We start from the raw sequence: 288,358 nt of genomic DNA, 5'->3' as shown, positions 1-288,358 counted from the left end.
TTAGCGTTTAAGCACTTTCCAAGAAATAATAATAATGATGATGAACACATCTGACAGAACTTGTTCAACACATAGCAGATTTACTCTCCATTTTGGCAAGGAAATCACAAGCCTGAGTTTGATGAAAGATATCTCTCTCTCTCTCTCTCTCTCTCTCTCTCTCTCTCCGTGCGTCTGATGTACTGCACCCTGGTCCATGAAAGCTTATGCCACCATAATTTTTTCAGTTTTTCAGGTAGCACAAGTTTCTTGGCTGGTTTTACGACATGAAAGGTGACCCTTCTAGAAACTATACTTAATGAAACTCCTACAACTTTGCTTGAAATTCCCAAGCAGGGACTTCTGAAACTGTCCAATTTCCAAAGGGGCAACTCCCGAAAGAGGAGCCTTCAAATTCCATCCTCCATTGTTTGCTTTAGGCAACTCTCATTTTATCCTCCTATCTGGTGGTGGTTCTGCTCCTGAGGTAACCATGGTGGAAGTTGGAGCAGGCCCTTCTTTAGTCTGGATTAGCTAATCCAGGACACTTTTATCCCTTGGCCCTTGATAGATTACTTATGAAGGAATGAGACCCTTAACTGAGAAAAAGGTTGTCCACCCTGGTTTGTGTTTCAGCTGGGAAGCAACATTTGGGTAAATTGGTCGAACAATAGGAAAAGATTTTTCACATGTCTGAAGGGAAGTTGGATTTTCCCCCACCTTTAAGGTGGAGGAGAGAGAGAGAGAGAGAGAGAGAGAGAGAGTGAGAGAGCGCAAACTAGAAGTTCCCCTGGTCTTGGCAAATCATGAGGCGTTTTTCATTTTGTAACATCAAAGCCAGCTCCATTTCTTTGATGTCTTTGCATGCTGTTTAAGGTAAAGCATGAATGAAGAAATGTCAATCTGCAAGGTGTCCATGTAGTTTATGCTGAACACTGAAGAGGACTTGTAGATAAAAGACGAACACGAGGGTTGATAATGAATGTCCAACGAGGAGGTGTGCATATCTAAAAGGAAAGGACTCAGCTGGAGAACGGCTCTGCAAACCTTAAAACTCTACTTAGTCCAAGTTTAAGAGATTAAAAAAAAAGTTTTTTTTTTATTGAAGGAAGTACAAAACTAAGCAAGGAGTGCTATGCAATTCATCATTGTTTCCTATTCCATATTGTTTTTAAAAAACAATTCTAAACACATTTTCCAATTGATTTCTTTTAGGAACATAGGAAACTGCCTTATATTGAGTCAGGTCACTGGCACCAAACATTGTAAGAACATAATAATATACTGCTGGATCAGGCCAATGGCCCATTAGTACAGCATCCTGATCTCGCAGTGGCCAACTAGATAGATACCTGTTGGAAACCCTCAAACAGGATCCTAGCAACTTTCTCCACTTGAGATTCCCAGCAACCAGTGTTCAGAAGTATACTGCCTCTGTGACAGTGGAGTTTGAAGATAAGAAGAGCCGTACTGGATCAGGCCAAAGTCCCATTGGATCTAACTTTGCCCCACCATGGCAGCAGGATGGTCTGCCTCTGACACCAAATACATTTTTTTACGATATGGCATACATTATATCCTTTCCTCCAATTAGTTCAAGGCAGCATAGCTTGATTTTCTGCTCTCGCTATCTTCACAACAGTCATGTGAGGTAGGTTAGACTGAGAGGCTGTGAATGGCCCAAGTTCACCCCTGTGTTGTACTGCTGTCTTAGAGAACAATATTTAATGCCACTTTTATTTTTATCTTGTACGGCATTGCATTTTTAATTTTGCTGTTCGTTTGTTTTTTTAAAAAAATAAAACTTTTTTGTGAGCAGCCCAGAGAATAAATGTTATTGGTTTGCCAGCAAATACAGTAAACTAGTAGCCTCATATCACAATTCTTGGGAATCTAAAAAATCAGTCCAATTTTGAGATCAGTGATTAAAATAATATTTTATTTTCTTAGGGTTTTTTTCAATATAAAAACAATTGTATATTAGATAGCTAGATAAATTGAAAAGGAAGGTTCAGTCCGCCATCTTGATTTAAAGTGGCACTCCAAAGTATCCAAATATGTCTGTAATGTTACCTCTTATTGTTTCATTAATTACTGAAAAGGCGCATCCAAGGTCCCACTGTGATTGCTGAGTGCAAAATTCAGTTCAACCTGAAGGACCTTTTGTTTCCTATAGTTCTGCTCATTCTTCTTCCCATGGTGACAAGACCATCCACTACAGTTGCCAGACCTCTAGGTCTGACCTGAAGTCTCCAGGTTTCCTTGGCCCCCTCCAAGTGGCAGGTGAAGGGGACATTACAAAGACTGTGCATATAGCTTGCAGGCCTCAGCCCAGCAGGAGCTGGCTGCAAATTAAAGCACAGACACTCTGTGGAGTCTGCCCTCCTCCGCTCCCCTCTCCTAATTAATCTCTGTCCCCAGATTCCACTCCCATGAGATCACCAAGGCCCGCCCTACGTCTCAGGTTTGGGGCCTGAAATCTCAGGGACTGGGATGCTCCCAGCCTGGGGACCCTAGCATGCATGCTGACCACCCACTTCTGCCACTTAAAGACATGGCAAAGTATCACATTGCAGTCCAAGGGGAGCAAGCCCTGAGAGATCAACCCTTTGTGGAACTGTAAATTGCTGTCCACAACGAGACTAATAAAGATTCAAACCTGAGGCTTTTGGGGGCTATTATTTTTGCAGCTTTGTCCATTCTCTTCACAAATCATCACCAACGGAGGTTTCACCTCTGTTTAATAACTTCAGAATAATGGGGGACTGTGCATCTTCCTGTGGCAAATTTGTTCAATTGCCCAATTATTCTGATGGTTAGGAAATTCTTCCTGATGTTTAACCTAAATCAAGTCCTTCTGAGTTCAAAGGACTGTGAGGTGGATAAGAGCTAAGATGAAGGTGTGTAACAGCTTTATGGATTGCTCGCCTGGCAAGAAGATGATACTAGAGAAGAAAAGGCTGTACTTTCAAGAATCTCTTCTTGGAAACTTCAGATGCTGAGTCACGGAAGAAAGACGTTCAGTCCAATGCAAAGGAACATCGGTTTCATTTCTTCTTTGCTTTTCATACTTAGATGTGAGACCTGTTCTGTGAATTGATAAAAATAAAACTGTAGAGGATGCCTCCATTCTGTCCAGAAAGCCATTTATGTCTTTAAAGAGCCCATCTTTTATATTATCTCTCTTCTGACCCCAGAATTGGGGGTGCAGGGAAACACGCCAAAGTAATACAAATCCTGGAAAAATAAGATGACAGCTACTTGCTTTCATTTAGGTTCTGGGGAAGGTAGCCAGAGAGAAATAAGCCACCTTCAGGTTCTCATGCAGAAAAGAGTCGTTCTCCATCACCTGCCAACTTGCTACAGTTGCATATAAGCCACCTTTCATGCCTCCAGTCAGCAGAGCACAGGGTTGAGTTACAGATAAGTCAAGGAAAGTACACTTTGTGGTTTTCCACAAAAACCCTAAGTTCTGCCCCTAACTCTTGCGTTCTCTCCCTCTCTCCCTCTCTCTCTCTCTCTCTCTCTCTCTCCCCCTTCCCTCCTTCCTCCATGAGGCAGCCATGAAACTTGCTCCAGCCATGTAGGCTTAGAATCTGAAGCCATCCTTGTAAATATGAAGAAACCATAAGCTAAGGACACCCCCCCCCTGCTACTTTACCAATGGGACCTCAGTGTGTTTTATGTACAGGTACTCCTTTTACGCAATGCTCATAATGTGTGAATGAGAATGGATAATAGTGGGACTGGAAAACTCCAGCTTCCTAGTTGTTGTTGTTTTTTTAACTCTGCTATAAACTATAAAACCAAATTTATTTTATTTTTTAACCCAAGAGGGACGTGGTCCTTTTGATTGGGGATTCCAACAATTTGCACTTGGGATCTCTACTTATGGACCCTTCTCTGAGAGCCCAAATAGCAAATACCTTGTTTGAAATTAACATCCCTTCCCAAACTCTTTGATCTGGGATTTATGCAGAGCCAAAACCTTCTCCTTCTTGGTATTTCAAACCAATACTTTTTCCTTAGTTTTCTTAGCTGATTCCCCCCACCCCCTTTTTTCTATCTACAGTAGGAGAATGTCTTCCGTGCATGTCAAGCTCGTTTCAGTTCATTCCTCTGAAATCCATTTGCCAGCCTAATTAGTTACTTTAATTTTTTGATCATCCTTCACATTGTTGCTTTAAAAAAATAATAAGAGGGTGGGGAGGAAAGGGGGCAGCCGTAGATTCTTTACTTGTCTAATAGGTTTCCAAATATTTGCTGGAAAATATAACCATTGAATAAGATCAGCTTTCAAAAAGGGAGTCTTTGGAATGTCAGCTCAGTGAATGCTCCTGACAGGGAGAGTAGGTGGAGAGTTAGTATCGTCTGACAAGGATATTCGCAGGAAGCAACATCAAAATGTAACAGAGAAGCCCCCCCTCCCCCCCAAAAAAGGAGGCGGAGGGGGAGAAAAACCAGCCTTCTTTGGAGATTTTGAAAGCAGGAAACTTTTACACTTCCAGAGCTTGCTCTGGAAGAGTTTAACTGTCCAAGTAAAGGCATTTACTGTGGTTTCTCCTCTGATGTCTAAGCTCTGTCAGATGAAGATACCATTTTCGGCTAAAAGGTTATTAGCACATGGACCTCATTTGAATGGTTAAGATAATTAATGGATTAATTTGCCACTGCTCCTGATGTAGGAGTGGTTTAGGGCCAACCGTAACGAGCACCGGGTCTAGGGTTCCCAAGGGGAACACCAGACATTCTCAACAGAGAATGGTGTGGGGCAGCAGGGGGAGTGGCCCGTGTAGGAATCTGTCACTTTTTGGCCAATGCTTCAGGAATGTGCTTTGCAAAAGGGTGTTTTGCGGGCTTCTGCACAATGTAACAACATCTTGACTATTACAGTTACCATTTATTTATTTTTGAATGTATACCCTGTTGTTGTTGTTGTTTTTAAAAAAACAAATTCAAGACACCCAAAATCAGCTGTTTGAGGCAGCTACCTAGGTCTACCTTATAGTAGGGTGGGACCTATCTCAGGGGCAGAGGTGCCAACTTCTGAGGGAAAAGGGATGACATCGCACACACGATGTCAGGATGTTGGGAGGAGCCAGGGGTGGAGCTAAATGTAGCAGCAGCATGGCTTCAATGGCTGGCAGCTCATCCTCCTCTAGCTTCTGGCAGGGGGCTGCTTCCCTGCTCTTTCCTCTACATGGCAGGAAAAGGAAGAGAAGGAACTGGCTACTGAAGCTGCCCTCGGCCTCCTCAACCTCCTTTGAACATTGGGGGGCCCTAGAAAGGTAAAGGTACCCCTGCCCGTACGGGCCAGTCTTGACAGACTCTAGGGTTGTGCGCCCATCTCACTCAAGAGGCCGGGGGCCAGCGCTGTCCGCAGACACTTCCGGGTCACGTGGCCAGCGTGACGAAGCCGCATCTGGCGAGCCAGCGCAGCACACGGAAACGCCGTTTACCTTCCCACCAGTAAGCGGTCCCTATTTATCTACTTGCACCCGGGGGTGCTTTCAAACTGCTAGGTTGGCAGGCGCTGGGACCGAGCAACGGGAGCGCACCCTGCCGCAGGGATTCGAACCGCCGACCTTTCGATCGGCAAGCCCTAGGTGCTGAGGCTTTTACCCACAGCGCCACCCGCGTTTGGGGGGCCCTAGCCCCTCCCAAAGAATATTGGGGGGCAAAAGGGCTCAGTCCCTGGGAGTTGGCACCCCTGCTCAGGGGCCACAACCACACCCATACTTTTAAAGCACTGCTATACCACATTAAACAGCCACATCTTCCTCCAAAGAATTATGGGAACTATAATTTGTAAAGGGTGATGGGAGTTTTTAGGAGAACCTTACTCCCCTCACAGAGCTACAGTCAACCAAGTGGTTTAGCAAGCAATCCCTCTTCACAGGAACTCTGGGGATTGGGACTCTGTGACAACAAATCTCTCCTATTCTGAGAGTGAACTGTATGCCTTGGAACAGAGATGGGGAGCCTGTGGCCCTCCAGATATAGCTGGACTCCAACACCTATCAGCCCCAACCAACATGGCCAATGGTCAGGAATGACAGGAGTTGTAGTCCAACAGCAGCCAAAGAGCCATAGCGTCCCCACTCCTTCTTTAGAGTATAAAAGTACTTTGGTATGTGGAGAGCACGATCCAAGAATCCCAGCAACCAGCCAGTGGTAGATGTTAACACTGGTGGATAACCATTTTCCTTCTATTCCCTGCACTAAACCACATAATCTTAAAACTCAGCTATTGCAATGCATCCTGCTCTAGCTGATGCAGAACACTGCAGCTAAACTATTGCTGGAACTATTGGCAGAACATAACTCTGATGCTCAAAAGCTTGCACTGGCTGCTATACACTACTGGGTCGGGTTCAAGGTTCCTGTGCTAATCTACAAAGGGGTCAGCAACCTAAGGTCCATGGGCCGGAAGCAGCCCACGGAGGTCGTTTGACTGGCCCACGAGCCGCCCCGAACCGAGTCACCCACTTGCGTGCTGCGCTAAACCGGCACAGCACGGTGCAGGGACTCGCTTCGGCACCACCGGAAATCGCGCCTGTGCAGATGCAGATGCAAAAAAACGCATCTGCGCCTGCGCAAATGCTGAAAATCGCAGGCACGCATGCTCGTGCGCACCCACAATCTGGCCCGCGGAGGGATCTCTGCAGGACCGAGCTGGCCCAGGCAAGATAAACCTTGCTGACCCCTGATCTACAAGGCCCTTAGCAACTTGGATCCAGGATACCTCAGGATACCCCATGACCTGCTCCCTGATCACTCAGGTCTTAGACAGAATCACTGTCCCCCATGGCTTGGATACATGGCTCATATCCACATTCATTCAGCATTGTGGGCCCAATTTTATGAAAACTCCCTTTCAGTTGAGGTCAGACAGGACCTCTGGTACTTACTGAAGTCTATTTTGCTCCAGCATGCATTTTAATTGAATTCTGAGTTTAGAGTTTTAACTTATTTTTAGTTGAGTCTCCAGTACACTGCTTGGAGGCAACTGTAATTAAGTGGCATATAAATTATCAAAATAAAATTATAATAATCATATGCATGAGAAAATTAACAACACATTTCTGGACCTTCTCCGAGGATGCCCCTAACTCACTAAGCAACGGTTATTTTGCAAGTGAGAGTTTATTAATCTCACCCCTGCATTTATAATGATTTAGAATCCCATAGAATGTGAGCTTATGAATTACTTTCAACTTGCCTTGCCTATTCATGCTGGCTGGCATTTCTCCTCACCCCAGACAAACCTCATGATAACACTGAAGTTTCATCAGTGACAATCAAGTCCTGACTCTTTGTAGATCCAATTTCACCATTGAGCTGGGGGCAGAGGGAGCATTCCTTTGAGCACTGCTTGGTTAAAAACAACCGAGATTGCATTAGGCTGCCTTTTGAAACTGGGGAGCGGGTGGGAGGCTGTGGTTCACATCTAATGTTCTGCAAGAGAATGAGAAATGGCTGCTTTAAAAAAAAATAAACCCCTTTGCTACAAACAGCATGCATGGCATCAGAAGAAGCCTGGCATGTAGAAGTGGGGGGGGGGAGTCTTTAGATGTAGGGGATTATGAAAGAGTGAATACAATTTGCAGATAAAATAGAAGTGATTAAGTTAATGAAGGATAATTTTGCCAGTTTGAAAACTATAATTAATAGGAATTAATTGTTTATTTAGAAATTTAGCATAGCTCTGCTAAAAGAAAAACACACACACACCCAACATCAAACATAATGCCATTGGAAACCCATATAATGAAGAAAATGGTCCAGATGTTCATAAAAGCTTATAAAGCTTAAAAAAAAAAAGAGTGAGCGCCTGCATGAAGAACTCTAATGATAAAAAGATGCCACTTGCTGTTCTGCTCTCCTTTTAAATACATCCTTTCTGAAATAATGATTATCATTTGCACTTTCATCTTAAGTTAAATAGCATATGGCTTTGGCTGATTAAAGCCCCCTCCTGGTATTAATCAGCATCTTAGTATCATGTTTCTAATGGAGGCTGCCGTGGCCCTGCTGATACTGTAAGCTTTTTAACAACATCTGAGTCTGTGGTTCAGGGCTGCTGGCGAGGAAGAGCTTTTGAGAGAGGGAAGAGCCTGCAAAGATGTCCCTCGCAGGTGTGCAGTTCATGGGCAACTTTGACAGTGTTGGAAAATACATTTACTTAATACTTCCGGCTTGAACAAATAACTGGATTTTCTCACCTCGCTTACTTTGACAGGGAAGGACTTTGGCTGGTGCGGGGGGGGGGCACACATTCAAAACCTAACAGCCTTTTTAGAAACAAGAATTGCGCTTCAAGACATTTCCAGCACCTTCTCCAAGGTCTCCTCTAGGAATTGAATTGTGGTGTGTGTGTGTTTTCAGGGGTGTGAGGACTGACAAGGGCATGGGCTCTCTTTTGGGGAATGTTCCAGTAGCGGGTGGAGCAATGGAAGGCAATTTCAGCTTCGTACAGTAGGTCCGTTTCTACACACACACACACACACCAGCGGCGTAGCGTGGGTTATCAGCACCCGGGGCAAGGCAAGTAATTTGCGCCCCCTAACCCGGGGCAAGGCAAGTAATTTGCGCCCCCTAACCCCTAACCATGGTCATTAATACTGACGGCTCTACTCTGGGGCAAACGTCGTGGTGACTACTGCCCTCCGTGGTGTTGTTTTTGCAATTAAAGGACCCCTGCCTCAAATAAAGCATCTTGGGGATTGGGGACTGGGATTTGCCAAGGGAGCTGGAAATTGCAGTTCAGTGGCGGGTCAGGGGGAGAGGGTCCCTTCCGCGTCTGGGTGCCGCGGGCCCCTTTGCGCCAAGACGCGCGTCTTTGGGCGTCGCGACGCAGCCTTCTCGGTCTCCCTCCCCGGCCCAGCTAGTCCCGACGCGGCTTCTTTCTGGCGCGGGGAGGGGGCTTTTTTCTGGCGCGGGGAGGGGGCAGCTCTGGGGCCAGTGCGTCGGCCGGCCTCCGGCGCGGGTGGGGGGGCCCGTCGGGGCGGGTGGGCGGTCTTGGCGCGCAGGCACTAGAGCGCCGCCGATGGCGCGTTTGGCGGGCTGCGCGCGTCTAGACAGCGACCCGAGCCTGGGCGGCATGGCGCTTGGTGCCGGAGCCTCCGCCCGCAGCGCCCCGTCGGGAGACCCGGCCGGAAGGAGCCTCGAGCCGGCTGTCGGACGCGGTTGAAGCAGCCAGGGCGGCATGGCAGGTGGCGTGCACCCCCTGCACCCCCCACGCTACGCCACTGCTCTCCGCCCCACCGCCAGGCTTCGGAGCAGCCTTCCGAAGGCTGGCGCGGGGAGAAGGTCTCTCTGCCCCACCGCCAGGCTTCGGAGGAGGTCCGAGGACAGTGGGGTTCCTGCTTCCTCGAGGAGGGCCGGCCAAACGCGCCCCCCAAAATGTTGCGCCCGGTGCGGCCGGCACCCCTGGCACCCCCCACGCTACGCCACTGACACACACACACCTCTCTTCTCCATCCAGGCAACTGAAGAGGCATTATCAGTGTTCCAAGGTCACAGTCCATCCATGCCAAAACACTCATGGAAGTTGGGCTGGTGAGAGGTGTGGCCTGAAGGAAAGGGGTGTGGCCAGCACCTTTCTTTGGCCGGAACTCACCTTAACCCAGTTCCAGAACCTCTCAGGTGGGCGCCATTATCATTATAAGAGAATACAAGGGGGCATTCATGGTGAATTCCAGCACCTCTTTTTCTAGAAAAATAGCCCTGGTGTCATAAGGGTAAATAGAGACGTCTGGGGAGGGGGGGGGGCGCTGCTGCTCCTTGGGCCTGAGATTCCCCATTCCTGGAATAACTGCAGATTATCTTAGTAGTATAATTAGTAATCATGTTGTTGGTTTTTTAAATTAAATAGCAGGACCTCGGTGGGCTGTGGGGGTGATGGTGATGGTGAGCAATACCACAAGGTATGGGGAAGGAGGTATAAGCCAGGAACAGGATAGCCCTGGGCACTGGAAGAGCCCTGTTGGATCAAACCTAAGAGCTATCTTGTCCAGCGTTATGTTATCACACTGGCCACGCAGATGTGGGAATTAGACACTGGTTCCCATTTGCTAGGAAATGTGGAAGACAGCCCTGGGTTGTTTGCTCCTTAATTACCGTAGTTCTCTTTTCCACTCCTATAAAAACTATGCAAGGCAACATAGTTGTCATGGCTAGTAACCACTGAGAGTCTTATTCTCTGTACCTTTGTCCAGTTCCCCTTTTAAAGTTGGCCACATAGGCAGCCATTACTACATCATATGATAATAAATTCCGTAGTTGGCTGTGCACTGCATGAGGAAATACTTCTTTTTGACCTTTCTGAATTGCCAACATTCAGCTTGATTGATTGATTATTGATTATTGTATTTATATACCACATTTCCTCCAAGGAGATCCAAGTGGCATACACACTTTCCCCCATCTCCATTTTATCCTCACAGCAACTCTGTGAGGTAGGTTAAGCTGAGAGACATTTTGGGGTTTATTCAACCCAACACATACACCTGGGAACTACTATTCATGGAGCGGTCATCTGCGCATGCTCAGCCATCTCAAATGTATACAATATTCTTAAGTATGAAGTGAATGCAGCTTATGTTTTCAAGTCGAATTGAAGTTGGTTTGAGGGGTGGGGGTGGGGAAATGCATCAAACAGCAGTGTTTGTCAAGAAACAACGTGATAGGTATGGACTGTGCATATTTGTCAACTGCCCCAGGAAAAAAAGGGACATCCCATTTTTTCTCACAAGAGGACAGCAGCCGAAATGGCCACTGCGATCTTCAGGTGTACCCAAAAAGCACTTTTTATGGGGCTGGAATTTCACACAAATAATGTGACTTGCACAGGAGTGTGTCATGTTGGAAAGTATAGACTGTGTCTAACATTGTGGGAATGCAGCTTGAAAAACTAGCAGTGGAAAGTGCACTGGATGTTGAGTACGTGGTAATATGAAGGTATATACTGTACAGTGGTAACTCGGGTTAAGTACTTAATTTGTTCCGGAGGTGCGTTCTTAACCTGAAACTCTTCTTAACCTGAAGCACCACCTTAGTTAATGGGGGCTCCTGTCGCGCCGCTGGAGCATGATTTCTGTTCTCATCCTGAAGCAAAGTTCTTAACCTGAAGCACTATTTCTGGGTTAGTGGAGTCTGTAACCTGAAGCATGTGTAACCTGAGGTACTGTACCACTGTACTCTTGTTTGACAAACATGTTGTAGCTAACCATGCTAGCTCAGGAAGCAAAATATCATTAAAGAAATTTCATCTGTTTGAGAATGCTTTTTGGAGTGGCTGAATCTTTGGAGGCCATTAGCTCTTTCAGAGTTTGAGGTCATTTGGATTCTTTTCACATAAGGAGAATTAAGCCTCTTGAAAACGGAATTCCTTCCCTTTTAAATAAATAAATGTATGGTTCTTTTTGTGAAATTGGGTGGTTCTTAATAAGATACATGATTTCCCCAGAGATGTTACTTGGGCACCCGTATAGGACTTTCTCCATTAAAGGCCATGGGGCATTTTCTCCTTCTCCTTTTTTCTTTCCTAATTTAGTGTGACAGTTGCTAATGCCTAGCATGCATCAGAGCAGTGGTTCCAGCAGGAGAAGATGAAATACACAGAGGGACTATAAACAAAAATAAAACAAAGAATGGAGCAGCTTTCCCATAGGGGGGCAAGGGCTGCTCTTCCAAATCTGCATCCATTTCAATTCTGACAGAGGATACCAACAACACATCTTTGAATCAAAACTACCGTAACCTTTCTAGAAAACTCAATTGTGTTTTTAAATCCTGGAAGATTGGACAAAAATGAACCAATGGGGGAGAATTCTCAGGTCCTGCTTGCATGTTCCACACCAGCGTCTAGTTGGCCACAGTGATAACAGGTTGCTGGAGAAATGGACCACATTTAGGCCACATTCACATCATACCTTTAAAGTGCTCTGATATTACTTTAAACAGACATGGCTTCCCCCAAGGAATTCTGGGAACCCTAGTTCGTTAAGGGTGCTGAGAGTTGTTAGGAGACCCCTATTTCCCTCACAGAGCTATGATGCCCAGAATTCCCTGTGAACAGGAATTGACTGTTAAACTGCCGCTGCAACAGATGTACCAAAATCCAAAATAAATCAGGATGTGGCAGGTGCTTGGAATACATTGTGACAATTTTAGGGCATTGCCGAATGAAATGAAGCCTCCTGCACCTTTCTGTATGCTTCTGCTGCTTGCAAGTTTGTGCCTGCAGCCATCTGGCTCATTGTTCTCCTTCCCTTTCCTCCTTTTCTTTCTTTGTTTCTTAAAAAAAAAAAAAAGAGCCAGTGAAACATGTAAGAATCACATGCACAGTTTGGGGTGCTGCACAAAAGGATGAGACAGTTAAGGTGCAGCTAACTACCATCTCCTGAAGGAGGTATCTCTTGGCAGCTGGCCAAGCAAAATGCAATTGTAGCATTTTTTATTTTTTTCCTTTCTCCTCCTCCTCCTCCTCCCCAAACTCGCTCTTTATTTCAAACATCTGAGGAGAAGCTGCAAATAGACTGATTAACATTTGGGACGTTTTCCGTCCTTCCCTTTGGAATCTTTGGGCTTTGATTCTGCAGAAAGCAAAATGCCTCCAAATGTTAATCAATCTGTTTTCTGTGGGCCCCTTCTCTCTGATGTACAAATAAAAGCATTTGGAGTTTTGCAAGGGGTGGGGGAAGAAAGAGAGTCTCCTTTCGAAGAACTGGGCAGCAAATGCCTTTTTTATTAAGTGGAGAACAGGGATGGGTAGGGCTGCAGCCAGTCTATGTTTCAAGGTGGGGAATACTCCATTTCCAAGTGGCATGTCAGAGAGGATTCCATGCCGGCCCTTCAGAGATGGTAGCTTACCCCTGTGTGCATGGCACATAGGCAAAACCTGGAACTAGGCACTGTTGGCACAACTGTGGGGCTATGGGGGCTTGCTGGCACCTCTACCTCTGGTCTGCCACGACTGCAGAAATCAGAACAAAATGAACAACACATATAATTTATTTATTTTTACTTTTGTGTAGTCTAGTTTCTATACACACTTGCACAGCCCTCTCTATTCTTTGTCCAGGCAAACAAGATAGAGGCAAGCAATATTTATATCAGCAGCTGGAAACCACAGGAAGGGTGAGTGCTCTTGTCCTCAGGTCCTGCTTCAAGCCCCCCCCCAAGTGCCCCTATTTTTCAGGGACATCCATGATTTAGAGAAGCCGTCCTGGTTTCTGATTTGATCCTGGAAAGTCCCACTTTTCCTTAGGACGTCCCTACTTTCATTGGACAAATGTTGGAGGGTATGCTGCTTGCAGGCTTCCCATTGAGGCATCAGGTTGGCCACTGGGAGAACAGGATAATGGACTACATGGGACATTGGCCTGATCTAGCAGGGCTCTCCTTACATTCACAGGCATTAGCAGAGTTCAGTTATGCATTGGAGAGTTCTGAGGGCCAGGTAAAGATGCCCAGAGGGCCACATCTGATCCCTGGGGCTTTATCTTGGCCACCCTTGTTTTGGGTCATGGAAGAAATGCTGGAATTCTTCCACAAACTCTGCTTCTAACAGTGTCCCCTCCCCCCAAACACTGGATGTCCAGTTGCACATCTGAAGTGCTTCATGTTGATTCTTCTGTGACTGAAGACACGTTTCCTGCCCCCCTCCCTGTTTTGTTCTGTTGTAATCCTAGTTTTCTAACCAGTGTAGGGATTGTAGCACAATGTGCGGGGGGGGGGGGAGAGACGGGGTATATCCAAGGGCTGCTTGTAATTTGAGAATAATGGCCTTTGCAGAGAGAAGCTTGGATTCCAGGGAGCTCACTGGGACATAAACTGTTGAAAAAGATCCCCCTTAAATTATTGTTCTTTTTTTTTTAAGAGAGAGAGGGTGGGGAGGGGAGCTATAAACCATGTTGTATGTTTATTGTGACCTGGAAGCAAGCCCTGGGATGTAAGGACAGCGTCATTATTAAAACAGAGGAGGATTGTTTTGGAGGAAGTGTGGTTTCAGATACACATCTAGATCTTGCAGGCTTGTTGATGTGAAAACTGACCTCTCTGAAACTCCAATCCCCCCCCTTATTCTCCCCCCCCCCTTTTAAAAGTGAGCAAGCTAGAAGACAAGACTGGATTTATGTCCATTGCAAAACATATAGCAAGGGCCAAAAGACATTTCAGTATGAAGATCATTGACTTTTTTTTGTTCTGAGCAGAGCATTTGTTATTAGTTCTTTAGAAGACAGACAGACAGAAGCACTAGAGAAATAGGTCAGCTTCTGATCAGGTGGAAGTAAAGTGCTCAGGGCGTTTTTGAGCGAGTTGTTGTCAACTCATTTCAAGGGACTTCTGTTTTGTTTTTTTAAAATTGATTGTACAATAGATTTTGTCAAAGAGAGGCAGTGTAATGTGGTTGGAGCAGGGATGGGGAGCACATGGTTTTCCAGCTTTTGTTGGACTCTCACCAGCCACAATGGCCACTGCTCAGAGATTATGCGAGTTGGAATCCAACAGCATCCATTGTTGGCCATGCTGGTGATGCCAACCCTGGGGGCTGCCCAGCTGGCGTTGGCCCATGTCGGTGGAATGCCCTCCCTGGTGAGGTGTGTCTGTCTCCCTCATTATTAACTTTTGGGAGGAATGTAATAGCATTCCTTTTCATCCAGGCATTTGATGGCTGAAAGACACTGTTCCAGGCCACTGAAACCACTGCTTGTATAATGTTTTCAACTGTTTTCATATATATTGATGTGTTTGTCACCCTGAAGAGGGGGATCTAAATTGAATAAATAAATAAATAATCTGGAAGGCTACAGTTTCTCCATTCCCACCCTCAAGAGTACTTTAGCCTGTTTATTTTACTTGTATGTGGTAAGCAAAGCTTGCTTTTTTCCCTAAGTTGCTACTCTTGCCTAATGTTTATCTGGAATCAGCACCTGTCCCCTGTTAGGAATAAACTTACAACATGGAAAAACTTCCATGGAAAAGGAAGCCAGTGGAAAATTTTCTGGAGTTTTCCCCACCTTACATCACTGACACCCAAGATTGTGACTCTCACTGAAACGGACCCACCTAAATCTTTGTGGCAGGCCCATAAAATCAAACATGGAGATGTTGGAGGTTTTGGCAATGGATCCAAGTGATCAGCTTCCTCCAAGCATGCCTGAAGTTGGACCGCCACCATCTTTTCGAGGACCTTGCAGGTTTGCAGTGGAATTCCAGGGCTTCCTCTGTGATAGTAGCACCCAAGAGTGTCTGTAGCGAAGGAGGCTGGTCTTTCAGGTATTGGAGTAATTTAGGAAATTTTGTGAAACCCAACTAGTTCATTCTAAGCACCGGAATTTCTAATTGCGGGTCTAGTTTAAATACCTTCTCTGTTCAGAGGGATTGTCAGAGAAGCAGACTTCAGCAGAGACTCTGATTATGCTGAGGCCCTGCACATTGGTGCACTTTATTCAACCCTGTTTTTCAATTAAGCCTCCCTCTTGCAAATTCAGGCAGCCACCTATTCCCCAAGCCTTTCTGAGTTCTTGACAGCTTTGACATGGTGTGACATTCTACTTGTGGATACAGCTGTCACTCAGGTGGGCATTTTTCCTCCCTAACATTTTTTTTGACAGTTATTTTTTCCCCTTCTTAAAACCAACATAGTTTTCTTATGTGACAGCTGAAATAAGGCTTTCAAACAGCACTTAATTGGAGTTAGGGCTCAACCTCCCAATGTGTGAAGTGGAACATCAATGCATTTGCAATCATGTCTCCTGCAAAAGAAAGGAGGGAGGAAGAAAGCTGTACTCCCGCAAACAAAACTCTAGCCTTGTCATAGAAAGGAGGGATGGAACAGAGAAGATATAGGAGATTTTGTGATCAGATCTCTTGATGTTTTCCTTTCTCACCCAAAAGCATCAGTTTGTGGGAGATCGGATCAGACCAGGAGTAAGGAAGGAGGCGGCGATTGACACCTTTTCCCCTATGTGCTGATTCCATAATTCCAAGCAGTCCCACAAAAATTGCTATTAGGTGCCTGGATATAACTCTCCAAGGAATTTTGTGGGAGGTGAATGGGGCTAATGGTAGCTTGCCTTCTGTTCAGATCAAGCAAGGAATTGAAGCTGTGAGCACCTTAATGATGCTGTGTAGGGACTGTTTTTAAAATATTTGAATGCTGCCATTTCCTTGATTCATGCACCTGTTTGTAAAACCTAGTGATAGCTCTTCTTAGCCAATAACTTTGGGGAGCTGCCTCATATTGAGTCAGACCACTAGTGCATCTAGATTGGTATTGTCAGTGCTAACTAGCAATGGCTCTCCAGGGTTTTAGACAGAAGACATTGCAAGCCCTACCTGGTGATGCCAGGGATTGTACCTGGGATCTTTGATTGGGACGACTAGTATTTGCTCACATAGCTGTTGTTCTTAAGTCCTCAAACAATAAGTAATTAATGACAGTTTTCTACATCATTTTGACATTTCCTTCACAATAAAATGCATGTAAGTTACATAACTTATGAAAGATAGTGGACAGTGAAACTAATACTGCAGTATTTGGCAGAAGCTGAAATGCAGTGGAACGTAAACAGCATCGATTGTGGTGAATACAGAGCAGAACGGAAAGTGCTTTCTTCTTACATTCCTGTTGTCAGATAGCATCAGTTGCACTTTACAGATGGACAAGTAACGTTTGAGAACATTTTGGGGCTCAGTTTTGTGTTTTGTCCATTGCATTTATAATTGTACATTCAGTTAGCTACAATTTCCTTGGTACAGGTACTCAAATAAATCCACTGAATAAGGTCATTTTGTAACATTGGAGGATATGCCATTTATTGCTTCTTTACCTCCCTCTGGATGCCTTGTGGGTCTAAGAAATGGCTCCCACCAGCAACCAAGGGCTTGATCACTAGTTCTAGTAATTTAATGTCACATTTTGCACCTAAATTTGCCATAATGTCCCCCAACTTTGCAATCTACAGAGTGAACATATGGGTTCAGCTGATTGTATTAGCTAAGGTACACTGTAGTCAGTCTACAGCAGCAAAATTTCCTACTGGACCTTCAAGCCTTTTGAATTGCTATTTGAAATTGTTTTTAAATGTTCCCCACCTGCCCTAGAACGAAAGGGGGGAAAACACTCCAGCATTGCCTGGAACTGATTAGCTTTCCCCGTTAGCTTCTGGTCTGTTAGTTTTGCCAGGTTCAAAAGCCCAATATCACTGCCAGCAAACTCACAGCATTATCCCATTATCACTGGGGATCAATGTATAATTTTACCTCTAGAAATATTTCTCGAAAACCCTTGCTTTCCCATGGACACTCTCGAGCATGCTCTTAATTATGTCCGTGACTAATTTTAACAAGTTAGCTGATATTAATCCCACATCCCTCCGTAATATTTTCTCCCCCGGCTGATTTAGAACTTCAGAGGCCCTTTTGGCTGTAATGCTTGACGATTGTTTAAAGAACTGGCATACAGCTGCAGTTGTATGAAATTTCACATTCTCTGGCTGAAACGGTTTCTAAGAGTTTGCAGACGAGTGCTGGAGACAGCATGATCGCCTGGGCAAAAGAATCCATCCTGTCTCTAAACTGATCAACCTAAGTTGCCTATAAAATCACATCCTTTTACACTGATTTCCTCCCTCACCAAAATGTGCTGAATAATTGTAATGCAGTCCAGCCAGAAAAGAGCAAATTTTTCTTCACAGCCTCTGCAAAATGTGTGTGTGTGTGTGTGTGTGTGTGTGTGTGTGTGTGTGTTTGATCTTCTACATCCGCCCTAGGGCCATGAACTGCAGGACTTGCTTTAGATTAGTAGCTTGATCCTGTCTGAAGTGACAGTGAGTCATAGTAGGAACCAAAACGTTCTATAGGTGGTTGTGGAAGGAAGCATTACTAGGGAGCACCGAGCAAGGGATAGAAACCTAGCAGAGTAGCCATTTTGGATAACTCTTGCTTATAACAACAGCAGCACATAGGAGCTTCTTTTACCAGCTTTGGCTGGTGTTGAATAGTGGGTAGACATGGCAGACTACACAGCGATTTCTCCAAAAGGTCCGGCCGTGAAAGGGGCCAGCCAGATCGATGTGCACCCTCAACCAAGGTGTCTTTGGCGTCTCCCAGGTGTGTCCCTTAGCTGCCGGTGGTGCAGACCTCGATTCTTGGCACGCTTGACAGGCGGACACCCAGGCAGTGATGGCATCGTCCATGTTAGGCCACCAGACGTAACACCGAGCCAACGCCTTCATTTTGACAATTCCCGGGTGGCCAACGTGCAGAGCCTCCAGGACGTGTTGACGGAGTCTTTGGGGAATCATGGTGCGGTCTCCCCACAGCAGACAGCCGCGATGAGCCAAGAGTTCATGTTGTCTGGTTGCAAATGGCTGGAACTCCGATGCAAAAGGCCCTTGTGGCCACCCCCTCCACACCCAGTTGAGCACATGGCTGATGGTGCGATCCTGGGCAGATGCGGAGGCCACAGTGGCAGCCGATACAGGCGCTGCCGGAAGATCCTCAATCAGGAGGAGCGATGAAGCTGGAGCCGGGTCTTCCACAAACGCTGGAAGGGGGCAACGGCTGAGGGCGTCGGCATGGCCCATCGATTTCCCCGGGTGATGGACAAGCCGGTAGTGGTAGGCAGCCAGGAAAACAGTCCATCGCAGCATGCGCGGTGAGAGGACCGGTGGAGTTGGACGATCACCGGCGAGGAGGCCCAGGAACGGCTTGTGGTCAGTGATGAGGTCAAAAGTCCTGCCATAGAGGTATTCATGGAACCTCTTCACTCCAGCCACAAGTGCCAGTGCCTCCTTGTCAAGCTGGCTGTAATTCCGTTCCGTTGGAGATAGTGTCCTGGAAAAGTAGGCGAGCGGTGCTTCTCTTCCGTCTGGAAAACGGTGACTAAGGACAGCGCCGATGCCAAAAGGTGAGGCGTCACAGGCAAGGACCAACGGCCTGGCTTCACTGTACTGTACCAGCACACTGTCTGATGAAAGGAGAGCCTTGACCGTGTTGAAGGCCGCTGTCTCCCGATGACCCCAGGACCAAGGCGTCTTTGTGCTGAGGAGTCGGTGAAGAGACTCAGCCACCGTGGCTTTGTGGGGCAGGAACATGTTATAAAAGTTCAGCAGCCCCAGGAACGCCTGCAACTCCGTCTTGTTCTTTGGGATGGGGGCCTGCTGGATAGCGCGGATCTTGGATGTGGTCGGGTGTAGGCTGGAGGCGTCGATAAGATAGCCCAGGAACTCTACCTGTGGAACGGTGATCTGGCACTTCTCCCACTTTACCTTGAGCCCGGCCTCTTGGAACCTGGTCAGCACGGCACGGAGGCGCTCGAACAGCTGCTGGTTTGAGTCTGTGGACACCAAGACGTCATCAAAATATGGTACCACACCCGGAAGCCCTTGCAGGAGACGCTCCATAAGGCTTTGGAAGATGCCAGGAGCCACACTCACCCCGAACTGCAACCGGCGGCAACGGAATGCCCCTCTGTGGGTGACGATCATCTGGGCTTCAGCAGTGGCACCATCGACGGGCAGTTGTTGATAGGCTTGGGCAAGGTCCAGCTTAGCGAATACCTTATCCTCACCCAGGGAATGCAGCAGGTGTTGGACAACAGGAACCGGATAAGCGTGCTGCTGAAGTGCCTTGTTGATCGTGCACTTGTAGTCAGCGCAGATTCTCACCGACCCGTCTGGCTTGACAGGCGTGACGATGGGGGTTTCCCACTTGGCGTGGTCAACCGGCTCCAAAACTCCTTGGGCAATCACCTTGTCCAGTTGTTCATCCACCTTAGCCTTGAGAACAAAGGGAACCCGGCGTGGCTTTAGCTTGATGGGGGCGACTTGTGGATCAAGGCTAAAGGAGATGGGCGTACCTTTATATTGCCCCAAAGTGCCATCAAAAATCTCGGCAAAGTCTTTGACCAGACCCTCAGTCTCTGCGTTAGAGATGCAGTTGATGCCGGTGACTTCCAGGCCGAGGGCATCAAACCAGTCTAGCCCTAGGAGGCTTGGCCGCTGACCTTCGACCACCACCAACCGGAGCAGGCCCGAAAAATCCTTGAAGGCGATCCGGAACTGGCCAATGCATACCACGGGGGTGTCATTTCCCTGGTAGTCTCTCAGGTGTACACGGTGAGAGTCGAGTTGCCTTTTGGACACTCTGGGTACCAGTCTTTTGATGGTGCTCCAAGACACGATGGACAGGGCAGACCCGGTGTCAATCTCCATGTCACATGGAGCTCCTTCAATGAGCACCGTGACGTTCAGCTTGCGTCGCGTAGGCAAGTCGGTTTGGCCAATCGTGGTTCCAGACAGGCAGCAGCAGTTGATGAGAGCAAAACAGTTTTCCTTGGCAGACTGGAGTGAAGACTTGGACTTGCAAGTCGGTGAAGGGGGGGGGTGTCAGGCGGAGCCAATCGGCAGACCTTAGCAATGTGGCCCCTTCTGGAACACTTCCTACAGATGGCGTCTCTGAATCGACACTTGGCACGGGAATGGTTGCCTCCGCAGCCGGCACATTCCGGTTGGCCCTTGGACTTCTGTTGGCACTTCCTGCACTCCCGCTTTGTCTGGTGCATGTCATCGTCTTCACTGGAGGATGCCTCATCACTGCTGGCCTCTTCATGATGCACTGGAACTGGCTTCCTAGCAAGACGCGGGCTGCTGGACTTGCGGATCTCCTGGGCGGAGCGTTCAGCAGCTTCTGAGGCCACAGCCTCCTCAATGGCTTTCTGTAGCGTGAGGTCTGGCTTGGCGAGGAGACGCCATTGCAGATGGATGTCCCGGACCCCGCAGATGATTCGATCCATCAGGGCATCGTCTAAGTCTTGGAACTAGCAGTGCATTGCAGCCTGTCGCACGGCGGTGGTGTAGTTGTTGATTGACTCCCCCTCTGCCTGGTTCCGGTGGTAGAACGCATGGCAGGCAGCAATCTTGGACGGCTTTGGTGCATAGTGGTTGCGGAGCTTCTCTTGGATCGTGTCCCACGGTGTTGCCTGGACTGCTTCAGGCGCAACCAATGCTCGGGCCGTCTCAAACACCTCAGGCCCACAGAGGCTAAGGAATAGGCCCCGCTTACGCTCCTGTGATACTTGCGTCAGCTCGTTGGCTTGGAGGTAGCAGTCGAACCGAGCGAGGTAGGAGTCCCATGATTCAGAGGCTGGCGCAAACGGCGGTAGAGGCACAAGTGAAGCCATGATTCCGATGCCGGCGTGAAGGGCGATGGATGGAACACCGTGCTCTAGCCAGAACAGTCAGCTCTGAATTGGTTCTGTTCAGTGATTTCGCTCAGTGATTCAGCTCTGCTCAGAGGTGGCTGCATCTGGCTGTGCTCTGAGGTCCATCGATCCCATCCTCGTCGCCAGTGTTGAATAGTGGGTAGACATGGCAGACTACACAGCGATTTCTCCAAAGCAGCTCTTTATTTTGTAAGCTGGAACAGAAACTGAACAGCAAACAGCTCAGCCGGCCTGCTTTTATAGGCAGCCGGCTGTCAACATTGTAGCAACAACAACCCAGGGTTTCCCGTCTAAAATAACTGACGTGGACCTGAGTGAAAACTATCTACAGTATCCCCCTGTTGGCCCAGGGTGAGAACTTCAGTACATAACTTCAGTTCTGGACCACGATAGCTTGGCCTTTGCTGTGCATGCACTGGTAACCTCCAGGCTGGACTACTGCCATATGTTGCATGTGGGACTGCCTTTAACGTTGGTCTGGAAGCTGCAACTGGTGTAAAATGTGATGGCTCTGCTGCTCACTGAGGCATGATATCACCAACATGTTACTGTTGAAAGAATTGTACTGTCTAACAATTACCGTAGCTGCCTGGCTAAGTTCAGGGTGCTGGTTTTGGTGTACAAAGTCCTATACATCTCAGGACCAGGAGACCTAAAATATAATCTCACTCCTTATATTCCCAGCTGAACACTGTGCTCTGCAGGTGAGAGCCTCCTGCAGACTGAATCTTATCAGTCTACACTTTTCCAGCTCTGCCATATCCTTTTTGAAGCGAGGCAACCAGAACTATACACTGTCCAAATGGTTAATAGCATTGCCTCTTCAGCCTTCTGCCTCGCCAACCCCACAGCCTCACTTCTTCCTAGAGTTGCTGCAATCCTCAAACCTTCACATCTGAAATGCCCAATCCCAGGTGTTTGTGGGTTGACTGAAAGGAAGTATCTTGTGGCTCAGTATTACTGTGTTGAACACCATACATACACCTTCTATAAGCAAACAGTGACAATCTTCTTTCCACTGCACATAGGCAGGGTGTGTGGAATATTCTAGGACCTGAGGGCCATACATTCCCTTCTGGGGGCCACATGACACTGGTGGGTGGAGCCAGTGGCCAAAGTAGGTGGAGCAAAAAAGCAACTCTTACCTTTGTATGGAAAGCTACATTCAGCCAGATGTTTCCATGCTTGCCATAATACACAAATCTGCTCTCCAGGCAAGCAAGAGGCATTATCATAATTCGAGAACGGACAAAAGAATTTGAAGTGTGGTTTAAGGAGAGGGCAGCATCCCAAGGGCCAATCAGAGGGGTCTGGAAGGTTCCATTTTGCATCTTTGGGGGAAGCCGTGGCCGTTTAAAGCAGTGTGATACTGTTTTAGATGTTTCATGCGGACATGGCCTAGCATGAGTGAAGCTTCAGCAAACCTGTTGCCTCGGCAATCTCTCAGGATTTTTTTTAAGTGAACAAGAAAAACAAAACAAGTAAAAGAGCAAACTGCTGGTGTTAGTATTTTTTTATTTTCCTTTTTTAATAATAAAAAAGTGAATTCTTAAAGGAAGGCAAATACCACGCTCTTGTCTTTTAACCTGAAACACAGCCTCTAGGCCCCACCATTCCTTTTTGTACTTGTACTTTTTTTTAAAAAAAAGAAGGAAAGCTCCTTTGATACAAGATAGGAACTAATTCTAGGGGCGGACCCAGAACAGCACACAGATACCTGCTGATTTGCCAACTCATGGGTTTTTTAAGCCTCCTCAGCCGCTGCTGGCACCTCTCGTCTGTCATTGACAGGAAGATCTTTCTCTGTGAAGGGCGATTTACTCAGCAGGAGGCCTGCAAAGTGACTGCCTCGGGTACTATAAAATATATAAGAGTCAAATCATATAGAAATGAGAAGGGGAATGGGGGAAGAGAAGAGGCAGGAAGAGGCCAGCTCTTCCCTTTTAAAGAGAAGAGGAAGAAAAATCAGGGAAGAAAAAAAGGGGGTAGATGTAGAGAAAGAAACAGAAATGTCATCATTCTCACTTGAGAAATGAGAGGTTGGGGGGGGAGTGAGAATAGAAAAGGTTTTAGCCGGATTTGAGCATTTAGAACCACCAGGATCTTGTTTCAGGACTGGGACTCAGCTCTGGAATGTGCCAGATAGAGGAATGCAAATAGCAGGGCTTCTGAGCACGGGCAGAGTATTTTCAGTATGACTGATGAGTTGCAACTTTCTGAACATAGGGATAGGAACATAAGAACATAAGATGAGCCTTCTGGATCAGGCCAAGGCTCATCTAGTCCAGCATCCTGTTCTCACAGTGGCCACAATGGGAAGCCTGCAAGCTGGCCAGGAGCACAGGGACACTCTGCCCTCCTGTGGTTTCCAGCAACTGGTATTCAGAAGCATTTCTGCCTTCAGCTTTGGAGGCAACATAGCCATCCTGGCTAGTAGCCATTGATAGCCCTCTTCTTCATGAATTTGTCCAATCCACTTTTAGAGTCATCCCATTTGGTGGCCGTGGCTGTTTCCTGTGGGAACAAGTTCCATAGTTTGAGTGTGTGTTGTGTGAAGAAGTTCTTTCTTTTATCTCTCCTGAATCTTCCAACATTCATCTTCACTGGATGTCCATGAATTCTAGTGTTACGAAAGAGGGAGAAAAACTTTTCTCCATCAACTTTCTCTGCACCATGCATTTTTAAAATATCCTTCTATCATGTCACCTCTTCCTTTCTTTTTCTCGCTAAACTAAAAAGTCCTTTGTAAGGGAATCGCTCTATCTCCATGATAATTTTGGTTGCCCCTTTCTTCATTTGTTGTTGAACTTTTTTGGCATGCTCTGTTCTTCCAATCCAACTGCAAAAATGGAAGCATTAAACGTGCCCACAGTTGGGAGCCTCTCCTCCCCCACATCTGTTCCCAATCCTTAATAATTTGCTCTCCTCTGCGAGTATAATAGGTTTCCTTATAAAAATCCCCCCAAAGATGCTTTGCTTTGTATAATGAGCTTAAAGCCTCTAATGGCCCTCCTTGCTCCAAATTGCTTCAAGTTTCTCACCGCACCGTATGTGGCGTATTAATTTTTCCAAAGAATTTGAGTTTAATACATCCTTTTAAAGGACATTGTTGGAATTGCCAGCTTTCCCACCCTATTCATACTGCAGATCTCTACCCCTGCCCTCCCGCCATGCCCCTCTACCTGGGTAATTTGGTCCAGCCACTGAAAAATTCCCAAAATGAAGGAAGGACCTCAGGTGGGGTCAGGGACAAGGAGCAGACAAGAAGCATGCAGGCAACCCAGAGCTGCCAACTGACCAGGGTGTGGCCTGCTCTTGCACCCTGTGCCACAGTATTGATCAGCAGAAATGAGCTTGCAAAGCTGTTTGTAGCTTGGAGGTAAGTATACGTAGATTAGGGGTGGGGAACCTTTTCCAGCCTGAGGGCCACACTCCCTTCTGGGAAGCCTTCTGGGGGCCACATGTGAGTGGCAGGTTGGGCCAGTGGCAAAAGTGGGGTGGGCAAAGGATGACAATTTTACCTTTATACAGCAGGCTAGTTTCCATACATACTCTCACACCCCTCTCTATCCTCCATCCAGGTGAGGAAAAGAAATCATCAGAGGTCAGGGACGTGTTCCAGCCAGGCAAAACATTCAAAGAAGTAAGGTCGGCGAGGGGTTTGTCCTGGAGAGAGAAGGTGCGACTGAGGAAGGGGTGACCTGGAGAGAGTCCCATGGACCAGATAAGGAGGATTCTCAGAGGGCTACATTCTGATTCCCCACCTCTGGAGACCCTGAGATTCCCCAGGCCTGGTAATAGCCTCTAGTTAACTGCCAATCCGTACTTACCAATAGAAGATACCTTGGGCAGAACAGTGCATAGCTCCGGTCTGCTTTCTCCCCCAGGACATTAAAGGAGCTCTGTGAGCCCCATGGGGGCCTCAAGCTGCAAAACATACTGGGCTGGCCTTGGTTTAAGCCAACCGCATTGGTGCCCATCACATCAATTTGTTGGAGCAGACTCCGTAGTTTAACTATGTGTTGTGGTGAACTACGTTTCCTCTGCTGTATATTTGCATTGCAGACCTCTGCTGAAGGAATAGGCTGCTGCTTCCACTTTCACCAGCCCTGTCTGGTGTTTAGCTTAGCAGTTAAATGTCTGGTTCAGCCATTACATTGATTCTTTGTGTTGCTCAGATGTCATCTGAGGTCAAGGAAATATTCTACAAAAAAAGAACTAGAGACCTGGGGCCATTTCTGCTTTTGTTTTCCTAACTAAAATGGTGGCCGTGGTGGTGATATTGGTTGCCTAGGTGGGCCTGTGCCAAGTAAAGCCAACAAGGAGCTTGAAAGGGTCTAGAACAGGGGTATCAAGTGTGGTGAATTCTAGCTATTGTTGATCTCCCTTCATTCCTGACAATTGGCCATGATGGCTGAGGCTGCTGGGAGTTTCCCACAGTTCCCCAAGTTTATCTGCTTAAATTATAGGGTTGTACTTGACTTAAGTTCAACTCAGTGTACCTTTAAGGGCGTGGGCCAGGTTTAGGTTGGATATGGCATTTCATGGATACAGCCAAGCAGAATCTAAAGCAATGGTTGGGAACCTGTGACCATCCAGACATTGTTGGACTCCAGCTCACAGCAGCGCTGGCTAACCCATCCAATTTTCAGGCATGAAGGGTGTGATAGTTCAATGATATCTGTGTTGGCTATAAGCAACCTTGCATGCCTCCGGTCAGTAGAGGGTAGTGGTGAGACATAAACAGGAGAAAAAACACTTTGGGGTTTCCTACTAATCCCTCAAGCTCCGCCCCTTCATCTTGTCCCTTTGCCTTCTCCCTCCTTCCTGCACGAGGCAGCCATGAAACCACCTCTCGCCATGTAGGCTTTAGAAACTAAAGCCATCCTTGTAAATATGAAGAAACTGTAAGCAAAGAATCTTTTTTCTTTACTAATGGGACCTCTGTGCATTTTATTTACTCTTTTAAAGCAATGCTAGTGGTGTGTGGATGAGACAGAATGGGTGGTGGAGGGAGTGGATAGATTCATCTTCCAAGCTATAAACTGAACAACTATATATATTTTAAAACCCAAGAATTTGGAGGACCACAGCTTCCCCATTCATGACCTAGCATTTACTCTCTTTTCAGATGCCACTTTTGGTTACCTGAGGGCTTTTTCTTTTGTACAGTGGTACCTCAGGTTAAGAACTTAATTCGTTCTGGAGGTCCATTCTTAACCTGAAACTGTTCTTAACCTGAATCACCACTTTAGCTAATGGGGCCTCCTGCCACCGCTGTGCAATTTCTGTTCTCATCCTGAAGCAAAGTTATTAACCCGAGGTACTATTTCTGGGCTAGCGGAGTCTGTAACTTGAAGGGTCTGTAACCTGAAGCATCTGTAATCCGAGGTACCACTGTACTGGCATAAGCCAGTGACATCATCACCCTGATTCATTAGCAAGCTTTGAACGGTATTGAACTAAGTCCTACTCAGAGTAGTCCCATTGAAATTAATGCACCTAAGTTACGTACTAATTAACTTCATGGGCTCTACCCTGGGTAGGGCTAGTGCTGAAAACCACCTTATCTTTGTTGTTGTTTAGTCATTTAGTTGTGTCTGACTCTTCGTGACCCCATGGTCCAGAGTACGCCAGGCACTCCTGTCTTCCACTGCCTCCCACAGTTTGGTCAAACTCATGTTAGTAGCTTCGAGAACACTGTCCAACTTTCTCGTCCTCTGTCGTCCCCTTCTCCTTGTGCCCTCAATCTTTCCCAACATCAGGATCTTTTCCAGGAAGTCTTTTCTTCTCATGAGGTGGCCAAAGTATTGGAGCCTCAGCTTCAGGATCTCTCCTTCCAGTGAGCAGTGAGGGCTGATTTCCTTCAGAATGGAGAGGTTTGATCTTCTTGCAGTACATGGGACTGCACCATAATTCAAAAGCATCAATTCTTTGGCGATCAGCCTTCTTTATGGTCCAGCTCTTACTTCCATACATCACTACTGGGAAAACCATAGCTTTTACTATACGGACCTTTGTTGGCAAGGTAATGTCTCTGCTTTTTAAGATGCTGTCTAGGTTTGTCATCACTTTTCTCCCAAGAAGCAGGCATTTTTTAATTTTGTGACTGCTGTCACCATCTGCAGTGATCATGGAGCCCAAGAAAGTATAATCTCTCACTGTCTCCATTTCTTCCCCTTCTATTTGCCAGGAGGTGATGGGACCAGTGGCCATGATCTTAGTTTTTTTGATGTTGAGCTTCAGACCATATTTTGTGCTCTCCTCTTTCACCCTCATTAAGAGGTTCTTTAATTCCTCCTCACTTTCTGCCATCAAAGTTGTGTCATCTGCATATCTGAGGTTGTTGATATTTCTTCCGGCGATCTTAATTCCGGCTTGGGATTCATTCAGTCCAGCCTTTCGCATGATGATTTCTGCATATAAGTTAAATAAGCAGGGAGACAATATACAGCCTTGCCGTACTCCTTTCCCAATTTTGAACCAATCAATTGTTCCATATCCAGTTCTGACTGCAGCTTCTTGTCCCACATAGAGATTTCTCAGGAGACAGATGAGGCACTCCCATTTCTTTAAGAACATGTCATAGTTTGCTGTGGTCGAGACAGTCAAAGCCTTTGACCTTATCTTACTGCTTTTATAAAATAAAAAAGCAATATAGGGGCATTTTGTTTTAAGACAACAACTAACTGGCCTATGAACAGTCTAGCCAAGGATCCTATTGGTTCCCCCTCCCCACTTTTTTTTTAAAATCTAAATTGAGCTTCTTGGTCAGAATTTAGTTTCTTTTCACTGTTATCTTCCCCCCCCCTTTTGCAAAAGCCCCCACCCAAAATACTCTGCTTCCCATTGCCTTTGTACCTAGCATTTCCCTCTCCCCCCTCCCTTCCCTAAAAGGTTTGATGATGCATTGTGATTTTCCTTTTCTACAGGGGCTTTATGAAGGGAGCTGGAGGGAGTTCTCATTAGTCTCACTGACATCTTTTATCACTTATCAGAGGAACAAGCAAACGGAGAGCGATTCCTTTGATCATGGCAAAAGGAGAAAGAGTATTAAAAACTCTATGAAGATTTGCTAAGTAGAAAGTGGGAAAGACAGTCTGTAGCGTGTTTCAAAGAAAGAAACATGATTTAAAGTTGCCAGATTTGCTTGTATGTATTAAAGAATTGTTAATGATGCTGCATCCTATGTGTGCATCCTTTATCCCCCCCCCCACTTTCTTTTCTTTTCTTTCTTTAAACAGGCAAACAAGCGCTCTTCAGCGGTAAGGGCAGGTGATATCAATGGGAGTGAGGGAGGGAAAAAAGATACCTTGAAAGATGGGTCGTCTCAAAGGGATTTGCGGGTTTTTGGTGGGGAAATGGTTGAAAAACAAAAATAAAGCTAGGAAAGTAGTGCACGATTGAGTTCTCATGGGAGAGCTGGGCCTGAATGCCTTCAAGGTTCTTTTTCCTTTGAGAGAAAGGTAGGATTCTTGTTTTATTTTATTGGGTGTTAGCGGGGGAGAAATGTCTGCAAAAATGGGAACATCTTGTCGTTATCCTTCCTGAGCTCAAGGGCCCTCAACGCTCAAAGGGACCTGGAGAGAAAGGCTCGTCTCTTCTCGGTATTGCAGGTGAGAATAAAGTGTTGCTATCTAGGGAAAGGACGGTTTCGCTGAGCTGATTCCCTCCCAACATTATCACCGATAGTGGAGCTGATTTCTGGTCACACCCACCCACCATTAGCTCTGATATTGGAAGCATCAGTGCAGGGCCAGCATCAGCACCCGGCATCCTTGGGCACTTGCTGGGCCCCCAGTACCATGGCAAGGTCCACTACTGACATCTCCCTCCTTTGCCTCCCCTTTAATTTTGTTTTCCAGCCCCGTTCTGTGAACAGCACTAGGTGGCCAATCTGCCATTTAAATCCCCCACAATGCCCGAGAGCAATACTACGTCAGGGGTATGGTGGGAAATTTCAATGGCAGCTAGTCCCAGATGCCTGGCACGCCTCAGATAAGCTGTTTACGACCTACTGATTGGACAAAATGGGCCCGGAAGAAGCTCAGTGGCCATGTCACCATGACACAAAGTGAGGTCTCTCCTGCAAGAATGGATTGTTGTGTACCAGAGTACACATGCTTCGCTGTGTTCATATATGTGTGTGTGTGTGTGTGTGTATTGTTAGAAGCTGCCCAGAGTGACTAGGGCAACTAGTCAGATGGGCAGGGTACAAATAATAAAATTATCATTATCAGGCAGGCAGATTTAACACCGATGGGATTCAGTCCACCCAGGGAGTAGGTTCGTGTGGCTGTTCTCCTATGCTAGGGATGGAAAGATTTGTCCATTTCAGTTTCTCTCAGGTTCTGGTTTTTCAGTCTTAAGTTCATTTCTCTACATTTCTGCATCTGTTTGAGGAGTTAAAAGAAAACTACCCGCTGCCCCAAATAAAGGCCTCGTGAAAATTCCCAAGCACTTTGGTGCAATTTTCTCTTAATATGCACTCAGTTTTCCCCACTATAATGTTATTTCCACTAATATGTGCATGTTTTGCTTACCTTTGCCTAATAAGCATACCTTTGTACATGTTATTTGGTTAGAGAACTGTGCCACAAAATTCAGAGAAGTGCAAACTTTGAAGGATATTGAAGTTTTGCAAATTTTGCAAATTCATTAGGCTAGTATTAAACTCCAAATCAAATTGTATTTCTGAGTTTCAACTTTTTCTGCAGGTTTTTCTTGTACTTCTGCAAACTTCAGGTTCCACCCATGCCTACTGATAGCTTCCTCTTGAGCTGGGATGGTGCCTGTTGGCTCCATAACAATTCGCTCCTGAAGAATGTGACACACTCCTGACCTGTCAATGGCTATTACATGGACAACCCTTAAGCTGCTGTTGTGCAAATCCTCAGTTTTGTGCTCCTTAGTGCAACTGGGGGCCTCTCCAGACCCTGTGGTTTCCCCATGAAGAACGTGCCGCTATCATTAATTCTTCAGGTAGCAACACCGTTTCAGTAAGTCACTGATTCTTTGAGATTGCATGACTCATACCTGCCACTGCAGCATCAATCCCCCTGGCAATGGCTAAGAACGTAAGAGCCTTCATGCCTTTGCACCACCCAAAAGGACTAGAAACATCATCTTTTTTCTTTTTAAGAAAGCTGCTATTCTCTGGAATTTGAAATGTGTACTTGGTGGTGGTGAAGCATAACAGCTTCTCCCACCCCCCACTGATTCTTGAAAAGGGCATCTTCCCCCAACAGTGTCACTGCTGATGTCTGCATGTGCAGTCCAGCTTAGAAGCCACTTATTAAAAAGTAAGAGTTAATTCACTTTCATTATGTTTCTAGTGTTGTGTTTCTAGAGCTGCAAAGTGTTTGATGAAGACCTGAGAGACCAAGGTTCAAGTCCCCACTCAGCCATGAAACTTACTGGGTGACTAGTCACTTCCTTCCAGCCTAACCTACATCACAGGGTTCTTGAGAGGATTAATTGAGCGGGGAAGTACCATGCACTCTAACCTTGAGCTCCTTGGAGAAAAAGGTGGAATGTAGATGAAACAAATAAAAAAATATTATTAGGATAGCTGCGCCTCTCTTCATTTATAGAGCTCTGTGAGGTATCAAGCTGTTGGAAGAAAAAACTGGGCCTAGATGGGGCTTTAAGGAAATAAGAAGATGCTGCTAGACCAGGCGAATGGCTCATCTAGTCCAGCATCCTGTTCTCACAGTGGCCACAAATGGGACCTAAGCAAAATAGCAGCTCTCCCCACTTGTGATTTCAGTGGTGTAGTGTGGGTTGCCAGCACCCGGGGCAAGGCAAGTAATTTGCGCCCCCTAACCCGTGGATTCGCGCCCCCTAACCCTAACCCCCAGATGTTGCGCCCGGTGCGGCCGGCCCCCCCTGCACCCCCCACGCCACGCCACTGTGTGATTTCCAGTAGCTGACATTCAGAGGCACACTACGTCCAACCATGGAAGCAAGAAATAGCTGTAATCTTTTTAAGCCGTCCACGTTTGTGGCTACCGCTACCTCCTGTGGGAGCGTATTCTGTAGTTTAACAATGTGCAGTGTGAATAAGTTCTTTCTTCCATCCATGAATTCTAGTGTTATGCAAGAAGAAGATATATGGCGCCCTTCCAGATTTTCACCATGTTCAGGTGAAATTCGGTCACATGCCCGCAAAAACAGGTCGCACAATTATAGCTGATTGGGAGATCTTGTCCAGTAAACCTTATTCCAGGTTCATGGCTGAGGGGGGATTGGAACCCTGGTCTCCTAGGTCCTAGTCCAACACTCCAACCACTAACAACACCAGCTGTTACGACTCGAAAGTCCTGACTGATTTTTATTTCAGAGGGGTGGGTGGGTGTCTGACAGATAACCCACTTCAGTCCTGCAGTGGTGAGGAGGGGAAAGCACTTTGCATATGCTTTGTGGCACTGTTTTCATTAGAATCCTCAGCAGTAAAAACAAGTTGAGAGGTTGAATCTTGGCCCAAATTAGACCCTTTGCGGGTGTCCTGGTAAGAGTTTGCCATTTTGAATGGAAGTCTGTCGGCAAGGGTGACAGGTGACTTATTAACCCCGGCTAACATGTTAGCTTGAGAAAACGCTGGATCTCCACTTTCCCTTTAACCGTGCAGAAAAGAGTTCGTTTACTTTTGCTCCTCTCCTCCCCTCATTATTTGATAGTTCTTTAAAGAGTTGCAAGTTTTACTTTGGCTGCTTTTGATCAGAAGGAAACGGCAGTGCTGGAGCCGAAGCGCTGCAGTGTCTCTGGCTTTGAACTCACCAGGTCTAAAAGCCTGCAAGAATATTTTCCCTTTCAGCTTTCTAGCCTGGCTCATACAACTTCCTGATAAAGGGATATGTTAAATTGTCCTTAAGGACGACTAGAAAGGTAAGCTTTCCCATCCAAAACTCACAATGGAATTGATTAAAAAAAATAAAAAAGTTACGTACATTAAAAATTTAAATGTTAGCCTTTTGGAGTAGAAATTCTTTCTTTCCAATATTCTGCCTTCTAAAAAAGTTTTTTTTTTTTAAAGTGCTAAGTTTGTGGTGCATGCCTACAGCCATGGGTTCAGTCAGTGCGACAGTGCCCTCTAGTGGTATAAGCTTTAATCATAGGTGTGAACTGTTTATTACTGTGACATTTTCCAAACTCCCGATCATGGGCACAATTGTTTTTAGGAATTAAAGTGGGAGGCACGCTCCGTGCTGATGCTAGAAAAGGTTTTACTTTAACACATTTAAAAGTAAGAACTGTCACTGAAGAGTTCACCCGCTGTGTTTCAGTGTGAGTAACTGTTCTGGGTGTGATTTCTCTGAGGATGTCTCTCCGAGAAAGCCAGTGTGGTGTAGTGGTTAAGAGCAGAAGACTTGTAATCTGGTGAACCGGGTTTGATTCCCCGCTCCTCCACATGCAGCTGCTGGGTGACCTTGGGCCAGTCACACTTCTCTGAAGTCTCTCAGCCCCACTCACCTCACAGAGTGTTTGTTGTGGGGGAGGAAAGGAAAGGAGATTGTTAGCCACTTTGAGACTCCTTAGGGTAGTGATAAAGCGGGATATCAAATCCAAACTCCTCCTCCTCCTCCTCCTCTTCTTCTTCTTCTTCTTCTTCTTCTTCTTCTTCTCCGTATTTGGTGCGAAGGAGACCAACCTATAGCAATGAATCATCCAGAGGCACAGTGGGCACCCTCTTCCATTTACTTTGGAAGTAGGTGGGTGTCCTGAAACAACTCAATTGGTTAGAGCGTGGTTCTGATAATGCCAAGGGGCATAGTCTTGCATTGCAAGGGGTTGGACTAGAAGACTCCCAGGGTCCCTTCTATGATCTATGAACCAGGAACTACTGGATCTATGTACAGCTCCCCCTTGTGGTGAGCCATTGAACTGCAGGTGGCTGGTTTGCAGTGAAACATCTTCAGGTCCTGACTCCACCCACCCAAGCTGGCCATTGGAGCCTCTTAGACAAGGAGGAACATAAAAGGGCTTCCTGTGACAACTGAGTTTGGCTTGAGCAGCAGGGCCTTCCTGAACTCTGGTGTGTTCTTGCATTCATGGTTATTCACCAATCTTGATCCTTAACTTGCTTTTCTTTCCCAGTGCCTGGTTTGTCCTTCGGATCTGGTCTACGTTTCAGTTCTATCGGCCAGTTTTTCATGACTCCTAGTTCTGGCTCACTCCAGATTTCTGCCCATGGCTCAGTCCCGCCCAGCTGGTAATGTTGGAATTACTGATTTATTGGAAACAAGAGCAAGAATGAATTGAGGTAGGTGGATTAAATTGGAACTAATTCTTAATTTGCCTTCTTATAAAAAAATGTTTCACACAGCTCCCTCTATTGGAGATATAAAGTGTCACATTGCATCTAGGAATGGAGACATGGGCAGGCATACTAAGGCCTGGGGGCCAGATCCGGCCCAATCGCCTTCAAATTCCGGCCCGTGGACGGTCCGGGAATCAGCGTGTTTTTACATGAGTAGAATGTGTTATATTTAAAATGCATCTCTGCGTTATTTGTGGGGCCTGCATGGTGTTTTTACATGAGTAGAATATGTGCTTTTATTTTAAATGCATCTCTGGGTTATTTGTGGGGCATAGGAATTCATTCATATATTTTTTTCAAAATATAGTCCAGCCCCCCACAAGGTCTGAGGTACAGTGGACTGGCTGCCTGCTGAAAAAGTTTGCTGACCCCTGACCTAGGAGCTTGGTTTGCAGAGTTTGTCTTAGGGAACCTTGGGAAAATTTCCCAACCCAGTCTTTCAATTGCTGGGGGGCTTGGGGAAATTACATGGTCCCCTGCAGTCTAGTTTTCAACCTAGCAAGTAATTCCCTTAGCAAACAGGTCCAGAGATCAATGTGCTATGGACAACGTATGGATTGCCAGGCACAGCAATAGTTCCAGATGACTCTAGTGAGTGAAACTCATTAGCATTCTTCAACAAACAGTGAGGAGGGCTGGCCGGGCAGGGGGAGCACAAAATGAATGTTATGTACTGAGTGGTGTTATGTACTGAGTTGAATAGGATCCAAACTGCAGCAGTCTGATTGGTCCTAGAACAATAGGATCCAAAATGCAGCAGTCTGATTGGTCCTAGAACAATAGGATTCAGAATGCAGCAGTCTGATTGGTCCTAGAACAATGCAGCAGTATGATTGGTTGGCAGGAACCACCCAATCCTGCTCCAGATAGAAGTGAATCCACAACCTGATTGGCTTACAGTAGAATTCCGGAATTAGCCAATCATGTGCAGCCCATTGTGTAAATAATGTATATAAAGCAGATACTTTGAGGGGACTTTCATTCATTCCTCCTCACCACTATGAGCTGAATAAAGAGCATGAAATCACTTTGCGACTCTGAGTATATTTCACTGGCAATGAATAACCAGCTAATGAGCACTGATTGTGAGGCAAAAGTGGGGAAGAGCGCAGGAGCCTGTGTATGTAAAACGATACCTTGTGCAGGGAATAACTTGCCTGCTAGTGTTTCAGAAGCTGCCTCAGGGATGTCATCTGCTGTTTGAGAGAGAGAGATGCCTGCACTATTATCTACTTAATGGCCCAAATGATGTAACAATTGATATGGAAATAGGCCCAAACTAAGTTGCTTGTAGTTCAAATCCCAGAGGCTGCTCAAAACTGTCTGCCCAGATTTTATTTAAATTTCCTTTTTGGGGAGCGGGGGTGTGTGCAGCCGTGGCGGTTTGTTTGTAATGTGCTTTTCTGAGGCTTGCAAAGAGCACGAGACAGATGTTAGCCATCTCCTATTTCTTTTGAGATGAAACGGCTCCAGACTGGTGTTCTGACTGACACCGATTATTAATATGTCAAGAGAGAGTCAACATAGCTGAGGCTCCAGGTGGTGCAAACATCGCTCCCCCCCCCCCACAAAAGCCAAACAGAAGGCGTATCTTCATCTCAGATGTAAATTGGTATGAGAGTGATTCCTAGGGAATTCTGGGTACTGTAGTTCTATGCCCAGGAGCCCTAATGCAGAAATCTCACCAAACTACAAATCCCAAGTGTTCTTCGGGGAAATGCTGGCTGTTAAACTGCTTTTCTCCTCAGTCTGGGGAACTGGACTCAAACTCCAACCAGTGTGGTCAATATGGATGTTATTTATTCATTTAGAAAAATGTCTGAACTGCTTAATAAAAACCAACCAACCAGCTTCTAATGGGAGGTTTTAATACAAAACAATGCAATACAAAACAATGATCGATAATTCATAGAAAAGGAAAGCAGCAAATACTATTCACATATAATAGGGATGGGAAACCTTTATCAGCCCAAGGTCCACATTCCCTCCCGGGCAACCATTTAGGGGCCACATGATGGTGGTGGATGGAGCCAGATGCAAACATGGGTATGTGGATATTATATTTAATGTGGGTACATTTTATGTAGAAACCTCTGCCTTATACTGCACAAAGGCAAGAGTCACACCTGTATCATCACACACCTTTGCCTCTAGCCCCACCTGCCAGTGGCATGTTGCAGGTGCCACATAATACCTGTTCCACATCTGTAAGAGATCAGTGGTTTTTTGTGGCAGCACACACACTTTGGAACTCCCTGCCTATTGACATTAGGCAGGTCCCTTCACTGTACTCTTCTCAGTGTCTACTAAAAAACATTTATGTTTACGTAAGCCTATCTAGAAATGCAGAATGCTGACATGTGATTTAATTTGGTTTTTAGCTTTCTACTGATTTTTATTATTTTTTTAATGTCTTAAAAAGTTGTTTTTAACTGTTGCTGCTGATAATCTAATAGTGTGTTTTTTCTTTTTACAAACTGCTTTGAGGTTGTGTTTATTTTTACAATCAAGCGGGATATAAATTGTATTAAATAAATGGAATAAGTTTGGCTCCCAGAAAGTTGCCCGTCAGGAAATGTGGCCCTTGGGCTGAAGAAGGCTCCCTGCCTCTGGTCTGAGCAAAAAAGTCCCAAACAGGCTTTCGCCTTTCATCCTTCTAGAAGGTGTGCCAATTGCTTAATTATTGACTTTACGCCTTTTCTGCACCTTTCCCAGCTTCTCTCAGTCTATGTACTCTTGAACTGCAAGTTCTTTTAGGGACACCATTTTAGTTAGCCGTTTTTTGGCCTTCCTTTCCTCCATCTTCTCTTGGAAGTATAGAAAGTCCTTGCCAAGTTCGTATGCTAAGGAAATCATTGTTTCCAGCAGGGGCATGTAGTACCTGTGACCAGGATGCTTCTCAAGGCGTAGCAAAGCTTTCTCTCCAAATTCGTAGGCACCTCTGGAGTTTTCCAGATCTTTGTGACAGACAACTATGGCACAGAGAGTTGGGACCAATAGGGTGGGCCGATGCTTGACAAGTTTCTCTTGCAGAGCTATAACCGCCAGAAGTACCTCCAAAGCTTTGGTAAACTGTCCTCCCCGGAGGCAACTATAGGCCTCCTCCAGTTCCGGTCTCACTAAGAAGTCAATAAATATTCTAGATGTCCGGGTGTATTCCATGGAATACAGAAGCCGCAAGTAATCTTGGAAGGCTAACTTCCTCTCGATGATGATTTCGTCTGTGAAGTTCCCCGTCATACACTTCTTGGGAAATGCAATATCCTCCATTTCATCATAAAACTCCTTCAGAAGATTCATGTGCAGCTTTTCGAAATCTGAATACCGACGCTCAATCACTGATCTGTTGCTGTCGAAGCTGCCCGTCTGGATGATGAGGATTTGGTACGTCTAGCGGGCAACACACAAACAAAACAATTGAGAAAAGCTTTGGTGGCTCAGGAAGAAGGCTGGCACTACTGAAGCCAGCAGCACCATCAGGACATGGTGCTAATACCATCAGGAGCAGATGCCCAGGCCCCCACTCAGCAGAATGAGCAGGAGGGCCCCCCAAACTCAGTAGGGCTGCCTTAACTTGTTTTGAAATAGTCTTAAAGAGGGGTAGTTGTGGTGCCCCATTCAGTGCAGATTCTGAACTCTGCAGAAATGATCGTAAATATCCCTGCTTGGAAAAGGCCCATCTAGTCTAGCATCCTGTTCTCAGTGGCCAACCAGATGCCTGTGGGAAGCCAGCAAGCAGTCCAGAATGCAACAGCGCTCTGCCCACTAGGATTCCCAGCAACTGGTGCTCAGGGACCTACTGCCTCTGACAACTTAGGTATAACGTACAACATGGCCATGGTGGTTCTTAGCTGGTGATAACCTTATTCTCCCTGAATTTGTCGAAGCCTGAGGTAAGAAACTGGATTTGGGTGATGGGCTAGAGCCGCTAGACCGTTATCTCCTCCCCCCTGCATTGCAAGCCTTGTTTGACAGGTGGTCAGGGAGCATTATATTGCAGAATGCTTTCCAATGGCATTCTGAAGCCCCCTGAAGAGCACTATTTTTCAGAGTGATGGTTTTTCAGAGCACTTTGCAAGCTGATCGTTGGTTCACACAAAGCTGTGTGCGCCTTACTTTGCAAAGGGTGGACTGGTGGTGCCTGCCAAACCCCTTTTAGCTGAGCCATGCCTCGCACCTGACATCGTATGACATCACTTGTAGAACGGTGGTGTGGTTTGGCCAAAATGTCTCCAAATGTTTTCACCCATACAGGCTTACATTTGCTTACCACATATTTAGAGAAGGGCTTCTCTACAATTCTGGCTGACGGGATTTCGAAAAGGACCTTGACTTCTCTGCAATTGCGCTTCTCATTCCGCCAGTATTCTTGGAGTTCCTTAGTTGTCATGGAAGAGTTGGGACTTTGGACTCTTTTGTCACCTAAAAGAATGTATATATTTACTGAGTCCTTTTGGGGGTTGGGGAATATGTTCTAAAGTGCTCTAAAGTGTGTGTGTGCAGCTGTACCAAGACAGATAGATCCTTGGGAAATTGCTTAGGTATGGGTCTGTTTTCAGACATAATAGAAACCTTTCCCCTCATTTGATGACTCCTCCAATATGAAACCATTTCCATAGACAACTGTTTTATTGCACTAAAAGTAGAACATTATAGGGCTACTCCAGAGTTCCTTGGAAAGAGGGATTGATTGTTAAACCACTCTGGGAATAGTGAGAGCTCTGTGAGAGGAATAAGGGTCTCCTAACAACTCTCAGCACCAGTAACAGACTACAGTTCCCGGGATTTTTCAGGGAAGAATATGGCCTGGGGAGGGTCACAATGTCCAGAGTGGTCTGTAGGGACACCAGCGGTGCTAACTTGAATAAATCGGGTGGGGGGGCAGGTAAGCCCTGCCACACATAATCAATCATTTGACACAGTGCACGCACACCATTTGAATGGCATTGCCCATCAACTTTTTTGAGGGGCTGGCCCCCTCATTTATTTTATTGGCTGCTAGGCATTGGCTTCTATGAGGGTCACAATTGGTCTCTGGACCTGAGGTTTCCTCACCCCTGACTTGCAGAGTTACCTGTCCAGGCCTTACCTGAGATGTCAGTGGGTTCTGTCTGCTCCTGGGTTGGCTGAAATGAAGTTAGGGTTTCATAGCCATCTCCTTCATCTGAATGGGCGTCTTCAGCAGACTCAGCTATAACCCCTTGGACTTCCTTCTGGTGGTCTTGTAAGCAAAGTTGGCCTTCCTCCATTGCAGAGCTGTCAGAAATAGACAGCTATTTCATTTTTTAAAAAATCAAAGTTGTTTACAACAAAAATACGTAAATACATAAAAAACCATACAGAAGAAACATATTAAAAATTTAAAACAGACATCAATTAACCATTGTGGGAAGATGCCCTCTTAATTGCCTGTATAGGCCTGATGGAGTAGAAAAGTTTTCATCAGGCATTTTAAAGTTAAAACGGAAGGTGTGTGCTGAATTTGTGTGTTTGCAGAGTATTCCACATTACTGAACTGATGACCTTAAAGACACAGTTTCTGGTTGTTGTCAACCGAATCTCACCAACTTGAGAAATGATCAGTGACGCTCTTGCAGATTATCTCAGTGATGCAGCTGGGATATAAGGGTTCAGGCGAATTATGTGTACTTTCCCACTTGTCTCTGCCCTATGCCATGTCTCTGGGCCCCATAAAAATCTTCCCTAAAAATGGGTCTCTACATACACCTCCATACATCTCTCTATCTTCAGTGCAGGCAAGCAAAGGGACCTCTTCTGACACTTGTTTTCAGGGCCCACCCTACTCCTGTTACTGTACTCTTAACTTTTAAATTCATCATTTCATTTTTTAAAAGATTTTATATTTCAAGTAGCAAAAGATACCCAAACAAGGAAAACAGAGCTTAGTAATTGTACAGAGAAGAAAAGAAAAATAGCAGCTGGACGAATGTAGCTACCAAACGTAAGTCTGTCATAAGTCTGCCTCTGGCCCCATCCACCACGTATGTGACCCACAAGGTAACGCAGCCCCTGAATTGAAAAAGGGTTCCCTATCCCGGAGTATAGAGAGTGGAGGCAGATTCCTGCCTCTGTGAGCAAACCCAGGCAAAGACTTATATAGAAAAGAGCAAGAGAGGGTGGCACCACTCCCCTAGGTGTGCGAATCATGACAGCTTGTTGTTATAAATGTGCCTCCGTATGGTGGAACGCAGAGACAGCCACCTACGTCTCTTCCCCTGACATGTAACACAACATCAAACTGTCATTGTGAGTTAACTAAGCAAACTGGGACCAGGTCCCCTCCTCCCCCAAAGCCACTTCAGATGAAAAACGAGCCATTTTTAAAAGTAGGTTTCACGTTCGAGCCTTCAACCTTTCATAGCCGCAGTCGGCCGCCGAACCGGTGACATGCTAGTAATTGCAATAGTTCAAATAGCTAAGCCCACGTTTCCAAAGGTGTTCAAAAGCAGCATGAATAAAGAGCCTGTCATTTTGGCATAGGTGGCACATTAATGGAGGGAGGGGAAATCAATGCAAACAATCAGCTTTAAACTTGCAAAAGCAGCAGCTTCCACAAATGGTCATTAACAAGAATTTCACCTTTAAGATGTGAAAAAAAGCAGTTAGCCTACTAACTTGCGGACCATTTTTTTCTCTCCCTTTCCTCCCACCTCCTGCTCATTAATGTTCACACTTGCAATCATCTCTAAAGTAATCTATGTATCCTAGTGTAGCCTCACATTCTAGAGTTCTGGATCAGACTCCATGGTTCCTTGGGTGTGGGCAGGGAGGCAGCTGCCCCCCTAAAGTAAGTAAATAAAAAATAATTAACTGATCAGTTGCATCACAGATCTCAGTTCTGCCCTCCCTAACATAAAGCCTGCACCCATTAAAATAAATCTTGGTTACAACCATGCAAGGTTCTACGTTGCCCACTATCCAGAGGACAGCCAGACATTTCTGGAAAGCCCCTGCTTGAGCTTTTTACTGCCAGCAGTTCCTGGTTGGCAGGAACCCTGAATACAGAGCTGGTTCAAAGTTCTTTTGGGGTAGCACCTTCAGGGGCCCCTTTTTGAGTCAGTTTGCCCCTTCCTTGCCAATGTGTTCAGCTGCTCTCCTCCTCTGCCACACTGTTTCTGCCATCTTGCTCTTCCCAGACATGGCCAGAGAGCAAGCAAGGACTGCTCAATTATTCAGTGATCTAGCTAACAAAGGAATTAATAAAAGGCAGAAACCCACCCAGCCACCCACACCCCTCTCCCCATATATATCACACATTTCTGTAACAAATACCTAACTAATTTTACTAACTGCTACTTGGCCACCCACAGATCACAGACATAAAATACTGACCTGGTTAATAATCTAGAAATTGTTTCCTTGACAATGGTTTTTCGAGTCTCCAGAACTTCATGGCAGCTGCGTTTCTGCTTTCTCAAAATGTCCAAAAGTACCAAGTTTCACTTTACATCTCATCAGCCAACTTCTCTTTTTTACTGTACCAAAGAAGGAAGCTGTGTTTGGACTTCCTGCTTCAGTTTATTTGCTGTTTGTCGAGAAGGTGCTTGCTGCAATAATGAAACCAGGAGAGCAGCTTCAGTGTGTGCTGTTCCACATATTCTGTGTTTAAGAGAGATGGTGCCTGTTTTCTTGCTCTGCGTTGGAATAGGGGACTAGTGTGCCCCTTCCCCCCGTTATGTCTCTATTAGCACAATTAGTTTCCCTGCTAATTACATTAATATGATGAGCCAAACATGGCCTGTCCCACGTGAAAACTAGGCAAGCAAATAGTACTACAATCCACGGAGCCCAATTAAATACATAAAAGCAGGAAATGGTTAGCTTTTTTTAGTCTGGTAGCCGCTTTCCCTTCTGGGCAACTTTCTGAGGGTCATGTGCCAGGGATTGGTGGGGCCAGAGAGAAAAGTGGGTAGGGCAACAAATCATCATTATTTTTTAACCTTTCATACAGGTGAGTTTCTCCATACTTTCACATTCCTCTTTCTGCCCTCCATCCAGACAAGCAAAAGGCATTCTCAAAGTACAGGCACGGATGGATTCCAGCCAGGCAAAAGCACTCAAGGTGTGAAGCAAGGATAGGTGAGGGGTGTGGCCTGGAGGGAAGGGGTGTAGCCTAAGGAGAGCTCCAAGGAGCAGTTACAGGACACTGCAGGGATGCGTCTGACTTCCGGGCCTGAGATTCCCTGCTTCTCTTTTAAGCCTTTTATAGTGCAATTGTAAGAATATTCTATAGGACCAGAGGCATTATGCATCCATGGAGGAGAGGACCTTTTCAGTGGTGGCCCTCAACACTGAATTATTTTTGGCACCAGTTGATTTTATTTGCACGGGTTTTAAAAAAACATTTTCCATATTATTTGAGCTGGCTGAACAGTTTTGGACCACTTCTGGACTGTTGCCATTTTGTGAGCAGGGTTCAATTGCATAATGTCAAATTGAGGTTGCATAATTAAAATGGGTTTGGGACTCTTATGCAACAAACCTACTTTTTTGGGGGGGGGCGGAATGGTCCTTTTTCTGGGGTGGAAAGTGTCAGAATATGCACTGGAAAGTGTGGGATAATGATTGATTGATTCATGCTCACTAAATTACCAGTGTCTTACAAGCTTCTGCAAATTTTGTGCAAACAAATTATTATTATTAAATTATTATTTATTAAATTTGTATACCTCCCTTTACCTGAAGACCACAGGGCAGTTCACAGCATAAAAATACAAAATAAGAATAGAAAATACATAATAAAACAAAACAAACCAGTAATCCCCCTTCCCTCAAACACATTTAAAAGCCCATAGAATGTTTAATCAGCCAAAGTCCTGGTTATAGAGAAACATTTTCACCTGGTGCTAAAGATATGTAATGAAGGTGCCAGGTGAGCCTCCCTGGGGAGAGCATTCCACAATGAATGCTTAATATGAATGTTGCCTGGATGCACCCTGCACCCTGGATGTATCACTGCTCGGAATTTATTGTGGTTTGATTCTTATTATTGTATTCTTTAATAGTGGGTTGATATTTGGTATTTTTATATATTATCTCAGTTGGCATCTGTCTTGGTTTTAAATTTTTGTATGTATGTGCTGTTGTTCTAAACTGGTTTTTATATTTCAATAGTTTTTTAAAAATATGATTTTATATATGCAGTTGTTTTAACTGAAGTTGTTTTAACTGCATATATGCAACAGTTTTAAAAATACATTGTTATATCGTAAATCACTTTGGGGTGCTTCATGGGAAGTGGTTCATAAATATTGTTGTTGTTGTTGTTGTTGTTGTTGTTGTTGTTGTTATTATTATTATTATTATTATTATTATTATTATTATTACTACCACTCTGAAATCCATGCTTATTTCAACATAAATAAACATATACACAGATGTAACTCTTAGTTCAGTGGAGTTTTCTCTAGGATGTGTGCAGCCCTAGAGTACTAGACCCAGACTAAAGGCCAAACTTAACACAGAATTTATTTATTTTCCTTTCCTCCTCCTTGGAGTTCTTCGTCGGGAGTTTTGTGTTTGATCCTGCTTGCTGTTTGCCACTCAACGAGCGTGCCGGTGGCATGCCATCTGAAACTTATCCTAAATCTGCCAATGGATATGTAACCAAGAAGGAATATTTCCAGGCTGCACAAAGCCCCCTTGATCTCTCTAAAGCAAAAGGAAACAGAGGAGCAAAGAATCTCATTTTTCTTCTTTTCACTGTACTCAGCAATTTGAAGGCTCAATGGCTTGGTTATTGCCTGATAAGCAGGTCACTGTTAAAATAAGCTCTACAGATGTGTGAGCAGACAGTTCCTCAACTATAAATATAATTTTCAAACGGCTTCCTGTCAAAAACCACAAAAAGGGGTGGTAGAAATCTTCTCGATGATCACATCCGCAATGAGGTCGATCGGTGAAAGAAAATGCGGATTAGAAATGGGTTAGTGTAATAACAGAAGACTGATGAGTACCAATTTACTGTTCGGATTTATGAAAAATTAATTTCCTCCAAGAACTTTGTTTATATAGGACATACAATTTAAACCTTATTTTTAAATTTCAAAAAGTGGATGCTTTTTTTTTAGTGGCTACGGCTTGAATCATGTTTAAGCAGTTCCCAAGATACCTGCTTAGAAAGATTATGGGACGATCGCTCTCCCCACATATGTAAAAACATTTCTTCCAAAGAGATCAAAGTGGCACACAGAATGGCACACAAAGTGGCATTCTTCTTCCCCGTTTTATCTTCACAACAACCCTGTGATGTAGGTTAGGCTGAGAGACTGACTGGCTCAAGGCCACCCAGTGAGTTTCATGGCTGAAACCTGCTCTCCCAGGTCCTGGTCTGACATTTATAAATATTTATACTCTGAATAGAATTTAATTGAGCCATCCCACTGTGTTTTAGGTATTGTATCAATGCTTCAATTTCTAGCACAATATATCGTAAAAGGACACGTTAAATAAAGAAAATCTCAGGCATTGTTGGTAAAGTCCTAGTCTGTCACTGCCACTATTCTATTTCACACTTATTTTTTGCTGCATTTCCCCCCTGTTCTTCTGCTAATGTTGCTCATACCATCTTAACACAATGCAAAATTAAACAGAGAAGCCTTATTACAGAAGCTGCCCTGCAATAGTGAACAATTTAAGTGCTAGAAACCAGTTATAGTGTCTCAAAGCAACATGAAAACCACAAGCTAGAGTGCTGGCCACCAACTCAGGTGACTTTAAAAGATTCTGGGTTGTTTCATCCCATGCTAGTCTAGACTTACTCAGCAGGTGCACCGAAGTTAGTGCACATCAGCATATGACAAACTGAGGTGTATTCTTTTCAATGAGTCTACTGTTAATATTTTGTCTCCGACTATCAGTTGCTGAGATTCACAGGAGCCATCTTCTGAAGAACATTGAGGGACCCCGATGTGACATCTCGAAGTTGCACTATGTCCTGACACTGCTCCACACCCAGCTCTGCATTTGACTGCAACAGGGTGTGTGTGCGGATCCCTCAAAAAAAGATTGAGGGGGCCCAAAGGGCCTTAGCCCCCTGGAGCTGGTGCCTATGCTGGGAATTGTAAGTGGGAAGAATGCTGCTCAGGTCCTGCTTGTGAGCTTCCCATAGGCATCTAGTTGGCCACTGTGAGAACAGGTTGCTGAACTAGATCAGATCCAGCATGGCTCTCCTTCTGTTCATATGTTAACCAGAAAAGGAAACAAGGCTAAATGAGAAGATGCACCATCACAATCAGCCATGCTGTCAAAGATCAGCCAGGCAGAGTCCCCTTTGCCATATTTAACAAAAGCAAGATTGTGACTTGCCTCTATACAAAGAGCAGCAAGCAAGTCCATCTTTCAACAAGGTATACAAACATGTCTTCAAACCCAGTCTCATATATGGAAGCAGCAAGAACATGCTCCCTCCCCATCTAATATACAAGTAGATACTTAAAGGAGTCAACTATGAAGAACGTGCTCTTGCAAACAAACAATACTGAAATACGTTTAATGATTTAATGTTCCCTCTCATCTAGAGTTGAGGGGGTGGGGAGAAGTATCTCAGTCATTGCCAATATGCCAGTGGGGTGGTTCTTTGATGTCTCTCCATGAAGAGTTTTTAGCTGAAGAGGCAAATGAAACTGGAAAGAATGAAGCACACTGGACAAAAAGGTTGGGTTGGAAATATTTTAGGAAACCAGCGTCTTTGGGACTCTTTGGGATTCAGCCTTGGATCTCTGTCTTCAACACACTGTACATAAGTTCTTCTTTGGTACATCAAGGATGCTGAAGTACCCTAGAGATGTGAAAATAAGAAATGTGCGCATGAAGCAACAGAATAGCACAACCTCACAGAATCCCAGAAGTCTTAACCATTGCTCCATTTCAACATCTTCTCAAATGAGCCTGTCTGTATCTCATTGGTAAAGCATTGGTCTTGCTTAGTGAGAGAGCATCTACTTTGCATGGAGAAGGTCCCAGGGTCAATCCCCAGCAACTCTGGGTAGGGGTGGGAAAGCACCCTGACTGGAATCCTGGAGAGCCACTGCCAGTCATTGTAGACAACGTTGAGCTAGATGGACCAATTGATGGACCTCTTTGGGAGCTGCCCAGAGAATTGTGCTCGTGGGGTGCCAATATGCATACCATTGAATAAATGAATAAAATAACCTAAGAATATTAATGACCTAACTTTTAGTAAGCTTTTGTGTTTTCATTTTGTCGTCTGCTGCTTTGAGTGTCCTTTTTGGAAAAATACTTTTAATAAATATGAAATCTTTCCAAAGGCTCTGTGAAATGGAAGAAATTCAGGACCAGTGTAAGACAACTGATACACACTTCCAGACTTGGCAATTAAAGGAGAGGATATGGGAAATGTATGAGCCCATGTAATGCAGAAGAAACAGAGGTTGTGTGCACACCACACATTTCAAAGCACACTATTTCCCCCAAAGAATCCCCGGATCCCTTAACAAATTGCAGTACCCAGGATTCTTTGGGCAAAGTCACGTGCTTTAAATGTATGGTGTGTATCCAGCCATGGATACTTAGTGGGCCAAAGATTCACCCCAGGTTCCACCCTGCAAGAGAATATGTGGCTGACTAACCAACTTGGCTCTTCCAGGCTTTGAAGGAAGTTAGTTGTCCATTCCTAGTCAGCAGCTCCTCCACAAGAGCCAGAGCAACATCACATCTGTGCAAATTCTCCTTTGTCAGATCCTGGATCGATGCTTCCTTCAGTGAATGCTTTGTCTTTATGGAAAGCAGCACTCTCTCAGTCTTCTCCTGCTGGTCCAGAATGACTCTTTTCTTCTTCATCACCCACACAGGTATCATCCGGTTCTTTCTTCTTAATTTCCTGCTCTGTTGGTTTCTCTCTTGTGCCACACGCTTCTGCTTCATTGCTGGCTAGTGTGTCATATCCTTTCCACTCTTCCACATGTAGCTTTACCAGAACATCTGTCTGTTCCATGTTCTGTTCTAGACACAGCTCAGAAGCACTGTTCAGCAGATCCTCATCGTCCTTGGTCCCGTGCATCATAGCAGCAATCTCCAAACTGTTGCTGTCCCTGAGATCCGGAATGTCATTGGATAAGATGTCGTGGACTATCACTGGCTCCACACCTCGTGTGTTCCACTTGGTTCCAGAAAAGTCAAGCATCCTTTTCACTGAACTGCAAAGGAACCAAATTGATCATCAGACTCTGCTTGTATGTGCCAATACATCCTTGTCCATGACCTTCACTCAGTGGTGGCTGGTCCATTAAGGCAAGTGCCTTCAACTTGTTCTCACCTACCTATTTCCTTATTTACAACTAGCCCAAGGGCAGTAGCCCTCTGGCTGTCAGCTTCCTGCTTCTCAGTCTCAGAGTTTCCCTTGTGAAACTCAGCGGAGGGGAGGTTTGGGGCAAAGCTAGAGTTAGTAGACCCTGTCTGTCTTTGACTTTCAGGCTCCACCTACCATTGGCCTCCATACCTTCTGCCACACCAGTTCCAATGAGCATCAGCTGCTACAGCCTTCACTGCTCCAGCTCCACCACAGTCAGCTCTGTCAAGCTCCTTCCCACTTTTCCCTCCTACCCTTTATCCCAACAACAAACTCCTAGAACACCTACAGGATACCACCTCTCTCCTTCCCCCCTTAGATTCCTCCTCAGTGTCTGTTGTATTTGCAAGATGACAAATGAGCCAGAGAGACTGAATTAGAAGTAACAAATTTTCTTTAGCTGTGGGCTGCTGCCAAACTATATGCAAAAGTGAAGCTAGTCAGATCTAATTGGCTTCCTTTCCCTGCTGGTGTCTTCTAGAACTGATTCCCACCATGTAACCATTTCTAAATTACTTTAGTTCCTGCTGCTCACATTACACCAATGTTTTCCATGAAGCCGTTGGGCACAATGTTGCCACCTCGCTCCTGTGCCTTACTGCCACACTCACACCATACACTGAAAGCACTTTAAGCAGCCATGTCGTCCCCCAAAATAATTATAGGAGCTGTAGTTTGTTAAGGACACTGTAAGTTGTTAGGAGATATCTATTCCCCTCATAGCGCTACAAATCCCAGGGTGATTTAACAAGAATTGCAGTTATGTGAGGGAATGGGGGCCTCCAACCAACTCACAATATCCTCAACAAAATACAGCTCTCATAATTCTTTTGACTGCTTAAAGTGTTTTCCTAGCACTTTGGGTGTATGGTGCAGATATGGCCTATGCTTCTAACCCTGCCTAAGCACCTGGAAATAGAGCAGGGTTCCCAACCCCACAAAGGGAGTTCTGTGGTCTATCAGCATCTACAGTGGACACATTCTGCTGTCTAGGGGGGGCATGTCTAGCCTGCATGTTCTAGGGAACCCTATTACACATTTAGTAAGTACAAAGTACAAAGCACTTGAATATTGGTTGCAAGGATAAAGTAGCCATAAAAGGAGAATTCCTGGGTGTCAAGATCCAAGTATGGAGCAAATACTCTTTGGTGAGAGAACTCAAGTACAGATTTAAAATCACAAAAGATGCAGCAAAGTAAAATGTGTAAACATAGGCTGTTAGACCTTTTAAATACACCCTTCTAAGTTCCTTCCACAGTCCTCTTCCTCTAGCATAGAAAAAAGACCACACATTTGGTAAGTTTAAAATGGTAAAACTCTCAGATTCATGTGCTTTTCCATATAGCATTCAGAAAAAGTTGCACAGGCAATAAAACTTGCCTTAGTTACAGTGATGAAAGTTCCTAAATGATTGATATATGAACTCAAAAATGGTTGATGAGAGCCATGCAGTCTGAGCTGGAGCAACCAGCACAAACCTCTTCATTGGCTGAGCTACTCAGGTAGATTGGAGGGAACCAAAGTCTTGATTACTTAGTCCATTCCAAGGTGAGCTAAGCCTGGCAGGACAGCTTACTCTATGGTCTTAACCCCTTCGTGTATTAATTAGATTTAAGCATGTTGGTTATATGACACTGGTTACCTCACACTGAATAGGGTAAGACACTGATGCCACAATGCTAAAAGCTAATTATTAAGTTGAATCATGACCGTAGAGGCACCATTGACATAGCTAAGTAAATCTTCATAGGAGCACCTCAAGTTGATGCTGTCTTAAAACACCCTATAAGCAAGCCCTGGAACAGAAAGCAGATCTGGTACCTTCTTCTTGCCCTAAAACAGCAAAGGCAGCAGATGATAGTCTCCTGGAAGCAGTTCAAGCACTTAGATGTCCTCATTTGTTTTGAGTTATTGATGCTATGTCCAGTATCCCTTGGGAATAACAAATGAGCTCTAGAGACTCAAGAAACTTGTAACCAGATTGACCCACTAAGGTCTAAATTAGATCTCAGCTCTTTTGATATCAGACATCTGCCCACCCCTACCCTGCTCCTATTGGCTTGGGTGCAGATTCTTGAATAGTCAACACACCAAAGTTTTATGACTCCATGGTAGGGTCATGTCATCTCACTAGCTGTATACTGCCATTGTGACAGCTCTCAGCCAATGCTTTGTTGCTATCTTCCCAAATAATTTGCATGCTAGGACCACATTGGTGGAAGTGTGCCAGCAAGGAGTAGAAGGAAAGGGACTGAGCAAGGATCCAGCGTAGTGTACTTAGAGTTTTGGACTAGGACCTGGGAGACCATACTTCAAATCCCTGCTCAACCAGAATTCATTTCTGACACCTGACCTACCCTTGGGGGGGGGCTTCTGACCCCTGAATAATGTTTTGGCTTATTTTTAGATTCCGACACACAGGCTATGTTTTATTATTCTTGCTTTCTCATGGGAGGTATTTTTGTTCACATTTTGGTGCTTGAACTGTGAGTCACATTTTCACTATTTTTGGGCTCCTCATATGCAAGTCACTTTGTGCTTTTTAAAAATAAATAAAAAAGAAGTCCTGACCCACATATTATGTTTTGGCTCATTTTTTCACTCCTACCTCACAGGTCACGTTCTTGCCCACTTTTTAGAGACCTGACCCACTGGTCAGGAGCCAATTGTGATGCATGGGCCAGGAAGCCAGAAAATGGCCAAAATTGTGACCCCAAAATGGCCAAAAATGTGACCTGTAAGTCAGTGAAGCACAGACCTGTGTGATGGTTTGAGTGCTGAACTATGTATGACCTGGGAGATGAGGATTTGAATCCCTACTTAGCCATGAAGGTTACTTGGGTGAACATGGGCCAATCACTGCCTCTCAGCCTAACCTACATCACAGGGATGTTGTGAGGAGAACATGGAGGACTATATGCATCACTTTGAGCTCCTTGAAGAAGGTAGTATATAGAAGAAATAAGTAAATATATCACACAATTACACTCTCCAGAAAGGACTGCCTGTGGCAACCTGTTGTGTGTACACTGTGTGGCACACCCAGCTTTGCTCCCTGTAATGTGTGAAATTGCAAACATTGCTGTTTTGAGAGGTGACATCCAAAAGTCTTTGTGCTACGCATGAAGTGATAAATGTGGAGCTGAATGCATAAACAAAATAAAATCTATAATTTTATCTCTGCCCTAAGATTTCTGCAGCTTCTATCTGTATTATAGTGTTTAGTTATGTTTTATACCCAAACACATTTAACCCTCATGTTTGAAAATCTCCCCCATCTCTTAAGCGTCACAATTGTACTTTCTGCAATTCCAGATTTTCCTTGCTAGGTATCCATTCGTCCATATGGGGGCGACAAGTGAGTAGAAAATGTACTTTCAAATGGTATTTGAAAATAAAATTGCAAGCGTATTGTAGTGAAACAATAAAATCCTTCCTTTCTTCCTTGGATGACATTTATTGAAATTCTTCCTTATGGATGTGGTGCCATTGACGTAACCAGCTGGGTCTGCTGTCTGACTTCCAATATGCTATCAACAATATTATTCGTTCTGGACTGTCAATTCCTTCTGATTTTATCCTTAACCTTCTTATTTCATCTTGAAGAGAACAATCTATGCAAATTCCAGTATACTTAGCAGATGAACTGTGAAGACCTGCTGTGCTTGATGCCTTTCCCCCCCAAACACAAATATGTTACTTTTATTTTACTTTTATTAGGTGGGATACTTAATTCTACTTTTGTGGCAACCTGATACAAGCTCCAGTATTATACAGCAGGCACATGGGCCAACTATTTGTTTAGGGCTAGTAACGAACTATTAGACATTGTATATCAGGAATACATAGCTCTTCCTTCCCATTTTACCCTCACAACAGTCCTGTGAGGTAGGCTAGGCTGAGAAACTGTGACAGCAAGTTTCTTGACTGAGTAGGAATCTGAATCTTGGTTTCCCATGGTCTAGTCCAGCACTTGAACTGCTATGCCATACAATGCCAGGTGAAGACCTTTTTATCCACAAACGGCTTTTAAACAACTTTAAAAAATAAATAGTAATAAGCTGGACTTACCCATTTTATGAGACAAGTTTTATTCTGTATGCTGCTCTTACTGTTTTATATTTTATTTTTCATAGTATATATATTATATTAATTTTTTGTGAGCAACCTGAGGATAATCCATTATTGGGTATTTTTAAATAAAGGGTTGTAACATGAGATTTTATGACACAGGATGGTTGAAGCCAGGAGATAACCACAATTTTAACAGCAGAAAAATCCAAGATCAGTGAGACTGGCTTGTGGAATCTGTGGGACCCTGAGAGTAATAGTTTCCCAAAACTCCCCCATGGACCACTTAATTACATTTCTGCCTGCTGTAGCATTTATTGTAATAATAATAGTATTTTTATACTCTGCCCATCTGATTGGGTTGCCACAGCCACTCTGTGTGCTGTGTTGATTCTTGATTGTATTTTTATTCCTACTTTTGTTTCTTATATTGTATTTTGTTGTACTACAATTTGCATAGAGTACAATGTGTAATACAATAAAATACAATATAAGAAATATATATCCTCAATTCCTTCCTCTGCTAGCTGACAGGTTTGCCTTAGGAGTCCAGGTACCAAATAATTAAAAACAATGAAAGGATGAATATGGTACTCGTTGCATTCTTGCATTTTTGTTTTATTGCCAAGATTTTTATACTGGCCTTTCCAGCACCAGTTTGCAGTAAGTTAAAAAGAATAGAATACAACAGCCACTATAACAGTGTTAATTATTTAATTTAAAAACAGTAGAATACAATAAGCAATGTTATTTATTTATTTACTTAATCAAAAGCAATAAAAGACAACAGACAAATAATGTTAATTCTTTAATTAAAAGTAATAAGGCACCAAGCAATATAATCAGCAACAGTTAATTACAAATATTAATGATTAATGCTACAGTTGTTATTAATAACTACTACTGTTCATAACAACCGATTAGCTGTTTTCATTCGCTTGAATCTGTACTGAAAAACAGAATAGCGAAGGAGAACCAAGCCCTTTGGCTACACTTCAGGCCCCGCCTCACGACTCCCTAGTCCCACCCTCTCCTGAGTCACCAATAAGTGCCTTTCTCCTCCCGTCGTGCATTTGTCCATTGGTAGCTCCCGCGCCCGCCAACCAATCTGCGTCCAGAAATTGGCTGTCCGGACCGTCAATCCTGAACGCTCCCACCTCTCTTTGCCGCCCGCCTCCCTTCGAGGTGGACAGGTCCGCTGTCCAATCCGGATCCACGCACTGGGCGTCGCCGGGCCCCGCCTCTTAACAACAGACCGAGGCGGCTTCACGTTTCCCTCTTCGCCTCACAAGGGGGCGTCGAGGCGTTACTATGGTAGTCACAAAAGGATGACGGGGAGGGGCTTGTCCTCTGATTGGCCCGCGCGCGGACCAATGAGGGTGCCCAACCTCCGCCGGAAATCCGCGGCCAAAAGGATGAGTACCTAGCCCCGATGGGTGCAAGCTGGGAGGAGGAGCAGCGGCTGGGGCAGGCGAGCCGATCGCGGTGAGCTGGCGGAAGGCAGGGGGTGCGCGTGGCGAGGTGTTCTTGCGTTACCTGGACTCGCGGCCCGCCCGCCGTGAAGTCGGTGGAAGGATGGGCGCGAGGACGAGGAGTGCGCATGTGCGCTGCCCGGTGCGGCCTTTGCGACGGTGGCTGAGGAGGACCAGATTTCTCTCCCCCCGCCCGTCCTCCTTCCCCTCCCTCAGAAACGCGTTTGTTCGAGCTGACAGCCCGGCCTGCGCTCGAGGGCGGTGGCGGGCGCGGGAGGTTTCCGCCTTCGAAGCTGAAGGTCTGCTGAGTGGGGAGGGGACGGCGAACAGGGGTGGGGATGGAGGGGAAAGAAGGTGGGTGCCCAAGAGGTTCTGGGGCTCCCGAGGCAGGTATGACGGGTCTCACCTAGCAGGGCTGTTGCCTTGGAGGAGGGAGGAGGGAAATGGTTCCGTGGTGCCTCCCGGTTCACCTGGCCTGGCGCCTGCACTTTGAGCCAGCAACACCTTGACAAGCCGAAGTCCAGCAGGTAGAGCCTTCCCCCTCCATCCCTCCCATATTGCCAGCGAGGGGATTGGAAATTAGGTGTGGCGGGGGGGGGGGGGGAGACGACGAACGTTCACCTGCTGAACTTCTGCTAGCTGGAAGGCACATATGCAAAGGCGCCTGTGTTATCCCTTCCTTTCCTGTGCCTTTTGAGCTAGCAGCTTAACAAGCAGAAGTTCAAAGTCTCTTCCCCCCCCCTCCTTTCCTGGCAAAAAATAAAACTTCACCTGCTGAACTTCTGCTTGACACGCTGGTGGCTCGCAGGAGCAAAGCCACTTTTCTTAAAAAGTGGGTGATGCTCTTTTTCATCTCTCTCTCTCTCCCTGTGAGGCGGGCAGGGGAAGCTTCATTTGTTGAGGACTTGGTTGCCATACTGCTGGTACAAAGGTGCAGGGCCATTCAGGGTACCAGCCTTGGCTGGTCATTTTGACAAGTGGCTCAGCAGGTGAAGCTTCCCTGGCTTGATTAAAATTAACACAATGGAAGAAAGGTAAGCAGGTGAGTAAGTGTTTGCTTGTCAAGATCCTGGCTCATAGTGGCAAGCCTGCCTTTTAAAAGTGGTATGCTAGAGTACAAGGTGAATTTTTTTTGCTATATCTCAATGAGAGAAAATTAACTTAGATGCAATACTTTTTATTTTTACCTCTTGTTACTATTTCTCTTATTAATAGTAGTATTTGAACTTCAGTTGGTGAAACCTTCTACATCTCTTTCCCCCCTCCCCCCAAAAAGAAAGCTTATAGACATGAGAGGTTAGCACAAAACAAAAGGTGACATATTCAGAGCAAGGGAAAGAATGTGGAAGGTGAGAAGAGGCTAGTCGTTTGAAGCCAAATGTACCTGAATGGTGCCTCTTTTGTGGAATTGGAAAAGATGTTGATGAGGAGCACTTGATGGACCAGTGGATTTCCTTGCGAGCCAAAAGAGCAGGTATCCACCATCTGGGTGATGGAGGTGGAGGGGTGGGGTAAGAGGTGCAAGAGGAGTTTTGGTCCAAAAGGTGTTGCATTTCTGGGAAGTTAAATGGGGTGAGTGACTCATGAGTAGAAGGGGTCTGAGTAAAGTACAGTAGTGTCTCCCTCTGGGGATGGAAGCTCTGCTTCTGGCAGCCAGTGAGGCTTAGGTGGAGGAGGAATTGGAGGTAAAGGGGTTGTGTGCAAACAACATTGCTGGGGAATGGTTATTTCTGGAGGGTGAGGAGAGTCGCCTCATAAGGGAGAAATGGAGAGTTCATTTCTGGTTTAGGGGTTAGTAGGAAAAGGGCTATGTTGAATGCTGCGTTGTAATATGACTGGGTACAGGAATGCTCTCCAAATGATGGAGAGACAACATGTTGAAGAAAAGGTAGCTAGGAAGTTAGCTGGGTTAGGGACTTACGTTGTTGGATTTATGTGGCCTATGCTGGAGAACCTCATGTCTGGTGAGTGAAGATAGATTTGAGCTTCAAATTCTGTGCTGCTTTGTATCAGCCACCCATTCTATGGCTTTTACACAAGGAGCTATTGTTCCTAAGAGTGCTGTGCTAATTCTCTGTGAATGCGTCTTGGGAGGTTGTGTTGTTTCCTTGCTGATCAAGGGTGCACCTGTGTGGGCTTCACATAAGCACCTGGCTGGCTGCTGTGCTGGATGAGGTAGACCTCTGGTTTGTTCCAGCTAATGTTCTTAGCCACCCAATCAGTAAGTAAATTAAGTCAGCTGAGTATATTGGTGACACAGTCTGGGTTGAAATAAAGAGATCCCTATCACTAAACCTGCTCTCAAAGATGTATGTGGTTTTTTAACTGCAAGCTTTCTCACCCCACCGTTTTTTTGCTTATTTTGAACTCTTCTCGTTTTCTCCCCTCAGCTCTCTGGGGTTTATCTGCCTGTGAAATGGTTGAACTAAATGTTAAGGCAGCACCATTTCATCTGACCTATTTCGGCTCCTCTCTTCATCGGTAGGGAGTTCATCTGCCTTGGTGCATACCCTTGCATATTGCAACCAAATCAATTAGGTGGACAAATATAGGTGTCCAGAATCTGACATATAAGAAGGGTTGCTATAGGAGATTATTAAGAGGCACTGGGGTGGGGAGGTGTGACAGCATTTTAACGGACCTGGCAGACGAGTTTAACCTGTTGCTATTTCTCAACTAGCCTATTTTTATGTTGCATGCTCATAAGGTGAGCTCATGCCTCTTTGAAGATGGCTTGTGAAGAGTATATATAAACTCAGAGGAAAGGAAAGGAGAGCCATAGTGGGGGTCATGAATAAAACTTGCTAAAATGTACAAAGAAGTGGATCATGAATACAGGACAGAGAGGGGAAAACACTGGAGAATCTGCTATTAATTTTTTGGGGATCTATTATGAGCCCTGCTCAAGTCCCTCTGAAATGAAGAGAGACTGTACAACAGCAAATATTGACTGCATTGTTCAGAATCCAAGGTGTTTCATGGCTGGGTGTGCTTGTTAGTCCCCCTTCCTTCTCCTGTGAAACATACAGTGCCCTTAGCAAGAATTTGCCCTTCAGCTGTCTGTTTAAAACATGTGCACAGTTAATTTGCTGTGTGGTCCATGCAGGGAAAGAGTATGTTAGTATATGCGCTTTTGGGTAACCATATTTATTTGTTCAGGAACTGCTTCGCACACACTTGTTTAGCATTAAAACCTTAAGCTAGTGCCATGGGAAGCACACATACGGTGTTCCTTTAGTTGTAGTTCATATATGGCATGGGTAGCTATATGAATTATAGCTGTATTGGTGGGGGGGGGGTGCAGTGCAGATCTAGGATAACAGGTTGGATAATTAATAGACCCAAGGAGGAGGATACAGCTGGATATTCATTTTGTATTGTTTTAATCACCCAGTGGCAGAAACAAAACAATTTCTGCCTCTTGAGGGGATAGTAGTGATTTAAACCCTGTATAGAAATTTCAAAACAGATTGTTTTGTGAAATTCTTGGTACGTGCTGGTTGTGAGAATTCCTCCCCACCCCCATTTTTTTTATTCTAAATCTGCTCCATCCTTGAACCTAACTGTGTTCTTGTAACTTCCCTCAAAATCATTGAGGCTTAAGAACATAAAAGAGTTGAGTTAAGGGCTGCAATCTATAAGAGGACACTTGAAATAAAAGTGGAAGTTGTTGAGTGCTGGTGTTCAAGAGCTTGTCAACCTCCTTTGACTATATTACTGAGTTTAACTTGTTGCATATTATAGAACATGAGACAGTAGCTTGAGAGCAGCATATATATCTGGGGCTTGTTGAGATTCCCTTGGAAGTATTGTATACTTTATTCCAGGATTGAGAAAAAGCAGTAGATGCTAAAGTCAGGTTACTGTATAGACTTTTCTGTTTTATAACAGGTCTAGCAGAGGATTGCCAACTCTGAGCTCAAAATCATTTCCCTAAGCTGCGTTCCTCCTTTTTGCAGAAATGCGAAGTTAGCTATACTCTTGGCTAACTTGTGTTAACTGGGAATGGTGCTGACTGGGACTGATGGTAGTTAAGAAGAGCTTGCTGGATCAGGTCAACAGCCCATTTAGACCAGCATCCTGTTCTCACAGTGGCCAACCTGATGCCTATGGGCAACCCGCAAGCAGGACCTGAGTGGAACAGCTCTCTGCCCACCTGTGATTCCCAGCAACTGATATTCAGAGGCATACTGTCTCTGACAGAGAAGGTTGAGCAAAGCTATCATGGCTAGTAGCCATTGATAGCCTTATCCTCTATAAATTTGCCAAATCCTCTTTTAAAACCATCCAAGTTGGTGGCCGTCGTTGCCTCCTGTGGGAATGAGTTCCACAGTTAGTACTTCTTCACACCATGCATAGTTTATTTTATCTGGCCTGAACATTCAGTTTCACTTGATGGCCATGAGTTCTAATGCTTTGAGAAAGGGAGAAGTAGTTAAGGTCATCTTGTAAACCACAGAGCCTTTGTGGTTGAATAAAGCCACATAAAACAGGATGTAGTGATGGAAACATATTGAAACAATCTGTTGTCCCTTTGGGGAGGGAGATATTATTTAGCCAATTAGCTTACTAGGTTTAGCATCAAAATGACAAGATTGGGTGCACTAATGAGAGTACAAAATGTAAAAGCACATGAAGATCTGGTGTCTCAGCCATTTCGGAAGCATCCAGGGTATGGGAGTGGTCATCATTTCTTCTCTGCTTAAGATCCTGTAGTGTTGAATGCTCTTGCATGACAAGGTGTGTAAGAAATTTGTTTATATGATCTCACCTCCGTTTTCCCTGCCCTTGTTAAATGCAGATTGGATGGCTTTAAAATGCTTTTTGTGGGGCCGCCTTTCAAGTTTGGAAACTTCAGCTAGTACCAAATATGACTGCCTAGTTTTTGGTGGGTGACAGGTGGCCAAAACATGTGACACTGATTTTTGTATCTGTTGCACTGGTTGCCAATGTATTTCTGGGCCCAGTCCAAAGTCCTGGTTATGACCTTTAAAGCCCTCCATGAGCTGAGGCTGGGTTACTTGAAGGACTGCCTACACCCCTGCATTGCTGCTCATATGTTGAGATATACCTTAAGTGTCTGCTAGTGAAGGCAAACAGGCTGGCAGACAGGACCTTTTCAATGGTGGTCCTAAACTTATGGAATTCAATTCCTGAAGAGGCTAGAGACTGCATCCTGTGTAACTTTCTAAGCTTTAAACATGGTATCGGAGAATACCTGCTTATTGGAATATGGATAATTTTATTGTCCTTTTACTCACAATGATTCTGTTGTTAATGTTTGGTTGGGCATTTTGAGTAGATTTTTATGGTTTGGATGTATATTTTAAACCTGATGCAAGCTGCTTTTGTAGAAGAGTTCCTTTAAAAAGTGGGCTATAAAACAAAAGATTTTGTTGAGAAGTGATTGATCAAATTGGTTCTTCTGCATTTGCATACAAAAACCTGTAATGTATCTGGTAGAGGCATACTGCATTCAGTTTAGAGATCAGCTTTAGGATTGACATGTATATATGCCTCATCAGTTATGAATAACTTAGCATTTACATTTTTAACAATTCACCTTGGTGTTGATATATAGATTAGGATTAGCAATGTGCTCTTGCTGCTGCTTCCCCTGGGAAATGGGGAAACTGGGTTCCACACTTATTAGCTGATCAAGTCAAAATTATATTGGAGTTTTCATTAGAGATGTATGAACTGTTGTGGTAAGAATATAGTTTTTTCCATAGTAAAGGCTTCATGGGATACAAATGCATTTGCATATCAGCTGGGATATTCTAAAGTGATAGCATATATTTTAAGAAGCGGGTATCTGAAAATGCCATTGTTGTTTGGTGACTGTCTTGAAAGCATGACGTTAATGGTTGATCAACACAAAACTTTAGTTCAGCATGGGGTGTGTATCAACAGCAATAAGTACAGTGGGCCAACTTGCTCAAACAACATAAACAATACTCAGTTCCAGCAAGATTGGCTCATATATGTGAGGCCTCATCCGCTCTGTGAGCTCTGTGACCCAGGAAATGTTAACTCCAAGTGCTGATGTAATAGGTTTATCTTCTAAGTATACTTCTTAATTAAAGATACAGAAGATTACTAGAAGAGTAGCATGCAGCAATGACAGGACATGCTATATTCAGATGCTGAAATCTCGTTTTCCTAATGCTAACTATTCAGGAAGTTAGAAGAGTGGTAACATCTACACCATTCTTACTTTCTAATGAGCGCAATGAATTTGTCCTAAAACCCTTCAAGTAACCATGGGTCTATTAGATGGGACTAGAAAGAGATGTACAATAAGGTGACACTTGTGTCTTTTACTGTTCCTTTGAAGCCAGAGTTGCAGTGAGTCATAGTATACTGTAGTAGATTACTTTGATAATCTATTAAGGGAGAAGTTTCATGCAATGATACATGAGTTGTTCCCACTGACAATAAAAATGCTACTTGGCCTCTACTGCTTGTTTTCCTGAGGGTGCGACTACATGTTGCAGTTAAAACACGAGGTTCCTGAGTCCACACCATAATGCGATGCGGGGCATTTGTGAGAGGGGGTGGTCTTTAACTCTTCCCCACCTGCTATATCTGATCTGCCAGTGTTGCTTTTCAAGACTGCTGCACATCATTTGACTTTCTCTCTCCCTCCTTCCATGTTCTTAAACCAGAAATAAGTGGGGGGGGGGCAGGCTGCACCCCCTGTTCCTGTGGCTTCTGATTTTCCCTTGCAAGTGCTCCGCCCCTGCATTTTTGTCATCTTGCCAAACAATGGTTTGGAAATATGTGCTTCCTAAGGTAACGCCCTGTGCTGCCTTGTGGAAGCCCAGCTGAGTGCAATAAATTCATACTTCATATATCTGAGAATCAAACTATGTGGGTGACCCTGAGCAAAATTGTATAACTTGAATGCTGAAATTGCACACATAACAACAACACCAACAACTAAAACAACTAGAAGTTCCTTTCTCTGCCAGAGCTTTGCTGATGGTTTGACTCATGATAGCAGCTAAAAAGCCCTTGGTTATACAGGTTTTATCTGGATAGCTTGGGAAGGGCCGTGGCATATTTGGTGGTGTCTGTGAAAACAAAGGTGAGGTTACCTGATTAGGTCCTACTCGTTTTTAACAAAATATTCTCGTGTGCTTCACAAAGATAGATACCATGCTAGTCCTCTCGCTCAGCTCCAGTAAAATAGCACAGGTAAAACAACCTGTTCAGTGGCCACAAAACCATACTGCAATCTTGAAAGAGAATTGGGAGGATATGTAGAGACTATTGACAAGTGGTTTAGGTTGTATAACATGTTTGGGGTGTCTCTTAATATTTGGGTGGAATCACAATATGACCAACAGGACATTGATTTGGTAACTTCACTTTTTTGTTTCTAGGGCAGAAGCTAATCCCAGAAAGCTGGCTATCTGGGTGGCATAGCAGATTTACCACCCTCTACTCGGAATACACGTTATGAACCCTTTCTGGAGCATGTCTACAAGTTCTACACGCAAGGTGGGCTGTGGCTGACTGCAAGGCAGGCCATTTTGAGTTGATGAAATGTGTGCTATATGACGCTCTCCCCTCCCCCTTGGGTTTTATTATATTCTGAAAGAGTATCCAAAGGATCTTTAAATAATATATGCTAATCGGAAACCTGATGTGGATTAAAAATTACCATTATGGGATCCACTAGAAACGAAACTTGAATGCAAGAAAGCTCAGCTTAATGTTTCAGTTGAACTATAATCACAGGTCTTCTCAGGGTGACCTTTCTGATTACATTTTCTCCAAAAGTGGGGATTGCTCACAAGAGATTTGGGGTAGTAGTTTAAACAGATCATCTGGTGAGGCAAATATATATGTGGACCATTTTAAAAGCATACTTGGGTGTGTTACTTGTGGCCAGATCTCAGCCAGTTCCAAAGTTGACAGTAGCCAATTTTATATAATTGCCAAATTCAGCTAAGCAATTGGATATATCATAACTGTTTGGACTGGCAGGATATCTTTTACGTCCTCTGTTCAGTACCCGAACTGGAGTGTTAGTGAATATGAATTGGAGTGTTGACTATTGGATACAACTGGAACAATTAACCCCCCCCCCCCAAAATGTTTTACATTTTCTAACAGAGATCTGAAACAGAAGAAAAGGCTCTGGTTGGCGAGCTGAAGAACAGTCCTCCACGCACCACTCAAAAAAAGCAGCTGCCTTCGATTCCCAAAAATGCTGTGCCATTGACCAAGCCTGCTTCACCCGCCCTTTCAGCGCAGTCTACAAATGGGACACATGCCTCCTACGGACCTTTCTACCTAGAATACTCTCTCCTGGCAGAATTGTACGTTTTTGTGTGTGTTTTCGGTTCAGAAATTCACTACTTCGTGCTTTATAGAGGAGTTCCTTATCAATGCTTATTTTTCATTATAATAGTCTATTGAGGCCAAAAAGCAATGTATAAAATCAACAATGTGTTAGCTGGTTTTGCATGCTGCATTCACTTTGGTGGCAAGTGAAGTGAGGCAGTTTCCTGAGGGTTGATCTTCTGTGCAGGAGCTGAAGAGGGATTCTTTGAGCAGCTGGAATTATGTGACATTTGTTTTCAAATGCTCCTTGAAAGTGTGCAGAGCTGCAACTGGCCAATTGTTAATATGTAGTATCTCTTGAGGCTAGTTATTTATAGACTCGATATACCGTACAGTAAACAAAGTATCTAGGTGGTGAAAGTAACACATTCATAAAGCAGTGTAAACATACCTAGTATCAGTAGTGATACACAATAGCCAAAGGTTGAGCTATAGGTCAGAAAAAGCCTGTGTAAACAAGGAGTACCTGAAGCAAAGTAACCAAATCATCATCATCAAACCTTTTATTGGCATCACATAAAACATCCAAAATCAATACAGAATTACCACTTCCCCAGTGGCACAAAACATTTGCTAAAAGAAAGGAAGCAGAGCAGTCTATCGTCACAAAGTAACCAAATGTGCTTGCTTAATAGAATGCAAATTCCCATCCATTCTTCAAGGTTTGGGGAACCGTTTGTCCTGCTGTCTTTATTAGAGCAAGGTGCTTTTAAAAAGCCATTAGGTCCATTCCAGTCTTTTTCACACTGCATTGTGCCCAAGGGATCTGGAGTGGGACTAGGCAAATGAAGGGTTGACACTATGCCACATAGATTCAGTTCTATGGGTCTAAGTCAACAGGCTACAATGTAGGGCACAGTTCAAGGAGTGCAAAACTTGCCCCTGGCAGTAGGGGCCCAGGCACTCACTACAGGGGCCTCTCAGTGGAGAACAATACGTTGCTATGTGCAAAGCACTCACATATACGTATTATGTCACCAAAGTCTCCTTTTATCTGGCCCAGCTGCACATCATAACTGGTAGTTCATTAGCAAAATTGTTGAAAAAGAGATGGAGTTAATAGCAGTGTATTTCGATACATGAGATGGACAGCACTATATGAATAAGAGTGGATCTGTGTGATTCTCTCTTCCACTGTGTGTGAACTCTTGTTATCCTGTAGTATCTTTTGCTCTTGTAAAGATGTCTGTTGTAAGCTGGGACATAGCAAAAGGGCAAGTTGGATTAAGGCTGCCTTCTGCTTTGCTGGCTTACAGCTGAATGTGTGGAGCCCTTTCATAAGTTGTACAGCTCCCATGTGGATCGCCTTTGCAAAAATCGCCAAGTCTAGTGGCTATAGTTGTGAGCTTGCCTTTAGAAGGGGAGACAAGCCAGCTTAGTAAATGAGAGTGCTTTCCTCATGCGGCTGTAGAAACTGAACCAGGAACAGAAAATGAGTGTTATGAGCTTGCAGAGGTTAAATCATTTTCTGTGATTCAGGCTTTGCTGGGGGCACAGCTGGTGACGGGGCTCATTATTGTTCTGTGGGCAGGCTTTGTTCAAGTAAACAGGCTTGCATGCTTCAGCTACTGAAAAGCTTGTTGATGAAAGCTTATTTGAGGCACACTTGGCAAAATGCCGCCCATGGCCGTCGCTCTGCTGTCATAGGATGGCTGGGTAAAATTCCATTCATTAATGCTGTGGTGTCGGGAACACAACTCTCTTGTTTTCGTAGTTGTCTTTCAGCAGAAGTGAAGCCTTGGATCTCTTCCGTTAGGACTGTAATCTGGTCATGTTATGTAATGTATACCAGAAACTGTGGGGGGAAATGATCAAGTCATCCTCCAAACATGTGTGAACTTTTTCTGTAGCAGCCAAGGAGAGCACAAAGGGACAAGGTTCTGTTTTACTTATCTGATGCATTCATTGTTGCTGTTCCTATAGCTTCATTCAATGTGCTGCAGGCAGGACTAGAAAACAGTTTTATGTATCTACCCTTTACCTGAAGGTCACAGGGTAGAGACATACATAGTCTAAACCAAAATCAAACAAGATTGAAACAAATGCACTTCGTTTACAGATAAAATCTGCAGGGACAGAAATTAAATTGTCCAATATACCCCTCCCCAAATGCATCAGTTACATCAAAAGCCTCATCCACTAGGAAGCTTCTTTGTGTATCTGAGTGATGGAAAGAGAGATTGACTTTAGCCTTATGGAGTATGCTTGCTTTGTTGCATTTATATCCCACCTTCAATAGATCATAGAACTCCATGTGGCATATATGGGGATTCCCAGTCTCCCTTTCAGATGCTGACCAGATTCAGACCTGCTTAGCTTCATCAAGGTTGCTGTATTGCCTGCCTTCAGAAACCATAGCCCTGCCCCCTTCCCACACTTTATGGTTTGTTCTCATTGCTGGCTTCTGTCTTGATGCCTGCTCCCATTTCCGTGCCTGTCTTTTACTCTGTCCAAGTGAGTCCCTAAAGCCAGTAAAATAGCTGGCTGACCGTTTTGGTTTATTACAAGCTTGCAAAGGCCTGTATGATATTTAAAGTGCATTTCTGTTGCTCTTGCAAGTGAGTTGAGTGTGGCTGGCATTGATTCGGCTTCTCTGATGTCAGAAAGAACCTTCTTGCAAAGCCTTGACTTGTACTGCCTGCTGGTTCAGGGCAATGGGGAAACCTCCAGTCCTGAGATTCACAGGCAACTCCTCTAGATAAATTGGAGTGCACTATGGCTGTGGACATGTGGAAGGGGAGAGGCTTTCAAGTCAGTGTCTTCCTATTGCAGGTAGGCTGACTGGCTTCTGAACGTTTTTGGTGGTGAGGAAGAAACATCCTTAGCTGTTTAAGTAAAAAGATCATGGGGAAATTCACTGTGTACTCTAACTGAGAGCCTTTGAGTAGGGGTTAGTGTATGCCACTTTAAACCTAACTGGATGGATTACGTTTCCTTACAGCACGTTGGTTGTGAAGCAGAAGCTGCCAGGTGTCTATGTGCAACCTTCTTACCAATCAGCATTAAGTAAGTATATCTCTGGGTTTTTCTTCCTATAGCAAAGCTATTTATTTTTTACATCTCATCATCTTCCTTTTTTTCTTTTGCAGTGTGGTTTGGAGTAATATTCATAAGGCACGGGTTGTACCAGGATGGTGTGTTTAAATTTACAGTCTACATCCCTGACAACTACCCAGATGGTGACTGCCCAGTAAGTATCAGTAGGCTGAAACATTCATCATTTGTGGACTTACTTAGATGGCTGTGGGGCATGTGATGTTTCTCTTCCAGGACAGGACTTTGCTCAGCAAGCTAGACCATGGCAGAACTGGCAATTCTGGCTTACATAATAAATACTTTGCATTTATAGAGCTCTTTTAAAACATTCAGGAGTGCTTCAAATATGTTATTATTGTAGCCTTTAAGGTAGATCAGTATATCTCCATATTGCTGGTGACAGCTATTATTATTTAAGGGTTTGTTTGTTTTTTTACTCTGCATTCACCATAAGGTCTTAGGGAAGGTTACAACAATTTAAAAATCAGTATTAAAATATTTTAAGGAGAATGGGGTGGCTGATAAAATACATATGCAGGGTGAGTCTTTTAAAGGAGGCCCTGTGGAACATGTGTACTCTGTATCCATGGGGCCTCTTTTAAAGGACTCACCCTGTAATAGTTTGCCTAAGGCCACTTAGTGCATTTGTGGCAGGAGAGATTTGAACCATTCTCTTAGCTATTCATATGGCGCCAACTCTTAAGCTTCCATTTATTGTCAGCAGAGGGCAATTTCTTACTTCTCTGGTGGTAGCAAGTCTCAGCTGTTCCTAGCAAGTGAGATTGTTTCAGATTCAGCTATGAGATTTAGTTATCTGTAGAAACATCTGCCTGCCATAGCTTTGTTCTCTTAGTTAAATGATCTGGCCACATCTGCTGTGCACAGTTATGTTTTTATTGCTTTCGGAGATCTGCTTTTAAAATCAGACTCCTTGGATCAAACAGCGGAACGTTCTTGTTTACCAACTTCAGTTACCTCTTTTGGCTCTGGCAGATCTCAAAAGGCAAGAGAGTCAGCCCAAGCTTGGACGCTTTTATGGCAATGGGCAGAGCAGCTTTTGGCAGAACACAGTGGTAGAGGCTACTTTAAGCTTTAAAGAGAAATTAACAGTGCTTAAATTTAAAAGGCATTTAAATATTTAACATGGTATCTACTAGGAGTGTGCATGGTCAACAAAGTTAGTCTCTTAACTGTGTCACTGCATTAAAAAAATATTGCAGTCTGTTTCTGAGTTGCTCTGTGCTCTTCCTCCACTTGCTTGTGTAATTAAGTGTGCTGAATGTCGATGATGATGATGATGATGATGATGAATTTAAGTGTTCTGGGCTTTACTGAATAAAAAGAAGCCTGATTCTCAGTTACTTGCTCCTCGCACCCCTCCACTAAGCCAATCCACATCCCTATGATCCACCAGCAACACATTTTAGCCAATTGCAAATGCTTTTAGATTCGGTAAGTGACCCCTTAGCCAAATGGTATCCACAAGAAATTAAAATATAAAGTTTTTTGACCAACTACCATGCATGCCCCCCCATTCCTAATTGTATTGCCCCTTTCTATGGATATAATTGTAAGCTGCATTGAGAACAAATTGTAGCTGAAAAGTGATGTACAAACTAGAATTAGTTCTGGTTTCCCAGGAAATGCAATGCAATAGTCATTTATTTAAGTCCTTTATATCCCACCTTTCAGGATACAAATCCTCTTGTGATACCTTAACACAAAACATTAAACTAGTTTCGTAAAGCATTACAGGCTCATTCACATAGAATAGATAATTGATCGCTTTGTCAGGGGACTAGGGAGGGGGAGAGAAGGTGCAGCTGAGGCAGGCTCTTTACCTATCTGGTATTCAGTGTGCTCATGAAGAATTGGGCCTTTTGAGGGCTTGCATTCTCTGAAGGTACATCTCTGCTCTCTGCCCACCCATGTCGTTTAATTCATTAATACAGTGCCAGCCCAGAGCTCTCTTTTCTCTAGCTACCTACCACATTTACTGAAGCCATCAAAAGCAGTGACACTAAGTGCATTTCAGAGGCTAATTCTAAGAACATGCTGTTCAAAAGCAGTTGTGAAACCACTGCAAAATTTAGTTACATGTAGAAATATCTTCTGCTTTGTGCTTGGATACAGCTCCACTCAACATTTCCCCTGCTATGTATATGAAGCTTTCCCCCCCTTTTAATAATAAGAAATAATTTTATTATTCATACCCCGCCCATTTGGCTGGATTTCCCCAGCCACTCTGGGTGGCTCACAGCATATATAAGAACATACGAAAATATCAAACATTAAAAACTAACCGATACAGGGCTGCCTTCAGATGTCTTGTAAGTCAGATATGGCGGTACCTTGGGTTACAAGCACTTCGGGTTACAGACTCTGCTAACCCGGAAGTGGTACCTCGGGTTAAGAACTTTACCTCAGGATGAGAACAGAAATCATGTGGCGGCAGCAGGAAACCCCATTAGCTAAAGTGGTACCTCAGGTTAAGAACGGTTTCGGGTTAAGAACGTACCTCCGGAACGAATTAAGTTCGTAACCCAAGGTACCACTATAGTTGTTTATTTCCCTGACATCTGCAGGGAGGGTGTTCCACAGGGAGGGCGTCACCACCGAGAAGGCCCTCTGCCTGGTTCCCTGTAACCTTGCTTCTTGCAGTGAGGGAACCAGCAGAAGACCCTTGGAAGACCTCAGTGAACAATGGGGGAAGCTACGCCCCTTCAGGTATACTTTTTAAGCTGCCTTAGGAAGGCTTTACCCTGAAAGGTGGCATATAAGAATAGGCACCCTTTCATGCTGCATGTTATCAAAATGTTATAGAATATTGTTCTAGGTTTGTAACTAGTTAGTTGGCTGAGCTACATAACAATATCTCTACTGACCAAAGAGGAAAGCATTTTTAATGCAAAAAGTTAGTTCTGCATGCAAAGGGGTTAATAGCCCACTGGCTAATCTGTAAGGTTGGTTATCAGCTTGGTTTTAAAGTCTCCTTTGTCTTTCAGCGCTTGGTTTTTGATCTGCCCATCTTCCACCCGCTAGTAGATCCCATCTCAGGTGAACTGGATGTGAAAAGAGCATTTGCCAAGTGGAGGTTAGTGTGATGCTCTAGAATGCAAATATTGAACAGAAGTTGTGTCTGGGTGCTTCACTAAAGGTGCCGCTGTGGCTTTCTTGTGCTTCTCCTAAAGGCGAAACCATAATCACATATGGCAAATACTGATGTACGCTCGAAGGGTCTTCTACAAGATTGACACAACCATTCCTTTGAATCCTGAGGCTGCTGTGCTGTAAGTTACTATCAGGGTTGAACTTTCTAGAATTTCTCCAGGTTTTCTCATGAGTACATGCATATTACCAAATGTCATGGATTTTCCTATATGCATCGGTTCCAGAATTGTTTTTTAGCTGCAAGTTCCTAGAATTGGCTTCTGACATTTAGACACACATATGTGAGGGGCCAACCTGGATAGGAAGATAGTTTTAGTGTGGTGTAGGTACATGGCAATTTATTCTTCCTCTGCACTTGTGATGTAATGTGTCCTGCCCTGTAACTAACATCATGCATTTGGGCAAGGAGCTTTGTGCTTTCCTGATAGTTGATAGCTGGGAGGTTGTAGGTATGTGGCCTTTCTCTATTTTGCATTGGCTGTGGCAGCTTTCCTCAACCTAGTGCCTGCAGATAGCTTGGACTACAAATAAGAGCTGGAGATTATAAATGTTATAGTTCAAAACATTTGGAGGGCACCAGGTTGGAGAAGGCTTGCTGCAGAACAGGAGGCTCACAGTTAAGCCTAATTATGCCAGTTGGGTGGAAATGGCATTTTGTCTGGGCCTTTCTCTTCTCTTAGCCTTGGCATTGTGTCTAGTCCAACTCTTAATATTAAAGCTTTCTGTAAAAATAAGGCACTGTTGTCCTTTGTGGATAAAGGGAGATTACAAATGTCTGTTCTTCATGCATTGATAGACTGTTCTGATTTCATCTAATGTGTCTCCTCCTTTTTTGTCTTGGTCTCTCTCTTAGATATGACAAGGATATTCAACTTTTCAAGAGTAAGGTGGTTGACAGTGTGAAATTATGCAGCAGTCACTTATTTGATCCACCCAAAATAGAGGATCCCTATGCAATTAGGTAGGAAATTGTACTACAGTTGTAATGTGGCATATCAGCATTCTCATAACAGCATAAAGTCTTAAGATCAAAACACCTCTGCAACTAAAGTTTTTAAGGTACTTGTGTATCAAAAAATGAAAGTTAATGTGCTCCTGTTGACTTCTGCAACATGTAAGCAACAAATACCTGTTCCTGCCATGCCTCACGGGGAGAGGCTGTTGCAACTCTGCTGTTGCCCGGGCAGGATGTCCCCATCCTCCCTGGCTTTGGCATGGCAGGAAAAGGCACTTCCACCTCCTCTTGCTGCGCCAATTCCCAAGGACTCACCTGTGTAGCCAGTCACAGGCATTATGAGGGGGTAGGGCTTGGGAGCAGAGCCAAGAGGGAACTTTTTCCTTCCTACCTACTCCCTGGGCATATAAAGCTGACTGTGCCGGAGCCCAGGCAGTAGTCGGCACTGGATTCCCCTCCCTCCTTTTCAGGGAGTAAGATTTGCCTGAATTTTAGGAGGCATACCCTTCCTGGACTTTGCTATGGATCACATTGCTCAATGTATTTGGGGCCAGGGATGAACATTCATTGCAGAGCAATTGGGACCTTCTACGAGTTTTGCCTACCTCATAGCAATTGTCACAACGTCTTGGTGGAAAAGGCATTTGGTTGGATCCTTAGTCCATATGGGCAGGGGGTAGGGAGTCCCCCTGCTCTGCTGTCACGGGTATCCTCCTAAAGGAGCCCGGGGAGTCATTTTCTGTCCAGATATTCCACTCAGGAGTGGATGGGCCACAGTCCATTGGTGACATTGGCAGGTTGCCTGGATACGATGCACGTTGCAGGGTTACCCTTAACCTTAGTCAACACCGTTTTACCATCAGCCAGCTGACAGACTGGTTGATCTTGGGAGACATACCTAATGCCTACATAAAACCGCCCAACATCTGCAATCAATAAAATTAAGACCATATTTTATTCCAACATGTTGTGTTCTCTTTTGTTGTATGGCTGCATGTGCTTTCACCTTGCCACTGGCTCCAATGCTGCTGGGCCTGCAATGCATTCCAGACTCTTTTGTTGTGCTTGCTTGCAAATTGTGTTGTCTCTTTCCCTTCACCTTTCAGCTGGGATGACCTCACCATCACAGCAGCCCAACCTTCAAACACTGTTTTAAGTTAATCCTCTTAGCATAAATAGAATACATTTTGTAGCTGAAGTAAATTTACCGAGATTATCTGTACAGCAGCATTCCTCAACCTGGTACCCTCCTAGATGGTGTTAGACTAATACTACTACTATCATCCCCAGCCAGCATCGTCAGTGGTCAGAAAGTATGGGAGTTGTAGTCCAAAATGTCCTGAGGTCAGCAGGTTGGGAAAGCTACTGTAGAGTGAATAATTACTTTGCCAATTTTGTTGTTCGAAGTGTGTAAGTAAGCACAAATACTTGTGGTGTCCCATAGATATACTTGGAAAAGTGGCCATTTTCATTTGTACTACTTTCAGACTTATTGCATGTCTTTAAAACAAATTTCTGTCATACTATGGAGACATTTTATTTCAATTTTGGAGACCAGTTACAGGCTTATGTTCTTCTTATGTGTTAACAGTTTTTCACCCTGGAATCCAGCTATACATGATGAAGCTAGAGAGAAGATGCTGACCCAGAAGGTACGTAAGAGGGATTGAGCTTGCTCCAAGTAGCTGGATTTGAAAACAAGACCTATTGATTTGCTATGAAGCACAACTGATACAAGTTCTATGCAAATGAAATGTTTCTATAAAACCTCATCTCAGACGTATGTTGGCAGTATCGTAGTCCTAAAGAGTTAGTTGTGTCTTGTAAATCCGGTTGTGCTGGCCCTACAAAGTACATCCTGCACTTGGGAGGGAAGTGGTAATTGTGTTTAGCTGGCAGGCTAGCGGGTGGCAACATTTTAGACATGTTTGGGTTTTCCTCCAGGAGCTTAATCCTCCCACATACCTCCTTTGCCCAGAAGACTTTCTTCAGGGTGGCTTGGCTCACTGTTGGTGGTTGGCATTGTTGGGTGACTGCCAAGACCCATGTTCCTCAAAGAGGCCCCCTGCCAGCTCCTAGAGTCTCCTCGTCCTATTGGTTCTCTTTGCTGTTGCTGGCTTTTTCACATGCTCCTTCTGTGTGAGCAAGCAGTTAGGGGAAAAGTGCAGTAACCTCCACAAGCCTTTACTCTTTCTTTTCTCTTGGATATGGTTGTGATTTAGAGAGGCAAGTGGCAACAGAAGTGGTGAGGAGGTAGTCTTGAGGAGCATCTTGCTCAAGGGCCCCGTAACTCCTGGGATCGGTACTGAGCTGGCTAATCTCATAGGGTAAGGTAGAAGTGACTGAAGGAGGAAGAAATCAACAAGCTTTTTAAAAGCAAACATCTTCCCTAAAGTAGCAAGTCAAAGTTTATTGCGATAAAAGCAGGGCTCTCTCAGGTGGGCGCAATTTCAAGAGAACAAGGGAGGCTTTCATGGTGAGTTCTGGCACCTCTTTTTCTAGAAAAATAACACTGGTTAAGGGTACTATGCTGGGTTTCTAAAAAACCACATTTTCTGCTACCTTCTGCACCTAGAAGCCCTTCTGCTGGCTAGAATTCAGAAGTTTATCTGGACTAAAGTTTCTCTCCATACTGCCACCACCCCATCTTCTTAAATAGGCTCATCCACCAGTCAAGTTATTAACATTCGTGTTTATCATTGCTAGGGTTACATGTATGTCTTTAGAGTTCTGGAATTCTCTCTGGGGCTGGGAAGGTCTTATTTCCCAAAGCCCTCAGCAGAGCTGCTTCCACCCTCAAAAGCTGGACCCTACTCACTTACCCATTCAGACTGGTGGATGCACATATTATAATCAGACCATGTTCAGGTAAGAGCCCAGACTGCCCTCTTCCTGGCAGTGTTTGAGGTGCATGTGGATTTTTTTGATATGTGAAATCTGTAGGGAGTTTGTCACACTTCTACATTTTTACTTACTTTATTTAAAAGCATTTTTTTTTGCTCTGAAGCTGATTGAGGCTACTCCCAAAGGAGGGTCAATGATAGGCCTGGACAATGTCCAGGCCTATTCAATGAAAATAACATACCATCAAAACAGGGGAGGGGGGAGAAATAACTATTGAAGCAGTTTGCCGCTGCTTCCTCTGTGGCTCACATGTACTTGAGAGAAGGTGGAGCTCCGTCTCTGCTGATCCTGTGGCAGCAAAGGAAGTTTGCAGACTGCTGCTACTTTTAAGTCAAAGCCTTAACATGCTTTTGCAAACATCTCCCTCCAAGATGTGTGGTTTGCCTAGGAGGGAAAGGGTCTCTCTTTTTAGAGATTTACCTGCCTGTTGCTTTTGTAGGAAGACACATCCTGAACTCACCTAAGCCAGCCAGGTTGGGCATATTCCCATGACCTGTACATACTGGCAAAGCCAACATACTGGGAATGGGGATTCTTGCTGAATTATGCCTCCCTCCCTCCCTGCCCCCTTTGAACCAACCCACCCTCAAGATCTTTTTTAGAATCAGCAACATGGTGCATGAGGAAACAGAATTGTGCATGTACAGTTGCGTGTGTGGGGTTTCTTTTCAAGTATGGCTGATGTGAAGCAGTCCTTGCAAAACAATGGTATTCATGTTGAATTGAGAGTACTGAGTTCATCTTAATGGCACTCTTTCGTCTTCCTAGAAGAAGGCAGAGGATCAACAGTGCAAAACCATGCAGGTGTCTGGCCTGTCATGGGTGAAGCCTGGCTCGGTTCAGCCTTTCAGCAAAGAGGAAAAGACTCTACCTACTTAGTTCCTGTGAATGAAGAAGCACTCAACACTTTCTGCAGGAAGAGGGAATGTAATGGAGAGCCAAACAGCGGCTTTCCTTCTTGACTTGGATTAGTAAAGAGTTAAATGGTAGCAATGACTCAAGTAAATCTGCTCAATGGGATTGCTCAGACTCTTCGTATTTTACATATGTTTTAACTGCAGGTTGGAAGTCGCTCTTAACAAGGCTGGACTCCAGTTAGTGAAGTCCACCCTGGTGGGTAACAAAAGCCTCAGGGGTCTAATATCTGAGGCTCGTCATTGGGTTACTTTTAAAAGCTTTTAAAATTTTCCTTCCAGGGGTAGGTTTTTTTAAAATGTAAAGAGCAGGTGGGAAAAATACTTTCCAGAGGTAATCTGTGTTTATGTAAACTAATATAGCAGAGTAAAATACTATATTTAAAACTTTTAAATGCATTGGTTTCTATTGTAAATACATTAGGATATGGAATTTGTAAATAGTTGGTTCTGATTCCTTCTAGCCCTTTTAGGGGCAGTGAGGCTGAGATTGGCATGTATGATGTGTATCTAATGTTCCTTCCTCCCCCAAATAGATATTGTCACTATAGGCTGCTTATAACATAACTTGTTCAACAATCTTTAGACCTACAACCCAATTGCCTGTAAGCATCATATAGTAGAAAAGTTAAATGGATGCAACTAGCAAATCTCAAAGGATTTTCAAGAAAATATATGTATAACCCTTTTCTTCATGCGGTTTGCAGGCATCTTATACCAGTGGCCTTAAGATGTGTCAAAGTAATGTTAGAGGCAGCCTTAATTTGCACATTAGTCAGGACTGTAGAGCATTGAGCTTTTTACCACTAGAAGAAAAATCTGTGCTCTTCATTGTGCACATTTGTTGATTTAATAAAATCTGTAAGGAGAGCTAGGTTGGAGACTGACATGACTAATGTGTTAATAGTGGCATCTTAAAATAAAAGACCAATCATGGTAAAATGTGTCTTGTCACTCTTGTTCCTTGGAAATATTTCAGTTCATCAACTTCAGAATTAAACAGAAAGGCCTCCTTAAAATTTCGGTCTAATCACTACGGTTACTAAACATAGGTTGTCCCAAGACTCCTGTGCTATGTGGAAGGTTTGGCTTCTAGCACGACCAAGCATGCAAATGTGTTGTATACTGAGGTTCCTACCTGTTGGGTCCTGCAGGGGTACAGCCTGAGACAGTAGTTCATTGGTGACAGATTACTGGTCTACTTAAAGAAAAAGATCAGTTTGTTTTTGCAGCAGTGATTTTTTTAATATATCCCTGAAGGGCATAGGCCTAGCAATAAATAAATGCTGGTGGAAATTCTAGAAACTACTAGTGTATATGTATGTGTTAGCTGGTCACCTAACAAAGCAGAAGTAAAACACTGCAGGCTTAAACAGTTTTGATTTTATCTTAGAAAGGGTTGAAACTGCTGTAGATTTGCTGCAAACATTTGCACACTACCATTAAAACACAATATGGCCACTGTTCAGAAACACTGGCAGTTATCAAAAGAGTAATCTCACTACTCTAAAACTCACCCATTTGATGGCCCGTTGTGCAGTTTTTCACTGCCTTCTTTTGCTTGTTTCGCTCATGACAAATTCCAGCTGCTTTGCCTTGTGCAGACTGATTGCTGGCAAGTCCATGTCACCATTTTCTTCTTAAAAGTGCTAATTTGTAAAAACAGTCTAATATAGGTTAAGCAGTGCAGTGCACTTGGATCCCTGCATTGTTGCCACATAATGTATGCCATTTCTGCAAAAGGCATAATTTAATGTTAAAAGCTGGTGTTGGAGGCACTGCCTACAGCTGCTGAAGTGGGAAGGCATGTAATCACACCCTAGAAAATTTTCATATAGAAGCTGAGCATTACCACCGTGTACTTTGAGAAGAAATACAATTTAGGCAATTCAGCACAACTTCTATATTATGGTTTGGCTATTTAATTTTGTTTTAAAAGTGCCATTGTGAAGTAGCCACACCTCTAATCCGCATTTTGAAAGAATGCTTTAGAGCTGTTTAAGAGTTACTCTTGGTAGGAATTCACTTAAAACATTGCACAGCTAAAAACCAAAGTGTTGTATATACATAAAGTGCCCCCCCTTATTATCTTAATTACTGGAAGGGCACATGAAAAAGACATCTAGGAAAGAATGACCTTAATTTTTCCTAAAGACCGCCTAAAATACCATTTCTAGTCTAGCTCCAGTGTAGTCTTAACTACGGCCTGCTATGTGTGCTGGAGCCATCAGTACTGCCAGTTTCCTGAAATAGGTAGCCAAAGTCACAGTATCAGTCCCATCATCACCATCTGAATTACCCTTTCCCTCCTGATACCACAAACTCCAAGCATTGCACTGATAGGCTTACCAAATAGCACAAAAAAATAATGTTCTCAATTTAGTAGGAAAAATAGTTATCAGCAGGGTTCGTACTGGACTTATCAGTCTGCCAATAAATTTAAACAGCTGTGGTTTTAACTGCAGCCATTGCCACTCGCATAACCTAAGTTAAGAGAGGGTGGGACCTTTTCTGTCCCAGCTACAAGACTGTTGGAGGAAACAGTCTCCACTTCTTCCCAGCTCAGTAGGATTATAGCGCTGCAGTCCTCTGGTGTAAGGTAGACTAAAGCCTCTTCAAGAGTTGCAGTGCACCTGGTACTAGAAGCAGCACATCCTTGGAAAGGGCTCAAATACTTCATTTCTCCATGGAAAGTGCTTCAAAGATATTAGGATTGCAAGCTCTGTCACTACTGGCAACATAACAGACGGAAAAGAACAAATAAAACCCCAGGTCAGTGAGAACCTCTGTCATTTGCCACATCTTGTAGCCTCCTCAGGAGGGCTGTGTGGTTTTCTGGGCAGATGCGCTTGGCGGGTGATTCAGCCCCCTCCTCCAGGACAATGCCACGCTTTTTTGTTGACGTCTCTCCAGTTCTAATCATACTGTTGATCTCTTGAAGCCTCTGAAACATACCACAAAGAACAACTGAATGCTATCTACTTCTCATTCAAGTCAAACAGGGAATTTTGATTTTCTGAATCTGATTCATGTGTCACATACATAACAAAAAACACCAGTCTCAAAAAGCTACGATGTTACAAAGAAAATGGTATATATAAATGTTTTGCTAAATTATAATTACTATTATATGCAAGTTCATTAAAATTAAGCTTGTTAGAACCTTTAACTTATTAGCTAATGGAAGAGTTTGGAGATCAATAGTAAACGTTTACCTTTGATGGGCTGCTGCTAAAGTAATAGAATATTTTCTCACGTGGAGAAAGTGCAAACTCGTTTTTGTGAGGGGAGATGTAAATCGAGTGATTCTGAGAAAGCTGTATTCTGCGAGGAGAGCCACTTCTTACAAAAGGATATGGAGACAGGGGAGGAGCTTCAGCCTGTCATACAAAGATAGCAAAATTAATCTGCAGTTATCCACACAGCAAAGAAACCAGGATGTTATGCATTTGAGTCATTGCATGGTGATCCACACCATTAAATGACTCAGAGTATGCTTTTGTTTTTGCACCAGTAAGATTGAGATAGATACACTGGGATAACCAATCTGGAATAGATTCAGCAGCACTCAACTCAATTATATTTATTTCAATATTTAAGGAAATATTAGAGGACCTGCATTTACCACATAAAGTGAATGCTGTGTTCTACAGTGTACATTTATCTAATGCATCAAATATACAAATGTCAAAGATGTTCAAGTGACAAACCTATAGAGAAAAAGACATGGTAACTAGTTTTAAAACCGTTCTGGATAGTTCAGTTCAAGAAGTCTTGTTTCATGTTACTCTGTACACTTGTGCCACACTATTTTACATCTAGAAATGCATTTTTTAACCCCCTCCCAATATTTAATTCAAAAGCAACAAATATTGCTAAAGCTTTGCTGCTTGAGACTCAACCCTAGCACAACAGACTATGTCTAGATGCAGAGTAAAAAAGAAGTCCTACTAGCAGTGCAGTTTCTAGAGCTGGACATAGACCTTTTACTATAATAATCTAGATGTGGTATAAATATAGTTTGTACCCACCCCCAAATGTCCTTTGGAGGTAAACACACAAAAACAAAACGTATCCTTCACCAGTAAGAACATAATAAAAGACCTGCTGGATCAGGCCAGTGACCCCTCTAGTCCAGCATCCTGTTCTCACAGTGGCCAACCAGATGCTTCTGGGAAACCCACAAGCAGGAGCTGAGCACAAGAGCCGTTTCCCCTCCCATTGTTTCAATCAACTGGTATTCAGAAGCATTACTGCCGCTGTCTATGGTACTATTTTAAAAGCAGCAATGGGCCCTTGTTTCTAGGACCACAAAGTAGACTGCACAACACTGGTTTTTTCCTGACATTAATAAGACTTATTACGAAGCAGGAAAGGCTTCTTACTCCATTGGATGAAGAGTACTTCAGGGCAAAGCCTTTAATTCGGTCACTATAGACGTTGTTATAAAACTGGATCAGGTCTCCGCGCTCTTCTTCCTCAATTTCACTGTTTGCTCCAGTCAAGCGTGTTGGAGTAGGGGGAGCACTGCTGGGCTGTGGCACTGGCAGGGTGCTACTAGATCTCATCACTGGGCTGGAGTCTCTGCTTGCTGTGAAGGCACAATGGAAGTTCTTTCATCAAGTTCTAAAGAACTTGCTAAACAAAACATACATATCAATGTTTTCCTCTTGCTACTGGATGATCATCAAAAGTCCCAGCCAATAACGCTTTAAAGCAGGTGCAGGTTATCCAGCTGCTTTTTCATATGGCCTTTGTTGGAATGCCAGGATTTCTAAGTGCTGCTCTTTCTGCCCAACAACTGTCTTGCAGGCAGCTTAAGAGAAGCTTACAGGAAGCCTGGGACACTCTAGAGCCGTGATTCCCAACATGGGGCACACGCCCCACGGGGGGCAATTGGAGAATGAGTTAACAGTGAATGGCCTTTTAGGCTTCCTCTACATGAATAGGAATTCACTTTTTGAATAATAAGAATGTCACAGGGGACAGGGCATCAGGATTTTAGAGATGCTTAGGTAGGGAATGGCCCAAAAAGTTGGGAACCCCTGCTCTAGAGTATTCCAATCCTGGATTCACATGCAGTTCAGTCCTCTCCATGGTCAAAGAAATAAGCCCTACTGTGCTTGATGGGGCCTGTTCTCAAGCAAGTGCACATATGGCTGCATCCTTTTTCAGGATTCCTTCAGCTGGAGAAGGGTAGGGCAACCGCAGGGGCCAAATCTTTCATCAAAACATATTACAGCCACTTACTTCTATCCCTATTTCTTTCAGTCGGGGAATTCTGCTGGTTATTGCTGTCACTGTTGCCTGAATGCCTTCGTCTTCTGCCTTTAATCAGGACACTTCGATACACCTTCCAAAAGCCAAAGTTGTGGTAGATGAAAGAGAAGAATTACAGAATATTACTCCCTTGTCTCAATATAAACAGAGGCTTCATATATAAATGTTAATTATTTTATGGAAAACTCTAAATATGCTCTATTATACGAACTGCTGCAATCAGGACCTGGACCATTCATTCCAATGGGACATTCCTAGTGAGCAATGATTACCATATTTTTCGCTCTATAACACGCACCTGACCATAACACGCACATCGTTTTTTAGAGGAGGAAAACAAGGGAAAAAACATTCTGAATGAAACAGTGGATGTATCATTTTTGTGCTTCATGCTGTGGCTACAGACATGTGATCTGATGGTGAATTTGGGCTGACCCAATGCAAAGATCCTGAGGATCCATGCTTTTTAACCACATTTTTGCACCATTGCAGCCCCAGGCAACAGTGGGTGCATGATTTTTGGGGGGCAGGCTGTAGCCATGGACATGCTATGTTCTCTGGTGGTGAATTTGGGGGTGACCCAATGCAAAGATCCATGTGGATCCATGCTTTTTAACCACATTTTTGCACCATTGCAGCCCCAGGCAACAGTGGGTGCATGATTTTGGGGGGGCAGGCTGTAGCCATGGACATGCTATGTTCTCTGGTGGTGAATTTGGGGGTGACCCAATGCAAAGATCCATGTGGATCCATGCTTTTTAACCACATTTTTGCACCATTGCAGCCCCAGGCAACAGTGGGTGCATGATTTTTGGGGGGCAGGCTGTAGCCATGGACATGCTATGTGCTCTGATGGTGAATTTGGGGTGACCCAGTGCAAAAATCCTAAGGATCCATGTGGATCCATGCTTTTTAACCACATTTTAAGTGGGGAGGGAAGGAAAAACACAGCAGGGCTAAGAATGCAGGAGTGGGGTGTAACGGGAGGGAGGAAAGGAAGGCAAAAGTTTCCCCCACGCACCCACCCAAGCCAGCCAACTCTCTCTCTCTCTCTCTCTGTCTCTCTCTCCCACCTGCATGTTTTCAGCAGCACCGGAGCACAGAGAGGAAGGAACGACACTCTGCTTTCCCCTCTGCTTGCCTGGAGGGGAGGGGCTTTCCCTGCTCTTTGTTCCGTTTCAGCAAACACAGCAACGAAACAGAGAAGGGTGGGCAGTAAGACCCTGAGGCAGAATGCAGGAAAGGAGCAACTTCCTCTTTTCAGGTTTCCCTTCTCCATGAAGCGCGATTTGATTTTTGGGCTCCAGGGACCACACATTCGCTCAATAACACGCACAGACATTTCCCCTTCCTTTTTAGGAGAAAAAATCTGCGTGTTATAGAGAAAAATACGGTAATTTCTGTATGCACTGCACATAGTCAGACCCATTGAAATTAATGGGCACGACTAACTTAGGGTCACTATATTCAGTGGGTGTTCTACACTGATGTGGACTTTCTGGGGGGCAGGTGGGGTAGGGACCTGGAAAGCTTTCCAGTGCCCTCAGTTGACTGGGATCTGATTTATCGTGTTTTATTTGATTTATATTTAGCAAAATCTTTAAATGGTGAAATGAGAAGGAAGAAAGATCATTAATGCATACTGGTTTAAAACCAACCAACAAATGAAAAACCTGCTTACTTGGCTCTTAGCTTGTGGCTGGGTCCTATAGCAGCGCATGATGTTCTGAAACGATGTGTCTTCTTTTGTAACCTAAAACACAATAGGGGGATTCATTGCCATAACTAGATCTCTCTTCTTTCAAGTTATTTAGCACCCCCCTCAAAATGTACCTTTTGTGAACCATTACCTTTGCTATTACATAAATGGCACACATTAAGAGCTGGTCTAAATGCCGGTCCATCATGAGTTCAGAGCACTGTACCAGCGAAAATTCAAAACATGTCCATATTTTCTTCCTCAGCTCATCCGAAATATCCAGTTTAAGACAGAGATCCCGCAGACGGATGCTTGCTAAGTGGAATACCTAATACAGAGAGGAGACTGTCAGAATTACCCTATATTAGGTGTTTATAGAATTCTGTGTTTCATATCTGTTAATGAACCATGTACACTAAGGTCACTGGTCCTACCTTGGTATTTTTAACAAACGTATGCCATATCTAAATTTTCCAACTAAACCAAGTGTAAGAGAACATTTTGTTGTTCTGTTTTAATGTTTTACCCTCCAACGATCCTATCAAGGATAGGTGCTGTAAACATTCAGAGACTGAAACCATCTGTTGTTTGTTCTATTACTATGGATTTTATTTACAGATAGGTAGCCGTGTTGGTCTGCCATAGTCAAAATAAAAAAATTCCTTCCTGTAGCACCTTAAAGACCAACTAAGTTAGTTCTTGGTATAAGCTTTATACCAAGCTTATACCAAGAAAGCTTATACCAAGAACTAACTTAGTTGGTCTTTAAGGTGCTACAGGAAGGAATTTTTTTATTTTGACTATGGATTTTATAATGGAGTTAAGAAAATGCATAATTCTTAAGATGAAGTTTCTTGGTTAATTCAAAGAGACCCTTTTGAAGTATCTTCCTTGAAAGGGGTAATAAATCATTACCAAACAAGTGGCAAAATGTCTGAATGTTGTCATTTCCTTCTCAGAACTGCTATGACTGTTAGTCCCTGTTAGTCAGTTTGGTTTATTGTGTTTAGCAAACAGCCATTACACACATAAAAATGATGATAACAAGAATACTACTACTAATACAGTGGTACCTTGGTTTGCAACTGCTTTGGATTACAACTGTCTTGGATTACAACCACGTCAAACCTGGAAGTGTGTGTCCCATTTTTTGGATTACAACCCCTTTTTAAAAAATTACAACCATTTTTTTTTTTTTGAGGCCACATTGGTGAAAACGTGCCTTGGGTTACAACCTATTTTGGTTTATAACCAGACCTCCGGAACAGATTATGGTTGTAAACCAAGGTACCACTGTAGTGGTTTACATTTTTACTTCTTGACCTTTAGAAGATAAATCATTTCCCATTCCCCCTTTAAGTTTTATTAGACAAGTTTGTAAAGCCGTGGCAAGATATGTGGATGTTCTAAAGTATATATACCTCTCTACATCAGACAACAAAAAACAAGTCTTTGCAAAAGACAACCTTCCCTTTTGGGATCAGGATTTGTCAATCTAACAAATTTATGCTTTTTTTTATTCCACTGTATCCATCTCTGCCAAGGTAGATTTACCAAATGTTAAAATGATAGCCTTTACACAGACAAGACTAAATGTCCTTCCATTAGCAAATTGGACGGGCCAACATAAAGGAGTTCCTAAGAAAGATAGAGGTTGTAAAAATTTGTTCTGCACTATCTCCAGTGATCTAAATTAGTCATGGCCCACAGTGGTGCTTCAAATAACAACTTTGGCAACACCCTAGTCTTACAAAGTTCTAAAGTAGGCTGAACCAAGTTGCCCCCTTTTGTAAGGTGGAATTGTAATAGTCCATTTCAAGTTCTAACAGCTAATAGGGTGCTTGAGTGGACCTGCCTGTGCAGACCATTTCCCTGTCCACTGAAAGACCACACTGAGATACTTAAAAGAGAATACTTGCTCCCGTGTATTTCCATTGAGGGACCAATTGTGAGTTTTCTTGGATTTGCCAAATATCATACATAACTTTTGTTTTTGGGGAATTTATTGTAAGATGCTCATTCTTGCAATACAAGCTGAACCAATTCAGCAGTCTGTGCAAGCCCAATTGGGTGCAGGAAATCAGGATTGCATCATCTGCATAAAGGAGGACTAAATATTTCTGATTTTTACTGGAAAACAGTGCTCACCTCTTAGAAACTCAGCTACATCATTTATAAATATATTGAAGGGGGGCAAGTAGACATCATTGTCTTACTCCTTTTGTAACTGGAACAGTGTCAGATGGATGCCCTCCATTTATTCTAACTCGCAATGATTTGCCAGAATATAGCACCATTATGCATTTGAAAAGCTGCATACAAACTCCCATTGATTATAGTTTGCTCCCAAAAGATAGAATTGAAAGCAGCTTTCAAATCAATGAAAGCCACATAAATATTTAGCTGGAATTGCAAGACATGTTTATCAATAATATGCTTGAACATAAAGCAGTTGTCTAAAGTTGACCTGCCTGAGCAATAGCCAGCCTGTTCAGGAGTGAGTAGTGTTAATAACGGGTTCTACTGAGGCTGGGTTTTCTATTTTGTACTTTTTGTTTCTTAGTCAATAGACTGTAATGAACATTGGAACTGATACAAAAAATGTTGATGCCTATTATAAAAACAATGCTTTACTATGGTCACAAACCTAACATATGTGAGTTGTATTCCTTAAGCTTATATACCCAATTTTATCAACAAAATTTCACTTCAACTATTATTTTTCAAAAAGGTGGCTGGAAAGCAAGCAAGGAAGAACAAAGCCCCCTTTTTAACAGGAATGTAAAGCCAGGGAATGCTATGGGGGTGGAAAAATGGGTTGGGAAGAAGAGAGGCATCCCTTTCTAGGAGAACATCTGGCTGGTTGGCAGCCAAAAATGCCCTTTGCAGATTCGATTCAATCAATCAATCAATCAATCAATCAATCAATCAATCAATCAATCAGAAGCAGTCATGGGGTGGTACTCTGTATAAATGTGAGAAGCACAACAACCTATTCTAAATCACCATCATAAAAGGTAAGAGATTGCATGAAGTTCAAACTAATATGTCTGAACATGACTGAGGACTGAGGAATGTTGCAGTAAAATCAGCTAGAACAATGTGGATTTTGAACTCTTATTTACGATGGGCAGAGTAGACTTAGAAAAAAATGGTCTGAGTTTATCATACACATCTCCCTGTCTGAGGATGTTCTTACCCTAAGAAAGAAAGCTTGGATTTCCAGCCAAGTCAGCACTGTAGTGACACATGTGATTTTCTATGCTGGATGTACCTTTCTAAAGAAGAGTGCGAGTGAGCCGGCCTTCCTGGACTTAGCACTGCTACTGCCCATTTGCTGCTTTTGTCGCTCTCCGGGAAGGGCAATCTGCTGGAACTGGCCTTGTAACTGAAGGGCTGTGCCAGTCATTTGTTGAGTACTGAGAGTCCCAGCAAGGGTCTGGGCACTGAGAGGCTGGATGGAACTGGGCAGTGGCTGGGCCTGCCCACTTACGTTGACCTGGACTGGAATGAAAGTTATTCCTCCATTTTCATTGGCAATGCCTGTAAAAGGAAGAGCAAAGAAATGCTGCAAATGGACAGCTGGGAGAAAATCGAGAAACAATTGGAACAAAAGGTGCCTACTACTTAGGGAAGTATATGAATATGTACATACTGAACTTTGAGAAAAAGGGGGGAAGCCAATTTGTTTCTGGGGCTGAAAGTAGCTTGCGTACTGGGAAGTCTGAATTTTGGGGACACTATTTACTCTCTTACTTCTACCCTACAGACCCTCTCACCCTGGTCTAAAAATAGCTACCTCAAGTGTCAAAGGTCAGGGTTAAAAGTTGCACCTTCATTATATGGTAGAAGGTGCAAACATACTTTTGTGGGAGGGAATTCCACTATTTAGGGGTTCCACAGAGTATGCTCTCTTCTGGGCTGCCACTCACCACCGCCCCCCCCCTTCTGAGGGTGGAGGAACTCCTAAGAGGGTCCCTAGTGAGAAGGGGTACCTTCAAACTCTTCAATTATATGATTCACCCAAATAAAAAAATTCCTTCCTGTAGCACCTTAAAGACCAACTAAGTTAGTTCTTGGTATAAGCTTTCGTGTGCATGCACACTTCTTCAGATACACAGCTGATTCACCCACTTCACTACAATCCTCACCCCAACGATGGCACTGGGAGCCACCATAGTGGTTATTTCCTACATCTTGCAAAGACCATGCATCCTCCTTACCTTGTACCGGTATTGTAACTGTCTGTCCATTATTTGCAGTCACAGTTGCGGTCGCTACAGTTACTAAAGTCTGCCCAGGCACAGGAGTGACAGGTATTGTTTCTGTGGAGACGTTCTGAACAGACATTGTACTGATCACGGGCTGCTGGGAGACCCTCACAGGAGTCCGAGTGGCCTCAGTAGGGGGGTCATTATCAACAAAGAGCCTTCTCCTCGTAGGGTTACTTGTCGGAGAGCTGTATCTCTCATAAAGCGTGGTTGGAGAAGATGAAAGGCCTGCAGATTGACAAAGAAAGCGGGGGGAGAAGTGCATGTAATCCAATGCCTTCTTGTTAAAAGTTTAATCCCACTCAAAACATCAGATTAAGGGCTCATGTACATTTTGTATGTGGCAAGGTTGTCAGATTATTTTACTATGTCAATTTCATGGAAGAGAATGCTCCTTGTGAACACGCCAATGTAACTCACAGCTGATTATTATCATCCTCAGGCCTTTTCCCCAATATGAGGTGGTGTTTAAGTAGTAAGTAGTAATATTCTTGATGTGCAAACACTGAGACAAGATGCACCTTGTGATAAGCTGAATAAATCTTACCCTTTCCCAGTGTTCCAGTTTCAGCACGAATCTCATTCAGTCTCCTTGGGGTTAAAGGGGAACCTGCCACACTGTTCCCATTTGACTTTTCAAAATACTGAGATGGCATTACCTAAAAACACAAGATTCATGCATTTTTTATCCTTGCAAAACCTCTTAAAAAATGTTGCTCTCTGTAGTCCAGGTCAGCCATTAGAAGAACATTTTGTGGCCTTTTAGAGTTTTTTCTCCCTGCTGCTTCTTGTTGATTTTTTTAACCTCCACTGTTATGTCCAAAACAGGAGTTACCATTTACCCAAACTGCTCCAAATCATGGTTTTAATCTAGTGCAAACTGTGGCTAATGGTGCCCCAGACTTGCCTACAAGCCGAGATTTGAACAACAGTGTTGGAAAACCCCGGGAAGCTGTAACACTAGTAAGTTGGGATCTAAATAGAATAGAAAATTCCAGTTATAAGCAAACTGGGATGGGGGATTTTAATGTGACCCGTTTCCTTTTTTTTAAGAGACCATAAAGGTAAAGGTAAAGGTACCCCTGCCCGAACGGGCCAGTCTTGACAGACTCTGGGGTTTGTGCGCCCATCTCACATCTATTGGCCGGGGGCCAGCGCTGTCCGGAGACACTTCCGGGTCACGTGGCCAGCGTGACAAAGCTGTATCTGGCGAGCCAGCGCAGCACACGGAACGCCGTTTACCTTCCCGCTGGTAAGCGGTACCTATTTATCTACTTGCACCCGAAGGTGCTTTCGAACTGCTAGGTTGGCAGGCGCTGGGACCGAGCAGCGGGAGCGCACCCCGCCGCGGGGATTCGAACCGCCGACCTTTCGATCGGCAAGCCCTAGGCGCTGAGGCTTTAGCCCACAGCGCCACCCGCGTCCCTTTAAGAGACCATACATTTATTTAAATAAATAAACATGTAGGATCAGGAAAGCACACAATCTCATAGCATGGTTGAGATATCTAGAAACATGACATCTGATCTGTGCCTTACTGTCTACTATACATGTCTATACATGTCTTCTCAGAAGCATGTCCCATTTAATTCAATGGTACTTACTCACAGGAAGGTGGTACAGTGGTGCCTCGCAAGACGAAATTAATTCGTTCCGCAAGTTTTTTCTTCTTGCGAGTTTTTCGTCTTGCGAAGCACTGTTTCCCATAGGAATGCATTGAAAATCAATTAATGCGTTCCTATGGAAACCGCTTGCCAGGCTGGCGGTGCGGAGAAGGGCTTTTCTCCCCACCGCAAGCCTTCAGGACAGGTACGGGAACAGAGGGGAAGGGGTGCAGCGCTTCTCCTCTGTTCCCGGGGCTTGCGGTGGGAGGAGGGTTTCTCCTCCCCACCGCCAACATTCAGAACAGCATTCTGAATGTTGGCGGTGGGAAGGAAAACCCTCCTCCCACCGCAAGTCTTCAGGACAGCCATCCGAAGGCTGGCGCGGGGAGAAGGTCTCTCCGCCCCACCGCCAGCCTTCGGAGGAGCCTTCCGAAGCCTGGCGGCGGGAGGAGGTCTCTCCGCCCCACCGCCAGGCTTTGGAACAGCCTTCTGAAGGCTGGCGGCGGGAGGAGGTCTCTCCGCCCCACCGCCAGCCTTCGGAGGAGGTCCGAGGACAGTGGGGAAGACGCGCTGCCCTTCCCCGCTGTCCCGGAGATTTCCCTGTGGGCTTTCGTCTTGCGAAGGAAGCCCATAGGGAAATTCGTTTTGCGAAGCGCCTCCAAAATGGAAAACCCTTTCGTCTAGCGGGTTTTCCGTCTTGCGAGGCGTTCATCTTGCGGGGCACCACTGTACAAGACTGCAGCCACAGTACCAGTTAAATAAACACGATTACCGTATTTTTTGCCCTATAGGACGCACCGTCCCATAAGACGCACCTAGTTTTTTTGGGGGGAAATAAAGGGAAAAAAAATATTTCCCCCCAAAGGCGCGGGGCTGGGGCAGCCCGAGCTTCCCCCGACCCCAGCCCCCAAACAGGCAGCTCTCTGCAAGCCGTGGGAGCCCAGCGGTGGCTCCCGCTACTTGAGGAGAGATCCGCGAAGCCTGGATGCGCTGAGATCAGCGCGCACAGGCTTCGGGATGTCGGCAACTCTCCCCAAGCAGCGGGAACGTTCCCGCTGCTTGGGGAGAGATCCGCGAAGCCTGGACGCGCTGAGATCAGCGCGCGCAGGCTTCGGGATGCCGGCAACTCTCCCCAAGCAGCGGGAACGTTCTCGCTGCTTGGGGAGAGATCCGCGAAGCCTGGATGCGCTGAGATCAGCGCACGCAGGCTTTGGGATGCCGGCAACTCTCCCCAAGCAGCGGGAGCGTTCCCGCTGCTTGGGGAGAGATCCGCGAAGCCTGGACGCGCTGAGATCAGCGCGCGCAGGCTTCGGGATGCCGGCAACTCTCCCCAAGCAGCGGGAACATTCCCGCTGCTTGAGGAGAGGTCCGCGAAGCCTGGAGAGCGAGAGGGGTCGGTGCGCACCTACCGCTCTCGCTCTCCAGGCTTCAGCGAAAGCCTGCATTCGCCCCATAGGACGCACCCACATTTCCCCTTCATTTTTGGAGGGGAAAAAGTGCGTCTTATAGGGCGAAAAATACGGTAATCTGTTTTCTAGTTACTTCATGCAGGAGCCAGAAACTCCAGTAATAATCCTAGACTGCTGTGACAGACTTCATTGACATTCTAATAGAACTAGATCAGTTGGACACATTGGAGGGGAATAGTTCTTTACTTAATGTACATATTCAGATTTTCTTAAAAATTGCTGGTTCAGTGTTTTCTTGCAGAAAGTAGTGAGGGATAACGAGCTGGATCTGCATGAAAGTCTGCTTAAACCTTTATGATGAGCCCGCTGCCAAATAGTCTCCCCCCATTTCACTCACCCTCTTGCTCTCACTGGGCAAAGAAAATGAGATACCGAACAATCAAATGATGTCTAAAGGAAGGAGGACCCATTACTGACCAATAGCAGGGCATGAAGACTCAAGGGATGGTTGTGCCCATTATATTAATAGAGGCTAAGCTGCTGGCAGTTTTAATGTAGAATTGGCTGAACACCTGAATAGCATCCTAAATAGCTTCACTGACTACAAGAAAAAGCACTGCTGGCAGACACTGCAGACAGTTGTAAAGGAGTTGCCTCAGTAGAGGAATGGGGTAGGGGAGAGGGGCAATGAGTGCTGACCACAGCTCTCATCAGCCCCAGTCAGAATGGCCAAACATCAAGGATGATGGGAGTTGTAGCCTGAAACTTCCATAGGCTAATAGGTTGGATAGTGCTGGTTTAGGGTTAAGTTGGTGGTAATTCTCCGCAGGCTGGACTTAGAATCTGACTGACAGGTGTGTGGGGTTCAATTCAGACAGACTGCAAAAACAGGAGTCAGCCCTCTGCTTCTCAGCTGATGAACGGAGGCTAAATCCTTCCCATTTTGGTTAAACAGGCAGAATAAATTCCCAAGTACTAAATAAAGAAGTATATACACACACGGCAGATAAGCCCCATATTTTACCTCCTCACATGTGGGAACTTTATTTTCATTTTCTTTGATTTTGTCCCACAATGGTGATTCCACTTTCCATGCCAGACTTTCTAAAATCTGCTCTTCAATGTGATTGAGGTGCTTCACTACCTCTCTGCAAAGGCCATCTTCTGCTCTAATCAGAATCTCTATCACCTATAACAAATATTGCAAGTTTAAACAAACATACATTGCTATGTCTTTGAAACTACTATGAAATTCAATAGCATTTTTAAAAATTAAAAGGTGTTAACTTCTTAGTAAATTATAACATTTTCCTTGCTGACTTTTAGAAGTCAGAGCAAATGGTAAAAAAGAATTCACCTTATAAAAGTGAAAGGCAGGAACATCAAATATATCGGCGATGAATGGGAAACTATCAGTTGCTTTGTAAGAGTAAATAATTATCTCAAGGCAGCAAGCCATGAGAGATCTGTGAAACACATCATGCTCCAGAATCCCCTAGGATAGAAAAAGTGTTGTACAGTGAAGAATTCAATCAGTTCAGCATAAAAACGCAAAAAGCATTTCTTTATTCAAGCAAGTCCTTTAAAAAAAATCTAACACGCTATACCATATTTTTCGCTCCATAGGGCGCACCGGACCATAGGGCGCACCTAGTTTTGGGAGGAGGAAAACAAGAAAAAATTATTCTGAATCCCAGAAGCCAGAACAGCAAGAGGGATCTGGCTTCTGGGATACCGTGTGGCTGTTCTGGCTTCTGGGATAACCGCACCAAGCCTCTTCAGAGCAGCGGGATGAAGGCTTCCCCTGCCCGAAGAGGCTGCGCAGGGCTAAGGCAGAAGCCAGGACAGGCGCGTCGCTGAAGGGGCACTGCACAGTTCTCTCTCTCTGCGCAGCGCCTCTCCTTCACAGGAGAGGCGCTGCGCAGAGAGGGAGAAGGCGCAGCACCCTTCAGCGAAGCTGGAGAAGGAACAGAAGGAGACCCTTCTGTTCCTCCTCCGGCTTTCAGGTCAGGCGCGTCGCAGCGAAGCCAAGGAGCCTGCATTCGCTCCATAGGACGCATACACATTTCCCCTTCATTTTTGGAGGGGAAAAAGTGTGTCCTATAGAGCAAAAAATACGGTAATTTGCCACTAACTAATTTGCACCAGTAAGGTGGAAGTTGACACTGAGCAGGCAAAGGAAAATGTCTGAGTTATGCATCTCTATCACTCGTTCCTAAACCTCACAGTTATGGCCAATCAATAGGACAGGAAGACCCATGTTCATGAATCTCTTGCACACACAGACTCCTCATTTAATTTTAATTTAGGAAGGCAGCATTTCTTTGTTGGGGAATATGCACACCTCACAGGTCTCATCCACTTATAAAGACAGATCCCTTCTGGGCAATGGATTTATCATGCAGCCAGCGTCTGTTGGTTATTCTGGGAGAACTGGGATAACAATACCTGTCAACAATATTAAATGTTTTTAATACTGCCAAGGTTTATATATGAGCATTTTAAAATGACCATTTTATTCACTGTCATGGAGAGTGCAACTCACATAGCAATTTCTCTGGAGGAGAGGTTATACTATTGCATAGAAGAGGATAAACTGCTTTGATCTCAAGGCAACAGAAATATCATTAGTTTAACATTATGTTTACAGAAACTACGAGGTTAGGCAATCTTAAAGACCCTGCAGAAAACAATGACTAAATTGGTGCCAGCTTATGGACTGATTACCATAATTCTTATTGTAGGTAAGTATTTCATTTTGTATTAGTTTCTTTTGAAATAAAAAATGTTGAAAATTTATGCGAACTATTCTGACTTACTTACAGATAAATCAGCATCTCCTAGTCTTCTTTTTTCTTGCTCAATGACAGACTCCAATACCTTATAATAAAGGACCTCAGCAAGACGAAAGTGTTTTCCAACAATTTCTGCACATTAAGAAAAGAAATTCAAGACTTGGGGCTAGATTTCGTCAGCTGCCATTAAAAAGAATCATAATGGGGTAGGGGAATGCTTCCAAACAACAACAATTACTTTTAAATCCCTTGAAACAAATAGAAATTACAAACATGTTCTTATAAGGCTATGCTGCACTATTTCCAGATGGTTCAGATTTCGGACAGAACACATGTTCAAAGGCCAGGCAACTTTCAAATACTAGCTGCACTGTGTACAGGGATCACTGGAAATATCAGAACACAATGGAAGTTGCTTTATATATGTATGGCCTTACCTTTAGAGAAGCTACCAGGTTCTCCCTGTGACGGTGTTCTCTGACAATAAATGTCATGCATTTCTTTCACCCTGTTGGCAATTGACAAAGAAGGATCCCTGGAACAAGCCCTGGCCAGAAAAAAAAGACAATTTTTTTTTTTTTTTGTAAATTAAGAAGAAAGGGGTGATATGGTTTTTCAGAACACTATGAAGTAATACCACTTTTATCCAGCCATTGTTCATAGAATTATTTTATTTTTAACATACTGCCTTCAGCCAGGGTCTACTTAGGGTAGACCTACTGAAACTAACAAACCTATGTTAGCCTAGTCCATTATCTTCAATGGGTCTGCTCTGAGTAGGACTAGCATGAAATGCCACCACAAGATGGAACTCTGCATGTTTAGCTTTGCTAATTTTATTACATTTTGTCGTGTTGCATTTCCAACAAATAAACTGATTTACCATGGTAATGAAATACCATTCAATGCCAGTTAAAAAAATAGGTATCGTTATTTCATCCATGAACAGGGGAGCATAAGAAGAACACAGTGTATGCTTTCTTATACACAAAGAGGCTACATGTAATCTTAAAAGGTAATTACTCCAGAGAACTGTATCTCTGCACAAATGGAGAGAGGGGGGAAATGACAAAGCTGTTCATGCATCTGTGATCACAATACTATGTATTCTGAAGTAATATAATATCAAACTCCTTCAAGTATTCTAAAAAATCTTCTCTTCTATATTTGGCTTTCTGGTCTGTAATGTTCCAGGAAGATTAGACCAACTCATTTCAAAGCAGTGATTCTACTAACCTGAAAATCTGCTCAAGATTTTCACTAGGGGCATTTTTCAGGCCTGTCAGCATTGTATGAAGTCGGGTCAAGCTGTATGTGGCTATGGAAATAGGACTTGTACACGGGTCGCTCTCCTTTATATACTTTCGACCAGTAAGAGGTGTTGCTATTCTAAAGGATTTTGCCTAAACAGCAGCAACATGAAAATATTTTAAGAACTGAAGTTACTACAATGATTACATAAAAAATAATTATTTCATGATTTAAAATATTTTTAGGCCGCTTTTCTGGGTCAAAGCCCATCTAAAGACCTTACAAGCAAAATAAGAGACAAAGGTATTACAAAATTAAAACTTCAAAATGCTACAAATCAACACTTAACAAAACTGGAGAGAATGTAATTCAGTTAGACCAGGTTTCCTCAAACTCGGCCCTCCAGATGTTTTGAGGCTACAATTTCCATCCTCCCTGACCACTGGTCCTGCTAGCTAGGGATCATGGGAGTTATAGGCCAAAAAACATTTGGGAGGGCCAAGTTTGAGGAAGCCCGAGTTAGACCCTCACTTGGTTAACAAGCATCATATCTGGAGTAGGTACATCTTCAGGTCCTTCCCTGAAGTCTGCAACATAGAGATTTGGTGCTGGCCCAATGGAAGGGCCAGCATGGCCGTGGGACCAGCATAAAGAAGTGCATTTCCATCCTGGCAACCCACCTTGCCAACCTGAGGGTGAGCACAGCAGAAGATCTTAAAGTTATTACTGTAAAGCTTAAAACCTTTACTTTGATTTGGGCCTGGAAATGCACCAGAGCAACACAAATACATCCAGAGATATAATTCTGTCACCTACTGACCATGGGCAATAAGCTACTATGACTGTTCTAAGGACAGACAACAACTCACCAATAGAACACACGACAGACCACACTATACTCACTCGTTCAAAATGCTCCTGCAGATTATATTTCACTTGAACTCTTTTGGCTGTTTCCATGCCTGAGGCTGTATTTAAGCATCTACGCAAGGTTCCTATTTCTTCATCTGCATCATCTCCAAGAAATATTCGCTCATCTAGATTTCCAACTGACAATATGTACTCCTCATAGGCCTTGTTGATGGCTTTGCTATATTTGGGTGTGTGTGGGGGGGGGGGGAGAGATAAACAGTGTTGAGTACTCAAAATATAAGTGACTGCAACAGAACAGAGGGAAGCGTTTCAGTAAAAAGGGTCTTCCTAGGCCTTTTCACTTCTGTCATGAGAAAAGTCAAACAGGGTTAGAACTTCTACAGTTTTACCACAGAAAATTGTTGGATCTTTGATTCCTTCTATGGTAACTTTTACAAAGTGTAACTACTAAGCCAACATTTATTTCCTCAAAATAATAATTAAAAATGAGACTTTTGTTATGGCATCAATCTAAATAGTGAGAATCAGCACTATTTTTCTAGAAAAAGAGGTGCCGGAACTCACCATGAACACCCCTTCTTGTTCTCTTATAGTCATACCTCATGTTGCGTCCGCTTCATGTTGCATCTTTTTGCGTTATGTCCCGCGGCAACTTGGAAGTACTGGAATGGGTTACTTCCGGGTTTCGCTGCTCGTGCCTGCGCAGAAGCGCCAAATTGCGCCGCACGCCTGCGCAGACACAGTGCTTTGAGTTGCGGGCATTTCATGTTATGGACGGCCCTCCAGAACAGATCCCGTCCGTAACACGAGGTACCACTGTAATGACAATGGAGGGGGACCAGAACTGGGTTCTGGTGAGTTCCAGTTGAAAAAAGCCCTACTGAGAACTATCAAAATATAATAAAGTAACCAGCAGATATCTAACTGTATAAGATGAAACTGCTGACAGAACTGCTCTGCTCAGATTATCACCTCTCTAGTTTATGAAGCCAAGATATGGATTAACCTTTCAGGTGCATATGCAGATGCCTTGTTCCTTGCTTCCCCAGGCAAGCAATCAAACCAAGAAGTCTTCCATTAAATGTAACTGAAGCCAAGATATTAAGCCAGGGTCCAGCAGCTACATGTTTGGACAAAACGCTTGTTCATCCCCCAGCTTCATCTTGAACCAAGTTATGATAATGCAAACATGGGAAATGATTTGGATCTTAAGTTGATCATTTGTTAATGTAGAGGAAGGGGGTGGGGAGGAGATATCTGCAACCCTCTTCACCACACCCCAAATCTCCCAACCCCTAGAAGCAGATTTTTGGGGGTTAAAGGAAAAGGGGGAGACAGAAAGAAAACTACGGTCCAACCATGGACTTTTAATATTTCAAGGTGAAAAGAGAGCTAGGAAAACTCAACTAATCTTGGGACCTTGGTGCACATTCAAAGGCAAATGGATGATTGGAAGAAGGGGTGGGATAGAAATTTAATAAACACACACACACACACACACACACAGTGGTACCTCGGTTTACGAACTTAATCCGTTCCAGAAGTCCGTTCTGAAAATGAAACTGTTCTTAAACCGAGGCACGCTTTCCCTAATGAGGCCTCCTGCTGCTGGTGCCCTTCCACCGTTCGGATTCTGTTCTGAGACCGAGGTAAAGTTTGCAAACCAGGACACTACTTCTGGTTTTGCGGAGTTTGTAAACCGAATCGTTCGTAAACAGGACTGTTCTTAAACCGAGGTACCACTGTACATACATACATACACACCCACATAAACACATACATACATTTAGGCAATTTGTCAAGGATGTTCCTGTTTAAAATACCTTAAAAAGGTACAAATGCATTTGAGGAAGCTAAAAAATTATAGCCCAGGATTTCACAAGTAACTAAAACTGAGTGGTTCAAAATATGGTGATTTACAGGAGCAAATTTCATACCATTACCAGTGATAGAGTGGGCTTCAAAACTTAGCTCTAAGCGGTGAGGGATGTTGTGATAGATTGAAAGCAAACTAATGGAACCTCTGTATTCAGCAAATTCTGTGACTACCAATGCTATTGTTCTACAAAACTCACAAGCTTTCTCCAAAGTTTCCAGGATCCAGTAAGCCCATCAGATTTTCTTCCTTTCCCTTTAGAATCTACAAGAAAACAGAACTAGTGCTAAGTGCAAGCAATGGAATAATGACAAATCATTAATGAAGCATAAAGTTTTCAAATTAGTTACATACCTTTTTCTCAAAAAGTTTCCTCACATAGGGCTTCCAAAAATGTTCTTTTATACCCTTGGCTTCCAATACTAAACCATCATGTAAGGAGCAGAGCTCTTCAATGATGCAAGGAGTTTCAGACAACACCTTAAAATCTTTACTATGGAAGTCTTCAGGCAGCCCTATGATATCAAGTAGCATCGGGGGTAGGGAGGGGAAGAGAGGAGTAAAAGTATTTTGCATGTTCCAGGTTTACTAAATTTATTATGAAAAAAATTTCCAACACTCAATCAATCTTTATTGCAGTCAAAGACCAGACAACAGAAATAACATCAGCAATAGGTACTACATCAGCACCAAGGAGCGGACGCAGTAGGCAAAATCGAAAATTCCCTATATACTTATTTATATGAAAAATAACACTTTCTCAACTAAAATCTATGATTCAGAGTTTAAAATCAGTATTCATTCACTGACCATCGCTGTCACTGCGGCAAACATTTGGGCTTTTTTGTGTGAATCAAAAGGAATGAAGGAATTTTTGTTTCTTGAAGACTATGATACAAACCATGCTCTTCTCTCCCTTCACTTTTCATCAATCCAGCCCTGTGTATGGATAAACAATATGTTCTTTGGCCTGCTGTATTTTCTATGGCAAAGTTAGAGAACATTAAATGTGCAGATAAAGCAAAAGGGTGAACAACCTGCATTATATTTAATCCTTTTTAGAGTTCCGCTCAGTGTGGTGCACCTAATCTTTCAGTGTAATATTTGGTTCACTACACTCAAAGCCAAACTAAAAAAAGCAAGCTTTTTTTAAATAAAAAATTCAAAATAATGAATTTGTAGCATACCATGAGCAGCATTATAAAAAGATTTTTAAAATGTACCTTTAAAACTAGGATTCAGAAGCTCCTTACGATTTGGGCACTGGAGAGCATTTCCATAGACTAGATCGAGGACACATAATAACAGATGGTAGGAATTGACTAAGTCATCACTGATCATAGGGAAATTGCCTGAGAGATTACAAACAAGATTTGAATTACATTTAAGAAGATTTCAGAATTCTCCCAAAAAAAATAAAAAATGCAAATGACTGTAAATTTTAAGATTGGACAGTTACCAATATTACCTTACAGTCCTTTACTCATGAATCTTTTAAAAACACATACATCGTTCATTGTTACTATCAAAAAAAATTTGACTGAAAAATAAAGCATGGGGAAATGTTCAGTAGTCCCTCTGGGTAAACATAAAAATGCATTCTGAAATATTACATGCTCCTTTTTAGAAGTTTCATGTTAATGTAAAACTATTACTCCTTTCTTACTGTACTTAAGTTCTCACTGTTTAGAAATCAATTTGTGTTATGATATCCTAACACGTATTACAAAGAAATGTTGATTAAAAAGCGCTCCAAACTTTAACAAGATGAGTGCAATCCTTAGAAAATTTCTCATAGAATAAACTAGACTTCTCCAACCTGCTGCCGTCTAGATGTTTTGGACTCCAACTTCCAACAGCCTCAGTCAGAATGAGTGGTGGTCAGAATTAAATGGGAGTTGTACTCCAACAACATCTGAAGAGCACCAGCTTAGCATCAACAGTGTTCATTAATCCATGCGCATATGCAATACTGGAACAGGTATGTAAATACATTATAAATGTAAATGCATGGATCAGACACCTACTGACAACAGATTTAAAACTGTTGCCATGTAAATTACAGATAATTTACATTAATACTGTAATACTATAAACTAAAAACTGTACATGTAATAACTTCCAAAGCAGGAGTGTTAGGACAACTGATATTTCAAAGTTCAGCCATATTACTCTCTAATTTCGTATTTGCTATTTTCCTTTTAAAAAATTAAGTAGCAAAACAGTGAGACTACTGCTACTGTTTAATTGCTGCCTCAAATAAAGAACATTTCCACCTTAAAGAAACCACAGATAATACTGAATTACTTAAAATCTGAGAAGCAGAATAACTAATCATCAGCAACTGTATTGTTAATACTATGCTTGTTTACAGTACCTTAGCACTTGTCTTACCGCACACATTAGGCAAGAGGCTAATTCATCTGCACCAGAAGTAGTAAGCAATAAATCTATATTACTTTCTGTGCAGAGAAAGGAAGTTGCAAGTGCTTATCTTTAAGCAAAGCTGGTCACACAGGCAAGCCCAAACTTGTCCTTGAAATGTGGTTGCCATGATAAACGCAGAAGAAACCCTCAAAAACAGTGCAAACAAGGTCCCATGGCTATTTGTCAAAAGCAAATGAAGCCTGTGCATTTGAAACTCCATTTCACAGTTTACAAGCTACATTATCCCATTTTAAAGCCTTAAGTATTCCATGGGAGGTAGCTGCCATTCTTGCAACAACAACAAAAAACAATTTGTTCTCATGGACTGAATAATAAGCTAGAAGACAGAAGCTCATTAATAGTTCTCATTAAATTGCAAGTCTTTAATACTTAAAAATAAAAAGGTTAATAAAAAAGAGATAGACAAAAAGTCCTGTAGTTTCTGACACTAACCCCTATAATCCTAGTCAATTTGCTTCCATCAGTCTCCCTTTTTAGATTCAATGTCCAAGCAATTATTCTGTACTTTACTTGCAGAAGTGGGCAGTTTTCAGGGTTGCAATATCTACATTGGTTTTGAAACCCAAGATTCACTATCCAGAGCCAGGTACAAAAGGCATAGAAGAAACGAATTATGAGTCAATAAATTTGTTTTGAGTATCAGAATTCAGCTCACAGGGATATGTTAAACTACAGAGTCAGAAATCCTTGCCAATCTACTTCAAATCATCCAGAGATCTACCAGTAGATCTCAATATACCTTCTGCCCACCCCTGCTCAACTGGTATGAATCTCAGCAATAAAATAACGGTTCTTTTTTCCTTTGAAAACAAATTCATGGTGGGTTTTGAAATAGAACGCATTCTAGGAACTGTTCTAGGAACTGTATTCCATCTCAATGAGCTGTGATGCTCATATTATTTTCTTACATTGTAACAGATTACGAATGTTATATATTTACTCAGTCAACCTTTTGACAACAGTTATTACTACAAATAAAGCAGCACATAAAGTAGGACTAGATGTTTAAAGCCAATAGAAATACTCAGTTTAGACAACAACTTTTTTGTACTTGTATTATAGTTGATTTAAGCCATCAGGAGTGTAAGAATTGTTAGGACAACAGTCTACAATGGGTGTAAACCAAAGCCTCTTCCACAAATTATATAGACACTTCATACCTTCAGACAAATTAGAGACACTTAAGATAAATCTATACACAAGGTTAAAACAGAGGTCCCATTTAACAGCCAACACCCATAATTCCAAGCTTGTTAAAGAGAACAAGAAGAATGGCTATGCTATTTCCCATCAAGCTTTAAAAGGGAGAGCTTTCAACCAATTTTCAGATACCCAAACATCACTACAAGCAAGACTGTATTAAAGATACAATCCTATGTGTACTTAACTGGGAGCAAGGTTGACTGAAATCAATAAGCTCAGAGAAACAAAACACAATGAAAATGGTAATAAACGGAACTTTTCAGTAGTGGTTCCCAATTTGTGGAAGGCTTTCCCTGGTGACGTGAGTCTTCCTTTTTAATAGCTTTCAAGAGGAACTGAAAAACATCCCTCTTTACCCAAGTATTTGATGGACGGAGAGATACTGTTCTTGGAAACCCTGAAATCATTGTTTGAGACAATGATGCTGTGGGTTTGTTTGCTTTAAATACTAAACAAATAATCTTATTACTGATGTGTTTAACACTATGGGTTCCTTTGTGAGGAGGGGAGGGGTAAAAATTGAATAAAGAAAGACAAACCAACACCATCAAAACAGGGACAGCATCCCTCACTAACTATGTAACATATTACATATTACAACTACACTAACATATTAATCACACCTTTTTTTTAAAGGGAAAACCAGAAGACTAGCTAACCAAGTCAAAATCCAAATGAAAACGGAGGCAATTATGAAAGAAAGATCATTCTACAGCTTTGGAGCAATTATTAAGGTGCATTGCTATCATCACACCTCTTAAAAGATAGTATCATGAAGGCTATGGAACACAATATTAAACATCAGTTCTTACCTTTTGCATAAACAAACAGCACCCAGGAAAACTGAAAAACTTCAGAGACTGTGCAAGGCTGTCTCCTTTTTAGTAATGACGCCATAAAAAGAAACAAATTATTATATTTTCATTTATACGATGAAGGATCTCAAAAATATACCACTCCTATAGAAAAGTCAGATACACTCTGGGCTGTATTGTGAATGCTGCACACATAGATTTCCTTATTCTTTTCCTTCTAGATTGACAGTTCAGGAGCTTTCAGGCTAGGAGGGAGATTGTGCAGCACTTACAGTCCTCATAGTTCTTTGTTTCATTAAACAGGGCAAGGATACAGAGAGTATGCATGGCCATCTAATTTTGCCCATCAGTCAGAAGCCTGGAAAGACACTTAGAAGCAGGAGAGTAACTGATGGTGGGTGACAGAGAAAGGGGACAGGTGAACTAGTGCAGATGAGCGAAGCAAGGATTGGGGAGGGCATTTCCTAAGAAGTTAGCTAACAAAAGGTACTAAACATATTTACTTAGGTTACAATGAAACTAACACGCAACTTACTTCCAATTAAATGGGGTCAGAATACAAATCTTAGTTTTTTAAACAACAACAATGTATTAATACCTTAATTAATATAAGAAATCCATACCTTTGTTTTCTTCCTCTCTGCTGGCGTGGTTGGTCATCTTGAGGGTACTTGAAAATATCCTGAAAAATGGGTTCATACTTCTTAAAAATTACAGCAGAAACTGTAAAGTTTCTTTCTAATCTTGTGGTACGTTCTCTGAACTGGGAGGGTAGATTTGCCATATCTTCCCATTTCTTCATCTTGTTAAAAAATTCTATCAAACTGAAGACATTTAGATTATCAGAAATATAGTCTTATGAAGTATCTTTCTAAAAACTGATTGTGATTTATGTAACTTTGCATGACTACAATAGAAAATATGCAAGGAATCTTAATTTTCAAACGCTTTAATAATTAATTAGGAAAACGAAGGACAGCCTCTTTCCTATTTTAAAATTTAAGTAGCTAAGACTATCTGTGTGTCACTGCTGTCTATTCCTCTGAATGTTCTCTCCCCCGCCCTAAGTAGAACAACATTTATTCAATGTTACCCCCATAAAACATGTGTGATGTTTCCATTTTCAACTCTATTATAGCCTCTCTTCAATTATGGTGGTCACATATTTTGTGATTGCTTCTTAGCCAGTCCTATGGCAGACTATGCAACATCCTGTAGCTTTAAGGCTACTTTAAGGAAAATTGCTATAAAAATGCTACGTAGGCGAAATAGTATATTGCCTCATATGACATAGGGTTGTATAATCTTTTGAAGGTATCTTATAATATGACCCCAACAGGGATCATACTACCCTATTGGAGAACCTCCCACCATCTATACAAAGCAGTGATAGATGAGACAAGTTAGCAGGATTTAAAAGCAATAATTACAACTAAAGCACACATCAAAGAAAAAGCAACACATATAGAGATATTGATTCTAATGCATGAAAGTATCTTAACTTGCAATCATAAGTGATCTCAGACTGCCTTAAGTATTAGGTCTCACCTGAGAGCCAGTGTTTCCACCTGCGTTTACTTAGTTACTCTCTTTCCTTTTCTCATGCAGCTAGTCCATTGTCTTTTATCCAGGGGCATAGGAAAGGGGGGGCGGGGACCCCCCCCCAGGTACCATCATGGAGGGGTGGTGGTGACAAATTATCAAGGAACAATTACTGCCCTACTAGGGCAGTTCATAAAAAACTTTTTTTAAAAAATGCCTGCTCCAAAGGTCTTATCTTACTACACTGGGGATTATATAGCTATAGATGAAATTTCATGCATATCAGTTAATATCTTGACCCTCCTCCACGAAAATAGTTGTTTACTTGGCCATTTTCCTATGTTGTGAAGGCTGAAATTTCAATTCAGTAGAGCAGGCATATTTATTTATTTTAAAAAAGTTTTTTTTATGAACTGACCTACTGCCTTACCCTCCACTGGGCTTCCTGGGTCCTGGAAAGTTGGCCTATGTGAGGAAATTGAGACCAGGCCAAGTAGATTAGGCCTTGCCTTGCCTTCACCCTGCCCCCTACACACAGCCGATTGGCCAGCTGGGTTAGGGGTGGGGCGAAGGCAAGGCCAAATCTACTTGGCCTAGTCTCATTTTCTGCACATAGGCCGGCTTTCTGGGCTGCTGAGGAGGCCTGCCAAAGCTGCTGCTTGTCCTGAGCACCCCCTTTGGGCCCCAATCCCCCTCCAAAAAGCCTCTGCTGCCCCCAAAAGTGGAGCGTGAAGGAAAAGGGCAGTGCTGCCATCCCATCCCATTTTGCCTGTGCAGGGCGCCAGGAGGAGCAGCTCAGTGCCACCCTGGGCACTCTGCAGGCCAGCCTCCCCTTTGCCCCCAACCTCCCCTGCATGAAGGTAGGACCCCCAAAAGCAGTTGTGTAATTAAAAGATGATGTTTATGTTTGATGTATTATAGTATGTTAATGTTTGTGTTATTATGTTAATGTTTGATGTATTATAGTATTTTAATATTCTTTTGGAAGCCGCCCAGAGTGGCTGGGGAAACCCAAGCCAGATGGGCGGGGTATAAATAATAAATTATTATTATTATTATTATTATTATTATTATTATTATTATTATTATTATTATTATTAGAAAAATCAGCAAAGCAATTCTGTGGCTAATTGAACAATTCCTTTAAATAGGGTCTATTAATGAAGTTCACACTTTTGACAATCAGTCTGATGCTTTTGCAGAAAAATATTCCTAAACACAAGACTTTTGTTTTTTATTCCCTTTCAGTCTCCCATCTTGAGGCTAAGTACAGCAAACTGTACATTCCCACCCCTCTCCCCGAGGCTGGATTATTTACTTCTGTGTGCTCGTGTATCTGTGTCTCCCTTGTATCTATTAGGGACTATTCTCTCGCCTTTCCTTTGGTATCTATGCTACTGATTACTTCTGCTGTTTTAATTTTAGAGAAAGTGCTTAATTTAAAAAGGATCTGTACTATAGAATAACAGTGGTAACAATACATTGAAGACAAGTAAATATTTTGGGGAGGGTGCTCCCAGAGCCCTAGCGCCACCACCCCTAAGAGGATAAAATGGGTGGACTTTGGCACTCTTTTGTCCTGTCCTCCCCCAATGTCTTTCTCTCTATCTGAGCTGACTCCCTGCCTGTTACGTTACATGCGGGGAAACCCGTGTGGGGTCTGTGTAAAGTCTTCAAGCTATTCCTGTGCACGCCTGACAAATCTGCCCCATTGTCAAAATTTATCTTTCCCCCCACCTCCAGTCTCTGTTGTTGTGTGTCCTGGCTGAGGGGAAAAACAAAAGACAGATGGCCATTGGTCAGGGATGGTCTAGTTGAGATTCCTGCATTGCCCCAGGGATTTGTCTAGATGACCCTCAGGGGTCGCTTCCAACTCTACAATTCTCTGGTGCAGGCTTATGCAGAGTTTTAGGTACAAGTTGGATGCAAGGGGTGCATAGGATTGCAGCCCATCTTATGCACTGTTGGCTCGGGAATAAGTCCCACTGATCATGATGAGAGTAGATTGCTGCTGTGCAGTCCTATTTTTTAAATAAATGTTTTCCTTTTCAGATAATACAGAGCATGGTGAAATCACGATAAATAAAACCTCCCCTTCAGTAGTTTCAAGCACTACTACAAGTTCCACATAATATCTGTACTGCATTGTTTACTGTGACAGCACCCACACTTTGGAACTCCCCGCCTATTGCAACAAAGCATGTGACTTGCTAGACTTTTTGGGCACCTGCTAAAGGCATTCTTCTTTAGGCAAGCATACCTAGATGCTTAGGAAGTTGAAGTAATTTTAATCTTAATATTTTAGCTTTTGTATGTTTTAAAGTAGGATTGTTAATTTTTCTTGATTTTACTGCTGTGGGTTTTTTTGTTTTTGTTTTAGTAAACCACTTTGCAGGTTTTTTAAAATGAATTTTATTAAATAAATAAACAATAAATATAAATAAAATAACACAAGCCAAAACACAATCCATCCTGTAGGTTTAAGTATCTGTCCATAGTCGCCTACTTGTTATCAGAGGCCCAGGAATCCACATTCCTTTGTAAGAAAATATGAAATAACGTAAAACCATTTTTGCAGGCAATAATAATAATAATAATAATAATAATAATAATAATAATAATAATTTAAAAAAATCAATGGGGGGGAACGACAAGAAATTTTCCGCACTGGGTACCAACTGACCTTCCTATGCCTCTGCTTCTATCCCCTTTTACAATCTTCATTCAAATTGGAGTATCCCTTTCTGATTGGCTTCCTAGCTTTTTCTTTCTTTCTTCCCCTCAGTGATAATCTCTCACCTAGTTCTTTACTCTGCTAAGCAAATTTGGCCATGCCTCCTGCCCCACCCCCAATTTTTTTGGTCAAACTGTCTTGCTAAAACTCTTGAGCTGTAGTATATTAATGCTAAAATCTGTTTAAGCATATTTGCTACTGAAGACCTGTTCTCTTATCAACTTTCTATTAAAAAAACTTACCCAAGTATAAGTCATTTTTGCTTATTCTGTCCATTCTAATTGCTTTTACTTATGATCGCTATGCCAATCCAATGATTCTCATATTTTTTTTATAAAAATATTATTTATTTCTTGCATTACAAAACAACAAGAAACAGTATTGGAACAAAATCTATCCTCCCATCATTTCCGAAGACATGAGGTCACATTATAACAGAGCTCACATCCCTTAAATTGTTGTATTGCTTTTGCATGGCAATTACGGTTACCACATCAATCATTTACAATATGGAGGTGGTCCCATGCTTTCCTCTTTTACACTGTACATCATAAAAGCATGCCAGTCCACTGAAAAAGTGTCTGTTTCATTCCCTTTGCTATTTTTAGTTTACTGGTTATTTTTTCTGTCAGAGCTTATTATCATCCTTCTTTATACCATGTGGTCAATGTTGCATCCTCTAAGAATTTCCAATACCTAGCTGTTACTAGCTTGGCTGCTAATGAAAGATGGCAAATAAGATGCTTAAAATGCATATTTGTATTGTCCCCTAGGTAAAGATTAAGTGAAGCCAACTCAGGCTTCTGACTATATTTTGTTCAGCTATCTCTCTAATTTGATTTGAATGCTTTCTCATGTTCTGTGTCCCCATTATTCCCCCTCTTTCTGTCTATAATTAATCTGGTAAGTATCCATGATCAGACAACAATGTTCATGTATGTGACCATGTGCATGTTATTCTAGTCCTACAGTGAAATTAATGGACCTAAATTAGTCATGTTGATTAACTCAATGCATCTCCCTCTTTTTTCCTCTGCTGTAAAACTTTTCACCTCAAGCGTAAGTATGAAATGGTACAGAAAACAGAACTTTGGACAAGCTGTGCTAAACAACAATGCTGATGGAAATGAATCACTTTTTCATTACAAAAATTATTCATGCCAACATTTAAGTTGTTGATGCATGCTTGTATTATTAGTTGATATACTGCACTTAAATAAATGTTAAACAAATACAGTATATCTGACAGGAAATAAATATAAACATACTGTTGTTACAAAGGGTCAAACCAGCAAGAGCATTTTTAACAAGTCAAAGTGATTAAAGTCACTTGAAATATTATATTTGATCCCCATACAGCTAACAACCAGAGAGCATGCCTAAGTCATGATAATAGTCTCACTAGTTACTTACTATAGCAATTCACACATTAGTATCAATTCTAAAACTTTCTGATTTGTTAAAATAGAAGTTACCTTTGTCCTGAGCAGCGCAATATTCTTATTAAAGATACATAGTTTCCTTCAACGGTTCCTCTGCTCACTGTTGGGACAGCTTTTCTGCAAGCCACGTATAAAGAACATGCTAGCCAATGTAGATCATTTCCCTGTTACATTAAAAGAAGCAAAAGCAGTAGTTGACTCCTCTCTAACTCATATGTCTAAAACAGAAAGGCTTTATTTTGTTACAGCAGGCGTCGCTAACCTATGCCCTCCAACTGTTGCTAGATTACACTCCAAGTTCACTGGAGCTGTTGAGAGTTGGAGTGCTAACATTAGAAGCGCTACATGTTAGCCACTCCTGAGCTACAGATAAGATGAATGATCAGGGAGTGGAATGAGGTTTCAAAGAGCTATATCATGGCATGTTAAACTACCCTCTGAACGGAAAGCATCAAGGCCATATCACAACCAGCTTTTTAAAATTATTTATACTTATTAGCATAATATGGATTCTCTATGTGCCTCTTGGAAGTTCCTTCAGTTCAAAATACAATTTGCCATCCAGTGTGGGGCAGAGGAGCTGCATTGGAGAAACACAAGCTGCAATCCCCTTTGGGCACACACAACCTATTGCACAGTTATTTCGAATCCCAGTTTATATGTCAGTAAAGTCTTATAAAGCAGAGGGTGTGAAGTAACAAACCACATTAGAGAAGTAACATTCACTGAAATGAAATTGCTAAGAGGCAACTGGACACAGAAAATATTTAACAAGGTCAGAGATTAAAGCAAATATAAGACTATATTTGCAAGAGCAGCCTTTTCATCAGTAGAGGGAGAGAGGTAGGATTGCAGGGTATCTCCATTAGCTCTGCTGAAATACACCCCCCCCCCCGCACCTCCTTCCCTTTAAATCTTTCTATTTTTGCTGGTCATTACAGTAATTCTTTAACCAAGTAATAGTGCTTGAGTTTTCTCTTTCACTTCTCCCTTCCAATCCCTTTTTCGTTTTGTGTTGTCCCTTTTAGTGTAAAGCTGTTAACAGGTACTATCCTAGCATTGATAGTTATAAGCCATTCTGGGAGTCTGGTTTTTGGCTGAAGGCCAAAATAAACATGCTTTAAATAAGCAAAACATTTTAAAATACAAAGAAAGCGTTTTCAACATTTCTTGTACACAGAGTCTTGTTAGTTTTGCAAAGACAGCCCTCACTGTCAGCAGTTTTAGCTGCATGTTGTTCTGGTTTAAATCCAGCCTAGCATTGTAACGATATACAGGTGAGGAAAAGACCAGAGAATAGAACTTTAAAGTAAAAGCAGTTGTGGGAAATATAGGGCTACTGTTGAATTAATTACATTTCTCAAAAGCATGAATTGATAATATCCAAAAGTAATAATCTTTTCAGAGAAAGCATTAGATTCATCAAAAGTAGTTCTGCAAATAACAACTTCAAAGTTAAATTTCTGTTTATTTTCTTACATGTAATTTATCATTCTGAAAATGTGTTTCCATTTATCATCCCTAAAGTGTGTTTTCATTTATCATTCCTAAAGTGTGTTTCCAAGTGTATCAAGTGCTATACTACTACACTTTCACATCCCTTTCAATCCACTTCAAAATACACATTCTATAGAGAAGTACTCTCTTGGCCTGAAAAGCAAGATGAGCATCGCACTCCATAGTCACCTTTGACTGGACTTAACCGTCCAGAGGTCCTTTACTCTGATTCCACAGAGCAATTCATAAAACGTCTGGATTAATTAACATAGGGTACAAAAGTGTCATGTTACATGAGACTGGGATGGAGAGGAAAAGAAGATTAGAAATTAAAAACCGAGAGGTTGACTACAGACAACTATTTTGACTGGTAAATTATTACAGCAGGCATACAGCCATGTGGCAAATGGAACAGGAATAGACAACCTGCAGCCCTTGAGATGCTGGTGAGCTATAAATTTCACCATCCCTAATCATCTGCCATTTTGGCTGGATCTGATCAAAGTTGGAGGACCATAGCGTCCACACCATTGGGTAACTTCTACCTCTGTCAAGGCCCCTTTCTGGTGGGATATATAATTCTACCTCATGGCCTCCACCCCACTATCCAAGCTAAGGACATCCCCCCCTTCCCTCAAAGCCCCTCCAATCAAGGTTTCTTTCTAATTCACTGCCTCTACCACAAGCTCCACCAACTCTGTCTAAGATTATCCTATCTAGATTTACTTCTGCTTCACGACTCTGCCCCTCTACAAAGTCAAGGCCAATCCTCTCCACCACAAGCCCAGCCCACTGCCAAAGCTCTTTCTGCCAGGCAGTAATTTTTTTCTTGGGGAAAAACATGGGGGAAGTTAGTTAGTTTATTGTGGGCCCAGTCACAATGCCACTTCCCACCCGGGGTAGTGGCTAAATGTATGACAAACTCAAGCAGACAATGATCTGGACTGGAAATGGTCACAACTGATTGCAAATATAGGTGGGTTTTTGGCCCAGGCATTGGGTATATATCCGTTCTAGCCCCCCACCCCCAAATTATTTAATTTAATAAAAGTAAGGGAACTCAGTTCCCCAGAGTTCAAAAAACGCCCCCTGCTGCCAAGATGTTCTACTTTGTGACCACGCCCCTCCGCAAAGGCCCCTCCCCTTTCACACAAGCCCCTCCCACCAAGCAGCAGCACCCCGCCCCCTTCGCTGCGCCCCTCCCCCTACCTCCAGAGTGTAATTCCTCCTCATGCTCTGGTAGCTCAGCCAGGCCTCAGCTCGGGCGCGCTCGTCCATGTTGAGGCTGCTGCACAGGTCCTCGTAGCGCTGCCGGGTGTCTCGCTCCGCCTCAGCTGCTGCCGCCGCCGCCGCCGCTTCCTCCTCCTCCTCTTCGTCGTCCTCCTTTTTCTCCTCATCGCCGTCCGCTGCTCCTTCTTCTTGGACGGGGGCGTCGGTTATGGCGGCCCCCGCCTCCTCTGCGGCCGCTGTCGTCGCTCGGGGTGAGGCGACGGGGGTCGGCGAAGGAGCGCCCCCTCCGGCAGAGGCAGGCGCGGCTGCCTCCTCTTCTCCTTCGTCTCCGCTCAGCATCGCCACTGACGGGCGTGGAGAGGATGAGGAGAGCGGAAGGCGGCGGCGGCGAGGGTCGCGCGCAACAACGCCGGCGAACTCTAGAGCCGCGGCTCGCGCACAAGGGCGGACTGCGCCTGCGCAGCGGATTGTTTTCGTACGTTTCAAGCGAAGGTTGGGTGGAAAGAGAGAGGCTGATGCCGAGCTGGACCCTTCCTTCCCTCAGTCGCCACCGCCGCGGCGTTCGAATCTAAACACCTCGTCTCCCTCACCCCCCCCGCGGCCCCGCCCCTCACCGCTCTGCTCATTGGGCAAGGGCGCGCCCACGCGAATCCAATCAGCGTGCTGCTGTCTGCGCAAGAGATTTAAAAGTCAAGAGCGGCGGGGAGGGGAGCGGAAGTGGGAGCGTTCGTTTCTTCTGGGAACTACAATTCCCATAAAGCGTCAGCCTCAGTGAGGGGCGGGGCGAAGCGGGGAACGTGTAATGTGTCATTTTCCTCCTCCCTCTCAATAGCAAAGGGAAGAAACCGATTACCGCTGATCGCCAGCTGCCTCAGAAATGATAGGATCTTACACGTTCGGCACTAACTGTGTTTAATTAGTTGGGGACTGTAATCATAGTACATCACACCAGGCTTTTTCTTTCTAAGTTTCACGGCGAGGTCTTTAAAAAAACGAAATTGACACACCAACAATCAACAAGACACAGGCCTCAATTTTGTCCCCTGTAAAAAATATTGAAAATGACTGGATAAAACCGGTAGTTTGCTTTTTCACAATTCCTGCGATTTTTTAAAAAATAAAATGGTGCGGATGCCGATCATGGATAAAGGTAGTACGTAGTGTGGTGGGTGGGAGCAGCGATTCAAGGGAATGGGATAGAAAAACAGCCCAGATACACCAAGTATTACATGCTGGTGTGGACTGCAAGAAGCCGAGTGGCAATTAAAATTTGGAATGAAATACGTCCACAGAAAAATTGGTTTGCCATGCAAGGTCCCCCTCTAGAACCACTGATCAGCATACAGTTCGAACCAGGCTCATAGTGTTCATTTAGGGGCCATGTATAGTCTTGTTTCATTTCTTGTCTTGTTTTCTAATCGGTGGCATGCCCATAATCAACGAAAGCCCTTGTTTATAAATTTAAAAGTATTTGCCATGTTTACATTCAGACAAATGAGAAATGTTATACAATTCCTATAAGCACATGCCTACCAACTGTATCCATAGTTTGTAAATATCTGAAAGGCTGACGCAAGCTTATTTTCTGCAGCTCCAGAGGGTAGGAGCTGAACCGAAGGATTCAAATTGCAAGGAAGGAAATTCTGATTAAACATTATAAAAAACTTTCTGATGGTAAGAGCTGTTCAATAGTGGAACAGATTACCATGGAAGATGGTGAATTCTCCTTCATTTGAGGTTTTTAAACAGTTGCTCTATGACCTCAGCCAGGGATAATTTGGCTGCAATTCCTGCATTGCAAGAGGTTGGAAGATGACCTCTCGGATCCCTTTCAACTGCAGTTATATGATTCTTTTTGCATTGCACCCCCTAGCCAAAAGTAATCTACCATGGGTGTAAGGATACAGAATGGCTGACCTAATGGCTGTCAGCAACAACCATTTCCCCACTGCACTGCTTAATTTGTATTTTTATAACTTCCGTAGAAAATGGCAGAATATATTTTATATAAAATTATTCACTATCAGATATGGTAACAAAACAAAGTTCACTCTAGAGATTGAGAGTATGCACTATCCATATGACATTTCTAACATGGTATTGTAGCAAAACCAGTGTTGGCTGAAGGAAAGAACTCCACGCCACTATTATCACAAAAATGCATGCCATGAGTCTAAGTTAGATGCCTCAGTATGTTTGCAAAGATCTCAAGGCTGCATCTAGCCATACAGCGTTATACTTTTAGTTGATAACAGTTCTTTTCACCTACACGAAGTTGCTTCTGAAATTTAGGGTAATCCCCAAACCAATTTAATATAGTGCAGATGAAAGTATGGAAAATTTATATGCAAACAATTCCCAACCTGCTGGATTAACTCTATTATATTTTAACCATATAAACCTAAGAATCATTTTAAATTAACTAGCACTATCCTCCAATTTATGATGTGCCATAACACAGATTGGACCTAATGCACATCTTTTAGTTCCATGAAATCAGTTTGATTATGCATTTTCAGGTAACTGGCAAATGCCAAGGTGCAGTTGTGTATTGCATCAATCCTACAATGTTCTTCAAATTATACTCTAATGATAAAAGTATAACTGAATGAACAAAGGTTCATTCAACAAAGGAAGAAGCACATTCCACCACTAATTGCCAAGACAAGTGCAGGATGGAGAATGTTTTCTAGTATTCAGCATTCACCTGATCACTAAACTATAGCCTTTAGTTTAAAGTATTTCTTGATGTTTTAATACAAAATCTTACTATATAATACCTTTGGCAAGAGAAAACTATTTTGACAGCTCATATTACCTGCACATTCAGTATTAGCCACTCATATGAATTGCAGAAAATTGAAACCACAAATTCTTTAAATACTGAATACCTGCAGATGTTTAGCTCTCCAATATTGCTGTAACAACTGTTTACTTTCTGCTCAAGCTTAACTACATTGTGTGATAACTAAAAGGCATTTTTAATGTATTGAGGCCAACATCATGGGTTGTCAAAGAATATGTTTAATAAAAAATAATTAAACTTCCATTTGCTCTATAGAACATCATAGAAAGTAATTCAATAAATTACAAATGACTTTAAGACGCTTTTTCAACTACAAGAAAGCAAATTCAGACTACACAGAACACAACTGGCAAATATTGCAAAATGTCCAAAAGAAAAACAGGACTAAGACGGATCATGAAGCCTGAAACAAGGGATAGAAATACAAGGCAATAAGAGCTAAATTTCTTTTTAGTCACTACCAACATACACTTCTTCACCATATTGGATATCTTTTGTACTGAAATTTCAGTATTAATGTAATTCTAATAAAGGCTCCTTTACAACCCTTGACTTTATGCAGTCACACTTGCATATTGTTTAGCCGACAGAGCTACATATTTCTCACCTTTCAGCTGATGCTGATTTAAAAAAACACACCTTTACTTCATATTCAAATCTTTCAGTCACACATTGAAACTGTAAAATTTCCTTATTACAGAGAGATATCACTAGAATGGTAAGTAAAATTCACTTGACCATAATTAGGAAAATACTTTATTTCATAAATTTATTAAAAATTATGTTTAGGATTTCTTTTGGGGGGAGGTACGTAGGGGTATGGTGCAAAGTGATATTGTTGAAATACTCCATTGACTAAGTCAACAACCGTGTTTGGAAAACTTTGGCTATATCATGGATACATACAAGATAAATAAAAGTGCTATATTACAAAGGGCAAAATATTAAATATGTAATACATCCTTTCATGATGAATAATTGCTACCCCTTTTCTTGTGGCATGTTTTGACTATTGCTAAGACACTGAAGGGCCAAACAAGTCATACTATTCCGGGGAGGGAAAATACAGTAAACCAGCACAATCCAAATGATACTTTTATAACTGTAATTACATGTAATACTGCTTTCTAGTCAAAGGGGTTAATAATTTTGCATGTACAAACTTTATTTTTATTGGTAAAGATCTTGGTAAAAAACAACACAGTCTTGTTTACTGTACAAGCAAGCAACAGAACTGTATCAAAATACTAAATTATTTCCTTTTGAAAAGATTTGTCACTGACTATATCATCAGTATTTTTTTACCCATTCACTCAACTTGCCTATTCTTGAACCAGAAGTGAAATTAATACAAGCTCACACCTTTTCACCTCAGTTCCACTGTATGGTGTGAATCTGTGATTCTACCATGTCAGAGTAATAGCAGCTTCAGCAGAACAAGGAATCCTATTACATATCTGATTTTATGCATCAAGGTTCTAAGGATCTGTATTCAAACAGATGCTTTATAAGCACTGTCAGACCATGGTTTCATGGAACACATTTCTCACATCATTGTTGAAAGTGCTTTTTAAAAGTTAAGTTATTGGGCAACTCAGCATTATTACAACTAACAGATAGATGATACCCTAAATTTTGATTTTGGGTAACATTATTCTACATAGTCAAATCCAAACCTGTAGAGAAATATGAGTATTTTTAAACATGACTACATTTCCTCTTACCATTATTAACTGGTAACTACAGGAGTTTACATGACAAACATACACAAAAGAGAAACAAACAAAACAAACAAGCCATTTTCACAAGGATCTAATCCTTATCCTTATAACATGAAGTATGCAGTGTTGAAGTGGCACTTCGAGTTATTTCAGCTTGTGGATACAGCTCCTCAACAACATGAAGGCTGTAGAAGGAGCAAAATCTTAACATTAAAAAGGTATCCATGGTGTCGAAGAAAGTAAGAAAGGGATTTTTGTGACTATTATTACAAGAGTGCAACTGGTAATGGTAATTTCCCTTGCAAAATCAACATACACAGGATGCCTTTAAAAAGCAAAGCAGAATATGAAAACAAGTAGAGAAACCAATGTAAACTTCCTAAACTAACTCAGCTGAGGTAACAAGTAGCCAATCTAATTGGCTGAATGGGAAACTTTTCTTTTAAAACAGAGTTGTACCTGAATTGGAAACATCAGCAGTGCATCACAACACTAGAGCATTTTCTTGTAATTAAAACAATGGATGGTGATGTAGTTTCTACAGCTTTCATGACATTCATTAGCTGCCCAAATTATTGCTGAGTTTTGATCTGTAAATTATAGGTGTCAAGGAGGCTGTAAAACTATATTCAAATTAAATCAATAATGCGCATAAAGAATTTTGTGTTCACTACAAATATATTAAATATACAGCTCTTACTAAGCAATTTTTAAAAATTAACCCCCCCAAAACAAAATTATAATGCCTTTTGCTGTAATTCTTTTTTTTTACACAATTGTGTATTTGATAGTACATACAAGTTCAGAAACTTATGAACTTCAAGAAATATTACATGCAAAACGTCTTTGAAAGCAGTTTGCACTTCTAAACAAATACTGAAATGTTCGGTCATTAAATTATTGATGCACTCACTCAACACTGGTTATTTACAACAAAATAATTCAAGAATAAATTCAAAATCAGTTTATAATTTAAGTGCAGAGTTTGGGGTCAGTCTTCATCACTAGAATCCGAATCCTCAGACGAGGACGATGTACTGTCTGACCCAGAGGAAGCATCGGCTTTCTCTGAACCCTCATCTGTGCTGTTTTCATTGCGAGAGCTAGGCTCTGCTCCCCTTTTGTCGTCTTGATCTTTAACTCTAGAATTTTCCTCCTTTTCTTCTGTTTGCTTGGCTGTGCCTGTGCCATTGTTTTCATTGTTCTGTACATCAAAAATATTGGATTGGGACAAAGCTGGGATATGGAGATTAAGGCCTGGAGTGAGAAGCATCCCTGGATAAAGTATATTGGACAACAGTAAGGGGTTAAGAGCAAGAGGGCTGGCGGCTGCAGCAGCAGCAGACGTGGAAGGAGAACCCGACACAGAGTTTTCTCCACCATTATGTGCATTTTGGCTCTCTGTCCTTTCTTTTTTCCCGTCGGGCTCTCTTGAGTCATTTCCCTTTTTTTCCTCGGAAGCAGATTCTGTAGATTTTGTGAGGAGTCCTCCCATTCCTAGCAAATTTGGTAAGCCAGCCATTCCTGAAAGCAGCATGGGAAACACAGCAGCCATGTTTTTCGCCTCCCCAGCAGTGTTCAAACTAGTTGGCATTCCCATTAAGCCTGCTGTCACTTGCAGTGACTGAAAATTTTGCAGATTTTGCTGTAAGGCCTGGAGAGTAGATAGATCCACCCCTGGCAGCAGCCCATTGGCTAACAAAGGGTTGACCGGTATGCTTGCTGCTGCTGTTGCTGCAGCAGCAGCTGCCTTGGCAATCTCGCTTTTAGGTCTTCTCCCTCTCCTGCTTACTTCCTCTCGCACAACAGGCCCTGTGAGAATACGGTCAAACATGCTTTCAGGAAGAAATCCCTAAGAGGGGGAAAAAATGAAACTTGGGTTATTGCATTCTTTAATGCACCTACCTATTTCTGAATCTTAAAAATATGCTGTAGCTAAATTGAAAAAATAAGTATTAAAATCAATTTCAAACACAGCAATCTGCCGATAATATGGTAGAATAGATATATAGCATAGTTAGGAATGTTAGCTGGAAACCTGAAAAATAATTCAAATAAAATCATTTGCAAAAGCTGCCTTTTACAGCTTTTGAACTTTAATTTATATAGTGCCTTCAATGTACATGGCACATAACAATACAAATAAGCAAGAGTGGTCTCAAGGCTCAAAATTTTCCTAGTTGTTTCCAAGCTGCTTAAAACAGGGATCACACTGCTTTAAGGCTAACCTCCTTTCTTTGGTAAGTAAAGCTACAAAATTATGACACCCCCTCTAGTACTCACAGATTGTTTTACAACATCTGCCCATTCAGGAGCTACTCCATATTCAGAATTCTCTTTCAGGAATCTGCACAGGTCCTTCAGTGGTGGAGCAAAAGCACCTCCTACCTGAAATGTAAGGATCAAAAATGGATCAAACATATATCAGTATACTTCATGGATCCAACACTCAGTTTGCACTCATAGCTTAACAAGCTATCTTGTTTCTGTCTGTGCTAGAATAGTTATGGTGACACATTATTATTATTATTATTATTATTATTATTATTATTATTATACATCACCCTTCATCATAAGATCTAAGGGCAGTTCACAGAATAAAATACAGGATAAAAACAAGTAAATAATTAAAACAAAACAGCAAAATAAATAACTCTTCCTTCCCACAGACACATTTAAAAGGTTGCAGAATATTAATCAGCCAAAAGCCTGGTTGAAGAGAAATGTTTTTGCCTTGGGAGAGCATTCCACAAACGGGGAGCCACTACAGAGAAGGCCCATTCTCGTGTTGCCACCCTCTGGAGGAGGCACACAAAGAAGGGCCTCTGATGATTAAAGCAGAATCTGTGATGGTTTATATAGAGAGAGGCGGTCCTTGAGGTAGGGCACCAAGCTGGCATGTCTCTGGATGGCAAAAGTTAAAGAAATACCTTTCTAGCATTCCTTCTATTGATTAGTTGAACACGTTCTTCCCCAGTAAGGCTATTAATATCCAGCTTATTAGGATTGCGACAACGGTGCCTTTTTTGTTTGGGTCTTCCTTCATGAAGCTGCATTTTCTGTGGTAGCAGAATTAAAAATACATATATATGTGAGCCCACACTATTATTCAAGCTGCTTATGAATAACATATTTATGCTTAAGGACCTACTTAACGAAGGTTTTACTTCTTAAATATGCTGCACATTACGTTTTATATTAAACACCACAATATTTTAAAATGGCCTCAAACCATGCTAAAATTATCATATATTTACTCATGGCGTGTTCAAAATTACAACCCTATATTAAAAGATGAATATTACACAGAATTTGCTTTCTATATTCAAATATCACAGCACAGTTAGAAAGAATGGAAATACTTACAGGAATAAAAGCTCCTAAATCTTCAACATAGCCAGGATGTTCATTGAACCATTTCTCCAAATCTTTTCTTTTAGGGGCATCATCGCCTGCAAGTCTTGTTCCATCTTTCAAGTTAATAACTGGAACTGGGCTTTCTGCATCACACACGCCGTGGGATGGTACATATGGAAGTGCTGGGTTTATTCCTGGAGCAACCTGAGGGACATTAATGCTATGGCAAACCTGCAGAAATACAAAGTGTTATGAGTACTGTTCTACTTAGTTCAGGCATAGGCAAACTTGGCCCTCCAGATGTTTTGGGACTACAACTCCCATCATCCCTTGCTAACAGGACCAGCGGTCAGGGATGATGGGAATTGTAGTTTCAAAACATCTGGAGGGCCGAGTTCACCTATGCCTGACTTAGTTGATTGGAGATTGCTGATTGCAGTCTGAGAGCTCTCTCTCGAGCTGCATCAACAGAAGTATAGTGTCCAAATCAAAGGAAGTACAGTAATAGCACTACTCTATTCTGCCTTGGTCAGACCACACCTGGAGTAATGTGTCTTGTTCTGGGCACCACCATTTAAGAATGATATTGACAAGCTGGAACAAATGCAGAGCAGGGCAACCAGAATTATAAAGTGTCTGGAAACCAAGCCTTATGAGGAATGGTTGAGGGAGTTGGGTATGCTTGGCTTAGATGAAAGGAGACAGAGACGAGATGATAGCCACCTTCAAGTATCTAAAGGAAGATGGAGCAAGCTTGTTTTCTCCTGCTCCAGAGGGTAGGACTTGAACCAATGGCTTCAAGTTACAAGAAACTAAATTCTGATTAAACATGAGGAAGAACACTGGAAGTTTTAAAGCAGAGTTTGGATGACCGCCTGTCATGTACAATCTAGTTGAAATTCCTGCATTGCAGAGGGTTGGACTGCATGACCCTTGGGGTCCTTTCCAACTCTACAATTCTATAATTCTATGAAGAAAACCTAGAGATAGATATTTAATGGAAAGCAAACATCACATTTATATATTCAAGATGTCAACCCTGCTAAAAAAGTTTTGTCTTGCAAAAATATATGAACCTGATTAAATAAGATGCTGGATGGGAAAGTCAATGCATTTTATAATATCAATGCCAAAGCTAATACCAGTAGTACAATACAAGAAATCTACTGAAGCAGGCTGGCAGGTGGGCTTCTATTTGGCCAATCTAAAGACATTAAAGCCTTCAAAATTAATAACATTTACATCAGAACAGCATGCATACTTAAAATATCAATTCACATCTGCTTACGTGGTTAGGTGCTTTGTTTCTATTTATAAACAGGATATCTACTCCTTCCACATTCTTCCTCCTTCCTCTCCTCTTTTTCATTACAGGTTGGTCATCAACTATTATTCCATTTGCAGTAGCTGTGGATTGACTGGAAGCTCCTAATCAAATTAACAGTTTCATAAAATTAGCAACAAAAGACTTTTTTCCAAATGAATATGAACATCTGTAAAAGCAGCAACAAAAAAAGTCACGGAAAGTAAAATGAATTTATAGAAAAAGGTTCTAGCGTATCTATGAGACAGAGTTTTACTCTGAGTAGGCCCATTCAAATTAAGAACATGACTAAGGTTCATTAATTTATCTGGGCATGCACTGAAGAAATGATAGTTGAATACCACCCCAGGGGTGGAGGAAGGGATGTGTGGTGGAGGCGGACTGCCCTGGGTGTCTTCACTGAGGGAGGTGACATTTGACGCGCCGCCCGCCTGCGACTCCCAAGCCTACCCCGAGCCATCAGCGGAAGGGGGGGAGCTGCAACGCTTTGCCGGTGGCATTCTCCCCTTCCCTCTTCATTTTAACAGCTTGGGGGAGGGTTAGGAGTCGTGGGGGGCGGCACACCGAATGTCCGCCATTGGCAGCTCACTCTGCCCCTGGCTACAGGGCATGTGTGCTGCTCCATGCACCCGAGTGCCTGGGAGGACACCCTTCGTGCCCCACTCCCCTTGGGAGCGTGTCCACCCTGGGCAGCACGGGCATATGCCCCGCCACTGTACCACTCCAGGATTATGTGGCATACATATTAATATTGATGTCAAAGTATCCAACTTCAATAGGCTCTATATTCTTTTCTCCTCACAATTACAACCTGACACCAGGGGAATAACAGGCCTGCAAACATACAGATTGTAGCCTAGTATATCTTGTCAAGGCCAAAGAAAACCTCAGCATTTTCTCAGCTCACTTATCACCATTACTTTATGCTACAGCTCTTCCTTCAAAAGAGTTGCTATTCAGCCCTGTAAAGCTGTAACATTCTTACTTATTTGAGTTAGGTTCTAGATAGAAGAACATCATCCAAATTATTTGAAGTGTTTGCATTCTTTCACTTATGCAATCATCAATGGCAATAATAGAATAGACTTGTTCATAAATGTTCCAGAGTTAGGGACAAGCAAGTGAGGTAACCACATTTACTGATAACACTAAATTGTTCAGGGAAGTTATGAACAGAAAGGGTTGTAAGGAGCTACAAAACAATCTCTTCAAACTGTACCACATCATACTGCAAACAGGGACTCAATTGAATGGTAACATTCCTTGTTAGAGAGCCATGGAGAGAGATTCTAGTCTGGTCTTCTCTCTCGCTGACATACCAGTTTAATATGTGCAGGGAATGCTTTTGTGTATGACATAGCATCCAGCTGAGCACCCACCTGAAGTATGAAGTGTCACAGCACAGAACCAAGCTTATCACATTAGTAAAACTAGGTGACAGACAGTTAAACAGCTTGGAATGGCAATCCAAAAATTATTAATACAATATCTAAGTAGCAAACCTTTTGGCATTAGACACTGGCTTTCACACAATGCTTACCCAACTCTGGCAAAGACTTTGGGAAATTGGCAAGGCTGGTCTCTGAAGCATTCTGGAGTTCCTGTAGCCTGGCAAGGTATTGCTGCTGTCCTAATGTACCATCTTCACTTTCAAATGGTCTTTTCTGAGAAAGCCCCTGCTTCTGAAAAATTAATTTCAAACCCCCTTCCTGTTAAACAAACATGAGGGTTAGCACATTTCTTTGGGAAGAACAAACCAATGAAATAGTTTAAGATCTTCATTTGCAATTTCTTTCAAGAACTGATCTTCTCTCACACACGCATCTAAGTAACTGGCAGCCTTTAGTCAGGTACAGTAATGACTGCAACTGAATACTTTTATAAATAAGTATGTATTAAAACATAAATTTGTGGATATCAAATTAATTATTATAAAGGGTTTGTATTCATTAGTATGTATTACTATTGACCTTTTAGCATAAGAGCCTAAGCAATTCTGAGTATGTGAATAATTGTTCTGATTTGTTCACCAAGGGCATTTAAAAACTGGATATCTGGAAGTTCCTGTTTTCAGACATTCAAGACTGAGTTCAGAAGAGCTAGACACTCTGGAAAGCACCTTCAGCACTAAAGACAGCAGAAGAAAGGCTATATGAGAAAGCATCCCACCAGCAAGGCTTCAAAAGTCCAAGAATTGTTGTCATTTGTTGATCAATTCTGAATTCTTTTTTTTTTTTAAGGGGGGATGCCCCATAGAAATTTATCCCAAAATACCCATAAATGTGTGTGTGAAGGAAATAAGATTGAGAGCAGGCAGCCACTTGTAGGTAAAGCATGCTGCACACCGCAATCGCAATCAGGTCCTAGGGCGATAAAAATAAACATACGTCATTGATTTTCACTGTAAACTCCTTTTCCCGTACATGCTTCTTCACCTTTGACATCTGTGGTGACTGATCATTTTCTTCTTTAACATCTGCACTTGGAGGTGTTGGTACACTGGGCTCACTGTACTCTGCAGCAGCACCCGGGCTGTCTAAAAGCTTGGTGGTATAAAATGAAGCCACGGTATTGCTGTCGTAACTTCTCCGTGCCGAAGGCCATTTACCTTTCAATATTGTTTGACAAATACTATCCAGACGGTTAATCATAACCCGATCCTAGAAGGAATAGAAGGCAGTTAATAGCCTACTTTTCTATCTCAACAGTTAAACAACTTGCTAAATTAATCTGAGTAATTAATAAACAACCAACAAAATGTGGCAAGGCTGCAGGATCATTAGGAGAGTTTTGATCTATCACTTAACAAATATTTTCTTCTGATTGCGGACATAATTTGGCATTATGATTTCTCTTGCTTTGTACATAAGAAGGGTAATAATACTTCCTTCAATAATCTCTACTGATGCACAAACCATGTTTTAAATTCCACTGAGGCTAGCATCACTGTTCAGGATTGATGTGACTGTTTGGCGGGGGGTGGGGGGGTGGAACGGGGACAGAAGCCTGTCCACAGCAAAGTGTTATAGTTACTTCCAGAGAACAGAAATGCTGGGGGCAGTGCTTGGGGAAAAAACAGGTCTGAACAGGCCAATGGTCAGAAGGGTTTTTCTGAACAGGATGCAATAACAGATTCTTGTGTCTCCTTCCCCCTTTCCTTTTAGGCAGGAAAACTGACTGCAGCTTCTAGAATGAAGTCATATGGTTAAGCTCTTCTAGCACTGATAGTGAAAGTGAACATTTGGTGGCAGACAACTGGATCTCTGGCATAACTGAGTGGCTGGGCAAAGAGTAGGGTGTCACCAGCATGTGACTGAGGGGAATATTTATTTCCATATCACATATCTTCTAAAAGAATCACCATATGCTGGAGAAATTATAGATGTGGCGGCCAGTCCAAGAGGCAAGAACAAAGTAGTATTAATGCTTCCAATTATAGAAAAAAAATATGCAGTAGTGCCAGTGAAAGGAGCACAGTGGGCATCTCTGATACTGTATGATAAAATAACTACTTCTTCCCAGCCATGTCAGGAAGCAACTGAAGCCCAAATTTATATACTTCTGAAATTCAGAAGTTTGAAGAAAATGAATTAGCAAATTCAGTATTTTTTGGAAGGAAATTTACCTAGATTTATATACATGTAGTCTTAGGACTCTGCTAGAATGGTAAAGAAAAAGTGATTTATATGCCATGTATATGCAATATAATGTGGAGGCCACTTTTTCTTTACCTGTTTTCCCTTGTTTAAATTTACGTTTTAAACTGAAACACTTCTTTGATGTGTTTAGATCCAGCCTTACTAACTTACCTTTGGCCAGTAGGAAGCAGCCAACATATATCCACCTTGTAAGATACAGTTAGAATTTGGTGTTCCATTATTCATTTGAAAACTGTCCTGGGTTTCATCCTGCACAGTGCTTAGGGAAGCTACACTCTCTTCATCATATGCTTTCAAAAGAGGCGTTCCTTCTGCTGAGGGAAACAATTTTAGGTTATTAGAACATAAAACTTCCAATAATGGATACCCTATTTCTGCAACACATAATGATTTGATATACAAATGGTGATATTAAACGTTAGTCATATTCAGGGTAGACCCAAGTGATTTCAATAGGTCTACTTTCAGTATGACTAATATTTGATATCACTTGATAGCTTTTATCCTGAGAAAACTTGGATTGCTTCTATGGCCAAAAGAGTATTTTATCAGCCAGTCCTTCTTGATGTCAAAAAGGAAGAAAACTGAGACATCTTAATCAGGATCCTTTAATACTATGCAAGTATGCAAACATCTATAATAGTAAAATAAAGATTTTTATTTTAAAAAAATCAAACATTCTAGATCTTAGTCTAGATCATATCTTATAATAGAAATTACTTCTTAGCGCTGCTATTGCCCACTGCTCTCACAGTCTGGATTGTACACAAACAGTACAGCATGAATCAGAGGCCATTGTGGGACAACTGTGCATGAGATACAGGAGGACTAGTGTACAAGTTGCTCTTTACAAACCATCATTTCAAGACTCTGAGGAACAGAACTGCTGAGAACTGCTACGACAATAGTTCCAAAACAGTCCTCAAGTGCCATTACACTGAAAATCAAGACATGAGATTATCATGGTATGAACAATTTACTGCCATAACTTTAGACAGAAAATATCATAACTAGGTAAATTTGATGGGCAATAATTTTAACCCTCAAGAAATTGATAAACCAAGTGCACAGCAATGAGAACAGGAGCAATGGAAAGCTAGAAACCCAAGAGAACAAAATAAACTGATTCTATCAATTACCGTATTTTTTGCACCATAACACTCACTTTTTTCCTCCTAGAAAGTAAGGGGAAATGTCTGTGCATGTTATGGAGGAAATGCCTACGGGTGGCATGCCTACGGATTTTCCTCCTCTAAAAACTACGTGCGTGTTATGGTCGGGTGCGTGTTATAGAGCAAAAAATACGGTACCTAGTGCTTCATTCTAGGCTGCAAAGCATGATACCAAGCTAATAACTGCTTGGCCTGAATTTCTAAGCCCAGCTCTTCTCTGGAGATAACCATAGGAAGAAATAATATCCGAATAGACCTTATAGTCTCTGAATCTTGTCTTACATTTTTTAGTGTCAACACTGTAGTAGTGAATGCTAGCAAAAGTTGGTTTCATTCACCACTCTAGAATATGGCAAATGCAATGTTATAAGAAAAAACTCCTTCATTTCCCTTATGGCGTAGAAAGGAGCCCGTATAGAGTCCTATTGGAAGGAAAAAATAACAGAGGCCAACCAGAGAATATTGAGAAGCAAGGAAGCTAGTAAGCCTGATCTTTATTAACTATTGCAACAGGGTGCTCACTACCACACACAGGAGGCAGGAGGGACCCAGAACAATGGTGCGGAATCCCTTATAGACTTTTGAAGTTGCCCATCCTGTAGCCAGAGACCACCCCCAAAACATCATAAATACATCACAGAAGGAGGTGGTCTCCAACAAAATTCCTGTTTGTAAAGATAACTAATAATCGCCACTGATTCTTCTACCTGGACAGCCTGGCCATTCTTTTGTGATGGTAAATACTTAGTTCCTAAATACAGGTCGCAGGCTCACCCTATTCATACACAAATATGCCCTTAAGACAGGATTTGAGCAAACAGACAATGGGGAGGCTTTCCCATTTCCTTCCTCACTGCAGAGAAATATTTGAGGTCAATTTGGGAGAGGCAAAATGGTTTCAGGATTGCTCTTCTGTACTATTTCAGACACGTGGTTTATATACTTATGTATGTGTTTGCCTTGTAAATTTATGAACATATGATTTATATATATGAGACGTTAGAATTCCAAAACAGTAACTACAGCTGTCCATAATCTTGATGTTGTTTACAAAATACATGGGGAATTTTACTTTGAAGAGCTGAGAGGTCTGAATGTGCCAAAATACTTTAGAGGTTTAGTGTAATAATTCAGTCATAAAGCCCAAACAGTGTGTATACTATATATTCTCTTTAGAAAAAAATAAACCATACTTTTACTGAGCTCTTATACTGAGATTAAGTTGTTGTTGTTTAATCGTTTAGTCGTGTCCGACTCTTCATGACCCCATGGACCAGAGCACGCCAGGCACACCTGTCTTCCACTGCCTCCCCCAGTTTGGTCAAACTCATGTTCGTATTCCCCTCCCCCCGAAAAAACCCTTGCAAATTAATTTTATGCACAGCAAAGGAAGTTAACATATCAAATACATATTATTATATTTACATAAAATCAAATATGAATGGCTAGGCAGCATTCTTGTAGTTGCATTCCTAATTATTTTTTTTTAAAGAAATCAAATATGGAAAAAAAAGCTAAAAATATGTTCTAATTTAACTTTCAGAAACAGCTGTTGCAATTCATGTAGCCAAATTTATACTTTTCACAGAGCAAGAACAATATTTTTCAAGCCTGTTTGCGATTACAGCATTATATGGCACCCCCGTAGTCCAGTTTCCTACAATTCAAAATATTTATTTACATGCTATATTAAGGGGAAAGGGGCTTATGTCAACCTTCTCCCAGCATGTTTAAAGCAAATTAGCCCTTAATTAGCCTTTTGAATGTGAAAATGAGCAAAACAGCACTTACGTCTCTTTTGTGATTCTTCTTCATCACTGTCACTTTCTTCTGACGAAGAGGATGAGGATGAGGATGATGAGGAAGAGGATGATGAAGATGACGATGATGCTGAAGAACACGATGAAGAAGATGAGGAACTGGATCCTGATCTGGAACGTGAGCAAGAGGATGAAGAGGAGGATGAAGATGAAGATGATCTGGAAGAACAGGTTGATCTATCTGAATCAGAATCTGAATCGGAGCTTGATTCTGATCCTCTCTTGTTAGGTCTCTGTTTTTTGGAAGCAGTGTTAGGAGTTAGGGGTTCTGTCCTTGCAGCAACCATACGCCTGTCACTGTCTGCCTTTAAAACAGGTTTCTGGTCTGTAGCATGAGATGGTGTGCCATTATTTGGGCTCAAAGGTTCAGTCTTTACTCCCGTTCGCATATCCTCAGTAGATATGGATTCCTCTCCAGAAGAATGTGGATCTTCTTTATGGTTTTCATTCTTAACTTTTGTATCCTCAAGTGTGTTCCCTTTAATATCCAGCAGCCTTGCCTGAGGTGCAAGAGGAGATGCAGACAACACCATCTGATACTGATGCAAAAGTGGTGTAGGAGTTATTGGAAGTGCTACTTTACTTTGACTGTAGTTCCTCTGGGCTGACATAAATGAAAGTTCAGGATCACGAAGGATGTGGTAGTCTGTTCGGCTCACCCCATGCTTTGCAGCTCCAATCAGTAAATCCCAGTCATGAGTCCCACATTCCCACCAAACTGGCAAATCTGGATTAATCTGACAAAGTTTTAATCGCTCAAATATCTGTGGATGACGGACAGCTTGTTCTCGAACCTTCCTGAGAAGTTCAATGCGATACAAGGTTCGAGAGGCACGCTCTTCTGTAATTGGCTGGATGAAAATATTGGGATCCACAAGTTCTGCACAGGAAACACACACAAGAATGAGCAAGAACAGGAATTATAATTAAACTTTTAAAATAACAGCACTATTTAGGAGATTAGAATGTCTAATGTAATATTAAATATTAATATAACTTTTGGTTGATCAGCTACTACCTTTTTAGGTCAGAGATTACTTGGAAACTATACCCCATGCTCTGGTCACTACCAGATTTAATTATTGTAACATACTCTAATTGGGGCTGACCTTGAAGATGACTGGGAAACTTCAACTGGTTCAAAGAGTCACAGCCGAAATACCAGCTGAGGTTCCATTTAGAGCTCACATAACCCCTGTTCTAAAGCAGTGTCACTAGTTGCCAGTTAGTTTCCAGGATCAATTCAAGGTACTCACATTAGCATTTAAAATCCTAAATACCTTCAGCACCAAATACCCAAAAGACTGCCTCCCTGCCTTCAGCCTCTCTCAGGGTGGGGGGTTCTTGATAGTTTCAACACCCTCAAAAGTTCAGGGGATAGCTGCTCAGGAGAAGCATTTTCTGTGGCAGTCGCTAAGCTGAAAAATTCCTTATCCACAGACATGTATCTGCTGCCTTCTGCTTGAGGAAATTGTGCTGAGCATTTTGACTACCCAATATATAAATGCAATAAAATACTGTAGTCTGATATATTTTTGTCTAGTCAATATCACTTTATACAATAGAGTTCTGTCTCATAAAGACTGCTATTCTTACATGCTGGGGGAAACTGTTTGTATATATTGTTGCTCCTGCTTCATGCAAAGAACAATTTGGTTTAGCATTTTTCAATAAAAAAGTTGTTGTAGCCTTTGCTGCCTGTTTATTTTTCATAAAGGAAAAAATAAGCAAGTAACCCACCATCTTTTGAAGGCAAGCGGCAGACTCTCCTGCACATGGCCATAAATGCATACAAGTATTTTTCTAAACTCTCATCCGTTTTCTTATGTAGCCTAGCCATGGCTCGAAACTTCGTCCAGTCAAATTGGCCTCTGTCAGGATCAAACACTACACCAAAAGTTGAAACCACTCTGTAGAAATCAGCTTCTTCTCTTCTTGTCCATCTAGATTGAAAAGCAAGAAGAACAATAATTCCAGTTAAGTAACTTTCCTCCAAAAGCACAAAGAATGATTGACTAGAAAGTAGTCAAAAAATTTTTTTGTGATCAGCTTTTTAAACCTGGTAAGTTTAGAATGTACAGACCTTTGTTGTCTTTCAATTTTGGCAGCCATTTTTGGATTTAAAGCAGCTTCTTCATATGGATTCTGCATCACACAGGCCTGGACTGGAAATGCAGGTTGTATCTGTTGGATTTGCCTGTTCTTACTAGTACGCTGATATGCTGTTATTAGGCGGCGCAAGCGTGTAGTTAAGGCAGACTGAGTTGGCCAATAAAGCTTGTCCCCTTCAATCATCTGACCATCTATAATTAAGGAACATAAGAATTTCCTGGTGATTCTGTTTTTCCTCCATAAAAACACAAGTTTGCTCTAATGTAATACAAATAAGAGTATTCACTGTAGTATCTTAAGATCATGAGGTGTTGTTTTTTTTTACCTCCATCTGTTATTATAAGATCCCCCGGTGATGATATATCATCCTAAAAAAGATTTTTTTAATTAAAAAAAAGCAGAATGAACAGAGGCATGATTCAGACACAGCACAAGTCACACATCTTGCAGATGACTGACTACTCTAAGAATAGTAATAGCTCGTCTTAATATGGATTATTTTAACTTCATTTTTAAATTAAGAGGCTCAAAATTTCTCCATAGAAAAAAACTCCCTATAGTTTAATTGAAAAGTTGCCAAGAAACTAATTAAAAAGCTACTGTTTTAACCAATATAAATGTTTATAATCAATGGCAAATATGACAGTCTCATCAACTCTTAAGTTTTGGTGTAACTGAAAAAAAAAGAATACTGACAACACATTACCTCCATGTCATCTTTAAACATTGCTGGGGCTGGTTTATATTCTGGGTCTTCTACATCTCTGAAAAATACACATTCAGCACAGGCTTGTAAAGTATGTGTTTTTTCATACAATTGTTTTAGCTACTGGAAATTTTTAAATTATTTTGCGGAAGAAAAAACTTGCTACAAAGAATATGTATTATGGTTTTAACTATTTGGACATTTTTATTTAAAGTTTTGTTCTATGTATCCTGATAATTATCATCTGGAGGACACTCTAGCCCTCCAGATGTTGCAGGCCTGCAATTCCCATCATGCCTGATCACTGTCCGTACTGGCAGGGGTTCATGGGAGTTGTACAGCAACATGGTTCCTCATCCCAGATTTAACCTTGCAAGTGATAGATAATGGTTCTAATAACCTCAAATTTCTGTACAGTACTGCAGAATCACTGTTGTTACATGTATGTTATGCTCAGAGAAAGGACCATATGGGCATATGAGAGACATACAAAGAATTCTCTCATTTCCATGGCCTGTAAACTCGTGCTAGGCAAAAGTTAGCTTTAGGGGAAAAGAGGGCTCTATGACCCTTTGGGGCTATGACCACATTTGACTGGTTTGGGGTCAAAGCATTTTGTGCATTTATTGTAAAAAAACAACAACAAAGCCTAGTATAACCTTTGGATGCAATCCAGACAACAAAGCATTTAATTTTCCTACTAAATTCAATGGGACTGTAAAATACATTTAACTCTCTCATACTCAATTCAACAAGAAGTAGCTTTCTTTTTACGATTGTTACTGCATTTGAAGTCACCACTAAAAGGGCTTAACTCTGGCTGGTTCTCACCCTTTATCTTGTTTGGAGGGTGATTCACTTTAAATAGTGTTTTTTAAAAAATCATACCCATCAATATAGTCATTGGCTCTCTGTTCTGCAGCGACTGCCTTGTCATCAGGTTTTCCCACTCTTTCCAAGAAGCAGAGAGCTGCATCTGCTCTAATTGTGTTGTACTTCTCATAACCTGAGAAACAGATATTTATTAATATTATTTCAAAAGACAAGCAACGTGTATGTGATAAAGAAACAAGTAGTATCCCTATCACTTACCATGTTTAAAAACTCCTATTAAGAGAGATTTATCTGCTTCTGTATCCCACCATTCCGCTGGCACTTCAGAATGATCTGGCTCAGGGACCCAAATATCAATTTCACTGAAATAGTTACCCAGAAAGCTGGTGTTAAGTCAACTCAATTAAAGAATTCTGAGAAACAACTTTATTTACGGTTAAGGAGAAAAGAGGAAAGAGCCTCAACATGGTGTACCTGGCTTCAACTCCATCAAAAACTTTTGAGCACTCATTACCAATGACTTCTTGCTTCAAGTAATACAACATTCTAACCCGAAGTAAGACCCTAAACATAAACACACAGAAGACAATTAATTCTTCAGCCCCGGGCAGAGTGTATTTTAGTTCAACAAGCTACTATTTTGAAATATATAGGAATCATGCTCAGCATTATTATCAACAAATTTAAGACAAAACCTTAAATTTTCCAAGTGCATTTTGAGGCCAATTTCATCACTCCACACACCTGTAACATTTTAATGGTTAGGAGTCCGTAAAAGTAGTCCCCCGCACCTTCTCCATACCTAATGACCTTGATGCTTTGGGCCTAATGCTTAGTCTCAGCTAACTAAGGGCTTGCAGCAGCATGTTTGCTGCCAACAGTTTCTGGCAACATGAGAACAATTCGTATGCACATCTGTCAGGCCCAAACAATTTGTGATTTGGAGGAAGGCAAAGGAGGGTGACATTCTCTGCAAATCCCACACAATTTTTTTGTTTTGCAGGAGTAGGGAGAGTTCCTGCCAAAATGTACAGGTTCTCTCCTACTGTCTGCTCCTCCCTTCCAACTTTTGGCATCTGCACAAGGTGTAACCACTGTGCAAATATAGAGACTAGTTTACAACATGGCTACTACAATTATGCTAATTTTGTAATCCATAGCACCTCACTTGTTAACATTAATAAAGATTATTAGCATTTAGTATGAAGGTTTTACTTGTACATCAAGGAGACAAACTTTAAATCATGTGTTTATATTGCTACTTACTTGTTGCAATGGTGTTTTATGTGTTTTTTATATCCATCATCTTGCAACAAATGCTCTGGATTATACTTTCGAAGCCATTCTGCTTTATGAATATCAAAAGTGCTGGCCTGAGTTTTAACTTTTTTTCCTTTTCGGCCCCTGGGGACAGGAGCTGACAAACCTATGCAACATAGGAAAATACAATGTAACAACTGCATGGTATGACAGAACTTCCTTGTTTCAGGAAGACAGAGAATACTATCTGTTTTCCCTTAACATTGCAAGTGTAGATAATTCAAACAGTAATGCTAAACGACAAAAGAGGGTAGACCTGCATGTAATAAAATACCATGATTACTCTCAATGTTCCCCAAGGTTTCAGATGGAGTGGGTCATTTAACCCTTCCCATACATTAGTGCATTCAAAATGGTCTCCACCAGCTGTTTTTCTCCCCAAAGCCACAAAATAGAAGAATACATGCATTTGTATTTTCCCCCATTTTATTTCACAAGGTGTATCATCCTTCAGTACTTTTGAGGAGTCTTTAATTTCATCACAAGCATGTCAAAAAATAGTCCTCTTACAGATTCTTACCTAGGTGATTCTGTAGCTCTCGAGTTTGCCCATCCTCCGTTGGTGTAATAAGGTCCCATATAAAACTTTTTATTTTTTCATCTCCTCTGTAATGGACAAGGCAATATGCTAGAAGGGCTCGGCAGATTATCTCTACATCCTGTTCGTTTAATTGTCTCTTGAATCGCCCATGTGATAAAATCTCTCTCCAACGGCCCCACCTGTTTAGAGTTTAACACTGGAGTTTAACATTTTAAACAAAAATGGCATCTTTAAGACTACTTGTAGAATATTTTGCTGCAAAGTGTTAAGAGGTAAAAATATATTTTATATTTCTAATGCATTAACAATTTCCCCTTTTGTGTTGCTTTGAGAATCTAAGGTTTTCTCCCCTTATCATCCTGCAAGCTAATAGGGAAAGCCACTAGTTTTATGCAAATCTGTGAGTCTGTGAGCATTAGTTTGGTCCCTCACAGGTTTTTCTGTATCTATAAAATATTTAAAAATATCCACAGGGAGATTTTCTCTTTGCTATTATAACTAATATTCTATTACACATAGATTATGGCACATTTTGTTACTACAGTTCTTTATGAGAAGAACTATAGTAACATTATATGTGTGTGTTTTACATGACTGCAATAGAAAAAGCAACATGGCCTGATCCTAAGGTCTGCTGATCAATAAGTAAGCACTTTGGTCATTATGTCTATTGCCACAAAATACTACATTGTAACTGTACTGCAGCATCACTACTAAACTGCTGGAATCTGGTACAATAGCAAGTGTAAAGTAGGACACCATCCATACAGAAAATGAAATTTAAGAAATAATAATTATTTTATTATTTATATTTTTGTCTCTCTTTACACCAAAGAAACAAAAAACATTTTTACCCATAAACTAGCAAGTTTTTTTCCACCCTAAAACATTCTGTTCTTCCATATCCATTGGAGCGGTCACAAGGCCTCCGAAGTTTTGGTTTATCATCCCCTTCGCTTTCAATGTCAGATAGCTCAGCAAGTTCATCCTTTGTAGAACTGAAAGGCCTTGTTTGCTTCCTAATTCTAGGAGTGTCAATAACCAAGCTATTCTGTAAAATGTAACAATATTCTGAGTCAACAGAAGTGAGCATTTTCAAAATACAAAATGATAAAATTCATCAAAACATCCTTGTCTGATATTTTATTTATTATTTTACTTGTTTTTATAAATTTTGCAATCAGCTTTTCATTTTAAAATAATCCAAACGCAAGATTTTAAAACACAACAAATCTTAGCATCTATCTCCCAATAAACGGTAAGAGAGAAAATAAGCATGTACACTGACAAATAACCATTTACATAGTGCAGTATCAGAGATTCAATTAAGCCTGGGTGAATAAGTAGGTCTTCGCTAGGTGTCTAGAGCTTGTAAGACATGGTTCAACCATATTTGAGGGGCAAGACAGTTCCACAATCAGAGTGTCTATCGAGAATATCCTCTCTGAGGCTGCCCTATATCAAATTCCTGGCAAATGTGAGACTGTCAAGAGGGTGTCCTCACTACATCAAACATAATTATACTGAGAGAAGACCCACTAAAATTAATCAACCAACATTAACCATGTCCATTAATTTCAATGGATCTATTCTGAGTAGAACTAATACTGGCTTCACCGACTATATCAACAAAAGCTTGTTGAACTGTAAGTATGGTAGCATTTCAAGAAAACTACGAACACTCAAATACAGCATAGGATGATAGGACATTCCTGATTCATGATCAGAATAGTCAATCATTGCTGAGTTAGAGAGAACATTTCTGTCGCTTCCCACTCCCAATTCTATGAATTGGTAAGGAAACATCCAGCAATGATCAGGTAGACAGGACACATTACTGCACTTTTCAAAAATATTTTCTCTCAAGTAATGAAAAGTACACTTAAAGCTCATGACACAACATGAAAATCTCTGCCCCAGAATACAAAAACAGATATTTTAAATTTAGTACACAATTTGTATCCTTTTGGTAATGAAGCTTTCATAGATCAAGTTTGTGGTCTATTTAAACATACGTTTTCCTTTCGACACAATCTAGTTCCAGATACCTCCAAGGATCAACAGAAGGCAAGTTTGATGGGGGGGGGGATTAGTTCTTCGAGTAAACAAAATACTAAGCATAGGTCTACATATACTATTTTAGTGGAGGAAATGTTTTCAGTTAGGATACTGCCATCCAAAGAACTTAACTTAGCTGTCCAATAGTGATTTGATCCAAACTGCTACAATAAGCCTCAACTTAAAAAGCAAACAAAGTGAACAGGACAATTAAAAGAACACTCAAGCCTAAATGAATGAATGAATCATACTTACTCTACCACTGATGGTGTCTATGTCTATTTCTGCTTTTTTGGCCCACTTCTGCCAGAAGTTTGGATCATCTAATGAAATATCTGTCCTATTTCCAGACGCAACAAAGCTAGCCTGTAACAGCACAATATAAAGTGTCACCAGTATATTTGTTCAGTTTCAAGTATCACAGACTAGGTACCACATGCTCTCAAGGAAGGAAAAACACCAGCTACATTCAAGTGAAGCCTACCAATTAGGTATTTTAACATAAGAGTTAAGTCAGTCACAATCTGTTAACTTCTAAGAGGACTGTTCTGGATGCTTATACTTTTCTCTGTGTTCTGTAAAAAGGACACCAGAAGAGCTTGTAACTACCTTAGCAAATGTGGAGCCCCTTCCTTCAGATTCAATTGTAATTGTTTTTGTGCGACGCTGCAAGATTTGATCAATATCTTCTTCACAGAATTTAGAACCTTCATCCTCTTCATCCATAATGGCACCATATGCACCTCTTCGAAGCAAATCCTCAATTTCTTTTTTAGAAAGTTGTTGAATCTATGTAAAAGAGAAACTGGTAAGTCTTATGCTATTAATGCAGCTGGATACATAAAAATGCTCAATTAAAATGATAATATGGAATAATATAATTGTTATATTTTGAAATAGTTCCACTGGATATCTAAAAAATAGTTTTACAGTAAATATTGCCTGTTACTGACAGAAACTGGTTGTCCTTTCCAAGGTATGTAACTACAGCCAATACATAATTACTTTATGTGTATTATTTTTGTTATCTTTTAAAAAGTCTCTTACAGTATCAAAATCCTATTATTGTATACACAGTAAACTATCTCAAGGATTCCCAACCTATTACTTTGCCTATCTGTTCCTTAAGATCATCCATCCAACAACAGAGTCTAAAGTCTCAAACAATAGAATTCTCTCTCCAACATGGCCAATCTTTGGTGATATATTGGTTAGAAAAGCAACAGGACTTTATGTGGGGGTAATAGAAAAGCAGAGAGCTAGGAAGTGGTGCAAAGCTTTAAGATCTCATTCAGACTAAGCTTTGAACTGTTCCCCTATTCTCTTGAGTAAATGATACAGTTACAAAAATAAAAACCCATTTCAAATTCCTATTTTTTTTGGGAGGAGAGGAAAGAGGGGGAAATGGGTACATACACCACCAACACTATTTTCTCTTCCACTCATGCTCTGTAAGACAGCCTTATCCAGGCCAAGCTTCAGACTTGCTCTGTCAAACATCTCTCTTTCGTAAGAGTTCCGAGTTATTAGTCGGTAGACCTTCACTGCTTTGTTCTGACCAATCCTATGACAACGAGCTTGGGCCTAAGAAAAAGGTACATGAATCCATTGGACACATGGTCAAGTAGAAATGTAATATAATGATATATTATTACTTAAATATAAAATTACTTAAATAGACATTGTTAAAACAAAATACAATTAAACTGAAGCTGTAAATGAAAACAATAAAATATAAAATTAAGGTCAATACAAACGGACTTTAGCTTTGTGTATTATAGAATATTTCTCTACCTTGTATGACAGGGATTCACAAGTTTGCTCCCCGTGGCAAGTGCTCAGATAGTGTCTGACTAGTTTGGCATGGCTCAAGTTTCCTCTGAAACCTGGAGCTACAGAGGAGGTGGGACGATCCATCTGAACCACATTCTAAAGTTCAGAGAAAGCCTAGGACCTGTTTCAGCTTGGACTTTTCAGGAGTCTGGAGCACCTAACAACCAGAGAAAAGCCCTCACAATGCCATCTATACCTTGCAGCTTGGAACTGGAAGCTTCTTTTGTCTCTGATGTTGCTGGGTATTTGAAGAATCCAGCAAGTGCAGAGACAAGACCAAAAACGTCTGACTCCTTATGACTAGCTCAGACCTAGAGGGGGAAACAGCTTGTTTTCACATTGCACAGAGTCCTCCACTCTCTTTCCCAACATAAAGCATGGACTTGGAAAAGTGAGAAAGAGATTTCCTCTTATCTCCAATTTGTGTTTTAGAGGCACAATGTCAAGTTCAGGACAAGACTCCCTTCCTTGAAGAAGATATATGGTACTGGCAGCCAACAAGGGCTGCCTAGATCCTGCTGGATAGATGGTTTGCTTAAATATATTTAACAGTACACACAATGGCCTGAACCCACTGCAGATTTAAGAATGTCTCTCCTCATATGACCTAGCTAGTTAGCAAGCACCTGCAAGCAATCCTGCTTGTTCATACTTGCTCTCTCTTTGTGGATCAGATGAAGTAGGTTCATTTGTAGGTGTTTCTTAGGTATTTAGCCCTATGGCAGAAGGCTAAACTGCTCAAATATATTTACCTGCAAATCATTTTGAGGATTCCAGTCAGAATCAAAAATTATGCAAGTATCCGCTGCAGTTAAATTAATGCCCAATCCACCAGCTCTGGTACAGAGAAGGAAAACAAACCGATCAGAGTCTGGCTTGCTAAATCGATCAATGGCAGCCTGACGTAAGTTCCCTCTTACTCTTCCATCAATTCGCTCATACAGGTACCTTTGAAGTGCAAAAAAAAGGGCTATTAAAGAAAGGCAGGCTGTAATTGCAAACCAGAATACAAGTATAACCATGCACTTCTGAATACTACTATCCTACTGTCCTAATCAAATGAGCCTACACTGCAAGCAGATGCTGTAAATTTTTTGGTCAGGTTTTTTATTACACACCATCTTGAAAGTGTGTTAAAATGCATCCAGTCCATATTCAGGTGAACCAGTAAAACATAACAATGTTCTTTTCACTCCTCAGATACTTTGAATGATAGAATTCTTAACAAGTATGTGAAATTCCATCCCCATAAGCATTCAACAATAATTTTCTTGGGGCATTTAATATATATTCACATATACCATATTGTATAAGATTAGGGGTTTTTAACCAAAAAATTAGGTTTAAAATTGGGTATCGTCTTATACACAGGTAGTGCTGAGTGGTGTTTTCTTAATTTGGAGTCCCCCAAAATAGGGGGCGTCTTATACATGAGGGCATCTTATACACAGAAAAATACGGTATTTTCATTATAGAAACTTGAAAAACTTTATTTATTCAGATATCATAAGATAAGAACATCAAGGCATTGGAGCCTCCTGGAAGGAACTTGATCGTCCCTTTGCCAATAGATAAAGAAGCCATAGTCGGGGGGGGGGGGAGGTTAGCTTGAAGCAAATCTTTGTTTGTCCTGCTCCAGATGAGGACCTAAAGAGGTCATCCAAACAAGCTGCCTTGAAAGAAGTGTTTGTTGAAAATTCAATGGCCTAAGGTAAGCCTAAAGTTCAGTCATGGCTGCATTTGGTAGTGTTCCCAATTATAATTGCCTTGGTGGAGGATTCCATCCTGAACCTATGTTATATACTTGTTTTCATATTTCAAATCCAGAATTTAATTTCCATCCTTTCCTGAAGACAATGAAGAACACAGAGCAGAGAGCGGTTAATTTCTTTTCTGGGGAACTGGATCTCTGTTCCCTATTTCTAATAAGTAGTGAATAGTCTGCTAAATAATAGTTTTTCAGTAGACTTCAAGGCTCAGAACTGGGGGACAGAAACAGAAATTCTATGACTAGGCTGTTTTAAATGGTATTATGTTCCTAGGTATCCTTGGCCAAGACCGCCCAAGTAAGAAAAAAGAACCAGAGGAGGCCTTGAGTCAGAACTGTTCTCTGATCCCTCTGCATATGGGGGCTAGGTTAGGTCTGGTGGAGGAAATCTGGGACATGTCATTAAATTGTGGAGTCTGAACCACACTGACTTGGAAGTTCTGAAATTCTCTACGATGAAAGGAACCTCTGCTGGAGCAGAGGTTATTTTTAGCTCCTTTCTTATGAGAAGCTGACATAACATTCTGTTTATATTTGTTTTCTATATAAAATAAAAATCAGGTAATTATACATGTTATCTAATACATAACCTTATGGCTCTGTTGTGCTGGTGCCTTGGGGTATAGCAGGGACAGTGCTCCAATTGGAGTAGCCTCTACCAAAGGTGTCATGGGTTTTGAAGAAGCACAAACTCAGGACAAAAAGGAGAAGCGAGCTAAGAGGAAGGCAAATCCTCACTGTGATCAACTCCTGCCTGGAAACCTATGTCCCCACTGTGAAAGGACATGAGGATCCAGAATAGGCCTCCACAGTCACTTATGGATACACCATTAATACCATATTCATGGAAGACAATCTTATTTGGCTACGAGTGCTCGCCAAAGAAGGAAGAGCAGGGATAGGCATCCTACAACTGAAAGGATTGCATATGGTCCTTGGCCTAATTTGATGCAGGGGAGAAGCATCTGATGGAAGAGAAGGAAAAAATACGCTGCTCCTGGCAGCCCACTCAAAGAGAGGGTGTCAGAAAATGGGAGAAAGGCAGAAAGGTAGCCCTGCTCATTTTTGGCTCTGGTTCCAGCCACCATAGACATATGGTTCCCAACAGATTAGTCCCACATGGCCATCAACAGGAAAAAAGGTTTCCCTCTCCTGCTGTGCAAGATCAGGCCAGAAACTGTAGTGCAAGGAAGTGCATGGCTAGTAATTTAAAAGCAAATTATCACTTGATATCTCAGTACAATGACTCAAAGATGAATGAACCAAGTCCATTCAAAACTGTTTAATATACCATTAGTATGGCTATTTGCACTATGAATAGTATCATACCTTTTATGTATCAGATAATCTTCAAGGATATCAAGACAGCGAACCATCTGAGAGAAAATAAGCACCTTATGGCCCCCTGCTTTCATTTTTGGAAGAAGTTTGTCAATGAGGACCAGTTTTCCAGCAGACTGGATCATTGCTTGCAGGTGGAAATCAGGAGCAGTTGGATTATAGGTCTCCCTAAACTCTCCTAAGATTTTTTCCTCAGCACCTGTCACATAAAGTAGGTATGATTTGATTCTTCTAAAAGGTATTGACATTTTCATATAGCTTTGATACAAAGTGCACATCATAATACTGTGAGTGCATACGCTATGTATTTCATAACAGTATTTATGATCACATTGTTTTTCATTTTTCAGTCCCCATCCATTGACACTGATCACAGCAACAATTGATCCTCATTGTGGCTATTTACATTTCACCGTCAAAACTATAGCATATGCAACTAAATTCAAAAGCACTTATACACAATTTTTAAAAATACAAAGAAGTTCCTCTGTTCCTCCAGTAAAATATGATACAACAGATTAATAATTGAATTGTTATTATTGTTCTAATTATAATTTGTATACCGCCCTATACCTGCAGGTCTCAGGGCAGTTCACTATGGCCACCCTTATAGCACTCATCCTAATTTAGGGTTACCATATGTCCGGAATTTCCTGGACATATCTGGAATATTGCATTCAAAAGCAGTGTTCAGGCAGAAATCACTAAAATGCCTGGGAAAATCTGGACATATGGCAACCCATGTCGGCAGTGTTGTTTTTAGCAATTTTCCTTAAAAATAGCTCTAATTTTATTTTTTGGGAAAATTTGCCAATGAAGTTCAACCACTGTCAAAAAAAAAAAGGCTCAACAGAGAAGTCTGGATTTTCACTGTTTGATATATGGCAACCGTATCCAAATTATAACTCCAAGGGAAGCATTATTTTACATCACAAGAAAAATGCCTAAAGGAAGTAAAATTTAACATTTTTACATTTACCTTTGATAAGATATGGATGATTGCAGCATTTCCTGAGTTCCATCATAGTGTTAACCAAGTTGGGTACATTGGCTTGGCCTGCACCTTTTGACAAAAATGCAAAGTTTTTCTCTAAAATAGCTCGATAATATTTCTTCTGGATATTCGTTAATTCCACTTCAATAATAGTTTCTTGCTTTGGTGCCAGCTTCTTCTCTACATCTTCTTTCAGTCTTCTCAGCATCATTGGTTTCAGTATAGCTTGCAACTTTTGCACCTACATAAAGTAAAAATTAGCTGAAACCCTATATAAATTGCTACATTTCATAAGCTTATAAAGGGAGTGAAAATCATTACAGTGGTACCTCAGGTTAAGCACTTAATTCGTTCCAGAGGTCCGTACTTAACCTGAATGTACATAATGTATGTATAGATTCAAATTCATATTATTTCTGCATATTTTCTTGCAGCCACCATGAATTGTAGCAATACTATGGCTGATCACAACATTTTCAATTTACTTATCATTAGTTCAAATAGTAATAAAGATGGGAGAGGTGGATTTACTGTTATGGTTGAGGTGATAGTCATTACCGGACAAACAGCCCATTAAATTCTAATTTTTGAATGTATTCTGGTTCATACATCACAACAAACCATACCAATGTGCTTCCCCACTGTTGTATGTGTCACTGTCCAGCTGCTCCCCTAACATATTACCCCCGCCCATGTTCCATCCAAACCTAGAGCATGGAACAAACGACATTCTGGAGTTGTGACCCAACAAATCATACTATGGCTTGTTTGAGTCATTAGCGGGGAGAGAAGCTGTGCATGCATGCACGCAAAAAGGGCAAGGCACATTCATGATTAAACCAAGATTTAAGACAAAGTATTACTTACTGTGACATGTGAACAAGGCCTGTGTGTGAATGTAACATATTAAAAAGTTTTAAGTACCTGCTCCTCTGTTTTAAGGTCTCCAAACTCTTGCATGAATGTCGATTCTGCTGGGAAGCGCAAAGGTTCAAGGAAGTGAAGAAGGCTGAAAAGTTCTTCTACTGTGTTTTGCAGTGGTGTGCCTGTCAATAGCACCTTGTGCTCCTATAGAAGATGCACATTTTGCATGATTGTCTAAAATATAGCTGGGTATGTTATGCACAATCTTGAATCTTTGAGAGGAAATATACAGACAATAAAGGTAAAGGGACCCCTGACCATTAGGTCCAGTCGTGACCAACTCTGGGGTTGCGGCGCTCATCTCGCTTTATCGGCCGAGGGAGCCAGCATACAGCTTCCGGGTCATGTGGCCAGCCTGACAAAGCTGCTTCTGGCGAACCAGAGTAGCGCACAGAAAAGCCGTTTACCTTCCCGCCGGAGCGGTATCTATTTATCTACTTGCACTTTGATGTGCTTTCGAACTGCTAGGTTGGCAGGAGCAGTGACCGAGCAATGGGAGCTCACCCCGTTGCAGGGATTCGAACTGCCGACCTTCTGTTCAGCAAGTCCTAGGCTCTGTGGTTTAACCCACAGCGCCATCTGCGTCCCTCATACAGACAATACACATATGCTAATTTATAAATAAAATAATCTATGATAAACAAGCATTGTAATAACTTTTCTGCCTTTAATACATTACATCATTTATAAAGAATGTAAGGACTGCTGGTGAAACTGTGGACAAGTCAGAGCTGTTTTCATGCATTGTGGATTTTAATGAATATCTTAATATTAGTAAGCTGTTACAATATTCTATTTCTTTTGACCCCAAAATAGAACTATTATCTAAAGCATGCAGTACAAAGGAAAAATAATAACACATACACACTAAGCTTTCTTTACATTACAGTATTTGAATTAGATCATTATGGAAAGGGATTCTTGTCTGTCACACACTGTAAATAATTTTGTTATTTTCTAAATGTCTTCCATTCTCCCTCAAATTGTTTGGTCCAATATTTTCCTGCTTCACCCAGAAAATCTATGGGTGGGAGTCACCTAACAAATCTAGTCAGTGGAAGCCTTGAACAAGGACTTCTCCTTGTGCAGCAAGGCTTTCCTCGGTTCTCCCCACCCCCACCCCCCACAATTGGCAGCAGCGGTGGGGAGAATCTCCAGAGCAGTGCACAGGAGGAGATGGGGAGTCATTTTGTGTGGCAAACTTAGATGCCTTTGCAGGCAGAATGATGTGAAGAGTGTGGCACTGAATTCCACCCTACGTAATTTTATTCAAAACCTGTAAACTACGTAATTTAATCAACCATTCTTTTAAACTGAAGTATTTCTCCCTGCCCCTGGTACTTAGTGTAGAGAAGATGCACTGTCAATATTATACCAAAAATATGGATTCTTTTTAGCATGTAGGTATATGTATTTTAAGACTGTGCACATTTTATAAATTGCTTTGAAATTTTACTGTTATAAGGAATTTTCAAACTTTCAGGGATTTAATGCTTGGAACCGAATTTCACATTTTAAAAATAGTAGATGATCTAGTGAAAATATGGTATGTTATTGTAAGTGTGATTATTTTATGAAATAATTTTTATTTATATTTTTCAGCAATACAAATTACATTTTAAAAAAGACATTTACATCATAGTGCAATAAGGCATGTGTTAAGAATTCAAACAATAAAACAAATGACATGCTATATACAAGGTAGATAGCTTGAAGGGTTTATAGTGCTGGAGAAACTAACTTGTATTTGCAAACACATGATTTCATGCCCAGTCATTAGCCTCTAATGATTACAGTCATGCAGAAACAGAGTAGTAAAACAACATTAACATTGTGCAAGTAGGAGCATACAACTCCCTGATTTAGAAGTATAAAATATTTATACATCTTTTGAAGGTCAAGCAGTTGGACAAACTATTGAGAACTTGGCCTCCATAAGCCCTACAGATTTAAGGGCTATATATGCAAATGAAAAGTAAACACTCACAAGATTCATGAGTTTGAGCCCCTCTAGAAGTTTGCAGTTTTTATTCTTCAATCTGTGTGCTTCATCAATAATAACACAGCGCCATTCAATGGCATTGAGTTCTGGACAGCCACCAAGAATCATTTCAAATGTGGTAATGATAGCCTGGAACTTGTATGTACCTCTAATGATGCGACCCTAGGAAGAGTGAACGAACAGAACACAATATATGATATTATCTAGAACCTTTCCATTGCTTCTGGAGGGGGAAATTGTGCTTGCATATCTGGGATGTTCTTTAACATGTGGGGGAAAGCTGGGTGTCCAAGCCTAAATGAAACCTAAAAAAGAAGAAGCCAAAGCTGCACATTCTGAAACAATATATAATGAACAAGCGAAATAATAATTGAAAGGGTGAATACAAGGCCACAATTATCTCCACCCATGCACAGCCACCATAATGGCAGTCTCAGGTTGCCAAATTTCCATCCACATATTTTGCTATGACAGGATATACAGAAACAGAATAATTTTATGCCTACATATACTACTGACATTTTTAGTGCATTAAGTTGAGGGTCTAAACAGACTCTCAATTACATAAATCACAAAAATAAATGATAACGCTATGTACAGAAATCAAACTGGTTTACTAGCTATAAGACAAAATAGAAGGTTACCTGTGAATCTCTGAAATACATCTCATACTGCTGTATCATCTGCCTGCTAACCATACTCCCATGATATACCACAACATTAAGATCAGTCCATGTGCGGAACTCTCTTTCCCAGTTGGCTATGGTGGAAAGTGGAGCTATGATCAAGAAAGGCCCTCTTATACCAGTCCGGAGGATTTCATACAGGAATGTTATTGACTGGATGGTTTTGCCAAGACCCATTTCATCTGCTAAAATGCAGTTTTGTCTGAAAACACAAGAACATTGTTAGCAGGGCTAGAAGAACACACATTTAGGATGGCTGTCAATGTTTAAGTACAGTGGTACCCCGCAAGACGAATGCCTCGCAAGACGGAAAACCCGCAAGACGAAAGGGTTTTCTGTTTTGGAGGCGCTTCGCAAGACGAATTTCCCTATGGGCTTGCATCGCAAGACGAAAGCCCATAGGGAAATGCTGGCGGTCGGGAGCAAAGACTTTCGCCCACAGCCGGCCTTCAGAAGAGGACCTCTTCTGAAGGCCTGCGGGGGGCAAAAGTCTTTGCTCCCCCCGCCTGCCTTCCCCCCCGCCTGCCCCGGGCAATCTTAAAATGCTGGCGGGCGGGAGCAAAGCGTTCGCTGCCGACCCCCAGCATTTTAAAATCTCCAAGGGACAGCAGAGAAGTCTCTGTCCCGGGGAGATTTTAAAATGCTGGGGGTCGGGAGTGTTCGCTGCCGACCCCCAGCATTTTAAAACGCTGTTCCGAAGCGGGGGGCGGGAACATCTGCCCCAGCCGCCCCACTTCGGAACGATGTTCCGAAGGGGGGAGGGGGGGCGGGAACAGCTGCCCCAGCCGCGCCACTTCGGAACGATGTTCCGAAGGGGGGAGGGGGGGCGGGAACAGCTGCCCCAGCCGCCCCACTTCGGAACGATGTTCCGAAGGGGGGAGGGGGGGCGGGAACAGCTGCCCCATCCGCCCCACTTCGGAACGATGTTCCGAAGGGGGGAGGTGGGGCGGGAACAGCTGCCCCATCCGCCCCACTTCGGAACGATGTTCCGAAGGGGGGAGGTGGGGCGGGAACAGCTGCCCCATCCGCCCCACTTCAGAACGATGTTCCGAAGGGGGGAGGGGGGCGGGAACAGCTGCCCCAGCCGCCCCACTTCGGAACGATGTTCCGAAGGGGGGAGGTGGGGCGCGAACAGCTGCCCCAGCCGCCCCACTTCGGAACGATGTTCCGAAGGGGGGAGGGGGGGCGGGAACATCTGCCCCATCCGCCCCACTTCGGAACGATGTTCCGAAGGGGGGAGGGGGGGCGGGAACAGCTGCCCCATCCGCCCCACTTCGGAACGATGTTCCGAAGAGGGGAGGTGGGGCGGGAACAGCTGCCCCATCCGCCCCACTTCGGAACGCTGTTCCGAAGTGGGGAGGTGGGGCGGGAACAGCTGCCCCAGCCGCCCCACTTCGGAACGATGTTCCGAAGGGGGGAGGGGGGCGGGAACAGCTGCCCCAGCTGCCGGGCTTCGTAGCGCTGCTGCGAAGCCGGGCGGGGGGGTGGGAACACCTTCTGAAGGCGGGCAGGGGGCAAAAGTCTTTGCTCCCCCCTGCCTGCCTTCCCAGGGGCTTTTAAATCGCCCCGGACAGCGGAGAAGTCCTCCGCTGTCCGGGGCGATTTTAAAATGCCGCCCGCCAGCATTTTAAGATCGCCCGGACAGCGGAGAAGTCCTCCGCTGTCCCAAGGTTTTTTAAAATGCTGGGGGTGGTAAGAAAAGCCCTTGTCCCCCCCCCCCCAGCCTTCAGAAGAGGTCCGGGGACAGACTGTCCCCGGACCTGGTCTGAAGGTGGTTTCCCTAGGAACGCATTAATTGATTTTCAATGCATTCCTATGGGAAACCGTGCATCGCAAGACGAAAAACCCGCAAGACGAAGAGAATTGCGGAACGAATTAATTTCGTCTTGCGAGGCACCACTGTATAAGAAAGATTTGAAGCATCTCTTTGCATTGTTTCCCAGGGCAAAGAATGAGTAGTGATTTAGCACCTGATTCCTTGAATTTTGTATGCTCCCTATAGGTACCGTATTTCTGCATGGTAATAGATTAACTATTGTCTTACTCTTATCTCTCTTCCACATCTATTATTATTGTGTTATTGAGCTTCCAGCAGAAAAGACTTGTCTTCACTTAAAAACAATACCATTGCATTTTTTATTTTTTTAAAAATGTAGATCTGTTCATGTTCCTCTTTCTTCTCTGTCATTTTTCTTTGCTTGTTGTTTTTTAGATTGTAAGCCTGTGCAGTGGGGACTGTCTTTTTAAACTGACTGTATGTAAGCCACTATGGGAGCCCTTTTTAGCTGTAGAGTGGGGTACATATGCTCCAAGTCACAAGTAAAGAAGAAGAAGAAGAAGAGTTTGGATTTGATATCCCGCCTTTCACTCCCTTTAAGGAGTCTCAAAGCGGCTAACATTCTCCTTTCCCTTCCTCCCCCACAACAAACACTCTGTGAGGTGAGTGGGGCTGAGAGACTTCAAGGAAGTGTGACTGGCCCAAGGTCACCCAGCAGCTGCATGTGGAGGAGCGGAGACGCGAACCCGGTTCCCCAGATTAGGAGTCTACCGCTCTTAACCACTACACCGTATGTAAGCCACTATGGGAGCCCTTTTTAGCTGTAGAGTGGGGTACATATGCTCCAAGTCACAAGTAAATAAAAGTTCATTAAATAAGTAACACATGCCAAAAGGTATGAAAACTAGACTGCTCATTGACACAAATTTCAAATACAAATGTTTCCTAGTTTCATTGTTTCTATTTACTTTTGAAGCAACACTAACATAAAAATTGATTTGATTAATTCAGAACACATACCTATTATACCAGTTGAAAAGTAGCCAGTTGAGCCCTTCTAACTGGTATTCCCTGAGTTGGTTGCCATTTTTATATTCCCTGGTCAGCTCTATCTTCTTCCATGAATTAGAAGGAGGTCGATCCTTAGGAATAAAGCATAACATAAATGACATTTTTGGCTCTCTATTCTCCTGAAAAAAGAAACTGAAGTGAAACATTATTTCAGGGGTTATGCACACAGTCCAGTATATTGCGCAGACTGAAAGAGTTGGGGATGGATTGGCTCAAGATATGTAAATGGGAGGGAGTGGAAACTCTTCCTGACATAGATGCCAACTCCTAGGTGCCCAGCTCTTTTGGGCCCCAATTTTTGCCCCCCCTCCAATGTTTAGAACGATCAGGGGGTGAAGGAGGCCGAGTGCAGAGAAGAGTGCAGTGCAGTTTGGGCACCAGCTCTTCCTCCTCCTGCCGCAGAGGGGAATGAGCCCCTGGCCAGTGGTGGTGGCAGCAAGATGAGGAGGAGACCAAGCACAAGAGAGGAGGATCCCCTGACCATTGAAGCCACGCTGCTGTGTTGGGCTCCACCCCTTCCTCCTCTTAACATCCTGACAACACATCCCAATATCAAGCAAACGTCATCAGCCCCCCTTCACCTTCTGAACAAGCTGGCACCTTTGCTTACCGACAACAAACCACACCTGAGATAAATGATTTATCCTTACCAACCGCCTTGAATCAGGTCTTAAAGCTTGCAGCTGTTCAAACTCTTCTATTTTTCCTTGGTCTACATCTTCTTTCAGCTCCCATGTGCTGTCCTCATATGGCAACGAGCACCATTTTACTAAGTAGTAAGTAACAGGCTGTAGTGGTGAAAATGATTAGTCGGACTTAACAAAATACGAAAGAATATATGCTGCCTCAATTTAGTAAGATGTTTCAACACATTTCACATATTTGCTTTCTTCCTGTAGTTGACCCCTTTGGTTAATTATTCCTATATGCTTTCCACACTGTACGCTTGAAAATACATTAGACAACAGATGGGGAACATTTTTTTTTGCCAGATTTTTATCTGTCCCCATTTCCATAGGCCAATCAATTGGTGTCAGAATGTCAGCCAGATAACCCATGTCTCAAAGTTCCCTGTGTAGGGACTTTGATGCGGGGCACATGTGTGTGATTTGGGGAAATGGCCTTGTAGCTAAATTAGAGTTCGTATCAGGCCAAATTTGGCATGCATGTCAGAGGTTCACCATGCCTACATTATAGAGGTTATTTAATTATTCCCCCCCTTTTTTACTATGTCCTATTGTTATGGCTCAAGGAAGCTTACAATTTGAACACAGTCACAGATATATACAACACAGATCATACATATATATGTGAGTGAACACACTACTCTAAAAATGATCATGGCAGATGCTGCAAAATGTGTGCCTTAGATTATATACGATCCTTTTTGGTTATAGCCATACCTCTCCAGTGTCCTTATCTTCACAAAAGGACACTTCTAACACACGATCTACTTCAATATAATCGGGATTAAAAGGTTCTTCCTCCATCTGAAATTGAGTACATTTTATAATGAATTAATTGATCTAGTTAACAGCATAGCATGGTTCAATTCCATGTAAATTGCACTGAAGTATATTAATGGTGGGTTGAGGTTTGCTGTTAATATATCTATAGAGAACAGAAAAGTTATTGATCAGCATTATGTGCTAAAATTACCTAGTAATATATTGCATTTTCACTATTTTTAATATAAAAACCCATTTATACTGTTTAATGCCTATAATTAAAATGAAAAAGAGAACGCACACGTACATGAATGTAACAAAATACTAAACAGCAAAATATGTGTAGGCTTCTGATAATCAAGTATTTAATTAGCTTTGTAGTTTTTTGTTTCCCTCCCGCATACTCACATCTGCAAAAAAATGGGCTCTTTGTGCTTGCCTCAGCTTGAAACGTTTGATTTTCTGCTGGATTCTTTTATCTTTTAAAAGCTGTTGTTCAGTAGCCCATTCACAATGGAGGTAGGAGCTAGAATGGCATAACAGTATGTTAGCACATTGCTGCAAGGAATTTGTTATATTTCTTCCAACACATGCCCTTAGCAATATTAGATAAATCCTTCAAAGAGAAATGATGGTCATATTTTTAATACACTATGCTTTATATGATTATTTCTCTGTGCCTGAACTTTAAAATAAAGCCACAAAGTACCTGCGTACAATTGCATTTTAGAACCATATTTAACAGTAAAAATAATTTAAGCAAAAAGCATGATTACTGTCCTCATTTACAAGCAGGGGTGTAACTACCTAGTTCCAATTAATATTTACTCTTTGTAGATGGGGGTCCCTGCTTTGCAAGGAAACCATGCTGCTACCATGGAAAATGGGGGGGGGACACAAACACTATGTACAGATCTCTTCTACCTAGCCCTAGAAACTGTCAGCCAGCCTGATAGTCTCAAACTTGTAATTTAACTTAAATAACGTAACTACAATACTTACTAGTTTTTGTATTTAACAAAAAATTCCTCGGCTTCCACTGTCGCTCCCCCAGGAATCTGAAAGAGTACACAGTGTTCTGTTTAAGATTCTTTTATATGAAAGCATTTTAAAAACTATGAACCAAAACCCATATCCCCATATGTACTCACTTCTTTCTTAATGATTCTGGAAGATAAAATTTTATCTACAATTGCTGCATCTTCTTCACTTGGATTCTCCTAATCAGGTGCAAAGAAACAAAAACAAAACAGGCTATATTCCATTTAAAAGCAGTCCTGACTGCAGATATTAGCAGAGAAGGATTATAAATAAATGTGGGGGGGGGGGGAAATCAAATGATTAAAACTCAATATATTCAATCTCCCTCTACAGTTGTTATTATGGAGCTATTAATTCTTACAGTTGTAGAACAGAAACTACTTTGTTCTTAGGACTAATATTTCACACAAAAAAGGAACACATTTAGATTTACTAATAGCACCAATATATATTATTAGTATTATTCAGTACATAGTGTACATAAGCTCCTTGATGCAGATCCCATGTGCACTTTAGGGTAAATAGACCCTTTCATTCCACAAAGTGGGTAACTTTGCCCATGCACTGTTCCGGGCACACAAAAATAGTACCAATTCCATTGAAATTTCTTATGGGTGTTAAGACCTATAAGCATGCATATGAGTTCCCACCCATACAAGGAATCTCTCCACAGAGGCAAACTTACCTGAGAGGGAGTATATGGTGCAATGCATAATGCACTATTCCCATATAGCTACTGTTTCAGTAAGGAATACAAGGAACATAATTTGATGGACTGCTGCCTTCATTAGTTCACATTTCTAGGAGCGATCTAAACTCTAGGCCTGCTGGTATCAGCAGTTTGGAACAGGTGGATCTCTAGGCTAGGTTGTATTCCCTCATCCTGGCTCAGGCAAAGTCTCAAAGTCTCCCTCCATCCTGGTTCAGTCATGAGATTTGTCATGTGACCTAGCAACCTGGTAAAAGTTACACTGGCAAAATGGGTAGTATAAATCAAAATATTTTAAAGGCTTGTTTTCTCTGCTAGGCTCATGGTAGAAAAGGTGGCAGTGGCCCCTTTCCTGAAATACACACTATATTGCTCTGTCTATTGTAAGACAGGGCTTGATTGGTCTTCCAAGTCATAGATTGGCTGTATCATGCAGCACAGAAGACCAATTTTTTTTGGGGGGGGAGGGGTATTTACACCTGCCCAATTACGTTGTGGGGTGGGCATATACCAAGATTCAAATCACTACTTCTTTCTTCCCTCACCTGGGGCATGTGCAGGGAAGAAAAGGTTTGGAAAACCTAAGCAAGGAGTGGGTTTTCAAATGCATATAAAGTAACCACACCCACTCTTGTAGACCGCAGGATCTATAATCAATCTAGACTGAAAGCAGCATGTTGAGAATTAGCACGAAAGATTCTGGATTAAGAAAAACTTTTTGTGCTATGAACATGTTTGAGTGTATGTAGCCTTGGAAACTAACTACAGAACTGCAAGAGGTAAACCCCACAAATAATGAGTTTCACTTACTACAAATAACTGTAAAGGCTGTTCAGCAGGTAAAGGGGCAGAATTCTTTTTTATTTTGACAGATACTTTGGTTTCTTCCTCAGATTGTTTTCCTTCACCTTCTTCTGCATACTTCTTCCTTTTAATTTGTCGATTTGATCTTCTCTTCTACAATGGAATTGCAAATATTGAAAGTGTTTTGACCAAACTGCTAAAGGTTGGGGACTGAGTTAATGTTTTAAGCATATTTTCAAAATAAAAGTGTTAATTTCTGAATACCTGAGAAGTCTCATCTTTGAACGACTGCTGAGTTGTCTGCTTAGCATCAGACATTTCATCTGAAGACTCATTTTTTCTCTTTTGCTTTTTGCCCAAAGTAATAATAATCTTGCTGTTTTGAAACAAAATACAAAGTTAAGCCTGGTCATAAAATTTAAGATACTAAATGTTTTCTGTATTTAACCTCAAAGATGCACTGTCAAGCTGCAACATTTTAAAATATTTCCTCCTAATCCTGATGCGGTGCTAGCCAGAGGAGGAGATTTCAATTTTTCCCTCCAGAAAAAAAGCTTACTTTAGTAGAAGACTGGACAACTGTAGAATAATATCTATACATATTGCCTGGAAGTGTTTATTATTAACACACAAAACAAAAAAAGTTATTGATATAAGTGGTGCATATTGCATCAGTCTAAAGTATTTTCATACATAATTCAGAGTAAGCACACTAAAAAAATATATTCAAGTTGACAGTTTGAAATTTTGAAACATCGAGAAGTACAGAAACCATTTCATTAGTAACAACTGATAATGACTACAGAATTGCAGGGGAAATTATAGCCCTAATGCAACAGTGCTAATTATTTCTGAGTTTACATTCAAAGGGTTACAGAAAAAGGAACAATATTAATATCATTCCATCTGGTTTTAATCAGAGGGCTGCAAATACATATAATTTTCCATATTTAAAGTCTGACAAGTGCTGCTTTTCAATGCATTCTCAAAATAATCACAATGTGATTACAATCAAACCCAAATTCAGATAAAGAGATGTCCTTAGATGCACACTTTACATAATGTAGATTTGATAATTACATACTACGTAGCAATGACAGAATTGCTTTACTATAGAAATTTATGTTGCTTCACAGAACTTTTCCCATCCCTTTTATAAAAAAAAATTTGCCTTTATTAATTTGCTGCAGTTACTATTCATCAAAAACAGTAAACATGACTGGCCACTGGAAGATAATTCAAAGCAGTGAAAGTGGGGCAACTCAACCATTTTCAACTGTATCATATTTAAAAGAAATAATTGAATAAATGAAGCTGGTTTAAAGAAATGATTCACCAATCACTATATATGCAAACAGTGGTACCTGCCCAAGTTACATCTATTGGATCTACTTTGGGGACAATTTAGATCAGATGGCACCCATTATAATTACTCAGCAATTTACTGAGCTTATGAAATTTAAAAGTTAATAACATAAAATCTTGTTTGTAGATGGCGCATGTACAAAACATCTAATTTGGTAGAAGCAATTACAGAAATTAGGAAGACTATCTGGATCCCTTTAAACATTCAAGTTCTTAAGAAAAGCACCCTGATCTTATTTCACCAGAGCAACACCACTAGTTTTCATTAGCTTTCTACATTACAAGTCACATATGGCTGAGATGACTGATCACTTATAAATGTCAAATCATTTTTAAGAATGAATAGTAATCCAGGAAGCCCATTACATTTCTTTTTATGACAGAAGCCTAGTTTTTGTTACCAATGATCCTGAAAATTTACTATTGTATTAACATTACTCAGTTAAGGAAACCCACAGTAAAGTTTTTTTGAGATAACAGCCCCTTTAACCCAAATAGCAGCCCGAAGGTTACTGAAAAGAATCTGATTGACTAATTTAGTGCTTTCCCTCAAATTAAACAAAAAGCTATCATTGGTTAGTTGGATGTTCTGAAGGAATCATAGCAGATGTGTGACAACTCTAGGCAAAAGCCATGGAAAACCTAATTGGATCTCTGATTAATGTGATCATAAAAGCCTTGAAGAAAACTGTTTGCTAATGTCACCAACGTACTACTGTAAAATTATGTAACTCCATAAAACCAAAATTTAAATCTGCAACATGACACATTAAGACCACCTTGCTTCTCTATCTCCGCTTGAATTCATATTCACAGTATATAAACTCAGATTGCAGGATATTTTATAATTATTTTTAAAAGGACAATTAGCAGTACAATGACTACATACAGAACATTTATGTTTGTTCCTAGCCTTTGATTAATTCGCTCAAGAACTCCTATCCTGAGCCAGGCAAGGTCCGTCAGGAGAAAAATATTTTGGACATCAGTGCTACTAAACATCAAATCAAAACATTATACACATAAAGAACAAGTCAAAAGCCTGACATTTGAACACCCACTCTTTCCAAAGCATGCATATAAATAATAAACCGTAAAAATCAGTACTCGCACTAAGATGCATTAATAACCATACCACAAAATCCATTAACTAACAAAGCAAACAGATAAGCAGAAAACAACCCCGACTTGAAAATATGCACCAAACAGCAGATATCCCCATCATCCTGTGTACTTCCCAACCCCCATTTAAATATTTTCCCCTTTTCTCATTACGCAGCTGCTGCAGCCAGACCTTGCACATGATTCATCTTGCCAACTTTATGACTCATAATTCTGAAATGTACCTGAAGACCATAAAGTCCAAACCAATGTCTAAAGGTATGCTTCATTAAGGACAACACAGCATAGGACATTGCCTATGATAAGCCATTAGTACTAACATTTCCCTTCACAGTTACTGTTGATTTTAACTATACAATTACACATCTTTTTCAGGGTTAATCATGAATATGTTAAGGCTGTACATCAGAAGCAGTAAATATTAGGTAGGCTGTGTAGGGGTAACAACTAAAAGTGGAAGCTGTCAAGTTGGTGTTGATCCAACAGGGTCTCTTCAGTGGTGATTCTCTGTTCGTGGAATGCCCTCATTGTTTACCTCACTTTCAGGTGGACGTGGTATTTAAAAATATTCCTATTTCCCAGGCATTAGATGGCTGAAAGATACTGTTCTTGGCAATGCTGAAATCAATGATTGAAGGAATACTTTAAATTATTTTTAGAATGCTTTAAAATTGTTTTAATTATAGATGTGTTTGCTCCCCTGGGTGGGATATAAATTGAACATAAGAATGAATGAACAAAATGTATGGTGTGGATCTGACCAAACTATAGGTGGCAAAAATTCTCTTAAGAGACATTTGGCTTTTTCTGGTGGGCAGCAGGCATGCCTCCTTCAGGATAATGTTTGCTTGGCCAAATAGAATCATAGAACTTCAGAGCTGGAATGGACCCTAAGGGTCATCTAGTCCAATGCCCTGTAATACAAGAATCTCAACACATGGTTTCTGCTTAGCTTTGCAAATGTGCTAGCAGTGCATCCAAAAACAACAGAAAGCATGCTTCTTGTTTCAGAAACACAAGTGTTTATGATTATGCCATACATTTTAAAAAAATGTTTTTACACCTTTTAAAAGTGATTTTATTGAATTTTGTATTGTATTACCACGTTGGTGACTGCTGCCCCAAGCTCATATGGGGAGGAAAGGTGCAAATGAAATTCAATAAATAAATAAATAAATAAATAAATCAGAATACATAAATCATCTTGTTTTTTGTGAAGCCTTAGACATGTGGAATGCATACATTTTCCCACAGCAACACAAATTATAACTATAGACATGAGTATTATGGAGTGGGGATCTGCACACTACCAATATTTTCTTTTGGAAACTTGGCAAATCAGTTTTGTTCTCTACAAGGTCTTTGGCAACAAAGGTTTTATGAGTTCTGAGGACAAGGAGAGCTCCTCCTCCTCAATTGCCTACATCACTGAAGTAAGGGTAAAAAAAAGGTAAAGGACCCCTGGATGGTTAAGTCCAGTCAAAGGCGACTATGGGGTTGCAGCTCTCATTTCACTTTGAGGCCGAGGGAGCCAGCGTTTGTCCACAGACAGCTTTTCGGGTCATATGGCCAGCATGACTAAACACCCTTCTAATTCCTGTATCTGTCCCAGCATGTCATTTTGGTTATCTGCCCTGAAATTACTTTCAGCTAAGTTGTTAGGACTATGAGGCTGCTCACTAATGTTTGCTATCTCAACCTCACAATGAAGCATCTGCCGCAACACCGCAGTTTGACTAAGACTATATATTGAATAAGGAGTGTCTTTCACTCTCCTTGTAGTCACAGTGAAGAAAAACCTCTCTCTCTCTCTCTCTCTCTCTCTCTCTCTCTCTGTGTGTGTGTGTGTGTAATGATAAGGATGGCTTGCTTGAAGCAGACACAGTCATACTCCACACTTCAATCTCCCATTCTAGTATTATCTTTAATTTCTCTCTGTTCATACAACTACTCGTGGCGGCTGATGGAGCAAAAGGTAGGGTAAGTCAGCAAACAGCTGATAAAGGTGAATGCCACAATAGAGCACACTAGGAATAGAGACAAAAACACAAGAGAGTTTAAGGGGGCTGGGAGAGAAGGAGAGAGACTGAAGTAGGGGAAGAGTCTAGGAGTGGGAAGAAACAGTGAGAATGAAGTAGGGTGAAGAGAGAGCAAGTCTAGGGATTAGAAGGGGGAAAAGAAGAAACAAAGGTGTAGGGGGAGAACTTTCTATTCAACAGAAAGTGCAGTCCTCCTATCTTGTAGTAGTTCTCTGCCTGTGCTTTCCATCAACACAACACAATCTGCCTGTTCCTTCTGCTACTTCAGTCCAGTCTCCAAAATGATGTGTTAGCTAAGCTTCTCTCTCAGAACAGTACTGCAGCAAAAACATGATTGGTTGAAAGCATCCTAACTGAATTCTGACTGGTCTAGGGACACCACTGGTGAGGGAAATGGTATGAAGTTCTTGCAGTGAACTGGGTGCAGGCATCAGTCTGGAACAAATCACTTCATACAAATTGAAGTAAATAATTGTCCTGATTGACTAGGTGTTTCCAGTTTCAATGGAACAAGCTTTTCCTATGGGAAATTTTGAAGTAAGTTACCATTTCTCCCTTTTTTTCTGGAGAGGTGTGTGGGTAGGCCTGCCTGTGTCATAGTAATGCAGACTCCAAGCTGGAAGACAGGCAGAGAGTGAACAATTAGGATGTGAGAGAAGTGGAGAGGAAGAGTGAGCTGAAGCTCTGGGGTTAAGAGAGAACCAGGGTCTGCTGTGGCACAATGGCTGCTCTTGGTGGGGAACTGCCCCCTTCCCCCTTATGAACCAGCCACCCCTGACAACTTCTAAATATTTACCGAATTAGCAACATTGTGCTGAGCAATTAGGTCTCATTCACACATAACAATAACATAGTGGAATTACCCCGAGTGGTATGTACTCTCCCCTACTGGTGTAGTAATGAGGATGCTATCAGAAGCTTTTGCTTCTATTTTCTATTAACCACAGGTTGGTGTTTTGTCCAAATCCTGAAATGTGATAAGTTCGTCTGCTTTGGCCTTTCCTAGACTAAGACAGTCTGACCATGCTGATCCATGCTCTGGTAAATTCCAGGTTTGATTACTGTAATGCATTATATGTAGGGATGTCCTTGAACACAGTTCAGACGCTTCAACTATAACAAAATTTGGCTACTAGGGTTCTGGTTGATTTATGCAGAGGCAAGTTAAATCAATTCTAAAGAAACTCTTATTTCTTCCATTTTCACTACAAAACCCAATTAAAGGTACTGGTGCTTACCTTTAAAACCCTAAACAACTTGGGATGCAAATATTTGAAGGAGGGCCTCCTCTGGAACCAACCTACAGATGCATTAAGATAATTAGAAGAGGCCCTTATTTGTACCCTGTGTGGAATGCCTTCCTAAAGGAGGATGCCTGGCACAGATTCTGCTTTCTTTCCAATGTCAGGTGAAAACATTTCTATTTCCCCAGGCATTTTTTAATATAGTATTTTTTAGCCATCTAGATAGCTTTTATTACTTTAAATTTTAATGGATTATTGGTTACATTTTATATTGTATTTGTACATTTTAAATTCAATGCATACCACCCTGAAATACATTTTTGGATGAAGTTGAGGCTTATAAAATAAATGTATTGAAAATAATTCTGCTTCATAGATCAAAGTTTGAAGCTGGTGTTAGTAAACTGCTTTGTCCAAATTCAGATGAAATGCTAAAACAATGGTTAATACAAAATGGAAGGAAAAGCTTCCAATCTGCATTAGATCAACAATTTATAAGTGAATGAAGAGAACTATGTGGCAACAGCTACGTGTTGGGGAAGTTTAGTGGGTTCTGGAAATGCAATGAAGAAACAGTTAAGGGACTTCAGATTAGGTAAAGGAAAGCTTTGCTGCATAAGTGGGTCATGACAAAGAATTTAGGCATACTATCTTATGTACTTTAACAAAGTCTAACCCAAATAGTTACATATTTTCCCTGTTTACCCTGCCTCCATTTCCCTTTTATCTATTTTTAAACTGTAAGCCCTTTGGGGTTGTTATCTGTCAAACCTGTTCTTTGAAAAGTACCATGTACATAGATGGCACTGTATAAATAAACTGCTTCTTAAATAAGAGGGATGTGCTTGATAAAAGCAGATGTGAAGGCTAATCCAGGCAAAATAAGAAATGTGGAAAAAATATATACAAGTAGAATGGAATTAGACAAAGGCAGGACTATACATTGGATATTCCACAACCAATAAAAATGTCTAGACTTTCATTCTTCCTGACATTGTCTTAGTATGTACAATTTTGAAGACAACATGATGAGTTCAAGTCATGGCTAAATCAAGTCCAATGCTTTCAGGGGTACTACCTGAGTGTGATTTAGTTGGATACAACTCAATATACTTAAATACACACTAAATAGTAAGAATAAGTATTTTTCTGTTAAAAGTCAGAAATATTACTCTGTCTAAGGATAGCCTGTGTAGAACTATGCAACAAAGTATATATTAAAAAGCTTACACTATTCTAAAATAATATTCAATGCTCAATGTTGATTTTTTCCTTTAAAAAATACATAATATTATAAACACTTCAAATTTAAATCTATTTGGTTAAAAAATTCTTTCACTATATTCTTTCTTTCAGTGTAGTTTACAAAAAAAACACAGCTATGTCTGTTGAAAAGGAATGTAAATGAAAGGACTGCAGAATTCATACCAGATGGAAAGCATATCTGTCCACTTCTGCTATATGACATTTCAGTCAATGCAAAAAATACATAAGCACTCAAACGTGGAAGCTTGATCAGAGGATGAAACCCATCAATGACATTGTGGCCCCTCATTCCAAGAGTTTATGTAGCATCCTCAATTCCATTTTGAACACAAGCACTGATGAAATGGAACCCTGCAGGTCCCAGGGAGAAGACAAGCATCAGCCCATCTGATTGTTTAAAAGTTTTGCATCAACAGTAATTCCAAGCTGTGCAAGTAACCCCACAAAACCCAAGTACATTATACAGTACATATCTATATCTGCACATACACATAGGCACACAACAGCAATGGGAAAAGGACTGCAAAGGAAATACATATTTGGTGTAGAAGCCAATTGTTACAAGAATACTGCTATGAGAAATGCTAAGAACTATAGCACTTGATCATAACACATGGCCAAAATGCTTACAAAATTATCCCACAGCACAATTATTATATAAGAGAAAGTTTTATGTTAATACACTATATTAGAATACCCTAGTTCTAACAACTGAATTCAACATACTGTAGTAACAAAAGCTCTTAGCAGTAAGGGACGCACACAGACACATCCTGCATATTATATACAAAGCCAGCCAGCCCAAAATTGGTTTTGATTAAGGCTAGGATATTATATATGAAAACAAATGGGACCTGAAATAAATTGTTGGCAGGGTATCTTCCTGCCCAGTCTGAGCTGCAGAGACTGCAAATACCACAGATCCTAGGATTCTGCTTAACGCAAACTTCACTTAAGAATGAATACATCAAATATTGTATTATCTCTCATATTAAGGATAAGGAATGGAACTGGATTAAAAATCAGCAGCAGATATGCCACCTACATTTAGCAGTTCCAACACTTTCTGCAGTAGCTTAAGAGTTCCTGGGGCATTTTGCTTTCATGCACTGATATACAACGACCCAGGAAAAACTAGACTCTCACAAGAATTTTTTCTTTTTTTAAAATAGAACTTATCTAACTACTTCCTCAACCCTTGTAAAAAAAAAAAATCCTCTCTGTGCTATCTCAACTCTTTCAAATACCCCCAGGTTGCAATATTATGCATGTTTTATTGTATATAAGCCCTGATGAAATCAAGTTCCACAAACGCTGGCTATGGTTGGGATGCTAAACTGTCAGACAACAGAATGTTAGCCCACTTACCCAATTTTTGCTCTCTCTTTAGTTTTGGATGAAGAGCCAGTTTTGGGTTTTTTGCTTTCTTTGTCTTTTGGTTTTGATTTAACTTTCCTGCCCTTCTTTTCCTCTCTTCCTTCTGCTGAAACACTTGGGAAGTTTTCTGGACTCATTACTCGTGGAATGTTTCGCTCCCCTCTCTCTTTTGCTTTTGCTATTGCCTCCGATATTATGCGATTAGCTTTCTCCTGCTTACTTTCAGATTCCACCTTTTTTTTCTGTTTTTTCTCAGACATAGATTTCACCTGGGTATTCTGCAACTTAGCATATGTCCCAGAACCATCTGTTTTCTTGGAGGAAGGAGGCTGCAAGAAAAAATATATATATACATTATTCATCTAAAACAAATGTGTTGTCTTATACTGTACATTTGCAGTGCAGGCTTATACATGTTTACTCAGGAGATAGTCCCAGTGCTTATTCCATAGTCTAACTGCAGTCATGCAGCACAATCCTACACATGTATACTTAAAATAAGATCTACTGTGTTCTTTAAGGCTTACTGATAAGTATGTTGCAGATTGAAGCCCTAATCACATATAATATAGTTTGATAATTCATGCAAATGCAATAAAAATAAAACATTTTAATTCTATCATAAAATCATACAAAGTCAGTATAAAAATACCATCTGTTAAAGCTATAGTATTCTTGAGTGGGTACGGGGGGGGGGGAGCTATCCAACTTTTTATCTGCATTCTTTGTGACATTCTTTGTCACAGACAATATTTAGAAAAATCGAGGGGATACTGTAGCTTTAAGTTATAGTAAAATTACTACATTACTGTGTATTAGACCAGGTCTTTGCATGTGCAATAAAAGGGGGCTTGGGAAACAGACATATAAATGTTAAACTCAAAGAAGTATTCTAAGTTTTTTCTCTCATTTTAATAGAGCTGGCAGCTGTACTATAGAAAAGTAAAAGGTAAAAATGGTGTAGTTTGAAGTTATGAATCTTTAAAAATTGTAACTTCTAAATTCAAAAAACTTTTGTCTAGTGTGAAAATTCTCTATCCGTAAGATTTTCATAGGCTGAATTGTTCACAGCCTTGTAAAAATAAAGGGGGGTGTCCACTAAATTAGCATCTGTGCCTGGGGAGGTTCCAGTTTACAGTCTTCATGTACTGATGAGGGTGGGCCATAATACAACTCCTGTTCCAACTGCATTTATTCACATTCTCCATTTTACTGTTTACCTTCTTTTTTACTTCCATATTTTCTGCGCTATCTCACTTCAGTTGAAAATTAATCTACATTCACAACCTACTCACCCTTCACCAGTGTGAATAAAAATATAAACATAATTTAAAAGAATTTTCATCATACAGTTACTAATTTTTTGTGACCATTTAAGTTGTATTTTAAATGTAATAAAACATTTTATTTATGGCACACTGATTAAGAAAATATTCAGGATAAGCCAAATAGTTCTATACAACTCCCATGTAAAAATAATGTTTATACATAAAAATACTGTTTTATGAATCTTGAATTTCTAGCCAGATACAGAAACCATATACTGATGAAGAAAAAGCAAATTTATAAAAACTTACATAACATAAAAGTTAACGTCATAGCAAAATCTGTACATAATACAATGTTCAACATTCAGATGCAATATATTTAAGCCGAATTAGCTTTCACAGGTAAACTAGGCATATAACGCTAAAACAATTTCAGTCAATTAGTTACAAAAAATACCCTTTGTTTAGAAATTCATGTAGAACTGATCACAGGAAACAGTTAAACAGCTCCTTTGTTTGGTTGTTGTTTCTAAATGTACGCACACTGAAATTCCTGTTTCTAGCACAAATAATTAGAGCAGCCTCTCGAAGATCTGACGGAGGACAGCTTTTAAAAAAAACAAACGTAAGGAATGGAAAGAATTTCCTATCCAAACAGACAAAAAAAGCAGATAACAATTCTGCTATGTTCTCACCCATAAATGTGCCTCTGACTACAGCATAGGGGAAAGCCAGGAATTTCCAAACACATTTTCAGGCCAGATCCAGTTCGCTTTACTGGATACATTTTTCTATACGTGCCTCATCAAAGCTTAACAGCAGTGCTGCAGCACGAAGAAGAAAGCAGGGTTTATGATAGCTAAGTAAAATGCCACCTCAAGGCCTGCAGGCTACAACAAATCACCAAGACTCGAGAAAACAGCAACAAGCTCAAGATGGCGATGCAGCACGACTCCCGCAGCAGCCAGTAATAAGGAAGGTTATTCAATCCCATTAGCCTTTTAGCCCAAAGAACCCCTCCTCCTCCCACTCATTCAAGCTTTCACTTACCCTTCCTCTTGGCCTCTTCACTGAAGACATTTTTGGCATTAGACAAAGGCTTGCCCTCTGATTTTTCACCACCCGAGGTAGTGCTCAAGAGAAAAGCATTGAAAGAAGATTGCTAAATGGCCTATTTAGTAAGCCGAAAGCCAGGATAGACACAACCTTCCACAAATACACATTGTGAATTATCAACATATTCCTTCCGTGACAAGCAAGAGTCCTCTGTTTATCTACCGTATGAGAAACCTTCAACCTCCATAGAACGGCAGAATTTCAACAATAGCTGTAAGCAGATAGCCAGATTCCAACAAAACACAGAAAGAAATGAATGCACAAAGCATCAAAATGCATCAGCATGAATATTAGAGATGTCGTTAAAAATACTGACTCCTTCTGCGGAAGTAGGCCAGCAGATGGTGCTACCAGTTATTATTCCATTAGACTCTGTAATTTAACCCTCAATAGACTGCTCTTCCCTACATGTGGTACAGTAGTTAACTCTTACTCTTCCAGCTGCTACAGTAGTTGAAAATAATACCTATGTATTCCACACCACACGCAAGTAACACACCAAAATCTGACATCCATTTCAAAGCATCCCTCCTACAGCTTTATAATACTAGGTCCACAGAGCAAATATATTTGAAGTCCAGAAGCACAAGGACCATATAAGATATTTACTGTTACAAAATGACATGCATCATTTTTTTCTACGTGAACACTTGATATTTTAGCAGGACAGTACAGAGGTGTTTTTGCGGAAGCTATTTTGAGCCATGCCTGCTTTATATTCCTTTAATCTCCTTCCCTTTCTGTAATGTATCTATTTGGACAGAACAGGTAGGTAAGACCTTACTGATCAAAATCCATACTACTCACATATTTTTGAAGTAATATTAGTAGTAAAAAGTAATATTGTTAATAACAACAACAACAACAACAACAACAACAATAACAACAACAATAATTCTGTAATACAGTTGCAGAAGGAGGAGGCCAGCCTTAAATATTATAAAGAGAGGAAATGGTCAAAACCCATGAAATGGGTAACACTGAAAATAAAAGTTTAAGAAGTATTAATCTTTATAAAAGTCAAAGTTATTAATACACAGCTTTATTCAATCTGATGAAAACTGTATCTGTTTTGAAAATGTGCACCATATCATTCACAGAAGGAATATACTTCACAGCTGACTTGTAGAAAATGATTAGATACCAAGGCCACACAGAATTTGTGGTCCCCGAGTGGGAGGTGAGCTAGGTTTGCCTATCCCTGGAGACCTTTAGATCTAATTGTTTTCCAAAATTCTGAGAGATTTAATAAACTTCTGTGCAGTTGGCCTTACTCGCCTCTGCAATGAAGACTGACCTTGGGCATAAATACAGCAGCACCACGCATTTTCTCCAGGGCTGCACGCCTTGATTTATTGGGCGACAGAAAGAGCTAAGAGAGCAGGGGAGATGACTTAAGTGTGCATGGCAGAAGATTGTCCCAGAATGCTGAAGAAATGTGTCCAGTGAAATAAATGGATTGGAAAATACCTAACCCTACTCATGGGTCACGCACCTAAAGATCACAACCAGATGTCAAGGTGCTACACACAATAATGAGTCTGAAAAATAGTTTCAATATACTAATAATCATTTGAATTTGGATCCTACAATTCAGTCTTTGAGCTGGTGTCTCAAGCAGGTACTTGCTGAAAATAATGTATGGGTGAGGATGTTTTTTCTTATATATATATTTTCTACACATTTTTGTGCCTTTTATTTTTATCCATCACTTTATTACTTTATAATTGAAACCTTTTCAATAAAATATTAATAGAAATGGTTTTGAAAATGATGCCACTGTAGTTTCTAGCTTGGCCATGGGACAGAGATTGCTTTAGTAGTCTTGGTTGATGATCTTCATTTGAAGGTCAAAAGGAAATTTTCCTGCAGATTCTTTTGGATCTATCAGTACAGGTTAAAACACCAATGGAATTAAGCAGGTATTAAGGGTACTTTCTTATGGTTCCAACTTTCTCTACTGTTTCATATCTATATTAAATGATGAGAACTAGATGCTCTTATATTTTTTATCAATGTTCTATTGTCTTTTTTCTGTGTTGTATGATTGCAAATTATGTTTAATAGGCTATTTTAGGACTACAAATTGCTTCAGAAAGATCATGCTTTAATTGGAAAGTAGACTATATAAAATGTTCATGTTCCAAAACAGTACTGTTCAATGAACTTGTGGTTTATCTGCTACTCAAATTTGATTTACTTATTTGGGCATTTATATCCTGCTTTTCTGTGACAAAATCAAAGTTGGTGCTGTTCACAAAAAAGGAACCAAGCATTTAAAATTATTTTATTGACCTTCTATTATTTGGTCTGCTACTCTCTTTAAAGAAGTTTTTTTCATGGTTTATCCCTCCCCGTTTGTTCTGTTTTCAGTATTGACACTAGACATCTTTAGCACTTCTTCAGAACTACAAAGGCAAGATTGAAATGCAATAAATAAACAGAAGTATAGGGTCCAGATCAAGGGAAGTAATAGTACTGCTCTATTCTGCCTTGGTCAGACCACACCTGGAATAGTGTGTCCAGTTCTGGGAGCCACAATTTAAGAAGGATGTTGACAAGCTGGAACATATGCATAGGAAGGCAACTAGGATAATCAAGGGTCTAGAAGTCAAGCCTTATGAGGAATTGTTGAAGGAGCTAGGTATGTTTAGCCTGGAAAAGAGGAGACTGAGAGGAGATATGATAGCCATCTTCAAACATCTAAAGGGCTGTCAGATGGAAGATGGAGCAAGCTTGTTTTCTCCTGCTCTGGAAGGTAGGACTCAAACCAATGGTTTCAAGTTACAAGAAAGGAGATTCCAACTAAACATACAGAAAAACTTTCTGACAGTAAGAGCTTTTTGATAGTGGAACCGTCTCCCTCAGGAGGCTGTGGACTCTCCTACCTTGGAGGTTTTTAAGCAGAGGTTGGATGGCCATCCGTCATGGGTGCTTTAGCTGATATTCCTGCATTGCAGGGGGTTAGACTAGATGACCCTGGGGTCCATTCCAATTCTAAGATTCTATGATATAATTTGAACACCAGATAGGGGAACCCATACAGGAGAGGGCTGCTGCCTCATATCCTGCCTGTGTATTTCCTGCATGCACCAGGATGGACACAGTTCTTACATTATTATCAAGATTTGCCTTCAGAGGTCCTCAGTGGGAGCTCTTTCTTTCATAATGGGCTAAGTGACTTCCAGCAACTCAGCCTCACTCCCTTGCCTCAGAGGTGCTCAGTAAGAGCTGTTGCATGTGAACTGCTAACTTCCAGCAGGCTTCAACATTCACTGAGTAAGATCTGGCTGCTCAGACTCACTAACCTCAGAGGTCCTAAGTGGACATCCTCAGACACCAGAGAAGACCAAGAATGAGGACAAAAAAAACCTGGCATAATTTATTATCTGTGCAAATCTTTTTGAATGTAATTGTATTGTGCAAATATTTTTAAGCAGCTTTGTGTGTCTTTTAAGACTACATAGTAGAATAAAAGTATCAAACAAATAAATATTATGAAGCCACAAGTAGGGTAAATATGAAATATTCTGATTTCCAGTATTATTACCACATCTACAAGTGGTGACCTCAGTTCTGGAAAAAAGTTTTGGAATGAGGAGGAAAAACAAATCTGGAACGATGTGGTCCTGCAGTCTAGGAACCCTTTCTCTTTCTCTAGCATTCTCCCTGGGGAATCAGATACCCATGGATCTAAAGCACACCATTGACTTACAAGTGGATGCTGTATTCAAAAACAATTTTTACCATATTTATTTATTATATATATTTATTAAATTTATATCCTGCCCTTCCTCCCACAGGCAAACCTAATAAGAAGGCTATACAGTGGTACCTCTGGTTATGAACTTAATTCGTTCCGGAGGTCCGTTCTTAAGCTGAAACTGTTCTTATCCTGAGGCGCACTTTCGCTAATGGGACCTCCTACTGCGTGCATGTCTCTGGCGCGCAATTTTCATTCACATCCTTGGGCAAAGTTCGCAACCAGGAGCAGCTACTTCCGGGTTAGCGGAGCTTGTAACCTGAAGCGTTCGTAACCAGAGGTACCACTGGACACTTATCTGAAGAATAGATTTCATTCACTGCCAATGCTTTTGTTACTACTAAGTTAATGTAAAAGTGTGCAAAAACACAGCTGCCCATCTTTTAACCGGAATCGTATGCCAGATAGGCAAACTTATAGCTAATGGCACTGACTTCCAACTACCTTCCTGGTACAATAAAAACTTGGGCTTAAACCTGGTATATCTTCACTACATCTTCTCACAATTGGGCCTATCTACCTATAAGATCGTGGAAGAGAGCCTGATCCAATCTCCTACTACTTTAATGGGTTGATTCCAATTCCTTGCAACACATGAAAGTGAACTCATTTTTGTATATGCAAGTTTTTAACTAAATGTTGCTAGAGTCTGACTGGTTAGATGTGTGGTTTTATTATTTTAAAATAATAAACTATTTTTATTTTTTTCTGTTGTAATTGTTGGAAGATGCTGTAGTTTCAAGAAGTGTAGGCTACAATATAATTAAACAAATGGAGTCCCACAATATAAGCAACTATCAGTATAAATTTCAAATGCTGAACTATATTTTTATATGGTATAAACAATACAAGGAGATCAAGGTTTAGTTTCAATCCAAATCTATACAGAACTTCATAGTCAGTATAGAGCTCATATAACAAGGAGTTCCCCACAAACTTTACAGTTAGAGGATGCTCTCCACAAAAGGATTATGAGGATGGAGCATTATTAGACCACTGAAGTGAATAGGAAAACCTCATGCAGAACTCCCAGTGTGCATCAAAGCTCTCACATTCATGCCATAACAGCTGTACTAGTGCATGTAATTGCTTAAAACACTGGATGGATTTCCTCACTGTATATCTTTCACATTTTTTGTTTGCTGTTGTTCTTATCTTTACTATGTACTTTGTGGTTTTTATTTTGTAATTTTATGTTGTGAACTGCCCTGGGAGCTAAGGATGAAGGGCGGTATACAAATTTAATAAATGAAATCATCATCATCATCACTCATTTTCCAGGATACTGGAAATTTAATTTATTTTAAACTTGTATATTGTTAAAATAAAAAAAATCTACCAGCAAATATCTTGATTATCCCACCTATACTCAAAATATGGATTTTATATTATTTCACAGCTTTCTCGATAAATTTGCAATATAATTAAACACATGCAGTGCAATCACAAGCCTCTTTACTCAGAAGCAAATCCTACTTAATTTAATGAGACTTAATCCTTTATGAGTGTATTTTGGATTGTGGTCATAATATAAAGCTTTGTTTTTCCTCTTATTGGCTCTGTTAAATTCATTTTAGAAGAAACATCAAGTCATATATGTATGTTATATACTAGATACAAGTAGTTCTTTAATTTTCCCTCTGCGGACCAATTGAACATTGCTGGGGTCTTGGACCACGTATTTTATGTTTGAAAATCAGAGCACATATGATAAAATAAGTGATATTTTATAAACCACAATCTGGCCTTTCTAATGTGATGGATGTGCCTGTTTTTGTAACCACAAATTTATTAAAAATTGAATGTTAAATTTACTTTACCCTCAAGTCAAGTTTGGCATTCAACCTGCTTCTGCATTTGGACTTGAGAGCAGGAAGAGGTGAAAATCTCAGTTCACATCAGCACCATATTATGAAAATTACAGGCTCTAAACCAGGGCCTTGTTAGCATGCTTGTTAATCTGGGCTTGATCAAAAGAGCCTTGATATTGCCAGAAGAAGAAAAAAAATCAATTTTAGGGTCAAGTGCAGAAATTGAGTTTGTTCCACCTTTCAACAAACCACGGTTTGAAAACTTCTGTTATATTCCTTCACATAACATAAGCTATGCATTTTGGAACACTTCAGTAAGTTTCACTTCTCAGGAATATTAACAGGAAGAAAGGACAAGAATCAGTTCTACTTTCCTAAGTAAGAGACATGTGATTGTGAGTTGGTTGAATAAACTGGATTTTTGGTTGTTGAAACGAGCTACAGTGAACCTTCAGCTTGTGTATTCCCCTCTCTCTTCTATTGCTCCAACATATCCATGAGGATATTGGAAGCTTTTACATTTATTCCCCCCCCCCCAATTATTTTCAGCTTGTCATTGATGAACTGTGATTAATCTTAACTTTGGTTTGTTTCTAACAAATCAACTTCAAACCATGGGTTATAAAGGTGATTTAGATGAAAGGGGACCAAAACACAGGTGAGCCTAAGACTCATTGTGGCTTGTTCCCATTACAGTAAACCATGATTTATCATGATCCCCAAAATGAGAGCTATAGGTACTGAAATTTATTTTACAGCTGTTTCTAACTATTATTTTTTACTGGATTATTTTAAATCTTAAACTTTGCAAAAGATCTGAGTACAGTGTTTAATATCTTCCAGTTCCAGAGAAATTAAACATACAGTTTAGTTTGGCTTTGATCCTACCCACATCCTCCTTATATACTGGAGTGATCCACAAATTCCAGCCTCTCCTCCCCTTCCTGGAATCCACTTCCTGTTTGTACTCTGCTTTGAGTATGCATGGAGGAGGCCAATAGGACAAAAGCTACTGTTAACAACTCTGCTTTCTGTTACTTAGTTTCCTGGCAGAGTGCTAGGCAGCCTGTGCAGTGCAGTACACCAAGTAATAGCTAGGATCGTATTTCACTGCTGGCAGTCATTCCATGCAAATCCAGGACACGGAGGACTCATACTAACAAAGAATTGACAAGAAAGACAACAAACAACCACCAAGGTCTAACTTGTGACTTTAGAAACATTATATTAATAAAAATGGATAAAACATTTTTGTAATATATTTACAATGTAAAAGCTGACCTGACAACTTAGAAATTTGTCCATACCCCGTGTACCAAAAAAGTTTGTAAAGAACATTAATAGGAAGAATTTGTATCTGCTTGCTTTTAAGTATGTTACATTATTATATGCAGGATTTAATTTGTGCAGGCCAAAATTTAAAGCAACAAATAAAAAAATGGGCAACAGTACATGGTGTCATGGAGTAATTTTATTATTTTGAATAATAAAAGAGGACAAATTAAATGTCACTGATTTCTTAACATATTTAGCAAATGTTATCTCCCTCTCTGCACTGATATTAATGAGAAAAATTAGGTGTTGACATTTTAGGTGCCGCTTATGAAAAACTGTAGGCTTTTTTGAAACTTGCACCTGCATTTATAACTTTCAAAATATTGTTAGCAATTTCTGACTTTTAACTGACACCTATTAACCATCATAGCACCCATCAACCTTCTTCATAAGGTCTCATTTACATATCCATGTCATTTTGTAGCATCCATAGATGCATCCACATAACTGGAAATTTATCTTGCTTAATTTTTCATCAGAGCTTAATAACATAAGCCAACGTTTAAAAGCACCATGTCAGTAATATTTCAAGCAATGTCAATGTTACCACATTTTCATTTCTCATGCTAAAATTTGCTTCACTAGCAGCCTTCACCAGCTTTAGCTTTGCATTTTAGAACTAGCTTGGTAGTCATAGCTGAAAAGAAATAGCATACAGGTGAGTGCACAGAATTCCATGCAAGTGAATGAAATGCTTCATCTCTCTTCTGCACCAAGCACAGAAACCAAAAGGCCTACTAGAGAAGGGCCTCTGAACCCAGCAGGGCTCTCCACTACTCACTCTGTCATCCTCTAGCAGGAGAGTAACTTTTTTTTTTGCAGGCTAACAGTTTATTTTCAAGGCTGATGAGGTTACTGGCAAAACACTGATTTCACCTCTCCTAATGGTATACTTCCTAACAGACATTCTAGGAACAGCAAGTTCTGCAACTCAAAACTTCTAAAATAACCACTCACCTGGTCAGCACTGACAATTAAGAATTACATCCAGGGAAGCTTTTGAAAGAGTTGCTTTTTCTTGTCTTTCGGGTAAAACATAAGCAAATGTAGATAGAGTGGTACCTATGGTTACGTACTTAATTCGTTCCGGAGGCCCGTTCTTAACCTGAAACTGTTCTTAACCTGAAGCACCACTTTAGCTAATGGGGCCTCCCGCTGCTGCTGCGCCGCCACCGCACGATTTCTGTTCTCATCCAGAAGCAAAGTTCTTAACCCAAGGTACTATTTTTGGGTTAGCGGTGTCTGTAACCTGAAGCGTCTATAACCTGAAGTACCACTGTACTGTATGTGTGTGCAGGTGGGAAAGTGAAACTATTTAGGATGTAAGCAACTAAATCATGGGTTTAACTCAGGTAAACTAACTTTTTTGGGCCTGAGGGATGCAGTGAGGATTGGCCACACCTAAACTGCCACATGCCACACACACAACAATCCACATGCTCAGCAGAGAAGGGGGATGGATGAGCAGTCTGCAAACATGCAAGCAAGCAGTCAGAACGAGGGTGGGGGATTGTTTCAGTAGACACATACTCATTCAGCATTTTTCTTTCTCAGGGCAGCACTGGTAGTGGAGGATATCCTACACCAGGATTGCCCTGACGACGATAAAATACACTATCGTTCAGCTCAGCTGGTTTCATTCAGCCCTTATCACAAATCTCAATGTTACTTTGAGATGCTTGCTTCATTTGGCTCCCACTGAGGTCTTCTGAAAAGATGATACCTCATGATTGTCCCTAAGAGCAGATGCTTCAGCTGCACTCTAGATATTATCTTTTTAATAATACAGGTAACTTGCAACTTACACACATTTACTCATGTGGATTCAGCTATACATGCTTGGCTATTAAAAAACCCCCAACAAATTTTAAAAGGGGGCAGGCATCCAGGAAAAAAGACTTTGCCAATCCCACCTGCCATTGAACACAATCTGTTTTGACTATATGAAATTTGGTTTACGCGCTATCCCCAGAACATAATCAGCAAAATGCAGTTCACCTGACATTAGCAGAAAGTTTACCAGTATGTGGAAGTGCAAAATATCAGCAAGGTCAAACAGCTTGGGGATGCAGTTTTGGGACAAAAACAGCCAGGGAATGGAATGGACACAGCAGGAGCCATCTGGTAAGTGCAAAGAGAGTTAAACATGACCTCACAAAGCTGGTGTGCATGTTTCTGGGGTTCACATAAAACTTTTGAAGGTCAAGAACTTGGGGCCAGGTTACCCAAGGGATGGCCTCGTCCCATATATCCCTGCCCAGACAATGCACTCCTCAGAAGGGGCATGGTTGAGAATTCTGCATGCCCCAGATGTTCACCTCACCCCAAACTGGGCTTTTTGTGTTACAACTCTAGCCCTCTAGAATCAATTACCAGCTGAAATTAGGCAGGCGTCTTAAGTCTCGATGTTTAGCTGGCTACTAAAAATGGTCAGTTGCTTCAGGGAGTGAAGTGGTTTACAAATTTGTAAATGAAAATAAATGGCCTGTGAGTTAGGCACCCTTGCTTAAATTGAAGATTAGGATGGCCAACATAATAATTAGTGTTTGACATATCACTTCAGTTCATACAAATGATTATCTTGTCACCCATTGTGCAGAATTTTGAAAGCTCGGTGATCTCATATTTAGGGCTCATGAGCAATATCATTTATGTTCCCTAGACATTCTACCATATTAATCATTGTGACCTTAAAGACTTCATGATTTGACAGCATCAAGTACCTCTGCCATCTAACTGTTATGTAGTTAACTACTGCTAAGCAACACCTGCCTTTCGAAGAAAAGAAAGATGCATTCTCCTAGATTCATGCTATGCTTAACACATGAGAAAAAAAGTATTTTACAGCCCAAAAGGAAATAGACAAATGAAATATAAAGAATATATTACACTAGTATTTGGTCATGCCAAAATGTCAAAAAGAATACTCTCTTGGAAAAAGTATGCTCAAATAGCAGTCACTATTAATAACAGATTTGAAATCAAAGGGATGTTTTATGCTCACTACTATAAATTACACCATAATTTGCTCCAAAATGTTTTCAAAGTAAATACTAGGTTCTCATAATAAAATATTAAAATCCACAGCCACCTACATAAATAGAAAAAACAGAATCCAGTATTTCCATCAATATTATATATTGCTAATATTTGTTACATTTTTTATTATATATATGTATGTATGTGTGTGTGTGTGTGTATATATATATTCAATTCTGCTTATTAATTTAAACAATAATAGTTATATATACAACTCTTCATGGCAACAATGTTCAAAGCTAGAGTCATACCTCTATGTGTTATTAAAAAGTCCATAAAGGTGTTTTATAACTTCAATTAATTTGAGATGGGGGAGAAAAAACAAAGCAAGCAGCGTTATAAAGCTTATTTCTCAACACTTTTTTGTATTTTTTTTCCTTCCAGTTTATACCACAAAACTCAACAGTTGGCAGTAACGAAAGCAAAAATAACAGTCTGCCAAGTCGTACAGAAACAAACTGAAATGTGTATTCAATTTTGGAAGATATGGCAGAATGCTGTATTTTCTGAGATGGAAGACACTGTAAAGTGAAGTGTGCAAAAGGCATTTAGAGCTAAGATTTAAATGCTATTTAGTATTCCATCTCAAACAGCTGGAAGTTATAAAAACCTCTCCAAACCACCCCCCTTTTTAAACAGGATCCTCTACTTCAGGATAGTTCTTCTTACTAATGGATTATGGTTCTGCCTCCTTATATTGGTTGAACTACTAACTACTTTTGACTAATAGCAAGGTAAAAATGAACTAGCTATAGCAAAATATAACCCTCCCAGAAAAGCATTACCTACCTGCCCTTGAGCATTTACACGTTTTCGCTCTTGCAGGTGTTGATTAGAACTAGGAGGATACCAGGGATGATTGCAATTTTGAGTCTGAGTCCGAACAAGGTGGGAGGGCTCTGTCACTTGTGGGGTAACATGGTGTTCTAGGTGGTGTTCTAACTCATTACTTGAGCTGTCCTGCACAAATGTAGATTCACTGAACTGGGGAAGGAGATCTTCCTGAAGGAGAGTTTCTGGATCCAGTTCTGTAAATGATTCAGCTTGAGATTCGACTTGATGAAGCAAGTTCTCATCCAAAGACGAAAAACCATTGCCTTCTATAGGATCACTGAAATAGCTCAGCTGAGGACCAGAGCCAGCAGGGGCAGAAAAATTAATGTTCACTGCAGACAGTTTTGAACCACTGAAGCTGCCCCGAGGATGTGCTGAATGCAACACATGGAAACTATTTGAATTTAAAGATGGACTTGAGTTAAGGAGGTTATCTGTATTTTCTTGCTTGGTCCCTATCTGAGGAGCAAAGGCATCACTCTCTGGAAAATCAGATAGAGAATGAGTTTGTTGACTAACAGAAAGAGCTGTCGAAGACTGTAGAAGACTGGTAGGAGAGACATGGTTACTAGAGTAGGAATAAGGAGGTGAAAACTGTGTATTAACAGAGCATGGAGTAGGAGAGTGTCCATCAAAGTTTTCGTCTTGAGTCCCACAAAATTGAGGTGAGTTACTTGCAGTCTGAGAAAATGACTGCACAGAGATAGACTGTTGTGAGTCTGAAAGAGTAGCACCTTGAGGTGCATGAGAAACACTGGTTCTATGTGAAACAGACGCATTAACCTCCATGAAGTTTTCTGACTGACTTTGAGTGTCCTCTTCTGCATTGATGCCATTTCTGTTTTGCTGCGACTGCAATGAGGCACACGGATGGTGCTGTTCGCTGGCCTGAAATAAGGCAAAGTCATGGTGTGCTACAAAGCTTTTGTTCTGCTGCATAGATTGTGAACGACCTTGGTGAAAAGGGGATCCATTCTGATTTGAAACACTGCTAGAAGTTTGGTGTCCCCACATTGGGCTTCCATCTGCCACATCAGGAAACATCCCATTGGTTTGGCTTTGGGGATGGATGGGTGAGCAATTAAACTCAGAGTGTGGTGATAAAACATTTTCAGCTGGGCTGCTGAAGGACTGGTTTACTTGAAGTTTCAATGAATCATACTGATTTAGCTGCCCAAATTCATTTATCTTTTGTTGAGTGTGTGTTTCCTGCACATGGTTTAACGAGTCGATGTGTAAAGGTTCAAACTCTGCACCCAAGTTCAATTCATCAACAAGTGAAACAGGTCCAGTTTGTACAAAAGCATCATCAGACAAACTTTCTAAGGTATCACTAAAGAGGTTGGCATCATCAAAAAAGTCCATCATAGGATCTGTCATCTTGATATATCTGTGCTAGTTTGACACTACTCCAAATGGAGTCAGCTAGCCTTTCGGCAGCACACAGCAACAGAGAATTTGCAGTGGTCAACACCTTATCTAAGCCATGTCCACATCCATTAGCACATTTGAAGAAATAATGTCTTGAAGTGTTTAAAATACCCTAGGCAAGAGGGGAAAAAAGCAATTAAGCGGTTACTTTAAAATGTTAATGTATGGGGCTGTATTTTAAATTACCACCGCCCCCCAAATCATGTTTTGTCTCCTGTCATGTGACACTTAAAATACAGAAATGTTGTTGCAGATGGACTGATGTGAACCCAAATTTCCAACTTTCTGATATATTTCCTGAATATACATGCCACTAATCAATTGCTATAACAATACATATGTTTGCATTAGACATGTAACCTTTTTACTATATAGGAACACAAGCTGAAATCTCAGGTCATGCCTTTTACACAGAAATCTTATCAGCTTAGGGGAGCAGTTATTAAGGAGTTCTAGTCACCTCCATATACAAAAGCGAAGACAAAAGCAGGATAACTTAATCTTCAGTTAAATGCCCAGAACATTTCAGAAGGAAGGGTTTGTAGATACTGGGAAAACCTGTGTTTGTCCATGATACTGAAAGTAACTATCTGGTTAAAAGAGTGTAACTACTCATTGTATGCATAATAATACATGCAGTTAACAATCAATTGTGTCATATCTACAGCACTTGATTTCATAACATTATTTTGCCACCGCTTCATTCTTTTACATAGAAAAGGAGCCTTTAATTAAATGTTTGACAAACAATCATGGATTCAATTTTAAGAGATGGTTGTAGAGTTTGATGTTTTATTATATTTAAATAAATCTGTCAATCTTTAAAAAAACTAGCTTCAAAAATATTGATTTTTATTCACCACGGTTTATTGGGACACAAACAAGTTGACAGAATGTAATGCTGTGTTATCATAAGTATCATATAAAGGGCTTCCACAGTGATTGCAAAACAATCTTCAACCATATCAATATGGATTTTAAAATGACTGCTCTAAAATAAATGAGCTGTAAATTTCACCAATATATAATGTGAAGTATGTGGTATAGCATGATGGGAAAGAACTTAAGGTTCAAATGTTTCCTCCTAACATCACCATCCCTGCCACTCCCCCTCCTCTTTAAGTGCATTTGCAAGTAGGAGATTATAAGCTTTCTCTTCTGATCTGACTTAACCACAGTTTAGCATTAGATCAGAATTCTAACCTTTGGTTAATCTGAACTACAGTTTGTTGAAACAAGCTAGCTTTCCAAACAATGATGTCAAATTAACCATGTGGCTTGTTTGAAAAAAGTCATCGTAAACCTAGTTTTTCAGGTCTGATGAAACTACTTGTTAAGCAAAAGCTAAACCCCCAGAATCCATAATTCCTACCAGATGGGAGAAAATGTGAACCCAAGGGCTTGCCTAGGATCATTCACATCATGTTACACTATGGTTTAATATGATGTCTGAACATAGCCAGTGTCTTTCTGTTGATTTCCTCCTTGGTACATCATACTTAAAACTATAAAGTTTATTTATATTTGCAGGCTGTCCCCTCCCATCATATCAGTAAATGTCATGACAATCCGAGCTCCGGACGCTCATGCTACTTTTTAAAATAAGATTTATTACAGCTTATTACTTTTTAAAAATGTATTTTTTCAAGGAATTTGTTGATTTGTTGTCAAAAGGGCTATAACAAGTTTCTGTAAATCTATTTTATTTGCAATGATCTGAAACTTCAAGATAATGTGGATCAATACTGGATTTTAACTATTTATGTTTTTGTTTGTCAGTGACATTACTGTTATGACTCAGTTCAGTATTAGAAGGGGATTAGACAAATTCATGGATGGTAAAGTAATTCAACGACTACTAGCCATGCTGGCTATGTACTACCATCACTGTTGGAGGAAGTTGCTGGAAATCATAAGGAAATAATGCTGTTCTTGCAGGCTTACCATAGGTGTTGAGTTGGCACTGTGAAAACTTTGGTTTGATACATTTTTGTGACATTGTTTTGATCTTAAGATAAATGGAGGGTTTTTATAGTTTAATCCCTACCAAGCTGCTGAACTTTCAAGCGGTTTTACGGGGGGGGGGGGAATCTTCAAAATTTATCAGGTTCATCTACTCACATTTTGAGGATGTATACAATCATTTAACATAATTGTTCAATCTTCCACCTCAGGTAGAGTCATAACACATTCTACACGTTATCTAACATTTCTGCATTATAATTTATGTTCCAGCAACACAAAAACTGATTATATCAATTAATTTGGCTACCATGGTAGTTCCTACGTAAACCCACAAACTGTATCAGCATATCCATTTCATAGCTCTTGACTAAAGTAATGCCCCTTAACTTCAGTACAGTCACTTAAGGCTTTTCAGTTAACCATATGTAAAAAAGCAAATAAGCAAGTCCAAGACCATAGAACCATAGAATTGTAGAGTTGGAAGGGACCCCAAGGGTCCTCTAGTCCAACCCCCTGCAAGGCAGGAATCTCAGTTAAGGCATCCATGACAGATGGCCAACCAATTACTGCTTAATCCAGAAATATCTAGCCAATGGAAGCTACTGCTGTTATGAATTGCCACTGTAGTTATATTGAATACAATTAAGTTTTAACATAACTGTCACCAGCTGTGGATAGTATCCAATGCATTTGTTCTGTTAACACAAAGTTTCCACTTGCACAATGGCTCTGTACCCCTTCCTCTCTGCCGGCACCCTACGCAAATCTATTCCAGAGATTTGGGGGAGCCCCAGGAACAGATTTAGCGAGCACATGGGGAAAGAAGACAGAGAGGAACTTCAGCTGTCCTTGCACTAACTGAATGACTTCATGGAATACCACACTGTATTTTTTGCATTTCATTTCTATCTGACCTCACTGTTTATATTTTTTCTCTACTTGCAAACTGGGCATGCATATCAGTATGGACTTACTATCTGAAAGTACTACTCTGTTTGCAGAGATGTAAAACAATGAAACTGTTCCAAGAAATATAGATCAATGCTAACAGCATTTATACAAGGTCCAGAATGGAAACTCCATTTAAAATGCTAAATCACCACCAACAAAATAATCCACAAAATCCAAATTACTAAAGATTTATCAGTGTCATCTGCTCCAACATCCCAGAGAATTCTATCCAAGATTAAATTGCTTAACATTTCAGTCTACAAAAGTACGCATTATTATCCTAAATAACTTTCCTGGAATTTCAAATGTAACTTACTTCCAAGTAACACAGAGCAAACTTTAAGAATCAAGTTTTATTTAAATCACTGGCATTTACTTCAGCTGGAACTTCAATGAGATGCAGGAAGATTTTCTGCAAGTTCAATGGAGTTCAGGGGCTACTCCTTCCCACTGCAGTCATTGTGCCCCGTTTCACAACACATGCAGCATGAAAAGCCACGGGGAAAATCTGCACTGTGTGTGTGTGTGTGTGTGTGTGTAAAAAAGAGAGACTGGAATTGCCTGAGCATCTGCACAGCAGTCTTAGAAGCCTGAATTTTAAAAAGACAGTGTAAAGCATACTATTCTGAGGATTATCAGTTAATCATATATACTCTTTTAATGTCCAACAGTGATAATAATTGCTTGAGCATGTGCATTTCCCAAAAGGCAATAAAATTCAGGAAGTATGATTCTGCCTTTTTAAAAAAAAAATCCTGTTTTTATTTGGTAAGTGTATTAGCATCCATTCATTCAACTTACATCCACTGCACTGACAGATCTGAAAGTTTCCTGAAATGAGAAATTTGAGAAAATATCCACATCTATCAGTGCAAAGAATGTAAGATAAAAAACCAGTTCCTTAGTTTACTCCATGCTGGAATTACTGGTGAACAGAATTGCATAAAAGAGACCATACAACATCGATTCCTACTTTAGCCAATTGTCCCTGGAAAATATTGAAGGCCAGGAACACAAATTATCTATTACCCACGGGAATCTATATACAGTGGTGCCTCGCAAGACGAAATTAATTCGTTCTGCGAGTTTTTTCGTCTTGTGAATTTTTTGTCTTGCGAAGCACGGTCAAGTCGCAACTGCAACTCTTCAAGCGGTTTTAAGAAAAAGGAAACAAACTTGCAAGACGTTTTCATCTTGCAAAGCAAGCCCATAGGGAAATTCGTCTTGCGAAGCAACTCAAAAAACGAAAAACTTTCGTCTTGCGAATTTTTCGTCTTCCGAGGCATTCGTCTTGCGAGGTACCACTGTATATCATCTTTGTAATTCAATGACATGGTAGAAAAATAGGTAATTTGAAACCACCTGTTTAGATGGCAATTAACCTGGCAGAACCACAATATAACTGGACAGAAGTTGTATACAATGCTTAGAGCTCAGATAGGGTAGAATTTGTTGGTCTTTCATTTGCTGTTAAATTTGGTGAAATAATCAAAATAATCCTTACCCATTAATATGAACTGCATTTCCATTGCAAATGTCTTACATAATCCTAGGAAATCCTTGACCCCCCAGAAGGTAATTCATTAGTATTAGTGATCTGAAAGACAAATTACAGTACTGTATTAAAGAAAACCACAAATTTTCAAACTAATTGCTTGCTTCAGTTGACTTCAAATACCATATATTTGCTTAGGAATGCTATCTGAAATACATCACAGCCTAAAAGTAGAAAAATTGGATGCCCAAACTAAACATTCCACAAGTACAAATATAAACTATAACTGACAACAGACTCACTCAGATCAAAACAAAAGAAAACAAGAACTTGTGTGCTAGTGCATCATCATATTTTATCATTATTGCACTGGTTGAACAGCTGTACTTCAGTCGGTCTCAATCATGGCACATGTCCTGTCACTACAAACCTCAAATAAGTAAATACTTAAATTTTAATTTTTAAAAATGCAGTTTCCTGAAAAATCCATACAGTAGAACCTCTACTTACGACCGCTTCTACTTGGGCCTGATCCAAGTTGCGACCGTGGCAAACCCGGAAGTAAATACCGGGTTTGCCGTGATTCGCAGATGCGTAGAAGCAGCTTCTGCCATTTCCGCATGTGTAGAAGCGGCCGCCGCCTACACATGCACAGAAGTGCGCTGCCGCCGATTGCGCCTGCGCAGAACGGTGCTTCTACCAGTGACCCGGATCGACTTATAGATGGACCTCCAGAACTGATTACATCTGTAAGTAGAGGTTCCACTGTATTTGTAACAATGAGGTTACAAAATTAACCAATATTTAAATAAAATAAAAAACAGGAGAGGTTATGAGATTGAGAATACCCTTTGGTTTTATGAACTTCCTCCCATGAATTTTAAAGAAGGATTAAAGTTTGCACATTCTGGTTAAAATCAACCATGGTTGGCATTAATGCCAAATAATGCTGTACCATGGTCAATGCTGTAAAGCAGGGAGGAGAAACATCTGGCCCTCCATATGTTGCTGAACTCCAACCAGTTCCAGCCAGTAAGGACACTGAAGTCCAACAATACATGGAGCACTACAGATTCGCCTTCTATAAAGGGATTGGAGCCGGGGTGGGTGGGGAGGATCTGTGTAAGAGTGAAGAGAGTCCCCCAAACCTCATGAATGAATTTTCAGGGTTGCAGATAAGTGCAGTGGAGAAGAGGGAGTTGGGAAACCACACTGCAAGAGTGCTTGCACCCTGCTTGCGCTTCTCAGGATTCATCCTTCCTTCTAAACCCTATGTTTCACAGCCTTGATGACAATTTATTTTAATAGAAACACTTAGGGATCCTGGCTGTCCTTGTGCAGCAGGGTCATACAAAGTAGCAACTAATTAAACTACTTTCTTTTTTTTTAAAAAAAAAGTTTTTTAATTTATTTTTTAACAATACTGACAGCAAACAACTTATTTCCAAAATAGGAGCTGTAGAACCACAGATTTGGAATTTCCATAGTAGTAACATGCATAATAACAGATTTGGTGTTAAGCCAATATAACATATAAAATCATAAAAGAATATGATGAATTAATCAAACTACAAATTTTTTTTAGCATATATTTTCTGTCCAACTCATACCTTTATCAGAAATTACAGGGAAATACTGTCTCAGAGCCTCTTCTTGTAATCAAGGAAGACATGTCATTCAGCTGTAAGGTTCACAAGATGACCTCATGTGCATAAGACATGGTTTATGTCAGGGATGCAGTATTTATATGTTTTATCAGATATGTTACTATGAGACACTGTTTGGTTACCTGCTTAGGCAGAGGTAACTGAAGACCCATAAATCTCCAGGACAGTCAGTTTAAAACTACTCCCTTTTGTCATTTAGCAAATAAAAATAACCACCGAGATGTGGCACACAGTATTCAACATTACTAGAGTTAAAATATAGATCTGCAATCACCTCAGCAATTAATACATTTTGTTGAATGATTCTAAGACAGATGCTTGATAAATACATTCTAGCTTCAGAACAATCACCATACCATTTGGTGTAAAAATTGGTTCCCTTTGGTGGGTTACACTGTGTCACATTGTGGTCAATCACAAATACTTCCTTGTAGCAATACTGTCAGTACAGAAGAACTGGGAAAGAAAAAAGGGGAAAACCCAGGTTATTATGGTTAAGATCACATAACCAATCTGCAAGACAAAAACAGCTAACAGTCTGCAATTAACCTTGCACCCTTTTTAATAAGTATTTCTGAGGTGATATGCAAACTACATAACACTACATAACATGCTATTCAGATAAATGTGTGTGTATACACATATATTTAATATCAAACATTGATCATGTATGTATGCATAACAACCTCAGGAATATTTATTTGAAGTTCTCAAGAAAAATATATAACTACAATTTTCACTTCTGCTTATACTATGATCTATATTTATCTGTAAATATTTTAACATGACATTCATTATATGCCTTAAGCTGTCCTCTAATTCCAAGCTCTTTAATTAGGACCCATTATTTCCCCCATTTGCATGTCTGAGAAGAGTGAGAAACTTTTCTTAACTAAGCAAGGATCATAGACAATTATATTTGAACACACTCAGAAATGATAACAAAGTTGGTTTATATGAACAGGAAATTATAAAATATTTGGAAATTCAGAGGCCAAATTTTCCTCTCCTCTTCCCTCCACAAAATACAAGAGATACATAATACATGCATGAATACAAGGGCTTTGGACAAAATTTCTCCAAGACCTACACCATACTTAGTAATACTAAGTCAAATGCTTAGTCCTCAAAATACTCAGGATGTACTGCCTACATATGATAGCAAGAAAATATAACTGGCTATTAGCTTCTGGTGCAAACAATATTTTCCAATTCCGTCAAATCAATATTTTCAATGATAATTATTTACTGAATAAAGGCAGATGAGTCAGAGAGAGAGAGAGATTCTTGTGCCTTCAAAGGTTGGACAGGTGGTAACCAACGAAACAGCCTTTCCTGGAGCTGTACAGTGGTGCCCCGCAAGACGAATGCCTCGCAAGACGGAAAACTCGCTAGACGAAAGAGTTTTCCGTTTTGGAGGTGCTTCGCAAAACGAATTTCCTATGGGCTTGCTTCGCAAGACGACAATGTCTTGCGACTTCCTGCTGGTTCCCCCCCCTTTTTCTAAGCCGCTAAGCCGCTTATCAGCTGATCCGATCAGCAGATAAGCCGCTAAAAGCCGCTAAAAGCCGCTAATAGCGCTAATCCGTCAATGGGCTTGCTTCGCAAGAGGAAAAAACCGCTAGACGAAGAGAATCACAGAACGGATTCTTTTCGTCTTGCGAGGCACCACTGTACCCTGGTCCTGGAATGCTTTCTTCTGCTTTGCTTAACTGTTTTTTATTGGTTCAAGCTTTTAATAAATAACAACTGGATATAGGCTTTTTTTACTGTTTTATTAAGTTTAATTATTATATTGGTAGTATTTTTATAATTATTATTTTTTCAACCAAATTTTGTAAGGTTTCTGACTCCCAAGGCAGTTTTGTAAATCAACATTACTTCTATTTCCACCCCCAGTGGAAAATACAGGAATGTGAGACTCACTCTGCTGACATATTGACAACATTATATTTAAGATGTTTAAAACTATAAGAAATGAACTGATGAAATGAACCTCAATGACTCCAACATTAGCTGTCAGTTGAGATAAAAATATTCAGAGTCTTGCACTGTTAGAAACTTTATCTAAGGCTACAGCTACAAGTAGAAACAAACTGACCAGTGATCTGACCCAGAAGGTCTTTTCTTAAATGATATATATAAGTTTTTCAGAAACCAGGACAAGGGTTTCTATAACATTATACTTGTAAGCTTACTGGAAAAGAAATATTGTTACCTTATTTGTTACTGCATGAAATATTGTTTGTAGCATTTCCAGAATAAAACAGAAAGGCTTGTAAAGTTGTCTACATATGGTGTTCTAAAACGTTAAGAGCCAGCTATTCTTCCTTTATTTCCACAAGTTGTGGCTAAAAGTTTTCATACAAACTTTTATTTTCTAGTAATTTTGGAAGGTTCTTACTTAGCATTCTAAACCCTAGATCTGCCATGCTGAATGGGGTTTGAATGAGGTGGAGATTCCCCTCTGTGCAGCTCTATCAGAATGCTCCAGTGCACCTGGCTAGTGGGAAGCTTCTGCTGGCAGATAGAGGTATCCTCCAGAGCAGAGAGGTGGACCTGGCCAAGTGCAAAATCCGTTGGACCCAGAGCTAGCCCTCCTGTCGTCATGTGACAGCAAAAGGCCCATCCCATCACCTTTCACTGTGCCAGTTTGGAAGCTGTTGTAGCAAAGAAACATTCTTCCTGATTCACTCACATTCTACTTATCTGGCAGTTAAGATAAACAGTAAGAGAGTCTACATTTTTTCCTAGTCAACTTTTCCCAAATTATTGGGGGGGGGGGGAGGAACACGTCAATATTCAATTTATTGTGGAATAAAATGAATCACTGATGATGATTTTACAACTGGAATATTTGGGGGAAATTATAATTGGCCCTCATGGCATCTGCTGCGTGGGCAGTTTAGCCCAGTAATCCATTTGAGATTTAAATCGTTTAGATATAGAATCCTAGACCTTGGGACCATGAGGATCATCTAGTTCAACCCCCTGCAATGCAAGAATTTTCTCCCACTGTGGGGCTTGAACCCATGACACTGAGATTAAGAGTCTCACACTCTACCAACTGAGCTATTCCTCATGTATGTTTCCTCCCTGTTACTTCCAAACCAGACACATTCACTCATTATATACTACATGCTAATTACATACAGGCTATAAAAACATTTTCTTACCACACTTAAATGTAAAGTTTCCAAGTGGAATAGGAGATGCATTTATTTAACATGTTGCTTATGGTATAATTAGTTACAATTTACATTTTAAGCCAGTGAGTACTGGTTCTTCAGCATGAATGTTACCCCCAATGCAAAATTAGCTACAGAAAAGCTAAACAAGTTGGAGACTAATATTCTAACACACAATAAGAATGCTAGGTAAAGGTTTCCAATGGTTCAAATTATTTCCACCTACCAAGTATTTTTTCAAGTGCACATGAACTGACCATTAGCAAAGTATCCTAGAATTACTGCCACCAACAGAAAATTTAGGCTTCTGTTGTGAAAAGTCAGGGGAGATTTTAATCTGACTCCTGGATGGGGGGAAATGGCAGGCTCTACACTCACTTCAACTTTGATTCCAAAACTAAGGCAGTTGATAAACCCTTAAGAAATCACTCAGAATTATTGTATTCAAACATCTGTCACTTGAGAAAAAAAAGCTTTTTTAAAAAGAGGAAAACATAATGCAATCCAACTCCTAAGAAACTGAGAAATTGTTGGCACTCATCTGTCTTCTATACAATCTGACCCAAGGTCTAAAAAACAGATATGTTTTCTTAAGACCTTTTACAAAACAGGGATGTAGAGATGGAAGTATTTCATAACAAGCAATGAAAGGAAAGCCATTGAAATTTTGTGTATTTAAAATAGCATGTGCAGTGTGCTACTTACTTTATAAAACATGAACAGACTTTTATTAAGAAGAACCCTTACATCAAAGGGCAGATTCCCTAAGGGTGCAATCGTAAGACTTGAACCTAAACATAATTATATCACAGAAATACAGTACTCCTTAAATCAAGTTTTCTTTCTTCAAATTTTTCAGGTATCAGAAAAATAAATATTCTACAAACTCTGAGTTCAAGCAATAGCCTTCCCTTCCCAATTAGTGCTGTGGTCTAAACCACTGAGCCTCTTCTGCGGATCAGAAGGTCGGCGGTTTGAATCCCCACGACAGGATGAGCTCCCGTTGCAAACATAAATTAAAATAATGTTTTAAATCAACAACAACTACCCAAACCTGACCAACAAGAACCCATGAGCTTTCAGGTACAGTATGTTGATGATAGCTTGGCCTATATATACAGTGGTACCTTGGGTTAAGAGTTAATTCGTTCTGGAGGTCCGTTCTTAAACTGAAACTGTTCTTAACCTGAAGCACCACTTTAGCTAATGGGGCCTCCAGCTGCTGCTGAGCTGCCGCTGCACGATTTCTGTTCTCATCCTGAAGCAAAGTTCTTAACCCGAAGTAATATTTCTGGGTTAGTGGAGTCTGTAACCTGAAGCGTATGTAACCCGAGGTACCACTGTATTAGAAATACTAGAGTAAGTCAGTTCCTTGTCTGCAGATGGAACTTCCAGGTTCACACTATATGGCAAACATAGGAATTCCTGTCTTGGCTACCACATTTTATTTGTTTGGAGAAAGCAGACACATAATGCTGCCCAAAAATCCTAGATTTCACCACTGCTTTCTATAGGCAGCTCTTATTTCTGTCCAGGGGGAGAAGAGAGTCTGAACCGAAAGCAGAGGCCAAGCAAAATATGTGAGTTTCAGTAAAGTCTATGGCAGATAGAGACACTTAAGTATTAGGGTTTCAGTTGACTATGGGCTAGGCGGGGGGTGGGGCAAGGGGGACTGAAGGGCAGGAGAAGAAACTAGCTTGCTCAAGCCCCTGACAGCTTATTGCAGGTATCTTGGAGAGGGCAGGAAATAGGGAAATGACATGTATTCCCTTTTCCACTCTACAAAACCCTACCACCTATATAGCAATGAAATGCTGAGGTTTGACTGAAAGAAAATCATCCACCCTTGAGAGACCTGAACTACAAGGTTCCTATTTGAGGTTCAATGGCACACTGAACAGAAGAACTCCTCTTATAGCACAGGGAGGCCCTTTAGTTGCAAGGTCTCACTTCTATGTTGATTAATAGCAATAAAACAGTCTATTACACTATTTTGTACAAAAAAGCTACTGAACACAATATATATTTCAAAAATGTGTGAATCTGTCTAGTTTTCCTTTCTATACCAAGCGTTAATGTAACAACATGCAATATACACAACTGACAGTTCTTTTATTTATGAAATATCAATACAAATGGCAGGCCAATAGTCACAAACTAAGTTTCTAAACAGAGCTTTTGTCAATGTGTATTTTCATTCCCTATTAATTTCATGAGAATGATCATTTCTGTACTTTCCACATATTTAAAATGAGAAAGAATATCAGTATCAATGTGGTTATTATTGGAAGCAGCTACATGCTGACCAGAAGGAAAATTCCAGTCCCTCTTCTGGATAAGATGTTCCTAATGGATGCATCTGATTGAGATATTATTTGTGGTATTGTAACCACATGCAAAAGTTTAATCTACCGCTTAAAGAAAACACACAAGACATAGTGTCAGAAATATCAATGTTTAACTGTCCGTAAACCCTATAACCTAAGATAATTAAGAAAAAGACACGAGGCAACAGGTGGAGCTACAAAGCAGCAATACAAGAAGGTTCTTGGGAAAGATAAACATGACTGCCCTGGATTTTGAACCTCTAGAAAATTTATTCAATATTCACCAACCTTTCTCAAGGACAATCAACTTTCAGACTTTTCAAATATTGGCCAATAGATACCAGCCAACTACTTTTACTTTCACTACACTAATGCTACTGATGGAAAACCACTCACATTCCAAGCCCTTTAAATTTTGTCAGTATCTAGCACATGAGGATTACAGTCTGGAATCCCTACATTACTCCAATTAAATAACCTCCATCAACAGAAATGTCTATATGATGAAGAATATATACCTCATCCTTTTATTTGGTCTACATAACAGACCTTTATCAAATGGCATAAGCAACTTCATTATCCCTGCTTCCTCATTAGCAGAAGACAGTGCCATCCAAACAGTTTACGATATGTTATTACTCTTTACTCCCACATACTCCCTCAACTTTTTATCTGATTAGATGATTCATGGAGCAGTGTGCTGCACCTAGGCCTGAATTCAAATTTCAGTTCAGAAATGCCAGGTTACACCGGCTTTCTTCATCTGTAAAAATAATGATCCAATCTTATCAGACAATAGTCATATTCACTAAAAATATGGTAAAGCACTCTTAAAGAATATATAAATTAACATGTTTTTACACGATTTTAGCCAAAAGTTATTATGCACTCATTTACTTGCACTACATCTACCATCTAGTGCTAAAGCAATTCCAGTACAATTCTCAAAATAAAAATGAGCACTGGGGCTGCTACTTTCATTCTGAGAAGTTTATTCTAACTTTTTGTTAACATTCCCACCACACTGGTCTCAACCCTACTTTGCTACATTGTGATCCAATACTAAATTTCTACACTTCTGTGTCCCCCCCCCCAACTGAAATCAACATGCATTTATCCCAACTTTCCAGTAAGCTGTAAGTAACTTTTCCACCTTTTGACCACCTTTCTATTACAATAGCACACTGGCCCTCAACAGGTGGCTCAGGGCTGGAGGTCCAATCTTAGGATGGTCCTGGCAGAGATGCCACTGCTGTTTTGTTTTGTGAAGAGAAGCAGCCTCCTCCTGCTTGGAGCATGCACTACTGAAAAGCTGTTCCTCCTTCAATTATTTGTCTGCAGGGAGAATACAGTGGGTGGAACAGCACACACTCAGAAGGAAAAGAGACGTAAGAGAGAGTGACCACTTTTAAGCTAAAATGTAACTCCATGGGTATATTTGGTAGCTGTGTCTCCCTCTGCAGCTCTACTGTCCCTTCACACAGTGCAAGCCTGAGTGTGGCACAATGTACATGCCCAGAGGGCTCTTCCCATTTGTTCTGAGGCTGTATCTCCATATCTCTATGCTTGGCTCCAAGTCATGAGAGACAGGAGAATGGGGGTAGCAATAGCTGCATATCCCACCAGGACTGGGCAGAGGCTCTCCAGGTGCTTGTCTCCTCCTTTGTACAATGACATCAAAGTGCTGGGTTGGCAAGGAAGAAGGTAGGTGAACAGGTCATGGAGCACAATGTGTAAAGTGAAGCTGCTTGGTGGCAGAGGATTCAAAAGCACAAGAAAAAGCACACCTTAAACACAGCATTTTCCTTAACATTCCATTTCCTCCTGGGGTGCATGGCTTCAACCCTTAAGCATGAGCTCTGCCCCTTTATCAATCAGCCCCTCCTCTTGACTGCATGGGTTCTTGGAAGTGGGTCTTGTGTTAGAGACTGGAGTACCAGGTGACAACCAGTTCCTGACAAGCAGAAGATAGTAAATACATTTTATGGAGAAGAGTTGCCAATTTACCAGTAGTAGAAGGCAGCACCAAAGACCATGTGAGAGTATGTAAAATGCATATATGACTTTCTGATCCAGAGATATGACCAGTGGACAATGTTTGCCAACCAATGTAGCAGGCAGCCAACTACATCCAAGGCAACAGAGAAGTATAGCTTGCTCTCAAACCTGTTGGAAAGTGGGGTGGTGATTAAATAGCTACTTCAAACCACCCTAATGACCTCCTCACCATGCAAAACATATCCCTGCAGAAACATTAAAGTAGCCCATCTAGATCAGCACCTGTTTCCCAGTGGCTAATCAGATTCCTCCAAGAGGTCCACAAACAGGGCATTAAAGTAACAGCCCTCTCTCCCTCCCGGCTGCTGTGATTTAGTGGCATTCTACCTTTTAACTTGGACGTTCTGTGACACCCACTTCAGGAAAAAAAGCACCTCACCAAATTTGATGTGAAGCACATGCCCACCATTTACACCCCCTGTGTGTACACACACACACACACACACACATATATAGTGGGTGGGTGGTGATCTGTGCTCATTACTACCCTAGTTACAGGTAGGTAGCTGTAGTCGAAACAAAATTTTAAAAAATCCTTCCAGTTGGTCTCTAAGGTGCAACTGGATATTTTTATTTTGTCATTACTACCCTATGCACTGGTACGAAGTGCCCTGATGGAACAGACCGGAGGCCTTATTTAGCCTTGCATCTAGTCCAGCACTCTGTTCTCATGGTGGTCACAGGAAGCCCACAAGCAGCACATAAGGGCAATAACATTTTCCAGCTCCTAATCCCCAGCAACTGGTATTCAGAGGGATACTGCTATAATAGCACTATATAGCACTATATAGGTATGCTTAGGCAATATACACCTGACTATATATATATGGAGGTAAAGCCAGAGATAACTCAAAGAAGAATGGAGAGCATGGAGTGTCTGTGTGGCATAAGAGGGTTGCAATCATTGCTCATTAATCCCCCCCACCCCCACTTCCAACAAGTAAAAGGACTTCCTTCCCTAAACAGTCTTGGGCTAAAAACTGGTGAAGGAAGAAAGCACTGAAGGCAGAAGGGGGTTGGTAGGAGGGAAGAGCAAAGAAAGGGCGCGGGGAAAGAAAGAGGTGGAAGAGAGAGCGAGGGAAAGACAGCTAGAGAAGGTGTGACAGAGAGGCGGCGGCGGCGGCAGCAGCAGCAGCAGCAAGGCCCAAGCTGCGCCTTTCCTCCTCCTCGTGTGAACGCAGAGTGGGAGCAGCAAGAGGGCTCAGGCTGGCCGCGTCGGTCCCTGGAGATGGATGAGGGGTGTCGGAAGGGCAAGGCACGGCAGGGCCTCGGCTTCTCACGTACTCACCAAGCCCGCCAGGGCAGCCTCCCTCGCCCTCTCTCTCCCTTTTGCGCGCGCGCGTGTGTGGAAGAGGTGGCGTCTGAGGCGATGCCCCACGCCCGCCTCGGCTTGACAGCTCGACCCCGGCGGCGGCCACCGCCTGAGAGGACTCGCGGTCCTCCTCCTCCTCCATGTGGTTAAGTGTGGCACAAGGGAGAAGGCGGCGGCGGCAGTGGGCGAGGAGGCGGCCACTCCCCTCTTCCTCAGGGAATCCCCCCCATTTCTCTCCCCCCCACCCCACCACCAACACCCACCCCGCCTAATTTTTCCCGCCCACCCGGGCTTTCTCCTTCCCTCAGCGCCTCCTTGCCTGAGGGAGGGCAAGAGAAGGAAGCGCTTACCCGGTGGCGGTGGCTGAGCCTGAGGAGGAGGGCGGGTGGCTGGCAGGCTGGCAAAGGCCCTGCCTGAGGCAAGGAGGTGGCGCGGCGGCGGCGGTGGCTGAGGGGAAAGGGGGGCGGGGCGCGACGCGGCGTGATTCGCTCCCTGCCCCCGCCCTCTCCCTGCTCACCCCGAGACTCCCCCGTCCCCTCCCCTTTCCCTTTCTCGTCGTCGCCCGCCAATAGCCTATTGGCGGAGCCGCCCTCGCCTCCCGCTCCCCCTCCCTCTCCTCACGGACTCTCTCTAGTTCGTGCGCGCCTTCCCTCTCACTAGGGGAAGTGACAGGGGCAGAGAGGGAGAGGGAAGCCGCGCGCGCGCCGCCAACCGCCTGCTTCGCGACCCCAGCCAACCCGGGGAGGGGACACTTAATTCTTATTCTTATTCTTTTTTCGGGGGAGGAGGGCTCGCGTGTATGTCTGTTGGCGGTTGGGAGGAGGTGGTTGGTTACGGGTGGTATAAGGTAAAAGAGGAGGGAGGTTGTATTTGCATATTTGTCACCCGCTCGCTGATTGGTCAGAAGGCAGGGTGAACGGTGGAGTCAGTGGGTGGTTGGCGGCGGGGGAGAGTTGAAAAAGTGGAAGACTTTTGCCCGCCCCATTTTTTGCGGGGGGGGGGGGAAGTGGGCGGGGCAAAGGACTTGGCAAGAGAGGGGGCAGGAGAGGCTCAGGAAATCCTGCTGGTGCGGCTACTACTCAGAAATAATGCATTAATAATATAAATACAGTATAAGAAAAATATTTTTATTAATATCATTTTAGGGAACATAGACATCTCCTGTGGGAGAAATGAGACTGGATGGGGGTGCTTATATATGTATATATTTACATTCTGGCCACAGTAATTCATGCATTGGTTACTTGCATTATTTTTATTTGTTTATAAAATTTTTACACTGCCCTTCACCTGAGAATCACAGGGTAGTTTACAATATAAAAACACAAAAATACACAACATGGTAACAAACAAAAACGAAACTCTGTGGGGCTTCCCTTATGCTTAGAATCATAGAATTGTTGAGTTGGAAGGGACCTTGAGGGTCATCTAGTCCAAACCCCATTTTATTATTTTATTTTATTGTTTATACCCCACTCACCTGACTGGGTTGCCCCAGCTACTCTGGGCAGCTTCCAACATATATAAAAACAACAAAGAATTAAACATTAAAAAGAACTTGCCTATACAGTGGTACTTCGGGTTACATATGCTTCAGGTTACATACGCTTCAGGTTACAGACTCCACTAACCCAGAAATAGTACCTTGGGTTAAGAACTTTGCTTTAGGATGAGAACAGAAATTGTGCAGCGGCGGCAGCAGGAGGCCCCATTAGCTAAAGTGGTGCTTCTGGTTAAGAACAGTTTCCTCTTAAGAACAGACCTCTGGAACGAATTACTGTATTTTTCACTCTATAAGACGCACCAGACCGCAAGACGCACCTAGTTTTTGGAGGAGGAAAACAAGAAAAAAAATATTCTGAATCTCAGAAGCCAGAACAGCAAGAGGGATCGCTGCGCAGTGAAAGCAGCAATCCCTCTTGCTGTTCTGGCTTCTGGGATAGCTGCGCAGTCTGCATTCGCTCCATAAGACGCACACACATTTCCCCTTACTTTTTAGGAGGGGAAAAGTGAATCTTATAGAGCAAAAAATACGGTAAGTACTTAACCCGAGATACCACTGTACTTCCTTCTGATGTCTTCTAAAGGTTGTATAGTTACTTATCTCCAGGGTCGCATAACTCCATACCCTCCAAAATTTCTCTGCTGAAAATTATTTATTTATTTATTGATATCCCGCCCTCCTAAAAACAGTAAAATAATACAGCATTCTAAAATCAATTCATTATAAAATCAGTTCAAATCAAATTAATGGCAACCATTGGGCTAGAGTTCTGTGAGGATTACCAAAGGAGGGGGGGTCAGGCTGTGCCTTGGCCAAAGGCCTGGTGGAACAGCTCTGTCTTGCAGGCCCTGCGGAAAGATGTCCTGCAGTCCTGCAGGGCCCTAGTCTCTCTTTTTTATAATAATATTTATTAGTTTTCCAACAAATTGAACACAACACTACAAAAAACCAAAAAAGAAAAAAAATACAACAATACAATACAATACAAAAAACCCCCCACTAACATACATCTAACAAAACAAAACAAAAACCATTTAAAACACAATCCAATTTCAATATCTTATCTTTCTTTCACTAATTTCCACGACCTCCTCACACCTCCCTTTTTGTATTCCACTTCTATTAATTGTTTCAGCAATTCCTTTCCATCTTCCTCTGTTTTCTATCCTATAATTATCTTAACACATTCTAACCTTATTTTTCCCTTTAATGATCTATTAATCTATTTATACTTAATTCCTTATAACATTTCTACTAAAGCCATATAACTTCATTCCAACATTTTTCTAACATTCATTAATTTTACAGTATTTCTGTAAATAGTCTTTAAACCTTTTCCAGTCTTCTTCCACCGACTCTTCTCCCTGGTCTCGGATTCTGCCAGTCATTTTCGCCTATTCCGTGTAGTCCATCAACTTCATCTGCCATTCTTCCCTGGTGGGTAAATCTTGTGTCTTCCAATATTTTGCGATGAGTATTCTTGCTGCTGTTGTTGCATACATAAAAAAAGTTCTGTCCTTCTTTAACACCAATTGGCTGACCATGCCCAGGAGAAAGGCCTCCGGTTTCTTAAGGAAGGTATATTTAAATACCTTTTTCATTTCATTATAAATCATCTCCCAGAATGCCTTAATTCTTGGGCACGTCCACCCAAGGTGAAATAATGTACCTTCAGTCTCATTACATTTCCAACATTTATTATCAGGCAAATGGTAGATTTTTTCAAGCTTAACTGGTGTCATGTACCACCTATAAATCATTTTCATTAAATTTTCTCTTAAGGCATTACATGCCGTAAATTTCATACCTGTGGTCCATAACCGTTCCCAGTCAGCCATCATTATGTTATGTCCAACATCTTGTGCCCATTTAATCATAGCTGATTTCACTGTTTCATCCTGAGTGTTCCATTTCAACAGCAAGTTATACATTCTTGACAAATTCTTAGTTTTTGGATCTAACAATTCTGTTTCCAATTTTGATTTTTCCACCTGGAAACCAACTTTGTTGTCCAATTTGTATGCCTCCATTATTTGATAATAATGGAGCCAATCTCGCACTTTGTTTTTCAATTTTTCAAAGCTCTGCAATTTTATTCTCTCTCTCCATCTTGTTCCAGAATTTCCCAATATTTCGGCCATTTGGCCTCCATATTGAGTTTTTTCTGTGCCTTCGCTTCCATTGGTGACAACCATCTTGGGGTTTTTTCCCCTAACAAATCCTTATATCTTATCCAAACATTAAGCAATGCTTTTCTGACAATATGATTTTTAAATGCTTTATGTGCTTTTACCTTGTCATACCACAAATATGCATGCCAACCAAATACATTGTTAAAACCTTCTAAATCCAACACTTCCGTATTTTCAAGAAGCAGCCATTCTCTCAGCCAACAAAAAGCAGCTGATTAATAATAAAGTTTAAGGTCTGGCAGGGCAAATCCACCTCTTTCTTTAGCATCCGTTAATATCTTAAATTTTATTTGAGGCTTCTTGCCCTGCCAGACAAATCTAGAAATATCCTTCTGCCACTTCTTGAAACAATCCATCTTATCCAAAATTTGCAATGTTTGGAACAAAAATAACATCCTTGGCAGCACATTCATTTTTATCACAGCAATTCGGCCTAACAATGATAACTTCAAATTTGTCCATACTTCTAAATCCTTTTTCACTTCAGTCCAACATTTTTCATAATTATCCTTGAATAAGTTCACATTTTTAGCAGTCATGTTAACCCCTAAGTATTTCACTTTTTTAACCAATGTTAGTCCTGTCTCCTCCTGAAACTTCTCTCTCTCATTCATAGTTAATTTTTTCTCTAGAACCTTGGTTTTCATCTTATTCAACTTGAAACCTGCAACCTGTCCAAATTCTTGAATCAGTTCCAATACCAGGGCCCTAGTCTCTTGTGACAGAGCATTCCACCAGATCGGAGCCACAGCCCAAAAAGCCCTGGCTCTGGTTGAGGCCAGCCTAACCTCCCTGTGGCCTGGGACCTCCAATATGTTTTTGTTTGAAGACCGTAAGGTCCTCCATGGGACATACCAGGAGAGGCGGTCCCATAGGTACGAGGGTCCTAGGCTGTATAGGGCTTTAAAGGTTAAAACCAGCACCTTAAACCTGATCCTGTACTCTATCAGGAGCCAGTGTAGCTGGTATAGCACTGGGTGAATGTGATCCTGCAGCGAGGACCCCATAAGGAGTCTCGCCGTGGCATTTTGTACCCACTGGAGTTTCTGGGTCAGTCTCAAGGGCAGCCCCACGTAGAGCGAGTTACAATAATCCAGCCTGGAGGTGACCGTCGCGTGGATCACAGTGGATAGGTCAGGGCGAGAGAGGTAAGGAGCCAACTGCTTAGCTTGGCAGAGATGAAAAAATGCCGCCTTTGTTATAGCTGCAATCTGCACCTCCATGGAAAGGGAGGTGTCGAAGATTACACACAAACTCTTAACGGACGGTGCTGGCACTAATTGCGCCCCTGCAAGAGATGGGAGTTGCCCCCCCCAATCCAATATCAGCCCGACCCAGCCAAAATAGATACATCCTAAGGAAAAGTGGGACATCCCAGGATCAAATCAGAAACTGGGACGGCTTCTGTAAATCCGGGACTTGGAGGGTCTGGAACTGATCTATCTTCCTCCACGAAATTGCCTAATTCCCTTTTATAAGACAATGAAGAGCTAATGAGAACAATACAAATAAAGTATCAAATGGAGGTGTAAGCAAGGCCAGAACTACAGTACAGTGGTGCCCCGCAAGACGAACGCCTCGCAAGACAGAAAACCCGCTAGACGAAAGGGTTTTCCGTTTTGGAGGCGCTTCGCAAAACGAATTTCCCTATGGGCTTCCTTCACAAGACGAAAGCCCATAGGGAAATCTCCGGGACAGTGGGGAAGCGCAGCGCGTCTTCCCCACTGTCCTCGGACCTCCTCCGAAGGCTGGCGGTGGGGCGGAGAGACCTCCTCCCGCCGCCAGGCTTTGGAAGGCTCCTCTGAAGGCTGGCGGTGGGGTGGAGAGACCTTCTCCCCGTGCCAGCCTTCGGATGGCTGTCCTGAAGACTTGCGGTGGGAGGAGGGTTTTCCTTCCCACCGCCAACATTCAGAATGCTGTTCTGAATATTGGCGGTGGGGAGGAAAAACCCTCCTCCCACCGCAAGCCCCGGGAACAGAGGAGAAGCGCTGCGCCCCTTCCCCTCTGTTCCCGTACCTGTCCTGAAGGCTTGCGGTGGGGAGAAAAGCCTTTCTCCGCACCGCCAGCCTGGCAAGCAGTTTCCATAGGAACGCATTAATTGATTTTCAATGCATTCCTATGGGAAACCGTGCTTCGCAAGACGAAAAACTCGCAAGAAGAAAAAACTTGCGGAACGAATTAATTTCGTCTTGCGAGGCACCACTGTATTTATAATCAGCTATGTATGTGTGTGTTCTAGCGTTGGTTGAGAGCTTCAGATGGGAAACTATACAGGCGTGCTATGGCGAAATTGTACTATTCTGGTGGAGAGATCAGGCTCTGGTTGCCTGTGGCTCCCTCTAGCAGACACTTGGCAGCCCTGCTGCTCGCTCCCTCCCTGCTTCCTGACAAACACACCAACAACAGCATTCCTTCTTTTTCTCATACTGACACAGACTACAGTTCCTGCTGCCTTATTAGCTATGGTGGATGCTCTTCCTCTCGCAGGATGCATTTCCAGCTGTGGCAGCTTAGTGGGAGGGTGAGTAAAGAGATCACCTTCTCTAGGTTCTCTCTTGAAGGGAAATACGTTGATCTTCTGCATGTGCCCCGGGTTTGAGGGGAGATAGCTGTAGCCGCCTCATCTCCCTGTTACGCAATTGCCCCTCACTTTAAAACAACAACAATAATAAAAAGGCCTGCCTTTCATGTTGGCAATCTTATTACAGAGTTTTGCATACTTATCTAACGTCCTTTCTTGCTTTATTAATAAAACAGCAGCTGTCTTGCCCCAGCTAATGGCCTTCAATTTAGAAGGTCAGTCTACAAATCAGACGTTGCTGGGCCTGTCACCCCTATCCATTCTGACCAGGGCTGATGGAAGTTGGAGTCCAACGCCATCTGGAGGAGCACAGACTCAAAGGGAAAAAATGATAAACCTGGAAATGAATGAGACCTTCATCAGCAAGTTCAGAATATCTGAAATATTTATCCTGTCAGCCTTCATTTGTCTTAGCCTAATGTGGGAATTTTATTTTTATGAGATGCTCAGAATTCTGTCGGACACCCAAAGCCTCAAATCAACAATTCTCAGGGTCCTCTGGGAAGCTGACAAGACTGTTGAACCACTTTAAGTTGGTAGTGAGGATATGCCCTTACAGCCCGATTCTAAATATGTGTACTCTGAAGCCCCACTGAACAATGGGTCGTGATTTCCAATAAATATGGTTAAGATTGTAGTGCTACTGCAGCCATGTGCTTGCATACCATGGAATCAACCCAATTGAACTTAGCTTGGAATAAAAATGTTTGTAACCTGCCTAATTGTATTTGAATGAATGAGTTTTAATGTGTAACCTGTGAGCCACCTGATATTTAATATGCACATGTTTACATGCCACACAAAGACATGAAGGTGGGCAGATCAATCCCTGAGTAACAATCCCTGAAAAGGACTGCAGTTTTACATTTGTTTACCTGGGAGTAAGTCTCAGTGAACTCGGTGGGGCTTACTTTCCAGCAGACATGCATTTGGTTGTACTTCATGGCTGCACCAAACCAGACTTGGTAATTCCGTTAAACTTAATTAGACTTACCAGTAAGTCACCCTACACGGTTTTATTCTATGTGTACTTACTTGGAAGTAAGCCCTATTGAGCTCAATGGGACTTACTTACAAGTAACAAATAGGATTGTGCTGCAATACATAACAAGCTTGGCAAAAAAAAAAAAAAACCAAACCACTGGCACCTCCCAATTTGAAACTAATTTATTTGGAAGTAAAGCTCAATTAGCTTAATTAGAGCTTATTTCCACATAATTGAGCTGCCAGAATGAAAAATAAATGGTTTAGCTAACATGCAAAATACTGTTTGTGATTTCTTGTAAGAACGGATGCCCTCATCATCTGGCAAAGGAGATGACTGTGCAGAAGTACCTCCAAAGTGCACATTCTCTCGCTGGTTTGAGAAACCCAGGAAGGTTGGATGCACAATGGACATGATTCATGCCCAGAGAGGAAGCTTAAGCATCCACTGTGGTCTCCTATTGCACTACAAGGTGGGGGGGTGCCATCATTATTACATTGATACTCTACCTTTCTTCTGAGGAGCTCAAGGTGGTGTACTTGGGTCTCCATTTTTATCCTCGCAACAACCCTCTGAGGTAGGTTAGGCCTTCTTATTTTGAACCAGCATTTGGAACGGTCTTCCACATCAGCACAGGGTCCCTGTGTAAGTTATCCAGGTCCTAGTGGTCTCCCGGTCCCTTGATCTTCCCCCATTTCTAAGCCCTATGTGATATTTGTCTTCAGACCGTGCATTCTGCAAAGGACAAGGCATGTATAAATCAGAAAAGTTACAATTCCTTGGTTGTAAGGAAAACCCCAGTCTTTTTGTTAGAGAAGACAGGCTTACAGTGAGGGGGGAAAGTATTTGATCCGCTGCTTAATTTGCCCGTTTGCCCTCTGACGAGGAAATGACCTGTCCATAATTTTAATGGTAGGTTTATTGTAGCTGTGAGAGACAACAGAAAAACCCCCAGAAACTCCGAAGACAAAAGTCGGAGATCAATGTGCATTATAATGAGTGAAATAAGTATTTGATCCCCTATCAACCAGCCAGATGTCAGGCTACCTGGTATCTTCACTGTATGTAAGGAGCTGAGATTAGAAGCACCTGCTGTAAGGGAGAGGTCTTACCTGTAATCCCAGCTCGTTACTGTACAGGCCAATCCTGCCTATTCTTACTAAGAAGTAAGCCCTCCAAAGTCCAGGGGGATTTTCTGCCAAGAAAATGTGCACAAGATTGCAGTATTAATGACTCAATTTATAGCATGGCTGCTGTGTAGGTAAATGAGAGAGAGGTTGCATAACACTCTGATGCCTAAAAGAGCTGCAGGATGTATTAGTAATACATTTTCTCTACTAGTCCCTGGTTCATTCTGCTGATGTTTCAGTATTGTTTGCAGAGATTAATTCATGTTGCTTGCAGCTAAAAAGCTGCCTTGGTGTTATGTTGGAGGAAGGTGCTGCAACAGGAACTGATGAAGGTGCTGGCAGTGGCTGCATCGTGGGGAGGGGAACACCTCCTCCCCCAGAAAATCCTACTTTAAACTGCTTGTCACTTTTTTCTGCTCAGTGTGTTGTTAGTAGTTAAGAATAGGAGGACTTTGGGGAGAGCTTCAAGCTGGGTGAGGGGCAGATAGGGATCTGCAACCTGCTACAGAACCAGAGTTTGCCTAGCACAAATAAAACCTGGGGGGGGGGGGGGGGAAGGCGGGACGGATGGGGAGGTGTGTGTGTGTATGTGTGTGTATATCTATATCTATCTATCTATCTATCTATCTATCTATCTACACACACACACACACACACACACACACACACACACACACACACACCAGTGCAGTGCAATTTATGACAGTGAGAGGTCTGGAGACCGTAAGCTAAAATGGAGACCACATGCTGAAACTCTGCCAGGAGGCAAAACTTAACTGGGGAATTTTCCAAAGGAAAATCCAAACCTTATTTGAGGGGGTGGGGGTGGGAAAGACTGTTCCTTATCCTTGATACCAGCAAGCGAAGAATCTCCCAAAGAAACAACAGAATTCTGTGTAGGTTTGTCATATGTCCTCTTATTGCAGGACACATCCTCTTTCTCATGGTAGATTCATCATAGTGATCCATAGTTAAAAGTAGAAGTTGGCAAATGTGCCCTCTTTTTTCCCTCTTCAAAAATATGGCAACCCTAATTCCTTTATAGTTTTGTTAGTGATTTACTGGTTATCGGATATCCCTGTATTATGCCAACTGGACAGGGATAGGATCTCAAATATCTTTGTGTCAGAGGAACAAAACATTACATAGTGGATTTACAGTAGTGTATTGATACTGTTGTGCCAGCATAACTCCTATGACAGTAGATCAGCACCAGTGCAAGGGGCAAAACTGGGTGGAGTTGGGAGTATAGAGGAGGATGAAGAGGACTGGAAATGTTGTGGTGTGGATTCCTGTAGAAGATTGGAGGTCAGTCCTGTCCCCAGTGCCAGGAAAAAAAGAGACTTCATGCAGCACATAGTTAAACTGTGGAACTCTCTCCCACAGGCGGCAGTGATGGCCACCAACTTGGATGGCTTTAACAGAGGATTGGACAAATTCATGGACGAAAAGGCTATCAATGGCTACCAGCCATGATGACTATGCTGTGCCTCCACAGCTGGAGTCAGTAATGTTTTTGAATCCCAGTTGCCAGAAATCACAGGAAGGGAGAATGCTATATAAATAATAAATAATAAGTTATTATTATTAAATAAATAATAAATTATTATTATTGTTGTTGTTGTTGTTCCTGGGTGGTACTTGTAGGTTTCTCCACAGGCATCTAGTTGGCCACTGTGAGAACAGGATTAAAGAGCCAGCTGGGCCAGACCAATGGCCCCTCATGTTCTTATGACTAAGTAAAAACAGTCCCATTGTAGTGGATGGGAAATCCCAGTTGACTGCCCTTCGCTTCCTCTGTCCCACAGCCAGATCAGAAGATAGGATTCTGACTAGAGAGCCAATCATGGCACACCAACAGGGGCATATAAGCTCTAGCCAAAGAACAAAGCTCATACAACAATGCACACAACACGGGGCAACATCACTTTGTCCCGGTATTTGTAAACCTGGACACACATGTGGACTTTGCTGAAGGAGAACTTGATAAAAACACACTTTGTCCAAAGGGAACACTTTGCACAATCAGCCAACAGCCAAGGCTAGCAGCAGATGGGCAGATGGGTATCTCTTTTGTTCTCAGAGTACGCACAGGTAACCTGCTTCAGGACTTCTGGCACAAACACCCACCTCAATTCCACTGCAGCAGGTGGGGCTGCATGGAGAAGTTGCCCCTTTCAGGTAAACAATGGGAGAATATCACCAGAGAAGAGGAGCTCACATCTCAAAAGTATGACTCCTTCTTCACAATTGAGGGTGAACAGCACTCAAGTACCCACAGCCACACCTCCCCTGTGAAATATGCGAAAATATGTGTATTGAGCGCTAAGCAAATTGCTGTGTCTCCCACGTAGAGGAAATTCTATTTTTACTTTATTTCTGTGCAGAATTTTTTAATCCCACTCTTTAGCCAAAAAAAGAAAGGTTCCCAGAGCAGCTTACAAATAACTAAAACAGAAAGTCCATGCCCTCAGGTTTGCAATCTAAAAATAAAAGGACTCAAAAGGAAAATGGAGTGGGACGGAGGAGAAAATAAGCAAAATTAGGTTCAAGCTCTTAGCTACAAGTTGTTATAATAGTCCGCTGGGATGGGGGGAAATCAAGGAGAATCAGACTTGTGGAGTTGGGAGGGATCACAAAGGGTCATTTAGTCCAACGTCCTCCAATGCAGGCAAAAGTTGCTGGCCTCTCAGCTGTGTTGATGGAGAGGCCCTGGGTCTTCCTTCCCATGATACAGCCTGATGTAATGGCTGCAGTCACGTTTTGCATAAAGGCCATAGACTCTTTAGTGCAGATGACTCTTCATCTGGCACTTGGAAAGGCAATCGAGAGTACAGCTAGTTCTGTTTGTGGACACTGAACTTCCCATTCAACTGCTTGCTTAGTGCTGGCTAAACGCTTAGGACAGCTTTCACCTCCAGATGTTTTAGTCTGTAACTTTCATCAGCTCTGGCCAGAGTAGCCATTTTCTGCAATGTACTAAATTTTGGGTATGTTATCCTCAGGGATATAAAAAGTCACCTGGTGTCATTGTGATATCAGATGGCTGACAGGTGGGTGCCAAACCTGGCCAGATCCAGTTGCCCACTCCTGTTTGATCAGACGCTGCCAGTTCAAACCCCATGAGTGCATATGCGAAATTAAGGAATTTTTGCCCCAACTTTACACTTCTTTTCGCTGAATTGCATTTGCCATTTTACTGCTCATTCAGTCATCCCCCTTGACCCTGGAATGTGGCAAGAGCCCAGTTGCCTCTTTCTGTGGGGGCAGAATGCCTCTTAAGATGGTGCCATTTTTAAAAGCACATGTGTTTTTAAAAAATCTGCTGACCAGTTAACTGAGATAACACTTAAAACACATCATAATACTTCCAGTCATTGGGCTGATTAATTCACTCACTGTGTAGCCCATAAATAAAGTCTGATTGAGTTCAATGAGGTTTACTCCCAAGTAAATTGGTGTAGGATTGTAACCTAAAGTAATTATCTAAATTATCTCTGTCCAAGAGATTAGCATAATTAGCCGAAGGTGGTTTCCCTATCCATACTTAATTTGGGGTAAGCCCCATTCAACGTTGTAGGATTCACTTCAAAGTTAGCTGACTCACACTACAAGAACTACAAGAACTACAAGAACCCATTTTTCTTTTGTTTCAGTTTTCATTTTCTTTTGTTTTTGGACCAATTAGCATATGGTTCTTTTGCTTATCAGTCCCAAACCTGAATTTTTTCCCCATTTTGCGGTAATTGTTCCATGAATCACAGAAAAGATGGCTCAAACCAGGCAGGAAATAATTTAGCACAGAGCCAGTTCAGGAATGTTTTTGCTTCCTGAAGCGTAAATACCGAGGAGCAGATTATATGGATTTAATTCAATTGTCTGGACTGAAATGAGATCACTTCTGGTGTAACACTCAAATGCATGCATATCATGGGCTTAGCAACTTGATACACAAAAAGCCATTGTTTTGGATGGTGAGGATACCTAGACAGAGTTTCCATTTTGTATCTCATGCAAGGGTGGGGGAGATGTTCAGTTTGTTTGTTTGTTTTGCCCTTTATCAAAAGATCTCAGGGAGGTGTTCAAGATTAAAAACGTATTTTATGGAACATAATAATAAAAACATAAAATAAAGAATAGTAATAACATAATAATCAAAAATAATAACAGACCCCCATTTTTAACATGCCATAGATTACTTAATGACTAGCCTCTTTGGGGAAAGCATTCCATATATGGGGAACCACAACAGAAAATTCTCATGCTGTTGTCACTGTCCAAACTTCTCAGGGAGAGGGGGCACAGAGCAGGGCCTCACATTACACAAAACTGACTTTATCACCTATTCATATTTCTGAAACAATCTGAGATTTAAAACATGGCCATCCTTCGAAATTGCACACTTTTCTGAATTTTGTGATGCAATTCTTGAACCAAACGATGGCTAGACGGGCTCAGGGTACCCCGGCACAAGAGTAGTAGCACCAGTGTAAGTGGCACCAATAGTGGCACCAAATGTTGCACTAGTGTCACCTTGCTCTTTCACACATGACACAGCCACCAACCAGGTATGTATACTTGCTATTCAGCTAATCCTGGTTGCCAGCCCAATATATCCACATATAGGATACATGCTAACTCCTATTTATCTCATTTACAATTTATATTTTAAATACAACAGCCAGCCTTCAATGTACTGTGCATGTAAAAATGTGAAATGACCCGCAACTGTAAGTTAACCGTTGCTAATGCCATCGTTGGTCAAAACTTGTTTACTGTATGAAATGTAGAAAGTGGGATTCCCCCCCTGGTTTCGGCTTGAACAAAGCTATAGCACAAGCCCATCGTGTTCCATGGAGAAGCTGTGATGTCCCTGTGCCTCAAAATGAAACCAAGTCCAGTTTGCTGGAAAAGCTCTCAGCTCTGAGGTCTTGATGCCCCCTTGTGGTATGTCTGTATATTTTTAAAACCTGGCATGACATTCCTCACTGACCTCTGCACATTTTCCCTGCACAATACAATGGAAATTTCCTTATTATCAGAATGCCTTTAACAACATATACTTTAGACCAGTGCAAGCACTTTGCTGTCAGAAGTTTGTTACTATTTGCAAAGTGCACATTTCAAGGGGAGAAGCTGCTGTTAGCTGCCAAGGCATTCCTACAGTTCATGATTTGCACTTGCACAAATAATCTGGAAAGGAAGTCTTCTAGAACCAGCCTACTCTGCGAAAATGCTGGATCCTTGCATTTGAACTTAGCAAAGACTTGTGCAGTCAAGCAAGCAAAGTAGTTTCTTGCATCTGAGGAATCCAAACTACAGTGGTACCTCAGGTTAAGTACTTAATTCGTTCCGGAGGTCCGTACTTAACCTGAAACTGTTCTTAACCTGAAGCACCACTTTAGCTAATGGGGCCTCCTGGGGCCTCCTGCTGCTGCTGCGCTGCTGGAGCACGATTTCTGTTCTCATCTGTTAAGAAGCAAAGTTCTTAACCCAAGGTACTATTTCTGGGTTAGCGGAGTCTGTAACCTGAAGCGTATGTAACCTGAAGCATATGTAACCCGAGGTACCACTGTAAAATGGAATAGTTCTGATATCAGAGCTGACAGGCACATTACAGCCAAGACACATTCAGGCTGGGCCAGTGAGAGGTGTGATGTATAGGGAGACTTCCGAGGACCAGATATAAAGGCCTGAAGGTCCACAGTTGTCCTCCGGGCTTAAGGTTGCCCACCTCTGCTGTAGACACTTTGGAGCTAGACGGTCCAACAGTCTAACTTGCTAAAACTTCCCACAAGTCCTTTAGTAAACTTCCTTTGCCTCTGAATTCTCACATGTTGGAATCAAAGAAATCCTGTTCTCTAGAGCAGGGATGGGAAACTTGTGCCCCTGGACTACATATCCCATTATCCTTGGTCATTGGTCATCATTGTCGGGGCAGATAGAAGTTGGAGTTGAACAACACTTGGAGTGCCACAAGTTCCCCATACCTCTTTGGGATTAGTCAAAACAACACAGGTGCACATTGGCACAGGAAGAAACAATAATCTGAATTGCAGTCCAGCCTAATTTAATTGACCAAGGGCATAGTTGCAGAATTTATTATTTCTAACTGAATAGTATTATCAAATAAGCCAACTTGATAATCCACAGTACAGTGAATAAATATCTCCTCTAATACAAAGCACTTTAACATGTTTAATGTGTGTTTCTGAAGATGAGATTAATATCATGATTTCGCAATAGGTCTGTCTGTCTGTCTTCTGTCTGTCTCTCATCTATCTATCTACCATCCATCTTCAGTTAGATATATGTGAAACCAATGTTGCCTTCTCTCAGTTTCTAATTCTTCTATCCTTCTGTTCTTCAAATTTCCACATCAGTTTGCATTTTTTTTAAAAGTCCCTGTGAAAATTTATCAGCATTTTTGTGCAATTTTCTCCTAATATACATATTTTGATATGCAATTTGGCCTAATTACACATTTGCTGCAAAGCAATTTCTCCTAATATTGTTGTTCTTTACACTAATATATGCACATATATGCAAGCTTTACCTTACAAACTGCAATATTTGGGTGGAGAACTGCTTTGCAAAATTCACAGAAGTGCAAAGTTCGAAGAATGGCTGTGTTTCAGTTCACGTATTGTTCTGGAAAGTGCAAACTTTGTAAGTTCGCTGTGAAATGTAACTGGTTTGAATTTCTTCCCCAGCCTTATCTTTAATCCATCTATTCACCATTAGAGTCAATCCATTTATTCACCAGACAGTTCATCAGAATAGGAGGGTGGGTGCAGCTGAGAATAATGTGAGCCTCTAGGCCTAGGGTGACCATTTTCTTGTGTCCAATAAGGATGGTAAACAGCTGGGGGCATGTTTGGCTTTGCATATGGGTTGATCCTAGGTAGCATTTCTCTACACCCCCAAACAAGGAATAATTGGCATGAATCAAAATTGCTTGGTCCAAGGACCTGGAACCTAAAATATTAAGTGGGGGTGGGGCTCCGTATTTAACAGTGCAGCCCTGTGCACCTTTACTCAGAAGTAAGACTTGTTGAGATGACTAACTCCTGGGAAAGTGAGAAAAAGATTGCAGTCTCTGTAGTGGCTCTGTCTCTGAGAAATTGCAGCTACTTCTGCTGGTGCTAAAAAGATTTTGTATCCACACTCATATGATTATACAAACAGAATCTGCATTATTTATGGAATTTACATATTGCAATGAAAATTGTTTCCTTATGTACACTAGCCATGTCCTTGTTGACCACCAGAGGGAGGACTTGCATTACCTGCTAAAGGACTTTCCATTGGTCAATGCCCTGAGATAATATCTCATTAAATTGGGTTATGGGCTCCTCTACTGGTATGGAAGTTCCTACGAAGCTCAGACTGTGCAAAAAATCTCAGGAAGGAGGGTGACACATCAAAGCAGGTGAGCTGTTAAAAGAAACTGTGAAAGCTATTAAGTGGAGATGGTATATTACATGTAGAGTGAAATATTATAAAACACCGGGAAAATAAATAAGGATTAAGAAGAGTCTGAGCTTGAAAAGTGGAAAAACTAATTAAGAAGCCCAAACTATATAATGAGAAAAGGGGATTATCCAGAAGGTGAATAAAACTTGTCAAAAGTTGCTTGTTTTTTAAAAATGGAAACCATATGACCTCTGAGAGATAGTGGAGAGAATTTAATAAAGGAGACACAGGATTTGTGTCTGGTGGTTTTAATATTCTGCCTTTGAAAAGTACAGAAAATGAGAACTGCATATCCATAAAACTGAAGGTAGTACAGCCATATAATCCACATTAAACAATGCATTTATTTGCATTCAGGTCCATAAAAGTGGTTTAAAAAATAGTAGACCAATAAAAAATTAATAAAACTTAGTAGAGTAATGGAAGACGGTATTCTTCCCACCCTCAAAGATAACTAAATCCATCAGTCAAACCAAACATTCAAAAAAGTTTGAGAATTGTCTCTAAAATCAGTCATAATCAAATTAAAGGATTTAACTAACTTTTTGTTGTTGTTTAGTTGTTTAGTCGTGTCTGACTCTTCGTGACCCCATGGACCAGAGCACGCCAGGCACTCCTGTCTTCCACTGCCTCCCGCAGTTTGGTCAAACTCATGTTTGTAGCTTCGAGAACACTGTCCAACCATCTTGTCCTCTGTCGTCCCCTTCTCCTTGTGCCCTCAATCTTTCCCAACATCAGGGTCTTTTCCAGGGAGTCTTCTCATGAGGTGGCCAAAGTATTGGAGCCTCGGCTTCACGATCTGTCCACTCAGGGCTGATTTCCTTAAGAATGGCTACGTTTGATCTTTTTGCAGTCCATGGGACTCTCAAGAGTCTCCTCCAGCATCAATTATTCGGCGATCAGCCTTCTTTATGGTCCAGCTCTCACTTCCATACATCACTACTGGGAAAACCATGGCTTTAACTATACGGACCTTTGTTGGCAAGGTGATGTCTCTGCTTTTTAAAATGCTGTCTAGGTTTGCCATCACCTTTCTCCCAAGGAGCAGGTGTCTTTTAATTTCGTCTGAGTTTGATTATTATTGGATACAATCCATTATGAACAGAGAAAAGACGGAAACGTCTCACATTGCTCTCATGATGCAGATCTGCACATTGGCACACACATGTATACCAGCAAACTAGTTAGAGCTGAGCCACCCATTCACACAACTTGTGATACTACATCACATAATGTCATCAGATGAGGCCTCACAGCTGACTATCTGAACTATCTGATCGGGGGATGTTTCAAGGTGAACCCAAATTCTAGTGGTGCCGTTTGATCTGTGATAGCTCATTCATACACACTCCCTCTCACACATGTGTCAACACTTGCATACCAACTAACCATCCATTAGGGAAGTGGCACATCCCTCTTTAATGGGCCTCTTGATATGAAGAGGATTGGTAAATCTTGTGCATGCTGGCACCCATTCATTTGCCAGATATCATTTGCAGGATTACTATTTCAGCCCACATTGGCAAATGCTTGGAAGGAAACATTTCTATGGCAGTGGTGTGCTGCGCCATCTAGTATGATGTGTAAGGGTGGGATTATACTGAACCAGGTGTGATGTTAAACCATAGTCAGAAGAATGAGGTGAACCTCAGGCCTTCCTCATCTTCTGGTGCAACCATGAGAAGATCAGAGGCTTTAGCTTTGATTCATTTACCCGGACCCTGAGATCTTCTGCGGCCATACCTCAAGGACTGCTTCTTCCCATATGAACCCACCAGGACCCTGAGATCACCTTCTGAGGGCCTTCTTCGTGTGCCTCCTCCTCGAGAGGTCAGGAGGGTGGCAACATGAGAACATTTTTTTAAGCTTTCATTTAACATCAACCAACTACAGCTTGCCATGTTGTCCAAACCCAACAAACTGTGATTAACCTTAGCCAGTGCTTTTTTCCCTGGGGTTACTCAAGGGAAAGCAATACCGGCACCTCCCCCCCCTGCCCCCAGTGTTAAAAGTGTGGCACTTATTATAACAACTTAATAGTGAGTACTGGCACCTTTTTTATATTAGAAACAAACAAACCACTGACCTTACATGTATGGTTTGCAACAAAACACAGTTAAAATTAACCCCACTTAGGGTTAAAATTCCATGACAAACTGTGGTAAATCTAAAATGGACTGGGAGCAAAATACTATTTGGTTTACATTTAAAAGCGAAGTTTCCAAATTTTCCCTTTCCAAAACAATATGTGGACTGAAAGACAGCCATCCTTTGAAATTTGCAGTCCTCTAGACTTTGCAGTGCAGTTCTCCAGCCAAGTAATGAGCACAAAAATGCACGCACCAATAAAAGCAACAACCATCAAATGTGTTATATTTGGGAAAATTGCTTTACAAAAATTTGTTTACAAGAAAAAATTCACCCTAAGCTGTTGCTGAATTTTCATGAGGACCCTTAAAAAAAAGGGGGGGGGGAGGAAAACAAGCTAATGTGGCTTAAGATTGAAAAAATGAGAGTAACTGAAAAATATCAGATGCATCCATGCATACTGTTGTCTCCTTTGGTTCTTTATAAAGCACAGGCAATATGTATCTTCTAACCAGCCAGAGCTGATCAGAATTTATTTTTTATTATTTTCTGTATTCACACAGGAGTTAAGAAGTTCCTTATTTCTGTATTTGCTAAAAAATAAAAATAAAGTTGACCAATATACATTCTCATTTGTTGGACTATTATGTGTCTCTCCTTTGAGAACTGGAAACTCAGGATGGGGGGGGGGGGTTGTAGGGAGAACGAGTTGTGTTGCTATGGAGACCGGGATTGGCTGGAGCCAGTCCGCGCCGGTCCTGATGCTATGCGAAATGTTTGTAACACATCAGTACACAAAAGGCTGTTTCTCAGGTATAAACATAAATAAGACACAGCCAGAGCAGTAGAGAGTGTGGAGCGGGGCGGGGTGGGAGAAGAGGGACTATGACACAAAGGATTGTATCCAGTTGTGTGGCTGGGAGATCTTCCCTGGAAAATTAAGGACAGGCTTTATTAAGGTTACCACGGGGCTGGATACAACTCAGACCCCCCCCCCTTTGCACTATACATTTAAAGCAAAATCCTTATGGGACTAGAATTCTCAAAGTTCTCTGGGGAGACGGATTGGTTGTTAAGCTGTCCTGGGAACTGCAGCTCTGGGAGAGGAAGTGTGCGTGCATGGGGTCTCCTAACGTTATAAAACTTTGTTGTTGTTGATTAGTCATTTAGTCGTGTCCGACTCTTCGTGACTTCATGGACCAGAGCACACCAGGCATTCCTGTCTTCCACTGCCTCCTGCAGTTTGGTCAAACTCATGCTGGTAGCTTCGAGAACACTATCCAACCATCTCGTCCTCTGTCGTCCCCTTCTCCTTGTGCCCTCCATCTTTCCCAGCCTCAGGGTCTTTTCCAGGGAGTCTTCTCTTCTCATGAGGTGGCCAAAGTATTGGAGCCTCAGCTTCAGGATCTGTCCTTCCAGTGAGCACTCAGGGCTGATTTCCTTCAGAATGGACATGTTTGATCTTCTTGCAGTCCATGGGACTCTCAAGAGTCTCCTCCAACACCCTAATTCAAAAGCATCAATTCTTTGGCGATCAGCCTTCTTTATGGTCCAGCTCTCACTTCCATACATCACTACTGGGAGAACCATAGCGTTAACTATACGGATCTTTGTTGGCAAAGTGATGTCTCTGCTTTTTTATCAAACTACAGCTCCCATAATTCTTTGGTGGAACCTTGACTGTTGAAAGCGGTATGACACTGCATTAAATGTATGGTGTGAAAGTGGTCTATGTGTTCAACCAATGAAAGACTGGTAAACAACCTGCATTTTAGACCCATTGAAATTAATGGGCATGATTAACATATTTATCCTGTTCTGTTCCATTTGGAATAGTTTTATGTATTGTAGTGATCTTATCTTAGGGTTGCTATTTTTTTTGAAGTCAAAGTTGTTTGGCCGTTTTAAAGCTATTTTTATGGGAAATTGGCAAAAATGGCCAACATGGGCTGCCATACGTCCAGATTTTCCCAGACATTTTTGAGATTTCTGCCCGGACTCTGCTGCCGATATGTCCGGATATGTCCAGAAAATCCCAGACATATGGCAACTATATCTTATCTTGTTTTCATCATTGTGCTTTCTATTGCTATAACTTTAGGTAGTGCTTTTTCTGGGGGTACACAGGGGTACGCATACCCCTAAACATTTTGTGAATCTAAGTTTGGCCTCATTGAGGGGCAGTATTTCAATATGAGTAGGAAGATGAGAGTACCTGTCAGGGAACTGCCATCGGAAGGACAGGTGGTGGAAGGGCTCACGGAGGTTGGGAGAGACTCAGCAGCTGAAGAGGGAACCAGCAGGGGGAGAGGAGGGTCTCTGAGGGAAAGTGAGCAGGAGGGATGGCTCAGAGACACTTCCAGCGAGAACAGTGGGGAGGTTTCTGGACCTCCCATAGGGACACCCACTCCTCGCCGGAAACTGTCACACCGTGAGTCCAGAAGACGTGTTTCCGTTAAGGAGCTTTTATGTTGGAAGCGATTCCGAAAGCAACCACTGTCCGCCACAGACAGAGGTTTGCGGACTTGAGCAAACTCTGAGGGACTAGGATTTTACGCACAAGCAGCTCATCATCCCATCACAGTACCCCTCAACTTTTTTTTAAAGAAAAAAAAGCACTAACTTTAGGGTCAAGTGTGGGTAAGAAATCTTACAAAAGCAAACACGTTTATTAATTTAAGTGGATCAGCTCTGAGTAAAAGTTAGTTGGCTACAACACCATGAAAGGGTGTCAGCTCCATTTGGGAGCAGAATACCTCTGGATAAGTAATTATCACTACAGTGGTACTTCAGGTTAAGTACTTAATTCGTTCTGGAGGTCTGTTCTTAACCTGAAACTGTTCTTAACCTGAAGCACCACTTTAGCTAATGGGGCCTCCCGCAGCTACCGCACCGCCGGAGCACAATTTCTGTTCTCATCCTGAAGCAAAGTTCTTAACCTGTGGTACTATTTCTGGGTTAGCAGAGTATGTAACCTGAAGCGTATGTAACCTGAAGCATATGTAACCCGAGGTACCACTGTATAGAGTAAGCTAGTGTGTTGTAGTGGTTAGAATGCTAAACCAGGACTGGAGGGTTTCGGATTCAATTCCTGATTCAGGCCCACTCACTCTGTCTCTCAGCTTGTCCTACACCACAGGGTTGCTTTGAGGATAATATGAAAGAAGGAACCTTACATACAACTCTGAGCTCCTTGAAGGAATGGCAGAGCAAAAAATGCAATAAATAAATATAAGATTCAATAGTGGTATATTCTTTGCCCCCTGTGGGGGACTACGAACCCTTGCCTGATTATATGTGTTCTTTTATAACAGAAATATCTGTGTCATGCTAGAGATCATATCAGGGTAGAATACAGCAAATATTTACCAGGCCAGACAATGTGTTGCCATAACAACAAGGGCTCCTTTACCGTAACCAGAAGTGTTTGTTGGGTAGCTAGGCTTCAGGGCTTTTTCAGAGTTAAAATTAAACAGAATTCTTTTGGGTGCGACCTTTGTGAGTCAGTGGGCTAGAACACTGCGCCGTCAGAAAGTCAGCTCCTTTTCTTAGTTTGCAAGGCTGCTTTGTGGGAGAGGCGAAAGAATGAACTATTGGCCTTTATGAAGGAAGATTTGAGTGGCAGCATCTATAGGTTGTCAAAGGAACCCAAACATCTTTTAGTTCTGTGTTTTCTAGTGGGAAGAGCTATTTAGCTCTGAACACGTACAGAAACCACTCAGATGCCCACAGCCATCAGATTCTCTCATTTCAGGATTGCGGTGGTGTGAAGGAGGCAGCCTTGGCCTTGGCTGATTTTGCCACTGACGACAATGGGCTGCACCACCAGCAAGAGCACAACAGTCGTGGAAGCAGCTGAAAAGCCTGGTGACCCACCTCAGGGAGAAGAAAATAACCAGGATGCCAGCTCTGAAACAAAGGCAGATTCCATACAGAACTCGTCTGCGAAAGAGGGTACCTGCAAAAGCTGAAGCAAAGGAGGTGCCCCCTCCCAAAATAGCCGCTATGACTGGGCAAATGAACTTATCAATTTGGTCTTTCTTCTTTGCCTGTGAGAGGAACAATGAGGTTCATTTTCATTACTTGCCCAATCAGGACTGTGGGAAGAAAGGAGAAACTCTTTCATGAATTACACATTCCTTAAAGACTGCTCAAGGGATCCTTCTGGAAGGAGCAATTTCATATTCCACCTGGATGTCAGACTGAGGATTCTTCCACATTGAACTCCAAAGGTGATTTGGCTGCTCCTACGGGCAGACTCCTTTTTGCTGCAATTTCACTTGAGTTGCCACTGATTTTTTGCCAAAAGTAAAACTCTAAATGATTCTCAAGGTTCCTACTTGGCCAGAAGATTGAAGGACATCCACAAGAATCAAAATCTAGTGCAAGAGAATTAAAACTATCCATAATCTTAGAGTGGTTTTGTTTGCCACAGGATTTCACATGAAATTAAAAAGAATCTAAGGAACCTCAAGAGATCTAAGGAACTTCAAGAGAAGTGGTTTTAACACAACTAGCAAAAATGCTCAGGAAAGGGAAGACACTGCATACCTTTAAAGTACTTTCTCTGGACATTTTGGGCCAGGTTTGAAGTGAGACAATTAACTTCAATGAGAGCAAATGAAATAAATCACCATACTGTCCATCTTATTTTCTATATTTAGGTTTACATGACTGCTGAAGGCCAGATAGTCATGATGGGTTCAATCGTATACATTCTTACCTCTGAGTAAGTCTCTTTGGGCTTAATAGGGCTTACCTTGCAGTAGACTTGTATATGATCACGTATTCTACTCTTTAGTATCATGTTTGAATACAGTAGATGAAATTCCAACCCTATGCTCAAATTAACAGCCATGAATTGGACTTGATTGCTCAAGATCTTGGATCTAAAAGGCAAACGTTTGAAGGGATTAAAGTTATGAGTTGTGATCAACATTTGCTATACTCTCTTTCTCTTTAATATAGCTTCCTCAGTATTATGTACTGTAACGTTTTTGCATTCAAAAACAACTGCATATGATGTTTGCTCTGTTCACATTTGGTACCCATGGGTACCTAGAAACCAATGTACACCTTAGCCATGACTCTTGGTCAACATCTGATCAGGGTCAACCCGAATCAGTCCTAAGTGAGTACACTTAGGGCAAGTTCATCCATGGAAACAGTCAATGAAAGTTTCTGATTCCTTGGAGGAAGCCCTAGATGCATAAGCTCCCCTGTTGTCAGTTCATGTGCCAACTTCTAGGGGGACAGGACTAGCCTGCACATTCTCAACAGTCACATCATGCATTCTGTACCCATGCGTACCAAATGTCTGAAGAGGGCTATTCTTATTTTGGTTTTCTGTGGTTTTCAAACTGTGCTCTGGGTAACCCAAGGGGCCTTACAGAATCTTCTCGGTAAGAACTGCTGTAGTAGCAAACAACAGCTTTCTTCACCATGTCTTAGGACACTTCTGACGGTCAGTACTTTGTGGGAGCGATTGAAGGGTATAAAGTGGTACCTCAGGTTACATACGCTTCAGGTTACATACGCTTCGGGTTACAGACTCCGCTAACCCAGAAATACTACCTCGGGTTAAGAACTTTGCTTTAGGATGAGAACAGAAATTGTGCTCCGGCGGCACGGCAGCAGCAGAAGGCCCCATTAGCTAAAGTGGTGCTTCAGGTTAAGAACAGTTTCAGGTTAAGAACGGACCTCCGGAACGAATTAAGTACTTAACCTGAGGTACCACTGTACTGGGAAATGGGCAATTAAAGCATTTTGTCATCCTAGTGCAACAAAGCCACTTTTGAAAAGCAAGCAAGCAAGCAAGCAAGCAAGCAAGCAAGCAAACAAACAAACAAACAAACAAACAAACAAACAAACAGACTTTTTAGGGAAGGGATGGAGAAATGTGTAAATATTGCACAAGCAAGTCAGGATGAATTCAGGATTAATGCTCACTGTTGTATAACCTCCCTGCAGACAAATCAAAACGAATGCTCAGTAAAGATCAGATATAATATAACCTCCATGTAAGCTTTGTGGAAAGAAATCAGAATGAATGCTTAATAAGTAGGTCTTCTGGAAGAGCACTTAGCCATAGGCTTCGTTGATAGAGTATGCTCAGTTCACACAAGGATATCTCTTATGATGATACATTCTAGTTAGCTGCCTACTTTAGGAAACTGCAAGTGGTTAAACATTGCAGAGTTTTTATTCTGGCTAGATTTAACATTCTTCCATCTCAGGCGTTTGGGGGCAGGTGTGCTGGCAACTCTCTTTCCTTAAGGTTTGCCATCAGGCGGTAGAATCTGTAGAAAATGCCCTTCTGCTCTGTAATTTCTTTGCTGGAGTCTGGAGTTTGGCAGCATTACAGTGGGCCCTTTGCTGACCAAACTACCAGGAAGGTCAATTCAATATTATCTTGAATATCTAATGGAAGATAAAAAAACCCCAAATGTGTCATTGGGAGTGGCTAAGTTTCTATTGACAGCAGAGTTAACAAGACAACAACACGCCACTTAAAACTGGAAGAACTATATTCAGGAAATGATTGTAGTTTTGTATGATTGTTTTCATGCTGTATTTCACCATCTGTTTTGCTCTGAAATTCTTGTGTACTGCATGCTTTTTCGTTTTGGTCTATTGATTGTAATAAATTGATTGATTGATTGATTGATTGAGTTCACGTAAGGTGGCCTTGAGACTCGCCAAGCCTGCTCAGGCACCCTGTGCAAACTGGTATATGCCCCTGAACCAACTCCTATCCCTAAGAATTCATTGGCAGGCATACTAGGGATTGGGTTCCAAATTCTGTGAGGCACAGCTTTCCAAACTGTGTGTCAGCTACATTCTTCTCAGCTGAAGGATTGAACCTGGAACTGTCTCCATGCATTACACACCAAGGGTGGTATTCAAGTTTCAGTGGGTCCTCTGAAATGAATGGATCTAACTTAGCCATGCTCATTCATTTCAACAGCTCTACTCTGAGTTGAATACCACCCCGAGCCTCTTTTCACTCAGAACAAGAGGCTGTTTGTTGTTAGAACACAAACTTTCAATGTAAAATGTGCATCTTTTAATGTAAAAAATAGACCTCCCCATTCCCTGCTTTATATGTGACCAAGGCTGTGTACACACAAACCACTGAGCCTCTTGGGCTTGCCGATCGGAAGGTGGGCAGTTTGAATCCACGGAACGGGGTGAGCTCCCATTGCTTTGTCCCAGCTCCTGCCAACCTAGCAGTTCGAAAGCATAAAAGTACAAGTAGATAAATAGGTACCACTGTGGTGGGAAGGTAAGCAGTGTTTCTGTGCACTCTGGCACTCGTCACAGTGTTCTGTGTGCCAGAAGCGATTTAGTCATGTTACTCACATGACCTGGAAAACCTGTCAGCAGACAAGCACCAGCTTCCTTGGCCTGAAAGCAGAGATGAGCACCACACCCCATAGTTGAATTTGACTGGACTTAACTGTCCAGGGGTCCTTTACCTTTACACACATACACACAATACAATTAAATCACGTGACTCTCCCCCAAGAATCCTGGGAACCCTAGTTTACTTTTCACAAGGCTACAACTCCTAACACCCTTAACGAATTACAGTTCCCAGGATTCTTTGGGAGAAGTCATGTGCATTAAATGTGAACTGGATGTGCTCTGGATGTAGGGTGTGCACACAGCCCAAGAAATGAGAGTGAGCACATCATGCGCAATTTGGCTCAAAGTCTACCCACGCCAGAGTTCCTTTTTAACAATGTGCTTAGCAGGGGGTAAGTTGGCTAGCTAATTAAAATGGCACAAGGATGCAACTGGACCTTCCAAGCTCTTAATTTCAACTCCTTTGTCAGGCTTCTTGTGACAACTGTGCAAGTTTTAACATGCCTCCAACATTAGTTTTGCATTGTAACTAAAACACTGAATGCTTCCTCATGCAGGGACTACAGAAAGGCATTATTAACTCTTTGCATGACAGCATACACAAGGTAGAAGCTTAAGAGTTAAATCTGGTATGGCATCTATGGTGCACAGGGGGTGGAGGGGGTAACGCACTGCTCATTAACTGCACAATAAGGCCCTTGGGTGCTCTGCTTCCATGATAAGAGGCAGCCACGCTTCTGAATAGCAGTTGCTGGAAACTGCAGGACAGGAGAGGTCTCTTGTGCTCAAATCCTGCTAGGGGGTTTCCCACAGGCATCCAGTTGGCCACTGTGAGAACAGGATGCTGGACTAGATAGGCCATTGGCCTGATCCAGCAGGGCTCTTCTTATGTTCATTGTGTCAGATGTGGATCCTGCAAGCTTGAGTGGAGAAAGAATGGCACCAAGGATTAGGCCAGGCCATTTTTAATGTGGTGAATCTCAGTAGAAGCAAAATATAAGAGCCCTGCTAGATCAGACCAAAGGCCTGGGACGGCATCCTGCATTTCAGTCCCAGCTTCAGAAAGGAGGAGGGGGGGGGGTTAATGTAAAACCAGAATCCCTCATCGACTTACATCTGGGGTTCATGTGATTAATGAGTGAAACCAATCAATCTAAAAAATGTTTGGATTGCGAGGCAAAGCCAACGTGCCACATCTCAATAATCTGTTTTGTGTGGTTTTTTAAATCATAATTAGCTAATCTGCCAAGTAAACATGTTGTTACGCGCAGGCAGCTAACCATCTGAACACTCTTTATCTCCCACCCACCCCCCAGCCATGGAATATCTGTTGAATGCAAAACTATCAAAGACATGAAAGTCCATTGGCAATGTTCTAACTCACTGGAGCTAAACGATGCGCCGTCTGCTCTCAAATATGGTCCTTGGCACTTTTGAATGAGGAGACACTAGATGGCACTGATGTAAAAGGAATTAAGAGCCCTTCAGTGAGAGAGACCTCTATGTACTGATGCAATACAGCAGGATCATTCTGCGTTATCAACCAACCCCTCGCCCTGCTGCAAAAAAGATGGGTGATTTTTCAGAACTGCATCCATTGCTCCCTTAGAATTCACTGGCGTTAAGTGCTTATTTACTACAAGACAGGGGGCCAGTCGCTTTGTAGGCCAAGAACAAGAGGTTGTTTGTTGAAAAACAGGTTAATTCACAACTGCATAACAAAATGAAAGTGACTACAAGAACAAGCTAAAGGGAGGAGTTTTAGCTCCATCCAATAATAATAATCAGAGTCAGTATTTAACTCTAACATAACCCATTATTGCAGCTAAAAGGGTAATGTAAAAATCCCAGTCTCGGGTAGTTCCCTCTTTATCTACCCCCTTGATTCCCCCCCCCACTGTACAAACAAATACATCTCTCAATGAAAAACAATATGTGAATCACTATCATTTCAGGAAATTAAATAAAAGCAAGGGTGAAATCCTAAACTTTTTGAGCCCTATTGGGTTCAGTGGTACTTACTTCCCTTGGGCAGCCACACACCCCCCAGCCAGGCACCCCCCTCTTTTCCTGGCTTGCTGCGCAGCTTTAGGTACCATTTCTGAGTGCATCTGAGCTAGGGCAGCTGGGGAGAGGCAGATGGGCAGGTAGACTGGTAGGAGAGGCGGGCAGGTGAGAGGGCGGGGGGAATGGATGAGTGGGCAGAAACCTCTTGTGTGGGGGCAGGGGGGGGGAGCAAGAGGCAAGGGGAGGCCTGTACCCAGTTGTGTGTAGCAGAGCAAGATGCACTCTACAGAGGGGGGGGGGGAGAAGTGTGCGCAGGAGCGGTGGGTGCCCCCCATACCTTGGTGCTTAAGATACCTGTCTAGGAGTGGCTGTAGCTGGTGAACCTGATGGAGTTGGTAAAAGGCACGGAGGATGCTTCCACACCAAGAGTACCCCCAAGCCATGCACTTGATCCTCCATAGGGAGTCCACTCCCATCCAGAACTGGTTAACTTGTCTTTCTCCTTAACATGAAAGCCACCCATCCCAAGAGCCTGTATTATGGGCCCTCCTTACTACCCGAGGCATCTTTGCAGTTCAACCCATTGTTTTTAATCAATTAATCTAACCAATCTGCCAAATAAATAGTGCACCTCTAGGTTTCGGTACACATGTATACACCAAAAGGTTCAACATCTGTTTGCAACGATAGAACACAAGTTTTCCAGCTTTATTATTATTTTTTTGTTTAAAAAACCCAAAGATTTCTCCCTCCTTCAGGCAGAAATGTGAGAAGAAGCAGTGAATTAAAGGAGCTTAAATAAAAACCAATTTCATTAACAATGCAACAGTTTCAGTAGCTGAGCCCGGATAATGTCTTACTAATGCTTCAGCACATCAAAGAGGCATTGACAATGGTTTCAACAGAATGGAATCTATGCTCATGAAGTCGGTGTCCCCAATACAAAGCTCTGCAGGCACACACAGGCTACCCATTAGCTTCAATGGAGACACCTCATTCTTACATGCACTTACACTTTTGTGGGGGGAAACGGAGTAGTTTTTGCACCTATGTGAGTTCCACATACTTATTTGCAACTCTTGCACAGGTAACATTACTCTGTCATAGTGACAGGCCTTTTCAGTTCTTAAAGAAATCCATTATGGTGGCATGTGGAGACGGGAATGTGTAACAGAGAGATATTTTAGAGCTAGTATACACATTTTCTTTATGGAAAATGTACAGCCTGAAATTTATGGGCACCAATGAAACCCATCCTGGCATCACTCTAGGCTAAACAACACATGGTGGCAGCTGATCTATAATGTTTAAGCATGTATATGGTAGCCAAGCTGAATGTGATGTATGGGTTAGAGCGTTGTACTCAGTTTGGGAAGGCTCAGCTTTCAATTCCCACTTAAGCTCAATGGTGATTTTCAATAAGTCACTCTTTCTCAACCTAAGAACATAAGAAGGACCAGACTGAATCAGGCCATGGGCCCATCTAGTCCAACATCTTGTTCTTCCTGTAACAAGACAGTTGCCTATGGGAAGACCACAAGGAGAAACTGAGAGTGACAGCACTCTCCCCACATACCAGGGAGAGGCAGGAGTCCAAAGCTTGAGCAGGGGAGGGGGGGCCAGAAGATGATCTAGAGGCCAGTGATTTGTGGGGTTCTGTGCCACCCCTGAGGCAGGGGGAAGAAGAATCCTGTTAGCGACTCCCCTTTTCTCTAAACTAAAGAGCCCCAAATGTTGTTACTTTTCCTCATAGGAAAGCTTTTCCATCCCCTTGATCATCCTCACTTGTCCTATGGTGGGGTATATGTTGGGTGCATGTCACAATCTCACAAGTTCATCACTCCATATGGCGTTGCATGGAGACATTGTCGCCAACAGAGTCTCTAATTGGTGGGTTTTGTTGGTGCTTCTGCAGATACTAGACGTGTGCTAGTCATGGTTGGTCTACCATTTCCCTGTTTCTTATATATTTTACCCCTCTCGTCCTAGGCTGAACATTTAGGGGATTCATTGGCCATTCCACCAGCACAATACAGCTCATTTCTATACTTGCTAAAAGATGAGCAAGGATTGCTTATTGTGGAAGCTAAGTATTCCTTAGATCTGGGTACAATCACAGACAAGGGATGGGCTACTTAATTTAAATGATGGGGCAGGTATTTAAGCAGCTTCATGAAACTTTGTGCCCCTGCATCTCATTCAATGGGAGGGGGGGAGGAGAGGGCATATGGCTCCCAAAGATTAGTATGAAAAAAAGATCACTTTCTCTTTTTAGCTTGTAAAATAAAGCTCGATGCCCTCCCCACCATTAGAAACATTGAGTACGTTTTTAAAAAATCAATTTTAATTTAAATGCATTACTCTCCTCTACTGCAGTTGGAAAACTAATTACTTCTAAATGTGCAATAATATGGTATGGCTAGACTATATCATTAAGAAGCTAAAAATTCCTCGTATGAAATAGATTTATACCACAGAGGAGGGGAAAAATGCTGATGACTTATTCATAAGTATTTTTAAAGCACAGTTAGAGATCTCTAGCAAAGTCACTAACCTTCAAAGACAGAGGTATATTTTGGCCATAAGAAAAGAAGTTTTAATCATTTTCAAGCATATTTAATTAAAAACGAAAGTCCTATCTCTCCCTTTGTCTGTCTGTCTGTCTGTCTGTCTGTCTGTCTCTGATTGCGCGCGCGCGCGCGCGCGCACACACACACACACACACACACACACACACAGCCTATAGCAAAAAAATTGCAAGCAAAGGGTCCCTGGTCCTTCAGTTTAAAAGCTACCAGATTGTAAGACTGGGCAGGGTTTCTTGTAAACCAGAGGTGGGGAGCCTGTGGTCTTCTAGATGGACTCTAACTTCCATCAGCCCCAGGCAGCATGTCCAACAGCAACTGGAGGACCACAGGTTCTTCATCTCTGGAGTAGAAACTGGACTCTGTGATTTGATTCGATACAGGTAGGTTTCACTCCCATCCCCCATTCTGCTCCTCTGCAGCATCTAGTTCGATGGTAAACATCATGGTGCCCTAAAGATGGGATTGGACTTCCACCAGCCTGAACCAGCATGGTCAATGATCTGGGATGATGAGAGTTGAGGTCCACAGCATCTGCAGTACATTGCATTGGCTACCCTTGGTCTAGTTAAGTTTGACCAGTGTTCTGATGCCATTATGATATGCATGTTCATTGTGATATGTGTTCATTGCTATACTTGGTGGCTTGACTCAGTTTCATGTAGGAGGCAGCTCTGTCCTAAAACTGTGTGCTTCAGTCTGGAGCCCATGGCTTGGACTTGAAGCTCTGGATTACAGGACATAAAGTATACTAGAGATATGCTTTGCTGCCCTGCAATACTTTAATTTAGGTTACCTAATATTATGATATTTACTTTGTTTTATTTTTCGCTGGCCCGTACTAAACAGCACAAAAACCTGGGGTTTGAGGCAGAGCTGGAGGGAGAAGTACTGGCAGCATTTTCGCAAAGTGCAGCCTGCTGAAGCCCCTTTCAAAGTTGCTTGGATAACTTTCGGAGTTAATCTGTACTACAGAATAGATTTATTCCTCTAATTAGCACTTCACACTGATATCTGTAGCTGACAAAACTCAGGCCATTACAAAACAAGCCAGCATCAAATGGAATCACTGGAAACCTCTTGCAGGTTCAGACATGAAAAGCATGCTTCTCCCTGATATACACTTCTGGGATAGCTCAGTCAGTAGAGCATGAGACTCTTAATCTCAAGGTCATGGGTTTGAGCCCCACATTGCGCAAAGGATTCCAGCATTGTATGGGGTTGGATTGGTGATCCTCATGGTCCCTTCCAGCTCTATAATTCTATGAAATTCTATGAAAACCTTTAGCCTTAAGTATTAATTGGTCTGGTTAGCAATAAATATTGTACATTTGTTTTACCTAATTTAAAAAATCTTAAGAAAGTTTATGTATTTCTTTGTATTCAAGCAAATAATTTATTTTCTTGAGGAAGAGTCATAACAAAGTAAAACATTGTACGCCAATGAAAAAGTCTATGGAGTCAATAAAGACTTTTCTTCAAAAGAGCCGTCTGGGCTGATTTGTGTATTAGCTGAATCATTCTGCTGATCATGTATTTCAAAGTTTATTAAAAGTAAAGAAATTTTCCATGTTTCCCCCCTTAACATCTTCTGAAGTCACATTAGAGCTAATAATCAATTGGAGGCCAAAAAAATTATACTGGAAAAATCATTCTTATACAAACCGAAACCGCTGTAATTTAAAAGAGTGCAAATGAAACCATACATTTTCAGAAGGGGATCAATGAAAAAGCACTTTATTAGAAAATATAAATCACTTTTTAATTTCACATGCAATAAGAGGAAAAATGTCACCCCCCCAACTTTCCCCATTTTCACTACAATTGATTGGTGCACCTGCAGAGAGAAGCAGCTTTATCTTCTCATTATCAGACAATTAATATTCTGCTCTAAATGCAAGTACAATTTTGGTTAACTGTGAATGGGTGGTTTTATTGAAGTCTTAATAGACCAGGAAAATTTGACTTCCACCTTGCTAAATGAGGTCACCGAGGGGCAGGAATTACAGAAAACTTGGTGGAAGGTAAAAATAAGAATGCAACACAAACTTTTGCTGTGTTACCCCCCCACCACCACTTGCAGTGGGCCAGATCTACACATGTAGCAGAATGAGATGGTGAAGTCCTTCAAGCATAGCTGTCAACTTACAGATTTGAAAATAAGGGACCAGCAGCCTCGAAAATAAGGGATCAGCAGCCAAAATAAGGGATTTTAGTCAACCAGCAGCCAAACGAAGCCTCAAGTGGTGGTTCCCATAGCGCAGCAACCCGGCAAAGGGGGTGCAGCAAGGAAAACCACCATCACCTCTCCGCTGGGAAGCGCTGAGCAAAGTCGAGTTCCCAGGCAACGCGGCTGATTTGATCGGCACAAGGCATGCAAGCTCCACCCCCCAGTCGTTCTTAGACTCCTTATTGGGTGAGCAACACAGCCAAGCAACACAGTTGGAGCCTCCCTCCTCCCTGGCCGGCAGGGAGGGAGGGAGAGGACCTGCTTCCTTTGAAACCCTGGAAATTTAAGGGACAGCATCAATAAAGGACAGCAGCGGGACATGGTGCTGGGATAAGGGACTGTCCTGCCAAATAAGGGACGCTTGACAGCTATGCCTTCAAGTGGTCGTGGATAGGACTACTTCAAGCTGCAAGTTTTTAAAGGAATGGATAGTAAAAACTTTGTTTGTAGACATCTAGCACATCAGGGAGAAAGGGTGTAGCTCAGTCCTCTGTCTGCTATGATAGTTTTCTACTTCCAGGGTGTTTTGTATAAGGCAGCATTGAAAACCACATTCTCTTGTCAAACTCACTGGGAGCTAGGGCGCTGCTCATTGTTGCTGCTCACTCAGCTTCTTCACCTGGGAGTGGGTAAGATACATTGAAATGCCTCCCTCTCGGCGGCAGAAGTGGTGCGGCGGGCAGAGTGCCAACTCTTGCACTTTTGCCACCTGAGGTGGGTGCTTTACTCCGTGTCAGGGGCAAGCTGGCTCTGCGTATTGCGTAGGTGTTTAACAAATGGGAGTGTGGATTATGTGAAGCTATGAGAAACATCTGTCATAATGCTTTTATGGAAGCAGAACTTGGTAGATGAGAGCAAACCATAGCTGCTCTTCCCAGATGACTATGCTCCGCTTTCTCTTCTCTTCTCTTCTCTTCTCTTCTCTTCTCTTCTCTTCTCCTCCTCTTCTCTTCTCTTCTCTTCTCTTCTCTTCTCTTCTCTTCTCTTCTCTTCTCTTCTCTTCTCTTCTCTTCTCTCCCCCTCTCTCTTTATCCACCGACACTGTCAGCTGTGTCTCTTGTTTCCCCTGCTGTCACACAATTGTGTTTCTAGAAAGCAACTGTGCTGGCAACTGTATGCCACATTCACCCTTTTGTGCTTTGTTTTCAAACCTGCCAACCACTTTGTGTCTTTATTTAGCATGAAGTTTGTTGGTTGCTAAGCATGCAAATAGATCTGAAGTGAGGATGGGGATTTCAGCAATGGCTGCTGATGTCACAGAGGCAGTGATCACGCTCTACAAGTCTACAGCATGAGTAGGCCGAGCTATTCCTATGCAGTTCCTATGTGTGTTTTGGGAAGTGGGGAGAGCTCGCTACAAAGTGAAAGATTGTAGGTCCTGCAACACAATCATGCATTACTTTTAAGTTTCTGACAATACTTTTCCTGGTCATGATTCAGAAGGATGTGGACCGATAGGCTGACTAGAAGAGAGCAGCAAAAGGCTGTTTCTTCAAGCAAGCTGGTCAGACGACCATTGCACAGTCAAGGCACTGAACAGAAGGGACCACAAGTTTGTCCTAACAAATAAGTATTTTTATAACCTCCTAACTTCTTGAATCCGTATGTGTAAACACACAAACACAAACATGAGAAATGACCCTAACTGTTTACTTCTGCTCCAAAAGCCACAAGGAATAGAAGGGATTTGGGATTCCTCAAATAGACTAGTTTTAATGCAGTCTTTGGTTATACCAGTTGATGGGAACAACACCAGGGGGGGGGGGCTCTTGTGCTCAGGTCCTGCTTGTGGGTTTCCGGGAGGGGGGGCAATGTGAGAAGAGGGTGCTGGACTAGATGAGCCCCCTTTGGCCTATTCCAGCAGAATCCTTGAGCCTCCTATGATTGTAACATGTTCACATGAACATCCTTTAAAATGACATGTGCTCAATACTGTTAGAGGCTGAGGCAGTGAATAAAAAGCACATTCAACTTCTTCAGTCATTAGCAAGATTCCCCCCCCCCACCTCTAATGATCTCATTTATCTACTCTAGTGAGGCTTAAGATGCTAAACTATGGCAAAGGGCCGAAATGATCATTAGCAGATTCTTTTCTTCCCCCCACCAATGAGTTGGCATAAATTTATTAGTTCTTCTTCTTCTTCTTCTTAGTTACCATCTCTAGAGACAATAAGACTTGACCATTTAAACAGCCCCCTGTTATCCTTTGCTTGCTGCTGTTAGCCTTAAAGTGGCCATATAAAATCCAGACTGAGCTGGAGATTCCTGGCATTGTCTAACTGTAGAGATGGAGGAGGTGGTCCATTTGAGGGTGCTCTGAGCTGCACCACCTCAAAGTTCAAGGATGCAGACCTTCCGCATACAAAGCTTGCATTCTACCACTGAACTGTGACCCTTCCCCATCAGCAGAAGGTTCTGGGATAAGCGGTCAAAGAGTTTGACCTGGTCCATCCTGGAACCTTTTGCATGCAAAGGATGAACTCTACCACTGAGCTATATGTATAGATGCATCTGAGCAATGTAAGAAGAACTGAATGCAAAATGTATCATGAAGATGTGAAACAACTTCCTGGTCCATCCAAGCAACTTTTCTCATGGCTACGAACTGTGATAGCTATGTTCCACTTCTGCTTCTGAATATCAAAACCACAGAACAGCAGAGTGCTGTTGCACTAAGCTGCTGCTTGCGGGCTTCCTGTTAAGGCGTCTGGGTGGCCACTGTGAGAACAGGATGCTGGACTAGATGGGTCACTGGCCTGATCCATCTCACTTTCTCCCCATTTATAGTGCCTCCTAGTGACCATCTCCTTTGTGGATCAGGTCTCAGGCATGTTGAGAAAAATCACACAAGCCTTCAAAACAGCTTGGGAACTTTGAATCCTGGAGGGGACAGCTTTATTCGACAATAATTTATCATCTGCCTCTGTCTGGCCTCTGTGCCCCTCCCTTTTGAGGCTGCCCTTTATTTGGTTCTCTAAAGAGCAGAGATGAATTGGGGCTGCTTAATTTAGCAGTCCTTCAGATCAGCTAGCTTCAGGAATACAAGTGGATGTGTAATACTCTGCATAATGATTTATTAGGCTGCATGACAATTGCAGTGAAAAAAATATCATGGCTGTCAATGTTTTATTTTTTAAAAACCTTCTGAATGTTAGCATTTTGAATGAGGCACCCCCCCCCCAACTTATAAATTTGTCTAAGGCTAATATTCTGACGGCCACTCCTTCCCTGCCTGGACCAGATTATGGTTGCACGTTCGCACACTGGCCATGCTTAAAAATAGTTGAAGCTGTGTGTAAAATAAATAAATAATACAAATGCAAGTAATACTCCTTATTTGTGAATTTCTCCCTACAAGAGAAGGTATTAATTTAAATTTAGCAAGGGTTATAAAGTATACCGCTTAACAATAAACCAACCAACCAACCAACCAACCAACCAACCAACCAACCAACCAACCAACCAACCTCTAAGTAGTTTACATAATAGTAGCATAAGATGTTCACTAGACAAAAGAACACAACAATTCTGCAAGGCAGCTTACTAGGTGGGGCGCAGACACTGTGCTGGTTTCCTGGATTGGCAGGAGCAAGAAAGGTAGAGGGGAGTTGACAGGGAGGTCAGTGACCTACTAGCCAAGAAGGTAGTGTAGTGGCTCTGCCCTACCTGGTGAACCACATCTGTAATAATAATAGTTTTATTGCTTATATGCTGCCCATTGGAATGGGTTGCCCCAGCCACTCTGGGCAGCTCCCAACAAGAGAGAGGAACCAGCCCTAGGCTGAATGTTAAGCCTGAGAGGGAAGCTATGGTCCTCAGCTTCATGTATCTAAGGCTGATATTTTAGCTGCAGCACCACAAGACTCCTTGTGGGCAATTCAACCTCAGTAGCATAAAGTATGGAGTGTAAAGAATAAAATAAAATAAAACAAACCTTTTCCTGATATTGAGAAATAAATGATTTTTTACATAAAAAATGCGTATGACAACTCTTCTTAAACATTATCCAGTTCAATCGCTTTATCACACTAGGCAACAGGTCTCACAATGAGACTCCTGTTCACATTTGAAAACGAGACACTAGATCAAATAAATCTATTGGCAGGGAGGAAAATGCTGTTACATTTATTTGGATAAGATTTCAGCTCTTGTCTTCATGGCTCTCAACAGGAATTTAGCTGCAGCATCTGTAATAGTCTTATTTGGATCAGAGAAGAAGAAGAAGAGCATAACATGAAGACAGTCTTCCAGGATTGAATGACAGCAACTAAAATAGGAAGAAAAACTTGTAAGACAGCAGTAGCAGTAATCTGTTGCCTCATATGCTGAAACAGTCTTCAGCAGCTTGGTGCCCTCCAGACATTTTGGACTACAACTCCCATCAGCCCCAGCTAGCACAGCCTGTATTGGTACTAGGCAGTGGCGGCCCTTGACGTCTCAGTGGTGCCCTGTGTGATGCCAAAATCCGGCTCCCCTCCTTCCCTTTCACCTTCCATTGGATGTGACAGCTGCACTCCCCAAAATCTGCCTTTGGTTCTATGCGCACTTTAGAATTTTTTGTTTTGCATATTGTTGTTTTTCCTTTTCCTTTGGCTTTTAATTGATCTTATGTGTTTGTATTTTATCCAGTTAAGACACTTTTGAGACTTCTTTTGCATAAAGTGACCAACAAATGCAATTATTATTATTTTTTATAAAAAAGATATCCAAACAATAAAGAAACAATAAAGAATTCGCGACCAGGGAAAGGAGACGGCGGAAGAAGATTGGAAGAAATTTAAAATTTACCTTAAGGACTACTATAAACTTGCTGAATGCTAGAATGTCGAGGTTTTGAGTAAGAAAGGGTTACAGCGATATAAGACTAGACTAAAGGAAAGATTAAGAGGACAGAGGACTGACAGAAATATTTAGAGTTGCTAAAAACTTTTGGACATTGGGATGCAGAAAGGGGAGGTACGGGGAAGTCTGAGAAACATGGTTTACGAAAAGAAGGTTATGAAATTATATGTGTGTGTATGTCTTTTTATATGTTTGTATTGTTTTAAAAAATTTGTAAAATCAATAAAAAAATTTATAAAAAACAAACAATAAAGAAACAAAGAACAATGGCTTGTGTGCGCAATACTGCAGTTGGAATAAAATAAACAGAAGGCTCAGGACATGCTTACAGGCATCATAATAAAATAGCTTCCTCAAAGGGACATTTTGGAAGCCAGAGTCATATATATTGACAAGGTAGCTTTGCCACATAGAGACATGTGTCGTTGGGGGCCTATACAGTGCTCTATTTTTATTCATAAAGCATATAAACGAAAACCATGCAGCATCAAAATATTTTGTAGCCTGTTTTGTAGGTGCAGATGGGAGCTGGAATCTAACAATGCCAGGAGTGCCACAGGCTCCCTATCCTTGGTTTACAGGACAGCTATGTACACAGCAACATGCAGCGGTGGAGAGACCCAAGCTAACTGCTTTCCTGATTTGCTCAGAAATATGTAGAGATTTAAATATAAATTAGCATATGGAAATTTTATGCAGAGTTGTGTCCTGGGCCTGTGTCCCAAGTACTTAGCAATGTCTATGGTCAAGACAGGAATCAGTGGTGGACCTTGAAAGGATCCCAGAAGCTATATATTATGCTGGGTCTGATCGCTTATAAAAATGGCATTTTGTAGAATCATAGATTTGTGGGAATTGGAAAGGGATCATCTAGTCCCAGCCCCTGAAATGCAGGAATCTTTTGTCCAGTATGGGGCTTGAACTCACAAGCCTGAGATGAAGACTTCTATGCTCTACTAACTGAGCTTTCCCTCAGGACCATTTGATTTTATGATTATTGGAAACAAACAAACAAAAAATTCCAAGTACATGGAAAGCCACAGTTTTTCTGTGTTGGAACAGTGGTGTTGTCAGCATGTACAGGGTGACTTTGCAAAGCTTTAGATTTCATATTTCTGTAAGTCCTTAACGTTCTGCCATTTAAACGATAAGGAGAGACTATTCTGTTGCCCACCTGGCTTTCTACTCAAAGCAAGGACGTGACACGGTATTAATTTGCATCTTCTCAGTCACCCAAGGGCCCAGTAACCATCAAAGAGCATGAAGTGGCAAGAAAAAAATAACACTCCACAATGCATTATTTCCAGTAACTTCATGAATGGAGAGGGCTGATCATGTTTGGAAGGGGAAAAGCAGCTTAATTTTCCAGTTCTCACTTGAATTATTTTGTTGACAACAGGTGGCTACCTATTCAAACAAGAGGAACCAAGGGTAATAATTCATTTTAGCAGATAAGGGATGAAGGAGGTGTACAGCTTGGATATGTGTATAATAGGCAATCTCAGAGCAATAATAACATTTATCTCAAATATGCATATGGATGGAGTCTGCCAGAGCACATATTCTGCTGAAGAGGCTTATTTAATTTGAGGAACCTGCAAGAAGGTCAGATCTAATCTGGGCTTCATCACAACATATTTCAGACGGTACCTCCTGTGTGTGAAGTGTGCAGCACTGGATGAAAAAACAGACTGAACTGTAAGGGGAAGGGCTGTAGCTCTGGAGTGCCCCTCCTTTGCCTGCAGAAAGTCCCAGGTTCAAACACTGGCATCTCCATGTGCAGAGAAGACTCCAGGCTGAAACCTGAAGAGCCTACAGTGGATTGTAGACGTTCCTGAGCAAGATCCAACACTGGTCTGTCATGGCATAAGGCGGTTTGCTTCCTATAGTTCTCAGATTTGGCTACTGAATTAAATTGTTGAAAGTTCTTTATCATGGAAAGGCATACATTGGCATAAGTTGCTGAGGGTTAGGAGAATGTCTGAAATGGCACCCAGTCCTCCATCCTACGCAAAGCTTCTGTGAGTTTAGAAAATGTTAGTATGTGATGACCAGGCTAGGGCTTCCCCACAAAACTCATTTCTTTCTAAAACAATCCTCTTAATGTGCTGCATCAGTCGTACCTGTTATAATATTGACATAAGTGAATTGGTATCCCTGCTGTTAAATGGATCAGTTTCAACAACCGTCTGCTGTTATATAAACGCAGGTGCTGCAGATCTTCCCTTTGACTAACCATACAAAATTAATCTGAATGCTTGAGTTAATTGGGATGAAGGTGGTGGTGATGGGGACTGAGATCAAACCCAGGAAAAAACCTCTAATGGAGCTCATTCGATAATTTAATAAATGCATATAGTTATTTAATCAATATTTGGGGAATGAACCTTCCCACTCCCCAAAGCAATGTCACTGTCTTTGAAAGATGCAGAACACATTACTATTCTCATTTATGACTTGTGTTTCACCACTAATAATTATGTCTCCTTTATCCTTCCCCATGCACTTTGCAATGAAACCTCATGTGATCTCATTTATGACTTGTGTTTCACCACTAATAATTATGTCTCCTTTATCCTTCTCCATGCACTTTGCAATGAAACCTCATGCAATCACAAGCTACAGGGAAAGGGTGTTTCTAGGGCAATCTTAGTAGTGTCTACTTAGAAGAAAGCTCCATTGAATTCAATAGCACTTACTCCCAGCTAAGTGTGCATAGGACTGCAGACTGAATGGAGAAATGGCTGCTATCAGGGTAAGGGTGGATACATAGAATTGCAGACTTGGTAGTGACCACAAGTATCATCTAGTTCAGAGTCATAAGGAGCCACACCAGATGGGAAAGGGTGCTGAATCTGGCCTTGTGCCTTTTTATGCATGTTTCCCCCTGATATACACATCTGGGATAGCTTAGTCGGTAGAGCACGTGACTCTTAATCTCAGGATTGTGGGTTTGAGCTCCACATTGGGCAAACGATCCCTGCTCTATGGTACCTATGATTGTATGATTCTATATTTGTTTGTGGGAGAACCACATTGCAAAATTCAGAGAAGTGTCAGTTTTGAAGGACAGCTGTGTTATGGTTCATGGATTGTGTCAGGAAGCGCAAGTTAGGCAGGGCTCATTAACCAAGCTGATTTTCTCCCCCCCTTCCCTGGCGTTTCGCTATGGATGTCTTTTGACCACTTTCTTCTCCGGGCTGTGTGCCTTTTCTTCCCAAGGAAGCCACTTGAGGATGTCCCCTCTATGTGAAATCATAATAGCAGAAGAATCTCAGCAAAGGATTATGGAGAATATAATATGATCCAATTACTGTGCATTTAGGGTATGATATCACAATGCCAAAACAATTTCAGCTAAATGGTGGGCAGAGTGGCACCCATTGAATTATCATTTGCAAGCCATTACAGCCTGAATTAGAAAATGCCAAAATGATGTTAATGTTCATTTATGATCTCCTCATTAGAATGCTATTAAGATACCATTATTGTTTGAGGTTACAGTAACCTCTCCGTTTTAATTCTCCTCTTTGGGCTATGCTGTTCGAAGGCAAGTTCTGGATAGGCTTCTATCGGAGAAACCACAGTTTTAAGTGATGCCGATGACTAATTTTGACGTGCTACTCTGAGGTATAACCAAGCATTGTGTGCCACTCCCATCAGTGTGCAGAATTTCTCAGTGCCTTATAGGGGGAGCTCTGGGGCCACGTCCCATATCCTTCCCTTGAACCCTGCATCCCACATCCTCTGTCAGGAGGTGATGCTGGCATGTTGATGCCACAGCACCCCCAGTTTCCCTTGCCCACCCTTCCCAATAAACTCTACTTGCTACCAGGTGAGAGATTTTATTACTGCTCAGGCTGCTTTTCACCAAACAGCCCCCACCCCTTTTTGTCTCCTCAGAAACACTTCAAGGTAGCAGAGAACGTGGTACTTAGATGTGGGGTTCTATATCCCACATCCCATTTTGCCTGCCCTGCTGCTGCTGCCGCCACCACCACTAGACCTGCTAATTCCGTTGCCTGGTCTGTCACTCTGTCACTGCTGCTGCCGAATGGTGCTGATTTCAAGCAAGATCCTGCCAATTTTGGGTGAGAGCTTGCCCCAAATAGACATGAGCTTGCCTGAAATCAGCACTGAGGGCCTCACCAAGGGCAGAGGTCACAGGTTGCCTGTGGGAGTGCATACTGCCTCTCTTAACATGGCAGCTTAGGGATGTGGGTCTCTAACATGGAGTGGGGTCAGTCTGGGGACTCCTTAGGGGGCTCACACTCCGATGGCACAGGTTTGGAGGTCTTGCTTTGGGGGTCTCAAGTTCCAGAGCTCATGATTTGTTGGGGTTGAGCCATAGCTCAGACCTCAACCCAGCTCTTACTTACTTATTTATTGCTGCTGCTGGACTGCCACATCCACAATACATTTATATAAATGCTGAGCATTGAAAGAGTGAATTTGAAAAAAAAAAGTTTTAAATCATGGAGTCATCTAACCGACAAATTGACTAAATGTTAAAACCTCAGTTAAAAACCACTGCACCTCTCAAGTAAAAGCAAACAAACCCTGAAGCATGAAACAGTCAAAATTCTGCATTTTTATCTTTTGCAGCATCTTTATGCAGGCACCAAGCAGAGAGCATAGGATAGGATCCTAATTTTGAAATTTCCAGAATGCTGAAAGGTGTTGGTGCTCCCCACAACAACATCCATTGCTCCAACAACAACTGAGCATAGAGATGGATAAAACTCTGCTACAATTAGAAAAGCAATAGAAACACACCCTCCCAGACCCACACACCCACACACCATTACAAGGCAATGTTGCCTGAAAATATTTTTTAAATGTAGCATTCGCTTTGCTGGTGGTTATGTAAACAGAGTTTGCTGACAAAATGCATTTAATTTGCTCAGAACTTAAAGATGGGTTCCATGTGCCTTGACCGGGAGAATCTAATCTTCTACCCCATCCCTGTTATGAATCAAAGGGGATTCAGTACAAGAAAGTAATTTTGCATCCCTGTAATCTGTACTACTTGGGGGGGGGGACTATATGACATCATGCCGTCCTTTGATGTGGACAGGAACACGGCTAAAATTAAACTGGGGGCAGCATAAAAAGAAGAAAAACAACTCCTCCTACAAACAGATTCTGAATGTCTAAGTAATAAAATTGCCCAGTACATTGGCCATTAAAGCAATTCAATGAGCATCAATAATAGAGTACACCTGGATCAAACCAGACGATGCATCTTACTTTATTTAAAAACAACAACAACATTAAGCTGAATCGGGATAAGGCTTTGAAACAAAATTGGTAGTGTATTTAAATGTTTTCCCCAAAACATTCTTTCAAATCAGTATAAATTACTGTATGTGACATGCGTCGTCTTGATCTTCAGCTGCCATGACAACAGCATACGGAGGAATGGATTTCCATAACAATCATCGGCAATGTTTAGCATCACTGTTACTCCCCCCCGCCCCACTTTCCGACAGAAAGGTGCTAGCTCCTGGAAGAAAATAGCATCATTTTCTAGAGCCTGAAAGGTGCTTTTGTTGCAATAATTGGAGGAAAATGTGCCTAAAAATGATTATAGAAATGGGGGGGGGGAGGGGTGGAACCAGAAGAACAGCAGTCCATAAACCTAGTTAAATGCTATGAAGTACAAGGAACCAGCTATTTTCCTTCATGCATTCAGGATCTTAGATTATGCAAAGTTTGTGTGTGCATGTGCGACTTTTGTTTGGAAGTTTTGGAGCAACCGTTTCCATAAAGCTACTGGTATACTTGAATCAAATGGAAGTTAATTTAATGCTCAGTAACAAGAGACACAAACAAATGTGCTTACTTTTCTTAATATTCAGCAGGGCAGGCGGACGGCGGTGGCGACAGTGTCATTTCTCTTCTTAAGGCTTCAGAGCCAGTGTGATATAATGTGTCAGACTAGGGCCTGGGGACCAGGGTTCAAATCCCCACTCAGCCACAAGGCTCACTGGGAACTCATCTACACTCATGGTTTTTAACGCTAAAAATCAGTTTTAAAAGGCTAACAGGCATATGACGTTCTTTTAAAACGTTAATAATGTGTTATTAAAATGTGACACCAGAGGGTGATGTAGAGCTCTCCCCATCAAGTAAGTGCGTAGCCCTTGTAAAAAAATGAAGTGAGAAACCAAATGCTTTTACGATATCAAACAATATCAAAAGCACCACTCTAAGAATGGTTAAAGAGTGAATACAGATCCAGCCTTGGTGACCTTGGCCAGTCACTGCCTCTAAGCCTGGCCTACCTCATAGGGTTGTTGTGGTGATTAAATGAGGAGGGGGAGAACCATGTATGCCACATTGAGCTCCCTGAAGAAAAAAAAGGTGGGATATTAATGCAATAAATAAATATATATTTTTTGCAGTCCACCATAGGTGGCAACTACCCAAATCTTACAGATAGATCCCCTTTCTGGGTTCAGAGCCCAGCACCCCAAGCCCACAGATAAGGATAGTGTCAAACCAAGCCAATTAGCCTATATCAAAGCAAGTGAATAGGAGCTCATTGCTGTAACGATTACCAATTAATTGTGGGGTTATCCTGATTATCAAGATGACGTTTGCAGAGCTTCTGGAACAGTTCACTTTTGGTTCAGCACAACCATCAGGAAGTACTTCCTAAAGCCAAGCTGGGAATCCCTTTTCTTCTAACTTGCCCCCACTGGTTCAGATACTCTGGAGCAACAGAGAATAAACTTGCCTGATAATCTATGTGATGGCCCTTCAAATGTCACTTCTCAATTATCTTTTCTTCCTGGCTACTACTATTCAGGACTGGGGGAGAAGTTCACTGCATTTGGCATTTAAATACAAACCTACCTAATTTTCACTTTCTAAAACACAGCCATGCATTTTGCCTTGCTGTTCTCCTGCCAAGTAATGTGTACACATACTGGGGGTTAAGTGCACATAAAATGCATACGTTCGTGAAAATAGCAAACAAAATGCATCGCATCCAGGAAAATGGCTTTGCCAAAATGTGTACATTAGGCAACACTGCATGCAAACATTTCCATTTTAGGAGAAATGTGCACTAAAATGTTGGTGAGCTTGTGGGAGGATCTTTGAATGAAAAAGAAAATCATGAACAAATGTTGAAATGTGGAGAACGGAATTTACAGCTGGAGAAACAACAACAAGAAGAAGAGTTTGGATTTGATATCCCGCTTTATCACTACCCTAAGGAGTCTCAAAGCGGCTAACATTCTCCTTTCCCTTCCTCCCCCACAACAAACACTCTGTGAGGTGAGTGAGGCTGAGAGACTTCAGAGAAGTGTGACTAGCCCAAGGTCACCCAGCAGCTGCATGTGGAGGAGCGGAGACGCGAACCCAGTTCCCCAGATTACGAGTCCACCACTCTTAACCACCACACTACACTGGAGAGAAACTGAAATTGACCACTGAGCCCATCCTTAGTCACCACATAATAATGGTAAAAGGGACCAGCCACATAAACATAGTCATTTATAAAAAATAATAATCTATCCAGACTTTGGGGACATGTGCCATCTTGTACTATATTGCATGCACAATGTATTCAGGTCCCCACTAAAAGAACTGTGGCACATTTATGAAAGGATATATGCCAAACAGAAACAATAATGTGTTAGCCTGAAGCAATAATGCGTGGAATAAAATGCTTTCCAGATATGTCGCTAATGTTGAGCAGGAACTTCAGTTTCAGTTGAGCCAAAGTCATTCACCCCCACTAACTTTTATGAAGTAAACTAGAACGATATAAAGCCTCCCATGGTAATATGATGGCATTTCAGCACAACAGACAAAACATTGGCCATGTTTTCCAGAAAGCTATGCTCCAGACTCATTTTCCATTTCAGAACAAAAAGCAAATGCATGTACTGTTTTTTGTTGGCTTTTTTTAAAGAAACACTTCTTTAAAACTTAATGGAAGCATAGGCAGAAACTTAAAATAGCATTTCAAGAGAACTGTCAGCCATAATGAAAGGAGAAACTGAACTTCTAACATTCCTGGCTGGAGTCTTTTTAGACCGTGACGATTCAAAAGGCAGGCAAATAGAAATTACACAGGGCTGCTTTTTTGGGGGGGGGAGTATATGAAATAGCTAAAGAAAAACAGAGAAAAGAGCTAATTCCCAACATGGAGGTAATTGATAGGGTTGCACACAGACCCCTTGATCTGCCCCATGGTCCCAATCTGTGGCCCCCAGATCAGGGTGGTTCATCTGCTGCCATCTTTGGGGCCACTTACCCCATCCAAGATCTGTCCCTGAAAGAATTTAGAGTTAGGGCTGTGGGTTTTTGGAGCCTATTTTAGCATATAGTTCAAATTGAGTTTTTAAAAAGTGTGTGTGTATGTGTGTGTGTGTGTGTGTGTGTGTGTGCACTGTACCCTCCAAAATTGGATCCTTCTGCTAATAACCACTCGCAAAGGAGCAGCAACTGGAACCATGCAGGATTGGACCCTACTGCTTACCAGCTGTTAAACAGGAGGATCCAATATTGCATGGCGCTGCTTTGCAATCAGCTCTCCTGCAGGAAAGTCACTTGTGTAGCTTCACAGGATCGATGCCTCTGCTCAACAGCTGGGGAGCAGAGACATTGATCCTGTGGGGTCAGGCAACAGGCAAGTAGGAACTCATGGACTTCCAATGAAGCTGAAGGTTGGAAGATTCAAGACAGGTAAAAGAAAGCGCTCCTTCACGCAGGGTAGGCAAACTAAGGCCCGAGGGCCGGATCCAGCCCAATCGCCTTCTAAATCCAGCCCACGGACTGTCCGGGAATCAGCATGTTTTTACATGAGTAGAATGTGTGCTTTTATTTAAAATGCATCTCTGGGTTATTTGTGGGGCATAGGAATTCATTCATTATTTTATTTCAAAATATAGTCTGGCCCCCCACAAGGTCTGAGGGACAGTGGACCGGCCCCCTGCTGGAAAAGTTTGCTGAGCCCTGGCATAGGCCATAGTCAAACTATGGAACTTGCTCCCAGGTGAGGCAATGATGGCCACTAACCTGGATGGCTTTAAAAGTTCATGAAGGAGACAGCTACTTATGGCTACTAGCCATGATGGCTATGTTCTGCTTCTACAGTCAGAGGCAGCAATGCTTCTGAATGCCAGTTTTGCAAAACCACAGGAGTACTCTTGTGCTTCCGTCCTGCTTCCTGGTTTCCCACGGGCGCCTGGTGCCCCAAGTTTTCAGAGCAAGGGGTGATGACAGCACACATTTTCAATTAAGAACAATCACGGGGGGGAAGGCATAAGAATGGTCCTGTATACCCTGAAAGCAGGATTTTGCTGGGATGCTGTCCTCCCCCAATGATGTTTGCACAACGTTAAGTGCCGCATTATTATAAGCGAGCGTGCCTGGGGATGATCACCCAGTGAGACGTGTCTTCCGTTTCATGTTCTCTAACAAAGCCAGCATGCCTTGGTTAAATCATTACAGCTTATGCTTGTTTTGCCAAATGTTTAATCTTATCACAACATAAAAGTGTTTAATGTTATCACAATGCAATTTGAATTCAAATGCATGCACGCACACACAAATACACCTGCACCCAAAACAATCAGAAGGTTTATGCCTCGAATCAGACTTGGCATTAGAATGCTCAGGGCAGGCTGGAGAATGCTTGTGCCTTATGATGTCAGCTGACCAAAAAGTGACCTCCCCAAATTCTCCAGGTGGTTTTTCCATAATGTATTTGGGGATGGGGACTAAAATTCCCCAACAGCTTGGGTGGAGCCTCTCAAAATAGGTAATCAGGTAATACAGTTTTCTGAGAAATTACAGGCCAACTCACTTTCTTTACACTGCACAGCTGCCTATGCAGTTAGAGTAACCACTTGTTTTGCCATAAGAAAGAAAGAAAGAAAGAAAGAAAGAAAGAAAGAAAGAAAGAAAGAGGAAACTATTTTCCAAAAACTAAAACAAATAGATTATCCAATTTTGTAAAATTTTCATTTGCTAATTTTCATGTATAGATAACAAGAATTAAAATTGCAACAATTTAAATAGAAATGCCTTATCAGAGGCATACCTATTGCCAAATATGTTGTCCATTCAGCACCAATACTTTTTAAAAGACCCAGTCCTATCATCTGCTTTTAGTGGAAATCCCTCTCCTAATTAGTATGTGGCTGAATTTGCTTTTACATTGTGATTGCTTAGACCTCCCTGCCTATTGGCATCAGGCAACTTTACTATACACTTTTCAGAACCTGCTAAAAACCTTTCCAGACATGTAAAATTTTGACATGTGTTTTAACCTGGTTTTTAGCTTGTTGCTGATTATAATGATTTTTCAAATGTTTTAAATAGTGGGTTCAAATTTATATTTATATTTTTACTGATAATTTTATGGTTTTATTATTTCTGTTTATTAAGCGGTATATAAAATTCTTTATTGCAATCGAGCGCCATATAAATCTCACAAAATAAATAAATATCTGGTGTATTTATTGTTTTCATTTACTTATTTTACAAAACAGTACTCCTTCCTGGGGACATAACTGAACTGAAGTGTGGGAAATAATTAAAATAAAGCAGTACTTTAGTAATAAATAACACTGTCTTCTAAGCTCCTCTCCTCTCCTGCAATTCCCCAATAATCTTTCTCTCCCCCCCCCCACTTTTCCCCCCCCTTGTGGGCTTCAGTTTGTCTGGTATAAATCCAGGGCAACTTTTATTGCAAAGGAAGGGGGGGGGAGGGAGAAAAGAGAATTTGGCCCCCTTTTCTATTGGCTTTTTCCACTCCAGCAGGCTTAATTAAATCCAAGAAAGATAGAGTAGAGGTCTGCCTCTCTCAAACTGTCATGGGAACTAAACCTTTTGTGATTGGTTATGCTTACGGCATGGCGAGTTGAAGAGACATGTGGAGAGTTTTTTTCTCTTTTTTTTAAGAAGAAGAAGCAAGCAAGCATTGCTGTGGAAACTGCTTTTTAAAAACTGCCAAATTGAGAGAGAGAGAGAGCGAGAGAGCGCGCGCATTTGTGAGAATGTCATGGCTAGCTTTTATGCAAGAAGAAACAAAGGGCAATTGTGGTGATGGGCCTGCATCATAGCACTTTCTAAATTCCTAAAACACATTTTGCTGGATTCCAACATTCAGAAGCAATTGGCTTCTCACCTCTCACATGAAAGCAAAAGGGGTGTACAGGAGCTCAAACATCAGTGCCCCGGTGCCCCCTACTTATCTCCAGGCACAAGCAAACCTTCTAGAAAAACATGTACATCTTAACTGAGTCCTCCTGCATTGGGCACAGATAGAATCTGAAAACGTTTTCTTCAGCTTAGGGAAGAGTGTTGTTTTCTGAGAAAAAATGATAATAACACAGGAAATGGTGGCACCAAGCATTATTACTTTTTTTCTGTCCTGCATTGCTGTTTTCAAAAATCCCTTTTTAGGAGAATAGGAGGATTATTCGTTTTGTTGGGACAGGAAAATTTGTGCCAAACCATCCTGGGCATTTCTCCTTTCAGTATTCTCAAGGGCAATATTCCGAGCACAATTCAAAGTATTGGTGTTGACCTTTAAAGCCCTAAAAGGCTTCAGCCCTGTATATCTGAAGGAGTGTCTCTACCCATATCATTCAGCTTGGATACTGAGGTCCAGCTCCGAGGGCCTTCTGGCAGTTCCCTCGTTGAGAGAAGGGAAGTTACAGGGAACCAGGCAGAGGGCCTTCTTGGTAGTGGTGCCCTCCTTGTGGAATGCCCTCCCATCAGATGTCAAAGAGATAAACAATTATATGGCCTTCCGTAGATATCTGAAGGCAGTTGGAAGTCACCCAGAGTGGCTGGGGCAATCCCGTCAGATGAGCAGAGTACAAATAAATAATAATAATAATAATAATAATAATAATAATAATAATAATAATAATTAATAATAATTAATAATAATAATAATAATAATAATAATAATAATTAATAATTCACACAAGGTTTGGGAACAAGCAACCACTAATGGAACATCTAAGTTTATCCCACAGTTGTAAATATAGACAGTCTTGTTTTCAGCTAGTGAAATTCAAATATATTATTATTATGGCACTTCTGCCTCCGAGAAGTGTCTTAAACTATTTTCTAAGTCTGTATTTTTATCTAACTGATGCTTGTGGTAGACAGAGTCCTTCCTGGAGACATGAAAAGAGGTGGCATAGGCAAGAGTAAAAATGTTTCTTCAATACCAGATTCTGCAGAAGTATATTGCAGTCTGTAGATCTAAGTAATTTTCTCTTGGCTCCCCTGTTTGGATTTTTCTTTCCAAAAGGGCATTAATTCTAAATCCAGTTACGGGTGGGAGGGATGGTAAAAATGATAAAAAAACAACCATAATGCTTCATAAAATTGCCAACATTTCTGGGACTCTTCCCCCCCAAATGCTTATCTTTTTTTATTAATTATCCTTATCTTTTTATTAATTAAAAGTGGCTGGTTGCAAAGCTTTGCTTAGGCCTATCTGTGCTATACATTTAAAGCAGTACCATAACACTTTAAACAGTTATGGCATCTCCCAATAAATCCTGGGAACTGTTATTTGTTAAAGTGCTGAGAGTTCTGAGGAGACCCCCTTTCACCCTCACAGAAGCTCCCATTCTCAGAGTGGTTTAACAATCAGTCCCTTTTCCCAGGGAACTCTGGGAATTTCATCTCTCTGAGTGAAATAGGATGCTCATCCAGCATGGCCATGGATCAGGGGTGATGGGAGCTGCAGTCCAACAACATCTGGAAGCCACAAGTTCCCCATCCTTGGTCTATGCTGATGGGCAGCAGCTCCCAAAGTTCTCAAGCATAAAGTGTTTTACCTTTCAACCTAAGCCTTTTTAAACTAGAGATGCTACGGATTGGACCTCTGGCATCCTAATTCTAAACTGCATCTTCCACAAGGAGGCAGGAACCAGCGACCATCTTTATTCAGCACCCTGGACAACAGCAACACCTATCTAGCCAACAACGGTTAGACTTATTACAGCTGGAGAAAAGCCCCATTTAGTTCAATGGCATCACTTCTGAGTACATACACATAGGACTGCACTGTTGTTTTAATGTCAATTTAATGTCAAGCCTCCATTCCACAGGGCAAACTGCTTTCGAAACTGAGTCCTGATTTAAATGTCATACTTGGTGCATAAAACAAACGCCTTACACATAGAATTTGCAGCACGGCTTGTGGAGGGCAGATTTAAGGCCAAATTATACATTTGAAATTAAACATAAGAACATAGTGCTGGGTCAGGCCAATGGACCTGACTAGTCCCACAACCTGATCTCACAGTAGCCAATGGGATGCCTATGGGACACCCCTGCAATATATGTTTGTATATATGTTTGTACACCTCAGGTATGGGAAAGCTTTGGCCCTCCAGATGTTGCTGAACTGCAACTCCTATCATCCTCAGCAAGCATGGTCAATAGTTAGGACTAGTTCAGCAGCATCTGAAGGGCCACAAGTTTTCCACACCTGATTATTTTTATACCTATCTACTAAACAACAGTGGTGTGTGTGTATGTGGGTGGGTGGGGGTAAGGATCAGGACCATGGTGAGAGGGGGAGGGAGTTGAACCATTTCTTCCATATCCCAGCAAAATCTCTCATTTCTGCATTATAGATCTGAACATTTCTCTCCACAGCACATTCACCTACTCATCTATTTCCAGTCTATCCTCTCAGGAGATTTTCTCGCTCCAGGCTTTCAAGAAGCCAGCCCTGTCCTGTTGCTTCTGACGGTGGAGGGGAGACAGCTGTGTATCAGTGGGCAGGCTTTGTAACTTCTTGTTAATTTCCAGACTTCCATCTTGTGAAATTTACATGAGAGTTGAAACTTTGAGCGAGATGTTATGATGCATTAAACCATAGGAAATCCCCTAGAAAGCTCTGGGACACCTCTAATGGACTTTTCAGAAGCGAGAGTACAGAACACTGATATGGCACCTCAGTTCACTTTCTGTGTAACTCCTAACTCTCCGTGGAGTCCCTTTTGTAGATCTGTCAGATTGCAAAGGAAACAGACGTTCCTTCTCAAACACCTTTACAAATGATCTCTTGCAAGCACAGAATATTTAAAGCGCCTTGAGTCTCAGAATGCACACAATAGCCTACAACAGCCTTTCCTAACCTGGTCCCCTCCAGAATACAACTTCCACCAGCCCCAGCTAGCATGGTCAATTGTCAGAGTTGACAGGAGTTAGATTCCAGAATATCTGGAGGGCACCAGGATGAGGAAAGCCAGCAAGAGCTGAGTTGAATAATTTTAATTGTTGGGATTCCCAAACTGCAGTTCCCTTGGTCCATGAGCTTTATCCAGGTGGTCCACAGCATGTCCGCATAAAATATTTATATCAATCTTTAATTACAATACAATTGACTCTATTATTTCTTATATTTTATTCTATTGTCATTTGCATTCTTTGGAATGCAAACTGTAATACAATCAAATACAGCATGAGAAGTAAATGAAGCCATGAAAATGCAATTAGAAACCATACAGCATCTAGCATGGTGCATTGCAACTTCTACAGTAGGCAAAAGAATCTTTAAGTGGTCTACCAAGACCGCTGGTAATTTTCAAGTGGTTCATGGTGGTGGTGGTGGAGTTTGGGAACCACTGTTGTAGATTATGTTGAAACTTAGGCTGGAATGATCACACATGAAACAAATAAACACTATCCCTGCTTGTCACACACTAATCCCAGGGTTGGCCCAGGAGAGTTTACTGTCTGAAGTGAAGTGCAGGTTGCCTGCCAATTCCACATACAGAAGCCAACCAGACGAGTAGTCGAATCGTAGATCCTATTTGCACTATGCATTTAGAGCACTGTGATACCACTTTAAACAGCCATGGCTTCCCTCAAAGAACCCTGGGAATGGAAGCAAGGGTGCTGAGAGTTGTTAGCAGATTCCAAATTTCCTCCCAGAGTTCGGTTTCCAGGGTGGTTTAACAGTCAATCTCCCTTCCCAGGGAACTATGGGAATTGACAGCAGCCAATCAGATGTGTGTGATGAAAAACAATCGAACTGGTGCCCTTTAGATGTGGTTTGGTTTCCTACTTTCATCTCCCCCACAGCCAATATTCAGGGATGATGGGAAATGTAGTTCAACAAAACCAAGAGGGTAGCATGTTAGCTAGCCCTGCCTTGAACACACATTAAACGACTTTTAAAGGCATGTTTGATATCTTTGTAGATAAACAGTGAGATGTCAAATTTTAAACCTCATTTTCTCTCCTCCTCCTCCTCCTCTTCATCTTCTTTCTTTCTTTCTTTTTTTCATAAAAGGCTTCCGAACACTGCAAAATGATGAATGCTTCTCAAGGCAAATCCATCACTGGTCACCAGAGGGAGGAAATGTCAGGAAAAGTTATGGTTTGTTAGCTTTTACCTCCTGACATTATACAAAGAAGGTAATTGAAGTACAAGAAATGCCATGTATCACCTTTACCTACTCGGTGCTTCTCATGTTGCTTCAGCTCCCCATCTATTTATTCAGTGATATGACAAGATGAATATGTGTTACAGCACCTTGAGAAATATTGACACAACTGGTATCCTTCTTGCCTTAGAAACTTTATCAATGACACCCAGCATCCTGGGCTCTAGTGTGGGTGTAGTACTGCAATATACAAGGATCTAGATATGCTTGGTACAACAAACAACCTGCATGTTGTAGTCAATTCCCTTTCATAGTCATCCATGATGGTGGCCATCACTGCTTCCTGTGGCAGCGAGCTCCACGGTTTAACTATGTATGCTGTGTGTTATGTACTGAGTTGAACAGGATCCAAATTGCAGCAGTCTGATTGGTCCTAGAACAATAGGATTCAGAATGCAGCAGTCTGATTGGTCTTAGAACAATAGGATCCAGAATGCAGTAGTCTGATTGGTCCGCAGGAGCCACCCAATACAAACTCCAGGTGGAAGTGAAGCCGCAACCTGATTGGCCTACAGGAGAATCCCGAATTAGCCAATCATGTGGCACCCATTGTGTAAATAATTTATATAAAGCAGACATTTTGGGGGAACTTCCATTCCTCACTACTATGAGCTGAATAAAGAGCATGAAATCCACACTCGACTCTGACTATATTTCACTGTGCATGGAGAAGTGCTTTCCTTTCTCTGTCCTGATTCTTCCAACGTTCAGCTTCATTGGATGCTCACAAGTTCTAGTGTTATGAGAGGGAGAAAAACTCCATCCATTTTCACCCTGCCATCCACCATTTTATAAACTTTTATCATGCTGGCTCTTAACCACCTTTTCTCTAAACTGAAAAGTCCCCAATGCTGCAACCTTTCCACATAGGAGAGTCACTTCACAAACACAACCCAGGACATCAACAACCCTGGAGTGGGGGATTATCCTGCTTTTGCCATGTGAGCCCCTGACCACCATGTGCTTGGGTAGGCCAGCTGCAAAATTGCCCTTTGGGCTTGGAGCGAGTCGGGGTGGAACTTAGAAGCACATATCAGCATGTTGCAACAATGCTCTCCTTCCCCTTCTGGTCACCGTGTGTCTTGGATGCCCATTGCTGGGAATCACAAGTGGGCAGAGTGCTATTGCAACCAGGTCCTGCTTGCAAGCTTCCAACAGACTGTTTTGAGAATGGAGGACTAGATTGGCCTTTGCCCTGATCCATCAGGGCTCCTCTTGTGTTCTTAACATCTGGTAAGGCAATGGGAAGAGCTTGGCTCTGCCTGATGGATGTAGGGTGGCCCTATTAACAAAAAAGAACAAAACAAAATCCCTGAACCAGAAAATCTGCTCTCTTACATCAAGCCACTTGGCCTAAGATAACTCCTTATATCAGCCTTCCCCAACCTGGTGCCCTCTAGATGTTGTTGGAGTCTGACTACCAGTATGACCATAGCTCAGCAAACATATGGAGGCCACCAAGCTGGGGAAATTGTGCCTAACAGAGAACCGCAAAAGAAAACTAAAGCCCTGACATATCCAAATAAAACATTGAGATCTTCACTTTGCCTGGCCCAAGATGAGCTGGTTCCAAGTTATTTAGGGGTACATATTCTCACTCAGTCATCTTATTTCAGTTTGGTACCTTCCAGATGTTTTGGGCTCCAACTCCATTTAGCTATAGTCAGCCATAGCCTTAGCCTTAGCCAGGGATGATGGGAGTTGTAGTCCGAATATCTGGAGGGCATCTATAAGTCTGCTCTAGGCAGACTGAAGCCAGTTTTAGAAGTCTGAATATCTCCTTTGCACAAGTCTGAAGGGAGATAATTGCTAGAATCAAAGCTTGCCTTGTCTCTCTACTGTGTTGTCCACATTGTTTCCCTAAAGTTATCAGAGAGAACACTGACGAGTTGACTGGGACCAGGACGATTTCCTCTGTCATGGATGACTTACTTTTAAAGAAGAATTACTCCAGTGCTTCATAAAGCTAGATGGCTGCAAAACTATAATGCCACTTAACTTTGTCCTGTGATATATGACCTCAGTATGCATGGCTGAGGTTTTGTGCACTGATTCTATTGAGTTGGCATATTTTTTTAAAAGTCCTTCCATTTGTGCTTTTCTTTTTCTTTGCTGAAGTTTGCTACAAATTTAATGGGCCCTTGCTCATGGACGATAATGGCTGCAGGTTTCGTGAGCATCTGTCAGAAGATGATTATGCTGTAATTCTTAAGAGAATCCTGAATGTGCAGTTTGAGGCACTGTGCCTCCCATGCTTCAACACTCCCAGAGATCATCAAAAGGTAGGAGACAACCCCCATCCTGTTTGCTAACTCAAGAAGGATGCTGCTAAACAGAAGGTTTCACGGATACCAAATGAAATGGCTCATGTGATGAAAAATTGACCTGCATAACTATTGTGGACCCATTACCCACTCTGTCTCATTCACACATCACTAGCATTGCTTAAATAAAGGTAAACAAAACACACACATGTCCCATTGGTGAAGAAAAATAAAGGTTCTATACTTACAGTGTTTTCATATTTACAGTGATGGCTTTGGAGTCGAAGCCTACATGATGGAAGCAAGTTTCTTATGGCTGCCTCATGCAGGAGAGAGATAAAGGAACAAAAGCTGGAGGAGGGGGCGGAGCTTAAGAGGTTAGTAGGAAACAACAAAGTGTCATTTCCCCTGTCTATCTATTAGTCTCAACCCTGTCCTCTGCTGACTGCAGACATAACAAGGCTGCATATTCCCAACAAAAAACAGAGGAATGACCTCTGCTTGATCAAAGTATAGGGCTGCCCTCTGCAAATTAGGAAATTTGGGGCAGATCTGCATTCATGGTATTTAACATTAAGGAAGGGTTAAGGAATGGTTTTCATAACATGGAGAGACACATGACATTCTACTTTTAATGTTTGTAATGCGTTATTGAAATGTGACATCACAGTGCGGCCAGCAGTAGGGAGATAGCCATTTTGACAACAACAACAACCAGAGGTAAGAAACACTTTATTTTATTCCCTGTGGTGTCATTTTAGAACAATATATCTAATATCATTCTAATAAGTTAAACAGGTCAGTGTAGATCCAACCAGTATCGCCCTACCAACAGATCATTGGGGAGCAGCATATTTTACAAGTCTGTTTTTCCATTTCCATCTTCCATTGTGCAGATTAGCTGTTTTACTGCACCATACTCTTATAGACTCTACACCATACATTTAAAGCAGTATTATACCACTTTAAGGAGTCATGGCTTCCCCCAAAGAATCCTGGGAACTGTAGTTTGTTATGGGCGCTGAAAGTTATTAGAAGGCCCTTTGCCCCCTTGCAGAGCCTACAATTCCCGGAGTTTTCCATGAAGAACCATTAAACCACTAAACCACTCTGAAACAGCGCAGTTCTGTGAGTCTAAATAGTAATGTAAACCTTGTGATAAATGTTTTGAATTATCCTGGTGGTGAGTAGGAAAATAAGCCTAAAGGGGGTGGCAGATAGATAGATAGAGAAGTAGTAAAGGCCAGGCTCCATTTAATGTGGACATTGAACAGTTTACCACTTATTTGCTTTACAGGCAAGTGTATGGATTCTGAGGTTAAAAGGGAATCTATTTGAGGCAGCTGCTTTTGAAGATGTAGTGGATCGAAAAATTGAACAAATAGGAAAGGTCTATGTTGGGTGAACGTTAACGATCTTTTCAGACAATTGCTGAAAAGCACTCAAGAGACATGGGAGGATTTGAACATGGAAGTCTTCAGCATTATCGATCTCTTGAAGTGAGTTGGTGAGCAACGATGGGGGTGGAAGGACTACAGCACTCGTGTTATACGTGTGACATTGCAGATTCTGTCTCCTGTATGTGCAGGTGAACAATTCCTAGTAGCAGGCTGGCAACATCTTAGCTGGAGGTAATGGAGAATCAGTACCTGTGGAAGGGATGACAATGGACACAAACTCATTCTCCTCTTCTGGAGGGACAAAATGGTGCATGGTGGGCTTATGACAGTCTCATGGATAGTTAGAGATTGATAAAGGTTGTGCTCCGTGTAGAGCAGTTTGTCCACCTTCTGGTCCCCACGCCATACCCAGCTCCTAGAAGCTGTCAGCGTGCAACAGTGGCCACACCCTAGGAAATGGTTTTAACCAGCTGGCTAAACCAGGTGAGAATAGCCAATGGGTCTTAAACCCTCAGTGAATTACAGACTTCCACTCCATGCAAAGACAGGTCCATGTGGGTTGAGTGGATGAGACCAATAGTGGGTCCATGGGTCAAGAAGGTGGTTTCTGCACATGCTGTAGAGGGAAGTGAGGGGCACATGGGGCTTGTCAGCCTGGGAAGGTATCCCATCTAGGAGAAGGAAAACTGACCCTAAACCTCTGCTGCCTTGTGAGATATCTTTGGGAGAAGAAAACGCTAAGGAGTAAATCCTACAGAAATCTGGAGTGGAGTTCCTAAGACAGTTGGATGGTGCCTTGTATGCCTCTTTCCAGCAATTCCTACAGCCAGGCTGGTGCCAGACATATTGCTCTGCTTTCTTATGGACTACATCAGTGCGGCCGAGAGTGGGGTCTTCTTGTCTGGGCAGCTCAGGCAACTCAGCTCTTGGTAGACCCCATGTGCATTGCCCAGGCTTGTGCCCTGGGAAGGTCACTTTGGTGCTGCTAATGCAGCAGTTTGGCTTTGTACCTGGAGGTGCACTCTATTGTCTTCTGAGACAGACCAATGCCAACAACAAGATACAGGTCAGGGTCTCACAGCTGGAACACTATCTGCTTTTGTACTCCAGGCATTGCAAAATATGATAATTGTGTACCTTTCTAAAAACCCATATTTCTAGGGATCTCAGACATGTCTGCTCTGTGTTTCTCCATTTCAGGCATAGCAAAGCAATATAAGGTACACATACATAACTCTCATGTGTAGCTAGAAATAGCAATATCCTTAGTAACAAACAAAAACAATAGCCACCCCCCCCACACTCTCTGGTTTAAAAGCCCATAAATTGTTTAATTAGCAAAAGGCTTGCACTGCAACCACCATCACTCCTGGCTATTGGCCATGCTCTCCGGGGCTGATAGAAGCTGGTGTCCATCAACATCTGGAGAGCCACAGGTTCCCCATCCCTGACCTAGAACCTAAGTAGAGCCCTGCTGGGCCAAACCAAAAGTCCACGTAGTCTGGTGTTGGCCATAGTGCTCACTCACACTTCTGAAGAGTCTACCAGTAGCCCCCTCCTTGATGTTACCAGCAACTGTGGCACAGAGCCCCTACTAGCCCCGATGGATGCCTAATCCTCTACGAATCTGTTAAGTCACCTTTAAAGTAGCCACCACTGTTGTTTGAATCCCATTCGATAGGAGCACGATACAAGATGATCCAGTTGTACATTTAGTTTTGGCTTTTGGTAGTTCTGGTGGGAAAGGTTTTCCACAAATCTGCCTAGCAAATGTTTAGCTCTTGTCTACTGCTTTGTTTCTCTCTGCCTCATAAAATACCAGAGCTGACCAGCAGGTGTCAGCTTGCTCAAATATGTGTTGTGTTTGGTTTCCACAACACTCCCCCAAAGTGCTAAACATTTCATTCAAATTCCACACAGCTTTGTTCCTCAAACCATAAACTTACTCATGCAGCACATGGGTATGGAGTGAGTGGCCACATCGGTACGATGGCAGGGGTGCCAGATTGGTGGGAAGTCAACAAGGTGATTCAGCAGGAATGCTTCTACTCTGTCTTAGTTTGTTTGTTTGTTTGCTTGTTCTGTATTTCAAAAACCCAGAGAACATGGAACTCTCCAAAAGATCTGCGAGAGTCTAAAAGCATTTCCACGGGATTTGCTTCGCTTCACTTTGAATGCACTCAGTATAGAATTATTGTGCTTTTATGAGTCCTATCCTATTTGTTGTGTGTGCTCACAATTATTTGTAATTTTATTTCTTTGGTTTTTCTTCCTTTTTTCTTTTTTTAAAAAAACAACCATCCACCTTTCTATATTTGGATGAGGCCAAAGGCTAGTCTAGTTCAGCATCCTGTTCTCACTGTGGTCATCTAAATGCCTACGGGAAACCCATATGGGGAACCTGAGTGGAACAGCTCCCTTCCTACTTGTGATACCCACCAGCTGGTACTCAGAGGCATACTGCCTCAGACAAAAAATGGAGCACAGCCACTATGGCTGGTAGCCATTGATAATCTGATCACCCATGATTTTGTCTAAACCCATCCTAGTTGGTGCCATCACTACATCTTGTGGGAACCAATTCCATTGTTTACATGTCCTTTGGTCTGTCCTGAATCTTCTCTCAGCTTCATTTAATGACCACTTTCTCCAAACAATGCAACTTTATAATTAATTAACCGCAGCAACAAAACCCTTGGTTGCATGAAGGGGTTCCTTGGTCACTCAAGCTCTAAAATGCTGGAAAATTGCAACTCTTAAGAGACATACCCAAAAGAGATGCAGTATATTTAGGTAATACCAATATGATACAGTATATTATCCTGTGTTTATTTGCAACTTCACCCCTCCTTTGAATCTGGATGGCTGTCCGTAACAGAGGGGTGGACCTGTCTGTTCAGTGGGATAGTGCAATCTATGCAACCGAATTTACCATTTCACATTACAAATACCCAACTGGCAACCAAAACCACCCCCAAAGAATGATAGAATTGGTTGCCAGTTGGACACCTATAGTGTGGAATGGCAACTTCAGCTGCATAGACATTCAGTTGCTCTATATCCAACAGAAGGGGGCCTTGGAAAAGGGCCTCAGAGGTGGATCATAATTCTTGGGCAGATCCTTGTGGCAGAAGGTGACTCTTGGGATGCTATGGCCCTAAGCCATGTACTCAACTGCAATAGCACTGGTGGTTATTGCATGGCGATGCAGCTGTTGGATGTTCTGTAGTTTGTCAGAGTTTGCCCACTGACACTGGAGAGGATTCCATTTCAGAGAGGATGGCCTTTTGGGTTACCTGGCTCAGCACTCTGAATTGTTCTTAGAAACCAACCAAGAAGTCACATGCTCCCAATATTTAAAGCATCTTATTCCTCTTTTTTATAGTGATGTTCAATGCTGCTTAAAATATTCAGTAAAACAAGATATAATAGTATGCAGAGAGCAACATGTTGTTATGTTCACCCCAATTCTCTATGTAGTGAGAGGTTCCAGTATCTTCCCATGTTATTTCCTTCTTGGCATTTTGTAATACTTGCACTTATTTGCAAGTGTTCAGGTTGAGTGTAGGTGGAAGCACACAGTTTCAACACTCCAACAGATAGCCACAATCCATTGCACTGACATCAGATTCGAAGGAGCCAGCCAGCCGATATGGCTGTCAATTTACAGTGCCCCCAAATTCCAGCTCTCTGTGACTTGCTTCAACTCTGACTGCAGACTATTGTCCCGCCCCCCCCCCGCCATCACAGAGCGACGCTTTGCCCCCTCCCTCTGGCTAGAGGGTGGAATTTTCCAGAGTCATCTTCTCCAACCATCACCTAGCCTTCTTGGGCCCTCTTAGCTCCCATGGCAACATATCACCTGCTGATGGCTAATAATTTTAGTTTCCATGACAACACATTGCCTATATTTTACCTAACAAAGAATATGTTGAGTCAAATCTGTCCCATCTGTTTCAGGTCCATTAACCCTCTGCTGTCCAAGCCCGATCTCATAATGATACATAATATCCTCTGGAGAAGTTCTCCCTCACTTCCCACGCCCAAGGAAATTGTGATTAGTTTGGATTTGGGAGAAAGGTTTCTCTCTGTGGCTATGCCGGGTTTGGTTCTCCTTACCTGGAGAAGCTTGCATTGCCCCTTGTTTGTTGGCCTTCTTTTGCTGTGTGAAGAGCTTTCCTCTTTTCAGCTGACTTGTTGATGGTTTCAGTCTTCCTAGAATATTAGCTTCTGATTTTTATTCACTGTCTCTTCTCACTTGCTTTTGTCTATTGAATTTGTTCTCATTATTATCTTTCCTGATGTTTTAATTGTGTTGCAAGAGGCACTGAGGTTTTACAAACAAACAGAAAGGTGGGGTATGAACCTTTTTAATAAATAAACAACAAGTTCATTTAAATAACCTGAGAAAAGGCTGCATAAGAAGCATTAAAAGAAACAATTCACCTACTCGACAGCACAGTGAATAAATGAATTTTAACTGAGACTTTGTGGTGTAGTGGTTAGAGTTTGGGACTAAGACCCAGGAGACCAGGGTTCAAATCTCTACTCATCCATAAAGCTCAGTGAGTGACCTCCGGCCACTCACTGTCCTTCATCCTACCATTCTTCTATAAACAACTACCCACGTTGAGCTCTGTGGAGAAACATTGAGCTAGAGATGTGAAGGTGATGATGATTACATTTATTACCTGTCCCTCACCAGCAGGTCCCTCACAACCAGGACAGAGAGGTGCATCTTCAGCATATGAAAAAGCTGTATAAGGAAGGTGGCAGAGTCACCTCTGTTGGGGAGGAATTCCACAACCCAGGAGCTGCCACAGAGAATGCCCTCTCCCAGTGCAGGATTTATGTACAGGCTAAGTAGGCTGAAGCCTAGGACCTCTAAATCTAGGGGGCCTCGCCAGCCTGCCCTCTCCCCAGCAGGTAACCTCCCCTCTCCCAAAATTGCAAACCCAAGACTTCATGCGAGGCAACTCAGGCGTCTAAATCTAGGGGGCCTCCCCAGCCTGCCCACTCCCCAGTGCCACAGTCTCCCCTCTCCCAAAATTGCAAACCCAAGACTTTGTGCAAGTGCAGGGCAACTCAGGCCCAGCAACTATGAGACTCAGGGTTAGCCAGTGGGGCCCAATTTGAAGCAGTGGGGCGCAAATTGATTTTTTTTTGTAGGGCCCCAGTTCACAGCAAAGTCTGCAAAATCTTATAGATATAAATATAATCCATCTAGATTGCCCCGGTGCGGGGCCCCCATAGGAGCAGCATGTGGGGCCCAATTTGGCCAAATTGCTCCAATTGCCCTAAGTTCAGCCCTGATGAGACTGTGCAGGGGTTGGATGGACAAGCCCTGCACCTTCTAGGTCCCTGGTGTCACCATTTAGAGTACAGATTCAAGGACTTATTATGGAAATAAAGGGGAGCACTTATTGGAAATCAGTTTTGTCACCTCCCCCCAAAAAACCCCCCAAGACAATGAGCCCAGCCACCTTTTATTCACAGTCACATAAGCACTACACTACAGCATGGCCATAAACTTGTATGTTCAACTGCTGAAATATACACCCAATATGTAGCAATGGAGATTTATATTACTTCTTTATGAATGAACACTGTTTTATGAATGGACTCTGTATTTTGTGAATTACCTAAGAGCCACCAATAGGGAGCTCTAGAATCTGATAGCCAACCAACTGGGTACTACCAAACAGCAACCCTTATTGCGGAAAGCAGGTAACCAGCAGGCAACGCTTCAGCTCAGCCTTTGCACTGTTGACTGAACACCCCCTGCTGTGCAGATAATGGAGAAAGCTCATAAATTGTATCCCTTCTGGCATCCCGGCCAACTTTTTTACACTGGTGTAAACCCTGGTGCACCAGAAGCCCAGAATAGCAACAAATAAAATCTGCTCATACGTCAGTGAGTGATAAGACTTGTCAACCAGTTCTTCCAAAGTCTTCCTAAATTATAAAACTCTAAAATACAGGCCAAAAGAGAACAGGTCTGGGAAGAGCGAGGCATATAATGGGCACCACCCGTGAAAAGGCCCTGCTCTGTGTAGCCCCTGCCCTGTCATTTGATAGGGTGACCACTTGTCCTCCTTCTTGGCATGGAATGCTCTCTATTGGAGTCTCCAGGTCCACTACAAAGACCATAAGAAGGGAAGAGCAGGGACCTTGAAGTTCCCAACAGCTGTTAATCAAGCAAGCAAGCAAGCAAGCACACACACACACACACACACACACACACACACACACACACACGTCACCTTTGTCATAGTCAGGACACCTATGTCCTGGCCAGGCCTGCACCCAATCTTGTTTGTCCTCAGTAACCAAAATTATATTATCAACATATACATATACAAGTTGTTTTCCTTCATTTGCAAGGAATTGTACAAAACAAAGTGGCACTAATAAAGAAAAGTTCCAGGGTGACAACAGAAAGCAAATTAAAAATGTTTTTGCAGTTCATCAAAACTACCCAGCAATATCAAGTTATAGGAAAACTGATGCTATTAACAGTAATCCTTCTAGTTGGTTAATTGGTTCAGCAACTTCCATGCACATGACGTGTGGTGCTAATTATTTCCCCCAAGAGTTAAATGATAACCAATCAGAGGCAGCTACAGTTGCAAATGGCAGCAAAATATCTGTGAAAGGAAGAGGTGCAGATTTGCTCAAGTGTGTTGCGGTTAGAAATACTGTTTGTAATGAAGTGAGACCAGTAGTTGACTTGCTCGAATTAACAAATAAGAAAGTTTTGAGAATTTAAATTCTAGATTAAAACTGATTACTTAATTGAGAAGGGGATTGTAACAAAAACACTGGGGCCTAGACTTCCGGTCGGTGCCAGCGCTTAATGGCGGTCCTAGCTCCGAGCTCCGGAGAAGGACTGCTTCGCAAGTTCGGGTCTTACCCGCTACGGCAAGCGGGGGACCCCTAAAATCCCAGGCGCTGAAGCCTGAGAACAAGGAGACTCGGTGGGCACCTTCGCGCCCCCCGGTACCGTGAAAGAGCCTTTTTAAAGGCTACGGATCGACATCGGGAGTGAGCGCGGTGCTGAGAGTCGCTACCCAGCCTGCGAAGTGAAGCCGCGTCGCCATAAGCGGAGAGCGCCGATTCCTTCCTGAAAAGAAAATTCGAACCGATTCCCCGTGAGTAAGAACTGAAAAATAACCGGGACTCTTTCAATTTTAAAAATTGGGCTAAAAACGGGGGAGATTTAATCAAAGGAAGTCTGCCTCCCCCCGACTGCATGAAAGCGAAAGCAACGGAGCTCTAAACCTGCATCCGTTTAAATCCGTCTTTTGATCAGCTAAACCGGACATTTAAACCTTTGATCTCCCCTCTAGCAAGCAGGGCAGAGGGGAGGTGAATCTGACCATTAACTGCATGATTTATTTGGAGGAAAAAAACCTCTGCTGTCTCATCTGTTTGAAAGTACGAAACGGTCTGCCTTCTTAATACACTGAACTGACTTTTCCCTGTGAAGTGATACTTTGATACAAAGTTTCCATACTGCCTGACTATTGCATATTATAAGAAGAAACAGTATAAATTGGGCAACTGTGGCAATTTGAAGTTATAAGTATTTAGTAACATTGACTTTGACTGTGTTAATCTCCCTTTTTCTTACTTTTTGGACTGTCTCCTTTGTTTTGGTATTTGGAAATTTTGCTCTATGGCCATTTTGATTTGCTCCCTCTAGAGGATAAAGTAAAGTTCGGCACGGCTTAAGACAGTGGAATTTTCCAAGGGAGAACAAATCCCGTGGGAATTGACCTTGACATGAGTGGCCCACAAGAAGAGATAGTCACAAGAGCCAAGATCAAGCAACAACAACAACAACAACAGTTGCAGCTGCAACAGGCAAAGAAAAGAGGCTCAATCTCAGGCGCAACAGCCGGATCAGCAGGAACAACAGGTCAAGACAAAGGAGCAGCCGTTTCTATGGAAGCTGTGACAGAGGCCCTGCTCAAGATAAACCAAACCCTGGAGTCTTTGACAAAACAGACTTCAGAGAACACACAAAAATTAACAGAAATATCAGCAAGATTAAACCAGAATACAGAATCTATAAATAAATTGGTAGAGGAGAACGCCACCACGCGCCAAATTGCCGAGGAGGCCAAAGCCACTGCCGGAGAGACACAGGAGAAGTTAGAGCCACTTGCCAAGAAGGTCTATGAGCATGATGCAACTTTGGCCTTGTGGGAGTTACAGAGGAAAGAGAGGAATTTAAAATTAAGACTGATTCCGGAGAATGAAAGAGACAGCCTTGTGGAATATTTGACACGGGAGTTTGCGGGCTGCTGGGACCTTGAGGAAGACGAGTTCAAAATTACGACTGCCTTCAGATTGGGTAAAAAGCAAGATAGAAAGACACCGAGAGACTGTCTGATTACACTCAGATCCAAGGAGGAAAGAGACAAAATATTAGGATTACACTTTGAAAAGGCCCTGCAAATTGGAAATTCAGCTGTACAGATCTTCAAAGACATCCCAAAATACATTTTGGATTTAAGAAACTTTTACAAGGACTTGGTTCTCTTGCTAAAGAAGAACACTATTCGCTTTAGGTGGGAGTTTCCACAAGGACTGTCATTTGACTACAAGGCAAAGAAAGTGAAAATAAAGACAATTCAAGATAAAGACAAATTTTTGGCAAGATACCAGGAGGACTTACAGAAGGGGACTGTGGACGTACTTGCAGAACAGAGGAGAGCACTGGACATCCTGAATCTCCCGTTTGGACAAAAACCACTACCATCAGAAGAAGAGCAACAACTTGGAGCTGTTGGAGGAGCCTTAAGAAAATAACAAGATGGCTCTGCAATTCCTTAGTTGGAATTGTAATGGGCTCAATGGGCCTTTGAAGAGAAGACAAGTATTTCATATATTGAACAGAGAACAATTGGACTTGATATGCTTACAAGAAACTCACATAACCAGAGCCCACAGGAGATTACTTTCAAATAAAAGGCTAGGACAAGAATTTATTTCATCAGACAAAGTTAAGAAGAGAGGAGTTGTAATATATGTGAAGGAGAAATGGGCTCCAAAAATGATATTCAAAGATGAACAAGGGAGATACCTGGCTGTGGAGATACAAGTACAAGGAGAAAAATTCGACGACAACGACAAATCCGTTTATTGTGAGGACCATGCCTGTACACAAACATCAACACAACAATAGTTAAAAATATTAAAATTCATTAGATACTATGCCAACAAAACCTTCATCCCACAAAATAGAAAGAGAGGAAAAACAAGCAACGAGTTAAACAGACGATGAAGGGGTCTTTACATTGTCATCCATAAATCTTTCCCTGGCTTTCATGGCCTTCATCACAAAAACCGCTACCACATGGGTAATACGTGGGTTTGCATCAACTAACAAAAATTTTACTCTATCTTCAGGATTGGTTATAGAGTCGGGTATAATTTGAAGCAATGCGTCTCTAAAGCCCGAATAGATGGGGCAATAGAGGAGGTAATGTGTAAGATCCTCTTTAATTTTCATAAGGCAAGGGCATAAACGATGTTCTACTGGGGTTTTTGTGAATCTACCGGTCAGATATGCAGTTGGCAATGTTTGAAACCGTGCCATAGTGAAAGCTCTCCGAAGGGTGGGATCAGTGATCTCCGCCAAGTAGTTGGCACAGATTTTAACTGCTTTTACTCGGGGAAACCAGTAGGAAAACCCAGAGTTCTTTATCTTTGTGGAGTCCAAGAAGGCGTCTTTTTCAAAGATCCATTCCCGAAAAATTCTTAGTTGTTGGAATTTATGCACCAAATGAAGGCAAATCCGACTTCTTTAAGAGACTTCATGAAACTTTGATGGACTATTTGGATTACAATATGATAATTATGGGAGACATGAATGGCGTGGTCTCCACTAATATGGACAAGGCACAAAGACTTACAGTCACCAAAGAAGGGAGACTCCCTAAGACTTTCTTTGAAATGACTGAAAATATGGACTTGATAGATATTTGGAGAACAAGGAACCCTCTGGAGAGAGAGGGAACCTTTTTCTCCCAAGCAATGATGACCTGGACCAGAATTGACCAAATCTGGGTTACTAGTGGAATGGCCCCAAAGATTAAGAAAGTGGAAATCTGCCCAAAAACTTGCTCCGACCATAACGCCGTGAAGATGGAGATGAAACTCACAATAACTGGTCAATTTAGATGGAGAATGAATGACACCCTCTTTCGAGATAAGGAGATTCTCACGAAGGCTCAAAAGACTTTAAAAGACTATTTTGAAATAAATTTGAGGACCGACGTGGAGAAAAGAGTGATCTGGGACGCAAGTAAAGCGGTGATGAGAGGATTTTTGATTCAACAAAACTCAATAAAGAGGAGAAAACAAAATGAGAAAAAAGAGAAGATTCTGGAAATGATAAAAGAAGGAGAGAGGAAATTAAGAACAAAACCAAAGTCTCAGGACATCCTAAGAGAGATCAAATTATATCAAACACAATATATGGAATTGATGAACCAAGAGATTGAATGGAAGATAAGGCAAATGAAGCAAAAGACTTTTGAATCAGCAAATAAATGTGGCAAACTTTTGGCATGGCAACTGAAGAAAAGGCAGAAACTAAATACAGTTACAAGCCTGGAGGTGGATGGAAAGAATATATCTAAACCCAATGAAATTAGAAATTGCTTTTTAAGTTACTTTAAAAAACTCTACACTCAAGGCCCGCAAAATGAAGAAGATATAGACAAATTCCTTGGAAAATATGGACTACAAAATATCTCTCATCAAAGTAAGATGGACTTGAACCAGAGAATCTCAGAACAAGAGATAGAGGCTGCCATTCAGAATATGCAACTGGGCAAATCTCCGGGACCAGATGGACTGACTTCCAGATACTACAAATCGTTGAAGGAATGGTTGACTCAACCATTAAGAGAAGTTTGTAATGAGATCCTTGAAGGAAAAAGAGCACCTGAATCGTGGAAAGAGGCATATATTTCACTTATACCAAAGTCAGAGACTGAAAAGACCCAACTCAAGAACTACCGCCCAATATCATTGCTCAATGTGGATTACAAAATTTTTGCAGACATTTTGGCAAAAAGACTCAAAAGAGTTTTGATGGAGATGATTCATAAGGACCAAGCAGGCTTTCTCCCTAAAAGACACCTGGCAGACAATGTAAGGAATGTAATAGACATTCTGGAAAAGCTAGAGGTGAATATAAACACTAAAGCAGTATTGATCTTTGTGGACGCGGAGAAAGCCTTCGACAATATTTCTTGGAGCTTTATGAAGAAGAATCTTCATAGGATGGGGGTAGGCAGGGGTTTTGAGAATGGTATGGCTGCAATATACTCTGAACAAAAAGCCAAACTGATTGTAAATAATGTTGTGACTGAGGAGCTTAAGATAGAAAAAGGAACACGACAGGGGTGCCCGATTTCCCCATTACTCTTTATTTCAGTTCTGGAGGTGTTGCTGAATATGATAAGAAATGACCAGCAGGTTAAAGGTGTGCAGGTCAGAGCTAAACATTACAAGTTAAGAGCGTTCGCAGATGACCTAGTATTGACTTTGCAAGAGCCAAACACTAGTACGAAAAAGGTATTAGAAATAATACAACAGTTTGGCCAGGTAGCTGGATTTAAGTTGAACAAGCAAAAAACCAAAGTTTTAGGGAAAAACCTAACAGATATGGAAAAGGAGAAATTTCAAGAGGAAACAGGTTTGACTGTGGTCAAGAAGGTCAAATATCTAGGGGTTTATTTAACATCCAAGAATCAGAATTTGTATAAGGACAATTATGAAAAATGTTGGTCAGAAATTAAAAAAGATTTAGAAATATGGTCAAATTTGAAACTGTCAATGTTAGGCCGAATTGCAGTAATTAAAATGAATGTATTGCCTAGAATGTTATTTCTGTTTCAGACCTTGCAGATTATTGATAAGATGGAATGTTTTAAGAGGTGGCACAAAGATATCTCGAAATTTGTCTGGCAGGGCAAAAAGCCCCGAATTAAATTTAAAATATTGACAGATGCTAAAGAAAGAGGGGGTTTTGCCCTGCCGGACCTAAAATTGTATTATGAGGCAGCAGCTTTTTGCTGGCTCAAAGAATGGATGCTCCTCGAGAATACAGACATCTTGGATCTGGAAGGTTTCAATAACGCTTTTGGTTGGCATGCATATCTTTGGTATGATAAAGTTAACAGTGCCTTCAAAAATCACATTGTCAGAAAAGCATTGTTTAATGTTTGGATAAGATATAAAGATCTATTGGAAAACAAAACCCCTAGATGGGTGTCACCAGTGGAGGCTAAAGCAGTGAAAAAACTCAATATGGAGGTCGGATGGCCGAAGTATTGGGAAATTTTAGAACAGGATGGAGATAAGTTCAAATTACAAAGTCAGGAGAAATTGAAGCATAAAGTAGAAAATTGGTTCCAATATCGCCAAATAATGGAATTTTTTAAACAGGACAGGAAAGTCGGCTTCCAGGTGGAAAAATCAAAATTAGAAACCGAACTGTTAGAACCCAATACTAAGAATTTATCTAGAATGTACAACTTGTTGTTGAAATGGAACACACAGGATGAAACAGTTAAATCGGCTATGATTAAGTGGGCTCAGGATGTTGGACATAACATTATGTCAGCTGACTGGGAATGGTTATGGAACACCGGTATAAAATTTACGGCATGTAATGCCTTAAAGGAAAACATCATGAAAATGGTATACAGGTGGTACATGACCCCAGTCAAGCTGGCAAAAATTTATCATCTGCCCGATAACAAATGTTGGAAGTGTAAAGAGACTGAAGGTACCTTTTATCACCTTTGGTGGACATGCCCGAAGATTAAGGCCTTCTGGGAAATGATCTATAATGAAATGAAAAAGGTACTTAAATGTACTTTTTCTAAAAAGCCAGAGGCCTTCCTCTTGGGCATTGTCGGCCAATTGGTGACAAAGAAAGATAGAGCTTTTTTCATGTATGCCACAACAGCAGCAAGAATACTCATCGCAAAGTACTGGAAGACACAAGACCTACCCACTTTGGAAGAATGGCAGATGAAAGTGATGGACTACATGACATTGGCCGAGATGACAGGCAGAATCCGTGACCAACGAAAAGAGACGGTAGAAGAAGAATGGAGAAAATTTAAAAGCTATCTTAAGGACTACTATAAACTTAATGAATGTTAAAATGTCGTAGTTTCCAGAAACAAAGGGGTACAGGGACATAAGGTCAGAGTGTAAGAGAGGACTAAGATGATAGAGATGGGAAAGTAATAATTGGGAGTTGCTAGTTGAACTATGGACATTGGGATGCAGAGAGGGGGGGTATGGGGAAGTCCTAGAAAGGAGGTTTATGAAAATATGTTTGAAACTATACGTGTATGTTCGTCTTTTTTAATGTCTGTTTGTTTTTCTCAAAAATGTTGTAAAACCAATAAAAATTTTATAAAAAAAAAAAAAAACACTGGGGCCTAATTTGAATAGTAGAGTGTCTGGTATCTGTTGGGCAATCTAATCTTTTATTCCCACACTGTGGCTGCAGACTAGATCACCTGTCAATGCCTTGTCAATCCCAGCAGGTATATAAGAGGCCTTTGCCCTGGCCAGGCCTTCACTTGTGGTTTTTTTAAGAATAACATTACAACTTCATTTTCCTAAAAAAGAATGCTTATTGCACAAAAGGTTTACATAGTTCTGGAGAAACCACTTGCAAACAGCAAGATTGAGCCAAGAAGAGAGAAACAAGCATGATATAATGGTCACATCAGGACTGGTGAGACCCAGCTCCAAATCCCTAGTTGGCCATGAAAATTATTAAGTGACCTTGAGCCAACCACTGTCTCTCTGCCTGACCAACTCACAGGGTTGTTTTGTGGACAAAATAGCAGATGTGTTGGGGAAGAGTAATGAAGAATGTTACCATGATCTTCTGAGAGAAGAAGGAGGACATACCGGTATCTATGCAATAAATAAAATACACACAAGCATGTGCAGAGAGCCCTCTCTTCAAAAGAAAATAATCAGAACCCATTTATACATTCCTGACATTAGGGAGATAGGATTCCTGGGCAGAGAGCGTGGCTTTCCCTTCTGCTGCTTCTTGTTGCAGAAATTAAATACTGAACAGAATACTAGTACATTCCTTCTGAGTTGAGAACCCTCAGTGCTGTAATAAAAGCTGCAGTTGTTTGTGCACAGGCTTGCTCTGTGCTTTACTCTGCAGAGGAAAAACCTTGTTTGTTCTAAGAAATCCATACTTTTGACTCGGTGCCCTCAAAACTTATTTACAATTAGCAAGCTACATGTTGGCAGCCGAGGTTAATGCCGCTTTACGAAGCCTTATAGAATATCCATGAAACGGTGTCACGTCAGTCTCCCCTCTCCCGGTTGCAAGCTTTTGCTCGCAAATATATACCGCAGAATAATATGATCAGGTACAAACTTGGCACATTGAGTAATCTGTAATATGCTAACATTTCTGTATCATGTTAGTCTTGCATTAGGCTAATATGACGCTAATGCAAAATGACAAGGAGGGGGAAAATGACTAATACAATAAAACTCCCCTATAATACTTTAGGGCTGCCAGAGGTGTCCGTTTCAATTCACCTGAAGCCCTGTTTGGATTCTGTGCTCCTTTGGAACATGAAGGCTGCAATCCTAAGCACTTTTATTGAGTGAAAGTGGTGAGGGACTATGCATAGCTCAGTGGTAGAGCAGCTGCTTTGCATACAGAAGGTTCCAGGTTCAACCCCCAGCATCTCTTAATGGGCCTCCTTTCCCAAGAGGCTCCATCAGTTGCCGGAAACTGCAGGAGGGAAGCAGGGCTTTTGTGCTTGAGGCCTGCTTGTGGGTTTCCCACAGGCATCTGGTTGGCCACTGTGAGACTAGGATGATGGACCAGGTGGGCCATTGGCTGGCTCCAGCAAACTCATCTGTAGCAGGTCAGCAATAAATCCAGCAAACTCATCTGTAGAAGGTCAGCAATAAATCCAGCAAACTCCAGCAGGTCAGCAATAAATCACCCGGAAATGTAAGGAGGCTGAAGGGACATTCTTTCACCTCTGGTGGACCTGTCCAAAAGTGAAGGCCTTCTGGGAAATGATTTATAATGAGTTAAAAAAGGTGTTTAGGTACACCTTCCCTAAGAAACCAGAGGCCTTTCTCTTGGGCATGGTCGGCCAGAAGGTGTTAAAGAAGGATAGAACGTTTTTTATGTACGCAACTACAGCAGCAAGAATTCTTATCGCAAAACATTGGAAGACTCAAGATTTACCCACACTGGAAGAGTGGCAGACGCAATTGATGGACTATATGGAATTGGGTGAGATGACTGCCAGGATCCGAGATTTGGGAGAAGAAGCAATGGAGGAGGACTGGAAAAAATTTAAAGACTATTTACAAAAACTTTATAAGTTATATGAATCATAAGAATTCGCATGATTTGGAAAGGTTAGCTCCAGCAACGAGATTTGACGGTATATGAAACTAAGTTATATTAATGAAAGGACTAATGTTTAAAATAACATTATATCTGTCTTTAGAGTAAATTGATAATAAGTAATTTAAACTTAAAATACAATTATCTGAAAGCACAAAAGAATGCATGAAACAAGGTTATAATTTGCTGATATTTTTATTGTTAAGAATGCACGGTGAGGGAGATGTGGGGAAGTCCGGTAGAATACGGAAAAAAGTTTTGAAATGATGAATTTCTCTTCTTTTCTTTTCTCTTTTTTCTTATTTCTTTGTATATCTGACTTTGTATCTTTATCTGAAAAAATGCAATAAAAAATATTTTTTTAAAAAGCAATAAATCACCCGGTGCCAGTGAAGTTAACACTTTATTCAAGGAAACAAGTAGATCCCAGTAGATCATGCCCCTGTGAAGCAGTTGTGGGAACTGAAGATCCCTAAGTTCCCTAAGTCTCCTCCTCCCCAGGTCCTTCCCAAGCAATCTCAAACTCCAACACCTCACCTTGCTGTGCTCCTCCCAGTGGTCTCCTCTCTGGGAGACCAGTGGGGATGGGAGCTGGTTGCAGCAGCAGCAGCAGCAGCAGCAGCAGCAGCAGCAGCAGCAGCAGCAGATGCCCTGGTTTCTTCAGCCGCCTGACTCATCTTTGCCTCTTGGCCCCCCTCCTCTCCAGGCTCCATTTCTGCTTCTGGTCTGCTCTCTGTCACAGACTCTTCCTGCTCACTAAACCCTGTTACCTCTTCAGCTTCCAACACCACCTTCCAGTCTTCTCCCTCTTCTCTCTCTGACCACTTATCATGGTCCCACCACTAACTCTCTGCCTCTGAGCCTTCTTCCCTTGGGGATTCTGGAGCTGGTGTCCCCCCCCCCACTCATTTGCATCCATGCAGCCCATGACATTGTCATATGTGCCCTAATGGATGGAAGCTGAAGAGATGAGTGTGTGTCTGTAAACCTCTGACTTCTGCATGACTCGAATATAGCCTATCATGAAAAGGCAAGGGAAGCACCTATTGCTCTCCCCAGGTTTGACTCTGATGCTGCTCGACAGTGGTATTTGCCCTTGGAATGCTGTCCACATGGGAATGCAGACCTCCAAGTGAAAATTGGTTCCATACCCCTTTTACAGAGTACCAATGTTACCGGGGATCTTAACCTGCTCTTTAGGGAGTTAGTCAGTTATTCCTTTTTAAGTAACGTGATAAATACTTTGTACCTGGTTGCAACTGAGAGAATTAAGGAGCGTTGTGATGAATTGCTTTAACTGGGTTTTAATCAATCCCCCCCTCCCAACATGTATTTTCTTTATTTTAAAAAATGTACTTAACATTCCATGGGGAAAGGGAGTGAAAGAGAAACAGGGATTTTGAAATTTCACCTTCTTCTGCTAAGCGCTTCTTAATGTAACTTGAATTATGTTGCATATGTAAATGGAAGAAGAGCTCATAAGCTTGGAGGGCTTATTTGGAAGCCTGCCATGCTTAATGCACTGGACAGTTCAAAGCACGCCTACCTCAGAATCTAGGATTAATATTGGTAAACTCAAGTTGATGTCTCATTAACCGTTTGAGTGCAACAGAGAGGAAACTGTAATGTTCCAAAGGGACACGGTCCCATTTTTATTTGCCCAATATGGTTCTTTCAGAAAAATTGCAAACAGTATCTGCCCTGAGTTTCCACTGAGTTCAAGAGGTAACTCACACATGTTTTGTTCACTAACAGGAGACCTGCATCCATGGATGGACTGTCAGACTTACAGAGTTGCGGTAAAACTAGAAGCAGAACAGATCCTTTTTTATGCAGTGCATAGTTAAAATATGGAACTCTCATAGGAGGCAGTAATGGCCACCAACTTGGATGGCTTTAAAAGAGGAATGGACAAATTCTAGCTATCAGTGGCTGCTGGTCATGATGGCTATGCTCTGCCTCCATGGTCAGAAGTGGTATCCTTCTGCATACCAGGTGCAGAAAACCACAGGAGGGGAGCGTGCTCTTGTGTTTAGCTCCTACTTATGGGCTTCCCATAGGCATCTGGTTAGGAACTTTGACAACAGGATGCTGGACTTGATGGGCCATTGGCCTGATCCAACAGGCTCTTCTCATGTTCCTGTGTTCTTATGTTTGATTAGCCTTGACTCTCTCTCTAGCCTCCTGGCCATTATATAATTCATTTCTTTCCTGTGGCACACCAGCCAAACTTCTCTCACGGTGCACAGTTTGGGGACCACCATACTAACGAGACAGAAGCAGTTAGCTCTCCACTCCCCAGAGCTGTCTTGCATGTGTCCCAAGGGGACCGCGGCAGTAAACATACCACAGAGTGAGCTCCAATTGGCAAGAGAAAAGTCTGTTTCAGAGTTACGGTTCTGGATGTCGACAAGTTATTTTAGGTATGGATGAAATATAAGCAGAGTGAAGCACAACTTGCACATGAAGATGACATTTTAATTCTCTCTCTCATTTCTCTTGGGGAAGAAAAAAAAAACCACCTCTCAGTCTAGAAGTTAAAACCCAGGAGACTTGGGACTTTTATCCCTTTTCTTTTTCAACCTTGATTTTTCCTTGGCTGGCTCAGGGAACCTTTTCATCTAAGGATGTAACTGACATGCAGCGCTGCTCATTAACACAATCCCCAGCCTCTTTTGACCCACCCCCACCTCCAGTTTAATGAAATATAGAGTGAGTTATTGGTGGGGAGAGAAGACAGAAATAGGGTTCACGGTGTTACCCTTTAGACATCTTCTGCACCTAGTTTAAATTTTGAAGGTGATAGAGATCTCTCCTTGGTCTTTGAATGCAGGGGTAGTCAACATGGTGCCCTCCTTATATTGTTGGACAGCAGCTTCCAGGAGCCCCAGCCAGGATGGCCAGTTGTTAGGGATGATGGGCATTGTAGTCCAACAATATCGGGTGGACTCCATGTTTGCTCTCTAGTGCATTCACAGCCACATTAATTTTGGGGAGTTACTAAGTTGGGGTGGGAGGACCAAAGGTGGTTGATCTGCCTAATCTAGAGTTCTGATAGGCTATGACCAGCAGGGCACCAGTGATATGGAGGAGCAATCTCCTCTGTCGTTTCCCATTTATAAACTGAATTAAGGAACAGTATTTCCCTTCCATTGATAGGGAAAAGAACAGGAATGTAACCCACTGTACATCCATCTGTTACTCTACACACTTTTGCATGTGGTCCTGGCAACCACTGGTATGTGGCCCCTGGAAGGCTGCCTGTGCACTAATGCAGCCCCCAGGGTGAAGAACGTTCCCTGCTCCTGAACTATCTGCTCAACCAGAATACTGAAGGCCTGTGGGGTCAGGCTACTCCAAGAGATCTGTATTTCACTGAGAAACAGAAGAGGCATAGAGGAGGGACATGACCAACCACTGATCCTTCTAGTTCAGTACTGCTTGGCAGCAGTATTCTTGAGTTCCACACAAGCAAGACTGTCACAGTGAGTTTCCCCTAGCACAACTGTTGCATTGGATTCCTCTGTTTCACAGCATGAAAATTCACCCTTCTGCTACAGCAACAACCCTTGAGGTAGCTGACAGAGCATTTTGGATACAGCCCATAAAATCCATGGACCACCTCCATCTGCATGGCCCATCTACTTCAAAGGCTTCTGCAAAGGTCATGAGGCAAGTCTGTCTTTTGCCGATGATGGAACTTTGTGGTAAAGAATGCCATGCTTCTTCTTTTAGTTCTTTTACTGTGTTATGAGTATGAGTATGAGTTATGGCCAAGCAAGGAACGTCCTATTTTTGTATTTGGGGAGGGAATAAAAGGCAACTGTAAATTAAAAAAAACATTTGCTTTGTTGATATACGTACACCTTTGCTGCAATCCCAGAGTAAAATACAGCTGGGTATGTTGGAGGGGAAGGAGGAATAACCCTCATACCGAGCAGTGATCAGTGGCAAAAATAGTACAATAAATCACATTTTAGAAGACTGCCAATATGTTTACAAAATGGATTCCTCTGGAGAAATGGCGGAAAAATGTAAAATAAAAGAACACTGCACCAATGGCAGCAATGGAATAAAAGGGCCTCACCAGGTAAAACCTCGTAAGTGAACCCTGAGCAAAGTATAAAATGAAATTATTCTGCACAGTGGAAATGTTCTATGTGCTTTTGGGTTCATATTTTTTTGATCTATGCCATCACAGCTGTGAGCCTGTATCTTTGAACAGCAGGAAAAAATGGACATTTGGCAGTATAAAGGAGCCATTCCACATGCAATGCCCTCGCTTAACTTTCAAATGTGCATTTTATTATTGTGGTTGATGCTCGACCCCCTTTTCCAAGTGATTTGGGGTCCTTGGGGTGCAGCAGCTAGCCAGGTTTGCTTTCTTTTGGAAGGAAGTCACTGGGTGTGTGGGGTGCTGATTTGTATTTTGCAAAATCTGTGCTTATTTGCAAACATACAGGTTGAGCATAAGTGAAGGGACAGTTTCAACACTACAATAGCCTGCCACAGTCCATTGCTCTCACATCAGATCTCCAGTGAGTCACCCAACACCCTAAGATGCTTACAGAGCTCACACTCATCTCTCTGTGTCTTTCCCAGTCTTGTGTAAACTGCAGCCTGTCTTTTGTTTCCTTACAAAAGTGCATACTCTCACACACATGCACACCCACACTTATATATACACACACATCTTGACCCACATGTTTGAAAGAAGGGAAGAGAATCTGGATGAGTCATCTCTTTAGCCTCTTTAGCTCCCCTGGAGACGCATTGCCAGAACACTACAGGGCCATCAATCACTCTTTTGTCAAGTCTAAGAGGTCGTACATAGGAGCAAAAGAAGAGCCTGCTAGATCAGGCCAATGGCCCATCTAGTTCAACTTCCTGTTCTCATAGAAGCCTGTGGGAAACCTGCAAGTAGGATCCAGTTACAAGAGCATTCTCCCTTCCTGTGGTTTACAGCAACTGGTATTCTGAAGCATTGCTGTCTCTGACTGGGGTGGCAGAGCATAGCCACCATGGCTAGTAGCCATTGATCACCTTCTTCAAGAATTTGTCCAATCCACTTTTAAACCCATTGAACCAGGAAAACTCAAGGCTCCCTGAGACATCCTTTTTATTTCACGTTCATGATGATTTGTGCTCATGATGCTATCGGGGCAGTCATATGCAGTCCCACTTTCAATACTGTTTGCAGCTGCAAAAGTTTTGGGGCACTCACACTGCTTCATTTCCAATAAGTGCATATCATGTAACTTCCTGCTGGGGTTATATCTCAAATGTCCTGCATTATTTTTGTCTCGCTTATGTTGTACTATAGTCTCTCTGGGCTGCAAAAATGGGGTAGCTTCAGGGAAGCATCGCAGAACAAATTAAATAAATCCACCACTAATGAACTACCATTGCATCAAGAACATGTTGCAGAATGTACCCACAATGGGGAAGAAGAAGAAGAAGAGTTTGGATTTGATATCCCGCTTTATCACTACCCTAAGGAGTCTCAAAAGTGGCTAACATTCTCCTTTCCCTTCCTCCCCCACAACAAACACTCTGTGAGGTGAGTGGGGCTGAGAGACTTCAGAGGAGTGTGACTGGCCCAAGGTCACCCAGCAGCTGCATGTGGAAGAGCAGAGACGCGAACCCGGTTCCCCAGATTATGAGACTACCACTCTTAACCACTACACCACACTGGAGTGCCCCACAAATTAGTTCTTTCCAAATACTAAGATCTTTGTTGCAGACTATCCCATGCATTTTGCCCATGACTTATTTACATTTGGAAGAACATTTGTTACGGGGTTAGAAATATATTTTTTCAGGGTCTTTTCATCTCTCCCCATCTCAGTGATTCCCAAAGTGATGGTACTTGTCTGCTCCCAGGTTCCTTTGGCACACGCTTGTCTTTGATAGTTGTAATCGTTGGCACCTGCGTGGAAATTAAATGCATAAATTGCATTTATTAATTATAGCATTCTGGGAGTCATTGTGCAAGATCAATATATATAAGTTGCATGACTGTGTCTTTCCACAGCTGTAATCATTTCCATCAGAACCCTTCAGGAATTACAGTAACCCATGATTCATTCATAATTCACCATTTCCATTATTCCTTCCCCACATTTAGCATGTGGCAAAAATTTATAGCTTCATTTACATTGTGTTCTATGAATAATAGAAGGAATACATTGAAGAGACCATGGGAAATGATTGTGTTGGTGCGCACATGCATGCTGAAAGCTGGGAGATCTGCATCACAATGAGGGTTGTTTGCCTTCTTCACTATATGTATTGACAAAGGCTGCAGCTGCAAGAAAAGGGGGTTATTTCCAACAGCCGCCATTAAATGCAGCATCTTTCTCCTTGAACTTCCAAGTGGGATAGTGATGGAGCCTCAGATAAGTAGCAGGTAACAAAAGACAGAAAGAGAGAGATGATGGTTGCAGGTTCTGATCCATAGCAGACGACATTGTGAGATGGAGGCACTTGCTTGGCTTCCCGGCTCACAAACAGGGGCAAGGTGGTGATGAGGTCAGCGTGGTGCAAAAGCACCAGCAGAACCAATCTGGTGCTCCTGCTGTTGCATTTGCACCACACCAACCTCCCTGCATTGACTGCCTGGATCCCTTGGCACTGTGCTGCTAATGAGTTCCCACCCTGAACACACACATAAGGTGGGGGGAGTGGGTGATGCAGTTACACAGCATTTTCTTCTTCCTTTGCCACTGTTGTCATTGTGGCAGCAGTCCTTCAGAGCTCCTGGGGCCCTTGGCTAGTGCCTCACCTAGCCAACTGTTGTCACTGGCCTGCATGGGGCTAAGTTTTGCTTTATTTTGATCTTAATGGCCTCACATCAGTAAAAGCAAAATAGCTTTTTGCTCTCAATGTGAAAGCATCTTTCAGAATCTAAACTTGAGGAATGAAAAAAAAAGAAAAAAGGAAGCAGCCTCAGCCTTTCCACAAAAGGGCTTGACGTGAAACATACACACACTTTCTTAAGGATTTCAGAGAATATTTAAAAAGCAATTGGCAATTGTATTTATAGAACACAAGTCAGCCTTCTATTTGTTCCCTAGTCAAAAGCTTTCCTTTCTCCTTTCCCACCCCACCTTCAATAAATCATGTGTTAAGAAACCTGTTGGATGCTTCCATCAGTTCTATTATTAATCTCCATCTTTATTTTTTCTTATAGATAAAGAATCTTAAAGAAGGAATTGTTCTTATGCTGTAAGTTTCAATAATAATTTGTCAAAGTTCACTTGTGAAATGGCTGTACTGTTGACTCTTTCTTCCAGTTTGATGTGCCTGGCATCAGAGACATGCCTGATGAAAATAAGCACTTATTTCCCCCAATATTTTCTCAACGCTTTTGCCCTTGTTGTTTAAATTTGTACGCCCTGAGAGAGACCACTCTTTGTATATTTTATTTCCTCTTTCAAAAACTGGCTGTGCAAGGGGCCATTTGTTCTCAGGCCTAGTTTGTTTGTTTGTTCACTTATTTTATTTATGTGACAGAAATTTCTACATGGCCATTCAGTCAAGATTCCAGGGTAGCTTAAGAATGACACCACCAAATCAAAGCGGAATAAAACAGCAAAGGCCATGTTGAGTCAGACCATTGGGCCATTTCACACAGTATTGTCTACACTGGCAATAACTTTCCAGGATTTCAGTTGAGAGTATCCCCCAGCACTAGCTGGAAATGGCAGGGATTGAACCTGGGACCTCCTGCATGCAAGGCAAATGCTCTACCATTGAGTCCCAACTCTTTCCCCAAAAAACATACAACCACCATGCCTTGATAACAAAGAAAACATGGTGCTTAATTTTGTGCAGTTCTCTATAATAAGGCAAATGCTTCTTATTTCGAAAGAATTTTAAAAGATCAGATTATGAAAATCATGGAAAGGTCTTTACCTGGTTCCAAATTAACATCAGAATATGTTCTAGGCAAGCATCCATGGGAGATCATTCCATTAGTTTGGGTACCACCAATAAGGCCATCTCACTTGCAGCAACCCACCACACCGCTTTTTTCTTTTCTTTTTTAAAAATGGGTGGTCTATCAGATACCATTGCCCCAAGCCATGAAGATGAAGACCAGCACTTTGAATGGAGTCTAGAAACACACCAGTCCCATGAGAGCAGCCTGTACAAGTTCTGAAGTTCAACTCCTGCCATATCCAGGTATGTAGGACAGGGGAGACCACAGTGAGAACAGGATGCTGGACTAGGTGAGCCAATGGATTGATCCATCAGGCTCTCCCTATATGCTGATCTTCTCAGTTTGTCTCAGAATTAAGCCTGCATTAGTTCAGGCTATTGGGTTCCTAACCCTTCTTCTGAGACTGACTGGAGGAATTGTCCCATTAGTTCTCCCTCTTTTTTTCTTTTATCTACACTGAACGTTGAGTTTACAGTACATCCGTTCTGGTCTACTGAATATTTTATTAATAGAGGGGATCCTAATATTGCTGTATTACAGTCTCATCAAGCTGATTATTGTGAAGCTGTTGCAATATTAATGGCATTTATACTGTACTACTAGGACCATAGGCTGTATGATAAATTTAGAAGAGATTTTAGTAGATTGGAATAAATGGTAGAACATGAAGCTAGCTAGCTGCTTATACAATAAAAGGTCTTCATTTCAACCAGCCTTTATTTTTAAGCAGGAGGTCTCTCTCTTTCTCTCTCAAATAAAACACACCAATGAATTCCTGAAATCTAAAAATACAATTCTCCCATTGTTGAACCTCCTGATAGTTTCTTTTGATCACACATCTTGAAGTAACACATCATCAAACTGACAGCCGGGTGCTGATTTAAGGCCCAGACAGATCATTAGAGCATTGCCAACGTAAGGATGTATTAGTGCAACACATCATCAGCATGTTAGCACACGGACAATGTATCACTCTCGACTGTGGCATTGGTAGAAAGGGATGCACTAGGGAACCGTGGCTCCTTTTATACTTAAAATTGAAGGGTCTTTAAAAGAATAAATAAATATGAATAGCATACTTTCACGGACCTGGAAGGAGAAACCTGTTTAAGCGACCAATAATTCAAGACCAGTTTTAGAGCAATGGTTTCTATAAGGCATAGAAACAGAGAAGACTTCCGGTCGGTGCCAGCGCTTAATGGCGGTCCTAGCTCCGAGCTCCGGAGAAGGACTGCTTCGCAAGTTCGGGTCTTACCCGCTACGGCAAGCGGGGGACCCCTAAAATCCCAGGCGCAGAAGCCTGAGAACAAGGAGACTCGGTGGGCACCTTTGCGCCCCCCGGTACCGTGAAAGAGCCTTTTTAAAGGCTACGGATCGACATCGGGAGTGAGCGCGGTGCTGAGAGTCGCTACCCAGCCTGCGAAGTGAAGCCGCGTCGCCATAAGCGGAGAGCGCCGATTCCTTCCTGAAAAGAAATTCGGACTGATTCCCCGTGAGTAAGAACTGAAAAATAACTGGGACTCTTTTATTTTTAAAAATTGGGCTAAAAACGGGGGAGATTTAAACAAAGGAAGTCTGCCTCCCCCCGACTGCATGAAAGCGAAAGCAACGGAACTTTAAACCTGCATCCGTTTAAATCTGTCCTTTGATCAGCTAAACCGGACATTTAAACCTTTGATCTCCCCTCTAGCAAGCAGGGCAGAGGGGAGGCGAATCTGACCATTAACTGCATGACTTATTTGGAGGAAAAAAACATCTGCTGTCTCACCTGTTTGATTGTACGAAACGGTCTGCCTTCTTAGTACACTGAACTGACTTTTCCCTGTGAAGTGATACTTTGATACAAAGTTTTTACACTGCCTGACTATTGTATATCACAAGAAGAAACAGTATAAATTGGGCAACTGTGGCAATTTGATTTAGTAACATTGGCTTGGACTGTGTTAATTTCCCCTTTTTCTCACTTTTTGGACTGTCTCCTTTGTTTTGGTACTTGGAAATTTTGTTCTATGGCCATTTTGATTTGCTCCCTCTAGAGGATAAAGTAAAGTTCGGCACGGCTTAAGACAGTGGAATTTTCCAAGGGAGAACAAATCCCGTGGGAATTGACCTTGACATGAGTGGCCCACAAGAAGAGATAGTGACAAGAGCCAAGATCAAGCAACAACAGCAACAACAACAGCTGCAGCTGCAACAGGCAAAGAAAAGAGGTTCAATTTCAGGCGCAACAGCCGGATCAGCAGGAACAACAGGTCAAGACAAAGGAGCAGCCGTCTCTATGGAAGCTGTGACAGAGGCCTTGCTCAAGATAAACCAAACCCTGGAGTCTTTGACAAAACAGACTTCAGAGAACACACAAAAATTAACAGAAATATCAGCAAGATTGAATCAGAATACAGAATCTATAAATAGATTGGTAGAGGAGAACGCCACCACGCGCCAAATTGCCGAGGAGGCCAAAGCCACTGCCGGAGAGACACAGGAGAAGCTAGAGCCCCTTGCCAAGAAGGTCTATGAGCATGATGCAACATTGGCCTTGTGGGACTTACAGAGGAAAGAGAGAAATTTAAAATTAAGACTGATTCCGGAGAACGAAAGAGATAGCCTTGTGGAATACTTGACACGGGAGTTTGTGGATTGTTGGGACCTTGAGGAAGACGAATTTAAAATTACGACTGCCTTCAGATTGGGTAAAAAGCAAGATAGAAAGACACCGAGAGACTGTTTGATTACACTCAGATCCAAGGAGGAAAGAGACAAAATATTAGGATTACACTTCGAAAAGGCCCTGCAAATTGGAAACTCAGCTGTACAGATCTTTAAAGACATCCCAAAATACATTCTGGACTTAAGAAACTTTTACAAGGACCTGGTTCTCTTGCTAAAGAAGAACACTATTCGCTTTAGGTGGGAGTTCCCACAAGGACTGTCATTTGACTACAAGGCAAAGAAAGTGAAAATAAAGACAATTCAAGACAAAGACAAATTTTTGGCAAGATACCAGGAGGATTTACAGAAGGGGACTGTGGACGTACTTGCAGAACAGAGGAGAGCATTGGACATCTTGAACCTCTTGCCTGGACAAAAATCATTACCATCAGAAGAAGAGCAACAACTTGGAGCTGTTGGAGGAGTCTTAAGAAAATAACAAGATGGCTCTGCAATTCCTTAGTTGGAATTGTAATGGGCTCAATGGGCCTTTGAAGAGAAGACAAGGCCCAAAAGACCCTAAAAGACTATTTTGAAATAAACTTGAGGACCGACGTCGAGAAAAGAGTGATCTGGGATGCAAGTAAAGCGGTTATGAGAGGACTTTTGATTCAACAAAACTCAATAAAGAGGAAAAAACAAAATGAGAAAAAAGAGAAGATCTTGGAAATGATAAAAGAAGGAGAGAGGAAATTAAGAACAAAACCAAAGTCTCAGGACATTTTAAGAGAGATCAAGTTATATCAAACCCAATATATGGAATTGATGAACCAAGAGGTTGAATGGAAGATAAAGCAAATGAAGCAAAAAACTTTTGAATCAGCAAATAAATGCGGTAAACTTTTGGCTTGGCAATTGAAGAAAAGGCAGAAACTAAATACAGTTACAAGCCTAGAGGTGGATGGAAAGAACATATCTAAACCCAATGAAATTAGAAATTGCTTTTTAAGTTATTTCAAAAAACTCTATACTCAAGGCCCGCAAAATGAAGAAGATATAGACAAATTCCTTGGAAGATATGGATTACAAAACATCTCTCAGCAAAGTAAGATGGACTTGAACCAGAGAATCTCAGAACAAGAGATAGAGGCTGCCATTCAGAATATGCAACTGGGCAAATCTCCGGGACCAGATGGACTGACTTCTAGATACTACAAATCGCTGAAGGAATGGTTGACTCAACCATTAAGAGAAGTTTGTAATGAGATCCTTGAGGGAAAAAGGGCACCTGAATCGTGGAAAGAGGCTTACATTTCACTCATACCAAAGTCAGAGACTGAAAAGACCCAACTCAAGAACTACCGCCCAATATCATTGCTCAATGTGGATTACAAAATTTTTGCAGACATTTTGGCAAAAAGACTTAAAAGAGTTTTGATGGAGATGATTCATAAGGACCAAGCAGGCTTTCTCCCTAAAAGACACCTGGCGGACAATGTAAGGAATGTTATAGACATTCTGGAAAAGCTAGAGGTGAATATAAACACTAAAGCAGTATTGATATTTGTAGACGCGGAGAAAGCCTTTGACAATATTTCTTGGAGTTTTATGAAGAAGAATCTGCATAGGATGGGGGTAGGTCCGGGTTTTGAGAATGGTATGGCTGCAATATACTCTGAACAAAAGGCCAAACTGATTGTAAATAATGTGGTGACTGAGGAGCTTAAGATAGAAAAAGGAACACGACAGGGGTGCCCGATCTCCCCATTACTCTTTATTACAGTTCTGGAGGTCTTGCTGAATATGATAAGAAATGACCAGCAGGTTAAAGGTGTGCAGGTCGGAGCTAAACATTACAAATTAAGAGCGTTCGCAGATGACTTAGTATTGACTTTGCAAGAGCCAAACACTAGTACGAAAAAGGTATTAGAAATAATACAACAGTTTGGCCAGGTAGCTGGATTTAAGTTGAACAAGCTAAAAACCAAAGTTTTAGGGAAAAACCTAACAGATATGGAAAAGGAGAAATTTCAAGAGGAAACAGGTTTGACTGTGGTCAAAAAGGTCAAATATCTAGGGGTTTATCTAACATCCAAGAATCAGAATTTGTATAAGGATAACTATGAGAAATGTTGGTTAGAAATCAAAAAAGACTTAGAAATATGGTCAAATTTGAAACTGTCAATGTTAGGCCGAATTGCAGTAATTAAAATGAATGTATTGCCTAGAATGCTATTTTTGTTTCAGACCTTGCAGATTATTGACAAGATGGAATGTTTTAAGAGGTGGCATAAAGATATTTCGAAATTTGTCTGGCAGGGCAAAAAGCCCCGAATTAAATTTAAAATACTGACAGATGCTAAAGAAAGAGGGGGTTTTGCCCTGCCGGACCTAAAATTGTACTATGAGGCAGCAGCTTTTTGCTGGCTCAAAGAATGGATGCTCCTCGAGAATACAGACATTTTGGATCTGGAAGGTTTCAACAATGCTTTTGGTTGGCATGCATATCTTTGGTATGATAAAGTTAACAGTGCCTTCAAAAATCACATTGTTAGAAAAGCATTGTTTAATGTTTGGATAAGATATAAAGATCTATTGGAAAACAAAACTCCTAGATGGGTGTCACCAGTGGAGGCTAATGCAGTGAAAAAACTCAATATGGAGGTCGGATGGCCGAAGTATTGGGAAATTTTAGAACAGGATGGAGATAAGTTCAAATTACAAAGTCAGGAGAAATTGAAGCATAAAGTGGAAAATTGGTTCCAATATCGTCAAATAATGGAATTTTTTAAACAGGACAGGAAAGTCGGCTTCCAGGTGGAAAAATCAAAATTAGAAACCGAATTGCTAGAACCTACCACTAAGAATTTATCTAGAATGTATAACTTGTTGCTGAAGTGGAATACAGAGGAGGAAACAGTCAAATCAGCCATGATTAAGTGGGCACAGGATGTTGGTCATAACATTATGTCAGATGACTGGGAATGGTTATGGAACACCGGTATCAAATTTACGGCATGTAATGCCTTAAAGGAAAACATTATGAAAATGGTATACAGGTGGTACATGACCCCAGTCAAGCTGGCAAAAATTTATCATTTGCCCGATAACAAATGTTGGAAATGCAAAGAGACTGAAGGTACCTTCTACCACCTTTGGTGGACATGCCCGAAGATTAAGGCTTTCTGGGAAATGATTTATAATGAAATGAAAAAGGTACTTAAATGTACTTTTCCTAAAAAACCAGAGGCCTTTCTCTTGGGCATTGTCGGCCAATTGGTGCCAAAGAAGGACAGAGCTTTTTTCATGTACGCTACAACAGCAGCAAGAATACTCATCGCAAAGTATTGGAAGACACAAGATCTACCCACTCTGGAAGAATGGCAGATGAAAGTGATGGACTATATGACATTGGCAGAGATGACAGGCAGAATCCGTGATCAAGGAAAAGAGACAGCGGAAGAAGAATGGAGAAAATTCAAAAGATATCTTAAGGACTATTATAAACTTAATGAATGTTAGAGTGTTTTGGTTCTTAGGAACAAAGGGATACAGTGACATAAGGTTAGAATATAGAGATGACTAAGATGATTAAGGTTGGAAAGTAACAATTGGGAGTTGCTATAAAATTATGGACATTGGGATGCAGAAAGGGGGGGTATGGGGAAGTCTTAGAAAAGAGGTGTATGAAAATATGTTATGAAATTATACGTGTATGTTTGTTTTCTTAAGTGTTTGTTTGTTTTTTAAAAATTTCGTAAAACCAATAAAAATTTTATAAAAAAAAAAAAAAAAAGAAACAGAGAAGGGATGTTTAGGATTGTATTGACCTATTTTAGAGCATCATTTTCGACCTATCTACACAATCCAATTAATGGAGGGCATTCCCCACCCTGTTGCTTAAAAGTGCTTCTTTTTGATCAATTGATTTATTACATTATTTATTTACTTAAACGATTTCTAACTGCACTGCAAAAAAAAAAAGCTCTACAAAAGATAAACATTAGTTAAGACTATAAAATCAGAATTCTGTCAAAATGCTTGCTGGATTAAAAAGGAAGTCTTCAGAAGGCACCAGAAGTTCAACAGGGGTTTGTGTGGGGGGGTGTCTGTCTGACCTCAACTTGAAGGGAGTTCCATAAAATTGAGCCCACAATATTGAACTGATGGCTGCTGGTTGCTTTGAGTCACGTATCTGAGCCATGAAAGACCACTAACAGTGACTCCCCTGAAGACCCCAGTGATCGTGCAGGGACATAAAGGATCAGATGGTCCCTGAGATATCCAGGACCCAAGTTGTGAAGGGCCTTGTAAATTAATAAAAGAACCTGGAACCCAGCCCAGTAGATATATGGGCAGCTAGTGCAAGCTTTTGGGCACCCTAGGTTGGAGGCAGTCAGTAGTCTATCCCTGTCAACAGCCAGCTGCAGCATTTTGCACTAGCTGGAGATTCCAGACCAGGCCCAAGGGTAGCCCCACATTGAGAGCCTTGCAATGTTCTAGATGTAGCACTGCTGCTGTTGCCTTTTAGGGGGAAAGACTGAAGCGGGCAGCACTCCCACCCCACCCATTTTAATGCAAGTGTTAGCAGTATGTGCCTCCTGCAAATGTTTCATCTACCCCCTCTCCCCATAGCCAAAGGGTCCCTCCTGATTCTGCTCCCCCATATGGCTATGTTCAGCCCTCGGAATTGTCCCCTTTCAGCCAAACTCTCTGACATCTGGCCAGCCAATGAATAACAGAGAAAGGGCAGGTGCAGTGTCAAGTGTGTGCAGTAGATTTGTGTAGCCGAGCTGCCTTTTCTTAACCTTTACATCTTTCCAATCAATGTCGCTTTGTCAGGGAGCGAGGGCCCTCTGCATTTCAGGTTCCCGTAACTGATCAAACCTGCCTAAAAGACGCATTGAATGAAACAATTCATTTGGACGTTGAGAAGGGGTTTCTTGTTCTTTCTCGGAGAGGCATGCACAATAACATTTACAGTGCAGTAATGCAGACTGAGCAGCAGCCTTAGAGACCTCACTGTCTTCTTAATATGGTTTGATAAATCCTTGCTGGGTTATGCTTCATCACAGTGCTTCACCTGGAAGTAAGCTTACTGCTTTTATTTTTAATATACTAGCATGAAGGCAATGTATCGGAAGAGAGAAGGTAGAAAATTAACCAATTTCCAATTGGGTTTACTGCTTTAAAAAAAATCTGTGAGTGCTTTGAGTGCTTTGGAAGGTTCCAGATTCATAAGCTTCAGATATGAAGCACTAGGGTTACAAACATAAGATAAACCTGATGGATGAAGCCAGTGGCCCATCTAATCCAGCCTCCCCCCCCCCCCGTTCTCACAGTGGTTATGATAATCATTACACAGATGTAATGATAATCTGGGCTGGCTCTGCCATTAGGCAGAAGGCTGAACTGCCTCAGGCGGTGGATATTTAGTAGCAGAGAGTGAGCAAAACAATGTGCCACATGGTCTCCTCTTAATTCTGCATGTTGACCTTGGGTATGGTGGAGCACCCTGTCCCGTCACCAGGGTGGAAGTAGGAACCAGTCTAGTCAATGGAGGCAATTCGTGGAGTGGGGCAGAGTGATTATGCTAGCTTCCCAGCAGGTGGGATGTTGTTACTTACCTGGAGGAAGAGGGGTGAGGCAGTATGGAGGTTAAAAGGTAAAGGTAAAGGTACCCCTGCCCGTATGGGCCAGTCTTGACAGACTCTAGGGTTGTGCGCTCATCTCACTCTAGAGGCCGGGAGCCAGCGCTGTCCGCAGACACTTCCGGGTCATGTGGCCAGCGTGACGAAGCTGCTCCGGCGAACCGGCACCAGAGCAGCAGACGGAAATGCCGTTTACCTTCCCGCTAGTAAGCGGTCCCTATTTATCTACTTGCACCCGGGGGTGCTTTCAAACTGCTAGGTCGGCAGGTGCTGGGACTGAGCAACGGGAGCGCATCCTGCCACGGGGATTCGAACCGCCAACCATGCGATCGGCAAGTCCTAGGCGCTGAGGTTTTACCCACAGCGCCACCCGTGTCCCTAGTATGGAGGTTGGCAAGGTGTAAATACAGTGGCAGGAGCTCTAGATTGCCTCTGCTGGTGTGCTTGCACTATGTTGATCTCCTTGTCCCCCATTTCCCAGTAAGCAACAGTGACCCACCTGTTGGGAAGCTATCTGTCCCACCTGTATAGATATTCCTGCTAGTCCAATTGTGTACATGAAATGAGGAAGATTTCTCCTTCGTTTCAGACCCCACCATGGTATTGAACCCAATTGTCTCTGACTGCTCTGTACTTTATTTTTTAACTCTGCGATTATGAATTGCACAGTTATCACCACTGCTGTCTTGGCCCTTAAATCAACACGTTTAATTTGGATTGCCTGTATGTTCTTTTGAACCAGGAAGCTCTCATTTAGCGTTCCCTGCCCCAGTCCCAATGGACAATAAGGTCCCTTTGTTCTTGCAATATCCTCATTTTTGTGATGTCTTCCCTCTTTTGTGCTCAGAATCTCAAATGGTCCCTGCGAGGAACTGCTGATTCAAGACCCCTTGAAATTAATCAAAATCTTGCATCCTAATTTTTGGCCTACTTATGAGATGCATATTTCAGAGGAAATTCTAGCTTATTCTAATATTTGGTTTTAAAAAACTAACAAACCCTGAGGATCTTTGGATAAAGATGTTTGCCTCTCAACTGGAAGATGAAGAATGCCCAAGTTCCCTAACAAGCAGTGGCGTCTAGTCCATTAGGGCAAACAGGATGCTGCCCCACCAGCTTCTGTCTGCTCTAAGTCAGCCCCCACCCACTTGACTCCTTACTTAACACCATTCAGAGAGTGGCTCTGCCTTTCATTGGTTCTCTGGCTGTACCCACTGTTGATCTCCCTGCTTTCTGCCCCCCCCCCAGTCACCACTGCTAGTAAGTCATTCATACGGTGTACAATCCACAACATTCACATGCCCATGATTCTAGGATTCTTTCACAGTAGAGTTAAGGTTGTCGAGACACGTGCTTCCTCCAGCAGGCTTTTTAGCAGCGAGCTTAAGTTAGACGTGTGGCTGGCATCGGAATTAAGCTCAAGTCAATTTACCAAACATAAAACACACTTGACCTTGAATGGATTAATTTACTCTCAGGAGCCTCCTCCTGTATAACAAATAGGGAGCTCTCTGGCTACATGGCATTTTACAGATCTCCCCACTCTATAGTGATCCAATTGCAAAGTCTAGCACATAGGGATATCATGAGTGCTTAATAACAATCCTTGGAGGACTCTTGGATGTGGGGGGGGGGGAACCCATTAGTGGATTAGTTTGAGCTCTGGTGCATTTGTTTGTCATAGGTCCTTTAAACCTAATCTCTTCCCTGATGAATGCTGTACATTATGTTGTCTGTTTCTGGAATATTTTATTTAAGCATACAGTTGGCCTTGGACTTGTTTTTTTATGTTGTAGGTTTTGTTGTTGTTGTTGTTGTTGTTGTTGTTGTTGTTGTTGTTGTTGTTGTTATTATTATTATTATTGGGATGAGGGAGCATGCACTGCATCAGGGGTGGGGAACTTCAGTCCTGGATACCTCTCTCTTTGACCCCTGGGACTTTCCCCAGGCCACACAACATCCCAGAGTCCACACCATCATTGAGTGCTTTTTTTGGCCTGGCCATTTCTCTGTCCACTTTTGCATATGGTCTTGGCCACTACTGGCATGCAGCCACCTGAAGGTCTGACTGCATTGCCTCATACGAACCTGCCCAGGCTCTGAGATTTTTTGGGGGGAGGACCTTCTCTCAGTCTCACCATCCTCATAGGCATACTTGGTGGCAAGGGGGCCAACTCCTAGGGGCTGAGCCCTTTTGGGGGCCCCAATATTTCGGGGGAGAGGGCCAGCCCCCCCCCAATGTCCAAAGCATAGCTGTCAACTTTTCCCTTTTCTTGTGAGGAATCCTATTCGGAATAAGGGAATTTCCCTTAAAAAAGGGAAACGTTGACAGCTATGGTTCAAAGGGGGTGGAGAAGGCCAAGAGCAGAGTAGAGCACAGTGTAGTGTCAGTGGCCAGCTTCTTCCCCTCCTGCTGCTGCTGTGGAGAGGAGGGAGTGGGGAAGCAGACCCTGGCTGGCGGCAGTAGCAGCAGCAGCAGGAAGAGGAGGAGGAGGAACTGCCAGCCATCCAAACCGTGCCACCACATTTGGCTCTGCTGCCTGGCTCCTCCCAACGTCCTGATGTCTCACCTGTAGACCATCCAAGTGTCCCTATTTCCCAGGGATGTCCCTGAATTAGAGAAGCCATCCTGGTTTCTGATTTGGAATGTCCTGCTTTTCCTTAAAGGTAAAGGACCATTAGGTCCAGTTGTTACCGACTCTGGGGTTACAGTGCTCATCTTGCTTTATTGGCCGAGGGAGCCAGCGTACAGATTCCGGGTCATGTGACCAGCATGACTAAGCCGCTTCTGGCGAACCAGAGCAGTGCACAGAAACGCCGTTTACCTTCCTGCTGGAGCGGTACCTATTTATCTACTTGCACTTTGACATGCTTTTGAACTGCTCGGTTGGCAGGAGCAGGGACTGAGCAACAGGAGCTCACCCCGTCACAGGGATTCGAACCGCCGACCTTCTGATCGGCAAGTCCTAGGCTCTGTGGTTTAACCCACAGCACCACCCGCGTCCCCGCTTTTCCTTAGGATGCCCCTATTTTTATTGGGGAAATGTTGGAGGGTCTGGAATAGGACGCCCCTATTTTCATTGGAGAAATATTGGAGGGTATGGAGTTATCCAATCCCTGAGCCATCTGAAGGCAATCCTGTATAGGGAAGTGTTTTTTATGTTTAATGTTTCATTATGTTATTATATATGTTGGAAGCTGCCCAGAGTGGCTGGGGAAACCCAGTAAGAAGTGTGGGGTATAAATAGTAAAATTTTCATTATGGAATGGGACATCCCTATTTTTGTCGGAGAAATGTTGGAGGGTATGCACATGCAATGTCGCCCCTCCTTCTCCCTCAGATGTTGGCACCTCTGCTTGGTGGGGGTGCAGGAGAGGGTCTTCTCAGTGGCTGCTCCCAGACTTTGGAATTTCTTTCCTATGGGAGTTAGACTGGCTCAATCTGTGTTGTTCCTCTGCCGGCTGGTGAAGACCTTTTTATTCCAACAGACCTTTGGGAACTGACTGTTTTTAAGGAAAAGGCTAGTGCTATGGAGTTTTATTGTTATTACCTGCATTTTTAATATATCTTTTTATATTATTTTAATTCCATCCATGTTTAATTACTTTTTAATGACTCTCTTTTCAATGTTTTTAGCTTTTTTACTTGGATTTTTATATTTTTATCTGTATGTTACCTTGAGTCGTGGTCTGGGGAAAAAGCAGGGTATAAAAAAATATAACAACAAGAAGAGCAACAATAATAGTGGAGAAATCAGAAACCAGCTAACTACTATGTTAGATGTATTCTTGATTGCCTGCATAAGCCTGGCAGAATTGAAAAGTTGTCAGTAGGCATTTAAAAGTTGAAACAGAAGGCACTTATTTGTGAAAATAACATACAAAAATGGATTCTATATCAAAAAATTGCTCACAGAAATATGTAATTAGTCGGAACTGCATATAAAAACATGTTTTTAGGAGAAATTCAAATTAAAATGCTGAGAAATCATCAGGTTTTTTTTAAAAAAATGCAAATTTCTATAGAAACCTGGGGAATTGAATTTAAGATTGGGGAAAAAGAGAAACAGAAATAACCAAAATTTACAGAGCTGTCCAACCCTACCCTGGATGGACCTTGGCACAACTCAGGAAGGCAAGTCCACATTTTTTCACCCTCTCTCCTACAGCAAACGGAGAAGCTAGTGTCCAGGGGAGATCAAGCCATTTCAATAGATGTAATGGCCTTGTGCAGGGCTTCTGTGCTAGATATAAGGGCTCTTATATTTCAGAGGGGTTCATGGGCTTTCTGGAACCTTTCTAACCTTCACCAAGATCCTACAGATACTTAAGAATGACATAACAGCTGGAGGAAATTTGATAGGTCCATGGGTTTGAAAATTCAATTTATCTGTGAAGATTTTGACCAAAACGTAACCCAATAGTCGTGCAGAAGATGGCCAGAAACTTGCAAAAGTTACCCCCCACCCCAAAATATTGCCATTTCAACAATCAAATTACAGTGTGATAAGCCTGTTTTGAACCTTTTGTAGCACTGTGCTGAGTTTAATGCCTTTTCATGAATCCTCTCAAGCGTTCCTGATTTTTCAAGTACTCCCCTGATTGTTCATTCAGAGTTATTTCCATCCACTTTTCATCTGTGGTTTGTCTCATTAAAACTGGGCACTTCAGAAATGATATAAAAGTTTAAAACACATTCAAGAAGCCCTCAAATATACCACTTTCTGAGCCTTTATTCCACTATTTCAAAAGATACCTCTAATTGTGGTCTTTTGTCCCTTCCAAAAAAAAAAATAGAAAAAAAGAGGCACAGTTTTACCTTCTAAAAAACCCTGAGCAATGGCCTCATGTTGCTATTATGAGGGTCTTTATCATGCTGATATTATGTATGATCTCACACTGGAATAGGATATGGGTAATGATCAATCGCAGAACCATTTTTTTTGGTGTCATTAAAATCCCTTTGTAAGTCAACCTCTTTTCTCCCCTCCCCCTTCCACATGACTTTACAATTAAAGTTGTAAGTTGGCGTTAAAGGTAATTGATATCCATTTATCTGCAGGACTGTTGCTGAAATGCATAAAAAACAAAACAAAACAAAGGGTTTGTCAGCCCTCCCGCCTAAATGCCTACAAAGAGCCAGCTGGTATTTAAAATCTACACTGAACCATTTACACACAATTCCCAATCAAAACCCATTCTGGTTTCTGTGAAGCTGCATTAATAAGCAATCAATATCATCAGGTAATGTGACAGTTGTGGCAGTTATGGCTGTTTTTAGCACACACAGAAACACCTTGAGCATATGCATGCTACCTTAGCTACTACAGTGCAGTCATATGGTTCCAATGTAGAAACTTCACTTCCCTTTAGAACGTCAGGCTTTGTCCTACAAACACGTGTGTGTTGGGGAAATCTCATGCATGAATGCCAAAAATTCTATGGTTAGGCACAGTGAGGTGATTATCTCAGGCAGCAGGTTCTAGGATGGTGAGATGTTGGAGGCTGGAGTCACCTTTCCCCTTATGGGCCTGAACCCGGAGCTCACTATTTGCATGCCACCTCTGTCGGAGCTCCAGAGGGTAGCAATGGGAGAGTGGGTCACAGAATCATAGAACTGTAGAGTTGGATGGGACCCTGAGGGTCATCTAGTCCAACCCCCTGCAATGTAGGAATAGGGTCTTTTGTGCAGAAGCTTCCCGCCAAGGGAATGCTCTCCCCAGGAAGGCCCACTTTACTCCGGCTTATTTAGCTGCTGGGAGGTCGAGCAGAAACAGTAGGGTTGCATTCCCCCTGTCTTTTTCCTGTAAGAAGTAATAAGTGATTATAAATTTATTTATACCCTGCCTTTTTCCCTAACGGGACACAAGGCAGCTTACATATAAAAATGTAAGAACCATTAAAAACATGGGGGGAACCCAATAATTAAAAAGCGATTGATTATTGATGGAAGTAAAGCTACATGCCATCTATTAAAACCATACAAATAATTACATTAAAAACAGTATGGCGTTTACTCTTTCATTAAAAGCAGTCAGTTGCCAATCAGGGTGACCGAGGCTGTTTTGGTGCCCAAACTGGGTTTGAAACCAGACTGGAATGGATCTCGATAACCTGCTTCTTCCAGGCACACTGCAGCTGGTTGCCCACCACCCACTTTTCCCAGGAAAGGAATGCTAGAAACGGGATAGTAGTTTCCCAAAGCTTCTGGATCCAGGGAAGAGCTCTTTAGGAGGGCCACACCTACTGCCTCTTTCAAGGTGGTGGCCATAGCTGCCTCCATCAGGGAGGCATGTGGATCATTCCCTGGACCTGAGGACTACTATATTTTGTCAGCCATAATGGGCAGGGATGAAGAGGTCATATCGTTAGCCTCAGTGTCAAAAGCATCCTGTCCACACCTTCAGGTTGCAACAATTGAAACAGATCCCACTAGGCGTAATCCCCTGATGCTCCAGAGATCTCCAGTGGCACTGAACTAATAGTGACATCAAGTTCAGCTATCACCGGAGTTATTTTGCCACCAAAGTGATTTGTAAGTCTCTCCCACCTCTCTGTATTTGTGCAACCCCCCTCTCCCACAGTCTTATGATGAAGGTCAACGTGTACTCTTCTTATAGTTCCATATATACTATGGAATTTGCTCCCCCAAAAGTAGTCATAGCCACCAACTTGGGTGGCTTTAGGCTATCAATGGCTACTAGCCACAATGGATATATTTTACCTCCACATCAGTGTTCCTCTGATGTTGCTGAGCATCACAAATGAAGAGAGTGCTGTCCAGCTCAGGTCCTACCTTTGGCCTCCCCACTGACTGTCTGGGTGGTCAGTGTGAAAAGAACAGGACTGGATGCTGGACTAGATGGACCTTTAGCCTGGTCCATGAGGCTGTCCTTATGTGGTTGGGTGCCCATTGTATAAAGCTTGATTCTGACTTCTTATCTAAATGTATTACTGACTAATTTGTAGTTATTGGTTCTTTGACATTCATTCACTTAAATACAGATGCTTCCTCTCTTGTTTTACTCCTTCTAATAGATTTGTGGAACGACAGCCTATTTGCTTTTCCCCTTCCTTCCTTCCTTCCTTCCTTCCTTCCTTCCTTTCCTCAGCTAAAGAGGCCAAGAGATCTTTTGATCTCAACTTGTACGGTTCATCCCGTATATACACAGTCAGTTGCTGTTGCTAGCTTTTGTACTGTAAAGAGTTAAGTCCAAAGAGGTTCTCTCACGTTTCCTCCTATTGTTCACCTTTGGGTTTTGGCAACACTGTACAAAGGATAAATTGAAGTGGTGATGAATAGGAGGCAGGAGACAATCAGGAGTTGACAGGAGACAGTCCACTGAGCAGGCAGCCATTGTGCCTTTTGAAAAGTACCAGCTCTCTAAATTAGAGATGAAATTGAAGACCTGGTGATAAATATAAGACAAAAGCCAATGACAGCACAATGAAAATCTCACTGCTGCTCTTGTAAAAAAGGAAAGGAAAAGGAGGACTCTGATCACACATCCTTGGTGGAATAGGCAGAATATATATGGGAATCTTGACTATATCTATTTGCTGGAAACATTGTGTTTGTGTGTGTGTGTGAAGTACATCAAAAACACAAAAGAGTGTCTCTGTGATGTGATATCCTTTCTAGAATACGTAGTATGCTATATCTAGTACTATGGACATTATGTCAATACTGTTAGATGGTGTTGCATCAGAGTTCCCTGGGAAGAGGGACTGACTGTTAAACCAATATGAAAACTGGAGCTGTGTTAGAGGAATAGTGGTCTCCTAAGAACACTCAGCATGTTTAACAAACTACAGTTCCCAGGATTCTTTGAGGGAAGCCATGGCTGTTTAAAGTGTATGGTGTGATTATGGTCTTAATTCAGAAAATAGGCAACTAAGGGGGACTCAGTGGAGGTTTATAAAATGAACCATGGTGTAGGGAAGGAAGTTGAAAAGGGCTTCCCTCCTCCCTTCCTCAGAACACTAGAACCTGGGATATCTGATGGATCTGGTTGACTGAGATTCAGGATGATTAAAGGAGAGTCTTCTTTCATATAGTGCCTAATTAAGAACATAAGAAGAGCCCACAGTGGTTCATCTAGCAATCTGGGCACCCAGATACCTTGGGGAAGTTTGTAAGCAGGACTTGAGTACATCCTTACCCTCCCCTCCTGTGTCTTCCAGCTGGTATTCAGAAGCATTACTGCTTCTGAAAGTGGAGGCGGAATATCAGCATCAGGTTTAGTAGCCATTGATAGCCTTATCCTTTTAAAGTGTCCTAAGAACTCTCAGCACCCTTAACCAACTACAGTTCCCAGGATGCTTTGACCCTGACCATTAGGTCCAGTTGTGACCAACTCTGGGGTTGCGGTGTTCATCTCGCTTTACTGGCCGAGGGAGCTGGCGTACAGCTTCCAGGTCATGTGGCCAGCATGACTAAGCCACTTCTGGCAAGCCAGAGCAGCGCACGGAAACACCGTTTACCTTCCTGCCGGAGCCGTACCTAATTATCTACTTGCACTTTGACGTGCTTTCGAACTGCTAGGTTGGCAGGAGCAGGGACCAAGCAACGGGAGCTCACTCCGTCGTGGGGATTCGAACCGCTGACCTTCTGATTGGCAAGTCCTAGGCTCTGTGGTTTAACCCACAGAGCCACCAGCGTCCCGCCCAACATGGTATAACAGTGCTTTAAATGCATGGCAAAGATGTGGGACATATTGAGCACAATGCTGCTGCTTTGTTTTTAGTTTCTGTTTATACCAGGGACAGCCAACGTGGTGCTCTCCAGATGTTGTTGGGTTTCAGCTCCCATCAGCCCCAGCCAGCATGGCCAATGGTCAGGGGAGTTTGGAGCTGAAGTCCAGCATCTGGAGGGCATCGTGTTAACTATACCTGAATAAACAAACAGTCAAAGTAAAGTAAAATGAAAAGGCTAGTAGAGGTAGGAGGGGAAACAGGGAGGGGTTTGTGTTAGGAGGTGAAGGTTTTCTACATGGCTAGTGGTTCTCCCTCCCCTGGCATAGACTTTGGTATAAACTGACTACATAGCTAGGTAAAGGCCTAATTTTCTTAATCTATGATGGAGTGGAGAGAACACAGGCTGGTTTGGTCTAGTTCTTTGGATCCACCAACCAGCATTTCATGCAAAACTGTGGTCCATGGAAGCTGATGTACACTTTGGACTCAGCTAGACTGCTAAAGAAAAAGCGATTTATATGTGTTGTATATGTGATAAAACGTTGTACTACCAGATGGCGCTGTGGAGTTCCATTTTTCTCTACCTGTTTTCCATGTTTAAATTTTCAGTGCGTTTAACTGAAATGCTTCTTTGATGTGTCTATATCCAGCCTTAGTTTTATGGAAGCGAGTGTCAGCATATGCACAGCCCAGGAATTTATTTTCAAATTAATCTTGCAGGCTTTTCACACATAAAGCTATTTCTCCTCCCCCACCCTGGCTTTCATAGTTTCATCAGTGTATTAAAATAAAAAAGTAGGAGGGAAGCTTATTTTGCTATTGTAAAACTGTTGGGGCCAGGAATCCTTGCAAATCTACTTTAAATCAGACTGAGACAGGGATGGGGGGGATCTGTTTCAGTTCTTAGTTAAATGTTCACCTACCTAATTTTTATTTTCTGAAACAATTCACGCACTGAAACTCAGCCATTGTTTGCAATTTGCATTTTTCCAAACTTTGCTGTCCAGCCAACTGACAGGTACAAAAATGCATTAACTGGGATAAAGCATGCATAAAAATGCACATATTAGTAAAATCATACAAGAATGTCTTATTTTAGGGGTAATTGCTTTGCCAATAAATGCATATTAGGCAAAAACTATATGCAAAAATGTTTGAAAAATGAGAAATTTGCACTAAAATGCTGGTGAATTTTCATGCTGTTTTTTAAAAATAATAATCCACAAACTGTTTCAGAAAAGTGGATAACTTTACTGGCTGGCATTGCTACTGTCTGTGTGTGTTACTAAGATACACCAATCTTTGAGTCAGCAGAAACCACTTTCAACCTGTCAGCCCTTTAGATTTATTAAAAAAGCCTGAAGAGCTAATGCTCCATTTTCCCAGTGTTTCCTTTTGTTGCTTGTGTGCTTATTATTGTTGCCCATTTAAACAGAACACTTAAGAATGCAGATTTCCTTTTCAGCCTGGCACTTGAGATTCCAACGCTGAGCCAGCATGCCAGCGCAACCTGCCACCAAGGCTAGCTATTAAATGGATGCACATGAAGTAAGGTGCTTGGTTTTGTCGCAGCTTTGTGAAATGTGATCGAACCATATGGGCTTGAATACCCTTGTTCAGATTCAGGCTCAGAATACTGTCGCTGGCAGAAACCAACACTTCCCACCCCAGGGCTACCCAAGAAAGAAAGAAAGAGCCAAATGGGAGAAATTATGGTGTGTAAATTTATTTATTTATTGAATTGATAGACCACCCTTCATTCGGAGATCACAGCGTGGTTTACAAGATAGAAACACAAAATCAAAACACAAAATACATGGCATAATGACAAAAGGAAAAACAAAACTAACAACAACAACCATTAACCCCCCTCCTCCCACAAACATATTTAAAAGGTTATTTAATCAGCCAAAGACCTCATTGAAGAGGAATGTCTTCACCTGGTGCCTAAAGATATGTACTGAAGGTGCCAGGTGAGTCTCCTTGGGGAGAGCATTCCACAAATGGGGAACTGCAGCTGAAATGCACACAGTTTGCCTGCCTGGCAAATCCACAGGTGCTCTACAAAAGGTGAAGGCAGGCATGCCTGTCCCTCAACACTGGCGACACAAAGTAGGATTGCCAACTCTGTAACCAAAATGGTCTACTAGATTTCCCCTGCCCCTCATATAAATATTTTTTGAAGTTTCACACAAGTAGGTTCATCCCATGCCAATAAGACATTGTAGCTCCAGCACCCTAGACCGCATCTCTTCACGTCAACCCAAAGACCTTATAGCCGCAAGCCACTGTTGCCTTCTGCAAAAGAGAAGTTCAGCAAGTGTACCGTATGTGTACACTCATGGTGGAGCTACACAGTAATTCACATGTAATGATCAACCAGCGGACACCCTGATTAATGCTAAGCCACCTTCTGATGAGTTTATATTGCTCATCTAGTGTGACTTTATTGATCACTGTTGATTTATTATGATCAACGCAGCCAAAATAAGACCAAAGATTAAAAAACAGCAAATGTTCATTGAACCACAATGACTTTATTTATTACAAATTGTTGCTGTGCCTTGTAGAAAGTAAGTTTCTTTTGCAGAAAGTTCAGAGAGGCACTTTTTGCCCAAGTACTAATTCAATATTTCTGCTCTTCAACTCCTCTGCCCATAATTATACATTGTGGATACCAATCAGCTAAGTTTGTACTTCAGAATTAAATAATGAAAGGTGACAGTGTTAACTAGAGGGAATGATAAGAAGCATTTCCAGAGGCACTCAGTGCAGGTACCCCTGTCTCATTCATGAAAAATGACTTGCTTCTCCAAACAAAAGCTTTGGATAAAAGGTCGCTGTGTTCTCTGTACAAAGGCAAAACAAATGGACAGAATAATTTTGATTTCCCTCTTTCTGAGAGCCTCAAAGAAGCAAAGACAGCAACGAAATTCATGTAGATTAATATGACAACTAGAAGTAGAACAGCCAGCAGAAAACCAAGTACAAGGAAGGATCATAAGCTTGGAAATTCACTGCTGGAGGCAGGGAAAGGAAGAAAGGGATGACATCATCTCCCTGCGTCGCATGCCCCGCTGTGTAAAACTAGCTCCTGCTACAGGGAAGAGCTTGATGACCTCATCTCTTTGCATCTTGTTCAAATGCAAGTTTAAGTTCATTTTGCGGATAATCGAGGCATTGGTATATGCTCGGGATATTGAAGGAAATGTGTACGAGAGTGTGAAATTTAAGTAGTTACATATTTGATCATTCATCATTATTTGCATTCTTATTTCTCCTGAAGCCTCTAATATAAAGCTCTAGTCTTCATGTCCCACTATGGGCCAAATACTTCAATTGCTTACAAGCAATCACATCTGTGTACCTCCTTAATTAGAGGTGCAAGGGGGCAGATTTCACCAGGACTACAGTGTGTGGAGAAGGGAAGTTTTTCTAGAGTTCAGTGGTATCCAGATCTGGATCCTGAGGTCTCTTTGGACAATAGTCAGGAGGAGTAGATCACTCTGGCAGATCTCAACACTGCCTGTGACCGTGAAGAACTATTGGGCATCCTTTGCCAAGGGCTGGAGGGAGAAAATTTCTTTTGGGGGTCCAACATTCCGCATCAGTCTGACTTTATTCAGTAATGCATTACTGGACAGAGTCCATGGAGTCTGTGACAGTGTTCCATGAGCACACATCCTATTTAGGAAAAACACATCATCTTGGTTGTTTCATCCTTCATCCAACCAACTTATGCCACCATCTGCCACCCCAGCACCTCACCATCTCTTCATCCAACCATAGTCCTTGAAAGCACTTATTCAACCCAAGTTTTCTGCTGTATGCACAAAGCCCTCTTTGCACCTTACCTGGGGCTGTCAGTGTTAGGTGACTGGTTCTTATCAGTTTTGTGGTCAGGCTGCACTCTTACTCAGTGATGCAGGCCTAAATGATAATGGGCTCTACAGAATTTCTACCTCACACTACACCAGCCGCCTGGGTACTTGCTGCTTCTTGGAGCCCTGCCCTAATCTCCCTCAGGGCCACAGTCAACCAGGCACAATCTTCAGGGCCACACGGCCAATGCTGCCTCACATGAAGCTAGCCAGGAACCTTCCTAAATCAGGGCTGGCTGAGACAAAGGAAGGAGTGGAGCGTCCAAAGACCATGTAAGGTATCTGAGCTGCATCATTGCTGAATGACTCCAAACTTCCAGGACTGGGCTAATGGAAACAATAGGCTGGAGTAAGGTGGCTGGAATTTGGATTATGACTGGGGCAGTGCCATCGCTCTCTTCCCCCCTCCCCCAAACGTATGATTAAGTAAAGAAAAACATAGGGACATATTTCTGAGTTTGGTCCTTGACCAACGAATTGCTCAGCTTGAGGAACTCAACCAGAACCAGCAGTTTATAGGACCAGGCAGCATTCAGTTAGATTATTGCATTGGCTGATCCCTGCTAACTGGGCAGCTGCAATACCATCCTTCTGCTATCCGCAGTGGTGCCACTTTAGTGCGGTGGAGAGGAGATTAGCAGCGCCCTCCTCTGGCAAGATACCACATGACACATAGAAAATGTGCCTGGGTTGGAGCTCAGTGGTAGAACTAATACTTCATGCACAAGAGGTCCCAGGATGTAACCCCAACACCTCTAGGTAGGGCTGGGAAAGGCCTCTATCTGGAACCTTAGAGACAACAGTTTTCAGTCAGTGTACGTAACACTGAGCTAGCTAGACTGATGGTCCAGTTTATTATAAGACAGTGTTTTTTGTCTGTCCTGGTGCTAATATCTTTGGTTCAAGAAAAGGAAGAACTAACATGTTTTCCCCAGATTTCCTTCAACTTTGGTTCAAGAAAAGGAAGAACTAACATGTTTCCCCAGATTTCCTTTACAAAAGTGTATAATCTGCAGATGTAATTTTATTTATGTCTTGATGCATACTATGTGTTTTTGTTTTTTTAAATTTTGAATTCATAGGTATTTTTGATGAATGTTTAATATTGCTTTATGTTAACTGCTTAGAGCTTTTCCCGATTAAGCAGTATCTAAAGCCAGTTAAACAAATGAAACAAACAAACACACATAATAGTGATGGTTGAAGTTCAGCTGTTTAGATCAGAGTACTTCATGTCCTTCAAGTAACCCAATTTCCACTTAATCTTACATAACTATTGCATTCCACCTCCACAACTGCAGCTTCTGGTGTTTTGAGTGCCCCACAAGTTACTTGGGTAAACAAACTTCTCTACTCCATCTCCCCAATGCCATCTGGTGGAAAGTGGTGGGACTTATGATGATTCCCTGCTTATGGTTTGTAACTAACAAGTTGGGGTTTTTATTTTTGTTTTTTAAATAGTAATTTAATTGCTTGAGAAAATCAATAGATTGCCAGTGCTGCAAAAGCAGCTTCCCTGCTCATTATGTCAAAGTTGCATTCATGCTCCCCACACAATGATTTGTTGTTTTTAATATGTGCTTCTTTATATGCAAAATACTTACCAGGAATCAGTTTAGATTTCTACGAATCAAGCAGACCTCTTTGGAAAGCGACAGCAATGTATAGTTAATGTCATAATTTGCATTCAAATCTCTCTTAAACTGGGAAGGTGGAAGGGGAGATATATTACAGCAGTCTTCACTGGAGCTTTTGTTTTGCAACAATTCTGGGGGGAAACAGCAAAATGATATCCCATAAGGTGACAGTGTGTGTTCACACTACAGCAGTGATGTCCTATTCTTATTCCTAATTCTTTTAATTGCATGAACATGAACAGCACATCAGTCTCTAAAACATAGATGCACACACACACACACACACACACACACACACTATAGTGTGTGTACACACAAATCTGGGAGAAATGGATTTAGCTTTGGCAATGAAGCGATAGGGAGATCAAAAGCAGTAGCTGGCATTAAAATGATTTAGATACATTTGTCAGAGGCAGCTGTTATGCTAATCTCATTTATGCAGTTGTCAGCTGATGAGCCAGCTTAGTGGGGGAAAAAATCATTATTAGATCCCCATTGTGATAAATGTTATTTATTACTGTCAAATGGTATTAATGTTTGATTCAAAGATGGGAAGTGGGCAACGTGGACATGAGGTTCATCCATTCATGGCTGACGGTAACAAAAGGGAGTTGATGAATCCCAGCCAAACGAACTTCATTTCTCCAGTAAGAAAGAATAATGGATTTAATTTGCATATGTTTTAAAAGGGTAATGAAGTAATATGATGTTTATCTTGGTTGAAGAGTGGTAATTTTTGCTGGCGGGACTCCAGCGACATCCGAGCCATTGTGCAATGTTTACTGTTCACTTGGTGTGGAAAGGGGCAGCAATTTTTTTCCCTCCCCAAAGCAGCAGGTGCACAAATGGGGCCTGGATAATTTATTCATTAGGCCAAAAAAGAGAGAGAGAGAAGCCAAACGATCTGAGTATCTCCTCCTTCTCCCCATGCTCTGATTTCCTCCTTAGCAATATACACAAATGTTTGTATATCCTTCTCTTAAACACTGTTGTCTGCTGTGGTTTTTCCATGCATTCCTTTTGGGGTGGGTCTTGACTCTTTAACTCTAGAATCAGATGTTGATTTACTGAGCCTTCCTCGTCTAAATGCACAAATGTGCAGTCCTTTGGGAAGGGCTATAGCTCAGTGGGAGAGCATCTGCTTTGTTTGCCAGAGGCCCCAGGTCCAATCCCCGATGGCACCTCCAAGTAGGGTTGGGAAAGGCTCTCTCCTTGTAAACCCTGGAGAGCTCTTTCCATCCAGGTTAGATAGTCCTACAATAGATAGATCCATGGTCTGGCTTTGTAGAAGGCAGCGTCCTATGTTCTTGTTGCTAGAACCTGAGCTCTCTTTTGGCCTGGCAGAGAAAGGTTTATGTGCTTGCTAGGTGCTTCATATTCACTTTTGTAAAAGGGTAATATTTCAACAGACAGGAACTGCGTCTTGAGTTCGAACTGATTTCAGAATGGCCTACATCTTTCTGCTTTTCCATTGCAATCTTTCTGTATCTGTGTCTTCTACTGCCAGTTGTCTTCTCTATTCCAAAATAGCTTCAGCTGTGAAAGACCCATCTGTTCAGACTTGGTTTTCTTTGTTGAACATCTAGACACCCTCTCATTATAGTTACATAATATTCTATGCATCATGGCACTTAAACAGAAACACATAAATAACATAGCCTCCGTCTTATTTATTATTTAGAAGCATAATACACCAACCGTGTGTGTGTATGTGTGTGTGTGTGTGTGTGTGTGTGTGTGAATTCCTCACTACTTAAAAGTACGCAGCTCGGGCTGGCTACATTTATGTGCTGTTGCTAAGAGAGAGAAAATGTTCTCATTTTCACATGCAAAAACTGTAATGCAGTCTCCCCCAGTCTGCTGCTTTACAAATGTTGCTAAACTCCAACTCCCATCAACCACAGCCAGCATGGCTAATGGTCAGGGATGATGGGAGTTGGAGTCCAACAATATCTGGAGGGCACCAAGCACGGTGGGAGGTATCTTAACAACACAAGAATCACCTGCTGAATCAGGCCAATGGCCCATCCAGTCCAGCACCCTGGCTCAAATTCGCTGACCAAATGCCTGTGGAAACCCACAAGCATCTTAGGATAGAACTGCTATGACTACGAATGAGTCTAGGACTGCCAGAATCCACCAGCCCTCAGCCCTGATGAGACCTAATCAGTGGATGAGTGGAGGCACCAACATGCAGCGGCCCTTATCACAAATGGGGACACTGGGGTACCCTCTTTGTCTTCATCAGAGGCTGCTGCTTTTCCAGAATACACTCTGCCAAGGGGAGATTTAGTGCAGGGGGCTTCACTGCCCCCTTTTGAGACTCACATCCTCCTAGCTCTGCCTTAGGCTTTAGCAGTCCAGCCACAGTGGCCAACTCTGCATTGTGTTCAATGGGCTGTGGCTACAAGCCCATTTATTGTGTTGACTAAGTTAAATGCATCTACCTATGTTTGCATCACTAGACCCTTACTTTTATTGCAACTTTTATTACAACTTTTATCATTTGCCATTTTGTTGCCCATGCACATTGGGGAGAGGTTAATCCTGAAGTTCTTCAATGACACGTTGAGTTTCACCATCCTGAAGAATCTGGAAACTTTGGTCTGTCACTGCTCAACCTTTATTCCAGATCATTTGTGGACAGCAGAGATGGGGGAGCCCCATGCTCCTCCATTTTGAAAACTACTGAGTGACCATGAAGCCATGAAGACTACTGAGTGACCTTGAGCCAGTCACTATCTCTCAGCCTCGTCTACCTCACAGGGTTGATGTGAAGATAAAACAAGGAGATATATACACTACCTTGAGCTTCTTGGAGGGAAGGTGGAG

General features: G+C 42.0%; 5 protein-coding genes and 3 long non-coding RNA genes across 25 annotated transcripts; 4 read left to right on the top strand and 4 right to left on the bottom strand.

The window, feature by feature from the left end:
- Window positions 1-9,480: 9,480 nt before the first annotated feature.
- LOC308590935 lies at window positions 9,481-40,893 on the top strand. Of its 2 annotated transcripts, XR_014009945.1 has the most exons (5): window positions 9,481-9,672; window positions 24,365-24,596; window positions 24,799-25,011; window positions 33,314-33,483; window positions 39,410-40,893. It is a non-coding gene; the product is annotated as an uncharacterized lncRNA (long non-coding RNA). The 2 variants fall into 2 exon arrangements; XR_014009944.1 differs by lacking the exon at window positions 24,365-24,596 and having other exon boundaries at window positions 9,481-9,627.
- On the bottom strand, window positions 35,385-41,006 carry SNX20 (sorting nexin 20). Its single transcript, XM_081201259.1, has 4 exons — window positions 40,890-41,006; window positions 38,626-38,792; window positions 37,807-37,958; window positions 35,385-36,926 (listed from the first exon to the last, which is right to left on the bottom strand). The coding sequence occupies exons 2-4, from the start codon at window positions 38,783-38,785 to the stop codon at window positions 36,258-36,260; spliced, it is 981 nt and encodes a 326-aa protein (XP_081057385.1). The 5' UTR covers window positions 38,786-38,792; window positions 40,890-41,006; the 3' UTR covers window positions 35,385-36,257.
- Window positions 41,007-45,037: 4,031 nt separating this feature from the next.
- On the bottom strand, window positions 45,038-52,515 carry LOC308590929 (uncharacterized protein). Its single transcript, XM_081201325.1, has 3 exons — window positions 52,474-52,515; window positions 46,148-46,714; window positions 45,038-45,336 (listed from the first exon to the last, which is right to left on the bottom strand). The coding sequence occupies exon 2, from the start codon at window positions 46,699-46,701 to the stop codon at window positions 46,315-46,317; it is 387 nt and encodes a 128-aa protein (XP_081057451.1). The 5' UTR covers window positions 46,702-46,714; window positions 52,474-52,515; the 3' UTR covers window positions 45,038-45,336; window positions 46,148-46,314.
- AKTIP (AKT interacting protein) lies at window positions 52,247-72,686 on the top strand. Of its 7 annotated transcripts, none has more exons than XM_081201267.1 (11): window positions 52,247-52,422; window positions 59,798-59,915; window positions 60,534-60,739; window positions 63,706-63,770; window positions 63,854-63,954; window positions 66,806-66,894; window positions 66,992-67,090; window positions 67,825-67,932; window positions 69,518-69,578; window positions 70,633-70,794; window positions 71,602-72,686. In XM_081201267.1, the coding sequence occupies exons 2-10, from the start codon at window positions 59,874-59,876 to the stop codon at window positions 70,777-70,779; spliced, it is 918 nt and encodes a 305-aa protein (XP_081057393.1). In that variant the 5' UTR covers window positions 52,247-52,422; window positions 59,798-59,873; the 3' UTR covers window positions 70,780-70,794; window positions 71,602-72,686. The 7 variants fall into 7 exon arrangements, with proteins under 7 accessions (XP_081057393.1, XP_081057394.1, XP_081057399.1 ...); XM_081201268.1 differs by having other exon boundaries at window positions 71,599-72,686; XM_081201269.1 differs by lacking the exon at window positions 52,247-52,422 and adding an exon at window positions 52,556-52,708.
- Window positions 72,687-73,112: 426 nt separating this feature from the next.
- On the bottom strand, window positions 73,113-106,247 carry RBL2 (RB transcriptional corepressor like 2). Its single transcript, XM_081201127.1, has 22 exons — window positions 105,693-106,247; window positions 103,020-103,150; window positions 97,892-98,092; window positions 97,266-97,330; window positions 94,026-94,154; window positions 93,157-93,317; window positions 93,002-93,066; window positions 90,957-91,143; window positions 90,039-90,205; window positions 89,240-89,349; window positions 88,831-88,934; window positions 87,365-87,502; window positions 87,032-87,196; window positions 83,542-83,653; window positions 82,947-83,222; window positions 81,998-82,266; window positions 78,875-79,051; window positions 78,706-78,777; window positions 76,995-77,097; window positions 76,130-76,335; window positions 74,960-75,124; window positions 73,113-74,688 (listed from the first exon to the last, which is right to left on the bottom strand). The coding sequence occupies exons 1-22, from the start codon at window positions 106,050-106,052 to the stop codon at window positions 74,518-74,520; spliced, it is 3,534 nt and encodes a 1,177-aa protein (XP_081057253.1). The 5' UTR covers window positions 106,053-106,247; the 3' UTR covers window positions 73,113-74,517.
- Window positions 106,217-117,316, top strand: LOC308590950. Its single transcript, XR_014009963.1, has 2 exons — window positions 106,217-106,342; window positions 116,956-117,316. It is a non-coding gene; the product is annotated as an uncharacterized lncRNA (long non-coding RNA).
- On the bottom strand, window positions 108,720-175,085 carry CHD9 (chromodomain helicase DNA binding protein 9). 11 transcript variants are annotated; one of them, XM_081201079.1, is made up of 40 exons: window positions 174,986-175,085; window positions 172,972-173,064; window positions 167,076-168,663; window positions 153,946-154,283; window positions 145,806-145,917; window positions 145,548-145,694; window positions 144,139-144,207; window positions 143,990-144,045; window positions 143,396-143,513; window positions 142,943-143,029; window positions 142,190-142,327; window positions 141,489-141,610; window positions 138,650-138,893; window positions 137,991-138,167; window positions 136,004-136,147; window positions 135,065-135,320; window positions 134,074-134,284; window positions 131,729-131,924; window positions 130,560-130,727; window positions 129,753-129,932; window positions 129,399-129,509; window positions 127,940-128,136; window positions 127,065-127,264; window positions 126,491-126,650; window positions 125,699-125,788; window positions 125,483-125,586; window positions 125,279-125,396; window positions 124,391-124,448; window positions 124,010-124,052; window positions 123,656-123,875; window positions 123,313-123,515; window positions 121,544-122,452; window positions 118,731-118,894; window positions 117,309-117,581; window positions 116,462-116,630; window positions 114,886-115,025; window positions 113,607-113,828; window positions 113,171-113,299; window positions 112,524-112,628; window positions 108,720-112,092 (listed from the first exon to the last, which is right to left on the bottom strand). In XM_081201079.1, the coding sequence occupies exons 3-40, from the start codon at window positions 168,498-168,500 to the stop codon at window positions 111,232-111,234; spliced, it is 8,664 nt and encodes a 2,887-aa protein (XP_081057205.1). In that variant the 5' UTR covers window positions 168,501-168,663; window positions 172,972-173,064; window positions 174,986-175,085; the 3' UTR covers window positions 108,720-111,231. The 11 variants fall into 11 exon arrangements, with proteins under 11 accessions (XP_081057205.1, XP_081057210.1, XP_081057209.1 ...); XM_081201084.1 differs by having other exon boundaries at window positions 113,607-113,801; XM_081201083.1 differs by having other exon boundaries at window positions 116,462-116,603.
- On the top strand, window positions 174,983-192,441 carry LOC308590942. The gene is made up of 3 exons (XR_014009955.1): window positions 174,983-175,074; window positions 183,851-184,361; window positions 189,968-192,441. It is a non-coding gene; the product is annotated as an uncharacterized lncRNA (long non-coding RNA).
- Window positions 192,442-288,358: the final 95,917 nt, after the last annotated feature.

This window comes from Podarcis bocagei (genome assembly GCF_964188305.1).
Source record: "Podarcis bocagei genome assembly, chromosome: 7".
In the NCBI taxonomy this organism is placed as follows: Eukaryota; Metazoa; Chordata; class Lepidosauria; order Squamata; family Lacertidae; genus Podarcis; species Podarcis bocagei.
This window is presented reverse-complemented; position numbering and strand designations above follow the sequence as displayed.

Coding starts and splice junctions, on each gene's coding strand:
- SNX20 (XM_081201259.1), bottom strand. CDS start 38,785: ATGGAGGAAGGCCAACTTTGCTTACAAGACCACCAGAAGGAAGTCCAA. Junction 37,959..38,625: donor AGAACCCACTGACATCTCAG/GTAAGGCCTGGA, acceptor ACATTCTTTTAG/GTGACAAAAGAGTCCAAAGT. Junction 36,927..37,806: donor AGCCCTTCTCTAAATATGTG/GTAAGCAAATGT, acceptor GTTGCCCGCTAG/ACGTACCAAATCCTCATCAT.
- LOC308590929 (XM_081201325.1), bottom strand. CDS start 46,701: ATGCTTGACTTTTCTGGAACCAAGTGGAACACACGAGGTGTGGAGCCA.
- AKTIP (XM_081201267.1), top strand. CDS start 59,874: ATGAACCCTTTCTGGAGCATGTCTACAAGTTCTACACGCAAG. Junction 67,091..67,824: donor AATCCTGAGGCTGCTGTGCT/GTAAGTTACTAT, acceptor TCTCTCTCTTAG/ATATGACAAGGATATTCAAC. Junction 69,579..70,632: donor AGAAGATGCTGACCCAGAAG/GTACGTAAGAGG, acceptor TATCATTGCTAG/GGTTACATGTATGTCTTTAG.
- RBL2 (XM_081201127.1), bottom strand. CDS start 106,052: ATGCTGAGCGGAGACGAAGGAGAAGAGGAGGCAGCCGCGCCTGCCTCT. Junction 93,318..94,025: donor TCTGAATCCTAGTTTTAAAG/GTACATTTTAAA, acceptor TTGATATCATAG/GGCTGCCTGAAGACTTCCAT. Junction 88,935..89,239: donor ACCTGGTAGCTTCTCTAAAG/GTAAGGCCATAC, acceptor CTTAATGTGCAG/AAATTGTTGGAAAACACTTT.
- CHD9 (XM_081201079.1), bottom strand. CDS start 168,500: ATGACAGATCCTATGATGGACTTTTTTGATGATGCCAACCTCTTTAGT. Junction 143,030..143,395: donor GAGCCCATTTTTTTGCAGAT/GTGAGTATGCGG, acceptor ACTCAATTTCAG/ATGGAGGAAGAACCTTTTAA. Junction 116,631..117,308: donor TTACAGTGAAAATCAATGAC/GTATGTTTATTT, acceptor TTTGTTTAACAG/GAAGGGGGTTTGAAATTAAT.